General features: G+C 41.1%; 2 protein-coding genes across 10 annotated transcripts; one reads left to right on the forward strand and one right to left on the reverse strand.

Annotated features, from left to right (window-relative positions):
• Positions 1 to 12,694: 12,694 nt before the first annotated feature.
• On the reverse strand, positions 12,695 to 146,508 carry CCSER2 (coiled-coil serine rich protein 2). 9 transcript variants are annotated; one of them, XM_034775342.1, is made up of 12 exons: positions 146,338 to 146,505; positions 125,988 to 127,467; positions 121,218 to 121,423; positions 81,260 to 81,350; positions 70,920 to 71,079; positions 69,991 to 70,186; positions 53,892 to 53,975; positions 51,241 to 51,327; positions 47,662 to 47,760; positions 33,715 to 33,799; positions 28,682 to 28,721; positions 17,679 to 17,863 (listed from the first exon to the last, which is right to left on the reverse strand). In XM_034775342.1, exons 2-12 carry the CDS (start codon positions 127,426 to 127,428, stop codon positions 17,800 to 17,802), a joined length of 2,553 nt encoding a protein of 850 aa, XP_034631233.1. In that variant the 5' UTR covers positions 127,429 to 127,467; positions 146,338 to 146,505; the 3' UTR covers positions 17,679 to 17,799. The 9 variants fall into 9 exon arrangements, 8 of the variants coding, with proteins under 8 accessions (XP_034631232.1, XP_034631230.1, XP_034631238.1 ...); XM_034775343.1 differs by having other exon boundaries at positions 121,218 to 121,420; positions 146,338 to 146,504; XR_004646404.1 differs by lacking the exon at positions 28,682 to 28,721 and adding an exon at positions 28,811 to 28,907 and having other exon boundaries at positions 17,780 to 17,863.
• Positions 146,509 to 276,825: 130,317 nt separating this feature from the next.
• LOC117880472 (protein NDNF-like) lies at positions 276,826 to 284,365 on the forward strand. The gene is made up of 3 exons (XM_034776708.1): positions 276,826 to 277,059; positions 279,658 to 279,791; positions 281,133 to 284,365. The coding sequence occupies exons 1-3, from the start codon at positions 276,875 to 276,877 to the stop codon at positions 282,482 to 282,484; spliced, it is 1,671 nt and encodes a 556-aa protein (XP_034632599.1). The 5' UTR covers positions 276,826 to 276,874; the 3' UTR covers positions 282,485 to 284,365.
• The last annotated feature ends 3,993 nt before the right edge of the window (positions 284,366 to 288,358 follow it).

The following is a 288,358-nucleotide window of genomic DNA, read 5'->3' on the forward strand; positions in this document are numbered from 1 at the left end:
AAAGAAATCCATAGGTACCATTCACATTGGTGACCAACAGGCAGCCTTCTTATCCTCCTAAGCTTTCTGGACTGAGTAATTAGTCGCTAAACTGCTTAACTAGGTTCAGAATTAGGTCTGGAAAACACGTTGTAAATATATATAAAATCTACATGTCATGGCTCTCTGACTATAATAAAGTGCATTACAAGACTGTAGCCTGTACTCTCCTTTGTCTCTTTTGAGCAAAAAAATTATATATAAAATCACAGAGAACTGTAAATTACAAAACAATAAATCTGTCAAAGGGAATGAGATGACAAAATGAACCATGTCAGCAAAGCTCAAGTGATGAAGTGAAAGCATCAGAATACAGGTAGCAATTAATGTAACAGTCACACACAGAGGCAGGCATTTACTGATTCTTTTGAAGTAAGAAGCTGAAGAGCCGTCGATAATGCACAAGTGTATTATTAGTGAAAAGTTTGTGTATCATTAAGTTCTCCTATGTAGTAATACCAAATACAAATGTCTCATAAGCATAAGGTTAGAAAATCAGACTTTCTAGAAACATAAGTTCAAATCCTGACAGATCAGGTTGGCCTTGGACTGTCTTGTAACTACATGTTTGTACAGTATCTGGCACAAAGGGTGTTGATCCTTGATTGGGGCCCATACGCATTACTGTAATATAAGGAATAATAGAATTCCATATTGACTACTATTTGTGGATCTTGGGGAGACTTTATGAAAGGAGGCTGAGATTTTCAAAGCTAACTTGCGTAATTTGGATGCAGTTTCCATTAATTTTAATAACACTTGTGTGTCCAAGTTACCCTAAATGGCTTTGAAAATCTCAGTATGGGCAAATATTAAAGATCCCCTAGCACCTTTTATAAATTAGAGAGTAGGTGATTACTCCAGTGGGTCATTGGCCACTAATTTTCCCTCCCACTTCAGATGAGTATGGAGCAGGTTGCTCACCTCAACGCTGCCGTTTGCCCCAGAAGTGACTGCATTTCTAAAGCAATTTCTGTATGCATATTACTTACAAAGCACTTTGGGATCTTTCAGAAAGACAGGGTCCATTAGTAGCACTATATATTATCCTCTAAATACAGCACAAGGTAACATACTCTGACGCACTCTCCCTTTAGGGAGAACATTTTTTGGGTCACTGGAGAATTTGCCTACCTTCACTGCATTTAATTCATGATACAGCAAGTAATATTTTCTCCCATTTATGTTTGGGGGATTCTTGCTGCTCTGGACCCTAATAAGATTTAAATTCATTAGCACTGGTGGTGGAAAAATAGACCACAAAATCTGTGAAACCTGTCTAGCAAGCAGAGTTACTTCCTGAAAGGATGTTCTTTGCTTTTTAAAAACTTTTCAGTTTTGTACGTTCCTCAGGCTGTTAGCTTTTAGTACGAAAACAGACTGCAAAGAAAAGGAAGGGTAATTACGATGCTTAAGAAAAGAAGGGACAGTATAAATGGCTTTTATTCAATGCTATGGGCCACTTGTTGTGCCAGTTTCCTTTACAGCACACTGCCAATTCACCTCATGCCTGAGTTTCAACTATCTTGCTTTTCCAATCCTGCATCTCTTGAGAGGGTGCCAGTCATTCTAAATTATCTGATGAGAAACATCCACAAAACCAAGACTACCAAGCTCTGTTTCTTTTGGTGACTATTTGAACTGAAGCAGCTAGACCTCCAAAGCATTACATTAGCCCAAAGAAGCCTCACTTATGCGTGAAAAGTTTAAAAATCGGGTGTGTTCACAATCCTGATTTTTTTTCAGTTTTTATAACTAGATTGCTTATAGTTGAGAGGCAACAAAGGTAAGAGCCATACAACCAGCCTAAGTAGATGCTGAGAAAGGAGGATTTCTGAGATGGGGACAGCTCAAACTAAGGAGGAACATAGTTACTCTTTTTGAAATAAGTTTGTCTCTAATATATGGACAGGACTAGTTTCTCTTACTAAATATTTATCACTTGTGCTGTGAATAGATGTCACCTGTAATGACAGCTGATGCAAGATCTGTGAAATGCCAACATAGATCATTTGTTGTTTTTACCTGTGAATGTTTGTTGCTGACACAGTGATAGCAACAAGCATGACAAGAGAAGTTTGTAAAGGAGTAGTCTGGAGGTTAGAAATTGATGTAGTGGGTGTGAAGAGTCAACCCTTATCCTAATTACTCATCTGAATAGCAGGCACCAAAAACACACTCACAAGAACAGACCTGAAGAGATTTTGTATGTTTGTACCTTTTCTGTGTTTGTGGAGATTTTTAAGGTAAACTTGTAATTTGCCAGCATGCTTTTTATTGTACAAGAGAAATTGTTTTTCAATACGGCTTATGCACGGACAATTTGGTTGGTTTTAGACAAATCTCTTTTTTGGTCTTAAAACAATGACTAAGTTCTCTCTCCATTGCAAAATCCTAAACCCACTACTGCTTCAGGACACTTGTTACTGATACTACAATCCCAGAGGCCTGCACTATTGAAAACCCTGGTGGGGGGGAAAGCATAGTTCTAAACCTTTTTGGCACTTGTTCTTGCATTTTAGAAGCTTGACCTTTCAACTTAGCTCAATGGTCATGTAGGTGATAGGTCCTCATTTTGTGAAGGTCGGTGGAAACTATCTGCCTTTGCAGAAAAAATTTTATCAGAGGTTTTCCACTTCTTCTTATTCTGTATACTGAGAGTTTGCTCAAGACTCAGAAAAAATGCACTATTTCCATTATACCTCTAATGCGTCCAAGACTAGTGAAATGATTTTATAGTCCAGACTAATTTTATTTCCACTTGAAAAGGATGTAGATTAAAATTCATTAGTTACTGGGATTTATTAATATTTTCATGGTGATATATAAAACATCTGGAAATTATTCTGAATACAATCCCACTGCTGTTTAGTACATTCACCTTTTGGGAAAGGACTGCTCCATGTGCCAGCTTTAAGTTATGGCATTACAACACACAAGTAAACCAGTACAGTGCCTGGAATAAGAAGGCTACTGACCCAATGCCAAACATGCCTTTACCCAAGAAAGAGTGGTTATATTTAAGATACCTATCCATCAACAACCCAGGGTCAAGTCCCAGGAGGACTGACTCTGCTTTTCATTTCAATTTACATACCTTTAGCCATTGTGTGGGACTGCTGCTAGGGAAAGTGGCCATTGTGTGTGGCTACCAGCTCCTTGGACTATGGCTACTGCCACCAGAACTGCTGGCCCCTTGACAGTCTCAATGAATGGAGGCGGTGTTCCAGGTGTTCTGCTCAATTTGGTGTGCAATCTTCACACCAGTACTGGCACAAGAATGTGCATCAGTTCATGGCTTTCACTGCATTTCTATAAAACTTCATGGTGCAGCAGATATGTATTCTTGCCTTGGCACAAGTGTGCCACGCTATAAGGGCTTGCTGTTCCACACATCAGAATCAAGTTGGTCAACAAATGTTACTGACCAAGACTATGCCAATGACACGCTTTGCTTATGGAGAAGTCAGATAATTTCATCCCTGCCCTTCAAGGTCTCCAAGTCTCTACTCTCACTATGGGTTTGAATGTCACATGGCAGATGACCTACGTCACACTGAATGGGATGTTCTTCAACAAAAAGATCTTGCCACCTTCTGTACGTGGGAAAATTTTGGCAAACCAGTAAAGTGCCTGAAACCACTATGGCTTATTGTTAAAAGCAGCCTATTTAGCAGTCTTAGCTTGACCAAGGCAGGATGAGAGGGGGCTTGGGGTGCCACAGAAAGGGCAGCTTAACCCCGCATCCTTCCTAATAAGAATTGTGTTGAAGTTGCTGATACATGCATTTTAAAAGAGCAGAATGTGCCCCAAGAATGTCTATTGGGGTCTCAAGGCTGCAAATGCTGGAAAAACCCACATCTGGTTAATCAATAATCAGAAAAAACCTCTGGCTTGACCATTAAAACTGCTTACTTAACAAGTTTTCTTTAAGGAACATGTCATTCTATTACTAATGTATAAATAAGGGGGAAAAGTTTAAGGTAGTTGGACTCGTTTGGGGACTCTTTTGGACTCTCCCTCTGAATACATCTTGCGCTCCTCACCGGCAAACAGAATATTTGGCCACCGGAAGCCTGCCGCTGTGTCACTCAAAAGCCACACTCAGCTTTGGTAATTATCAAGGGTTGGGGATGTTTTACTAACTTGTTGCAAATGTGTGTAAGTGCTTAAAACTAAAGTTTAGCTTTAAGTAAAAGCACTCTTGTGTTATCCTGTTTGTGCCAGCCATCTATCGGTCAGACAGCCGTGTCTTCCTTGATTTATTTCCTAACACCACCTCGCACAAAGTAAAAGTTACCAAGAGCTTTGGGTTAAAAAAAACCCAGGTAACACTTCCTGCATGAAGTCTGTCTCCGTTATGTATGCAAAAACATTTTTGTGCTGAGACAAAGTTCAGGATCTCTCAGACCTATGTACTACCTACATTGCTATATGGATCAGAACCTGGACCTTCTCACCAGTAGACTTGGATCACTAGAGGCATTCTATATGCACTGTCAGCACCAAATTTTGAGCATAAAATGGTTTGACAGAGATCTGGCTTTTCTTCAATCACTCCTTATATTCAAAACTGACATTACGTGCTCTTCAATCATGTTGCTAGGATGGACAAACACACCTCAGCACACAATACTCTGACTTTCCATCAATGCACGAAGGGGTGCCCTGATGCTATTTGTTGCCACCCCAGAGATTCATAAATTCGCAGGATTGAGCCAGATCTGCAGACTTCACTACATGCTGCCTGCTGCAACACCATTAACCGTGGTCATACTGGCTGGTGCAACAGGTCTCAGTAAATTATGCATGTTTGATTATCAGCATCATCAGTATAGATGGTATCTTTATATCCAAACTGAAGTTGCTCTACCAGTTGAGCTAATACAGTAACTGGTAGCAGGAGTAGACTGTTATAGTCTATGTATCCCTACCACTAGAAGGGCATAAAATACACTCTGCCAGTGTCTTTACAGATATTTGCTAAACATTAAAAATGTTGTTCCGGACTCCTTGGATCAATTTCAGGTTATATAGGGGATTGTTCTCAAGAGCTTAGGCACCTGTGCCCCCAAACCTTTTCTTGTTCCTTTCTGCTCCTATTGCACCCTCCCCAGCTAGATACCCTCACCTTCCACCAATCCCATAATCTTTCAAAAAATTCAGTCTGAGGCAGACAGCTGGGGTGGAAAATTTTAGGACATACAATTTTAAGCAAAACCCCTGAAAGTGGTGTTTAAGAGAACTGACAGTTTCTCAGGGAGATGGTATTAAAAGCACAGCAGCAAACTATCCTATTACAAAGGAAAGATACAAAAAAATAGAGGCCAACATAGCTGCATCAGGAGCTCTTCATGGACCTGAAAATCAAAAAGGATTTCCTAAAAATAGTAGAAACAATGACAAATTGCTAAGGAGTACAAAAGTGTAGTTTAACCATGTAGGGAGAAAATCGGAAAGGCTAAGGCATAAAATCCCACCTAGCAACTGTCATAAAAGGCAATAAGAAGAGGTTGTATAAATACAGTAGGAACAAGAGAAAGACAATGGAAAGCCTAGGACTACAAGGAAGGGGAGCTAATAACAGATGACACCAAGAAGACTGATGTGTTTAAAAATTATTTTGCTTCAGTCTTCATTTAAAAGCTTGTGATCAGATGCTTAAGACAACTAATGTTAAAGGAGAAGAACCCAAGCCAAAACAGGGAAAGAACAAGCAAAAGAATATTTAGATAAGTTAGTGTTTTTGTTTTGTTTTTTAAATCAAGTCATGCAGACTTGATTATTTGACCTTTAGGGTACTTAAGGAGCTAGCTGAAGCAATCCCAGAACCATTAGTGATTATCTTTGAGAACCCATAGGACAGGTGAGGTTCCAGAGGACTGAAGAAGGGTACACTTAGTACCTATCTTTAAAAAGGGAACAAAGAGGACCCAGTCAGGCTAACTTTGATACTTGGAAAGATACTGGGACAAGTTATTAAATACCCCCTGTAAGCACCTAGGGGATAATAGGGTTAGAAGTAATATCCAATATAGATTTGTCAAGCCCAAATAATGCCAAACCAAATTATTTTCCTTCGTTGAAAGGTTGCTGGCCTAGTGGATAAGGAGGACAAAGTAAAAGTGATTGAACTTGATTTTTAGTAAGGCTTTTGACACTGTTCCACATGACATTCTCAAACAAAACTAGAGAAGTTTGGTCTAGATGAAGTTAGTATAAGGTAGATGCACAACTGGTTGAAAAAAACCATACTCAAAGAGTTATCATCAATGGGTCACTCAAACAGAGAGGATGTATCTAGTAGGATCCTATAGAGTCTATCCTAGGGCCAGTAATATTCAATATTTTCTTTAATTTTGGATAATGGAGTAGAGTGTGTGCATATACAATTTGCAAAAGACACCAATCTGGGTGGGGTTGTGAGCACTTTGGAAGAAAGAATTAGAATTCAAAATCACCTTGACAAATTGTAGAACTAGTCTGAGCTCAACAAGATGAAATTCATTAAAGACAAGTTCAGAGTACTACATTTAGGAAGGAAAAATCAACTCTACAAATGCAAAATGGAGACTAACTTGTTAGATAGTAGGACTGCAGAAAAGGATCTGGAGTTTATAGTTTTTCGCAAGCTGAATATGAGCAAACTGTGTGGTGCTTGTTAGAGGGCTTTCCCTTCATCCTCTCCCCTGGTTCTTGTCACACAGACAGAAAGCAGAAGTCCGAAGTGCAGGCAATTAGATGTTTATTGGGGTTAGTTCCAAGCAAGCATATTCCTAGCTCTACATGCCATCAGAGTCTGTTTCCCCATGTTCCGGTCCCAGCTCTGATGCTGCAGTGTGTTTACTCTATGTTCCCCTTCCCAGCTCTGATGCTGCAGAGCCTTACCTGTGTCCCTATTTCCACCTCCTCCTCCTTAGCAGGCCCAAATATACCTGCAGTGCTCACCCCTAGTCACACCACTTACAACTTACGGTCCTGTTCCGTTTTCGAGGGTCGTGAGTTGGGGTCTTCGTCCCACCCCCTTTGTACCCATGGCAGGGGTAAAGAGTGAGGTTGTGTTCTGGCCAAGGCCAGGCCTTTCTTTGGCTTTTAGTGTTTCTTATGCCTCCCCGCCCCCCATCCACCCCTTTCCCCCCTCCTAACTGGTTGCTTGACCTTGCCTTGAGGTAAGGAGTTGAGGCAGTCTTCAAGTGTGTGCTCATATATTACATTCTCACCATGCCCAGTAACACTTTAGCTGTATCCCTTATCTTTTCCCATTGTACTAAAAGTCCCAGCTCGTTGTGGGAAATGCAACACAGTCTTTTTGTTCATTGTTCTTCACACATATTAGTATGAGTATCAAAATGTCAAACCCAAAATTCTCTCTCAGGCTGGCAAACAAGCCTATATACTAACAGTGCTGTTGCAAAAAGGACTAATAACATTCTGAAATGTAGTAATAGGACTATTGCATATAAGACATAAAAGGTAATTCTGCTGTACTTGGCAATGGTGAAGCCTCAGCTGCAGTGTTTGACCAGTTCTGGATTCCACACTTTAAGCAAGAGGTGGACAAACTGTAGAGAGTTCAGAGGAGAGCAACAAAAATGATAAAAGGTTAGAAAATCTGACCTAGGAGGAAAGGTTTTTAAAAAAACTTAGGTATATTTAGTCTTTTAAAAAAAGACAACTGAGGGGGGACCTGATCACAGCCCTTAACATATTTGAAGACTTATCAATTGTTTTCCATGTCCACTAAAGCTAAAACAAGAAGTAATGGATTTAATCAGTAGCAAGGAAGATTTAGGTTAGACATTAGTAAAAACCTTCTAAATAAGAAGGATAGTTAAGAAATGGAATAGGTTATCAAGGAAGGTTGTGGAATCCCTGTCATTGGAGGTTTTTAAGAACAGGTTAGACAACATCTGTCTGGGATAGTCTAGGTATTCTTTGAAAATAAGATCCTATAATTAGAACTGTTGGGAAGTGTTAACTATAGGCAACTCTACCACTCCACCTATAATATAGAATACAAGGGATTTTCTTGGATTGTATTTAATCCTTGGGCCACCGTTGAGGGATACTTGCATTACTTAACATATAACAACTTATATGGGCAATATTTACCATCTAATCAGAATTGTATGTCAATCTCTGGAGATAAACAATGTTTTCCATTTCACATCATTAGGAATTTAACAGTGATAAATCTAAGGGCGATATCCAAACATTAGCTTTCATGGCTCTAGTCTCCCCTTAGTTGCAGTGCCCAAAATACCTAAACAAATATCTACAAATTGAGTTGAAAAATAGTTCTCTTTAGTAGAACTGGTAAGACAAACTTCAGAATCATATTCTGTCAAAATATGCAGTTCCATGAAAATCTAAATGCTTTGCAAAACTGGGTTGATTTCGCCAATACTTTGTTTTGGAAGGAAAGTGAAGGAAGAAGTTTAAGTTGTTGGAATGAAACATTTCAAATTTTTTTTGTTTTCAAACTTTTCATTTTGATTTGTTATAGTGTGTATTATATAATACAAGATTAAAAAGTCTAAGTCAAAATTAGACATTTGTCAACCCAAAATAAAATTTACACAATTTTCCTTTGGAGAATTTTGCAATTTGTTTATGATTTAGAACAAAGAGAATTTTAAAATCTCAGTCTTTAAAAACTGAGCTTCCATCCACCGCAGTTTGGCTTTATAGGGTCAAATTCTGCCTTCATATGTGCATTGAAGACTCCCACAAAATTCAATAGAAACTTAGTGTGAAGGAACACATCCTCCCACTGGCTGGGAGGAGGCTAACAAGCTCTTCTGAGGCTATGCTGCACTAACGAGGCACGCCTGCATAGCTTGTTCCTCATGGAGGGGCTTAAAAGGGAAAGCTTACCATAGGAAGGGGCGGTGACCCAGAAGAAGGCTGCTCCATACAGAGACTGCTATTTACAGAGGCAAGCCTGTCGAGGAGGAGACAGCCCCAGAACACATTGCTTCCAGAGCTGCCCCAGCTGATAGCCAAGCAATGTGCCCCAGGAAGAGGGGTAGGAGGTAAACCCTGCGAAGGGGCAATAGATGTTCAGAGATTGAGCTCATAAAGCCCTATGCAGGGGCTGTCTGAGAGTCTGGCCCATGTTCCAGCCAGACTCTCCTCCCTTGCCGGGGAAGGGAGGAAGAAGAACCAGCCTTCCTCCAGGGAGCGTTGACCCCAGAGAACTCCCCCTTAGTGTAACCACTGGGGAAGTACAGAGGTAAATGAAGGAGAGTAGGACTGCAGGGGGTGGGTGGGGGATGGGGAATTTTAGGGCATTCCACCTCCTCTTACACCTAGAGGGAACATCCAAAGCCAGACTTTAGCCTATATATAATAGAATTTAAAAAACCTCATTGCATTCTGGTAACAGCACCACAGAAACAGATGGGGGGAAGAAAGCAATTCCCAGTAAGTACTTTATCTTTCAGAAGGTCAGGTTAGCATTAAATACTTGAGTAGTTCACCGCTTTTACTTGAGCTGCAACTTATTGAGGTTCATTGTTATTTGTTGATCCTATTCAAGATCCAACTCTGTCCAATTATAGCTGATAATTTTCATAATCTAGTGAATGAAATATCATATGAACCTGATTAATTTTGTGCAGACTTCACTCTTAAGTGCTAATCTTTACTGTGGTTCAGCTGTATCTAAACATGCCCTTAAAAGAAAAAAATTCCTTTAGAGAGAAAATGTCAAGTATGTTAATTCCGGGTTGGAGAACATGAGGATTTCTGACATTCTTTTTAATCTGGGTGTTCTCCTTCCCCTCATAGCAATCTTATGTCCCACCACAATATCTTCATTCTGCTTAAAGTAGAACAGAGGAGGCTCTCCCCCTGAAATTGACTGCTGCCACAAGAACTTGTTTTTATTTGGAGTGGACAGAGGCAAGGGGAAAGAAGCAGGGGTATTTATAAGTGATGCAATGCTTGCAAGTGTCATTAAAACAACTCCCATCTCATCCATGCTCATGATTCAAACTCTGATCTGGACACTAAGAGTACAAATTTAGTTTTGTTTCCCCCACCCCAGTGAACAGTTTCTCTCCTCACTTTTTGCAATAATTGCTTAAAAAACCTCAACCTTTGCCATTGTTGTTTACTTTTTCATGTGTCCCAAAAATAAAGTTATTAGGCTCAATACAGGAGTAACGGAATGAAGTTCTATAGCCTAGGTTATACAGGAGGTCGGACTAAAAGATTTAATGGTTACGTCTGGCCTTCAAATTGGGGAAATAACAAAATAACCTGAGCAGAATCAGGGCAGCAGAGATCTGATGAGAAGGTTACTTAGGCCAGTGCATGCACAGTGCTATATAGACAACAATTAACTTATGTAATGTTGCTGGATGGATTTGCAAGCTGATTATAGTTAGAGCTGGTAGGGAAATTTCCAGTGGAAAATGCCATTTCCACAAAATCCAACAAATATCTCAATTTTGTAAAATGATTTTCCATTAGGGAAATTTAAACCAAATATTTCATTTAGGATCAGCTCAACCTGAGTCAGAATATTTTGTTTTGTTAAACTGCACAAAAGCCTTTTGTTTTGAATTGGTTCAACAAAACATTAAACTGCCTTTCCCTATCAGTGCATTGTCTTATGGGAGTTGCATTTCAAGCCTACATTCTCTCCACTGGGCCAAGCTCCCTGGAGGACTACATCTTTGATCATGGAATGTGGATTTCCCCCTGATGAAGCTCTGCATGGCACAGTATGGGGGATGCCATCCAGCTCCATTGGGAGTCTGGCACCTAAGAGAGAATAGACACATCAGGCTTCTGAACTACATTTGACACCAAAATAGGAAAATACAGTTTAATGTTGAAATGACTCTCAACAAAGCATTTTGGGTCAAATGAAACATCTTAACTTCAGGAATGTCTAAATATTTTGTTCTGACACTTCCTAACTTTTTTTTTCCATTTCCGTTAAGTGAAAAATTTTTAAATTTCAGGGTTTTTTTTAAATGCTGATTTGGGGCAAAAACAATTTAGATTCTGTGAGATAGGTTAAATAAGGGACACTATACAGACATAGGATCCAACAGTAAATATAGGAACAAAGTGTGCATTTACACCAAACCTCCACAAGTATCAGGAGAACTGCAAGGCACAAGTGCAAAGGGTGAATGCTTTCAGCCACTGAGAAAATGGGGGTAACTACTGCTTTAGGCCCCAATTCATGAAACTACTTAGTTTCATGAATTGGGGCCTAAAGCAGTAGTTACCCACATTTTCTTTATACTTTATACACATAAGTACTTTCCTGAATAGGAACAAGAGTTATTTTTAACTTTATGGTCTTTTGGAAGCAAACTATAAAATCCTTCCTCTAGATAAGAGATCTTTAAAATTTTGAATAGATTTCATCTGAAAGTTTCTTAAATTCTTCTGCAGTGTCTCACTTTAAGCCAGTCATTAGTACTCATGACCTGTGTTCCCTCTAAGCTGTGTGGTGGGCGGCCACCTAGGAGAGATTCAAGTGCTGTGCAGTTGATTAGCAGAGCGTGCACATCCAGCAGTGTGTGGTCAGGTGCCTCTCCCGCAGCTGCTTTGCAGCCACACTGCTCCTGCAGCTGCTCCCAGGAGCCTCCTGATGGGTGGGCCGAGTGCAGGGTGGAGTAGGGGTGCTGATGTCAGGGTGTCCTCCTCCCCCTTCTTCTGTACTCCATCTCTGCAGAGCAGGGGAGAGGGGAAAGCCTTGCTCAGGACCCAGAGCTGCTGCAGTCTGAGGTCTGAATGACTTGAGCCTCCGGGCAGTGCCTTTCTTAAAGAGACAGTGCATGGTCAGAGACTTCCCCAGCAGTCCATGCTCTCTCACACACACTCTCTCTCTCTGGGTCTCAGACACTCATCTCCCAACATATACTTATATTGCTGCTACTTGGTATTTCCTGCACACAGTCTCTAACTTTATTCTTTCATCCATTGAAACTGGTGAGATGTTAAGTGAACCAGATATTATCTCCTGCTATAAAACTGTTTAGACTGCTGAGAAAGTGAAGAAACAAATGTATTACTGGGATGTTACAAGAAAGTTGAAAGTAGGCCCAACTTTTGAATGTCAGTCTTTAAAAAGACCTCTCAGAATGTCATGTATGCACACATACATGAACATGCACTGTAGACACAGAGACTTATAGGCATACACACCCTAGGTTAATCTGTGGATAATAAAATTGTCTGACTCTTTATATTAAAAGAGAATTCCATAGGAAAACCCTTCATGCATTTCTCGCCACTTCCTCCCCCCGCCCCCCAATCTTGAGCTACAGTCAAAACAAAGCACTTTTTAAATTGTCACTACATCAAATTATCCCATTCTGCTTCTCATACCTAGATTAATACCAGATTCTATCAGAGGACACAATTTAAAATTTAGCTTTCAATTTTCTCTCTTAAGATTTCCTTACGTTGAACATCACAGAGGAAGAAAATGCCAAATGTCTTAGTTATAAAAATGATGACTCTTGTTTGAGGGGAGATAAATCTATTAGTAACACAAAGCTGTAGAAGCACAATTGTGGAGATTAAGCAACAGCACAGCTTCCTTTCTTCAACATTGCAATTTTTCACAGGGATGACTTACAGTGGAATAAAGGAAAGAGGCAAAGTGAATGTTGAGAGAACTGGATACTTAGAATTATTAATTTTATTTGTATTCACTAGTGCAACACAAAGGAAAGAATCTTTACATACAGGTTTTTAACTCAACTTTACAAGCAAATTCCAATATACAGTATTTTCTCTGAATTGGTTTTAAAAAATAAAACTAAGAAAACCAACACTGCAGATATTAAGGAAATTTTTGTAGCTAATACTGAATTTAAGACTTTAAATACCAACACTGGAGTTAACATTGTTTTTATTGTGGTCCTTTAAGTAGGCAGTGAGCAGCTTTACCACAACAGTGATTGAAGTACTCTTGAATTTCCTTGATGGCATGGTTGTAGATTATAAAACTCATGCCTACCAACATGATCATCTATTAAAATCCACTCTCCTTCGTGCCAGCCACTATGATGAGATGAAAAAGAATAGCTCTAGAAGCCCAGTTCAAGAGTGGATTTCCATTTTAATGGTATGAGAATGTCCATATTAAGAATATTATGTGCTGTGCAAAAACTGAAACTGTCCCCACCCCACACATGCAATAAACCAGTATATGGATGTCTTATGGTAATGACATGCAAATAACAAAATAAACCACTTAAATGGTATTCAAGTCTTCTAGCTTCTTTACAATAAGTCAGCAGTTAAGACCAGAAATGGATTGCCTTTTACTGATCTATGATGCAGTCTAGTTGAACCTCTTTGCAGTCTGATTTTGAATTCTAGAACCATTTTTATATGAACTGTGTGAAAAGACTTTCAGTGGCTATGGTAAATGGTTACTTTCACCAAGCCCCTGGGTTAGTATTGCACATGGTTCTTCATTAACATCTCCACAATATACTCTAGGAACATTATTCTCCAAGGGCTAATATTAGTTCCATTAAAGTTTTGCCATTGACTTCAAATGGGATTAAGGAAGTATCGGCTTGGGGGAAGAGAAGGGGTCTTTTGAGTTGCATTGGTGTTAAAATTCCATGATTAAAAAAATAAAATCAATACACAATGAAAACGTGCTACAGTATATGGATATTCTTACATGCTAGAGTGCATATTAATTCTGTTAGGTGATATAAAGATCTCTTGGAAACAACAACACTTGCAGGAAAATTAGGTTCAAACAAAAAAGCCACACACAACAGGAGGCATTCAGATTATTTTAGGCACAACTCCAAGCAATAAAGCTCATTTAAAGTGCAATTTATTTTTTTCTTCTCCTTTTGTGTTTTCACTTGTTAAAATATGCAATTTGTCTTTTCTTCTTTATACACACTTACTGAACAGTAGTTTAATACTTTTGTGAGTACTGCACAAAAGAATGTCTGAGACCTGAAACAGATGGAAAAAGTCAGCAATAACCAATTTTACAAACTTAAAAAAAAGTTCAGATACATCTAATCCTTAATTTTATTCATTTAGAATCATCTACACTACTACTGATGAAACATCTCCATCTTTAAATAAAGTAGCTTCTTCCATTTGAGACCTGAAGAGTTCCATACAGCACCGGCATTTTTTTTCTTTCATAGGAGAAAGACTTCAGTTTCACCTCATCACCTCTCTTCCAGTTGTTCATCAACTAACAAGCTTTACCTCATACTCTAGACTTTCTGTACATACACTGGAACCATCCTTGGTAAAGTCATGGTAGTAGCAGAAATATGTACTTATGTTTAGGTGAATGAATGTTTAGCAGAATTTCAACTCAACACAACTACAATTTAGATTAGCACCATGGTCTTTTACATGTAGCAACTCTGCTACCCATGGCTCCATTTCTTATTTACTAGTCTGTTAGGATAAAAAAGGGAGTGTGAATATGTGTATTGTGTGTGTGTGTGTATATATATATATATATTTATTTTTTTTCACATCAAAGAATACATGTTACTAAAGTTTCTATAGAAACAGCAAGAACCACAACAAATTTTCTTAAACCATTTTGTATTTCTATGAAAACCTTGATGGGCTCTTTTCTTTGTAACTTAATCAGTGAAGGTGCTGATTTAAAAAAAAATTTATTTTACTATCTCTTTAAAAGTAAATCAGATTGGGGAAAGGGAGGAAGAAAAGGGGAGTGAGAGAACCCACTCTGAAATCTCTCTACACCAACAGCATTCCTTTAAATGAAAATAGTCTCTCTATAGACAAACTGTATACAATTAAAAATAATCACCTTTCCTTTAAGGAAAGTCAGCTTTCAAAATTTCCATAAAAATCTATACAGACCTGAAAATGAACCAAGAACCTGACTATTTCAGCAGTTTTCAAACTCTGGAGAAACATAGTCGACTGTCAGGAGTTAATTTTATATATATATACATACACACACACACACACAAAATCAGTTTTATTTACTCCTCACATATTAAGGCCTACTCTGCTTCTGGACAGCAAACTGCATACTCAGGGCCTTACTAGAAAAAAAACACTTAATTATAACAGTAGTGTTGTGAGACTTATTTTGATCAATCTATGTAACTACTGCAATATTAATGCTAAGTAGATTTTTTTAATATGAATTAATAAAAAACATGGTTCAGTTTTATTTCAGAACTGTATAACCAGATGTGAAATGAACAGATTAAACAAAGTGTACTTATGGATTTCTTTCACCTCACTGCTGATTAAAAGAGAACGTGAGCATTTTGCTTGCGTTGTTCATGTGCCATCTATTCAAAAGTTTAGGTCACTTAATTTTTCACTGGGAATAGCCATTCTTGGCTTAAGAAGGGCCAAAGTTTATTATTGAATATTCCTGTGGATGTATACATACACAATATATTCCCTGGAAAAGTGTACTGTAATACATCTTCCTTCAACAAAAGCCTAAAACACAGTAAAACTTTGTTTTTTTCTCTTTTTTGTTACACACTGGAGAGTAAGTTTTTGAAAATACTAATTCTGACAGTGTTCTGCTGCTTGAGTCTCAGATACATAAAAACTGAGGAAAACAAGATGCTATGATTTTGTGGGATACAAGGGTAAATTTTTGGAACACTTTACTGGCTATGCACTTAATCTATAGTGTGTGCATTTACAAACTTTATGCCCCCACGGCTGCCATCTGACAGACAAATATTTGAAGACCACCTTCAGAGAGAATACCTACCCAGAGAGAGCAGAAATATCTTTCCTTATTTTATTTACCCACCGAGTTCCCTCCCAGGGGAAAAAAAAAAATAAAGTACCCTTCTCTGAAATACTCAGAGTACCAGCTCTGATTAGGACACCATAGGATTGCTCAAAGCAAAGTTGTGGGTTTTAGTAAAAAGTCACTAAAAAAAAGTTTTATGTAAAATAATTTTAAATCCCTACGTATACAGCCAAGTTTTGTGCAAACATTTCAAGTCGGATACTTCAGAGTCTTCCAATAGTAAAGAGGAAGTCAATAAATACAAAAATACGACAATAAAGTTAAAAGTTCTTAATTAAAATGTATATTGTGAAACTCTCAGCATAGGTGTCATGGACCCCGTATCTCCAAGACTCATTATGCACCATCTCAAAAGCACCTGCATTAGCAGGTTTTTGCACAAGTATCCTTAGCACTCTGTTTCAAAAATTTACCCAATAATGGCTATTAAATAACACAAAAGCATACTACACTTTCACTACAATGCATGGATGGAGTGATATTTCTGTGCAATAAGAGCCATTTCACCCTGTGAGATCTGCTTGCCATCTGTGAATGATGAAGATGAGCTCAAAAGCAAATAGAGCAACATTCTGATACCTGTAGGAAAACAAATCTAGATTAAAACAACATTAAATACATGTCACTAGAGTCATGGGATAATTTTGATAAATACGAAGATTTTGCATAGGCCTCTGGAATACAGAGTCAAATTATGGCCAGGAAAAGATATGCTAATAGATTAGGTCTCTATTTTCCATTGCTATAAACCTAACTGGTAGTCAGAACCGAAAGATTAGATTAAATAGTGATTTCCCTGTCTGATAGTCCACATTAATAAAAACAAGAAATGATTTCTGCAAGCAACCTGCCCTCCTCAAATGCCTGGTGAAGCACCCTGGAAGAGTGGTTAGTGGTCATCACAGGCTTCAGCATTTGTTAAGTATTAAGAGAGAGAGAAGGGTAATATAATCCAGTTGCTAATGCAGGCCACAGGTATAGTTAAGTATAAACCATTATGTTCTCTTAAGAGAAGCTGCAGAGTTTTTGATAGCATCAACTTCCAAACAGGTCAGATTGGAATAGGCAAATATTAATGATAGATTTCACTTTTAATATTCATTCAGGATTTGGATAACAAAGCCATAACTAAAGCAGTCAATATGTGATAAGCAATTGATGTCAGATTCATTCTAATGAGACGTGCATATGGATGTCATGTTTTTAATGCGTCTTTGGTTTAGGGAGGCGGGAATGCCGATTAGAGACCAAACTATCCCCAGAACGCAAACTGGTATTCTGATTTTGCACATTTTCCTTTCTTTGTGCCAGCGGCCTTGGGATGTTAGTCTTGGAATGGGAATTCTGAGGTTCTGGAGATATAAGCATTGGGCTGCTTATTTGTTTAGATTTAACAAAGGAAATAGTTGGTGGGCGAAGTTTAGAAATCCTCTGACTCGGTTTACTCTTTAGGTGTGTCTGACTAGATGTTGGTTGTAGCTGTGTTGCACTACTTGGTGGTGGTAGCTCAGCCTTGGAAGCAGTGGAGCAGTTTGGGGATGATGCAGTATTGGCTACTGTAGGAGGCACTAAAGCATTCTGGTTTGGGGGCTCTGAAGCTCTTAAAGTCTTTGGCTGAGAAGCCTGGTTTGAGGATGAAGGTTGACTTTTCGCAGCTAACTTAGTCTGCACATCTCTAGCATCCATTTGGGTGGGTGTCTGACAAGAAGAGGGAAGAGACTGTAGTGTACTATCTCCATTACTAGCCAGCTCTCCAGGTTCTTTAGTACTCTTTTTAACCTTCAAATTCTCCTCAAAGGGTTCATTCTCATTCAGGTCCTTTATATTTAAACGTTTACTCAGTAAAACGTTCAACTCATTCAGGCTATTTGTGTGAGAGCCATTTGCAGCATTTTGACTGCGATGATCATCATTTTCATGCAGGCCCTGTTTAGGGTATTCACTGCGGGCCTCGATATGTGGTGTTTTTATTAATTTTCCCTGGGCGAGGTCTGTGGAACTGGGAAGGCTGCTGGAAGGCTGTAGTACTTGAGGCTGTTAAAAAGAAAATACATTAACATATTAGACATGGGAAATTTATATAGTTAACATTTTAAACTCAAGATGTGCTGATCTGGCGCTTGACGCTTACATATTCAGTTTTTGTGTTAAGAAGTTAACTTCGTCAAACCAGGGGGATCCATGGGATACATACAAGTGGGACTGGTAAACTATGCACAAAAGAATTATGCCAGCACTAAATTATACATCTCAAAACAAAATGAAAGACAGAGAAACTTATTGATTGATTTAAAGCAAAGAATATGAAAAAGATTTTGTCAACTAATAATTTTATGTTTTGTTCTTTAATTGTATTGCACTGCAGTAACAGAGCCATGTCTGAGTACTGGTAAATTCAGATGCAAGTGCCTTTAATAGCTAATAAAATTTGTTAGACTACATCTATCTTATCTTCTGCCCAGTGCACATTCCAATTAGGTATCCCAAGCCTTTCATCAATTTTAAAGATTTTTAAGAGTAGGTAAGGACTTTACTGGACAAATTTGTGTTTGAAGTGCATTCTAAAGACACCACTTCTAAAGATTTAATTTTCTTGGTGAGCTGAGGACAGAAGACTTGATATAAAGCTTGTCCTAATTAGGTTATTGACTAGATTTATATAGCTGTTTCATCCTAAAGGCCATTCAAATGAACTGATGGAGACACACCATGTAATATCTTTTTGTTGAATGTATTGCATTCATCACCAGATAAGCATGGTTTAATGAAGACTCTAAATTTTACCTGAAGAGAGAATCTAGTATTATAAACAAAAGTATTGCCAGTACCTCTTCTAGGTCATTTCTATTTTTCCTTTGCTCTTCCCTGTAAAAAGACTTCAAAGGTTAATGTGGCATTTTGTTTTTTAAACTAAACTCTTCTGTATGGAAATCAACGAAAACCTCGTCAACCGTGTACACTGATTTTAAAAGAATTGCTCAAGATTCTGTAATTCATAGCATTTTTTCCCCCAACAAAACCTACCATACTGCACTTTAGCTATTAAAATTCAACATCTGATTTGGATAATTTTCTATTTTTCCTTTTTAAAAGATGAACTACAATCAAATCTCATCTTGAAGATGGCTTAAACAGAGAAGCAGAAAATCATTCTTCCAAAACACACTTGTTTTTGTCTGATTCTATGTACATAACATGTAGTAATAGTGTCATGCACTATTACAATAAATCAATAAAGCAGGAGCAACATTTCTCATTAGGCTTCCTTGACTGAACTTTTTCATCATTATTGCACTGAAGATGAGGATTATTTGGGTTTTCTTGCCTTTATTTTTAATACTTGTTCAAACCAAGTAAATACATTGCAGAGAGCAGTTCAGATTGCTACCCAGATTAACAAGCACCTCAGCTTTCATCGGCTTTCTGACATGTACCTGGTAGGCTCACTCTTCCATGGGGTACAGAGCACCTCCCCTAGAATTCTCCATAAAGAGCAAATTTAAGGGGGAAAATAGATAAGGAGAATTTACTAATCTAATTCTAATTTACTGGAGATTTTTCCTTTGGATTCACAAACTCCACCTTTAGCCAAGGTTAAGCTAGAGACTGGACCAGTGACAACAACTGACAAAGAGAAGTGCAAACACACTGAACACAATGAAAACTGGTACTTTTATAAAGAAGAAAAGTGTGATAAATTGGAGAGAGATAGTAAATTATTTTTCCCTCCACTGATTATCACCACCAAATTTCAGAGGAGTGTAGTAAACTTCGGTATTTTCTTTCTTCTACTACACATACAAAAAGGACGTTTCATAAGCTATTAGCAATTTTTAAATACACAAATTAAAGTTTAAAGAATAAATCCTGGCAAATCTGTCAATTTTTCAATCTTAATGTAATGGATATGGATAGTACCTGTACCTCAAACTAAAACCTGTTATTCCAAACAAGACTTGCACAACGAAGAGGGGATGAGGTTAGCCCAAATAATTCACTGTTTTGAGAACCCGTTTATAAATTCTAAAAAGCTGTTGAGAAAATTCTTGAGCACAGACATAAGTAGTCACAATAGAACCATTCACAATGCATGTGTGCTGAATAAAGAACCAAAATACTTGAACAAAATTAAGATTTTCTAATCCAATTTAGAAAAAAACAAAATGATTATTTATGGCACAAAGTACTTGGTCAATGTTTATCATACACAAACAGCTGTTCAAATTTCCCCCCCATTTTTAGTAATGAATGAAATAAAACCAAATATGTTATGTATGAATGTTAAATTACATACATAGCTATGTGCTCAACTACCCCAAAAATAATTGATAGTCAAATGTTAATCAAAAAGTGTAGTCTATGAAATGTAACAGTGAAAGGGACAACCTTCATCCCCCACTTAAACTTACATTCTTACAATGTATGCAGGGCTGGCTCTGGCTTTTTTGCCGCCCCAAGCCAAAAAAAAAAAAAAAAAAAAAAATATATATGGGGGCAGCAAAAAAATGGCAAACAAAAAAACCACACAAACTTGCAGTGCGGCCGGAACCAGGGTGCAGGGGGACTCCCTGCGCTGCAGATGTGCCCCGGCTAGCGGGGGGCGGGAGGGGAAGGGAGGAGGGGAAGAGAGAGAGAGAGAGAGAAGGGGGCCACCCAGGGCTTCAGCGGGGCGCTGCCATGCGGCCCCAACCGCTGCGCCGCCTGCCAGGAGGGCTCCACGCCGCTCCGGTCGGCTGGGAGGGAAGGACGCAGGCTGCCCTGCTGGGCTTGCTGCAGGGCGCTCCCCTCCTCCACACTGCCGCCCCCTACAGGGTGGCCGGAGCGGAACAAAAAAAAAAGCGGCCGTGCCGCCCTAAGATTGGGTGGAATGCCGCCTTGTACAATCTGCCGCCCCAAGCACGAGCTTGCTCGGCTGGTGCCTGAAGCTGGCCCTGAATGTGTGTAATCATATCTGAAATACTAGTTAGAAACTGACCTTTTATTTATACTGTATCTGGGCTGCCATTTTATAAAATAACACAAAAATATTGCTTAAATTGAGTAAGGGCGTGGTAAGCACTTGCATTTGGTATTACAGAAATTGCATGGAAGGTATTAGGTATGTATGTCTTTATGCATTTGGCTAAGACATCTTTCATAACCAAAGGATGCCAACAATTGACCCAAAAGTGGAAAGCAGCATTAGATCTCAGCAAACTATGAATCTTATGACATAGCTTTAGCACAGATGGCTTTGACATCTTCCAGTATATTTCCAAGTACTAAAAATATGGCTCTCTGTTTAAAATGAATCACAAGGAGCCTAACACTGATCTCACAAATATGACTTCAGTAGTTACTCCTGATTTATACAACTGGAAGATCAGAAGAAGACTGAAATCAGCAATAAATAGTTCATCACAGAAGGGGAAGTTACTTACCTGTAGCTGGAGATTTTTCGAGATGTGTGGTCCCTATCTGTATTCCACTAAGGGTTATGCACCTGCACCATGCGCCTGGAGCCGAGCTTTTCAAAGTAGTAGTGTTTGTTGATACGGGCATGCACCCTTGCATTACCTGGTGGTTTCACCCGAGGTGATGAAGGGCGGAGTGGACTACCAGCGTCTCCAGTTCCTTCTCCACTGCAGGTCTACGAGATCCGCAGCACAGAAGGAGGAATACGGATAGGGACCACATATCTCAAAGAACCTCCAGTTACAGGTCAGTAACCTCTCATTCTTCAAGTGATGGTCCCTATTGTATTCCACTGAGTGTGATTAACAAGCCGTACCTAGCTAAGAGAAGAGTGTGAGGAAAATGACAGAAATGTGGAACGGAGAACCGCTGCGCCAAATGAGGCATCCATTGCAGAATCACGCACTGGAGCATAATGAGAAAAAAGGTGTGTACTCAACTCCACATGGCTGCCTTACGTATGTCCACAATGGGCACATCATAGAGTGCAACAGTAGTTGATGCCTGCACTCTTGTAGAATGGGCCTGTATCCCATCTGGTGGGGACAGTCCTGATAGTTGACAGGAGAGTAACACACCCTGAAACCCACTTTGAGATTCTCTGGGTGGAGATGGCCTGCCTAAGTCTCTCTATGGCCACGAATATCCTAGGAGACATCCAGAAGGGCTTCATTCGCTGTAGGTAAAAGGCCAGGGCCCTACAGACACTGAGGAAGTGAAGCTGCTGTTCCTCATTTGAGGCATGTGGTTTGGGAAAGGAGGTTGGCAAATGTTTGGGTTGGTTGAGGTGGAAGCAGGAAACCACTTTTGGTAGAAATTTGGGATGCAATCACAGCAAAACTTTATCCTTATAAAACATGGTGAAAGAGGGGGTTTGCCATCACGGCTCCCAGTTCGCCAGCCCTCCTTGCAGACTAGGAAAGTGACCATTATGGAAAGAAGAGAAAGGAGGCAGGAGGCTAGGGATTCAAAGGGAGAGTTCATTAATGACGCAAGGACTAGGTTGAAGTACTTCTTTGGAGCAATAGGCTGGATTGGGAGGCTTTTAGATACCAGGTCCTTCCCAAACCAGGAAGTCAAAGGGTGGGTTAAAATGGAATGATCCTCCACCAGAGGGTGGAAAGTGCTATTAACCACTGCATGCACCCTGCTGGAGTTGAGAGCAAGTCCTGACCCCTTCAGCTAGAGGAAACAGTCCAAGAGCATTGGGACGCCAATAGCCTCATGGACAATACCTTTTTGTTGGGCAGAAGATGAAGTATGCCCACTTAGCTCAGTAGAAAGCAATAGAGTCCTGTGGCACCTTTAAGACTAACCGATGTATTGGAGCATAAGCTTTCGTGGGTGAATACGCATGCGTCTGACAAAGTGGGTCTTCACCCACGAAAGCTTATGCTCCAATACTTCGGTTAGTCTTAAAGGTGCCACAGGACTCTCTGTTGCTTTTTACAGATCCAGACTAACACGGCTACCCCTCTGATACTTAGCTCAGTAAGATCATCTTCTGTAGTCCTTCCTGCTATTGGAGAGGCCCTCACGTACTGCCAATGAACATTTTTGTGCCAGCGGAGGTGTCCATCCAAAAAACCAGGCTGTCAGGTGAAGCGTCTGTGGATCGGAGTGTCTGAGTCTGTCGTTGCATTGTGTGAGCACTTCCAGAACGTTAGGAGCAGGAGTGGAGGATGTTTCAATATGCAGAAAAGCAGAGGAAACCAGAACTGGCAAGGCCAGAATGGAGTGATCAGGATTACGGTCACTCTCTCCCTCAGAGTTTGTGAAGGATTTGTAGCATGAGTGGTAGAGGAGGGAAGGCATAGTTCACCTGGTTCGACTAGTTGATGACCAGCGCATCAACAGTACTGAATGCACTTGATGTTGGTGTGAGATTCAAAGAGGTTCCTGATTGAGGTTCCTGATTGAAGTTCCCCATTGACCAAAAATGTCCATGATGACCGCGTTGTGCAGTTCCCATTTATGGTCGGTTGCAAAGTTCCTGCTGAGAGCATCGGCAATCAGCTTCTGGGTCCCTGGTACGTAAGCCACTGACAACAGGATACAGTGTGCAGTGTGTCATTTCCAGAGGTGCACTGCTTCTGCGCACAGCACTGGGGACCTTGTGCCTCCTTGCTTGTTTATGTAGTTGTGTTATACAACATGATGAGAGTGGATGGATGGTAAAAATGTGTGGCATGCCTTGCGTACTGCCCGAAGTTCCAGGATGCTGATGTGCATCCTGGTTTCTCGAGCGGTCCAAGTTCCTTGCGTCATGCGATCTCCCATGTGTGCTCCCCAGTACATCGAGTGAAGCATCTGTTATGGCAGTCACACTCGGTGATGATGGAAAGAAGGGCATTCCGGAGCAGACTTGGAGAGGGAGGTGACCTCTGGAGGAATGGTGAGAATGATGGGTCCATGGGTTGGTGCATGGGGGAGTAGGCACCTTGCAGCCATAGTTATAGACCGCGGAAGCGCAGGTGAGCAAAAGCCACGACATATGTGTATGCCGCCACGTGGCAGAGGAGGGAAAGACAAGTTCTGGCTGAGACAGAGGGGTTGGATGTCACTGAAGCGATCAGGTCCAGTAGACTTTGAAACCTGTCTTCGGCAGGTAAGTGCATGTGGAGGCCACATCGATGCATGCTCCAATGAACTCCAGGGATCGTGTAGGGTGAAAAGTTGATTTTTTGATGTTCAAACTCACCCCTAGAGCTGGGAGATAGATTCCCCAACTTTCTTTCTGGATCGCGCTTCCAGTAGCCAGTCATTCAGGTAAGGGAAGACAAGGATTCCTTGCCATTGGAGGTGAGCCACTACCATGAAGAAAACTTTGTGAAGATTTGTGGACCAGTGGTGAGTCTAAATGGGAGGGCCATGTATTAGAAGTGTTGCAGACCCACCGTGTAGGAACCATCTGTGGGTTGAGTGGATGTTGATGTGGAAGTAGGCATCCTGTATATCAAGAGCTGTAAAACAATGGCCGTGAGCATGACCCCATGGAACTTCAGTTTGCGAATGGAACGGTTGATGTGTTGGAGATCCAAGATAGGTCTCCATCCTCCTCTTTTCTTGGGCACCAGGAAATATCTGGAATAGAACCCTGTGTCCTGAAAGGCTGCAGGGACTGGTTCCACTGGTCCCTTCTGTAGGCGGGAGTCCACCTCTAGAGTAAGAAAACTGTCATGAGAGTGATCCCTGAAACAGGCTTGGGGCAGGGGCCATGGAGAAAGTAGCATTGTAAACTCAATTGTATAGCCGTGTTGAATAACATCCAGGACTCACTTGTCCGTTATCACACTCCATGTTGGTAGAAAAAGAGTTTGAAACAGCCCCCAAAAGGCAGTGGTTGGCAAAAGCGTTGTGATTCAAAGTGGCTGACGGCTCTGTAGAGCAGTGGTTCTCAACCTGCGGCCCATGGGCCACTTGCCGCCCAATCAGCACAGAGCTGCAGCCCATGATGATAAATAGATTGAGAACCACTGCTCTAAATGCACTCAGAAATCTCTCTTATGCAAGGACTGGGTGCATGGAGGGCTGCACCAGCGGACCAGGTGGACAAGATCTGTGGACCTTTGGGTGCGTCTATGGAGGTTTATAAGCTTTTTAGTGGCAGAAATGGAGAGTTCTATAGCATAGTGTAGGTGGTGGGCAGTACAATTTTCATTTTGGTGCTGGTGTATAAATGCTTAGGGATTGTGGTGTGGCTCTACAGAGTCTTTCAGGGAGTGTAAGGAATCATTCATCTTCTAGTTGAAGAGGTCTTCTTCAAAGGGAGGCCCTCAATTGTGCTCTGTATCTTTCTAGGGAAGCCTGAGGTATGTAGCCAGGATTCTCTCCTCATGACTATTCCAGTCACCATTGTACGTGAAGACATGTTCGCAGAATCAACTGCAACCTGAAGTATAGTCCTGGAGACCAACTTGCCCTCCTCCAAAATAGCCTAGAAATGTGCATGATCCTATTGAAGTAGTTTATCTGTAAAATTTGCCATCTGCCCATAGTTCAAAAAGTCATATTTGGCCATCAGTGCTAGGTAGTCCAAGATACAGAACTGAAAGTTGGCTGGGTAAAAGACCTTTTTACCCATAAGATATTGCCTCTTGCCCTCCTTGTCAGAGGGGGTGGAGCATGGATGCTGTTGTCTGGCCTGCTCCGAAGCAGCCTTGAACACCAAGGAATTAGGCAAAGTGTGGGAGAACAGAAACTCAGACCCCTTTTCTGCCCCCTTCAAGGTGGGGATGCATGTGTCCGTGGTGTGCCATTTGGAGAATAGCGTTGATCAGATCACTCTGGGCGGTTCTGATGCATGCAAGATGTCTAGTAGTTGGTGCAGATTGTCCTGCACCTCCTCCAGTGGGATCTGAAGAGCACTGGTCATTCTCCTGAGTAACTCCTGAAACTAACAGTAGTTGTTTGGGGAAGAGGAGGGCGTTGATGACACAGCCGAATCTGGGGACGACTAGAGGAACCTCTCCAGATCTGTCAGTACCATCTGAGCTGGGCTGACTGGCGTATCATCCAGCCCCAGTTCCAAACATCTACTCTATGAAGGAGAGGGTGGTGAGACACGGGATTCTTCCCGGGTTGAACAAGATGTTTCTGAAGGCCACAAGCTCCAATATGGCCAACCTAGTTGGTCCTGCTGTTGCTGCGGCGATGCCCATGAAGCCAGGTACTAGTGGCTCCTGTGCCGAGGCAAAGAAGGGTACAGTCATGGTGCTATCGGAACTCTCCGATAAGCATGCCTTCAGAATGGAAGCAACAGACCATGAGTAGTGTCCAAAACCTCAGAGTCCTGTACAAATGGGGGTGCCGACAGGACTGATGGAACAGGGTGTGCTGTAGGAACAAGACCAGAGGAAGGCAGATCCGATGTAGGAGAGAAGGCCCTCTTAACAGGTAAATGGACTGGAACTTGTGGAGACCTCATCTGATCTAGGGCAAACCGTTCATGAGGACCAGGAGCACATCAGATTCTCCACAGAGGGAACTGGGGCAGGGAAAGAGGTCTGCCTCGCTATCTACGATTCATGCTGCGCCAATGGAGCTGATGCAGGAGAGATGCAGAATTCGGGAACCAGGACTGTTCAATCTAGCGAACAATGTGCCTATTTACTTCTCGCTCTTGTGAGCCTTGGAACATGCCACTCCTTCATGCCAGAACTGGTGAACAGTGCAGTCTTTTTCTTGGATCTGGAGGAAGACTTATTGCCATGCTTATGTGCATGCTTACGTGTTTCATGGCTAAGCCCCAGCATGGGGTCCCTAACGCTGGTCCCGTCGGATCTGGATTGGAACTCGGTGGTAGGAGGTGCACTCCTGGATTGCGTAGGCCAACTTACGGGGGAGGGGAGTTCACCGGCCAGGATCAAACTGCCATCCCATGGCGACCTCCATTAGGTGTGTAGGACCCTGCCCTCCTGGGTATGGGCAGGGAAGGAGAGGCAGATACTGCACCTGGACACGATGTGAACTTCCCCACAAGCAGTACAGACAGTATTGGTGCTCGTTGCTGAGCGAAAACAAGCGAGGGCAGGAAGCGCAGACTCGGACCTCATGGTGGTGAGAAGAAAATGAAGATGCAGTCAGTCCCCCACACCCTTTAGTGCTTCGGGCGAAACCACAAGGCAATGCAAGGACGCATGCCTGGACCAATGGACTCTATTACTCCAGGTTCATGCAAATAATCCTCAGTGGAATACAATAGGGATTATCATTCAAAGAAGAATGACTACTTAACTGAGAATTTTCAGTCAGGGAAAATTCAAACATATGAATGCAAGTGTGTGTGTGTGTGTGTGTGTGTGTGTGTGTACTTAAGCATTACTATTTGTGGTACTGGATATATATTAACTTTATCGTTACGCAGCAGATTGACTTATCTAGTTAAAAAATGAGCATCATATTTAATCATCTAATACAGGTACTTGTAGTGCAATGACCAGTTAGTCCAGAGGAAAGGAAAGAGATACCAGTTTGAATTAACGTTAGGGTAATTGAAAGCAAGGCTATGGGGCAGCCAAAATATTTACACATCACTTTGTAATCTGATTCTAACAGCAACTACACTTTTCCAGTCCAGAATTGCTTCTTTTGTGCCAAATTAAAGAGTATATCTTACGCTTCATCTAAAATTCAGCAAGCATTGTAAACAACAGATGATGGGTTCTATTTATGCATTTATTTTATTGGTACCTGGATGTCACTCAGATCAAAGTGTGAACATTCAAGATTGTTTTCTTACATACTATTTATATATAAATGGGGGGGGGGGACTACTTTTGAAAAGAATTAAGTAACGTTCACAACATGTTTGTCAGTGCGAACTTATTTTTTTTATATTTGCATTTTGTTCCTTTGTAGTATACGCATATTTCCCCTCTGTTTATATGAAATTAGTAATAGACTGTGATTAAGTGATTAGCAACGAGAAGTCTAGTACCAGTTTGCCAATGAAATATGAACAAGAAAAAAAATCTAATGTCCTGTCCATTAGCAATAATAGCGTTTTACTGCATGGAACACATTCAGAAGCTTTTCATTGCTCTATATGATCGCAAATACTGGAGTCTATTTCAGGTAGTAATTTATCATGACCAAGTATAGAGGATTATACTAATAGGCTTTATATTTGTTTGATGTAGAGTGGCCAAGTGCATAGATATTTAATTATTACATTATTTTAAGCTCCTATGAATGTAGTAAAATTACTATGTAACTGAAGAAAGTCAGTCCTCAAAACTTCAAGTACAGTATGTAATAAGATTTGTGCACACATTCCACTTACAACAATGCAAGCGAAAGACTTATTTCTGTAATGGCAAGAGTGTCTAGAATTTTGCACTCATCAGTGCATTGTTAGGTTCACCAATTACAAATGATTAAATGCAATCCCTGCCACAATAGCAGAAACATATACAGCACAATTACTCTTAACTCTTGCAGAAGAAATCGGGATGGTGTCACAGCCAGAAAGAAATATTTAATTTATTCAATGAAAAGGATCTCCACTAAAACATTTGTATTAACTGAGTCACAACGATATTCCAGCACTGAGACAATTTGCAAATAAGCTTAGTGTCATTTATGAATACAAAATATTTAAGACAACGTGGGCATGAAAAAGACACAAATAAAGCACCATTACTTTAAGGTTCTTTGTGCTAATAATCTTATTATATTTAAAAGACATAGCTGTATCTCTGATCTCAATTCTAGATAGAATGTTTTTATGGAACAAATAAAGCAGCGTTTTTCTCATTAATATTTTGAAGTGGGGAAAATGGTGCAATAAATAACTTGACTGCATGCATGGCTTTGATAGGCATGCATCATGCTGGGAGCGAAAACAGTAGAGATATGCGAGGAGGAGATGGGAAGAAATCTGAAGTTGTACTGTACCACGCTTTATCACAGAAGTAATGGACTAACTTCTCAACTCCTTGCCAATGGCAAAATGGGAAAGCAGAGACAAGAAAAAAGACAAGGACAATGATGTCAGAGGACCAAGACACAACAATGAGCACTTGCCATGACTGAATTGTAACTTCTTTCCCCTTCATTTGCATGTCCCCAGCTTCCAACAAAGACAGTAGTGTGGTTTAAGAGACTGCTCTACATGTAATACCTATAGTAAGACATTTACCAAAAAAAGTCCTTACTCCTTGAACTTTAGGGCTTTCATACATTTACTTATGGTGATACATTACTGACAGTATTTAATGTAATTTGTTATAGTGAATGTGCATGCTTATAAATTTATACATACACATGTACATCACACACAAAGTGATCAAGTACATCATGTGATAAATTGCAGACCCATACAATAAACTATTTATCATGTAATTTTGACTGTTACTTTCACTGCCTATTAATTTATCTTCCCAGGGCCTCCCTTGAAACATTCAACTCCTTTGAGCAGATTTAACCAACCCCTATTTTATTTTGGTTATCTAAAATCAAACTGCGACAAAAATGTTTCTGCCCAAATGTGGAATTTCCTTCTTTCCTGTTATCCTGGGCCAGATGTGAAATATATTCTCTTGGGAGGATAAATATCCAATATTTTGCAGCCTTTCATGTGAAGAAATAATTTTACACCATCAGAAAGTGGTCATTTACAGCTCCCCAGTGTGACAACACCTGCTTCTACCCATGGAAAGAACCACAATATCAGATCTTAAAATCAGGACATTTTTATGTCTGGAAAATTTTTAGAGGTTTTTTTTTTTTTTTTAAGTTAGCTATATTGTGTACCATAGTACTCAAGGCTATAAGGGAGACTCACTTTACAGACATATATAAAACACTCCCAATTAATTTAAACCTTACCAGAAAACTTATATTAGAAATCTGTCAGATGTGTAGCATATGCAGAATACTTAATAGTACGGTGTAACAAAGGTTGCTTGGAACTCGTTTGGGATGATTTCTGTAAATTCCATTGTTTCTTCACCTGTGAGCAATACCACCACCTCAATGCATAGCAATAAAACTTTACCACGTCACAGCGTGTATTTGGGCAGATGTGTGTGTACACATATAAAAGGTCTGATTAAATCTTTGTTTGTAAATATGTTACTAACAAGTATAATCACATTTTAAATGCTTCCAGGTCTCTTGCTCTTCAAGTTTGACACTTTTCTTTAAAAAAAATACCTACACCACCACATCTTCCGTTAAAATTCATGTTTTAAAAAGTTAACTTCACAATACTGAAATCAAGGTATAAACAGCACACACCCAAATGCACTGTAGTATAACTGTGTCACAGAATATTTACAATATTTAAATCATTCCCTCACCACACCAAGCAGATAGCATCCAGGGTTCAGTAGTTTTCTGAAGCAGTCTCATTTTGCTAAGAGTGTCAGTTTGTGTAGCTTTCAGAACTGCAAAGCATCCTAAATGGCCAGTGAGGATTAATACTACTTTTAACCTCGCAAAGAAATTTACTGTTTCTTGTGGAACATCTCATGAGGTTAGGTGTGCATTTGTTTTTTTAAAAGTATGGGGAAAAAAATCAAACCTTATCATGGCAAAACACTACTGAAATAATTTATAATCAAAATGCACACAACAGCTTATTCTTGTTGATAGAATAAAGCCAGCATTGCTTTGCTTTCTTTAACCTACAATTCATATAGAGGCTAGAAAAAACTCTGACAAGTGTCTAGTAACTAAAGATGTCCTGAGAACTTGTGCCCTGCATCAGTACAATGTTATCTGTGTAACCAACCCCCTCCCCCCAAAAAACCTCTGGCTTTTCAGTTAAGTGTGCTCCTGTTGCAATGAGTACTTAAACCAGTTGCCTAGAGAAATTACAACAATATGCTTGGGTTTCAAAATGCTCTGTTAATTATTACTCTGTTTTAATCCTAAAAACTAAATCTCCAGTGTTTCTGCCATTAATGGTATGCTTCTCTGGAATCCCCAAATTTTGATACAACATTTTTAAACTGGATTGGGGAGAGTTCACAAAAACCACCCCACAGTAGTAGCAATTGATTTCTATATCATTTCTAAGAGAAAAACACTGTAGGGAACATGTAAGATTTGAGCACTCATGACACACAGTATTGGGAACTATAGGAATATAATAAGATATCCAATTTTGTTCCTGGAAATGGCATATAAACAAATCTTTTATCGGACAAATGATTACACAGTCTAAAATGCTAAATTCTAACACAGGATGTGGAAATGGTATTCAGAGTTAATGATTCTGAAATATTTACTTTCACTTTAGTGTTAACTTTCAGTAAAACTCAAAACATACACCCAACAATATGTTCACTAACATTGTGCAATATTAAGGACGGTACATTTGGCAAGTTAAGCACTGAAGTCTGTTAGCTTGATTGTTAGCGCTAACCATCTGGTTGGACTGTAAACATAATTGGATTCTAAGATTTTTGTAGCAGAATCTTATTTGTTCTATAAAGTAGCAATACAGTGGAACTGTGTAAATAACAGACTAGTTCATAGCTTTATATATTTGATAGTCTAAATTGTATGCATCTGCAAACAGACTGCTGTCGTTATCAGAGGGTATATTGTGAAGTTCTGAAGGTTGGTAAAATTTTGCAACATCCACCATTGGCAGTAGATTGCAGATGATACTTCTAAGTTAGCCTCCAGAATAAATAATTACTAAAAGAAATTGTTTGAAGAGAACTATGGGAATCAAATATCTCCCAACAGAAATATAGCTGAGTTAAACGAAGCATACATCATTTCTTCCCACAATTTATGCAACAAAACAGTGACATTAACTGCAATCTAGGCTCTATCTACTGGTGACACCAAGTCCCATACCCAGCCTTATACTACTACTTTTGGAATTACACCCTGGCAGATGCTATTTTCTGGAAATAACATTACTGTGCTACAAATAGTGATTAGATAGGGCTACAAATGTTATTCCTGGTAATGTCTTCTGGAGGGAATGCTTTCAAAAATTATGCCAGAGAGCACTGGTTTGGCAAGTGTGCTGGTAAAAATTGTATGCTTTAAGATAGACACGGAAACATGATTATTTATTATCTCCACACTTCTAGTTCCGGTATATACCTTCCTGATCAAGCCTAACAGTAAGACTTGCAGCAACAAGCCAGGAGCACCCTGACAATTATAGAAAACAGATTTATCCTTCTGAATAATATGCCTATTACACTTCATTCTAATTAGTCTATTACTGACTTTCATCTGTTGTCTTTGCAGAAAGCAAGCAGCAATGTATTCACATGTAATGACAGAGCATGTAGCCTAAGATCAAAGCACATACAAAATTGATTCTTTTAGGCCAGCTTTATACAGAATTACTGATTTAAAAAAAAAAAAAAAAAAAACTGTGCTAATGTTAAAGGAGAAAAGATATGGGGCTGAATTGCACAGAGAACAGGTAATGGAATACAGAGCTTTTCATCACTAGTTAAATGATCAGTGTGAGTAGCTGATAGTCTTAGTCCAGTTCTTAATGCATGAATGCCTGGCACGTCAGAAGTCACCATTCACAGAACTTGACTTCCTTGTTGGTATGCTCAGAAGCACTGTAAACTGAATACATGGAGTCTGATCAATCCCCTCACTTCTAAAAGTGATCCTTGCGGACTCTGGCTGACACATTGATGGGGCAGTACAAGAATTGTGCACTGCTACTGCTTGTGCTATACCTGTGAATAGAACAGTCTACTACCATTAGCAAACTTGACACCTTTTGTGAACACTAAATTACACAAGAAAAATATGAGAAAACAGGTCTGACTAGCAGCTGGAGAAGATCTGTTATGAAGAACTTAACCTTTATTCATGCTGAATTGTTTAAATGAGTATTTTTCACAAAAATGTCAAAATAGCATTTTACATTTCTTTAAAATATATTAAATGTCATAAGATTTTCCTTGTGAATTTTTTTTTACAATTATTTCAGTAGACGTTTAATTTAGTTTTAATAGTTTTCCAGGATGTAGTTTACTTTTAAGTTTCACAGAAATTTAAACATTAGTTTGCGTTAATAACTATACATATTTGTTTTCTGTAGTTTGGATCCAAACACAGTCTTGGGTATAGCTGAGCATCAGCAAACTCACTGTAATTTGCAAATTATAGTAAATTTGTATGAATAAAGTGTAATCTTTAGTAACTGGTTATATTTCTTTTGCCATATCCAGAAGATCATTCAAAATACTGAAGCTCAAAAAAAAAAAAAAAAAAAAGACTTACCATTTTTCTATTATCTATATAAGCACACAGTTGAAAATCATCAGTTTTCTTTTTTGTATTCCAGATTCAAGGCAATAGAGCAATTTTAGCTCCTACTTTAGTTCAAGCAGTAGCTAGCACAAAAGCAACATTAGTAAATCATGCATGCTTTGGAACAGCCATTCACAGCCCGTCCGATGTCTTTACACAACAAATATTTTAGAAAAAGAAATATTAGTTTAAAAAAAGCCATCCTAAAAAATTATAAAAAGCCCTCTTTCTTGGGTTGCGGTGAGAATGACCCTATTTTTCTCACCAAGATTTTACTAAGGTACACATTGCATATATGTATACAGATATATGTATCTGTGTATGGACACATGCAGAGTTTGAGTGAAAGACCACACACAAACAGGACAGTGTGATACAACCATAGAAAGGAAGGGAAATACAGGAAGCAAGATATATGTTAGACTAGATTTGAAAGAAGGGCTTATTCAGGTTGGTCTTAAGAACAAATATATTAAATCAGCTTTGAATAACTTCTATAAAGATTTAACTTGTAGCTGCTAGTGACTGCAGGAAGCACTTAGGTTAGGCCACAGACTGTCGTATATGCCTGTAAATTTCTGCTGGGAAAGGAGGACACTACATGATCAACAGTGCGTGCAAAGGGAAAGTTTCTACTGGAACACAGTGAGGGAAATGAGTGAGAGGTACAGACTCACTCTGTCTGCGGTGCGGTGGAACAGTCCGAGGGATGCCCTGGAATGAGCCCTGCCAGGGAGAGAAGGAGGGAGCAGAATACCCACCCTGTGCAGAAAGAGAGGGGGAAAAGGTATAATAAAAAAAAGAGAACAGGGGAAAATAAGACACCAAAAAGCCACACTGATCCTTTTTCTAATAAATACAATATTATTGCCATTTATAATTCTTCTCTTTTGCTAATCTTAACACCACAAATTACTAAAACCATTAGCAAACTTAGACAAGTTCTGATTCCCTCATTAGACTAGGATCCCTTACGCTGTCATACAGGGGGAAAGTATCAGTGATCCCGTGGTTTAGAAAAATCTCTATTTAAAATATATATATTGGCATACCTTTTGCATAATGTGGTTTTAGTAGTTAATTTTTTATGCTGAAAATAGCCCCAACTCAGACAAGACAAGGAAAGAATCGTTTTTTCATATAACATTTATAGACAAAAAGTTCTATTTCAAAGCACCTCGATGTAAGTCGGAATAAGCCTGTTCAACCATTTTATTTTATTGTAAAGGCATATGAGCTTTAGCTTGCAAGAAATGTACTAATGGAGAGAAGGTTTTCTGACACGCTTAACTGTGGGCTTTAGTCCGCATCCTTCAGATCTCTGTATGAATGCGTAAGGGCATGAGTGAAGTTTGCCAGGGTCTTTATGCCTTGCTGTAGGTAGCCTGAACTCTTCATTACTGGATTGTAATGTCACAAAATAATATATAAAGCGATCTTAAATGCTCTCTGAAAATGCAAGATTTATTCTGCCATATCCCTAGATGGTTATTTATTTGGCATACATCAACAACACTTACAACTGCATTTCAATACAAGTTCTTTGTGGACCTAGATGATATGCTGGTGACAGTCTCCTATGACAACAAAAATTTTTTTTTTTTTTAATGAAGCCCAGCATTTTCTCCATAACCTTACCTTTAAAAGAAATCCATCCAAACTGGAATTTCTCTCTCTCAAGTCATGAAATAATCCAGGCTTCCTACCACAACCCACAATCCAAGTTAATTTTCTATCAACTATGTCTAAAATTAAAACTCAAAACTTTTGTTTTCACAGATTGTGTAGTATGGAGACATTAGTGTTAAGACTTCGAGAAGACTCACCACTATGAACTGGCAGCTTTTACTAACAGACAATGGATATAAGATTAAGAAACTGGAAATAAAATTTGTATACCAGAAAGAAAAGTGATTTCCAGAATTTCTCAAGAGACAGATGATTTTTCCCCTGAAAATCTCTCCAATTTTTGAACTGTTGCAGTACCAGGCTTCCCTTTCAAGATATTTCTACAAAAATACTCTTCTTTATTTAGTCCAGTGATAGTCTAATTATGAAGATGATGATCAAAAGGTCAAGAAACATTTTGACAATCTCATTAATTTCACTTATTGCTATTCAAATTTAATTATAAGAATGTCAAAAAGCTGCAGGTTGAAAAGTATTGTGATATCACCACGTGTGTTTGATCAATATTTAGAATTTGCCAACAACCTCACCTTTGGGGTCTGACATCAGACTGTAAAAGATTATTTTTCAAGAGGTGCTGCCTGAGTATTCAGAAACTGATGAGATAAAAGTATCTAAGAGCTGATCATATCAAACACTTTTTAACTTACAAGGCCATAGCTAGACACACTGAGTATGTAAACACTTATGGAGTCTTCCATCAGTGGTCGTTAAGGCCCACACAGGCTTTGGCCAAGGAGTAGACTGTTATATGATGGCAAATTCTGCTTGCTGGAGGTTCAGCAATGTTATCGGCACAATATGGACTGTATTCACTCATGTCGGAATGAGAAAAATATTCCCATAAACAAGGTACAATCAGTGACAGAAAAATTATTAAAATGTTAAGACACATGATGTCCAACAGCTGCATACAAAAGAATGAAACATTTTCTACAATCAGTAGGAAAAAGGCCATCTAAATACACAGTTCAGAGCTCACCCTAGCCGCTTCACACAGGTAGGCCCATGAAACAAATTTTCACTGACTCCTGTCCACGGTTACTATAATCTTAACAATGTTGACAGGGCTGGCCTTATGAGGATCTTTGATTTTGGTGAAGGAAGGTGAGATGTTCCTTTCAAGTTAGTTACATTTGGATGTAACTCATTTAATATAGAGTTGGGAAGATTTTGGACCCCCAATTTCTTCAGGAGAAATTAAGCTCAGCTGTTTGTATTTGGTTCGTGTGCGGTTAACAGATTTAAACGTGAACTGAGCCTCTGTAGGAATTTTTCTATAGTAAGGTGATTTTTAGCACTTATGTAATACTTTATAAAAATGAATTGCTCAATTTTGTAGGGCAGGTTATTATTATTATTAATCCCTATTTTACACATGGAAAAACTAAAGAAGAAAGGTTAAATGATTTGACTAAGGCATAACAGTCGGAGTTACAGCTAGTCTATTTTAGATCTGGACCTCTACTATAAAGATTTCCTGTTTTGAGTTATTTACCTACACATTTTTGGTCAACTGCTGGAAGTGGTTATTTAAAGCATCTTCTTAGTGTGCCAAACAGGATATTAATCTTGCTCTGGGAAAGAGCCCGCTGGGTGTGGTTATGCTAAAGGTTTATTTTTGGATAAAATGTGCTTAATCTCATGAGACGGGACAGTCTACTAACTCCAAATGTCACAACATTTATTTTAGTTTAAGTAAATATGTCTTGCTGTTTTCTAATGTAGTTTTAATGGGTTTATACATTATATTGTATACACCATCGTCCAATTTTAAATAAAGATGGAAAATAGCAAAGAAGATATTTTAAGGGGACATTGTCAAGACAGAAGTTGTGAAGTGAGTATTTCAATAGCTAATGGGAGAGGAATTTTGCTTTTTAACAATAGCATTTACAACTAAGATGTTTCAGCAGACAACTACTTAGCCATACTATCTACATAATGATTCACTGGAGGGTGGGAAAAAAAAACAACAGAAACAAAGAACATCTGCTGAGAAGACAATGCCCCAGGCAGCATAAAACAGGGAGCAGAAAAGATCAAAAAGGCTGCTGATAAACATTTCTGTTTGGATTACAGCAGATTTTGCAAAATAATAACTTAGACAGCCTGGCAGTGCCTCATTAAATATGGAAAAAAGTCATATACAGGCTGACAATCCATGTCCTAGGGTTTAGCCCAAACAGGATTACCTCATTATAAACTTCTTAAAACAAGCAGGCCACCCTGAAAAAGAAAAATGGAAACATCACTTACCTTAGCTTCTCTAAACGTGTTTTATGGATTTTCCTGGATCACAGAGCCTTTGTGCGAGAGACTGGTGAAACTTAAGCTACTGTAGCTCAAGGTTTCAGGGCAGTCATAGCAGATAGAGTATAAACCAACTGCCCTACGGGCTGTCATGTGCCTCTCCCTGCTGAGTAAAATGCTGTTCTCCAAACGCCCCAGATATGTTCATTGATTGCATGGGAGCAGAAACATCCAGAAAGAAAAGGCAATTCAGCATAATCATCGTAAAATAAAAGATAAGCCTCAGAAAAAAGCAAAAGGTATGAAACAAAGTAACCTACATGCTCTAAATTGAAGGGAGTGGGCCAGTGGAAGTCCTCCCCAAAGATGCTGCTAGCTTCATCCCCTACTTTTCACATAAGAGCTTGGTCTTGACCACTTACGAGATCGGGTAAGCTGTAAGGGATTTGCCACATCCTTACAAGTCAAAAACAGGGCGTAAGGGCAAGGCAACACTCTTGAATGGCAATTCTTGGGCCATGTAATTCCCAATCATGCCCCTTGTCCACTTCTGGACCAATATTAACTGAAAGTTAGCTGTTTTTGGCAAAGAGCTAGGGAAAGTTAGGATCCTCTCTTGCAGAGTCACTACTGTGACTCTTCCACGTGAACATTCACTTGGCATCTGCAGAGTCCTGAAGCTCATGCACACTCAAATTATAGTCACCACCCTGATGCTTAGCCTTTCCTCACTCAAGGGGCTGGAATAGCTGATGGGGTAGGGATGAGGACCAGAGCTTCTTAAGGAAGCTTTATGCAGCATGGATACTGGCTGTGTCATAGAATCATAGAATCATAGAATATCAAGGTTGGAAGGGACCTCAGGAGGTCATCTTGGCAGAGGGAGGCACATGGCTGCAAGTTGGGGAAGTAGCTTCTATTCTTCCCCATTTACTGCTTCAGGATAGAAAAAAAAAATACTTGCGAGCTAGAAGAGTTCCTTCATCAGTCTTATGCCAAGGAGCGGAGACCCAGGAGTGATAATCGTGCACAGATTGTATGATTAGCAAATTTAATTTTTCTGTTTCTTAGGAAGTACTTACAACTGTCCTCATAAATACAAGTCAAAAATTTTGTCATCAACAGATTTTAAAAATGACAAAGAATAGGCTTTACAAATTCTGTATCTGTTTAATATTAAAGACAGTAAGCCCACAGTGTCTTGAATCAATGCATGCAATGGTTAAAGACCAATATATTTAATCAAAGTATTTCTAGCAAGTTTGAACTTTCATAAGTCAAGTGTTGAACACTTTTTAAAAAAGGTAAACAGACTGTAAATTTAAATTTTATATTTGTTCTCAGGGACTGAATACCTATTGCTACTTTCAACAGAAAGTTACCTTGCCCTGACTCCCAAGCACAAAGTTCATTATAAACCAGCCTTGCAAAATTCTACTTGCCCACTTTCCTAAGGCATGTAAAATATATATATTTTTTCATTATTGTTGTAAAATAAATGGTAGGTAAGGAGATTTCATACCTCCAGTGGTAACCTCCCCTGATAGTTTTTTGAAGTTATGAACTATCCTGAAATTATGCCAGGGCAGGGAGCAGCCCATGTATCTTCAATAACCAGAGATCAAACTACATTGAAGTTATTGGCCATTACCCCAATCACAGTTTTTAATTGTGGTAGCTAACATTAAAAATAAGACTAAAAATATAACTTTCCTTTGTTGTACCTAGATGCGCCGAGATTCATAACAGCCAGTGATCTTACATTATATATCATATCTGCTGCAAGATCTAGGCATGTTGCAGCAATTTGAAGACAGAAATACATTGGAAGCTAGGCTTCTGCTATCTTGTGCATTAACATCAAGCCCTTAATATTAAACAACTTCCTATGAATTACCGTATATACTCGTTCATAAACGAAATTTTTTTAGTAAAAAAAGGGAAGCACCAGAGAAAGGGCTCGGCTTATGAACAGATATAGAGAAGGAGAGGTGGGACACAGCCCCTCCCCCCAGCAGAGGGAGCAAGGAGAGGCAGCACAGCCAGCAGAGACAGAAGGGAAGAGGTGGGGCCAGAGTCTCCCCCCCGCCTCAGAAGCAGCTCTGGGGCTGGCAGGCTGCAGCCGTGCCACTTTGCCCCGCCCCCACAGAGCAGGCTGTGGCCGTGCCGCCCGGGCACCGGAGCATGCTGCGGCCCAACCTGCTGGAACAAGCTACAGCCACGCTGTCCGGTCTGGTCTGCCGGAGCAGGCTGCGGCCACGCTGCCCAGCCTGCCAGAGCAGCTCCAGCCACACCAGAGACATCCTCCCCAAATAAGGTAGGAAGGGATGGGGTGGTGAGAGCGTGGGGGTCCTGGGCTAGGAGTGTGGTCATGAGGGGGGGTGGTCACAGGGGTTACTCCCCTGACCCCCAGCTTCTCCCCTCCCCAGTTACTGTCCCGGCCCACCAGGGTAAGCAGCTGGCACGCCTGGACACTTTGTTTACTTAGGTTTACCTCCGTGCCCGTGGACGCTTGAGGTAAACAAACCATCTCGGCCCGCCAGCGGCTTATCCTCCTGGCCCGGGAGCCAAAGTTTGCTGACCCCTGAATTATAGGGTTGGTTTATGAACAGGTCATAAAAAATTTCCATTTTTACTTATCCATCTTGGAGGGGTCAGCTTATAAATGAACCGGCTTATGATCGAGTATATACGGCAGTAGTTTATCTAGGGGTTTTGTTTTACTACTTAAATGATAGCTTTAAAAGATAAAGATTAATGGAAGAAGTGGATAAGATACAGTAGATCGTAATGACTCCTTATGGAGCTATCATGATCTACTGCATCAGTGAAGATGTGGAAGGCTTTATTCTGTGGATTATCGATATAATACAGATAGTAATGGTTCTCTCTAAGCAATTATGGTCTACTGCACCAATGGGGGCCTACATTCATAATATAATATGCTATATAATCAGTACCCTATATACCATGAATGCAAAGTATGTGTAATAAAAATCATGAAAGTGACTAGGCAGGCACACTAACTGCTTTTTAAACTACCTTAACTACTTTAAAGAAAAAAATATTCCAAGTCTCTATGCCTTATGAATGAGTTAGAGGTGAAAAGAATAAATCTAAAACTACAAAGCTTGAAATTGTTTGTGCACTTGGCTTAGAAAACAGAAGAACTAAATTTGCTTTCGGAAAGTGTCTTTTAGTAGAGATCTTGAGTGAATAAGCCTGGCACAAACAGTGATGATCCCTAATATGCTAATGGAAACAGATATGCTATAGTGAAATGGCCATGGTAATGGTCACCACTTTTTTAAAAGGAGTTTGTTTAATCAGAGCACACATCCACTTATAAAAAACAAAACAAAACAACAACAACAAAGCAGAAGGATGGAGTGCACTGAAATATAAACCATCTTAATGTAGTTACCGAAGACAATGTAAAACAAAGTTATTTAACAAGGAACTGCTAAATCAGAATTCTGTTCTACTTTAAAACAGGGAACTGCAGCATCACCACCACTGCTAGTATAGTTTATTCTTTTATTTATCCCTTTTATTATTTCATTCTTATACCTACACTTTGAGATCCTCTATATTAATTAAGTGTTTGATATTTAAGTTCTATTTCCTAAAATATTGCTAGGGACTGTGGTTATGATTTCAGATTAATACTTACTCTATAGGAGCTGTTGTAACACATGACTACCAGAGTTGCCAGGATTTATAAATCAGTATTACAATTTTAAAAATCAACGTACACTGACAGAAGGATCTCTCCGACCTTCGTATTTGACAACATTAAGGATCTGAGAATTAAAGTATCAGGTGGAATTATGCTTTTGCTACAGGATATTCAAATTTCACTCTGCTCTGCAAAATAGAGTCCATTTGAAAAAACGGAATTTCGTAAATATTCACAACATTTCACAATTAATACCAGGTTTAACAGAACTGAATTTGAATTCCAGGAAGAATCATGTATTTAAGGCTATTATTTAAGGCTGAATATGAAAGTTATTAAAGCAAAAGAAGTTATTAAAAAACTACACTGTTTTGTGGTGAGAAAAGATATTTTATTATGGTCTCTAATGCCATTTCCTTTTATTGTATTCCTCCATCATGAAAATACAGCTTATTGTCTTTTTTTTGCAAGTGATATTTTATATAATTTGGTTCCAGCTCAATTGTGATTTCATACCAATACTTCTTTATTTATAATTCTACTAAGCCATGCAAGAGAATACACAAACCTATTCATATTAACAGAGGGATTATAAAATTGCTGTCACTGTGAAATCAAGCTAAAAAAGTTTTGCATTGTAGCTCGATACAGTCACTGTTTAGCAAATCATTCCAATGCAATAAAACACAAGCTTTAAAAATATGGGTTTTGTACTTGGGTTACAATATGAGGGGAGGAGGAGGAAATGGATTGAGAACATTTATTTTGAACTGATTTATCTAAAGTAAGGGGTCAAAAAAACAAATTAAATTTCAATGAAAAAGTCCCCAGTGCTTACTGTGACCATGTCTATTTGTACAGCTTATCTTTCTCCTACTTGGTTCCAAGGACAAACATAGAAGGTAAAGAACATTTTATTGCTAAGCTAAGATAGGCTTATATAGATTCCCAAAAACCTAAATTTAAAAACCAACTTTGTTAGGAATTAGAATTTGAGTCACAAAAACAAGAAAATTACAGGTAAAGTGGAAAATACATGTGAATGGTGCATAAGGACCATAGGCTGATTTTCACAATAACCAAATGGTGCTTAACTTCCCTAGGCTCCCTTGAAAATCAAAGCTATACAGGATAACCGTAACAAGGTATTCATCAACCAGAGGATATCAAATTACTTAGTTTTGGACTAATAACCAGGCCATCAATATATGTAGACAAATTTAGTACAAAAAGTATTTAGTATTAGTTAAATCAGGGTTTTTTTTTCCCTGCTTCGCCTTTTCATTCATTATATACATCAGAAAATTAAACTAAAAGGCAAAATTTGTTCAGTGTTTTCCAATTACAAACCAAAAGCCACAGGGTGCTGTGTTATTGCTAGTTAATATTTTAACAGTGGCACCCATAATGTGGCCCAAGAATCACGAATCATCTGTGAAACTTTTGCTGGAGACCATCCATCTCACCAAGGATCACAAGGTACTTGCTCTCTTCACTTCCAATTGCTGTAATTAAGGCTGCGATTCTGTCACAGAAGTCGCGGAAGACACGGATTCTGTAACTTTCCGTGACCTCCACAGCTGCAGCAGCCTGTCAGCTGGCTGCAAGGCACCTGAGCAGCTGGCCCCAGGGGCAGCCACATCAGCCCATTATTGCCAAGATCTAGTCACATCTTTCTTCACGCCCTCTTTGACAACACAGAGTTCCACTTGGTTAATATCTTTCAGTTTTAAAGAGCCTTTCCTTCAAAAGGAAAAGTCATTCATAGGAACCACTTCACCCACAACTGAAATGTAAAATTCTCCATGACAGACTGTAGAATGTATCCTATGTAGTGCTGTTGTGTGTTGTTAAGCAATACATCAAGATAAAGTGAAGAACCCTATCAATTGAAATTTCAGAGAATATAGGTAGACAGAACGTAATTACCCAAACTGGAATTTGGCCAGGACACCAAGGTTAACACCTCTCTTATCAGAAGTGCCATAGTCCACCGTATAATCATTGTGTTGATTCTGTCTCATTAGAGAAAGACAGGCAGTGTCATCATCAAAAGGTATAATTGTGTACATCAGAGGGATACAATGTTTGGGGGAGGGGGGGGGGCGAGAAAAACACATTTCTGTCTAAAAGTTTTCTACCCAATAGTTACAAGTAACAGCAAGATTACAAACACTGAAAGTTAGCACGAAAACTTTTTCGGCTTTACTTTGAATATTTGACAACACTTTGTGAATAGTCATTTTCATTTTTTCCCTTGGTCAGTTTTTCCTCTTCCTGTTAAGATCCTTATAAATATCAAGAGGGGAGCTCAAACTTATACTATTTTTTATTATTTTATGTCTAGAGAGAAATATTCTTTAAAAAAATAGGACATCCTATTTAATTCATATTTGATTAAAACTGGAATTTTAAAAAAACTTCCAAGAAGTTTAAGTTGACAGCCTGTCTTTAAAACACAGAGTATTACACAACATTTCCCTTGGCTTCTGGGCTCACTCCTCAGATCCTGAACACTAATATTACCTCTAGAGTTTAACTTAGGCAATAGGTGAAAATTAGACTATAAATGCAGTTCTAGGCCCAGCAGTTAATTGTGGAGACGTTGTTATAAAGGAGAAACCATTGTATTTCACCCTAATATGCACTCATTCATATTGATTAAGGATATATATACAGTGTCTGAGCCAACTCTGATACTATTTCACTGATTTGTCTATGCTATTAAAATCTCATCAACGTTCCTACTGAACATGCATCAAATCAAACAAAAAGTATACATAACTCATTTTTATTAATCATTAGATTATAGATTCTTTACCTGCAAGATTATATTAAGACATTTGATTTGTAGGACTATTGAAAATTGTTATTTCCTATAGGAGTGGGGTTCTTTGAAATGATTGTCAATATGGATCCCCACTCTTGGAATAAATGAGCTTCTGGTACAAGAGCTTGGATCCTTCTAGATAACAGTGTCCACGGGACCACTCACCCTCCACCCTCTCCCCTGGGTCCAAATTTTTAAGGCGCATGGTCCTCCTGCAGTTTCTTCCACTGATTCAGAAATTTTCATAGGAGAGACCCTGACATAGCATGGAATTGTTGATCCTTATAGATGATCAACTCAAACAGCCACATAGCAAGTAACTTTCTTTTTTTGTGAATTACCCATACAGTTTCTCCTTTTTTGGAGATTAACAAGAAGTTATGAACTGCCAAGAGGAAGGTCTGAAAAGTATTAATTAAAAGTTACTGCAAGATTGCTCCTCTGAATTGGGCATTTAATGTACAGCTCAAAGCAAGAGTATAGCGTTGCAAAAGTGTGTACATAGCCCATTGCATATTTCAGTGATGGACACAGTGCACATGCATATTGTAGAAGCTGCCTCAGACTTAGCCGAGTGTGCTCAGATACCTCCAGGTGGCTGAATGCCTGCCAGGTACCAACAACCATATAAATACAAACCAATACATTTGGACACCCTTGAGCAGAGAGGTCATAATGTCTAGAGAACTTATGCATAGATTCAGTACTAGAGCTTGATCTCCCTTCAAGTGAACTAGACTTGGCACAATTTACAAGCAGGCTAATTATAGGAGTGCGATCACAGACTACTTTAGAAAGGAATTAGGAGTGAGCACTCAGGACTAATTTTTATGGACATGAGTATAGAAAGGAACAACCATGAGGACTATAAATCACTAACTTGTGGTTGTGATAGGAGCATGAGGAATACTGTCTTCAAGAAAACCGTCTGACGAAGTTCAGATTCAGATCCCATATGAGAAGCACTGTATACATCAGAGGAAATATCACAGAGCTACCCTTTCAGAAAACTTAGTTATCATAGGGTGAATGAAGATTGCTTTCCACAGTCTGATGCAAAGATGGGCAGACATGGCACCCAAGTAGATCCTGACAAAACTCAAAGACAGTAAGTGTAGTAGCCTGCTCAAAATGACCACAATGGGATCAAGAGATCCAGTATACTAGGAATTGGGACACTTGGTTCTCTAACTCTCAGGAAGTAATGCTGGAACCACAAGTGCTGAACTCAGGCCACAGCCAGCAACAGAATCTTGCTTTCAATCTGCCTGAATTACCAATATCTTTTGGGAGCACCAGAATTGGAAAGAACATGTAGGTGAACTTTTGATCCCAGTCCAAGAGATAATCATCTGTCAGTGACACTGGGTTGAACCTACACTAGATTACTACCTGAGTGAGCTAGCAAGATTGGGCACCATCATAATGGCTCAGATAACTATCATCAAGGTGACTGGATCAAATCAGAGGGAAAATAGCCCTGCAAGACAGAAACTAATCCTGTAGAATCCACAATCCTGAATAATTGTATTGTCTCTGTGAAGACCTCAGACCAGTCCTAAGACCTCACTGAACATTACTTCAGATAGGAAAGTAAGTGAGAATGGAACTACTTCTAAGGGATGGTCATCCTTCATCTGCCACAGCTGAAAATCTCAAAGTGACCTGAGAAAGCACAGTTATAGAAAGGAACAACCATCAGGAATATAAATCACTAACTTTGATTGTCTCGGTGAGGACATGCTAAGGTATCCATACTATCACGATGGGCACAGTACACCTTCTTTAGTCAACAATGCATAGGACTCGGACATACTCTGAAAAATGGTGTCACAGAGGTGCACCAAGCCACAAGGCAATACGACAGTAGGAAAAATCCCACATACTCAAGTCTGCGATACAAGAGTATGTTGTCCCCTGGCTGCTATGGCAGCTGTGCTCTGTCACTGTAAAGGAGTGGATTTCATCCTGACCAAAGGAGTGAAGAGGTCAGGAGATTCATAGGTGGCCTGAGAATTTTTGATTTTTCCTAATGTGTCAAATAAACGCCTCAAACATGGACATTTGTAATGGAAATTGTGTCACTGCAAGAAGTGCAAGGCTTGAAGCCAGCCTCTCTTAGCTACTTTATCCAGGCCAATGGCCACAGAGAACGAAAACACATAAGATAAAAGTAATCAACCTAACAAAATTGAAACATGGAAAAATGAAGCTATACAAGAGGGCTGTACTCCAACCTAAATACAAACTAGACATTTCCAAAAAACAAATTCCCAAAGGGACAGAAATATGACACACCCAGTAAGTGGAACATCAAGGTTATTGATGCTTCAAGTAGTGAAAAAGTCAGAAGGAAGTGAAGGGTGGTTAAAGGTTACACTCTCTTTTCTATCCTCAGTACTTAAAGCAAGGAAGAAGAGGGATGGTGAACGTAGCCCCAGACACTGCTTGCTAGAGGCTTCTCAGCTTGCACATTGGTGTTGTTTCTGTCCCAGTAGTGGGAATCTAAATTGGCAATTCTCAAAACTAGAAACTTTTTTTATTTTGTAATCTTGCATCAAATTCTCCCAACAACTTTTACAAATGTAAAAGTGATTCGTGTCTAAGCTGTATACACTGGTGTCAGAATGAAAGTGGAGTAATGGTTATTGAGCCATTTAAGAAAATTACTAGAACTATCTAGAGCAGTGATTGACAAACCTGTCCTTGGGTCATTTGCTGGTAGCTCACAGCGCTAGCTGGTCACATAGTGCTGCTAGCTCCTCATTTCTGGGTGTTAAGATGGCAGAATACAACATTAAGTACACTCCTAAAATTATTGGTATAGCTGCCTCAAAAATATAATGCAGTTGGAAATGTGAGAGAAGGTTCATCCATGCAATTGCACATGGGAGGGAAGATTGTCTCTCTATTACCATAACCTCCACCCTTTAAATATTTGAAAACCCATGCTGCTAAACTCTCTAGTGCAGTGGTTCCCAAACTGGGGTTCGTGAACCCCTGGGATTTCACAAAATGTTACAGGGGGACCCTGGGCAGCATGGGGACAGCAGCATGGGCCCCCTGAACTTCCAAGAGCTAAGCAGATCAAAGCAAGCATCTCTATCACACTGAGGAGATTAAAACTTCAAGTCTCCTTATAAGCAATGGAAAGGAAGGTGGATATTTTTTTGCCGTTTTTAAAATTAAATAGGCAGCTAGTATTGTTTTAAAATTATTAAGAACAAGTTTAAGCTTTGTTTTAGCATGCGTTGTTTGCCTGGACTGCTCAAGACCTGAATGCTTGTGTAGGAGGAACTCTGAGTTGGCTTCTTAAATACCTTCATGCTGTTTCACATCTGATACTCCTTGATGAAACATAGGAGCCTTGTCTTATAACAGGCTTATTCAAAGTGATACAAGATACGAAAGTGAGATCTTGGAAGAGTGTTGCCATTTTCATAATGATAAATAATAAATAATGTGTAATAAGCATCATAAAAACAAATTTTATATTTCCAAGATCACTGCTTTTATAATTTATACTCAGATAAAGGAGAAAATTCCTGGAAATATTCATTTTTAGGAGAGGGTTCATGAGACCTGATATTTTAGTGAAAGGGGTTCACAGGTTGTTAAAGTTTGGGAACCACTGCTCTAGTAGAATAAATGAGAAAGAGGACAACTTCTGTTACATTTATGAATTAAATTCAGGTCAATACATTGCTACTTTTTGTCAGGACAAGTGAGCACAGAGACACTGAAATTTACCACAAAGAAACTCGATCAAATGAGAATACCTTGTACTATAAACATTCTGTTTTAAAAAGTGTTTTAATGAGTGATCAGAGATACAGCCTTGGCCCAACAGAATTAAATTGTGATTAAAATTAAAAAGACATATTTTCTATTATTGCCTCATTTTATTTATTCATTAGTAAACACATGCTCTAAAATAAGGCCTAAATAAGGAGAAAAAGAAAAAACATGATTGGAGACTGAACTCTGAAAAGAATGTCAAATACCTGCTGCAGAATTACAAGGATATAAAAATGCAATAATCAGTCTTACACAGCATGAGAAATCTTTAGAGCAGACCAGAGTCACATGATGGAGCGGTATAAAATAAGAATGAATCAGAGAATGAAACACACAAAATCTTACTTGAGAGGGAGAATGGTAAGTGTTACTCACAGAACTTCTCCTGCAGGAGGTTTGTGTGAATTTGTCAGCATATGTGCACATCGTCCCTTTAGGTTTTTGGCCATCTTTGTGACAGTTACACCTAGTGGCCTTAGCCCCCCATCAAAGAAAAGAAAACAATGAATGTGTTACACATTTTTTACAATGAAACACAAAATGTGAATGGTATTTTGGAAATAAGACGCAAATTTAATGTTCAACCATTATGTGGTTTATTGCCAAGTGATGTAATGATTTTAGCTGGGGAACTTGTATTTAAAGTCCTACACGACTGAATCTTTTCCCAAAGAATGCTTTTAAATAATTTAGAATTGATGTTCAGGTTTTAGGTGGGGGAGTGGGTTATGTTTACTTAAATTTCTAAAGGCCTGTCTACACAGGGGAGTTAATACAGAGTAAGGTAAGCTGTGAATTTAAAGTACACTAACTATTCCGCATTAACACGTTGTGTAGACAGTCTCACAGAGCACTGAAAGTGCCTGGGTGTGGTACAGCTTAGTACAAGCTTCTACTAGCTCAGTTGCTATTGTACTAAGCAAAACTGCACAAAGGTACTTTTATAGTCTACATGGAATGTTAGTGTGGAATAGTTAGTGCACTTTAAAATTCACACCCTAGCTTACTCCGTACTAACTTCCCCATGAAGATAAGCCCTACATTACTATATTCAGTGCATCTTCAAATAATTATGATCACAAGTTCTGTTCTTCTTTAGAATACAGTTCCCTTCTACATTCCAAAGTTTGTCAGTTGCTGTAACAACTAGGTATACAACTCAGCAAGAAGGTAGATACAATTTGAAGGTCTAGCAACTGTAGGTAAGACTGATTTTTTTTTTAATTTTATTCATTTGTTTCTTATAGTATTACCTGGAATTCTATGATTTAAAGTGAAAAAAAATAAAAATAAAAAATTAACTTTTCATTTCCCTTTCAGAGAAAGAAAGTGAATACATTCCACGTATACAGGCCAGGCCAGTTTCAATGTGTATAGGTACACACACATATTTGCAAACAGAGATGGAGATAGTATCCATGTGAAAAATTGCAGAGCCATATGATAAATCAATACATCAAGCACCTTTGACCACTTCCTTTTCCCTCAGCCCACCAATCTCCCCCCTTGGGGCTTAGTCTAACGTTATAAACCTGTGAAAATCTTTAAACAGCCATAATTTCTTGCCTCCCTCCAATTAACCTGCTATAGAATTATTTCTTCCTTCTCTTCAAAAGGAGAATCCTTCTCCAAAATGACATGTTCTTAATATCTCATCTTCGAGGACAAGGCTGGTGACAAGTTTAAGATCAAATAGTGGCTTGAAATCCTTAGTGGCTAGAAATGGGAGCTTTATACCATCTGAAAGTAAAGTATTTCTATGTAGCGCTGTGAAGTTTCATGATATCAAACCTCAAAGTTGTAATATTTATATATTCAGAAACGCTACAGTATTTGTTACGTTTCTGTAATGTTATTAGTCATTTTTCTCCCTTAGCAGCCTGAAGTTTTGTTCTTATTGTAACTAAGGGGCCTGACTTTGCAGGTGAAGGAATAAGACAAATAGTCTGATACAATTTTAAAAGCCTCCAACATATCTAAAAAAGTTCCTCTGAAATATAAGGAACGTACAGAATATGTGACAGTGTAGTATAAATTTTATCAGTACTTGCTTGGAAAAACTCATACTTTACACATATGAAATACATGATGCTGTGGTAAACACACACACGTTCCTTACTTTAAGTTTCTCTCAATGGGGAATTGCATTTATATGATAGTTAAAAATATAAAGGATGTGATTCTCCATCAAATTCTATAGGGTTCTATAAAAACATCTCTAAAAAGCTTTGTTTCCCCATATTAAATTCTGTTAATCTTTTTTTTAATAAGAGTGTGATAGGTGGATCAATGCCTAGCTAGATTTTTTTTTACATGGGGAAGGGATGCTAAAAATCTTCCACTGGTTGACAAGACAAATGCTTATACATCTCCACCCATGATAGAAAAAATAAAGCCAGATTACAAAGCTTTCTGCTGTGCAATTTGTACGGAAAATTATGAAGCCCTAAATAAAAACTTTTAATTTGACATCCAATGTCAACCTTAACGCATCCATGATCTGAACTATCACTGTTAATGAGAATTATTTTTTTCTTATGAAAACAATAGCTGAAAGTGATGATTAATATAAAATCTTCCTCATTACACTCAGTCAAGGCAATTGTTTTGATTGCGTGAACATGGAGGATTTGAAGAGTGGACAGAGGTTCACTCACATCACAGAAGTCTTCAAAAAAAAGTTTTCAACAAGCCAAGCTTCCATCCTCTCTTGAAAGACTTCCCACCCCTTATTAAAGTATAGCTGCACTGGTCAAAAATGTCAAATCAACCAGGCTCATCAGGGGATCAAACAGCTGATTATTTACCTAATTAGTTAAGCAAACAGCATCCAAACCTATAGGGATCCCCCCTCACCACCCAACAATCAGAGCTGTGTAAAACAAGATAATTGCTATAACCTGGCAATCTGTGCTGCAGTGACAGGCAAGGCCAGAATTAGCCCAGAACAGCAGTAAAAGAAAAAAAAAAAATAGATGTACTGAACTTTTACTAGGGAGCTGGGATTTTTTTTAAATCATGAACAAGGCTGTATTTACTGCCTACTTAGGAGCCATTAACTGCACTGATGGCCTAAGATTAAAAATTAGTGGTTGTCTTAATATGCACTTTAGTAAATCTATGTGGGGAAAGAACATAATTTTTCATTTTACTGTTACACCTGTTCATTGCTTTAAAAAAGCCTCAGAGAACAGTTACAGCTATATTCACTTTCTGTAACTTCAATCATCATATAACAAATACTCGTTAGTTTAGTGAGGCACTTTTCAATTCCAGTATTAGTTGAAAAATTATTTAACAATTACTTGGCCAATCATTTTTAAAATTTTCTTTATTTAAGCTGTGTGTTATTAATCAGGGTTATCATCCATTACCATCCTGTTTATCCTCCATCCTGCACCAAGCCATAAATAATAAATAAGGCTACGTTTTAGTCACTGGTATTTTTAGTAAAAGTCATGGACAGATCACAGGCCATAAACAAAAATTCATGGGCCCATGACCTGTCCATGACTTTTACTAAAAATACCCACCCTGACTAAAACTTGGGCAGAGGGCCACAGGTGCTTGGAACTGCAGGGGGGCCATGCCAGCAGGAGGGCCCCCACCCCGAGGTAAGCGCCAACTCTCTGCCCCTAGCCCTGAGCCCCCTCCCACTTACTCAAACGTCTGCTGCTGGCCCAGGGGTTGCCCAGCTCGGGCATCCCCTGAGCCAGCACCAGCCGCTGCAGAAGTCATGAAAGTCACGGAATCTGTTACTTCCGTGACCACCGTGACAGACTCACAGCCTTAATAATAAACAACATCTTTGTGATCCTGAAAGTATAAACGTTGAAGTCAAAAATCTAGCCCACTTAAAAGTCTTCAAGAGATTTACTATACAAATGTATGTTCTGCAATGCATACGTCTATTATTAAAATGTTTTAATTAGCAAAATGCATAGTTATACTTACAAGCTGGTGCTCTAATTGTTTGATTGTTTCATCTTTTTTCTTCAGATCTTCTTTAAGCTGCCTGATCTCATTTAGCAGATCTTCAGTCTGACATATGAAGTAATAGAAAAATAGGCAACATGAAGTTTTCTACAGGGGGGTAGACAACTATCTAATTTAACATCTCCCCAGGATATAGTAAATCAAATGCTGCTGAAGCACCAGCAGGAAAATATGCATTAATCACAATGAATTCCTCCTAAAATATGTTAGGCTCTGCTTTTATCTCATTGTCCACATGCTGACATGGGCTATTTGTACATAAGATGAACATACAGCTAAAAACAGTGGGGAAACTTGGCTGAACTGAACGTCTTTATTCCAAGACACAGGGTTGAGCAAACACACTGTCTCATGTTAAATTTTTAATGCACGCTAGTTCCAATAAAAGTATTTTAAGCTCCTTTTTATTCACAATGGCTTTAGGTTCTTTCAAAATTACATATGCTATTGAGAAAAAAATCAACACTGAGAATTACTGCATATTTATAACCCTGTTTATCCAACAATAAGTAGCAATGCTATAATTTGTGTGAATTGCAATTTGAAAATTATCACATGAAAGTAGACTAATAGAACATAATGAAAACAACAAAATAAATCACATTTTATAAAAAATTAACAAACAAGGATAACTATTTCTTGCACTGGGCAGAAAGTCCTGTTGAGCTGAATTTTAACTTAAATCAAACAGGAGACATAAGACTTAAAGAGAAAAATGTTTATGCAAAGTTTTCAAGGATTTTTAACCTTGACAGATATGAAATTATTGAGTTTCCTTAACATCTTTTCCTTTCCGTGGTATTTTTAAGTATTTATCAGTGAATTAATCATGCTGTTCAGCTACACAAGGCATTGTGGGGGCATATTTTCAGTTAATATTTGCATATGATTTCAGTTTAGTAAAGACTGCTTTTATCTGCTGTATTAGGATGAAACACTTAGACTCAAAGATATCTTATGGTAATGCAAACAACACGCAGCTACCCACTGAAAGAAGATTATTTAAAAATCACAAGAACTGAATGTCAATTAAACCTGGTTTGGTTTTGAAAACAGAAGGCAATACTTTCTTTTTCTAGGAATTATTCATGTTTCAAGACTACATTTCTGAAAGACCTGGGATAGTACAAGCAGCATAACTAGCTCAAAAGATGACCACAGTACAAGCAGCAGAAATACAATTATATTGCACAGAGTGCCTGAAACATAAGTATTTTAGGTCCCAGTCTTGCTGGTGGCTTGTATAGAGGTCTCCTTGCATCCATGCGGATCCCTACTGACTTAAATAGAACTCCACAAAGGAGCAAGAGTCCATCTGTGCAGCCAGCTACAGGACTACTTTCTGAAATGCAGGTCCTTTCCAGAAGATAGCCAAATTTAAGAAAGCTAAGAAATAGTCCTCTAATTTTATTTGTTTCTTATTTCTGGTCCATTTTTTTTAAAAATCCTATACTATCAGTATCTTGCAGCTGCTGCCTGTAGACACTCATGGATCTTATATCAATTTTAAGTGAAACATACTCTCATACTACAGAGATGGACAACAGTATTCTTTTATAAAGCAGCATCCAAAACACATACCAGATCAACCCAAATGGAAAAGGAAAACCAGTTCTCTTCTGGGCCACTCAACTTTGTCAGTGTTCCTTTTAAATATCTATTGCAATCAACTCACATCCTTAATTTTACTGTGTTTCCAAAGTTCTTCCTGTGGAAACACCTGCACTTATGACTGGAAGACCCCACTGCAAGTTCTAGAACTTTGCAAATTGGTGGATAAGTGAAAAAAAAGGAATTGTAAACATAACAAAATTCATAAATAAATATTTTAATTTATTTAAAATTACAGTTACTGTAATCATGCTTCAAAATAAAATAGAACACTATTTTACAGAAGTAATGAAAGCTTAGCAATGAGACTATAATTTATCACTCATTAAAATGCTTGTGGAGAAGTAGAGAGAGGGCCATATTTGGGGAAGATCCTGTGGTGGTGTAAATTGTCATAGGTTCTAAGGACTGGCTCCTTTCTGTGAAAATTATGGGACATATAGATCAGCAAATATTTAGGATAAAGAACATCTATAAAATTAAAACCAAGAACTTCACATGCCATTATTGTAACATGTCCACTGCAAATATGAAAAGGCATATTTTTTTCAATAATTAACTTGTGTGTCAATTTGCACACTGTTTTAAAGATTCAAACAGGCCATTTTACTTGAACAAACTTTAGATGGTATAAAAACAGGTCAGCTGCTTTTGGGGTTTGTTTGTTTTGAAGTGTAGGAACAACAAAACAAAATACTACACAAGAAATGGTAAAAAAAATATACTGTGTACCTTATTTTCAAAATATATTGCCATATGCAAGATTATAATTTGTCCATTTGTGGCTTAGCTATTAAAAAACTAAAGAGAGATAATTTATTACAATGTCAAAGAATGTATTATTTCACTAAACTGATAGGACCAGTGTAAATATAAGAACTGTTTCTCACCTCAGCTTTATACTGGCTTATTTGATCTGGAAGTGCTAACTTTACAATTATGTGCAATACTGATAAAAAAAAGTCATGCTATTCTGCATACAATCAATGTCAATTTACCTTATATATAGGCTCAACATCCTGTGGTTCTGGGCTTGATGGTATTGAGAGTGGGATGTCCTGAAGACAGACATTCTCATCATTCTGCCACAGAAAAGGAAAGGAATGAAGGCCCATTCAGTTTGTTGGTTGAATAGCTAGTTCCTAAAGTCAGTTTCAGACACCAAAGTATAAAAATTGTGAGCTTTGCTATTATATTAAAAGAGTTGAGATTAACTTTTTCCATACCACTTCGAAAGTCTGCAATGAATAAGAATCAAGAACAACATTTCAAATCTAAAACAAGCTTTATAAAAATCAGTGAAACCCCTAACATGCTTTTTTAGATCACATTTTCATGACTTTTTTCCTTGCTCTTCTTGTACCACTATTTGCATTGCATTTCCACGATTCTTACAAAGCCAAATAAATTGCAATTATGTAGTTCTGGAACAAAATGTATTTTTAATGCTGTGACACTGTACTTATATTTACTATTGTAATGTTTAGCTGGTACCATCTCTTCACTTACAATCTGTGCCTTATAGAAGAATGGTCTGTCAAAACATCTCCCTTAATATTAACAGCAAACCACATACATGTGTTATAACTCAGAACAAGAAACCTGTCCCCCAATGGTTCCAAATACCTGTCCAGAAAAATAATTAGTGAGAGGGACACAGTGGAGTGGTAGACCAAAGAGCCTGAATTAGTGTACATCATTGTTGAAAACCAGGCTACATTTGCAATGTTTCACTTTTCAGAATCCTATGCATCTGTCTCTATTTAAGAGTTGCAATAATTAGGAAAAAATATAACATGTCTGACCAATATTAAAATGTGACTCACACCTAAATTATACTAAAATAGTTCTTACCTCAACTAGAGATTATTTCTTAAATTCAAAAATATTTTTGCTTCTTAATAGATTGACTAATAGAGAATGAATCCACAACTATCAGATCCTATTTTTTTTTTAAATCAGCCCAATATGGTGCAGAGTGAAAAAGCACATTTTATTTTTAGCACTGCATTCTGAAATTAAGCACAGCCAGTACAACTGCAAAGATCTTGAAAAGATGACAAAAGATAATTGTATGACTGCTTCCTGAAGCGTTTAAACAGCCATGACAAACATCTGATAATGTGAAATGCTCTGTATCAGTGATACTCAGTCTTGAAAAGCCAATTATGTCAAAGAATAATTCAGACAAAATCATTGGAGAGAGATTCTCATGTTACCACATTTGTGTTACAATGTTTCACATGTTGCCTCAAATCACTACACACCACCACAACACAAATGTTACAATGCACCACATTATTTTAAGGTTTTTCAAGGCTTCACTTCTGCTCCCATGCTATGGAGAAAAAGGGTTCTCTTTCTGCCTAACTCACTAGCTTCGGAAAGGGAAGGGGATTATTTGTGATTGCTATCCCGGTCACTTGGAAGGATGAAGAGTGATCCTGTTTGTTTCTCAATATTTGCTCAGTGATCCCCACGTGCCTCAGGTAGCATTTGGAAAACTGTAATTTGCCAGGTTATCCTTCAATCAAAACAAAGAGTTCTAGTCACACTACTAGATTCCATGAGTACAAATGTGCCTCTATAGCCACAGACTGATTAAAAAAACCTAATGGATCTTACTAAAATAATTACCATAGATATGCAAGTTTTGCCGCCTAATCCATGTGAATTTCTTCCCATAGAATTTTACTATTAAATTACACAGCGCACTTGCCACTGAATGAAGAGATCTTCAGATGCTTTTTATAAAAATTATCAAAAAAGTTATACGGAAGAAATTACAATGTAGTTTGAACTGGTGAAGTATTTTAATGAGATTCCCCTTTACATGTTTGCTTCTCCATTTGCCAGTATCCACTGGCAGCAACAGCCGTACATCACAACCCTCAGCATCCTTAAAAACGGTGTAGAAATTACCACATATTTTTTGTAAAAAATGGTTTTGCTACAATAAAGTTTAAACTGAATTTACACTCGCAAGATACAACCCTGCTCCTTACAATGCCCAATCTTCTGCTCTTTTTAACATCTGACTATTGATTCTCAACAGGGTCAAATTTCATTTCAGCTTTTCTTACTGAAGGCTTTTGACCACTTGGTGGAGACTGTAATTTAGCTTAAGCATCACAGGGCATACAGAGTGCCATTCACTTCACCAGCTGCTGCTTGTTCCTTCTGCGCAGCTTGCCAGTAACATGTGCAATACACTCATATGGGCAGATAACAGTCCACTTTGATCAAGATATTTGTAGGATGATTTTTATTACAATATTATTGTATAAAAACAATTTTAAAGGGAGTAAGGTACTCAGTAAGAAGCAAGCAGTATCTGGTGGATTTCATTACACTGCAAATGCTTTTTAATGTTAAGTTAAATGTTTATGCCTTTCCGAATAGTTATATGCACTTAGGAGAAAGGGTACGCACAGAAACAGGTATTAGTTTATGCATGGGAAATGAAGGCTATTTTAGCAAATTCAACATACAATTTAAATTTAGATTAATTTGCATACATTTTTTTAAAAGACTGTCAAAGGGGCCTGGAATAATTCTTGCCACCCGCAGATGCAGACAACTAAAGAGGAATTCTAGTTAAAACTACTGACTTCATTACAAAGGGAATTAACATGTGTAGTATATGTCACATCAGCAACAAGAGGTTTGTATGCGTTATGATAGTTATCAGTTTTTTAAGCCCTATCATACATTTTTATATTTTCAGAATCAAAGCAAGATTCAAGTTCATATTCACGGCTCTTCCCATGATTAGGTGAATCACTTCCAATGCTTACAGTACACAGGTCTAACAATATATGTCCATTGGAACCTCAGCACCCTATTCTGCACAATATTAATGACTACAAATACAATTATTTTAGAAGGAGTTCAGCGTTTTCCTTCTTCCCTCTTTCTTTTCAGCTGTATTGCCAACATGAAAAGTTTATCACCAGAAGGAGCACCATTTTCCCTATGTAAAGAAAGGGAGCTTCAAATAGGATTAGCAAGAATAACTACAACTAGCTATTAAGATATACTGTATTTTGACTGGCTAGATATAATATTTAGTCATGCGTCACCTTTTCGGAAATTTGAACAACGTAAACCTTTATTTTCAGAAACATGTAATAATGCATTAAATAAAGCTGTTCTCTTATGCTGTCATGTAACATTGGACCTAAGTTTAGTAAGTCAACCACCAATATATATCAAACAGCAACATGCATACATATATTAATTCTTTATTCAATTGACATTTTCTAAATAACTGGAATATTTTATTGCTTATCTAGGAATATCAAAAGGCTAAATGTAATTATAAGTGGGCTAGTCACATTTGTGCCTAATGTAGCTACTCAATAAAACACTTCTTTGCAATGAGGACAGCTTCAGTACAATTTGATGTAAATTCAAAGACATTGGAAAGCACCAGCATAAAAACAAATACTTTCCAAATATGCCTAATTTGAATTTTACATAGTAAAAACCAGATCAGCAGCAACACAAGACAATTTTACCTAATTTCCTTAATTGAGAGTTGATTCTGGAAAGTGGTGTTGTTAGAGAGAACAGAAAATTAATCCAATACTATTTGTAACTATATTCTAATTAAATTTAAAATGCGTGATAAACAGCTTATAAGTCTCAAATTCCAGTAGTCCTATTATGATTACTTCTGACATTTATTCAAGTTTAGACAAGGAAACACACTAATTGAGCTTCTGTTCTACACAATGGGATGTCTCACATTTAATTAGCCATGTAGAAAGCTGAAAACAACTTATAACGCAGAACTGTTTCTACACAGCCTATAAATGACATTGATTGCATTGATATTTAAACCAAGCAATCTCTGTTTTGACAAAAGATCGATCATTGCTGCTTTATATCCACATCCTTCTGTTTAAGGATTGTCCTTTTCTGTTGGCTATGACTACCAATAATCCGAGACAGTAGTTATCCATACATATTTTCAATTTCATTATTTTTGTTGGAATTTTTCTCTTCCAAATTTGTTTTACTGGACTTTTACATCCTGACTCAACGAGGTACTTAAGCATGTGGCTAACTTTTAGGAGCCCTGTTGTAGTCACCTGGACTAGTCACGTGCTTAAAGTTAGGTATGCATTAAAGTACCTTGCTGAATCAGAGCCTCAAAGCTGAAATCAGAAGTGGTCCCAAGTAGGTCACTTGGAAAAGCATCCACACATCTTATTTGTAGCAATAAAATCATAATACATGTGTTCTCCCCCTCCATCTTCCTGCTGGAAAAACTAACACACCTAAAAGACAAAAAGCTGACCCCTACTCACTCCTCTTAATTGCTACATTTTTGAAGAGCAACATTCATATTTTCATAAACAACTTTTACCACTTTAAGTGCAATGTGTTTATTTTGTACAATAAAAGTTTGGTGGCAACAGAGTAAGACTCAAAAGGCACAGTTCTTTTACAGTGCCCTGGGATTAAGTCTAAGCAGTCAGTTCTCATCAGTTTAAATTAAGAATTGAGCTGACTTCAACATTGCAATCACAATGGCTATTACTTAGAGTGGGCCTTGAATTTATTCATGACATTTTTATTTCAGTTTTAAACTGGAATATGAAGCAGAACCCACACAAAGTTAATTTAATTCCAAAGAAATCTGCATTTTTGTTAAGGGTCACATTACAGATCAGCTGATTTTATTGTCTTAGAATGGCCTTAATGAATGTTATGTGTTTAATTTTAAATGCTATACACCTAGATATAATACTTAACAGCCCTTTGTTTCAGAAATTAAATTTTTCTCTAATGCAACTTGTGTCACTCTAAATGATTTAATCTACTTTTAAAGTATATTTGAAACAAATACTGAAGTGCTTATTTTAAATTTTCAAGCCTGCATCGGTAATTGTCACATCTATACTTTAGGGTGGGAAGAAGTATTTAATATAAAATACTGGTGGAAGAGTACTTTCCTTGCCTCTCTTTCTGATTTCCCCTAAGATACCATAAAAACTCCATTTGACTAAAATTGTGTGGGTCACATCCCTGAACAGGCACTAAGACACAAGAAAGAAAGATTTGGCCTCCCATTTCTTTTTTGGACTATAATTTTTTAGAGAGAGAAGGAGGGCGAGGTAATATCTTCTATTGGATCAACTTCTGTTGGTGAGACACAGAAGCTTTCCCCATTTTTATTGAAAATATTATAGTTCAATTTACTTGACATGCCACAGTGTGCCTTCTGCTGTTTCATTTAGTTTGGTACTTGATATAATGTTTTACCTTTTTTCATATGTGTCTACACTGAGAAACAACACATTTAGTAAGACAAAATGTATTTTAAAAACATTTACACTGTTATTCCATTCCTTTCAAAAAGGGGGGTGGGGAAAGAGTAAAATCTCCAAAAGACAGATGTCGTCCACCTCATAATAAGCCATCATAAATGAATAGATCTCAGAGTTGGTACTGGTTATTACCTCAATCAGGTAAGCTAATCATTACACCTTGGGGATTCTCTGCAAATATCTGATTATACTAAGTAAAATACAGTATTGAGATTTGCCGTGTGTACAGAGATTGAAAATGTTTGTCAGTTTCCTGCTCTTGAGTGAGGCTAAGCTTTTGAAGCTTTCAGCAGAGAAAGGCAAATATAGGGCTAAGGTAAAATCTAACTACCATCATTTGCATTAGTATTTCATATATAGTTTCACTTGGACCATTTACCCATTTTCTCTTTGCAGCCTACAAAATAAGAGGAGATCTATGCATTAAGGTTCCAATTCAGCAAATCAATGGGACTAGTCAGATGCTTAAAGTTAGGCACTTGCTTAAGTATTTTGCTGAATCAGAACCTCAGACTGCTAGAGAATACTGATGCTATTTGGTATCACCAGTTAAAATCAAGAATTCTTTGGAAAAGATACCATACCTAAATACATTACTATTCCCCCAACCTTTGCAATTTACCAATCACAGAAGTTTTGTGCTCCACTAAAATAAATAAACTGAAGTCACCAGTTTAAGTTTTATTTATTTTTTTAATTTATTTTTAATTATTTTTTATTAAAGTTTTTAATTTATTTTTTACTAAAATTTCACCTCACTTATTGATAGAAATAGTTGTGGTTGAGTTCATATTGATGTCACTGTAACAATTAACCAAATAAAGTGCATCTCAAATCTCAATTTTTTTCTTCTTTTGTGTGACATTTATTTATACATACAGTGCACTGAATTTATAAAAATCAACTGCATATAGTCATTAAAACTACTGAGACAAAATCATTCCTATACTAACTAAAATACTCCTCTCGTAAGGATCTACCGGGACGGATGTAATTCTTATAAAAGGAGTGCATTGTATTTTTAAATAAAAAGAATGGGACCAATAAAATCAGGCTAAAAAAAAATATTACCTCTGACTAGTATGAGTTCTGTCCAAGATCACACTGTGAAAATTAATTAAGGTAAACTGCATTTTGTTTGGATGAGTCACCACTAATGAGAATCCCTAACCCAAATAACGACCTCATCCATTAACACCTTAAAAGCTAACAGTAAAAACACACCAACAAAACCCACATCTATATGTTTCTCACAACACCAAAGGTCAAGCAGAACTGAATAAAGATACTTATACTGTTTATATAGAACGCTTTCATGAAAAATGTTTCATAATGTATTTGAGAATAAAATATTTTAAAACAATTGTTCTGGTCTTTTGGCTCCTTTGTTATTAATGTGTCTGTACTGTGATCTTTCATGCATATTAACCAGTGAATGAAGGTAAAAATCTCTGTGCCACTTATTTTGCATATTTGCATATTTTCTCATAACCACCCTCTAAGTTTCCATACAAACAAAACTTACCACTAACAGTACATCTGAACTCTCTCATCCAACTGTTAAGAGAGAAGTGGAATAGCCACAATAGCATTTTGTGGATCTAACTAGTCCAAAGTACCACACACTTACATTTGTTAGGAGTAGGCTTCATAGCTCAAACTAGGGGGGGTTACGTCTGTTGCTGACATGCAACAATAAAAAAGCAATATTTCTGAATAAAAGCAAGATTTCATATTACTGTTATTTCTGATAGATTCTTTTAAAAGAAATTTCAGATCTCCTTTATACAGCATAAAGTACTAAAAATAGGGCTCAAACCCATTTTCCCTTTTGCAGTTTATACCACAGCTAATTTTCTGAAGTTATTTGTTTGCTTATTTTAAGTCTTTTCAGTATACAGTATATGGACGGTCCAGTATAAACTGTAATTTCTAACAGTCCAATTATAAAATATTAACTTCTGTTTTCTGCTATTTGAAGGCATGTTGTGTGCAATCAGCAATGAAGTTGATATGCTCTGCTACTACCCAAAGTAGCAATTTAACATGGGAGAGAATTAACAAAAAATATTGGACTCACTAACATGAAAAGTGAATGTAGTATACAAGTTTCAATTACTGATTTCCATAGTGCTATTTTCTAACAAATTCTAAAATATCCTATGGTTTTAAAAACTAACATCTAACTAACAAGGAGAGAATACCTCTCCTTACCCAATTTATTAGTTTAACTAAAACAACATACAGTAGGTTTATCTAGAGAGCCAGCCTCTGAGGTTCTGTGAAGTCTGTGGTGGGCCAAAAATATTAGAGTTAATCTCAGTTTTCCTTGTGAAGACAGGCTTGAAAATAAGTCAACTATTAGAGTTGATGGTTTGCCTCATTTTTCATTACCACTAGACTAACTACTGTTCCCTTAATTTGAGAGCAACCCAGACAAATTCACAGCTGTGAGGAATGTTGCTCAGGTTTGCTGCTGAAGGCTATGAGCTTGCTGCAAGCTCCTTTCCAGCAAGCCACCTGCAGCCATACTGGCTCTAGAACTGACCAATCAGCACAGTGCCTGGCTAAAAAGGAGGACAGCTTGATAACAAGTAATCCACAAGACCATTTTACTTTCATACACATAGCACAAGGAATTTAGCCATTCTAATCCTGGCTCTGTAGCTTTAATCCAATCACTTTTAATCCAATCCAAACCTTTCTTAGTTTCCTCTATCCATAAAATGGGGATAATTACTTACCTTGAAGGGATGTCATGATTAATAATTTGCTACATATTTTCCCAATTAATTACTGTTGTTCTGCCATTCTGCCAATTAGTTATCATATACAAAGTACTACAAAATCCTCCAGTGGCTGGGGGCTTATAGCTCCCAGTCCTCTCATTTATTTGAACATTTATCCCTTGTAAAACGCTAAATGTTTGCACTTCTACAGCTGTGTTTACCTGAAGATTTCTTAACATTTTCACATTTTTGATAGTCTTAAATTTGGAATTGCCCCAACATATCCACCTGAAAATTCTGAAGCCTAGCCCAGTCCCACATGTAATGGTGTATATCAGTAGTTCTCAAACTCTAGCAACCCGAGGACCCCCATTTTGATTTACAATTTTTCGCAGACCTTCAAGCCCCCAACTCAGCCCCAGGCCCTACCCCCTCTCCACTCCTTCCCGCCCCTCCCCTTCCCCGCCTTTTTCTACCCCCTGCCCTGAGTGCACCACTTCCCTCCTGCCCCACCTCCCTCCCAGCACCACCTCCTGCATACCACTGAACAGCTGTTCCCCGGCATGCAGGAGGTGCTGGGAAGGAAGGGGAGGAGTTGATCAGTGGGGCCTGCGGACCCCCTGGAGTACCATCTGCGGACCCCAGTTTGAGAAACTCTGGTGTAGATGATGGATAGGCATCAATTATGTCGGAACAGAAGGAAACAAAGGCCCATTCAAAAACGCTGAAGCTAGCTCCCCCCCTTCCCCCGGAGTGGAGAAAGAAAAGTCTCTTGCCGCAGTCTGCAAGAGAGACAAAAACAACCATTTCAAATACAGAAATCCTTAACTACATTCACCCCAATCCTGAAATAAAATTAACCTTTAGAAAATAAACATGTCAGTTAAAAAAACCCAAACTCAGAACAGAAATAATTATCTTTGCCAGAATTGAGCAGCATCACAAAGGAACTTTGGGCATCTCATGAACCGAAAAAAAAAAAAGTGCAGCATTTCTGCATTGGAACAAGAGCCTTTTCTACTCCTCCTCTTGTGAAGGATATGGTAGCTCCACAGGACATGCCTGGTCTCCCCTATGGATCCTCACCAATCCCCATTCTATTTTTCAGTGCATAAGCTATAGAGACCAGTTTCAGTTTCATACTGCTATTGCTTAGAATGTCCAAGGCTCTCATCATGCGGTGAAGAGAAATCAACATACAGCTCAAAAAAACCTCCAGAGAGAAACAGAGTTCCGTTAATTTTGATCTTCCTAGATATTTGAATCTCACACTAACTACAGCAAAACATTCTAGACTAGAAATGCAGATTGACACAAACACTAAACCTTTGTGCTTCTATCACTGACTTGTAAATCAACAGCATGCTCCTACTTTGCAGACTTCTCAACTTCTCAGTTGAATAATTTATCTAAAAGATTCCTTTTTCTCTGAAGAAATTTTTCAAAGACACACAAATCATGACTATGCTGTCATTTCAAACCAAAAAAATCACCCAACTTTTCTTCTGCTCTGATCTATCACCCTGCTTTAAAACTGCCATACCACTTACTTGTGAATGCCTAGATTGTGAAAAAACTAAACATGAATATTTTCATAAGACAAGAGATTTAATAAGAAGTGTTATAAACCGTATTACAAGCAAAATTCAAAAAAGTCATTGGAAAAAATGAAGAGCAGCAAGGACTTCCATGTAAGTGAAAATATAGAAGTCGTATCTAAGGAAAGCACATTTTGTGGGTTCACGATACGGATAACGGGATGACTAGAGATAGGGCTGAATTAAGACAATAAAGGGGCCTAGGTACATCTCCGTATGTGGGTCTCTCTTTGATCTGTCATGGTGATGGGCTCAAGTCCCCCTTACCAATTCCATCCTTTGTCCATATGGCCTATATTGAATTCTTCGTATGTTTTCCAGTGAAGCTGAAAAAGACATGACTCTTTTGGCAAGCCAGAATTTCATTTTACACAGTGCAGTGTTGTTATCCCACATTGTTCAATCAGCATCTGTGAGGTCACAGACTAACTCACACTGGGTGAAATGCTGTGGGGTAATTAGTACTGGTATCCCAGAAAAGTGACTTTAAAAACTTCTTGTTGAAATGAGGATTTTAAAAATTGGAAGTTTTGAATCCAGAGGTGTATCCCTAGCAGAGTACACCAATATTTCTTTATGGAATTTTATTTTTATAATTAAAATACTTAAACTTGTTTTAAAACAAGTTTATTCGGTTGTTACAGAAGAAACCAAGGCATTAATACAATACTATATTTAAGATGAAATTAGCGGCTGCTACTAGTCTGTTATGATCTAATGTATATACATAGATGTGATGGTGGATGCTTCCCACACTCGCCCTGAAGGGGTTAATGTAGGCCAGATGGGCCAATTAACCTGTTAGGCTGCAAACAGGACATTTAGGCTGAGAGGAAAGCCCTAATAGGGGGGAGCTCCCCTTTGCAGGAACAGGCAGGGCTTCTATAAGGCTAGGGAGCTGGTAGTAGAAAGGGGGCTGCAGGGAAAAGGGCTGTAGTCACTTTCCCTCGGACAAGGGAGAGAGGGGGATTTGGACCCAAACGGAGGAGTTTGTCTAGCAGATCCAGAGGAAAGGGGTTTAGCTAGAAGGATGGAAAATACGAGCCTGGGATAGGCAAGTAGGAAGTAGTTGAGGGGAGCAGGAGGAAGGTTTGTGGTTGCCCGGACCCTTGCTTCTGGAGATGGGGCCCTGGACTGTAACTCAGAGTAGAGGGCAGGCCTGGGTTCCCCTACCAGCCATTGAGTGAGTGGCACAATTTGGGCAATTAATTTAGAGGCTGTTTGAGACCATGTGTTCTCGCCACTGAGGAAGTGGCCCAGCCACGGCTGCTGACTTAAGGACTGCCCGGGACTGTGAGGAAGACATGGACAGTATCCTGGAAGGGAAAGACTCTTGTGACTTGGCCAGAGGGCTGAGCCACAAAGGCGAAGCACTGCAGCTCCTGAAAAGCAAGCGAGGGCTGCAGACCGAGAGACAAGGGGCCAAGAAACCGCAAAAAGCGGTGGCTATCTTACAACAGAAAAACTTCAAATACAGACTCCAACGAGAGACTGCTGAACTGGAATTGATATGCAAACTAGATACAATCAACTCAGGATTGAATAAGGACTGGGAATGGCTGAGCCATTACAAACATTGAATCTATTTCCCCTTGTAAGTATTCTCACACTATTTATCAAACTGTCTGTACTGGGCTAGCTTGATTATCACTTCAAAAGTTTTTTTTTTTTTGGTCTTACTTAATTGGCCTCTCAGAGTTGGTAAGACAACTCCCACCTGTTCATGCTCTCTGTATATATATAATGTTCCACTCTATATGCATCCGAAGAAGTGGGCTGTAGCCCACGAAAGCTTATGCTCTAATAAATTTGTTAGTCTCTAAGGTGCCACAAATACTCCTGTTCTTTTCACAAAAAGGTGGTGTCAGACTAAAAGAGCTAATCCCAAAACACAGCCAGGAGGAGGCGCTCCAGCAAAAGTAGATGTTCCTGTGACAATAGGACATACCTTTTTCTTCTTTTGGGAGCATGAGTAGGTTTTTCCCCCCATACTTTCATTTCAGAAGTTATAATAGATTTAAAAATCCCTGTCCCAGTGATTTGCAGTTATTAAAAGAACTGAAAAGTCCATATTTAGTGTGTTACATTGTCTTTGTGTCAAAACTTGTGCAAAGTTCTCTATGAACTTAGTAACTCAGTTAAATTTAAGTGAACAAAACTTAGCAGGTCAAACTGCATTGCTGAATTTGTCTTTTTTCCTATTTAGCCAACTTATAAGAATATTGGTCTGATCTAGTATGGCAATTTCTGTGGTCCCTCTAGTCCTGTATTCTGTTTCTGACAGTAGGAAATAGCAGATCTTTTGTAGGAAGGTGCAAGCACACCCAGAGTTGACAGTTATGGAATAACGTGCTCATACTGCATGTTTTTCCTATGCCCCGTAGGACAGTGATTTCCTTATGCTCTGAAGCATGACTGATTATATCACTTATTTATTTTAATAACCTACCTGTATGTTCTCATTATCAATATAAAATGTTTATTTATTTTTAATGCTCTATTGTGACCGCAACAATAACTTGCAGCAATGAGTTCCACAGGTCAAAAGAATAGTACTTTTCTTCCTTAATAGCCTCTTATGAGGAACTGTGTCAAAGGCTTTTTGAAAGTCCAGACATATTAAAATAGTAAGTTGTTTTACCCACTGTTTAGTTAACATTTAAAACAATTCCAGTAGATGAGAGGCAGTTTACTTCTACAGAAATTGTGCTGGTTTGTTCCTACCATACTATGTTTATCTAGTTTGAATTCTATCATGTTAGAATACTATTTTTAATTGTTTTAATCAATTTCACTTTTACTGAGATAAGGTTCACTGGACTGCAATTCCCAAGATCAATTCAGCACCTTTCTAAAAATAGATACTTGCCATCCTCCAGTGCCCTTGTACAATAGAATAACGTTTTTAAAAAAAAGATTACCTATTGATATTAACAGTCCAGCCATTTCATTTTGAAGTTCCTTCAGAACCCGTGTGGGCAACAAGGTTTACTTATTGCTCTTTGCTTTATCAATTTGCTCCCTTTTCTGACAATACCTCAACTTTATTACTTGAAAAGAGTAGTCTGGAGGCAGTGCTCTCCCCACCTGTGATGAAGACTGTGATGATCATTTAGTTTCTCTATAGTGGTCTATCTTCCTTAATTGCTCCCTTTCCTCTCCGGTAGTCTAGCAAACCCACTGATTCTCTCAAAAGACTTCCTATTTCTGACATACTTAATTTGACTTTTTCCCTCCCCCCTTTGGCTATTTGCTTTTCATAGTCTGTCTTAGCCATGTTAGTTTCCATCTTCCATTTCACCTGCCATAGTTTATGGTCCTTCCTATTGGTTGAACTTCAGCTGGATTTCCATTTTCTGTTTGGCTCCAATTATGTTTTGAATCTTACCATTTAACCACAGTGTTCTCCCTCTCTCCCCTAGTACTATTTTAGTTTAAGGGTGTATCTTAAGACTCCCATAATTCAGACAGAAGTTAAGTAGCTGAGACTAAACATTTTAAGTTTAGTCACTTCTGACTTTAAGGTCTTTTTAACTGGCTTCTTGATTTTTTTCAAACCTCACTTCCTAAAGTTTAGTATTTTCAGTCTAGTTTTAAACAGAATACCTCCTGTGAGTATACTGAATATTATGCCCATTATTCTCTACTTCACATACTCCACAAATACAAGAGAAGATAATGAAAACAAGCATTTTCCCCCCTTAGCCTCCTCTTTTCCAAGCTGAAAAGTCCTAGCCTCTTTTTAGTATGAGTCCCACATATTTTCTCTTGCTTGTTTTCTGAGGATTTTCTCAGAGAACCAGTCTCAAAAAAGGGGGTGTGTGGGTGGGAGAGGGGCTAATAAATAGGAATTGAATGGTTTTTGGTTTTGGGTGGGTTTTTTCAGAATTCTGCAGGGGGCCAGCTAATCTAATAGAGAACTCAGTTTACTTACCTAACAATGCTTCCTTAATTAGGTTTAAGTAAAATCATAGAATGATGGTAAGAAAAGTTTCAAGTGCAATATACTCTCAAAGAAAGTTTAACACTTGTTCGTGTTACTAGTATCTAAAGGTGAGCAGAAAGCAAGTGGCAGTTCTGTTTATTTCAGCAATAGGTGCTGAAGGTCAAGTTGTCAGGAACAAATAGGAAGACACTCAACATCAACAACCCAAAATAAAAACTTTTCGCTACTGCCAAAGCCTGGGACAACAGTCCCCACTCTACCTAAAATCCTTGTATTCCCTAAAATCACAACTAGCAAATCCCACTTGAGCCAACATTTCACATAAATCTTTCTTAATATATTACACAGTTTTTCAAACTTTTGACACCCAAAGGATAATAAATTAATCCAGAAGGGTTTTGCAGACGCTATGGCTTCACTTTTTTGTTGGGGTGTTTCAATGAAGTGTGCACCAGGATTTTTGCAACAAGATTATGTGCCAACTAGGAACTGAATTGAGGCCATAAATTCACTTCACAACTGCCAAAGAACAATTAGGCTATGTCTACATTACAGACTTTACAGTGTATCCTGTGTAGCCAATCTGCCAACAGGAGAGAGCTCTCCCATCAGCATAATTAAACCACCCCAATGAGCAGCTGTAGCTATGTCGGCAGGAAAGTGCTGTCCACACCGGTGCTTCTGTCAGTGCAACTTATGTTGGGCAGGGGTTGTTCTTTTCCATACCCCGACTAACTAAAGTTTTACCCACAAAAGTGTTAGTGCAGACATAGCCTTAGACTATTGATTCCTACTTACCAGTGCCAAATCTGAAGCAATATTTTTAGAGATAAAAGTTTCTGTAACCCATTAGCAATCTCTTGAAAATCCAGGCATCATTAAAACTATTTTAAAAGCTTTTAAGAGTCAACGAATGCAACATTTTAGACAGCATATCACATTTTCTTAACTCTTTCACAAATTTACATGTGTATGTATTTTAATTTTATATTTGCAATAACCAAATGATTAGCCTTTGGTACAACAGTGTACGTGAAACAATTAGTTGAGCCTGTCCTACAAGCCCAGGTTTAGAGTGATAATTAAATGTGATCAGCTGTAGTCACGCAAAAGCCACGTTGGAGGTTATTACGCTTACAATAAAAGTAGACTTCCCATGAATGATGGGAAATAACTTTCAAAAGAGGGGGTGTTACCCAAGTCTAAAGTCAAATATACTGTTGTTGAACTGCTATGCAATATGCAAGCCTAGCCAGGGAGGGGCAACTAAGCAAATCATCTCCTATAAACTGAGTCATAGCAAAAATGAAAGCTATAGCCTTGTTCACAATTCACACAGCTTAGTCCATAGAGAACAGAAAGCTTTGTATTCTTTTATATGGTTTTGAAGAGCCTAGAGACAGGGCCGGCTCCAGGCACCAGCCCACCAAGCATGTGCGCTCCGGCCGGTCGGGGAGAGCCGAGAGCCCCGACCTGGCTCGCCGCCCTGCTCCTGGCATTCTGGCCGCTGGGGGCTCTCCGCCTTGCTCCTATTTTTTATTAAAACGGCAATCTCCTGATGACATCCAAACTTTCCATTTGCCTTTCACAAAGGAATGAATTAGGCTAATTGAAGTTCTCTCCTCCATTAGTGACATGTAAATATAAATCAATTCCTTTTCTATTAATTTTTGCACATTTGGACTTTTAAAAGTTAGAGTACCCAAGTTCTTTGGAGTTTCACAATGCTTGGCAAATGTAACTTTCCTGTCTGATTTTTAAGAGAGTATCTTTGAAACTGAAGATTCGTGCTTTTGCAGAATCATCTTCTAGCTTATTAACTTAACTCTGTCATTTATTTGTCAAGCTTTGTAGACACATGAAAGAAGCCTCTTAAGAAGTTTTAAACAACTCATCTTTTTTCATGTACTAAAGAGCAGACCAAATTTTAGCACTGCATGTGAACTGATAATTAGCCAGCAGTCGATAAGCACATTGTGCTGACATATGGATAAGGTGAAAAGCAAGCAGGCAAGTGAGTTCTTAAGAATTTTACCCTGGGGAAAAAGCTGAATTCTTTGATGTGCATTTGACAAAGGAATTGAAGAGGAAAGATTTTACTCTTTGCTGCCATCTTGGACTTCACCATTAAGTAAGGAGATCTGTCTTACCTGCACTGAATCCCATGCTTTGTTTGAATTCACAAAAATTAGAAGATCACTTATTTACCAATTTTCCCTCAAAAAAAAAAAAAAAATAAAATAAAAAAAAAAAAAAAACCCAACCGGAAAAGTGGTTTTTTTTTTTTTGTGGAAATGAATAGACAAGGCTCCTAACTGGGACACTTTTACAGTACTAGGAAGGTATAAGTTACTTTTTAAGTATAAATTAATGAGAACAAAATCTTAAATACTGCTATCATTCATTATATAATAAAAGAGAAACCGTGGCATATTAAAACAGACACCCCTTCTCTCTCACTTTTCTTCTCTTTATAATACACTAACCTGGTGCAATAATCTTTTCAGTTTTAGTAACTGAGTTTTTACAGCTGTGCAGTCTTGAACCATATGCCGAAGAGTCATTTCATCAAGCATCACTGTGTTCTCCCGTAAGCCCACCAACTGTCTAGGAGTCTGGTAGATGTTTGGTGCTCCATAGCCTTCAAAGTGACCAATAGGAGGCTCTAAGTGGCTGGAGCCCCTGAAAGAAATTTTTTAGATAAAATCAAGAGCAGTCTTAATCTAGAGCTAAAATCTGTTTTTTAATGAGAGAGCATTTTAGTATTGTGTGTATTATTAATGCTATAAGCAATTTTTAAAATTGCAGAGTACTAAAGTGCATAGCTACACTTATTTAGATTGCCGAGTGAAGAAAAACGTTCACAAAACAAAGCCAGTGTTATCCTGATATAAAATTCTGCACGTTATTACACATCTGCAAGAAGCGTCCCACAAACTAATTCAGTTCCCAGTAATCCAGGATCAGTTCACACCTGCACCATCATACAAGCAACATCTATACAAGCTGGCTTGCAAAAAATGCCACACTATTTACTCGTTAATAAAATAGAAACAAACACTTTTCCATGTCACATGACAGCTACTGGAACAATGAAACCAGGAAAGCATTTTCCCTTGAGCATGTATGCTGAAATTGACTGTGCATTTATAATATTGTTTAACACACAGAAACTAGTTCCAGCCTAGGGAAAAATATTTGCATCTAAATTATAAGTCACTGGCAAAGGTCTGAGTTTAAAGAAGGGAATGTTAGACCAGTACCAGTATAAGTGTCATCTTCTCTCAAAAAATCTAATCATGGGCACACCACTTCTCTGAAAATGCTATAACCTCTCCTTCATCAGAAGAAACCACACATCAGAATACATTAATTTCTAACAACTCCCTCAGAAGAGGTGCAACACAGTCCTTACCTGCTCAGGTCATTTTTACCATGTGGAAAGTGGCCTGCATGGCCCAAGTGATAGTGGTCTTGTGCACTCCAACGCTGCGGTGTCCTCTTCCAGAATCCATCCTGCTGCTGTCGCGTATTTCTGTCTTGTCTATCATAACGATTCATATTTTCGCACTCCACTACACAGATGTTTAAAAAAGTTATGTACATAACATAGTCTAAAGGAATTCACTACACACAAGAATACAAGTAAATGTTAATCAGATGATACTACTAATAGATGCACAAGTACAATCTGAAACATGAATTCTTCAATCTGATCATAAAAGCAAACTAAGCTGAACACACAAGGATTATAATTGTCATAAGAGACCACCTGTAATGGCCTCACTTTTCATCTCCACAATCCTTTTTGCAATAACTTCAGGAGTTATATTGTTTAAATAAAAATAAAAAGTGATCAGAACCTGCAGCAGAATCTACAAAATGTAAAACTTAACATTTAAAACATTTTTAGAAGACCAATTTGATATTAGAAAATGTTTTCTCTCTTTTTACTATCAGTATCATTAGCCTTTTAAGACTGAGGAACAATACTCAAAATATAGGACGACAATATTTTAGAGAGGCCAATACAATGTTCTGCAATGAACAACAATTTTTCATTTTAAAAAATATCCCAAACTGGCTGTAGCCTAATTTTCTTTTAGCGTCAGAAAGAATCCTTAAGAATTTTAAAAATCTTTTAAAAACATTAAATGTCTTCAGATTTAAACAGCTTTTGTCCACAAACAGTTTGAGAAGACTGAATTTGGCAACAGCTTGTAAACCACTAGAAACAAAGCCAAAACTCAACTACAATCCCTGCAGTCAGACGCCGCAAAAAAGTTAAAGTTATCAACTACTGTTCTGCTGCTAGACTTCCCTGTCACTTACCCAAAGAGAGTTTTTCCTCACATTGTCAGCATGTCTCTAGAAGAGGAACTTTACACAACAGAACATTGTGTTACTCAGCTGCCTACTCAGACATAGTTGTACGTAAGACATTGATAAACAGGCCTTCCTTCCTGCTTCGTTCCCAGCCTGCGTTTTGTTGGGAAGCAAGCCCAGTTTTACCCTGTGATTTAAAACTACCATCCTCACTCACTGCATACATACTTGTTGAGCTAGAACTGTTTCTATATATAGCATCTAAGCACTATCCCAGACTCCAGAATGGAACAAGCAAAGTTTCAGTATGCCTATGAAGTATTCTGAGGGCGTTGGTATCAGTTAAATTATGCATAATCCTAAACTGACTAGGCAGCAAAGTGCATTTAAGGCTCATAGTAATCCTAAATTAAGATATTGTTGTAATAATTAATCGTACCTATGCTCAATTTTATCAGCTACTTTTATAATCAAAATAATCAAGATATGAGGAAAAAAAATCTCTTAAATGTGAATGGATACATAAAACAAAATATAGTAAACAATTACTTTAAAAAGCTGCCTCCTATAGCTCATTATAGAGGAGTACATTACGAAGTATAAACAAATACATTTATAAGTAATTTCATTATGATTCAGCTTTGCAAACAAAATTGCGACTCTACATAGAGTTGCCAACTTTCTAATCGCACCCTTGCTGCGCCCCCTACCCAGAGGCCCCACCCCTGCTCAAACCATCCCCCCATCGCTCATGCTCCCCCACCCTCTCTCCTGTTCACTGGGCTGCAACAGGAGATTAGGGTGTGGGAGGGGATGAGAGCTCCAGCTGGGAGTGCAGGCTCCGGGGTGGGACCATAAATGAGGGGTTCAGGGTGCAGGAGGGGGTTCCAGGCTGGGGCAGGGGATTGGGGTGTGGGAAGGGGTGACAGCTCCGGCTGAGGCCACAAATGGAGGGTTTGGGGCGCAGAAGGGGGTCAGGACTGGGGGAGGGGGTTGGGGTGCGGGAGATGGTGAGGGCTCCAGGGTGAGGCCAGGGATAAGGGGTTTGGGGTGCATGATAGAGCACAAGCTGCAGGCTCCAGGAGGGAGTTTGGGTGCAGGAGAGGGCTCAGGACTGGGGCAGGGGGTTGGGGTGCAGGCTCTGGCCAGGCGAAACCTACCTCAGGCAGCTCCCAGAAGTGGGCGGCATGTCCGGCTCCTAGGCCAGGGTGGCCACAGGGGCTCTGCACGCTCCCACAGATGCGGCCCCTGCAGCTCTCATTGTCCATGGTTCCCGGCCAATGGGAGATGCAGAGACGGTGCTTGGGCAGGTGTAGCATATGAAGCCCCCATGGCTGCCCCTGCACCTAGGAGTTGGACATACTGTCCACTTCCGGGAGCAATGCGGAGCTGGGTAGGGAGCCTGCCTTTGCCCTGATGCGCTGCTGACCGGACTTTTAGCAACCCGGTCAGCAGCACATCAAAATATGAATTTTGCTTATTCAGTTATTCACATCTGCAATGGTGTTTCCAATTTCTCCTCCTCAGCACTATTCTGCTCTCTGTATTTGAAATTCAATTTTTGCATTTGTGTTTTAAGAGCTTTATAAACAAAATATTTTTAGTACCGAATGCTATTCTATTAAGGGATTCCCAGTAGTTTTCCAATAAAATTCCCAGCCACCATTAGCGGAAGACCACTCCCATCGGGGAACAATTTTTTGTCCTTTGAGTGATTTCAATACAGGTGCCATTGTTGTTCTTAGAGATACACTGCATATGTCCATTTCATTGTAGGTGTGCATTCACTTTGTTCACTAATGCTAGTGAGTTTTCTCTAGCGATACCTGTAGAGATGGCCCCTCCAATTGCCAAGTTCCTCATGCTGCAAAGTGAAGGTATAAAGGGCAGAGTTGTCCCTCTCATCCCTTAGTTCCTTCACATTGGAATACTCTAGTAGACTCCAATGCATTGGGGAAGGAGAGTGGGTCACATAATGGACATATGCTCCCTATCTTAAAGAACAACAGTTACAGAAAGGTATGTAACCATTTTTCTTCAAGTGCTTGCATATGTCCATTACACTGTAGGTGACTCCCAAGCTGTTAGTGTAGTCTGTGAGGCTCAGAGTCTCATCAGTAAAGAGGCTACAGACCACCTTCCTACATTTGAATCCTCTTTTAATTATGCAGACAGTGCATAATGTCTGATGAAAATGTGGACTGAGGACCACATTACTGCTCTGCAGATGTCCATCACTGAGACATGCACCATAAATGCTGCTGAGATTGACTGAGTGCGCCATGAGTTGGTCAGAAAGTGTTCCCCTCTGGCAGTGTTACAGAGTGTAATACAGTCTGTGATCCATTTCGAGAGCCTTTGGGTGGTGACTGGATGATCCCTCAAACGTTCTGCATACGAGACAAAGAACTTGGATGAAATTCAAAAGGACTTTGTCCTATCCAAGTAAAAAGCTCAATGGACGTATAGGGTGTGGAGTCTTCACTTATCCATATATGAATTTAGTTCTGGAAGAACACTAGCAGACAGACTGATTCAGGTAAAAGTCAGAAATAATTTTCTCAAGGCACTTCGGGTGTGGTCTCAGCTGCACCTTGTCCTGGTAGAAAACAGTGTACGATGGCTCAGTGACCAATGTATTCAGCTCACCTATCCTCCCGGCAAAGGGGACGGCCACCAGGAAAGCTACATTCACTGACAGGTGTAAAACAAACTCAAAGGGAGGGTCCATATGTACAGACAACAAGATGCACTTAAGGACTAACCTTGACTTCTATAGGTTCAGAAGATAATCCAGGATCATTTGAATTTTTGTCTGAGTAGGGGACATACCATGGGAGGCTGGCCAGATGAAAAAAATATTTCCACTTATTCAGGTAAGTAGCTCTCGTGGATGATTTCCTGCTATTAAAGAGCACATTCCAGACTGCAGTTGAGCCTCCTCTGTATTCAACCATGGAGGAACCATGCGAGGAAGCCCACCACATGATTATGTGACAGCAGGTCTCTGTTTACTGGTCACAGCAAGAGTTCTTGAGGTGTTAGTCTGCAGACATCTGAATACCACATCCTTATAGCCCAAGCCTGGCCAAGATGGATCATCCAGCCATGATCTTCCTTGAGCTTGAGGAGGACCCTGGCAGGTATGCATACAGGAGCACTTTGCTCCAAGAAAAGAGGAAGGTGTCTGATATTCATCCCAGGCTGCAATCCGGCCTAGAGCATAAACAGGAACACTTCCTATTCTGACAAGTCACAAACAAGTCCATGGACAGAAAGCCCCCTATGTGAAACAACCAGGCTAAAATGTTCATGCTGAGGGACCATTCATGGTCCAAACTGAATGATCTGCTCAGACAATCTACCATGGTGTTATGGACCCTGAGCAGGTGATACGCTTTGGGAGGGACCAAGTTCCATAGCTTGACTAACTCTTTGCAGTCTGATCTGACTCTTCCTTGTTTGTTCACATAAGAACTGCAGCAGTTATTGGTAAGCACATGGACAGTCTTGCCCTGAATGTGAGGGAGGAAGTGCTAGAGCACCCAGAAAACTGCACATAATCCTAGGACATTCATGTGAAACCTAACCTCATGTGTAGTCCACAAACTTTGAGCTCAAAGGTTGCTGAGATACACTTGCCACCCCACAGCTCAAGCAACTGTTACCAGAATCATGGGAGGGAGGGGAAGAAAGAAAGGGACTTCCCTGCACAAGTTGTCATGGCTCATCCATGAGGTCAGAGACAACATCATCCTGTCCAGGATTTGCACTAGCTTGTCTAGGTGATCGATTTGAGGGCAATAGAGTGACAAGAGCCATGCTTGTAAGAGGTGCAACCTATCATGAGGAATGACATGTTCATACTGTCATGAACCTTAAGAACTTCAGACAGTTCCTCACAGTGGTCTGACAGTGATCCTTCAGGGACTCCTAGAGGTCTAGTATAGCCTGGAATCTGGAAAGTGGCAAGAAAACTTCTGGCAGAGATTGAATCAGGTCCATCTGTTACTCCTGAGGGCATTCTGCACCAAAAAATTAAAAAATCTGCATACAATATTTTAAAATTCTGCAAATTTTATTTGTCAAATAAATGTGGAGGCTCCAGCATGGCACTGGGGAGCATGGGCCACTGGCTGCACAGAGGTGGGAGATCATTGTGCAGCTTCCCCTCGGGACATGGACTCAGCAGTGAGGCTGCACCCAACACTGACACAACGCAAAGACCAGGCCTGCCCCAGAAACACCCCAGAGCCCTGCCCCTCTGTGCCAGGTGTACCAGGTGTGGGCAGGCAGGCTCAGCAAGGCAGGATCCAAGTGTGGAGGGGCTTAGTGTGGGGGGATCCAGGTGTGGGTTGAGAGGGTTCTGTGTGGGGCAATCTGGGTGCAGGCGACTCAGTGGAGGATCCAGGTGCGGGGGGATCTGGATGCACAGAGGCTTGTTGAGGGGTTCTAGGTTCAACGGTAATGGGACTCTGCAGGAGGGTCCAGGTGAAGGTGGTTGGTTCTCAGCAGGGGGGGGGTTCTGAGTGGGGGGGGCGTAGAGCTCAGCATGAGGGTCTGGGTGTGGGGGGCTCAGTGCAGGGGTCCAGGTGCTGGGGGAGTGGGGTTCAGTGTGGTTGGGATCCACATGCAGCTGGTTGGGGGTCAGTAGGGTGCAGGTGGCTTGTCGGGGTGGTCCAGGTGCAGGGGGAGTGAGGCTCGTCAGGTGGGTTCTGAATATAGGGGGGTGAGGCTCCGTGGGAAGGTCTGGGTCTGAGGGGGTCTGGATGTACGGGAGTTGGACAGATGGGGGAGCAGCTCCCTGTACAGGGATCCTTCTCACTGCAGCTGAGGAGCGATGGGTACAGGAAGCGCTGTGGGGGGCAGGGGAGTTTGCAGAGCTTCCTACTGCCAGGGAAGAAATCAGGAGGTGGGTCAGACCAACCCCCAGATGCTGTGCAGGGGAAGAGGAAGTTCTGTCCTCCCCAGCCCAGCCAGGACTATCAGCTGAGCCTGGCACAGGGTAGGAGCCCCAGCGTGGCTTCCCTAGTCCTACCCCCACCCCACACTGATTTATCTATCTGCTGGCTGCCTTGGACACCTGAAACATACTGCTGGGGAGAGTCGCATGACCACTTTTGAGGCTTCCCTTTGCTTCCCCATCAGAAAGTCATTCTTCTGCAGGGACACAAAAATCTGCGTGGAACATAAATTCTGTGCATGCATTATACCCCCAGGAGTAATCTGTATGAGCCAGTATTCGGAAGCAGCGAGCAAAAAGGTCCACTCTACCACTGGTTACAGACTGACCTAGTACTTGAAGAATACACTTTTCCCCTCATGACAAAAATTCAGCTTTGGGGGGGAGGGGGCAATTCTAGCACAAAAATCTTGGGTTACAAGTTGAAATTTGGCAGGGCAATAATTCTCGCTGATAAGCATCTTTCATTTTACTGTTCTTTGAAACTGGATGTGATGGTTATGAGGCTATGAAAATTGCTCTTTGTACAGTCACAGTAATTTTTTAAAAAGTGAGCTGCCAGCTGCATGCATTTGTGGTTAACTTAGCTATGCAGTGAATATACACATCCCCAGCAAACACTGATATGTACATTCAAAAAAACTTTTCACCTCAAGCATAACATTTTCAGCTGCAATAAGGTATGCACTCAATGAGGCAGAAGGTTCTTCTTCACTGAGTTGGGGAGCACAGTCAAAGAGTCAGAGCTCTGCAGAAGTCCTTGTCTTACTGAATGTTTACTTTCACATGATAGGGCATTGCATTCATGTCTAGCCAACGTTTCTACTGTAACTCCACACTTAATGTTGTAGTTATGTTCCTGAAAAATGCAACTTTAAGCAAAACGATGTTAAACGAATCCAATTTCCCCATAAGAATTAATGTAAATGGGGGGAGGAGGGGAAGTTAGGTTAAGTTCCAGGGAAATTTTTTTCACCAGACAAGACATTATATATATAGATAGATAGATAGATAGATAGATACAAACCCAGACCAATGGGGACCAATGGGGTACAGGAGTCTGGTAGAGGGCAAATATACTGGTCACTGGATGAGTCATTTTCTGTTCCCTGAGTGACCAAAGCAGGGGCTGCACTAGAGTAATCAGGAACCTGCTAGAACCAGTTAAGGCAGGCAGGCTAATTAGGACACCTGGAGCCAATTAAGAAGTTGCTAGAATCAATTAAGGCAGGCCAATCAGAGCACCTGGGTTTTAAAAGGAACTCACTTCAGTTTGTGGTGCGAGAGTGAGGAGCTGAGAGCAAGGAACTGAGAGGGTGTGCTGCTGGAGGACTGAGGAGCACAAGCATTATCAGACACCAGGAGGAAGGTCCTGTGGTGAGAATAAGGAAGGTGTTTGGAGGAGGCCATGGGGAAGTAGCCCAGAGAGTTGTAGCTGTCATGCAGCTGTTACATGAGGCACTATAGACAGCTGCAGTCCACAGGGCCCTGGGCTGGAACCCGGAGTAGAGGGCGGGCCCGGGTTCCCCCCAAACCTCCCAATTGACCTGGACTGTGGGTTCTTCCAGAGGGAAAGGTCTCTGGGCTGTTCCCCAACCCACAGGGTGAATCTCTGAAGCAAGAAAATCTGCCAATAAGCATAGAACCCACCAAGATAGAGGAGGAACTTTGTCACAAAAAAAAAAAAAAAATATATTATATATATATATATATATATACACACACACACACACTATAAGTTTTAAACAAACAATTTAATACTGTACACAGCAATGATGATTGTGAAGCTTGGTTGAGGTGGTGAAATCAGAGGGTAGAAGAGGGTGGGATATTTCCCAGGGAATGCCTTACTGCTAAATGATGAACTAGCACTCGGCTGAGTCTTCAAGGGTTAACACATTGTTGTTAATTGTAGCCTCACACTCTACAAGGCAGCACAAATGAAGGGGGGGGGGGCAAGAGCATGGCAGAGAGAGACAGACACACACCCTGTGTGTGTGTGAGAGAGAGAGAGAGAGAGAGAGATATGCACATTGCCCCTTTAAGTATGCTGACCCCAATCTAAATACATTGCCTTTTTAAGTAGATCAGCAAGTTGAGACAGCAGCTGCTGCCAGCAAGCTCCCTTTGTCCTGAGCCCTGTCATGTCCCCCCCCCCGCTCTATAGAGATGGGGTAAGCGGGGGGGCAGGAACAGGGGGGGAGGGGGGACACCTGACAGTGAAAGCTTTGTTCCATTAACATTCGGATCCATGCAGGAGATAATCATAAGAGATGCCAATTAAAAGGCTATAGCACCCATTCTTCCAAAACTTTGGATATCATCAGTTCTACAGAAGGGTATAGACCCATTTCTTCAGAAAGTCTGGATATCACTAGTTCTTTGGAAGGCTTAAGAGAACATTCTTCTAAAAGTCTAGACACCAGCAGCTCTTCAGAACAGTCAACCAGTAAAACATAATTTTGAATTAAGATATTAGCAGTTATAGTTGGACAGTTTTTAAATCATTGTCACACAGGACAGGCTCCTTTACATAACTGTCTGTATATTATAATTGATATACAGGGAGCAGCTGCAAGGCAGAGGGCAGGAGCAGCACAGGGCAGTGGGGAGAGGGACAGATGAACTGCCAGCAGTTGATAGCCTGCTGTATGGCTGCTGCACAGGGAATTTAGGGGAGCGGGGAGCTGCTGGTTCACCCTGGTTCCAAGCCCCCACCAGCTAGCTCCAATGGGCTGCTCTTCCTGCAAGCAGTGGACAAAGCAGGTGCCTGCCAAAAAATGTTATAAGGGAGCATTGCGCAACTTTAAATGAGTATGTTCTCTAATTGATCAGCAACATAACAACGAAACAACGTTAACCGGGATGACTAAGTGAGGAGTTACTGTATTTATTTATTTTTATAACTATGTTAAGTAGTACTGGCTATCCCAATTAGAGCTGAATTGTGGGACAGGGCTGGGAGGGCAAGATACACACCTCCATAATGCCCTGGCATCTGCTGTCCAATGTCAGCCCTCTGTTATTCAAGGGCTGGTTTTGGTCAATTCTAGCACCCCAAAGACTTCATCTAGACTAGGATTTAAGAGTGCGATGTTACATCGCCTTTTCTAACTCAATCTAAACATTCTAAAACTTTAATCAAGACAAACTGTATTAGAACATACTAAGCTGGTCAAAGTTAAAGATGACTATCTAATGAGATCTTTAAAAGCTTTGTTTATATAAAGCAATTACAGGTAGCAAATCAGCCATAAAGAGCAGTGCTGGGTGGAAGAATGCTTCATCTTCCTCTGCCCCTGCAAATATTTCTCTTACCCTTGTAAGCAGCTGGCTGCACAGGCAGTGTCAAGTTTAAATGTGTGTGTTATATGTGCCCGTTGGTCCAGGGTTCTTTGCATTGTGTCAAGTTGCCTGGGTACCATCTGGACTTTAACACCATTGCACAGGTCATGTTGTGCAGGCAAGAACTTCTAATATATACATGTGCCTGGATATCACATTTTAATTTTTTGTTTGTTTCTTCAATAGGATTAGAAATTTGGGAAGTTTGTCCAGCCAGAAGGAGTTGGAATGGAGATGGAATAATATGAAGGAGAGTGGAGAAGAGTGGTGGGGGTCTCCTGACCTAACAAAGGTTAGAAAATGAAGTAAAACCCATTCCTGAAAACTAGAAAACAATCCAGCTTCTGTGCAGAAAGGAACTAGAATTGCATTATCTCCACCACCATCCCCCCACTACCCTTGGCAACACAGGTTTGGCTTCACTCCCAATAGGAACAATAGAAGGTAGGGGCCATTTCAAAAGATGGCATCTTAACTTAGGATTCCTGTGACCTGAGTCTCATTCAAAACAGAATATGGAAACTATGTTTAAGATGGCAGTTCTTCGTGGAATTCTCTGCAGAGGATGTTATTTGTCAGCTGAAGGAGAATCTTTCAATTGAAAAGAAAAATGGCAAAAACTGATCACCAATCCTAAAATGTTTCTTCAAATGTAGCCAACACATGAGATTCCAGTGAGTTTAAAAAAACGAAATGGAAAGTTTGAATTCATTGTTATTCTGTTAAGACAATTAGGACAAAAAATGGTCTGGCACCAGATGCTAATTTTCTCAAAGGAACTATTTTTTTAAAAAAATAACTCAAAATAATAACTAATTTGTTTGTCAATTCCCACAAAATTCATTCTGTAAGTGCCATAGTTTTTGGGAAGATATAATTCTTTATACATAGCAAAGCAGTTAAAACCCTGCTTCAAGTACAAAACTTTTCTCAACCTTAACTGGAAGAATGACTGACATTTCCATAATAGGACAAGGTGAATGATGTAATATCTTTTATTGGACCAACTTCTGTTCTGCAAATTTCCATAACAGATACATAACACTGGGTTGAGTTGTGCACCTGGAGTATTAGGTTAGGTTGTTAGACCACATTCAACCAGGCTTAAGTACTTCACTAACCATTGTCACAAGGTGTGTCCTCAGGTAGGTCCACATCAAGCATGAGATCATCATCTTCGAGGTCACACGAATCAAGGTTATTCAAGATATCCTACAAAAAAAAAAAAGATGAATGAGGGGAAAGAACTGTGTACATAAACAATGTTCTCACTTATATGATAGTTACCTTACTGCCCTGCCATAAAGTGGCATATTTTTATTTTACAATATACTTACACTGTGTTTGTGTTCAAGACAACATGTTGCCTCTTTCTCCAGTTGCAAGATCAGTCAACACTTCCCAGTGCAATTGCTTTACAGTAAGGCTACTAATTATCACATCTCTGGCAGCCTGATACAGTAACAATGCCTCCGTAAACAGTTAAAATTTAACAAATACATATTTTCTACCTGGTGTCTTGAGGTTTCTCCAAAGGTCTCTGTTCATTGGCTTAATACTTTTCAATAAGATTTCTCCAGTTAGATTTTTTTTAAACCTTTGTGCAACTCATTTGCTCACTTTAATGAGCTGATATTAACTAGAAAATCCTAGTTTGTAAAGAGTTAGCTCCCTGAATTTTTATTAATAAAGTTAAACAGTACAAATGTTGCCACTTTTTCCATATTGATCAAAAGAATGAAAAAGTTTTGTATGACTTCATAACAATAGTCAATACAAAAAAAAATGGGTAAAAATAATCAGTCAAAACAAAACTAGCACAATCTTACTTCAAAGTATCAGATTTGTCTGTCCCAGCCTCAGTAAAGTACAAGTGGCAAAGGGACAGCTCTAAATTATAAACTAGTCAACTAAAAAGTTTCAGTAAAAGTATAATTTTGCAGGAAGTTGCACCATGGGTGACTCAAAACTCCTTTTCCACTGCCAAAACAGGAAATTCACTGGCAACTGGAACTTAAGTGAGTGATGGACCCTGCACAGGGCAAGCAGTCCTACTTTTCTCCTTCCGTAACCCACAATCTGTGACAAGATTACAGAAAGATCAACCATTAACACTAAAATAGGACATGCTGAAGCAAATATTAAACTATGAAACCAATACTAATATAGAGATTTATATTTACAGGGTGAAAACTCAACAACAGTACCCAGAGTAACACACACTCTAAACCAGTGGGGGGCAAACTGCGGCCCGTCAGGGCAAGCCACCAAATCGTTTGTTTACATTTGCACAGCCGCTCCCAGTGGCCGTGGTTCACAATTCCCAGCCAATGGGAGCTGCAGGAAGCAGCATGGGCCTGACTGTTGCTTCCCACAGCTCCCATTGGCCAGGAATGGTGAACTGCGGCTACTGGGAGCTGTGGGGGGGCAGTGTAAATGTAAACAAATGGACTGGTGCCCCATCAGAGACTTGCCCTGATGGGTTGAAGGTTGCCCACCACTGCCCTAAACCATCCCTTCTCTCATAGAACTAGTGGCAGGTAACACGCTGTACCTTGCCTTGAATGAGAAGGTGGCAAAGTTTTTTTTGTTTTGTTTTAAACAAGCGTCAGAGGTGCAAAGTAGGGACAAGAGGTAGGACTCCTGCCTTGTGTTTGCTACACCTCTCAAGGGGCCATGTGGCCAGTCAAGGCCTAGTCACCAAGGCATCTTATCAAGGGGCAGCAGTCAATGACATCACTGCCATAGTCCTATCCCTTCCCGCAGGCAGATTCCAGTCCCCCTGAACCAGCCAGCCAATCATGTTGATCTACTACAGCAAGCAATGCTGGACTTTAAACACTGAGCTGAATTGCAGACTACTGCTTCAAATGATATTTTGTGTGGTGACCATTTTCTTTTATTTTAAACCTAAAAGGTGAACAGAAGTTTTATTTTACTGATTCTGTTATTTGATCTCATTACTCTAAGGACCATGATATATGGGAATGACATGGTAAAAATCTTTACCGTTTGATGGATTTGGCTTTTGGATCTTCTCCTGTGCCAACCCCAACATTTTACATTAGTTTGCTATGCTTTTAATCTATGCTTTTCTCTTTAGAACAGAGTGGCAGGGTGTGGCATCTTTAAATCCAAGTGGCAGGGTGTGGTGAATTTAAATCCTTGTATTCTATTTTGTTGCTCAAGGCACCTACTAAGTTTTAGCAAAAAACAAGATGTGGACTTTTAAAGAGAAGGGAAGCAGATATGAATACATTTATTGTTGTTAAGCCAGTTGAGGTCTGGAATGCCAATACGTGAACACCTACACTCCTTTAATAGGTTTGTAAATCATCAGAAGTTGAAAGTCCCAAATTTTCACTGAGAATTTAGGGTTTCCCAAAGTTTTTTTTGACCAACAAAACCAAAAACAAACACTTATTGGCACCCACCAGTTGTCTCCTGTCTGTTCACAAGAGGCTCTCTATCTTAAGAAGTGGAACAAACTGACTTAATAAAGGTTTTCCAACACTAATTTTACATTACTGTGTTTCTGCATTTGCTTGAAGAGTCTAAGTGCCCAAGAGCACCATTCTGAAGTGTGATTCATGATTCTGCTGTTCAGAAGATCTCCAAGATAATTTCTTTATTGAATGGGTTTTCTTCCTGGAATGTTGGCATAAAACTTCGGCAACAGCACGCATTGTCAATACAGTCCATATGAGCACCTTTAAGTAGTTCTGGAAATTCATTTTTTTTGTTTGTGAGGCAGATCCAATTTGGTGCTGAATACATATTTTATGCAGCTCCTTCATCAATGTTTTATCCACTGCAACATCAGTGTGAATGCACATGTACATTTTCAGGAAAATGTGTTCATTACACTTCTAGATTTACTGCTTTTCTATGGGACACTTTACAAGCATAAGACTACTTACACTATAGTAAGTGATACTGAATAACCATATAAGATTAAATATCTCCCAAAGGTAATGGGAAACAAACATCTGACATTCTAGAGCAATGTCCTACAACACATGCATTAATATGCTGTGTTTCTGAATTATTGGGTATAAGCTATGAAACCTACATGACACACATCAGTGTTACTATGTTTCTGAATTTTTAATTGGCTGTCAGTAGGGTTTTAACATCTTGACTAGCAACACCTATTTACAGATGTTAAGAGATGTTTATCGGACTTCCAGCAAGTTGTTCAAAAAACCTCCTTGTACTAACTTCATGCCAGAGACTTCAAATCTGTCTAATAATTGTATCATTTTAACAGCTATCTATGACTACTTTCTTTATTTTCCCCTCTTATTCTAATGACAATCAGTTTAGTGTTCATGAAAGTAAAGGGCTATTAACATTGGTTTAAGACAACTAAATAGGCATCCCCAACATAGATCTTTAATACAGCCAAATACTGATTTGCAAAACATATGCAGTATACTATTCTCATTAGCACACATTTTTACTCTCTTCTTAAAAACACCAAGTTTACTGGATAAAAGCAAGAATGAGCCCTTTTTGTAAAAGTAAATTACATGGCAGTCATGAGTTGCAACTTGCCCAGAATTTAGCAACCTTAGCAACTTATCCAATGCATACATTATAGCAAAACCCAGCCAGAGATGCTGCCTGGTAGGACCAGAAGCAGCCAAAGCAGAGACTGCGGACTAGTGCCAAAATATGCCAGAAGTCTACTTACAATTCACAAAAGCATCCAAAAACCTATGATCACTATTTTATAACATGACACTAGTGTTCACCAATATATATGGGCTAGCATATATAATCATATTTCTGTCTGTCTCTCACACACACACACACACACACAAGTAGTTATATAGCCTAAATTGGCCTGTATCTTTACTATAAACCTTTTCATTTATGCTATGTATCTCATAACTCCTTGCATTAGCTGAAGTAAGTTCTGGCTTAAAGAGATAATCATACGTCCTGGTCTTGACAGATGTACTATTTTACCAGAGCAACAGGTAGGAAGTTTCTCACAGAACACTTGAATGCTAGTATCCAAACCAAAAATAAGAAAAGGAATAGAACAAGTTAAGGAACTGGGACAAATGGATAGGTTGGATATTATGACATGTAAGGAGATGTGTAACTTCTACATAAGGTAAATGTAACAATGGTGCATGAGACAGTTCCCAGAGACTGGTATTTTCCTGTACTATATTATTGGTGGCTTACAGCAATAAACTTGACTGATATTGGCCATTTAGTCTCTTAAATACATTTTATAACAAACTAAGTGCGGTCAAGCAACTCACTACACAATTTATCAACACTAGTAATGCAAGTAATAAATCAATAATTTTAAGGATACCATTTAAGGATTAGCTGTAAACATAATCAACTTTCCCTGAAATCTGCAAGGTTTTTAATTTTATTTTAAGTTTTTGTCCCGTAAGCAAGAGAAAGCTAGTCTGGAAGTCACTGAAATCTTCTTTCACTACAGCAGTGGTTATCTACCTTTTTCCATGCCATAAACACACTTTAGGGAAAAAAATATTCTGAGATCCCCTCCCCATCTAGCCACAAAGAAAGGAAGTATGGTCACAAACACCAAATTGAAAATCCACGCACTCTATGAATCAGAGTCATATTTCCTAGCAGTTATGCACTCATGAAATGCATTCTACTGTTCCACGTTACTACTATTGACATAATTTCCTACGTGTGTTCTATTCTAATTCGCCAATCATCATGGTATCTAATGCTGTACTTCTGCAAACAAATCTGTAAACAGATGGCACTGAGGTGCGAAAAGTGACAATTTGAATCCCAATTGACTTCATGTAGGTTCAACAACATTGGACATCTTTTTCTTTCTCAAAGCATGGTATGTTTTTGGTGACGACGAAATTGAGTCTGAATTTGGTGATAACGAAATTGAATTCAGCAAAGATCTGGTTATCAGATAAAGTGTGCATGGACTATTCACATCAGTATGATCAGAGCATACACAATTCAGCAAACTAAATACTATTTTGCTACATCATCTTAGTTGTAGGATATTACATACTGTCGTGCAATACAATGTAGTTGAGCTAAAACATCGTATCTTGGCAGGAAGATAACTGATTTAAAATTCTTAGTGTCTTAGGCCTGGTCTACACTAGCCTGTTATTTCAGAATTAGCCGAGTTATTTCGAAAAAAAAAATGATTCCGTCCACATGACCAAACTTTTTTTTTTTTTTTTTTTTCCCCAATTTAAAGGGCTCTTTAATTCGATTTCTGTACTCCACTTGCTTAAATCGAGATCGCAATCCCGGGTTAAAGGTATTGTGGATGCAATTCTCGTTATTGGCCTCCGGGAGCTATCCCAGAATGCTCCCTTGTGACCGCTCTGGTCAACACTCTCAACTCCAATGCACTAGCCAGGTGGGCAGTAAAAGCCCCGGGAACTATTGTATTTCATTTCCTGTTTGGTCACCAGCAGCACAGGTGACCATCAGCACAGTCCACCACCACAAGTGACCATGCAGAGTCTACCATCACAGGAGATCATGCAGTCCCGGATTCGCAGATGAGCTCCAGCATGGTACGAACGGGAGGTACTGGATCTCATTGCATGCTGGGGAGACGAGTCTGTTATGGCAGAACTATGTTCCAAAAAAAAAAAAAAAGGAACGCAAATACCTACGCTAAAGTCTCCAGGGTCATGACGGAAAGAGGCTACTCCAGGGACACAGAGCAGTGTCGTACAAAAAAATCAAGGAGCTCAGGCAAGCATACCAAAAAGCCAGGGAGGCAAACGGGTGCTCTGGGTCACAGCCCCATACATTCCGCTTTTACCATGAGCTCTATGCAATTATGGGGGGGTGATGCCACCACTATCCCACCACTGTCCATGGGCACCTGCAAGGGGAGAGTTGCACTGAGCAAGGAGGAAGAGACATTGGAGGAGGAGGAGGAGGAGGAAGACAGTGCACAGGAAGCAAGTGGGGAATCCGTTTTCCCCCCAGCCAGGAACTAATCTTAACGCTGAATCCAATAGCCTCCCCTCACTCCCCAGGCGGGCTCCTGTTCCATGACCCTGGAGAAGGTACTTCTGGTGAGTGAGAGCCTGATCGGAGCCATGCAGTGGGGAGTGGGGGGGGAGGGGGAGGAACCCAGCCATTTATTCTATCCTCATTAGAATAAATGGCTCAGCTCATCCCTGCTCTGAGCCTGATCGGAGCCACGCGGTGGGAGGCGAAGGGGGGCGGGGGTTGTTGTGTGCAGTGATCATCCCAGAGAGCCCACAGGCCCTCCTTTTATGTGGCAAACCCACCAGGCATTGCTTGCTGTGGGAAAGGGGGCCCAGCAGTTTGAAAGCATTGAAATGAACGTAGAAGAAGCAGAACCCCATGTGCCCCTGGGGGCTGCCTGCAAGATAAATTCTGTTGCCTGGCCATGCGTGATGGCTTATTCATACCAAACTGCCCCCTTTGTTCTCTGCAATGTATTCTTTAAAATACTACCCTCCCTTTTTCTCCTTCCGCAGGTGCAAATGTTTCAACGCGGCCCCTATCTACTCCATCCCAGAGGCTGGTCCAGATTAGAAGGCGGAAAAAACTCGGGACAACATGTTTGCCGAACTCATGCAGTCCTCCCGCACTGATAGGGCCCAGCTGAATGCATGGAGGCAAGCAATTGCCGAGTCCCGTAAAGCATTACAGGAACATGGAGAGAAGGGAGGTGCGCGATGAGAGCAGGCAGGACGCTATGGTCAAGCTCATGGGGGAGCAAACTGACATGCTCCGATGTATGGTGGATCTAATGCAGGAAAGGCAGCAAGACCACAGACTTCCGCTGCAGCCCCTGTATAATCAAACTCCCTCCCCCCAAGTTCCATAGCCTCCTCACCGAGACGCCCAAGAACACGAGGGGGGAGGCTATGGGGACCCACATACTCAATCCCAGAGGATCGCCCAAGCACCAGAAAGCTGGCATATGCGAACTTTTGATTTGGTTTCTGGACTTGTCCTTCCCTCCTCCTCCTCCACCCTCCTATTCCCCCCCACCCGAGTCTACCTTCTAATTTCTCTCAACGCGCTGTGCATCAAATAAATAAAGAACAGTTTTTAAACAATTTTGACTTTATTTCCTTTCATAGATATAGGGGGCGCGTAACTTCAAGAGAAACAAACAACTGTCACACCGTACCCTGGCCAGTCATGAAACTGGCTTTCAAAGCTTCTCTGATGCGCAGCGTGCCCTGCTGCGCTCTTCTAATCATCCTGTTGTCTGGCTGTGCGAAATTGGCAGCCAGGCGAGTTGCCTCAACCTCCCACCCCACCATAAAAGTCTCCCCCTTACTCTCCCAGATATTGCGGAGCACACAACAAGCAGCAATTACAATTGGAATATTGGTTCTGCTGAGATCAAACCGAGTCAGTAAACTGCGCCAACGCCCTTTCAAATGGCCAAAAGCACACTCCACCACCATTCTGCACTTCCTTAGCCTATAGCTGAACTGCTCCTTACTACTGCCCAAGGTGCCTGTGTACGGCTTCATGAGCCATGGCATTAAGGGGTAGGCTGGGTCCCCGAGGATAACTATAGGCATTTCAACACCCCCAACAGTAATTTTCTGGTCTGGGAAGTAAGTCCCTTCCTGCAGCTGTTCAAACAGACCAAAGTTCCTGAAGATGCGAGCGTCATGCACCTTTCCCAGCCATCCCACGTTGCTGTCGGTGAAACGTCCCTTGTGATCCACCAGTGCTTGCAGCACCATGGAAAAGTACCCCTTGCGGTTTACGTACTGGCCGCAATGGTGTGCTGGGCCCAAGATGGGGGAATATGCGTTCTGTCTATCGCCCCGCCGCAGTTAGGGAACCCCAGCGCATCGAAGCCTCCACAGTGGTCTGCACATTTCCCAAAGTCACTACCCTTGATAGCAGCAGGTCAATGATTGCGTTGGCTACTTGCAGCACAGCAGCCCCTACAGTAGATTTGCCCACTCCAAATTGATTCCCGACTGACCAGTAGCTGTCGGGCATTGCAAGCTTCCACAGTGCTATGACCACTCGCTTCTCAAAGGTGAGGGCTGCTCTCATTTTGGTGTCTTTGCGCTTCAGGGCAGGGGACAGCAAGTCACAAAGTTCCATGAAAGTGGCCCTACGCATACGAAAGTTTCACAGCCATTGGGAATCATCCCAGACCTGCAACACTATGCAATCCCACCAGTCTGCTTGTTTCCCGGGCCCAAAATCGGTGTTCCACGGCATGAACCTGGCCCAATGCCACCATGATCTCCCAATCGCCACATGCCATGCACCTAGGAACGTCTGTGTCCATGTCCTCATCAGTATAGTAATTGCACTGTCGTCGCTTCCTCACCCAGTTTTGCAGGTACTGAACATACTGCTGAATAATGCGTGAGGTATTTACAATGGTCAAAACTGAAGCAGAGATCTGAGCGGGCTCCATGTTTGCCGCGCAATGGCGCCTGCACGGGTAATCCTTGAAAAGGGGCACGAAATGAGCTGTTTGGTTCAAGATGGCCGATAAAAAGCGGTAAATGGTTGCCTTCTGTAGCTTCCACGGGAGCCCAGGACAGCTTCCACCGCTTTCTCCAGATTGTCTGTGCGGCTCTGTTCACAATGGGTGAGAAACAGCAGGTAATTGTTGCCTTCTGTAGCTTCCACGGGAGCCCAGGACCAACAACATGGAAAAAGCGGCAAGAGCAGAGTTTGCGGCGGAAGCTGTGCAGCTCTGTTCACGATAGCCGAGAAATGGTGGGGAACTGTTGCCTTGTGTAGCTTCCACGGGAGACCAGACAATCTGAAGAAAGCGGTGGAAGATGTGTGGCTCTGTTCACGATGGCCGAGGACATTCGAAGTGGATTCAACATACCAGGAGACAGGCGGTGCACTGTGCTGCACCGTCTGCTGGCAGCATGGCATCTGCCGTAGCTTTCATGGAGGGAGCAATAAGTGACGGCACACACCCAGAAAAACCCGCGAGAATGTTTTTGCCCCATCATGCACTGGGAGCTTAACCCACAATTCCAATGAGCAGCAGAGACTGCGGGAACTGTGGGATAACCACCACAGTGCACCGCTGCGACATTCAATGCTAGCCTCAGTACTGTGGACGCACTCCGCCGCATTCACACGCTTTAGTGAGGACACAACATCGAATGTATGAACTCGATTCTGGAAATTCAAATAAAAACTTCAAATTAATTTCGTACTGTAGACATACTCTTAATTCCTAAGAAAGTATACCATTATTAGAAAGCTTGCTCTTCAGAATTTAGTGCTAGCCAGTATCTAGCTAGTCATGGTTTTATTTTAGTACATCAACTTACTGGAAGTTGTACTTTGAATTGGATTTTACATAAATAGCACCCCAAACAAAATACTACTATTGCGTCACAATGTATTAATGTAATTACTACATCACATTTTATTAGGAGTTTTCTGAAAATTCCTTCTGAAATGAAACTAAGCTGCCGCTTTCCTGGTTAATGATACCAATGTACAGTATACTGAACAACAAGGAGTCCGGTGGCACCTTAAAGACTAACAAATTTATTTGGGCATAAGCTTTCATGGGTAAAAAAACCTCACTTCTTCAGATGCATAAGTGCACTTATGCATCTGAAGAAGTGAGGTTTTTTACGCCCAAATAAATCTGTTAGTCTTTAAGGTGCCACCGGACTCCTTGTTGTTTTTGTGGATACAGACTAACACGGCTACCCCTGGATACATGAAGAAAAGGGAGTACCTCACAAGTGGAGAACCAGTGTTGACAGGGCCAATTTGATCAGGGTGAATGTAGTCCACTCCCAATAATAGATGAGGCGGTTGTCAATTCCAGGAGAAGCAAAGCTGCTTTTGTAATGAGCCAGCCACACCCAGTCCCTAGTCAAGCCCAAATTAATGGTGTTAAATTTGCAAATGAATTTTAGTTCTGCTGTTTCTCTTTGAAGTCTGTTTTTGAAGTTTTTTTGTTCAAGAATAGTTACTTTTAAATCTGTTATAGAATGTCCAGGGAGATTGAAGTGTTCACCTACTGGCTTTTGTATGTTACCATTTCTGATACTCGAGTTGGGTCCATTTATTCTTTTACATAGGGACTGTCCGATTTGGCCAATGTACATGGCAGAGAGGCATATATAACATTAGTAGACGTGCAGGTGAATGAGCCCTTGATGGTGTGGCTGATGTGGTTGGGTCCTCGGATGGTGTCGCTAGAGTAGATATGGGGACAGTAGGCAACGAGATTTGCTATAGGGATTGGTTCCTGGGTTGCTGTTTCGACGGTGTGGTGTGTAGTTGCTGGTGAGTATTTGCTTCAGGTTGGGGGACTGTCTGTAAGCGAGGACTGGCCTGCCTCCCAAGAGAGTGGACTACATCCACTCTGATCGAATTGGCCCTGTCAACAGTGGTTCTCCACTTGTGAGGTACTCCTTTCTCTTCATGTGTCATTATATAATGCCTGCATCTGTAACTTTCACTCCATGCATCTGAAGAAGTGAGGTTTTTTTTACCCACGAAAGCTTATGCCCAAATAAATCTGTTAGTCTTTCGGGTGCCACGGGACTCCTTGTTGTTTTTGTGGATATAGACTATCACGGCTACCCCCGATACTTGATAGTATACTGAATAGGCTACAGTATAAATTTAACAGTTGGACCGTTACATAAGGCTTGGCCATCAACTTTTCCACTTCTCAATTTCATTAACTTTATGCTATTTGCACTGGAAATTATAAAATACTGTGGCCAAGATTTTAAAATTTGTTTTTTAAAAATTTGTTGGGTACAAACCATAAAGGACACGGAGCTGTTCTGTAATAATTTATGAAAAGTGTATAGGACATGGTTATTAAGATGTTTGTTGTAAGACTATATGGAGTTAAATTAACGGAGCTGTAGGGAAACAAGCAGGAAGGCAAAACAAAGGCTCCAGATAAAACACCTCCAAGTAAACACTTGGGGAAAAGGGGAAAGGTGGGATGTTGCTAGAAGGGGAATGCCTTTGCTAATAACTGCTAAAATCTACTTTCTTGGCTCCAGCCAGATAAAAAGCTCATTTTACCATTCCTGAATAGATCAAAAGGACTATAAAAACTAGTTTAAAAAAGACAGTTTCTGTGGAGAGGCAGCATTGGTTTGGGAGCTGTTTGCAGGGGAACAAATTGACAGCTGCTTCCGGGTCTGAAGAAGCTAACTTTCCTAGGTGTCCAGGGGGATGGTAAGCCTTTTGCTCATGTTGTACTTGGTTCTTACTGTTAAGATTAAAACAATATTTTAGTTTAAGGCAGCTGTCGGATCAGTTTATTTACCACTGGTCACTACCCAAACACAGCTGGACCTGCTGGGGAAGGCACAGTTGATCAACAATGCACTGTAGCCCAGCACCAGTTTAAGAGGGGTAGAATTGCATGATTCTGCCCCAGGAGAGCACAAGACATGAGGCCTAACACCAGTGAGGGTGCACTTAGAGGGACTAGAAAAGAGGCCAGAGGTGCAACTAGCCCTGTAACCATGAAACAAATCTTTTTTGAATATCAGGCCACCTATAGTGGTCTAATATGGACTTAGAAACCTAACGTTAAGCATTCATTTTTGAAAATCTTAGCTTGCATGTATCAGAACTTGCCAATGCTCTAGTGCTAAGAAATAGCAGCAATGCATTTTTTCAGTATAAGTGACCATGGTTGACAAAAAGAGATTGTATTCAAGTAGTCATGGGTTTACGATGAATGCTGTGATTCAAAATTTAGAGTTTTAATGGAGGAGGAGGAGGCGGCGGCGGCAGCAGCGGCAGTGATGGAATTTTTTTGGTTTGTTTCCAGGGAGGCTTCTAACCTTGGAATGTTGTGAAAATTTTGTTTGCTTTTGTTCATTATCTGCTAATGCTTTCAACATGGCATATATGTAAAGCAAGAAGTTTAAACGAACCAACTTTTTATTTGAAAAAGAAACTTTCCCCCTCAAAAGTAAAAAAATTGAAATAATTTCCTTTAAGCAGCAGTATTCATCCCATGCTATATGTAACAACTTTTAGCAGTATAGCAAGTAGCACTATTTCTAAAATGGCTTCACTATTATAAACCTTAACGATTAACAAGATAAGAGAGAAATCAGACCAAATATTTTGACTATCTTCTTCAGACAAAAAAAGCACATATATCTCTTAATTACTTTTCATATACACCTCACCAATTGTATAAAATATCCTGCAGGTTATTCTTCAGAAAAGAAACCATTTTTGAAGCAATTATATTAACATTGTATGTGAGAATGCTAGATCTTTCATACAGAAAATTGCCTTATGATAGCCTCTATTTATTGAGCACAGTTGAGGATAGCCAGATAGTGTGATGACTTCCAAAAAGTTATCACACTAACTGGGATATTTAGCTTCAGACTTGGCATCATATTTATGGAAATTTCAGCTGTAAATCGTGATTTGCATATCCATACAGGTCTTTAACAATGCAGAGGATTTGAGTGTCAACTAGTAATGAAAACTATAAAACCAACACATAAAATTCTATTAGCTTAAAGGTCGAGGTTGTGAGACAATGCTTTGTAGCAGCTTGTTTTCCTCTCAAATTGAAGAAAACCCTAGGCAGGGCCTCTCTTCTTTTCTAAAGATCCTGTTTTGTTGATTGCCTAATTTTTTTGTGATCTCTACAACTAAAACCTTTCTGCTCTCATTTCTTGATATATGTGCTAATCTTTTTCAAGTACAAGATTAATTGATCAAAATGTGAAGCAATATCACTTAAAAGAAACAGCCATGTTGCATTTAGGCACCTATACCATTTGCTAACTTCCCTTCTTCCCTGAAGGAGGCACTGTATTGGGGGGAACTAAATCCAACCAGAACATTTATCACTTCACCTCCACCAATGACAGTATCATAAGTTTAGGGAGGCAACTAAGACTGTAGTATAAACTGGAAATAAAAAAAATCTTCAGTGTTTGAAAATTCTTAACACTAAAAAGAGCTAGAATATCTAACAATTCTTTATTCAAATGGCAGTAGCCCCTCCACAGTTCAAGTTGAATGAGCTTCCACTTGAATACCTTATATTAGCACCCCTATTATCCATGGCTTGGGAAAACTCATTTGGGCTGAAAAATGCCAGATTTTTTCCAAAGCCAAAGGAAAATGTTTCTATGACATTTGAAGGCAATTCAAATTATGTTTGAATTACTGATTAAAAAGTTATCCTGCTTTGTTGTTGTTATATGTCTAACATTTCTCTCCTGCTTGCTCTAAAAGGTATCCCTTTAATTCTTCCATAAGATGCAGTCTTTTACAACACTTCACACCTCAGGTATACTCTAAGAAAGACTGTAATTAAGAAAAGTTATTGATGATTTTTGCTGTTGAGTTAGTGGGTTGAATATTGCTTCGATCAGTATTAATAATTTTGTATTTTTGACTTCCAGTGGATGCAGGATTGAATACTATATGCATGAGTGAGCACATCATCCTCTATTGATTGGTTGTAATTTCACAGCAATACAAGGATAAGGGTCCTTTTCTATAGCTTATAGCCAATGGAAATCTTCCTTTAGTGCTCAAATGAAAGATGTCTGGATTTTGGAGCTTTAGGACATGGGTTCTAGAAGTGAATTGACATGGATGCAACAGAAAGATGACCAATATTTATGTCCAACACTTGGCTCTATGTTGTCTCATCAGTATTTTCCTGTTATGCATACTATACATGATACATTTTTTTTGAAGTCATGAGATACCAGTAAATCATGTCTTTAATAAGAACTACTCATATTGTATTGCTGGGATGTTTGGAAGTGTGTGATATGTACACTTCCTGTGGACAAATAATGGCCAAAGATTTTCAAAAGAGCATGTTCATCGAAAAGTCAGACATACTTTTTAAAAAGTACATCAGCAACAATTATTCATATTTATTTATGAAAATTTGACTTGTAATGAGGAGAGCAAACTTTAGGCTGTTTTTCTGTTTTAAAAAAACCCCAGAAAATGTACCCTTTAAATTGTAAAACAGTCTTGCATCCCCTATACTATGACAATGCTGAATGGAGACAAAATAATTTATTGTATACTAGGAAGGGAAGTTTGTGCATCTGTGTGCTTGCAGACAGGCCACTGCGAAATTTAGAGCAGTCTGACTCAATCCTTTACTGCCTTGTCAGATGCAATTTTAAAATCAGTATTTCCTCTGTAAACAGATCAGCCTGCTAGAACTACACAATGATATCCCAGGTGCTTGATGTGGACACAGCAGCGAAATGACAAACATGTGCATGGAATTAAGCAGCAGACAGCAACTTTTATTAAACTTTAGCACAGGGAAGGGGCACCACCTGCCCATTACTCACACTCTCCTATACCAGATATTTAATTGATTCCAGCATGGTGGTTACAGGGCTCCTTACAATATAACCCATAACTCCTCAGCCTACCTCCCCCCAGGACTCAGCTCTCTCTGAGTCCTAACACCCACCCTCTGTTAGGGAGACAGGGGGTGTAGAAGGGTGGGGATCTTGGCCTGCAATGGCCATAAGGTCTGACTTTGGCCTGGAAATGCCACAAGTTCTCATCTTACCCATGAGCCCAACTTCCAAGTTTTTAACCTCTGAGAACCGTTCAATTTTATCCTTTTACCCATACTGGAAACTGACTGCAAGTTGTGATGAAACAACAACTCACACCAAGTACCTCAGTTTGGAACTAAGTGCATCCCTACTTAATTCATTGTGGCTTGGCCCATGGATGAAAAAATTCCTTCCTGATGCCCAAAACAGGTGATCAGCTAGACCTGTAGCATTTGCCAGGCCAGAATTCCACTCCCCCTCCCTCGCTGCTGAGACTGTCCCCTTTCACTATTGGCCCCTTCAAGTTCCCCTTCCCATTTAGGCAGGTAGTTGGCATTTTACACAGAGAGCATCAAATGAAGTTTAAATACTATTTCTTTGACTATTGAGATATATGTAAGCACCTTTTCCTATGATGGAACAGACAGCTGCAAAAACATGGATGCATTACAGCATAACAACAGATTCTAAAATAGTACATAGTGGGTTTGTTATCAATAAAAATATGTCAAGAATAGGCTACTTTCCATTTCAATTTGTATTTAAGCATTTCCCTTTGATTTGTCTCACACACTCCCAATATTGGCACAAAGTTATTTTAGCAAACAATCAGGAGGGTAAATCTAACCTTAAAAATTTCTACAAAATGTAGGAATTACACTATAAACTATAATGAAAAGATGTTCATGCTATTTAAATATTCCTAACTGAAATTCAGTTAATTTAAAACAGTAGGTAATATCATAGCATGAACTTAATTTTCTATACTTGTCTGCTCTTGCTCAAAACGGTTTAGAGTAGACGACAGTGGAGCTTCTACAATACTCATATAAACTGCTTACGGAGTGGAAAGAAACTTACATTCAGCAGCACAGATGTGCAGAGCTTAGTCTCTGAAGCCTTTCATTAATCCTTAGCATTCTCTCTCATTTAAGGAAAGAAAGATCATTTAAAAAAGGACAAGATTTCAAACGTGCAAGTAGTATTGCATATTAAATTTGAGTTTGAAAGTAGAGCATTACTATTTTAACACTCATTACTTTGTCTAGATTAGACTCCACATTGACCAACTGTGTATCACAAAAACAAAACAAAAATCCCAAACAAACCACGGTTTTAAGCCAGCTGTATAACGTTATTGCAATACTGGATATTTGGTTCTGTGATTGAGATACCCAAAGCCTTGTGGATAAGGGGGAAAGCAGTAGACGTAGTATATCTTAACTTTAGTAAAGCTTTTGATACTGTCTCACATGACCATCTCATCAACAAACTAGGGAAATGCAACCTAGATGAAGCTACTATAAAGTGGGTGCATAACTGGTTGGAAAACCACTCCCAGAGAGTAGTTATCAGTTCAGTCATGCTGGAAGGGTATAACGAATGGGGTCCTGCAGGGATCAGTTTGGGTCCGGTTCTGCTCAATATCTTCAATGATTTAGATAATGGCATAGAGAGTACACTTATAAAATTTGCAGACGATACAAAGGTCGGAGGGGTTACAAGTGCTTTTGAGAAAAGGATTATAGTTCAAAATGATCTGGACAAACTGGAAAAATGATCTGATGTAAATAGGATGAAATGCAAAGTACTCCACTTAGGAAGGAACAATCAGTTGCACGCATACAAAATGGGAAAGGACTGCCTAGGAAGGAGTACTGCAGAAAGGGATCTGGGGGTCATAGTGGACCACAAGCTAAATGAATCAACAATGTAACACTATTACAAAAAAAGCAAACATCATTCTGGGATGCATTATCAGGACTGTTGTAAGCAAGACACGAGAAGTGATTCTTCCACTCTATTCTGTGTCGATTAGGCCTCAACTGGAGTATTGTGTGCAGTTCTGGGCACCACATTTCAGGAGAGAATGGACAAATTGAAGAAAGTCCAGAGAAGAGCAACAAAAATGATGAAAGGTCTAGAAAACATGACCTATGAAGGAGGATTGAAATAATTGGGTTTGCTTAGTCTGGAAAAGACAAGACAGGGGGGACATAACAGTTTCCAAGTACATAGAAGGTTGTTACAAGGAGGAGGGAGAAGAATTGTTGTTCTTAACTTCTGAGGCTAGGACAAGAAACAATGGGCTTAAATTGAAGCAAGGGAGGTTTAGGTTGGGTCAGGGTGGTTAAGCACTGGAATAAATTGCCTAGAGAGGTTGTGGAATCTCCAACATTGGAGATTTTTAAGGACAGGTTAGACAAATACTGTCAGAGATGATCTAGATAATACTTAGTCGTGCCATGAGTACAGGGAACTGAACTAGATGACCACCATGGCAGAATGAACACATATGATTTAGCAATTTAAGATAAAAACAAGTTTAAAAAACAGTAATGAAAAATATTTTTCTCCTAACATTCTTATGCATGTCTTCAAAGTACAGCCTCTGAAAGTGCTGACAATCCAGAAAGGCAATCGCACATAAATTGTTTAAAGTCCACTTTCAAAGAATTTTAGTTTTAACAGTTCATAAAAATGAAATGATTGGCCATTTTTTACCTGTATTCCTTTTTCTGATCATTGAAGAAGTCTGTATTTAAATAAAAGCTTTACCTCTGGTTTAACATAGCAATGAAGTCATAATCCCATGTTTATCAGTCTGTTGCTATGGAAATATAGACATCAAATTCAGCACAATGACTTCATATCACATCAAGTAGGAAGAAGAGAGCAATTGCAAAGCAAGCCATTGATTTAGGGGATTAGTAATAGGAGAGGAAACAATCTCCAGTTCCATGGCTCAGCCAGCCAAGGAGAGTAACTGTCTGTTTGATGATCTATGTGAAATGAGTTGGTAGTTTCAATCCAGTTCCTTGGAATCGTCCACATTACAAACTATCACAACTACAGAGACCGTCTTGTTGGCAGTTTCAGAAAAGAGATCAATCACTGAGTGGCCATGACACTTGGACCTCCCTCTCGCCCCAAGAGGAGGATCCTCCAAATGAGGGCAGGTCAATGAGTGAGATGACAGTGGTGAATTTGCAGTATCATTGTCTGTGCTGTTTTTGTGATTCCAGGACCTTACTTTCCAGATCTGTCTTTCCAACATTTTTCCAGGACAAATAGGCCAGCACCTTTTGTGAGCAACACTATTCTTAAGTTAAATCATGAATATTTTGATATTTGGCTAACACGACAAAGCAAGCTATGACAAAGTGAAAGGTAAGACAAACGTAATCAAATATGTTTGAAAGTTATTCAGTAAGAAAGTGCTCCTTCCTTCTTGTTACTTTCAAAGTTAAGTAGAATTTCATAACAAAATATCAAGGGGCAGTTTAGCAATCCAGTGGAAATGCAATGTACTGCTGCTACTTGGGGGATTGGAGTTCCAGACTGCTGAAGTCTGAAATACCCAGGCCAGATGGACAGAGCCCTAAACACACCATGATCAGCTCCTAGTATTTCATGGGTGAAGGTGACAGCAGAAAAGGCAGGACAGAGAGTGGGGAGGTTGTAAGAAACCTGAAAAGGAGTGGCATTGATTAATTCTTTGGGAAACAAGATAAAAAAATGGAACAGGTTTCAATATTAAGTGTCAATATATTAAAAATTTGTAAACAGAAACCTGGGGAAAAAAATACATCCACTACCTCTATGGTAGATGTACAGAGTCCCCTCTAAAGCAGGAATTTAGCCCACATTAGTTATTCTGTCTACAGAGAAGGATCAAAGGTAGAACAGTGAAAGGCTTACAGTGCATATGACCAAGGCCCCAGTCCTACGGACATGGGCACATGTAGAGTTCTACTGACTTCAAGGAGACCTAGTACAGGTGCAGGATTGGGGTCCCAACACAATATTTGAGTAAACTCTAATCTATAGTGTGTGAATCATCAAATAAAAACAGATATATAGCCTTTGTTGCCATTAACGACTCTAAAAAGGAGTTTTAATTCTATGCTTAAGGTTAAAAATCAAGAGCTTCAAGAGCACTTATGATTTCATATCTCAAACATGTTTGGAAAGTACCATTTGTAAAACTGCCAGTGGGAAAAGAGCTCAAGGTTTTTTTTACAGTTAAGTGAACAAGTAAATTCTCCCCTTACATGTTAGGTCAAAATAGCAGACTTCACATGCATGCTTTGTTATATTCACAGCATCCTTTCACCAAATAAGTGTTGCACTTCATGGTCCTAGACAACTTGGGCTTAAACTTTTCCTAAGTCTACTCTTCTGCCAAGGGAGACTGTTCTTGACCTAAGACTGTCTATTACTGATGGACAAGAGGATGCCTCACTGCCCACTTTAGCAATGGCAGAGAGATTTTCTTTAGGTTGGAAATGGTACATGTTATTTCTTCAGTAGCTCATAGGATTTCATGATGGATTAAGTTTATTTTTCTTGCATTAATTTTTTTCTTTGGTGAGGCCTTTTTTGGACAATAACTCTTCCACAGTTTGGGTGATTTGTTGTTTGTAGGGCTGTTTGCTGTAAAGTGAAATATGCAGGAATTATTATCTTGCTTGACAGGAGCACTAAAAGTTTTTCTAAGGGAGCTCATTTCTCATTTGCTTTTGGCTGAAGGAGCACTTTGAAGCTTTTTTCTGATTACATTGACACTAAATAGTCCAGGGCTTTGGAGCTGTGCTCCAGCTCCAGGCAAAAACCTGCAGCTCCACTGCTCCGCGCTCCAACTCCGTGCTCCGCTCCAAAGCCCTGCTAAATACAAAACTATATCTGAATATTTTCTCCATTGAAGCAACTGGCAGGGCAGTGTTAGTGTCAATAATACTCAGCCAATATGGCAGCGAGGCAATCAAAACATACAAAAATACATAAAGTAATCATCTCTCTTGCATTTTTTCATATTTGTCATATTACTACTTTGGTACCTTTTATATGATAGCTGTAGAAGTGACCGGTATGTTTTATCTTTGCAATATTGTGATTAGCAGAAGCGTTTTAGTGATTTTGAACATATGACAAGAATATCAGTATTTTGGATCGGCATGCTTTGGTATGGAGTTTGTTGTAAGACCAATATATACCTAATCAATACATTTTGTGGCATACTTTCAAAGTTATTCACTTTCTTTGGTAGTCTCCATTGCTTTATTTCATATTTTGCTGGATGAAGGCCGAGATCAATTCCAGTATGGATTAGTACATTTTTTTTGGTGGGGGAGAGGAGGGAGGAAAAAGTACCTATGTTTGCAAAGATCTGTACATTTTAGTACATAGCCACATTTTGAGAAAGGAAAATAGCACTTGTGATAGATATATTTAATATAACAAAACTATGTACACTACATTTCTAGTTTAAAATCCATACTCAAAGAATGTACATCTTTGCAACTTAATTCTAACATGTTTTGAAGGTGGAGTATATCATTACGAAATATTAACTAATTTCACATACAATTTTACAAAACTGGAGAGGAGACTAGGGCTAACTAACATGTCCCTTCAGCCGTGCTAGACACGGAAAACAAGGAGCTTCAATGCAATACATAGTTTGAGAAGGACCATGTCAGAAACTCGAGGGGAAGAGGTGGATGAAGTGGTAGGTGAGAAAAATTTTAGAGGCAACATGTTATATAGATATGAGGGGTGCAATGTGAGAATCTGAGGGCACAGAGAGAGAGAGAGAGAGATTGGTTCTCTAAGGGAAAGATAATCAGAAAAATGAATCGGTGTTATAGCAGTTGAGATAAAAAGGAAGAGTCAAATTTTGAAGATACAGAAGAAACACTAGCAGGATTTGACAACAGACTGGATGTGGACAGCAGGAAAGGGAGGAGAATCTAATACAACCCCAGGAAGGTGAACCCGAAGAATGGTAGAATTCTTGACATTGACACCAAAGAGACTGGAGGAAGAAAATCAGGTTTTTTTCACCGTTTCATAATCAATGTGAGTGAGCAACTGGGCTGTGACGTTGTGCAGTCTATATGGTTTTATAAAAAACTTGATAATAAGTCAATATAATGTAACTGAGATAGTTTTAGAGAAAATACGGTAATAAGTGAATGTAAGTAACTGGGATATGCCTCATGCAAAAGGTCTCTTGTAAGGTATCATTACAAAGCTTATAATCTACTGAGTATGATCATCTGATTTGTATAAATGTACCACTCTTGTATCTAAAACTAGAAATATAAAATGTAACTCTGAGGGCCTATTGTAATTGTGTAAAGTGTGGACCATTAATGATGGTTTGGAATCTTGATGACTCCCATTGTCTGCAGATGGCTGTATTTACCTGTGAGTCTTCCTGTATATGTGTGTGCTGGCAAGTGAGTAATGAAGTCTTGCAGTGACATGTGATCATGTCACCTGAACTGGAATCCATCTTTAACCTGGTGCTTTTCCAGTGAGGGGGGGTGGAAACCCAGAGAGACAAAGAGTTCCCGCCTTATGCAAAAGATATATAAAGGGGGGAAGAGAAGAGAGAGGGGGAGAAGCCATCATGAAGAATCCCCTAGCTATCACCTGAGCTGCAACAAGAGCTGTACCAGGGGAAAGAATTGTGCCCAGACCTGGAAGGTGTCCAGCCTGAGAAAAAACTTACTGAAGCATCTCTGAGGGTGAGATTATCTGTATTCAGTTTGATTAGGTATAGATTTGCGTATTTTATTTTATTTTGCTTGTGACTTACTTTGTTCTGTCTGTTACTACTTCGAACCACTTAAATCCTACTGTCTGTATTTAATAAAATCACTTTTTATTTAGTAATTTACTCGGAGTATGTATTAATACCTGAGGGAGCAAACAACTGTGCATATCTCTCTATCAGTGTTATAGAGGGCGAACAATTTATGAGTTTGCCCGGCATAAGCTTTATGCAGGGTAAAACGGATTTATCTGGGTTTAGACCCCATTGGGAGTTGGGCATCTGAGTGCTAAAGACAAGCACGCTACTGCGAGCTGTTTTCAGGTAAACTTGCAGCTTTGGGACAAGTGATTCAGACCCTGGGTCTGTGTCTGGAGCCAGACGGGAGAGTCTGGCTCAGCAAGACAGGGTGCTGGAGTCCTGAGCTGGCAGGGAAAACAGAAGCAGGGGTAGTCTTTGCACATCGGGTGGCAGCTCCCAAGGGGGTTTCTGTGATCCAACCCGTCACAGAGAGTTGACACCAAAGAGACTGGAGGAAGAAAATCAGGTTTTTTTCACCGTTTCATAATCAATGTGAGTGAGCAACTGGGCATCCAGAAAAAAATAAACTGACAGATATTCCCTCCTGCAAGACTGAAAAGAGGAAGAGAAGTCATTGTAGAAACAGTACTGTAAATAAAGCAACAAATGCTGTTGAAGTCACCCAGCATCAGGGAGATAGTATCAAGGAAGAAGAGGAAGGAAAAAAAGATGGAGCCCTAAGGGACACCAATAAAGTGCAGAAGATAGGAACAGAGTTAATACAGTATATCACAAGTCACACTGATACAATTAAACCACACATCACTAGTACTGTATTTCCTATAAGGAGACAGTTGCCATAGCAACAAATGCAACAAGGCTTTCATGTTCAACAGACAGACAGACATTTTATTTTTAATGATCAGAAGCAACAGTCTCTTAAAATCTCTATTATTCTGGAAAACATTTTTAAAAGCCATAGTGTTCTTCTTGAGTATATGGTATGTAGACAGAAAATTATGATTTTATTAGGTTAAGCTATTACTTTTGTCAGCTATGCTTAGTGGTTTTTATAAAATGGTTTACTGTTAGTTATGTATTTTAACATAAGGTAACAAAAAAAAAAAATTAGAAACAACAGCATTAGGGAAAAATACCAGGAAAATCCGCAGCAATCCTGTTGAGTCAAGCCTTCACCAATTTTTAGGTTACAGCTTCCTTTGCTAATGTGCAATTCAAGTTCACTTTCTATTGCTGTAAGAGTGTTCTTTTACTGCCATCTAGCCTCCATTAATGAATTTACAAAACAGATGCATAAAAAAACCTGACCATCACCATAGGGAATTCAAGTAAAATTTTAAACACTTCTTTGTGAAGTACACAAATCTCACTGTTAACCTGTTGAGATTTTTAGTAGTATAATGTAGAACTTAATTAGAACCACAGCCCCTAGCAGAATGGCATCCTGATACATAATTAGGGCTCCCAGACACCATGGTAATACAAATGTTATGCCTAAATAAATCTGTGGAAAATGTAATCAATGTTATAAGACTTTTTCCAAAGGAAAAGTGAGTTTTTTTACTTGAGGAAAACCAGCACTATGTTTGCATTTTAGCTACAAATAAGGCAATATTTTAAACAATAAATAAGCCATTTTCTTTGATACTCTTAACCAGAGAGAGCACCCACAATATTGATGATCATCTCTCGTCTACTGTCTACCAGATTGGCAGCTGGATGAGAATTGGCTACCTGATGTTCAACCTGGACGGAAACTGCGGCAGACTGAGGTAAAAACCTGGATAAACTGTCAGAACTTTTATCATTTGCCTAAGTTAGGCAGTTTGCCCACATTGTGTTATACAACTTAACCACTCTAGGTAGCAGCAGAAGCTATGGCTTTCTCTTAAAATGCAGTTGGCAGGAGGCTGTAATCTTTTCTTCTGGAGATGGACCTTGCCAGACTTTGAAAGACACTTAATAGATGAAGCATTGAAAATAAACTCTGGTAATTACGGAGCTCACCTACACTATAACCATCTCTAAATCAGTCAACCAGTGAACAAATAGTTAGAAGTTGAGGATAGAACTGAACCGTATCCACAAAACCAAGCAAAAAACCTTGGGGAGATTAGTTACAAAGGCACTGGTTAGGTCCTGTTCAGGCTACAAATGTTTACCATATTGAAACATGGCCCTGTGACTCAGTTAATCTAAAATAATGTTAACAAGTCTATTTGTATTCAGCTTCCTCAATACAAGATTGTGCCCAGCTCTTACACACACTGTCTTGCACTTTTAATCTGCTCAATACACTTTTTCCAAATAAAACCAAGTAAATCGATTTCTCCTGGATTGAATTTTTTAAATAATATGACTTAGTCCAACCTGGTGCTGCAAAAGTTGCTACCACTATAGAAAATTTCCTATCACCATATCGTTTAAAGGATGGTGATATAATTACTTGCAAAGTCAAATATATTCAGTCACTATGTTTATCTTAAGGATAAAATGAGAGCTGTTATATACCGTTACTGAAATGCAAAGACACCCAAAGGAAAATGTTGCTCCCTTGTGATAGTTATGTACAATAAAGGCACTAAACAAATGATGTGGTGATATTCTAATTGGCCACATTGGTTGATTCTGTCACTGAGGGAGAAAACCTGGCTCTATTGAAGTCAATGGGAGTTTTGCCATTGACTTCAATAGGGCTAGGATTTTACTCTGAGTGTTCACAAAAACCTGATCAAAATTAAAATTCATTCAATTTTTAGAGCTGAGGGTACAGAGGAAAACAAAATGGAGGCTAAATCTTTATCAGTCATCAAGAGCACACAAATGACTATTACAAAAAGTAAAGATTTATAAAAACACTGTTCGGCAGAACAAAGTACAAACACACACTCTTGTGACTTTCTAGTGTTTTATAAGTACAGTGAAACCCTGCTATAATGCGATGCTTGGGGTCCAAAAAATTACATCGTGCTAAATGCGGGGTCGCGGTATAGTGGGGTTTCAAGCCCGTCAGTGGTCCCCAAGGTGATGCATTGATGTGCACTGCCTAGTGCCCCTAGTGCCTAGTGCCCAGCAGGGCAAAGAAGCTGCGGCCCCGCGCCTGCCGGGGACAGAGAGCACCGTCGCCCGCAGCCCTGGAGCTCTCTGTCCCCGGCAGGCGCAGGGCCTCAGCTTCTCTCCCCTGCCTGGCACTTGGCGGGGGCACATCAATGTCCCAGCAGCCATCATGGCATTGGGGACCACTGGTACAGTACATACAGTACTGTATTACTGTGTGTCTTAAAGGGGGGCCAAATTGTGATTGCGTTATATGCGATTTCACGTTATGGCGGGGCGCCTTATTGCGGGGTTTGACTGTATTTTACATTACACTAATTTTGTGAACCTGTCAACACACACACAGCTGAAAGGAACACTGACGATCTGAAGGTTTTCTAAACTGACTGATTTATATTCAGTTTTCTGACAGAAGATCTTAATTGCACATCCTGATGTATTTTACATATTTTAAAAAGGATTTAACAGATCTTCTTGCTCCCTAGTTGATGTTTGGAATGGCCAGACAGCAACAACTAAGCATACTAGCACCCGCCTCTCCACCATTTTCTCTGTGTACACTCCTTCCTGTTCTCTTCAGTTTCAATTTATCTGCTACCTTTACTATGCAGGGTCTGAGGAAGGTCATGTATCATCAGTAAAATATTAAAATCATCAATACGGACGACTGTGTACAAAATTAAAGAATTTTTCTTTTAAAATCTGGTATAGAAATTTTAGAGACCACTTATAACAGTACAAAGAAAATTTTCAAATAGAAGTTTTTAATTTTAGAAGTTCATGCTAGAAACCTCACTTACAACCCTTTGAAATAAAAGGAAATACTAATTACTGCTTGTGATAGTTTGAGACCTCACTTGACAGCACCACTTCAGCTATTTTCTCCCCTACTTTGCGAATTTAAGAAGTGACTAATGGAAGGAAGACTGGAACTTATTAAGCAGAGTTGCCATGCTAGTCTTTTTCACATCAACTTGAACAGTAAAGATTTATTCTGTCAGTTCTAATTCAAGCTACTGCATCAGATGCATAAGCTTTCCCACTCCAAAGAAAAAAGGTTATTTGCCAAAATAACTTGTTCACCGAATGTCATGCTTCATGGAACACAACTACAAGAGTCTTGCCCCTGGTCAGGTAGTCATACAACCTCTTAATGCAGTATTTGATAGTTAAGGATGTGCAGGACCTGTGTGATGCATATGTTGTTGTGCAAGATATAAATACCACCTCATAACTATTCTTTACTTTCTTGCATGTCAGGTTACCAACACCACTCAAATTTGGCCCAGCCACACCTCCATCACTGTACTATGTCCTCCTGCCTCATCTTGTTCAATTCACATCTCATTTCAAAAGTATTTGGAAACACATCCACATCATCCCCTCCCCTAAAGCAAGGAAATAATTTGGACCTCATATGCCTTTCCCGGTAGGTGGCACAGACTCCCAATTATTTCCTCGCTTCAGGGAAGGGGATGAAGCAGATGTATTTCTAAATGCTTCTGAAATGATTGAACATGGTTGGGCAGGAGGACATGGTACAGTATCTGGCTCCATCTCTCAGATTAGGGTTTTACTGGTGCAATCTCTCCATATTGAGCTGATATTGATACACCTTCTCCCTTTCCTCTAGCTGTATGTCCCGCTCTCTTTAGAAGCTATGGAACTGATGTGTAGGGGAAGTTCTCATGAGCCTCATCTTACCCATCACCCAAAAATCTTTGCATATAAATTTAATACCTGGTCCTCCCACTTCCACCCCCATCCGGTTTCTAGAGCATGCACATGGATGTCTTTAAAGTATCTGCTTCCCTAGCCATGGGTTGAGGCTCCCCGACCCCATTCCCTTCAAGTATTCCAGGAAGCAATTCTTTAGACACAGGAGAAATAAGGTAGGGCTGGCTCCCTGTGAAGCAGCTCTTAACCATGCACTGCTTTTAACAGCAAAAGGCTCAAGCTTACTTTAGACATTCGATTTGAACTAAACAAGGTGGCTCAGGAGGACATGGTACAGTGATGGAGTAGCTCCTTGGTCAAATATGAGTGAGTGGCATTGCGATTTACCACACTGGCCATAAATTTGAGTGATGTGAGCAACTATATAACAGTAGTTGTGGCTTCTGCAACAACAACAAAAAAATCACAGTCCATGATTTTCGTACAGCCATTCTCGTGGGCGGGTTTATTAGAGTCATGAATAGTCCAACAAAATGGAAATAGGTAGTCTGCTCACTGAAACAGTATTTTCCTAGTATAATCTATTTGCAGGAAATATACTTGAAAAATATGATAATTAGCTGAATACTCCTTGAGACACAGGTACCGTATGTCCCTCCAAGGCAATCTAATACAAGAGGGGTAACAATTCTCTTTGCTAAACACTTACCTTTTATTATTTCAGCATAATTTATAGATATAGAAGGCAGACATATTTTAATTAACAGGTCCTTGGAAGGTAAACTTCACACCTTAGCCAATGTATATGTTCCAAATCAAGGGCAAGCTTCTTTTTTTAAAAATTTTTTTTTAGGGATTTTGGAAACTTGAGAGAAGGGGACATTATTCTACAGGGGGATTTTAATAAAGTGCTTAATCCCACTTTCCATTGATCAAATGTTCATAGAGAACATTTGGAAGGAGCAAGTGCAAATCTGTGGCATCACTTAGAAAATGAGGAACCAGTGGATGTCTGGCAGGAAATGAATCCAGATGTCAGGGACTATACATATTATGCTGATATTCATGGATCTTATCCCAGGATTAATAGGATTTTTGTTTCTAGGACTTTGGCTAATTTGGTCAAAAAAGCTAGTCTGGGATTCATGCCCCTACATGTATTAGATTAAGAGACTGGGATTCAATAGAAAAACAAGGGGTCTGGCATTTGAATAGTGTTTGTTTGTATGACTCCCTCAGAATTTAAGAGCTGGAAGAAGCTTTTTCAGAAACATACAGAAGAACATGATAGGGAAGGGATCAATAAGTGTTCTCGTGGGTGCTGGAAAGGTGGTGATGAGAGGGATCCTTACAAATAAAACATCACACCCCAAAAAGATAAGAGCTTTTAAAGAAGAGCATTTGGTTAAAATCTTTGTTTTGGAAGGTAGACAAATCTACTGGAGAGTTAAGGAAGATGTAATATGCTGGGTTAACAGACCATCCGAATACTGGGTAAAACTCAAACAAGACTGGAGCCACCAAATATAGCTATTCATAGTAATTGTTGGGTTAAAAAGAAACTTATGAAACCAAAAATAAAATCACCCATTCATCCATACCACATTAGCAGCTTGGACAAATTTTCTAAATTCCTGTTACCAAGGACCTCTCCCTTAGCTACTTCCATTAATAAATCAGGTATGTATCCCTAAGCAATAACAAAATGACAATTTGTTGAGGGTAAGAGCTGAGATGACAATTTGGACAGCTATTCCTGGGTCCTGATCTGAAGTCATACCAAGCAGTTTGTAATAATGTATATAATAAAAAGATCCCATATTTTCAGAATTTACAAATCAAACTTTTATTGCGAAATCTGGGTATGAGGTGGCTCTATTTAGACCTTTAACCACATTTGAGGAGTTGACTCAAGAGCAAGCTGAAAGAAGAGGTTTAATTTTTAAAGATATATACCATTTTGACTGAAAAATGTGTTGATTAGAAGACACCCAAATGAAAAGATGGGAGAGGGATTTGGACAAAAATTGATCAGATGAATGGGTTTCTATGTTGGCAAGAATGTACGTATGTGTACATATATATTTAACTAACTGTTAATAACATTTTAATAAATTACTGTATAGATGGCATTTGACTCTAGTTAAGTTCCAGCATTTATTTATTTATTGCTTGCTACTAGGGAGGAACTCTGTTCGAGAGGTGTGGGGAAAGAGGAACAACTTACACCTGTGGTGGATGTGTCCCGCAATTAGTTTCTGGTGGAAATTAAAGAATTTCATTTATGACAAAATATTGGCTTCCTAGAAAGCCCTTAACCTGTCTACTTAACGTTCTGGTAAAGGATCTACATTTCAAACAGAACAAATTCAGTTTTAACACCAGTGTTCCCTCTAATTTTTCCCACACATGTGCAGAATGAATTTTGATATGTCCACCAATATGGAGGTGATGTGAGAGAGACACATCACTGCCATATTGGTGCACATAACAAAATTCATGTGGTGGGTGTGGGGCTGAGGGGTTCGGAGTGTGGGAGGGAGCTCAGGGTTGGGGTACAGGGGAGTGAGGGCTCCAGCCTGGAGCATGGCCTCTGGGATGAGGGGCTCAGGGCTGAGGCAGAGGGTTGGGTGCAGGGGGTGAGGGCTCTGGCTGGGGGTGTGGGCTTTGGGGTGGGGCTGGGGATGAAGGGTTTGGGATGAAGGAGGGCGCTCGGGGGCTATGGTGGGGAGAGAGAGGACTCTCCCCAGCTCTCTCCCCCCATAACAGCACCTGGGCTGGAGGGGGGAAAGGAGAGAAGGCGCGTCTCCCTGCTGTGGCAGGTCCAGGGCTGGGGCTGCGGGATAGGCGCCCCTCCCCCGGCTGCATGCTTCTATGACAACAGAAGAAGGGAATGTCTTCATTACGGAAACAATTGATACATCAGGAAATGCACACAGTAGAATACTTAGAAGAAGTAGCAGTAAAAGCTATAACAAACTGAATAAAAAACCTCAAATGTCTAGTATGCAGTTTGGTCACAGACAATGCTGCAAATGTATCCAAGATGAGAAGAAATAATTTAGAAGAGAGTCCCAAGCTAATAACACGGCTGCAGTGCTCATTTGATGCACCTCCAGCCAAAGACTTCAGTGTTCCAGAAATAAAGGCTAATGTTGTTGAAATTGCAAAATACTTCCATAACAACCACTTTGAAGCAGCTGCTCTGAAAAAAGTGGGAGGAACCAAGCTAACTCTCCCACAAGATGTGTGATGGAACACAGTCGTGGACCGTTTTGAGCACTATATCAAGAACTGGCCTAATCTGATGACAGTTTGTGAACAAAATCATGAAAATATAGATGGCACTGTCACAGCCAAGTTCTCAACATGGGGCTTAAGAGAAATGCTGAACACATGCTGAGTACCCTGAAGCCTATTTCTGTAGGCTTGAACAAAATGCAGGGAAATAGTTGTTTTATTGCTGACGCTGTTGAAATTTGAAAGGAACTGAGTGAGATCTTAAAAAGAGAAATATGCAATGACAGAGTTAAATTACAAGCATTAAAAAAAACGAATGAGACAAGCATTATCTCCTGCTCATTTTCTTGCAAATATCTCAATACTTGGTACCAGGATCAAACCATAACTGCTGAAAATGCCACACAATGCCAACTATAGTAAACTTCAGAGCTAAGGGTGAACCATTCAAGAAATACATGTTTGCTGATGATGTTTTAAAGAAAGTCACACCAATGAACTGTAGCCGTGTTAGTCTGGATCTGTAAAAAGCAACAAAGAGTCCTGTGGCACCTTATAAACTAACAGAAGTATTGCAGCATAAGCAGTAGCTTCTTCTGACGGTGTAGAAAGAATATTTTCTTCCTTTGGACTAATTCATTCCAAATTGAGAAATTGTTTGGGACCTGAAAAAAGCAGGAAAGCTTGTTTTTCTTTTCCAGATTATGAACCACCAGGAAAATGAAGGTGAAGATGACTCTGTTAGCTGCAGAAGCCAATATTTTAAGTGTCTCATGTTGACCTAGCTGACAGTTGATTTTTTTTAAATATTTCATTTAACTATTTTAGTTAAAAACAATTTTAACAAAAACAAACCTGAATTTAAAAAACTTGAATGCCTAACTAAAATCAAAAATCCATATGCTTGTTTTGTTAAAATATTATGTTTGCTGTTGAAGAAAAAAATCCAGAATATATAACGTTGTTGTTTTAGTTAAATAAAACAATGTAAATGTCTGCCTGGTGATGTTCTCCTTCTAATACAGCATGGCAAGAAAATCCTCCAAATATTAATGATTAACCTGTTGAATTGGAGATAGTTCACCTCCTAATGACTTCATAAATATCTGCTTCAATTACCTTTGGTAAATGAAATAACCAATCATTCATTTTCTAACATAGCTGTAAAACTAATCTGAAAAGTTTTCAAAATAAATCACTTTAAAAATGTAATGTGTACCTTCTAAAAATGAAACCTACATCTATCTCTGAGTTGTGAAGAATATGTAATAAGGTTATAACAACCAACAAGAATGCACTTGTATGTAGAAATTCATGATTAAATCAAGTCTTCCTGACTAGTGATTTAAATCATGATTTAAATCAAATCCACCCTGGCCAAAAGTATGTTCAGAGGATTGAAAAACATGCCTTACAGTGAAAGACTCAAGAAGCTCAATCTACTTAGCTTATCTAAGAGAAGGTTACAAGAGATTTGCGCACAGTCTCTAAGGATCTGCACGAAAGCAGTGGGCTCTTCAATTTAGCAAACAAAGGTATAACAAGATCCAATTGCTGGAAGTTGAAGTTAGACAAATTCAGTCTAGAAATAAGGCACCTCTTAAAAAAAAGTTGTAATAGTTATTCATCACTGGATTGAATCAAGAATGATTTCTAAAATAAATTCTAAAATAAATGCTCTAGTTCAAGCATAGCTATTGGACTTGAACCAGGAATCAACACAGGGAAGTCCTGTGGTCTGTTTTACGAAACTGGTCAGTCTCGATTGTCACAATGGTCCCTTCTGGCCTTGAAGTCTGTGAATCTCAACAATTAATCCTTTCAGAACTGGGAGGAATGCTGTGCAAATTTTACAAACAGCCCTTAGACCTAGGACATTTATATGTAATCTGGCTTCCTGTGAAGTCCAGAGGCTTCAGGTTTGAATATCGCCCATGAGGGCTGCCAGCCCTATATTGGAGGCACCCACCAGCAGCCTTTGTTGACAACAGTGGAGGGAAGGGTTTTCACTTGCATACTATGAGGATCTTTCCACAATTTAATCACAGGACTACCCCCATTTCACAGATGGGCAACCGAGGCATAGAATAAGTGACTGCCCAAGATCACAGAAGTCATCTGTGGTGGAACAGGTATTGAACCTGTATCTCTTAAATCACAGGCTAGTATCCTAACCATAGATTACTGCAACTGAGTTAAGCATGAAGTGCTGCAGAGAGTCTAGTGGACCAGTTTCTGACCCCATTCATGAGTGTTCTGTTTCCCCCTCCTCTGATCACTAACTAAAAGACCTGTCAGGGTCTTTCTGGTTGGCCTATAATCAGCTGCTGATAGAGAGGGTAAAGAGAAGGGGCTTATGAGTCCCTCCACCCTACACCAACTGCTGAACTGAGGATTCTCTTACTCCAGCCTAGAGATGGTCCCGAGTACAGGAAAGAATTGGAGGATGAGGAAAGATTCAAATGGACTTCTTCCTCTAACCCATCTCGCGCTCTCCAGCTCCTAACTTTTTAAGTACAGCTTGCTTACTCTTGAGACAAAAACTTTGAGAAATGTTTTTAAACCTAGATGTCATCCTATATGTGAAAAATTGGGATTTTTTTCTTTGAAGATCATTAACCGCTCAGTTAAAATATTGTTCTTAAATATGTTGTGGCCCCAGCTACTTCAGGACCATAGCCTTTACTTTCTGTTATAGAACAATGGCCTGGCTTCTCATGAGACCAGAAGTGATGATTTACTAAGTAAAACAAAGATTAACCAAATTTCTGTTCTCATAGGGTGGGCAACCCCTTTTAAAAACAGCACGCATGGCTCAGAGCCCTCATATTTACTGGTTGAAAATGGTCATCTGATGGTAATTCCATGAAAGAATGGCAATGTATACTTTAACTTGCATATAAACTAATACCCCAAACCTAATCCAAAGGAAATATCCCCACAAGAATACTGACCTATAAAAACTGAGGTTTATGTGCACACAAACACACACACACACACACAGAGTACTACAGAGTCACCAGCAGAGAAACATTGGTAACGGCCCAAAGAACTTGCCTCCTGACCTAAGCAGATGAAAAAGGAAACCTCCTCATTATGCCGCAAAAAAAAAAAAAAGGCAAACAATAAAAAACCAGTAGCAGTATTGCATGCTGAGAAACTCTATGCATTCCCAGCGATCAAATCTCTCCTGATGCCCAACTACTATCACAGCATGCAGAAACGTAAGCTAGGATTTCTAAATGCTAAGCTAGTTAACAGGGAGGCTGGAGAAGGAGGGCTACAGAGGCTGGGAACACAAAGTATTCAAAGCTCTGCATGGTTTGGGGGAGGGGTTGCATCACTTGTTCACCTGTTCAGCACTTAGAAAAACTGCAGCATAACAGGCCTCCCGCTTCCTGTGCGGTCCCTCATGCCCAGAAGTCCCTTTGCAGCAGCCTCCCTCTGTTCTCCCTCTTCAGGACCTCTTATAAGAAAGGCTATGGGGCATCTATAAGTCCTATAGCCCTCCACTTTAGGCTGGAGTAATACCGCCAAATAGTTCCAAACAGTCCCACCAATAAGGTACATACTTATTTTTGATTCTTCGGTCATCTACACAGAGTTCTTTCCCTGCCACAGCCTGCTCTTCACAGGGTCACTTAGCTGTCTCTCCCAGGAGTTTAGCCTTCTGGCTCTAGCCTCCTTCTCTTGCCAATATTTTACCTGTTCTGAGGGAGAAGGCAGTCTACACAAACTTCTTCCACAGAGCTCCTCCCAAGTGGCTGGAAAAGAGGATAGCCCTTCCCCACGCTACACTGCAAGGCTCCTGATCTTGGGCATCCTGGGGTTTCCCCCACTCCAACTCCTAATTCCCCAGGACCTTTTCCTCTCTTCCACTAAAAGGCCATTTCCTTGTTCATACCAGTTCTCTAGAACATGGTCTTTTGACCCTCTCTACTCTTCAAGGGCCAGTATACCCCACTACTTACAGCCCTTTTCTCATATGAAAGGGCTTCACTAATGTCATGCCTTTGAAACTTTAGTTCTGTAGTCCCTTTAAACAAGACAGGTTCAGTAAAGAGGTTACATTCTCCTTTTGATTTCTGTATATAAGAGTTCATATGATAAGGTGTCTTGTCATAGCATTCCATGAAGTGAAACATCCAAATGCAAGTCACCAAAACCCCTTTTTTAAACAAATATAAACCAAACACTTGGTCAACTGTTCTCATAATGGATGAATATGGTGCACTAAGTATTTCAGTTTGTCCTTTTCTATTAGAGAATGTTTTAAACAGTTCTAGTTTCATTTCAACCATTGAGTTTTTTCATATTAAGCTATCATTTTAATGTATATAATTTACTTGAAAGTATTAGCTGCAACAGAAAAAGGTAAGTGGAAAGGGAGTCCCTAGACAATTTTACTTTTTCTGCTTTGGATATTAAAAGTAAACATTTTAAAACCCTACATACATTTGACCAAACACCACCATGTTACTTGATTCTTGCCTGCAGTTCGATGTACCTCTTTTTCTCTTCCGCATAGTTTAAACTAAGCTAGGATATAGAAAAATTTAGATTGAACACAAACTGCACAAAAGTGTTACATTAAACAGCTCTTATTTAGATTTATGACAGTATCAATTTGAAATGTCAAACTAAAAATTGAGAGTTTGCTTCCCAGAAGGATCTTACAGCATAAGTGAAATACTTTAAAAATCTAAGACAAGCTAATTGATACTAAATGATTTGTAAGTAATTAAGTTACAGTAATGGAAATGTAAAGAGTACCATGGCTAATTAACCTTACACAATATCATTCATTTTAGCAAGTTCGTTTTTTTTTTTTAAATTGAGGAGAAAAGTTTCAAGCAAAAAGTAACTTCATCATATTTCAGCCTGATTATTTAAGCCTTTAAAAAGGTGGGTAATGTTTAACCTGAAAAGGGATTTGTTGCATCTAATAGACACTAATCCAGAAGCTCCCTTTCCAACAGAGATTTAGTCACTGAGAAAATCTAAGTATCAGAAGATTCCAGAGATACCCTTAACCTGAGCCAGTTCAAGATCTTCAACTTGAATGTACTCCTCTTGGGCTCCCTTTGCACTGGAAAATGATATTTTATTTAAAAACCCACAATATTAAACACAACTTAGCACTCAGTGTAGATAAAAACTGGCATTTAATATTGTGTCTGCTGCTCCTGATTGACAATCAGCTGACAACGTTAAACACAGTCCTTATCTACAAACATGTTAACATTTTCTCACACAATATCATCTTCCAGTGTGGAGAAACCATTTTAGTCAAAAATTTAATCTTTATTTTCAAGATATTCAGAACACAAAGTAAGACTATTAATTATCTCAAGCTTGCCAAGGTAGAAAGGACACAATAATTTTAAGGGTGGTCAGAGGTAGGGGGGGCGGAGCGGGGGTGCTGTTTTGAGAAACCTTTTAAACACTAACAACTATGCTGTTTTTGTTTAAGTGGAAGCGGTCAGGGAGAATGTCCATTTACGTTGTATATTTCAGGCTATGTTAATTCAATTTTTGTATGCATTATACAAGACTAAACTTATTTGTGGGAAAAACTATTGACAGTTCAGTCCAAAGTCATATTTCAAAGGAGGAGATGAGAGGTTTTGTTTACTGTGCTCCTATGAAATTACATGATTTCACCCTCAATAGTTATTACAAAGGTCACTGTGGAATCTGTCAGACAGTTAACCTTCAGTTACATGTGAATAGCACATTCTTACTGGGGAAAAGCTAATTCTTGGCAGCTGATACCCCTGATACCAGGGGTACAATGAACCTGTTAGAGTAATAAGCATCCAGGCATACATTTGTGATTAGTAGTATAAATTGGAAATCTTGTCTTGTCAAGTTTACACAGATGTAATAGTTTAGAATCACATTTAAGCTTTTACGTCCATTTTTGTAATCACACCCTTTAAAAATTTCCAATTTCTTTTTTTAATTACAAGCCAGATTTTTATTACAATTACATTGGGATCAGGAGGCTCATTGACTATAGGCATATCTTGGTCCCGATTTCCAAGCCTGCTGGTGACAGGACATACGTGAAAGTCTACAACAGGCAAGAACCTGAACTCATACCCCACAGTTCTTTTAACAGTCAACACATTGGGCAGGATCCCATCTCCCATCAAAACAGCAACTGAGGGGTATTTAAATCAATGTAAAATACCTTATGTTAGCAAGTTGCACAGTTCAATTTGTGATATTACACAGTTTTTAATACTGTCTGTGATATTGCCACCAGAATTGGCCTTTGAGGCATCAATTTTCTCTCACTGAAAGTGAATAAAAAAAGGGACATCATCAGCACATTGGCGCTATTACGGCAGGGAGGATCAGCAGCTGTTGAAAGTAAAAGATGGTAAAAACCACTTTTAGATGTTTTAAAGAGGGATTTGTTGAGAAATCCATGTAATCCATTGAACTAAATATGTAAATGGTCTATGTGGGCTGATTTTTAGTCTAAATGTGACTAGTTGGGGAAAAATCCATGTACAACTTATGAATTATAATGGCTGTTATGAAGTTACGAAATTGTGGTATCATAGAAAATCTCTATGTGGATGTGCAATCGCCCATTTTCTGACAGTGGCTTTACCACATCTCTGCCAGAGCAGGGACAACAGTCAGTTGTTACACCTTAATGGCCACCTATTCAGGTGGCAACACCTTGAGATAGCTCATTGGCTGAAACTGGAAGAAACTAGTCCCTCCAATTTCTCTGCAAGGAGGGAGTGGAAAATCCTCAGCAATAGAACAAAGAAACCAGGTGGGGACATATAAACTCAAGGAACTTAGTCTCACAAGAAGCCTTAGACTGGAGAGAGGGGCATGCTTTCATAATAAAGGTGTCCTGTTTAACTGCAGGGCCAGCCGCGGTCAGCGAAATCAACCCAACCAAGAGAGTCTCCATGATTCTGAAGAAAAGCTGCATGAGAAGGATCCCAGAGGACCCTGTCCAAACCCCAAAAAATCTCCCCAGAGTGGTGAGAAAACTGAGGCAGAGAAATGCATACAGGTGTACTTATTTTGTTTAGCTCTCTCTCTCTCTCCTGCTAAGTTAAGAGTAATGATGTTTAGAATCCTGCCTGATGTAAGTCTATCTGCCTTCATTATTGCATGCTCCTGAATGCTAAAACTGTAAAACCAGAGTACCCACACAGCAGGAATTATGGGAAAGGATGTGCTTAAACTATAGAAAGGCTGAGGAGTTAACATTGGTCCCAGGAATTAGGTAACTGGACGGCCGGGTCTGAGCACGGAATGCTAGGTATAGGATCTGCATGCCGAGAGTAAGATACCCCAGCCAGAGACTGTGTCTGGACTCTGTTCACACTCAGGAGGCTTAAAAAGCACACAGCCTGGTGATTGTCCAGACAGTGAGGGAATTGTGTGACACAAAGGATTTAATTTGTGTAAATCATATGTTAGCGTTAGCATTTCAGTATCATGAACTATAGTGTGGAAACAAGAGGAATTTAGCTCATAAAAATGTAATTTATCTTCAGATACTTTGCATTTAGTTAGCAAAGTATCCAAGGAGATCAAAGACTTCATGAACATTCATATTAGTTTGCAGGACAATTTTAGAAAACCTCACACTGCTTCTTGTAATACTAAAGTATTACAACATTTCTCCCATCTCACATAAAATGGAGAGCCTATACTAACTATAAGCAGCACAACTGTCACATTCTAGAGAACTAATGCCACTAAACTGAATGTTCTCCCAAGAATCAAGAACACGTGATGTGCTGGTCAGTCAGACATTTTATTCCCACATGGTGCATGCTGTTTAAACTTGGATTTTTCATCTGCTTCTGTCATGACAAAGATCAGCAGAACTGAGAAGTGTTTCAAAGTCCTGCAATGGCATCGACAACCACCAGGTTGGAACCACAGAGGTGCATATCTAGGAGCACTAAATGCACTTATTCCTTTTTTTAAAAAAGAACTAATGCAACATTAACTAAGTGAACACAGAGAAGATGGAAGACCAATACTGCAACTATCTTAACACCTGCTGCATATAAACAAGGAAACCAAAGGTGCTTGTGTCAAACGTACACAGCCTTGCACCTAACATCCTGATCCAGAAGAGGGCATACACACAGATAGCCCCTAGAATCACTGCTTTCTGGATGGCTCACATACATTCTCACTCAAGAGCACAGTTCTGCAGAACAGAAAACAAGATTTTTCTTCAAATTATCATGGTTACTTCTGCATTTTCAAGCTAAAAATAAATTAGTGGTTTATCCTGAAGTAATAGAGATAACATTTAGTGCTGTATACAGTAACTGCAACCACAGCTGGCAAACAATGACCACTAAAAGGAAATTCAAAAGGCATTGAGAGTTACAACTTCCCCCACAAATTCTAAGAACATGGCTGAAAATGTCTATGCACTGCAAGAATAAAAGCAGCATTATTGCTATTTCCCCCTTTAAGGCTGAAACTTCAAAGTACATTAAGTCCTAAAATTGTGATAAAGAACTAATTTTAAAAAGAGGTCAAACTCAGAAATAAAGAATATGAAAAATGACATGAATATCTACATTCAGTGATGAACCCTGTGCAGTGGGAAAAAGCCTCGTAATAGCCATCAAGCCCTAAGCAGCAGCAGCAATCTACTTACAGTAGATACAGGAAAGAAGAGACAAAAAAAAAAAATCTCATTACATTAATGCCACAGCACTCAAGACGCTCATCACAAGGAATTTTTATAAATTAGTAACCGATCTTACTAATGCCATTCACTACTTCTCTTTCATTGTTTCCATTGAAAGTGTGTGTAAACATGCTTCTATTGAACGAATACTTCAGGGTATATTTTCTGTTCAAAACTGTGTATAACTCCCACTGGCAGTGAACCAACTTACATATATACACATCAAGAGATTAGCCAAACAGATCAAAGACCTAGGGAAGCAGAATTCTTAACTTCAGAAAATATCTACTAGAATATGTTAAGTTTCTCATAAAATTTATATAATAAATAAGTATATTCAATATTTACTACATCAAGATGTACAGAGCACAGGATGTAGCATCAGGATACCATTTACTTGCTACCATTTACTCACACACAACTAAGATTTTTGAAGGGACACTACTTCACTCAGGACATCTTTTGGACTGTCTTATAATTTTTTGGATAGCTTGTTTAATATTAACGGTTACACAGCCTCTTTCATCCACAGAATTTGATAGATATAGATATAGTGATTGTGCAATTCACCATAGGAAATTGGCAGCGGTTTAAGAGAGCCCAGAAACATTACACAATAGGTTAAAGACACATAGTGAATACCATCATAGGTAGCTGAAACTTTTCAGCCGAATTTGACTAGGACCACAGTGTCACGTCTTATAAGATGTTATCTTCCACTGGCACAGTGGTCCACAGAACCAGAATAGAGCACTGACTATGCAGAATCACTAGTTGGTTATCACTGACACCACTTCAACACACAAGTCTTCCCTGGATGACTCATCCCAGCACTGATCAAGACTGATCCTGCTTACTTTCTGAAGTATGACTAAGTCAGTCAAAGATGATTATCTGGTTCCAGTTTCTGTATTTGTCTTAACATATTAAAAAGTGTAATCCTACTGGTGATATTACAACAAAAATACACTAGATTTTGTTTTTCATTTTTATTTGCCAGTGGATACTAACCACATTTGTCCACATACTCTCCAACATGGAGGAAAATTAGTGCCCGTTATCTATTCCTACTGACGGCCCTATAGACAAATGTGACTCTTCTTCTGGAAGGGATCAGTAAGCCAGGCCTTCTCAGTCGAGTGACATGTCACTCTTGTTCAACAGATATGAAACCGTGAAGCAAAGGACGAGCAAGACACCGTGTGTGCCGTGAACACAAACATTTCTTAAAAACAATGTAACACTTTTGAAATGCCTCTTTAGCCCACTAGGAAATCTGAGGCTGGTGCCTGAACGTAGGTGGAAAGTCAGTAGTGGTGCTGAACTTTCCCACTGATTCTGAACAACATTTTCAGTTCCAGTCAGACACAGGTAAGAGCCATACTACCAAGCATGCCACCTGCACCTGCTCTGGAAATGGAGTCTCAGATGAAGGCAGATGATCCTTCCTACTACATATTAAGCCGCCAATCACTATAGGTGTTCAACTCATACACAAACTCTAGACATTAAAGCCCTGTCCTAGTGAAGAGCTAGAGTTGCAGTCTCCAAAACAGGTGTCCTATGATCTAGAAAGCTTGCTGACCGTGAGATGAAATATAGGTTCAAAGGGGATTTATTTAACAGATTAGCAGGCCGGAGGAACCCATTATTCCTGTTCCCTAGAACAAGCATTACCTCAGGCTAAAGGGGCTGAGATCAATTCCTCATCCTCTACACTCCTAGGCTGAGAGGAAACATTGAACATGCCAATTTGAGGAAAATAAGCCTGTTGTTGTGTTCTTTTAGCACCACATTGGAGGAGGAAGGTGGTACTCTAACCGAGCTCAGTCCACAATATCAGCAGTAAGTAAATGTTAAATATTTCACTACTAATTATTTTTTAAAATGCACATTAGCTATAGTACACTCCCATTTATCTACATTCAGGGGGCATCCAAAACTTTTGGAAAACCAGGTATTCAGATAAACAGAAGTGCTATTAACTAATATAGTGCTACATGAAGGATACACTGTAGATTTGGATAGCTAGGATTTTCAGATAAAGGGAATTCAGATAACTGGAGTTAAAGGTTATTCTTATTGTAGGTCCTTCATCATTAGGTGGGCTCAGAATTTCTAGATTAGGACATATTTTACAAAGATAAACTAAGGAGTAATGAGGAAATGTAAAACTTCTGTGAAAATTAACACTTTCTGCAATATATTAAGCTAAAAAAAAATCTCAAAGAGCTGTAAGAACATATACATACTATGCTGTTCATTTCTGAAGACTCATAACTTCCACATGGATGGACACTCCCAATGGGCTCCAACCCTTCTTCGTCCCACATATATGTTCCATCGGAACTATCAGATGGAGAAAGTTCAAAAGAGGAGCCAGCTCTGTAATCCATGTCCGGAGAAATCAAGTTGTTCCCAATAGTATGCTTTGTGCTTTCATTCTTGTCATCTACTGCTTAAATAAAAACAAAAACAGTCAATAATCCAAATAATTTAGATTAAAATTAGCACTTATGTTTCGTGTTATTAACATGTAAAAGGATCTGAATGGAAGTGGTGGCAATGGATATTAAAATATTCTCTAAAGTCATCAAGGCTAAGCTTAGGAAAAAAACAACTTTTCCTCCCCCAGTTTCAGGATGTTATAAACTCAATATACCCACAAGTTCCTTCTACCAACCTCCAATTTTTTTCCTCTTCCAGCCCTGTAACAATTCTAACAGAGTGAGAGTATTTCTTAAAATGAACAAGTGACTTAAATAATTGTGAATTACTCGAGTATGCTGAGCCCAGACAGGGCAGAATAGTAATACCTCTCAAGAAAAAGGAAAACTTGTGCAACGAAATGCCCGTTAATTAGCGGAAGAATATAGGATATTAAAAAACGCAATAACTGTCCCAAACAATTTCTCCTTATGCAAAAGAACTTAACAAAAGTTGTTTTCCAAGAGCTAGAGCGGGGGTCGGCAACCTTTCAGAAGTGGTGTGCCGAGTTTTCATTTATTCACCCTAATTTAAGGTTTTGCATGCCAGTAATACATTTTAACGTTTTTAGAAAGTCTCTTTCTATAAGTCTCTATAATATATAACTAAACTATTGTTGTATATAAAGTAAATAAGGTTTTTAAAATGTTTAAGAAGCTTCATTTAAAATTAAATTAAAATACAGAGCCCCCCAGATCAGTGGCCAGGACCCGGGCAGTGTGAGTGCCACTGAAAATCAGCTCGCGTGCCGCCGTTGGCATGCCTGCCATAGGTTGCCTACCCCTGAGCTAGAACAACCTTCCTCCACACACACACTTTACTGACATTGATTATATTAGGCTAAGTTACTAAAAATGTATTGTAGATACGTAATAATGTATGATTGAACTGACATTATAAGCCCATGTATATAGGCATTTAAATGTGGCTGAGTTAATTTTTTTTTAACCTTCCTTAAATAGCAAGGTTCAGAAATAATTTCTTTTAAAAAAATCACGATTGGCAATTAGTTATTTTAACATGATCTCTCCCTTTTTTCTTACTGTTTGCAGGAACCCTGCATTCTGGCAGCTTCATACATCAACAAGGTACAGGGCCAACTATGCAGCTTCTGCTGCAGAGAAAACGGCTTGCTGGTAATTTTTCGAAGACCAGCACCCCAAAGAGACCCATGGGGGAGCAGAGAGAAAAAGGAGTAACATGTACCCCACCAAGAGTTTGGTAAAAAAGGAGAGAAATATCACTTCCTCTCATCCCAAAATAGAGAGAGGGGTCAGGAAGTTGGGGATGGGAAAAGAGGCACGTGTACAACAGAACACTACAGAGAGTTCAGAGCCTGTTTTAGTGATACTAGCCCCGAGCTGTGCTCAATGTTCCTCCCACAGCCATCTGTGGAGAACCTGAAGGACCATTTGTTCTCCCCTCCAAGTAGCCTTTAAACTCCCACCAGGAATAGGAGAGGAAACTGGGCTTGTGTCCCCGTCCATCCCCAGGCCCTCTAAGTAGGGCATTCACCCACCCAACCCAGGGGCAGCTCCAGGCACCAGAGCACCAAGCGCGTGCCTGGGGTGGCAAGCCACAGGGGGCGGCCTGCCGGCTGCTGTGAAGGTGGCAGTCAGGCAGCCTTCGGTGGCATGCCTGAGGGAGGTCCGCCAGTCCTGCGCCAGTCCTACCCACCGTCAAATTGCCGCTGAAGCTGCGGGACTGGCAGACCTCCCGCAGGCACGCCACCAAATCCACGTTACCAGCGGACCTCCCGCAGGCACATCGCCGAAGTCTGCCTCAGTGCCGTGCTTGGGGCAGCAAAATACATAGAGCAGCCCCTGCCCCAACCTCAAAAGTTCTGAGAAACTAAACATTGCCATGAATTTATTCCTCAGTGTGAACCAGTGCCTCTGATTTAAACAAGTTCGTTTTAGAAATCATGTACTATTCTAATGGCACAGACTATCTCTTTTGCTTGTGTGCATAAAAGCACTTGTGCAAATCTACCTGGGGGAAGGGATATGCCACCTCCATGGCATGTTGATTTCCCCTGTCAGATGCCAACAGGTGGAACACCTTCCTCTTCTGTAGGTGCTATATACATCTAAGTTACTGCTATGTGAAGAGGGACTGGGGATCTCTTTTGAAGATTGGGGATTTATAAAAGCATGTACAACGTGGTGGAGTTGTTCGCCACTGGAGCCATAACATAAAATTCTTAACTTGTGCAAATTCCTAAACATAACATAATACAAAGTAATCCTTCGGAAATTGATGTTATGGCTCCCATGGCAAATAGCTCTGCCATAAATTTATAAGCATGTATAGCCATAGGTCCTGAAACTAGGGGTGCTGCTGCATTCTCTGTCTTGAAGTGGTTTCCCTCAGACACGATTTACAGTTTGGTTCAATGGCTCTCAGCATCCCCACTATACAAATTGTTCCATCACCCCGTGTATAGCACATTTATCTGTTAAAAGTGATCTGATGATTTTTAGGCTATTATATTAGACACATGTTTAGAACCCACAGTTCTGCCCTCTCTCAGATCAGGACAAAGCAGTAAATGATTTTCAGTCTCATGCAGGGTATAAGAGGCACCCATCATGCACACAGACCCAAAGTGTGATGCAATATTAGCTCTGAAGGAAGGTATTTCCTAGTATATTGCAACAGCTGCAAAAAAGCAAAATAAATGAAGTAATACCACTGCAAAAATAATGGATAAAACAACAAGAGCAAGGCTAATAGTGCAGCTTTTTAGTGAGAAGTGTCAGTTTTTACCATAAGGAGTTTTCATTAAGCTCCAGCAACACCTAATGGGTCATATTTCATTGGATTCCTATCTTGTATTTCAGCATCATATAATAATTGACATTTACTAATACTTCATTGAAATAAATGTTAAAGATAAGCATAATTCACTCTTGAGAACCATCAACTGAAACTTAAGTTCATTACATTTAAAAAAATTTTAAAACATGAATTGCCATTGTCATCAGTTTTTCCCTTTCTAAAAATATCTAAAACAGAATAACAGTTTTCCTTTGGAGGACAACTCAGTTTAACATCTTATATTAGTAGTATTCAATGTTTGTACAGAAGACTGGAAAATCTAGTATCCAAGGCCAAGGATCATTTATCAATATGGCACTCAATACAACTAATTTGGGAATATAGAAAAACTAGTTTTACTTTACCATGATTTAAATACATTAGGAATATTTACAAACAAGTTAGTATTTCAAACAGAAACTTATTTCTCTACATAAGATACTCCTGAGGGAATTTTGCGCCACTGCATGTGCGCAGAAGTCATGTCTCATGCAGATTTCTTTGCTTCCTTGCAGAAAAGTGACTTTCTGACAGGGAAGCTGCAAGAGCAGTCACGCACCACTCCCTAGCTGCGTAGGTACATCGTTTCACACACCCAGAGCAGCCAACGGAGAGGTAAATCACCACAGGGCTGGGAAAACCATAGCCAGTGGCTCCTACCTGAGCTGGGATCAGCAGCTAGTCCCGGCTGGGCTGGAGATAGGAGAGGACGGGACTTATCAGACCCAGCCCCAGAAACCTCCCCCAGCTGCAGGAAGCTCAGCATCCTCCCCTACTTCCTGCTCCTCATCGCTCCTCAGCTGCAGGGGGCCAAGTCAGTGTATGGGAGCTGCTCCCCTATCTGCCCAACCCCCATGCATCTGGACCTCCCATACCCAGACACCACCACCAAGCCCCACTCCGTACACCCAGAACCCCCCTAACCCTCCATACCAAAATCCCACCCCACTGAACCTCAACCCCTGCACCCAGATCACCTGCTTCCAAACCCCCACCCCTGAACCCAGACCATTCCCCGCTGAGCTCCCTGCTCTCAAACCCCGAACCTGATGAGCCCCACCCCTGTGCACCACCTGAGCCCCCCACATGGACCCCATGCCACTGACCCCCAACTAGCTGCACCCAGACCCCCACCCCATCAAGCCAACACTGCTGAGCCCCAACAACTTTCACCTGGAGGCGTCTGCAGAGTCCTATTGCCCCTGCACCTGGAACCCCACCAATGAGCCTCTATGTATCCAGATCCTCCCACACCTCGACACCCCTCTGCGCTGTCTGCATCCAGATTGTCCCACACAGAACCCTCTCACTCCACACCTGGATCCCTCACACACACCTGGATCCTGCCTGGTTGAGTCTGCCTGCCCCACACCTGGTGCCCCTGGCACAGACAGGCTGTTTCTGTGGCAGGCCCAGGCCTTGTGCTGTGTCAGAGTCAGGTGCAGCCTCACTGCTGAGTCTATGTCCCAGGGAAGGGGGAACAGGGAGGCTGCAGGGTGATCTCCAACCGTCGTACAACTAGTGGCCTGTGCTCCCTACTGCCATGCTAGAGCCTCTGCATTTATTTATTGACAAATAAAACTTGCAGAATTTTGCATCATTTTAAAATATTGTGTGCACAATTTTTAATTCGTTTGAGCTTTTTAATTTAGGCACAGAATGCCCTCAGGAGTAATAAGAGAAAGTTAAAAAATAGAGTACAACAAAATATTTACCAGAAACATCTATATCTAGCCATTCATCGGTGTTACAATGAGGACTTTCACTTTCCTTGAGAGAAGTGACTGGATCTACTGGTGTTGCACTTCCATGCCCTAACTCTTCAATAGGGACTTCTTGCTTCACTTGTATTGTTCTATTTGAATCTTCTAGATCTATAAAGTCATCGCTAAAGTCTTCACTCAGGTCATTCTTCTCAGAAGAGGACAAGGAAGATATGGATATTTCATCCACATCGTCATTCATGCATATGACTTTAGAGCCATGCTTCCCCAGACTGTCATGAAGGGCTTCACCACATTCTGTTCTTTGACTGTCAATTTTTAGGTCTTTTCTCTCAATGGCTCCATTGACATTTACCGTAATCTCAGAGACCTTCACTATGCACATCTCAGTACTTGTACTTTTGCTGTTATCCACAATGATCTTTCCAGTAAACTGCTGTCTGGTAGGTTTCAGTAAAGAAGGACGACTCATTCCATACCCCAAAGAGGGTGATACCCCGGATCCATTTGAGAGCAGTGGCTTTCTTAAACCAGAGGTTGATATAGCAGTGCATGGCCTGGTAAATCCATATCTTAAAGGTTCATTTCCACTGGGTGCATCCAACTGTTGGGCATTTCTTGACAACAGAGTTGATCTCTGAGATGCTCGAATAGCCAGATGTTGTTTTTGATAAGGCCTTGTAAGATCTACAGCTTTATTAAAGGAATGTGATCTGGTTAAGGATGCAGCGGGTAGGAAAGAATTCTGAATGGAATGTGAAAAGCTTTGTGATCTAACCATTTTTTCACAGGACAAAGATTTAGCATTGTCTGTGGATTGTGCCAAACTCTCTCCTGAACTGGTCCTGGTGGCATTGGAGTTAATTCTGCACCTCTGCAAGTCTACAGATGGCCTATTTCCATAAAATCCATTTAAATGTGATTTTGGAGCACTGAGTCCAGAATACGAAGTCCTGCCAAATAACGTACCTTTGGTGAATTTCGCTGAACTAGACAGTCCAGGCAAAGACTTTTGGTTTAATTCTTCCGTGGAGGACACAAACATGTTGACTTGCTTTGCTGTTTTTGATGTTACTGAAGAAGTGCTGTTCAAGCCCACCCTGAGCACATCTTTACCAAATCCTCCTTGAGAGGGAGGATACTTCTCAGAATCAATTAATTTTTCATTAGAATTCTGGGAAGAGTTAGACTCACCACCACTTTGATCACCAAGCTGATATTTATTTGATTTTTGCCAGCTAAAAGCAAAGGAAGACATACGAACAGTGCCATTGTGCTTGCTGCAATTTTTGCCACTGCTGCTATGAGAATTCCCTGACAAGGGAACAGCTGTCCTATTTGACATTGGCTGTAGGGTGCTCCCTAAAGATTTTGTTCCATACTTCGGTAACTTGGAAACCAAGGATGTTCTGATATGATTTTTTTCTTCCATGAGCTATTGGGTTCATTGGTCCTTGAAAGTTTCTTGAATCTGTGGAAATGCAAAAGAAAAAAAATATATTACACTTGAATTAACAACTCAGGAGAACACAATACAGCTAAAAATTATAAATGATCATGTGACAAATGGATGCCTAATTATACCAGAAAAATACAGTTTACCTATACATATTTCAAGAGTTTCTAGAGATGTTCTAACCACCATTAGTCAATTGTGCAACATATAGCAAACAAAATGTTTCAACTACAACTGGAAACGGTTTGCTAATGGTAGCCATCTTACTAAAAGGGTGAGATCATTTGCAGTATTGCCAACATCAAGTGTTAAAACTCAGTGTCAGGTCACACAAAAAAACATGATGGATTTAAAAATAACTGTTGCATGTTTTTAATTTGCCCTCTGGTTTCTAAGCCTTTAAGATAAGCTTGAAATGTTAAAATAAGTGTTACTCTGCATGAAGGCAGGCTAAAAACTATTATTTTAAAACGAAAGTTGAATTTCTCATGCAATCACTTGATTTCAGCATCTGGAGCTTTATGAAAAAAAAAATTAAAATATCCCAAGACTCATGAATAAGTCACATGAACTGGCAACACTGACTTGTGAGAACTGCAGTATAGATTCTGACAGGAATTAGTTTTCAAAATCTTCCTTCTTCCTCACCCACCAGCCCCAGCTCTCTGATAGACTCCAGACTACATGGAAAACTATTGTGCTCTCCAACTGGAAATTAAATACCCCCGACTCTTCCTGATCCACCTAATCTGAATTAACACAAACACAAGCCATTTGTACCGTACTGGAAACAAAGCCATCGCTGCCTGGCTTGGTGAAGGAGGGACACTTTCTGAGTTCTCCATTTTTGTTCCATATGCATGGCTTCCCTCTCAATAACCTCTTAGAGTATATAGGACCTACAGGTAGTTGTCCACTCAAGAAGCTGAACAAAGGTCCCTATGGTTCAGTAACAAGAACTCCAAGCACCTCATTCAGTATTTCAGAGCTTTGAGCAGCATGAGCAGCCACCCAAAATTGCAGCACTTGTAATATCACAAATCATGGCAACCCTGTACACATTTGGCTAAAGGGTAATGAATAAAACTAAGTGAAAGGCAAAGTTTAAAATTGTGAATATATTTACAACAAAATTGCACCAGAATTGAGGACAAGAGTCAAAGAGAAAGTACAATATACTGAAGTACAGGTATTGCGCTCACAAACCCGACCAACAAGTTATTTTAATTCTGTAGTGTACTCTATCTTTTGGGACTTTTCAATTGCTTTTGGTAAGTAAGTAATGCTTGTATACTGTGACTTTGTAAATGATAGCAGATGTCATATTCTATGCATTGCAAATGCCACCTGTTATATAGAATTTTTTGGCATGTTAGTAGTTTTGGAGAGATCACTGAAAATTCTTTGGGTATTGATCTCTGATGTTACTCAATTTTTATTTGGGAGATGTGCAACTTTTTTTAAGAGCATTCCACAGGGTTTAACATTAACATTGGCGGAGTGTAATGTTAATACTTGTGGATGAGTTGCCTGCAAAGTCAAAAACTAAGACTTGTGCCCATTCTTGCTTTCTCATTGTGCATAAGATTTTATTTATTATTTTTTTAAACAAACAGAAGACAGGTTCCCCATACCCTCCTTTAATATTAGAAATTCAGTTCTAGAGTATGGCCAAAACATCACAAGATGCCAAAATTTGAGAAACAGAAGAAAAATACTTAGGGCACTTAAAATTTTTAATATCTATTTAAATTTATTTAATGCCAATGTCCAATGAAAATGTAGATGCTTCTGTTTGTTAAAGATTCAACAACTTCTGCCCACTAAACTAAGCAGGATTCATAATATACATCAGATCCAAGGCAAATCCCTCACCCACAAATGTCTTCAGCAAAAGCAGGAAAGTCCAGAGTTAACATCCTTGATACTTCTAAGGTTAAAAGCTAAGATTTTTTTATATTTTTTTGGAGAGAAGAAATTACAGGCCTCCTTTATTCATGATAAGGAAGCAAAGCTAAAACAACCACCCTATTATTTTAAGAATCATTTGCAAATCACCCGTAAGACTGACTATTTTCCATTCTACAAATTAACTGGACTCCTCTTACTCAACTCCTTACCCATCCCCAGCCCAAAACCAAAACAAGTTCTTTTCAACTTCAGTTTCTCATACGCTCTGTGCCAGACATTCTTCCCTTCCCCCTCCTAGACAATTTTAACAATATTTGACAGAGGGAAAATGTGTTAAACAGTCAAAAACATCTAGAAAATTCTTCAATCCTTTTTACCCCATTTTACCTATAAAACAGCTTGTTTGTATGACTGTGTAACTCAGGGTGTGTCTATACATCTGGAGCCCAGGCTCTAGGACCCTGGGGGTGGGAGGGTGCCAGAGTCCAGGCTCTATGACTCTGTGGGGTGTGAGGCATCCAGAGTTCAGGCTCTAGCCTGAGCCTGAAAGCAATGAAAACAGTCTCCAGACTGAACCCCGCAAGCCCAAGTCAGCTGGCACAGGTTAGCCATGGGTCTGTTTTTTTTTTTTTTTTTTTTTTTTTTTGCTGTGTAGACATACCCACAGACACCCCTTGGCAAAGGGTCCTCCGGTCCTTGCAAACGTTCATCTCAGACCTGACAAACTCACTACACCAAACACATTTTACAGGTTATTTTTCCATAATGGAGTATCACGCACAGGTATCTTCAGAAAGCTCATAACTTGTCAAGGATCAGTCATTGCAAGATGTTTGTGCGCGTTACATTTAAGGAATAATGTATTTATACTGAAAAATATGCTTTATGGTCTGGAGTAGAAATTGGTCACCAGGACATGTGTCTGAATGATGGCTCATTCAAGTCATGCCTCCCTAGTCAGCTGGTGAATAATGCAAGATTCTATTGTCTACCCTTTCCACATCCCAGAACAGTCAGTCAATGAAAAACAACAAACAATCAAAATCTCTTAAATATAGAAAAGAAACTCTACCAGGCAGAGTTTCATCCGGCCTGTGAATAGACACGAAAGCCTTTTTCAGTATAACAGTGTAAAGAAAGAATCTGAATCCATTCGCTGAGGGAAACCTCTGATGGAAGGGGATGCTTTCATGAACATTTGTATCCTAGTTACTGATAAACCAGCCAGCTTCTAAACAGACTGAATTTGGAGGGGAAAAAATCTACTTTATTAGATAAAGTTAACTATTGATAAATGTAGAGACAAATTCATACTTTATGATTTTGTTTTGTAACCATGTTTCCATCACTCTCTGGTTTCTAGTTAAATCTTTATTCTTTCACATAATTAAACAAAAGAAGGTTTATTTAAGGGCTCACAAGTGCTGCGTGGTTTACAGGAGCAATGGTTTAAAGTAAAACTGGTAAATTAGGGTACACAGCACCTTTGGGTGCAGAGGATCTGGAAATTCTGTGAGTAGCCAGTGTCAGGGAATGGACATCCCAAGGGAATGATCAAAGAGATTTGGGGATTGGAGGAGAATGCCTGACTGGCTGAAGGGCTGATAGCTGTCAATAAGCTGATACCCAGCTACCACAGGAGAGACTCCCTCTCATTGGAGGCAGGGGGTAACAGGGTGACTCACAGTCCTGAGAACCATCACAAACCTGAAGTTACGTTTGTTTAAAAAATTGTGACAAGATGTAAATGTAGGGAACAGGAACAGTACAACAATGAAAAACTTATTTAAAGTTACTTATTAACAAATTAAGACCGTCACAATGACATGTCAAAGTCTGGGGTACACGTCATCTTCATCTTGTATTTAAAGAATAGATGGGGTAGGTAGACAGGATTACCGTTATAACTGTCCAAATTAGCATTATGAACAATAAATAATAGATATGGAATACTGATGGTCAGAGTAGGTATCCTGTCACTATTTCTGCCGCCTCCATCATGGAAATGAAGGACAAACAAACAGTCAAATTAATCTCCAGCCATGTCATTTACTGTAGTTTCCAGTTACCGTGTCCCAGATAACAAAATGTAGGTCACATTAAAAGTAAATCAATTCTGTAATTTTAACATACTCAAGCTTTAACTGTCTTACCATACATACTATGCATTCATTAACATTCAGGGAAAAGGCTACTGAGTTCGTTTTTGTAAGTGATATTTTAAGTGAAACAGTATTTTTAATACTTCATAAACTAAAGGGTCCCTGGCTCAGCAGCTGTGCATAAGCTTAATCAGCAATTCAATAATCTGCCTAAAGATGCTGCCAGAGTATATAGATTTTTTTCTAAATGCAGGGGGGGAGGTGAGGGAGGGAGGGAGAGAGATTCTGGAGGTAATGGCAGCAATATGCAAGAAACTAAGGTCAGAATTGATCATGGATTTTGGTCTTCGTAACAAACAGGTTATGAAAAAGATTATCTCAGGTTATTGCTGGAACAAGTGTGTGTGGGGAGAGGGGAATAGCACATCTTTCTTTTGACTCTTTCTATTCTCCTCTCTATTCAGGACTGATACAGCAGCATTATGTTCTCAGAGCCAGATTGCTTTTTATATTCGCATAAAAAATTGATAGCCATAAATAATTGAACTGTATAAGACTAGGGAATTTAGATATGACGCTGCATTCAACAAGTCTCCTTTCCAACACAGGATTACAAATGATGCATTCAATAAGTGAATGGGATTGAAATTTTCAGAAGTCAAGATATAGTAATATGTTTCACAGCTAAGAGAAAGAAACAAAGCCTGTACAAAACAGTTTTGGAGTTCACTGTGCAGCACTAACATGAAGATGGTAATTTGAGACTGAACGACATGAACTTTGTACATTCATCTCTGACTCTCCTCTGCCAGATAAAGGAATGACATTGCCTAGTCTCATTAAAGATAAACTTTTATTGAAGACTGGTTATGTTTGCTTCAAATATTTTTTTTCGTTTAAAAAAAAAAAAATCAAACATTCAGAATAGTGTTTCTGTTCACCTATTTTAACTGTTGATTTGCAGAATGCAACATATTTTGATATCAGCAAATGGAGCCCAGGTTTAAAAATATTAACGTTGAGAAATTATATGTTTATTAGTAGGCAACACAACCAAGAGTCTAGAAATGTTAAACAGAAATATATTTATAAGATCTCCAAGAAGTTGGAAGACTTCTGAAACAAATCCTAAATATCTCCATTTGTTGATTTTTGTTTCTGTTTGTTTAAATAAAGATACCATACTCCACCCCAAGTCTTTCCTACCTACTATTCCGGCCATCACTAAGAAAAAATACCTGCAATAATTTGCACAAAAAAGTATTAGACTCACATGTCTGGATCTGGTCCTAACAAGCACAAGATTCAAATGGGGGCTCCCAAAGCAATGAAGGTTTGAAAGATGTTCCTCTTATACATTCCACCTCTAAACACAAGACCAAATATAACAGTCCCTTTCACTGCCACTACTTTTGAGAGCAGGAAAAACATTTACAAGAGTCAGCATGAATCCTACTCTACAAGAAAGATGAATGCATGAGTGAAAATATTAAAATTTTTATACCTCAAAAAAGAATAAGGAGAAATATGTTGTTTCTTTTCCTCGAGATCTATTATTAATACATTCCTACTCTTCAAGATTTTGGGGAAATTCCTAACAATAAGCTCTACAAGGATCACAATAAAATTACTATTGAGCACAGGTTTCTAACAACAAAATAATGGACTTAATCAGTGTTCATATTGCTAGAAGCTAGTCCATGGAAGGCATACTTGTTATGAAGGTATCACACCATCCTTAAAGTATGTTTGTGAAGAACTATAATAAAAGCTCAATATTTCTACTTCTAATGTGTATTCAGTGCCATCTGTGAGATTAAGCAAGCTTACAAGTTTACTGCTGTATTCCTGTTCATGCTGCAATGCCATCGCTACTTTGTATCACCAAAATTGTTTTCTAAATTAAAGTAAGTTATACTTCTACAAGCCCACTGAAGTCAACGAGATTGCTCAGGGATCACTGATAGCCAAGTTCAGCCAGCAAAATCTTTATTAATGATGGACATGCACAAAACAAGATCAGCTTGCTTCAAAATCCATATTATGTATGCAAAGAGGGCAGTTGGAAATAACATTTTAATTGAAAAGTGGGCACACTGATAAGGCTCTAATGAGATTGATCATGGATCTCAAAGTGTTTTAAGATTCATAGTCACCTTTCAGTCTAGAACTGCTTTTTAACCAAGTTGTAATATGAGAGAGTCTGGTCTCAGTGAGAACATTAACTAAAAACCTACGAATGGTATTGGATGCATGAATCCACATAATAATGCTTTAATTAAACTTTAGATTACTCCTATGCCACTATATTTTTAGCAGGTAAGCAACCTAATGATTATGGTAGATAAGTATAACACCTTGTTATTATGGAAGAATTCTGAAAGAGAATCAGCCATATCTAAGTAGACGAAGTTAGGATGTTCCTACAGATGAAGTCTGTTCCAGATGAGGATTCTAGGATCAGTCAATAGTTGGGCTTCATTAAGATTCAATAAGCTAACTGAACATTATTCTTAGTGAAGTAGCGTACAGATGTGTGACCACAACCATGTGTCATGAGACATACACCAATGAATGCTAATCCAACAAGTTTAATCACTGAATGTGCCAGGTATAAGGATAGCAAGAGCTTTTGGCAAGACAGTCCATTGAAAATGGATATCAAACCTGAAATTAACAGGTATGGGGTTAGTTTCCTGCATGTGCAGGGAATTTCTTCTGAGCATTAACTTCTGTGATCAAAGTTGATCACTAGGAATGACACACAAGTAAGCCAAGGGAGGATCTGTGGAATTCCTTCAAAATGCGAGACCTATACATACACTTGTTAAGAGACGCCTTGCATGGGCTGGCTATTTACAGGTAAGCTTTGTTCCATATTTATGCAAGTAAAGCGAAATCTTGTACAACCATAGCCAGCCTTACATTACCAAAAATCACACCCCAAGAATTAAGTCCTCACCAGCAAATCTGACTTAAGCCAGAGTCATCCCAAGAGACAAATAGGTTTATGTAATCTGAAGTATCATCAGGGTGGTCATAAATGAATGGACTGCTGCCAAAGATTGCACTTCCAGAATTAATTTCATGTCACAAACATATTAGGCAAAGTATGACTGCCAAGACAAGTCTCCATTTTGCATTTCTAACAGAAGAACTGTGAGAATACAAATATTGCTGTGACCAATCTGTCATGTCTCTATATAAATGTAGAAGTCCACCATTTTGGGAGACTCTCGAAATGTTGACTTACTCCTCACAGATAGCAGAGACCTCTCCGAGTCCTAACTGGTTGTACACAATAGGAAAATATAAAAATGTATAACTTCCCACTGGACCAGTGGACAAAATTTCTTAAGACAGGGGAAAGAGCCAAAAGTAACATAAGTTTAAAGTATTTCTGTGCTCACTGAGATAGCAGGAAATTTGCAGACCAGCAGAGGCAGAATTAAACTGTGTTCTCACAAAAGAAGGGGGCGAAACCAAGTATTTATCCTGACTTACAAGTGTGGTCCTCTCTTCTAGCCTGCCATAGCAGAGAGAAAAACGTGTGGAATGGGAAAACTGTGTGTGAACAAGAAATAACCAATACACCTCTACTCCGCTATAACGCGACCCGAGATAACATGGGTTCACATATAGCTCTGTAGCAGCGGGGGTCTGGTGGCACTTTAAAGAGTCCAGGGCTCTGGCTCCTGCGGGGAGCCCCAGGCCCTTTAAATCACCACCAGAGCCCTGCCGCCACTACTCCAGGGCTGCAGCAGCAGGGCTCGCCAGTGATTTAAAGGGCCCGGGCTCCCCGCAGTGGCCGGAGCCCGGAGCTCTTTAAATCATCACTAGAACCCTGCCGCTGCTACCCCGGGGCTGCGGCAGCAGGGCTCGCCAGCAATTTAAAAGGCCTGGGGCTCTTTAAATCGCCACTGGAGTCCTGCCGCCCCATCCTGATATAACGGCGTTTCACCTATAATGTGGTAGGGATTTTTGGCTCCCCACGACCACGTTATATCGGGGTAGAGGTGTATTTTCCTTGTATTTTAGTTTGAGTATATCCACTCATTTACTAAAATTTTAGAAGTCATGCAACAAGATAAGCAGGAACGCAGGCACTGCATATATCCACATGCAAGTTTCAGAAGGTTAGGCATTCCTGTTTGATAAATTTCCAAGCATCTTAACGGCTAACTGTATTAACCTTAAATATTCAGTGCCCTGTACTTCACTTTTCTACATAATCTATTTCCTTTCATATATTCACATTTTCACAGTAAGCTTTCATCACTATAATAGAACAGTAGATTAAAATTAAAAGAAGATGCTAAAGCAAACTAGTTTAATTCAAGATGTTTAATTGACCATTGTCATATTAAAAAGTGGACTTGTCAGAAAGTAATTGACCCTGCCAAAATCAACTCACATTACACAAGATTCATGAGAAAAATCACTGTACTCTAGTGTTAACTAACAGAAAGTGTGCCTAACTATAAGAAACTTGTCAGCATCAATTCCCACTCAGAAGTGTCTTACAAACAAAATGATATAAACAAAAAATTCAGACTGCCTTCATGGTGGTAAATTAAAAGAAAAAAGTTGAAGAGGATTCAGGATATTCCACCATTTCAGAAAGGTATAGCCCAATAAAAATATCAGGAAGTCTGTCTGAGTACAGTAACTTAGATAGCTCCACACAACAACACTAGACTTCAGATTATTACAAAGAGTTTGTCCTGCTTTGGCTACTGAATTTAAAAAAAAAATTAAGAGCTCAGCAATGATATGCATATTGATTCACCCGATGCTTGGAATACCAATGACACTGAAAGTACCCAGAGGTACAGGTACCCACTGGTAATTTGTATCCAGTATCTGGACTTATTTTCAAAATTAAATTTGAGCAACAGATGTCCAATTTAAGTGTAAGAATCTAGTTACTAAGAGACAAATATTGACATACAATAAAATAAAGGTTAACTATTAGCCAGTAAGTATCCTATGAAGACAAATACAGTAGAACTTCAGAGTTATAAACACAGTCAATCACTCCCCTCATTTGAAATCAGAAATAAACTATCAGGCAGCAGAAGAGACCCAAAACCAAAAAATCAAAAACAGTACAGTACTGTGTTAAACATAAACTACTAAAAAAATAAAGGGAAAGCAGCATTTTTCTTCTGCATAGTAAAGTTTCAAAGCTGTATTAAGTCAATGTTCAATTGTAAACTTTTGAAAGAACAACCATAACATTTTGTTCAGAGTTACAAACATTTTAGAGTGACAAACAACCTGCATTCCCAAGGTGTTTGTAACTCTGAGGTTCCCTTGTATGTGTTTGACACAGACTGTACCACATCATACAGTCATACCAGATTACATGATGCTGTGATAACACAGACTATAAAAATGAATCAGGTGCCAGGGCAAAGATCTGATAATTAATAGAAAATTACCATACACTTAGTCTTATTGTAGGATCCCTCTCCTGCTTGCTACATTGGTTTTAACAAAAATTTCTCTTTAATGCTCAGCATATTTAATCTCTCAGATTAAATAACAAGGTAAAAAAAGAGTTCCTTAACAGCAGGAACTCAAAACAAACATAGTATTCACAAGAGTATTTCAAATTCACATGCATATAGCTCTATTTGTGTACATATTGCATTTGAACCATATTTACAACTAGATTATTCCCTAAATCTATATCGATTTTTGTCCTCTGATTCAGGATACTTCTTTTTTGCATCTACTCCAACCTCAACTATGCAAAATTGCAATAGAAAAACAAAAGACATGTTTCATGTTCAACCTACTTTGGAATCTAGCAGTAGTATATAAATTGAAAAAGCTTATTATTAAACATAGTTCAAAACATGTAGATTTCTATACTTGTAAATTCAACCTTTTTCACATCCAACACCTGTCCCAGAAAAGGAGGAAAGTTGAAGTAATCTAGTTGAATAGGAACTACTCTCCCAATTTGACTTCTAGATCTGATACTCAGTCAAGAGGGCAAATAAAAAGGATCAACTGAGGTTGAAGTGATTTACATCTCCCCATGAAGGAAATATTATGAGACGTGGTTAAAACTGATTTGATCTGGCCCTCTAGAACTGCAACAGCCACCACGTTATAAGTTTGTGTGCATTGTCTAATCTATTTAGATGAATTCTGTGCAGGGATATTACCTTCCATATGTCAAACAATTAAGACTTCTTAACATATTGACAGTCTAGATGTTGAGAGTACTTCCCTAGCCAAGGCTATATAACCTCACTTCTCCATGCAATTATCAGTTTATAGAAGAACACAAGTCAATTTATAGCCCGGCTGAGAAGGAAGAATCTTAGTTAAAAATTTGTGTCAGCAAGTAATCACTTTATCCTTATGAAACAGAGATATTATGGAATAGTAGCACCGTGGCGATACAATATAAAATTCTTAGCAAGGGTAACAAAAAAAAGGATTAGAGCTGTTGTTACTGATTATAAGGAAACATGGCACAGCCAGGCATCTATTATCTGGGTAAAGACAGGAAAATCTCAAAGACACAAGTTCCTGAACAGAAAAACAGGCCAAAAACAAAGAAAAGCAATTTAAAATCATTTATGTACATAAAGGGATGATTTCAATACCAATCAAATTGTCAAAAATATTAGTAACTCAGATCTCTATACAAGGAGTAACATTCATTGTTGGAAGAGGACAGCATATAGAAAAAGTAGCTTTTAAGATGATAAAATAGACCCATCGGGATTTGCTGTTTATACCCAGGTAAGCACTGGTGGGACAATTTAGTCTTTATTCAGCAAAATTCCTGTTACTCCAATAGGATTTTTGCCAAAGCGCTACCAATATATAATGGAGTACAGCAGTATATTTACTAGGTTTACAGATGCAGATCTCAGAAGAATATTCAGAGAATAGTTTTTTTATTCCTGATGAATTCCAGTTTATATTACTAAATACTGAACCCTCACAACACACACAAACTTGCTAGTTCTTAAAACTTAATGAATAACAAGTTCATGGCTAGTAAATTTAAAGTCTGGAGAAATGGTATTCAACACTTCCATTTCTGAATCCTATAATACATCTAAATTTTAAGATGCATTCCAAACTTCAGCCCAGTTGTGGTTCAGTAAATACCATAAAGATACAAAAAAACTATTCAACTGATTTGCAGCCAAAGTCACAACATTTTGTCCTTACATAAAGCAGCTTCCTGAAATCTTTAAATCCAGTGTATCATAGCACTGCTTGCAACTAAGAAAATACTCACCAACCACCAAAAGTTTCGGAAGCATACATTTCAAACTAATGACAATCACAAGACACATTCTCACCTAACACTTTGGTCAACCTTATATTGGTTAGGTGGTTTGAGGAGAGCAGCCAGAGATAATGGCACAGGTAATATCAGTCCCTTTGAATGGAGGGAATATATCTAACATTAATTAGCAATTTACGAGTGACTTCAAACCTCCAGCAGCTGTTCAAGTTCATATTACAGCAGTAGCCCATTCAGCGTTTAACTACATGTGTCCGAGTAGGAAATTGGAACTTTTCCTTTCAGACGTAATCTATGCCACCATTATCCATGATCTTGTTACCTCAAGATTAGACTACTGCAATGTGTTCTCCACGGGGCAATATCTTAAAATCATTCTCAAGCTGAAGCTGAGGCAGAATGTAGCAGCTCACTTAGTAAGTGGTGCATCTTGCTGGGAGCATATGAAACCAGTGCACTAGGGTCTGCCCTGGCTACCTGCTGTTCTGTAGGTGGAGTTTATGGGGTTAGACAGGTTGGTTATTCCTATAAAGCCCCAACAGCCTGACCCAAGGGATCACCTGTCTCCATGCTGTACTGCCACAGTTGATTCAGCAGAGATACTCAAGCTGGATTCTCCTCATTATAAAAGAGAGGCGACAGATGACCTCTTGAGGTTCCTTCTAGCCCTACATTTCTATGATTGTCTGTGTGGGCTCAGACTCTGGAACCTGTTTCCCCACCTAAGTCTGATATAGTCAATCTGGTGACCTTCCAGGCACGTTGCAAACAACATCTGATAGATTTTTGGAGAGGGCTCAAAGTATGCTTCCCAGAAGCATGAGAGATAGAAAGGAGTTTCTGTAGGCTGGATGGCTGAGTTCCCACTGAAACGATTATTTGAATGCTGCTGGGGTTTTAATGTATTATTAATGATGTTTTGGAACATCTAGATTATTGGATAGCCATCTTTTTTATTATATAAATTTAAGTTAAAATTATAATAAAGGCTATACTGGGTAGTGTACAAGGTGCCAGTGTTTTACTTAAAGCGATATTCAAGCCTGAACTCCTACTATAGGTATTGTTTCTCAGCAAAGCAATATTTAAACACAAAAGCATACAAACTATTGGAACACACTTCACATAATGGTATGACATTCCCTACAGTAACCCAACTAGCACCTCTATCAGCCAGTTTAGCTCAAAGTCACTGAAGTTTAAGATCAGGCCACATAAAATAGGATAGCTCTCCAACCTTTGAAAGTTCTGTTCTGCCCACCAAACCTTAACTATTTCATTTAATTTGTTTAAATACAGATATATTTCAAAATAAAAAAAGTAAGGATAGGGTGAGCATAGAATGTTTCCAACAGGTCAGATAACCAACCACTGAGTATAAAGTTGTATAGAAAATATGGCAGAAGCTCATAAAAAGTAGGCCAATATTTTTAAAGACAGGAGCCCAAAGTTAAGCTTCTAAACCCATATTTAGACATCTATGTGGCCAGAATCTCTGGATGGCTGAGCACCCAACAGCTCCCACTGACCTCACTCATCTAAACAGTGTGTCTAAATATAGCTTTAGGAGCCTAACTTTAGGCTATCATTGAAAATGTTGGGCAGTTTTCTCTTCACAAAATATTATTGTGGGAACTCACTTACATGTTCATGTCTCATACCTGAGAAAGAAGTTTGCCTTTGATGTGCTTGCGTGCATTACACACAAAAACCTACTGCACTTCAATGTCAAACATTCTTAGCTCTAATCCATCTTCCTCACTACCTCAATCAATTGTGAATGGGAAAGGAGAAAAGAGTATACCCTAGACTGCTTTAAAAAAAAAAAAAAACACACACACACGCACACAAAGTGGCCTTTAATTTCATGTTGCATTTGGTCATAGAAGTATCACATTGTAGTATTTTGCAAAGATATCCTATCCCTCTAAATGGGAACATTTGTTCCTAACTCTTACAGTTAATGAGATCCTCTAAATACAAGAGAGTTGAAAAAGGTGACTTAAAAGTCATTTAATGACTGGCTGCTGAAAATGAAGCCACAAAAAACAAACATCCTCTTCACAGACCCACAGCTGAAATGTAACAAGATACGATTCTTTCACAGACAAGCTATGTGTAACTTTAACCAGTGTTGGCAAAATTTACACCAGGTGTCAGCCATCAAATTACTTTTTTAAAAATACGATTAAGTTGTAATTCAAATTTTACTGTAACTTAAGGAGAATCAGATACACCAAACTGTTTTATTTTCTATACCAATTATTTCCAGATAATATATACTGAAGAGGGGCTTTCATACATGAACATTTTAGATGCTTTTCATGTTTTAATGACAAGTTTACCAATTACCAAAGTTTATACAAGAAATAGATCCCTCATTCTGTTTTCCTACATATTATACTCTCCTCATATTTGGCCTTGTCTACATTAGTCTTCCCTTAAAAAGTTATCCACCACTGGTGGCTGTATAAAGAGTTCTAGTCCTAGCAAGGCAGCCCAGAGTGTATTTTGAGTGTAGTCAAAATACCAGTGGCCTATCTATATTAGTGCTCCCTCTTTAGCCAGCACTGATGGAGCTGTGTCAAAGGTAGCAAGGGTGGAAAATTTTAAGGTGGTGGTGCAGTGTAGACAGCCTTTGACACTACTGTGGAATCATGTTTGATTTGTGGAATCAATTTCCATAACAACAAGTGTGATATCTTAAATATAGGATTATTACTTCACTGTGGGATCTAAGGCAGGAGAACTTTATTAAATAAGTATCTTTAGTAAGAGACTACACCCAAAGATACTACTAAAACTATTTTGTGTAAGTATTCTGGAGGCTATTCTTGTTTGCTCTTGTAAGAGAGTTTAAAGAAAGTATTCATGGTCTCTGCTCAGAGTGTGTATGGGACAAGTAGGAGGGTTAGTAAAAAGGGATGGATGCAGTATTTTCAGTTTTTCACTCCATGCATCTGAAGAAGTGAGGCTTTTTTTACCCACGAAAGCTTATGCCCAAATCTGTTAGTTTTTAAGGTGCCACCGGATTCCTTGTTGTTAGCGTGCTGATGATATCTAACTATAGCTCTATCTCGTCCAACTCAGACAATGCAGTTCAGCACCTTAACTATGGTCTAGTTGAGATTGTGGCATGCATGAGAGTGAGCTGGTTGAAGCAATGATGGTGGGTTGGGGAAAGGGAGGAGGAGAGAATGGAGGGAATATCAGTCCCTTTGACTGAAGGAGTACCTCTGCCATTAGTTACTAGGATTCAGTCTAGGAGTTATTCTAGACCCCAGCTGCTGCTCAGCAATCACATTACAACACTGTCTGCTATTTACCTTGCTTTACTTACAATTTTTGTAATCTTAGATGCTTATTTTCGGGTAGGGTTTTAGGAGAGGTTTTTTCTTTTCTTATTGGTCCTTTTGGTCAGGTGCCAACCAGGTTGTTTGAGCTTCTTAACCCCTTACAGGTGAAGGAGGGATTTTATGCTACCCTTAGCTGTTCGTTTATGACAGGGTGGGAAAAAAATGTGTAGGTTAGCTAGCTGAATTCCCTTTTTTTAAATGATTATTTTAATGCTGCTGGGGTTTTATTTTAGTACACCTCTACCCCGATATGGGGAGCCAAAAATCCCTACCGCGTTATAGGTGAAACGCTGTTATATCCGGGTAGGGGCAGCAAGGCTCCAACGGTGATTTAAAGGGTCCGGGGAGCCCCAGAACCTTTAAATCGCCGGCAGAGCCCTGCTGCCGCAGCCTCGGGGTAGTGGCTGCAGGGCTCCGGCGGTGATTTAAAGGGCCCAGGGCTCCCCGCAGCAGCCAGAGCCCCAGACCCCTTAAAAGCGCCGCAGGAGCCCTGCTGCTACCACACTATATGCAAACCCGTGTTATATCAGGTCACGTTATAGCAGGGTAGAGGTGTATTAATTAATTATGTGCTAAGTTGCCCAGAGTGCTTTGTATAGGCATCTTTTTATTAGTTACATTGAAATAAAATAAAGTATGCATTTTAGCCTCCTAACTACTGAAAGCATCACTAGTTATTTGATCTCCTTACCATCCCTTTTGGCAAGGAGTCACCCAACATAAACCTAACATGGATCGCTTTCTCTTGTTAAAAAGATAGCCCTCTTGATTACACTTCAGCATATTGACAGTATCTCTGTAGAATATGCAATAAATTTATCCACTGAATAGAATTAAGGTTATCATTTCCAGAGATATGAACTCTAGCCATTTTATGCAAACAAGATTTTTTATTATTTAGACAGCATGATTTTTGCAAGATGCTTCTGGTTCTACAGAAGCTCTGACACCTCTTCACTGTCAGTGGCTAATTCCAAGTATCTTAGAGCCTGTCTATACTTACGCGCTGGTTCGGCGGCAGGCAATTGAACCCAGAAGTGCTCGCCGTCGACTCCGGTAATCTTGCTCGGCGAGAGGAGTATGCGGAGTCGACGGGGGAGCCTGCCTGCTGCGTCTGGACCACGGTAAGTTCGAACTAAGGTACTTCGACTTCAGCTACGTTATTCACGTAGCTGAAGTTGCGTACCTTAGTTCGAATTGGGGGGTTAGCGTAGACCAGACCTGAATCATTTTTAAAGGATATAGTCAGATTTGAAAGTACTAGGCCCCATTCTTGAAAACATTTACACACGTGTGTAGTTGTATTACACTTACTGGGACTATTCATGAGCATAAAGTTACTAAAGTGTGATTTGGCCAGATTGAGGTCATGTTTCTGGGGGAGAAAAGATGGTAACTACATTACTAACTCCTTAGATAAATATTTAGAGTTTCTTTTAAAAAAAAATCAAGGTTTAATAAAGACTAAAAATAGAAATTTTCCAAAGTAAAAATATTCCCATTATTTGTTCAAAGTAGTTTTTCACTTGTATTTACAAAACAATATCCTACAATGATTGCAGACAGAACACTGGGAACCTAATAATGAACCTAATTATGAACAAAATGAAATTGACTAACCAATTTTCATTATCCACCCTGACAGAGCAAAGGATGAAAAAGAGCATAATAATGTTTTTAAGTTCTTTACATTAATAATAACCAAAAAGATCCATATTTAGGTGCCTAATTTTGGCTAAATATTGCAAAAGTGAGTGCCTAATGTTTAAAATATATCAATTCTACCTTCGCAGAATCCATTGCACTATGTATGCTGTTTGTTTACATTTTGAATTTCTTTCAATTTCAAGAGAGTTTATTAGTTTCACTTTTGCTTTGGAGTGTCAAGTACTAGAGAAGAATGTTTTTTAAAACAGTTTTTATTGGAATTTACAAACATTTCCATGTTTTGTATTGCGTTTTGGTTCTATAAAAATGCACCAGAATAAAAGCATACAGTTTGCACCAGAATTAGTAGTAGTAGCAGCAGCATTTTTACCAGTGTATTTTAAAAAAAAGAGCAACTGGCCTAGACTCCAGGCTCACACACAACATGAAAATACATGGTAAGAGCTTAGGCACCAATCCAACAAGCTGACCCATGCAAGTGGACCTCTATGACCGCATGGAGATCCACTGCCTTCAACAGGAGTCTTTCCACAAAAATACGCTTGAGGAAAATTTAACCAATGAACCATACGTCAAATGCACTCTTTTCAACCCCTGACAAATTGAAGCTGGTGAATTAACCACTGAGTTCAGCTTTTGTTTTCAAAAAAACGAACAAAAAACCTTTACAAAACCAATTGCAACTTCAAAGACTAAGTTTCACTCCCTTTTCTATGATATGCAGCCTTCCAATATTCTACTTGTCACTGACTTTTTTTTTTTTTTTATAAATAAACACACACACACAAGACAACGAGTAAAGTGTTTTTGGTTCTCTCATTATGGGAAGAGATGAGAAAATGCTGTTTGTTAAGTATTAAATATAAATTTTATATAGTGATGTAGGCAACCGGCTACCTCAAGTACTGGCCCACATATCTGTCATGATGTTTCAGTCTCCCTCTCCTTACCTTATGTCTGTGCTGGACACTAGTATGCTGCTACAGCATTGTTCCCATTCAGTTTTGCAATCTTTGGCCTGGTCTACACTACAGAGTTAGGTCAACATAAGGCAACTTACAGCAACCTAACTATGTCAGTGTCTACGCTAGAATAGTGCTCCCACCGATGTAAGCCGCCCATTACATCGGCCTAGTAACTCCACCTCTGCAAAAGGCATAGCACTTAGGTCAATGTAGTTAGGGTGACACAGTGTCTGTGTAGACACTGCATTACTCACATCTCCTGCTGGCAGTCCAGAGCCCTGCCACCAACTCCTGGTGAGGAATTGGGGGACAGAAGGAGAACCCAAGCCCAGCCACTGACATTCTTGTCAATTTCACAGCTGCTATTATTTCAAGCAGGAATCAGAGAGGAAATGTGAAATAATAGCAGCTGTGAAGCTGACAGGAATGTCAATTTCACTGTGGGTAGGTTCCCTGCTGTGAAATTGAGCCCCTGCCTGGCTCACAGCTGGTGCCATCAGTGCTCCACTTTAGTCAGTGAAAGCACTCCTGGTGAGGACACACCCTACCAGCAGAAGGAGGGTAATGTAGACACAACCGCTGATTTAATTACTGCAGAAGCTGAAGGTCAACCTAACTTTGTAATGTAGACAAGCCCTCAGTTTGAAGACAGAGCTTGAGCTGCTCCAAGTCAAGGTTAGGGTTTGATGTTGCCTACGTTCATTGGCACATTAAAGTACATTTTACTGAATATGAAGTTACAGGAGGCAATGGGTGGTACAGGCAAGGTCTTACCCTGGTTAATGGAATGTGAACTTATTTATGTCCAAAAACCATTTTCCTGCTATTGTTACAAACAATCCCTAGAGTAAAACTGAAAGACAGAGAAAAAGATTATCTATTTTTTCAGGTTGTTTACTTCAGGCACGTGCATTTCCCATATTAGACCCCAACCCTACAAAGAGCTCCTCGCACAGACTCACACTTTGCACAGATTCTTTTCCTTCAGCAGGGCCTTAATTAGCGGTTTCCCCTGTTGTTTCTGTGGGTGTTACTCACCAACAGAAAAAAAGTCATGGTTAAAATAGAGAAGAGGTGATTGCAGCGGTGTACCACCCAAGACTACTTTTAACTCATCATCCTGCTACCTTTACCCCCAAAGGATGCCCAACACAGGCATGGCAACCCTGGTGTAGAGCCCTGCAGCCCACGACGGCCACACCTGTCGCACGGGTAGCACAGCAGTGAACCCTGCAAAGCCATCAGCTGCTGCAAGTGACATTCAGACAAGATGAAAGGTTAAGGCTGCGCCCTGTTATTAACGTATCATGCAGGGAGAGCCTCCCCCCTCCCCGGGCGGCTCATGTTTGTCATGACACATCCCCCTGGCCTAGAAGCCTGGTGATGCTGCAGCATCCTCTGCACAGCCCGCAAATCACAGCCAAGCCCCAACCCACCCAGGCACCACGAGATGGGGTAGCTGCATCTACAGCCGGACGCCGGCCAAGGGGTGGGGAAGAGACCTCCAGCCGCGCAGCCCAGGGGAGGGGTCTAGCCCCCCCGGTACTCCCGGCCTAGGGGAGAAGGGTCATGCTGCACTCGCCCCCCGCCGCCGCACTCACCGCAGGGATGGGATGGGATGGGATGGGGGAGTCTGTACGGTCTCCTCCTGCGGGGCCCGGGCTGTGCGCCCCGCTGTCTCGGATGAATGCCGGCAACCGGCAGCCCCTGGCAGCTAAGGGGTGGGATGGGCAGGGCTCCGCGCACACCCGGCCAGCGTCCTGTGCTCTGGCCCCTCCCCCGCCCCAGAACACACGCCCCGGAAATCAGGCCAGGCTCCGACAATGAGGTAAGCGCCTGCTACTGCGCACGCGCAGCCGCTGCCGGAAACAGCATGCGCGCGCCCGTCCTACTCCGTCTTCTCCCTCGCCCCGCCGGGGCGCGCGCCCTTCTCTTCCCCGTTCCATTGCTCTCAACGGCTTTTCCCGCCCGCCCTGACTCAAAGCTGCGCTGGGAGAAGGAGCGTGTCTAGGCCAGGCCTCCCCGTAGGGATGGGGGCGGGCGCTGATGCTGTCTGCATTTGACACACCCGACTGCAGCATGCGGATGGTTCGGGGGGGCCACGCCCTGCCTCTAGCGGGGAGTTGGACAGCCGGGGTGGCACACCCCTGCTCGCCCATGAAGCTGTCTGGTCAGGTTCTTGGCGCGCCCATTGCTGTGCCGGCTCTTCATCGGTTTAGTTTAGTGTCACGCCTGCTTGGCCGCCTTGCCCTTGTCACTCCTAGCCAGCTCCCTCTCTGCACTTCTCAATTGTATTTCCTGGACCCTCCTGGCTTTTGGCCTCTGCACACCAGAGCACCAATAGGATTTCAATCTCTGGGCCAGTGCTGCCCAGGGGGGCAAGTGGGGCAATTTGCCCTCCACGAGAATATAGTATTCTATAGTATTGCAACTTTTTTTTTATGGAAGGGGCCCCTGAAATTGCTTTGCCCCAGGCCCCCTAAATCCTCTGGGCGGCCCTACTCTGGGCAGCCCAGAAGGTCCTCTCATTGGGTTTTTGTTTAGATATTTCAACTTTTTCACCTCCATGCTTTGCCTAAGTGTCTGTGTTTACCTCAGTTCAGGCCTGTGATTCAGCACCTATACCTCAGTGGTTGGCTTTTGCCATCAGTAGCTGTATTTCAGTGCTTCTGCAATTTATTTATATGCATTGTCTCAGTTTTATCTGTGGTTTTGGAGTACCAAAGTGTCTCATTCTTGGTATCTTATTTTTCTGCATGTCAGTTTCCTCATACCCTCCAGAAGAAGAAAGACTACTCTGAAGCCTTGAGGTGTGTCCATGTAGAAGAAAAACATCCTTAAAATTGATGAGCACATTTGCTGCAATCTCTGCCTAGAAGTTGGGCACACACTGCACAAGGATGTCAGAGCTGTTTGTAGATGTCAGTCCAGCTATTGGGAATGCCTCCAGCCAGGGATGTTGGAACTATTTTTATAGTGGAGGTGCTGAGAGCCATTGAACCAAACTGTAAACCCTGTATATAATGGAAACCACTTCAAGCCAGGGCATGTGGCAGCACTTCTAGTTCCGCACCTATGCCTCAAGGTTCTCCTGGAAACAATCCGTGAAATTCTGGCATGAGGCCAGCCCAGAGTCCTTCAAAAAAACAAACCCACTTGAAGTACCTGTATACCACTTATTATCATAGTTTTAGTGCCTCTGAAACATTAATACATTTAACCTCATAACATCTCAGAAGCATGATTATCCCCATGGTGTAGATGGGGAAAATGAAGCAAGAGAGATTGTCATTTAGCAAAGTCACAAAGATAGCAAATCCAGGAAATAATCCCAAATTTCCTGACACCCAGCCTATTGCCTTACCCACAAGACCATTCTTCCCTTGAGTCAGCTTCAACCACTAAACACATAAGGACTCAGCAAACCTACTACCTGCATCAGAATAAACTTAGCTCTCCCCTAATATGTTTAGTAAAGCAGCCTTACTGTCTCCACTAAAGCATTCTGCATCATCCCCTCCACACACAGGAGAGCATGGGCTACTACTTTGTGAAAGAGAGAAGGTGTTTTATGCCATGCACTTCCTGAAAATCAAAAAGACAGGAAGATTCTGGTCCATCCTGAATCTCAACCTGAGTTAGTATTAAATCAAGGAAAATATGGCTATCCTACAAAACAAAATATCTCTTCTAGAAGTAGGTGACTGGCTATACACTCTGGACTTTGCTGATATATAAAAATAATTACATCCCAATCACCAGTAGTGTTTCTGGGTCCTTCTAGCTGAGTTTCTTGCTATGCTGTCTGCACATGTGCAGAAACAAAGAGTTTTCAGTTAAAATCCATGTCTCCTTCCCACTACTTCTCTCTTTTTCTTGGACCAAACAAAGTCAAATACCGCAGTATAAAGCACGTTGGTTATATGAGGAACAGATTTGTTGTCTTCTCCCAAATTCCCATAGGGGCTTCACTGCTGTTGAGGTAGTTCAATTAGCTATTCACTGATCAATGCCTAAACAAAATAAATCATTTCAAAAGTTTCACTAGAAATTATTCAAATTCTGTAGTCTTAATTTGATTTTTTTAAATCAATATTAGTCCAGTTTCATCAAACATCTAAGATCCGGATCAAAGAAACTTAACTATAGAAAAAATGGGAAAATTCTAAGAGAAGAGATAATAAAGCACAAGTGTTGTAAGAAGCACACGGGATCTTTTATAGAGGAGAAGGCAAAAACACTGCATTTATTGAAAATACAACAGTTAGCTTTTTAGTCACACAGAGTCCTGCCAGTTGATGTTTATAGTTACCAATCTATTGTAGCTCGAGTCAATCTAATGGCCAGTTAGATTGAGCACAAGTGTGGAGCTGGGCTCTTATCGGTCGTGATTCGATGCGCTGAGGCTTTGCAGGACTGAACCCAGAGTTCCATGGCAAAACACCCCAGCTTTATAGTTGTAAATTCCCATTTGAGTCCATGCATTTTGCAATGTCATTCTGTAATCATTAGTCCTTACGTGGTGTTATCATTCGATGGTTATTGTCGGGCTTCCCATCGTTATCTCCTATTTGTTGTCTCGCCTTCTGGGGTGCCTGGCTCACCTCTGAGGTCGTCAATGCTGCTAACATGTTTAGCATCGGATACAATGGATGTTTTCTGATTGTCTCCTGGTTTTTCCAAGTCTCTCACTTTTTCTTGACCATCTGGACATTTGTGATGTCTTTCACACCTTATCTTTTCCTGATGCATGCATTCCTCATTCACACAAACAATCTTTTACAGAAACCTTCAAAGGTATACAGACAGCATTTTATATTCAGCAGAATACATTGTAAATCAAACCTTGCTAAATCTTATAACTAAAACAATTCACATTGGGGCTTCAGGCCCTCAATATTCCTCTAATCTCCTTAACATAGATACAATACAAGATCCTGTCTCTTACTTACTAAAACCTTAAAGCAAAGAAATGTATATTTAACTAGCGTGCCTAATTTGTAATACATATAGGAAACCATAGTAGACATTATAACTTATCCTGAAATAAAAGGGTGACCATAATCAGTCATAAGGATTGTTCTGATCTGTCATTCCTTTTTGCTATTCAAAAAGGGTGGCTGGCAGGATAAAATCAAATCATACAATAATTATCAGTACAATTATAAAATCCTGCTCCTACACAAGTGCAAAATGGGAGTACTAAGAGCCTGGTTCAAAGGCTACTAGAGTCAATGTAAAAGATGCCATTGACTTCAGTAGGGTAAAAGTTCTAGATCTCTAGCAAGGTTAATGAAAAATAATGTTTTGCTACATGAGAAAATTTTGTGTATGGAAAATTTTGGAGTACAAGAATATTAGTTATTCCAAAATCTTTGGCGGTGTCTGTAAGAATTTTCTCTTTATTGAATTCCCTTACAAAATTTGACCCCTCGTTACGTATTCTAAAAATATTGCAAAAGCTACTCAAATCTCTTTCTCCTTCGCCTTGTCCCATCAATCCAGTTTGGCAGTTCTTGTTCCTCATCAAGCATTTTTGTCAAGTACATCTTCTAAACTGAAACCAACCTTCTTCATGTCTTCCTTCAGTTTCTTGAACCGCCTTTTTCTAGGTCTTCCTCGTGGTCTTTGTTCTCTGACCACTAGCTCTTGTACTCTGTGGCCAACATTTCCCACATCTCATTGTCTCACATGACCCAGCCATCTCAGCTGATACTCCCTCAGCTTTTCCATGATGGGACCTGCATCCATCATGGGTCATACTGTTTCACTGCATAGTCTGTCAGCTCTTGTCTTACCTAGCATCCACCTACACATTCTCATTTTGGTAGTGGATGTAGTTGTTCTTCTGTCTTCCTCGTTGGCCAGCATTCTGACCTGTATGTCATGATACTTATACACTTTGCTCTTTGGTTTACATGGCATATTCTTATAGTATAAAATTCCCATCAACTCCTCTGTTTACACCAAGCACTCTTCATTTGCTCCTAACATCCACATCCATGTTCCCATGACTCAACACTGAATCAAGATATTTAAATTAGGGCTGTCAATTAATCGCCGTTAACTCACGCAATTAACTCAACAAAAGTAATAGCGATTTTAAAAATTAATTGTAGGTTTAATCGTAGTTTCAATCGCACTGTTAAACAATAGAATAACAATTGAAATTTATTAAATATTTTGGATGTTTTTCTATGTTTTCAAATATATTGATTTCAATTAAAACAGAATACAAAGTGTGTACTGCTCACTTTATAATATATTTTATTACAAATGATAAACAAAAGAAATAGTATCTATCAGTTCACTCATACAAGTACTGTATGATAATGCAACTTACAAATGTAGATTTATTTGTTACATGACTGCACTCAAAAACAAAACAATGTAAAACTTTAGCGCCTACAAGTCCACTCAGTCCTACATCTGGTTCAGCCAATTGCTAAGAAAAACAAGTGTGTTTACATTTACAGGAGATAATGTTGCACACTTCTTATTTACAGTCTCACCAGAAAGTGAGAACAGGCGTTCACATGGCACTTTTGTAGCCAGCATTGCAAGGTAGTTACATGCCAGGTATGCGAAACATTCATATGCCCCTTCATGCTTCAGCCGCCATTCGAGAGTACATGCTTCCATGCTGATGATGCTCGTTAAAAAAATAATGTGTTAATTAAATTTGTGACTGAACTCCTGGTGGGAGAATTGTATGTCTCCAGCTCTGTTTTACCCGCATTCTGCCATATATTTCTTGTTATAGCAGTCTCCGATGATTCAGCACGTTGTTCATTTTAAGAACACTTTCGCTGCAGATTTGACAAAACGCAAAGACGGTACCAATGTGAGATTTCTAACTTGACCCAAGGTTTAAGAATCTGAAGTGACTTCCATTATCTGAGAGGGATGAGGTGTGGAGTATGCTTTCAGAAGTCTTAAAAGAACAACACTCTGATGCAGAAACTACAGAACTCAAACCACCAAAAAAGAAAATCAACCTTCTGCTGGTGGCATCTGACTGAGATTATGAAAATGAACATGCATCAGTCCGCATTGCTTTGGATTGTTATCGAGCAGAACCAAGACGCATGTCCTCTGGAATGGTGGATGAAGCATGAAGAGACATGAATCTTTAGCGCATCTGGCATGTAAATATCTTGCATCACCAACTGCAACACTGCCATGTGAACGCCTGTTCTCACTTTCAGGTGACATTGTGAACAAGAAGCAGGCAGCATTATCTCCTTCATATGTAAATAAACTTGTCTGTCTGAGCGATTGGTTTAACAAGAAATAGGACTGCGTGGACTAGTAGGCTCTAAAGTTTTACATTGTTTTATTTTTGAATGCAGTTTTTTTTGTACATAATTCTACATCTGTAAGTTCAACTTTCATGATAAAGTGACTGCACTACAATACTTGTATTAGGTGAATTGAAAAATACTATTTCTTTTGTTTTTTACAGTGAAAATATTTGTAATAAAAAATAAATATATAGTGAGCACCATACACTTTGTATTCCATGTTGTAATTGAAATTAATATATTTGAAAATGTACAAAACATCCAAAAATATTTAAATAAATTGTATTCTATTATTATTTAACAGTACGAATCATCATGATTAATTTTTTTAATCGTTTGACAGCCCTAATTTAAATTGTTGCACAGACTTAAATTCTATACCATCTAGTTTTACTGGCTTCTCATTGTTCTTCTCAACAAAACATTTCACTTTTCTTCGTTTCAGCTTCTCAGCTACTTTTTTTTATTTCCGTTATTGTTCCCACATTCAGGGAAGCCAAACAGTTCTTGGGCCTGCTTCTTTAACCAGGTATGCACCCAGAATGCAGTAGCCTTTTCACATTTTCCACAGCCATCAGGCAATGAACTTGTGCTCCATTTCCAGGAAACGCCCTAACATTCTACTAATAAACTGCCTAAAGACGAAGACCCATGGAGCATGTGTAATTGGCACAATTTTTGCAAACCGTTTGGCCAGGCCTGATGTTCTTGGTTTGAAATCGGAGTCCCTTCTAGGTGAGCTGCCTACCATGGCTAACGTGGATATAATAATATCCATATAATAATAGGAAGAAAGAAGGATAACATAATTTTTAGATAAAAAGATTTTATTTTCCCTGTTACTAATAGAACTACTTGAATTTATAGAAGCAGCTATTGGCCTTTCTTCCTGAATTCATGTCATTAGGTTTTGAAGCTTTTTTGCTGTTTTAGAAAAATTGAAGCATATGAACAATTTAAAAATAAGTTTTCTATTTATAATGAGGCTAAAGTAATCTTATTAAAACATTTTTGCTAAAAGGAAGCTCACCTAAATGAAGATGATTATGTTTTCATCAATTCTTTGTTATTTAAATATGAATAGGTGGCATATTTGATGGTAAATTGATTTCTTGGATGTTTATTAGACATACTTCATAATTCTATGAGTACCTTTTAATTTACCTTTTGAATTGCTAAAGTTTTTCTCCGCAGAAGATTTATTTTCCTTTTTTTTTTTTTAGCATTAGAAAGATCACTAATGTCAAATCTGGTCTTCCTATGTTTTGTTGGAGAACTTCTGGGAGGTCTCAAGGATGTGTACTGTGAGCAATAATCCCCAAAGAGCAAGTCTGTTGAATAGTTAACAAAGGCTCCCCTTTGCTGTAATTTTAACAAAAACAAATAAAATAAAATTTTAAACAGTCTCATGAAAAATCCGCTCTCTGCCCAGTTCTTCAGTTTTCACTTTCATGATTTTTGTGATCTCATTGTTTCACTAGTTCACCAGTCATTCCAGAGTCTTCCCGCCTGGATAAGAACTTAATTTTTAATGTGAAAAATAAGCAGCACTAGTGTAGCTTTCTACATTTATGGACAAATATTCATCCCCCTCTCTTTCCCACTTGCCCAAGGGAATAGGATATGCGGAGGTTATGGAAGGGTGTGTGGAATTCACAGCTCCAGAGGGCTTCCTCTGTGTTGTCATGCTGGGAGTTTTCGGGAGGTCTAGGACCAGAATATCTGATATGATGGTTGGTTGGGGACCAAAAGACTACATCACCCATCAAATTGGACTGATAGCCATGAAGCAAATCTCCACTGCAGGGCAACACTGTGGTGTTGCTTCCCAATATCTAGCCAAGGTAGTCAGGCTTTTTTTTTAATTATTAAGTCAAGTGAAGTTATTTTATAATCAATGGTGTGCTGCTTTATACAGCACAGAGATATGTCCCAGCATGTGAAACATTATTTATTTCAACTTCTGAAATGCACCTCAAAGGCAATTTCTGACCAAAATTGATGGAACTATTACCATAGAACTAGCATATTAAATGAGGAACATCATAACTCAGAAACACTATATGAACATTTATAGTGAGAGTAACAGCAATAATTGAAAACAGGATATTTTAGGCTGCTCTTATTTTTAATTAGCTCCCTTTCTGTAATAACATTTTAAAATACGACCATATGTCGTCTTTATAGTTTTTGTGAAATGAAGTGAGGAAGAGTGAGATTAATCTAAGATTCATCATAAAAGCATTGAAATAGATTATTGGTGTAGCTGCATGTCCACCACTGAATCTACCCGAGAGCACCAGTTATTAAATGGAAAGATATCTGTAATTTTTCCCTTTTTTTTCCCAGCAAGCTTAATTTATTATGTTGTACTATTAGGTTTTGTATAGCAGAAATTTTGAAAATAAATGTTTCGGTATTTTCTTTGTACAGTGTTAACCTTCTATATAAATGTTCTTTTGGAACAAGAAGTGTGTATTCAATTTAAATCATCTTTTTCTGGGACCTCTAATAAACTCATATGTAACAACACATTTCAAGTGTTTGGGGCTAAGTTGTGGAACCCTTTCTCAGGCTGTTCAGCACTTACTTATGTGAGTAGTCCCTTTGACGCCAATGGGTAAGTAAAGGCTATATAATCTGGCCCTTGCTGTCTAGTTATTCTTAAATGGCTACAAGGTCTATGACAATAATCCAAATTTGTGAGAGGAACAGTCTGAAAGGAAAGAGGGAACAGCAAGAAACAAATAAGGAAAAGGCCCATTGCTTCTCGCAGCTCCCATTGGCTGGGAACAGCGAACCGTGGCCATCAGGAGCTGTGAGTGGCTGTGCCTGCGGATGGTCAATGTAAACACAGTGTCTCACGGCCCACCCGCAGATTACCCTGATGGGCCGCGTGCCGAAGGTTGCCGACCCCAAGTTACGTTGTAACATCAACTTCTACTGCACAGCCACCACAAGCTCCTCTACAGCCCTTGTGCCATGAGACTACTATATGGTACAAATGCATGTTTGACATGGTCACTACTACAAATAGCCAAGGAACATCCACTGTACATGCCATGTTCCTGTCTCTAGAAAACTTAACTTATAGTGCATTATTTATGCATAAATTATTTCTGCTGAAGGGAGTGGTATATCATACACATTCAGTTAGCAGGAGGCCTGCCACTAGATGCAAAGAAGAAAACATAACTGTGCTTTGAAAGCCTTGGTGGAAATATACGTGGGACAAAAGTCCATGGCAAATGGCTCTAGTTGTGACAGAGCTATCTTCTGTGGAAGTGGAGGTCACATTTCCTGGGCATTCTACTCTGCTGTCATTTCCACTTTCACCAGGATCTGGATGGAGCAGTGTGTAACAAACCAAGATTCTTGATTATTGCAGGTTGTACCTTCTGTGCATACAAAGGAGGGAGGAGATGATCTCAAGATTGTCTAGAATGCTAATCTAGTCATACTCAAGGCAAAGAGCCATGCATTTAATGAGTATTTGAGAAGCTAGCTGCTCGTAAAAATGCAGTTCTTGAGCATTAGATAAGCAGTAGTGTCTGTTTAGACATTAGCATTTATTAACCACTTCCTAAAATGTGCAGAGAATAAATTATTTAACTAAGAAGCTGTCTATCACCAGGGAGGTAAGAAGTTTCTTCTTTAAATAATTTGGCTTATATACATGCTCAGGAAGTGGCTAGTAAATGCTTTGTATGACAAGTCTGTGTGCTGTGTCAGGACAAAGAGCAAACACATGACGTGGTTTACTATTGTTATGGCATAAGGCAAATCAGCATGTTATATCCACTTCTCTTCTCCACTGTTGTAGACATGGTGATGAGAAGAGCGATGGCTGTTGCCAAGGACATTGGTATTTTTTTGGCAAGAGATAAGCTGCAAGACTGAGATTTTGTAGATGATATAGTCAAATTGGATACCAATTTGGACGGAATGAAAAGCATAAAAGCAGAAGCGCTGTTTTGTATCAGTACACAGAAGATCTAGACTGTGGAGATGAGAGAGAATGCTGTCAACACTGGAGGATGTGTGATTGGTGGAAAATAGTACCTAAGAGTTGATGAGTTTGAATTTTAAAGTGTAAATAAAAATATGTTATTTCAGTTTAACTAGCATGTAATAAAATTATTATTTTATTAGAATAGAAGCATTCTAGTTCATATAAAATAAACATTTTTATTAGGGCTATCAATTAATCGCAGTTAACTCACGCGATTAACAAAAAAAATAATCGCAGTTTTAATCGCAGTGGTAAACAAGAGACTACCAATTGAAATGTATTAAATATTTTGAATGTTTTTCTACATTTTCATATATATCTTGTATTCTGTGTTGTAATTGAAATCAAAGTGCATATTATTTTTATTGCAAATATTTGCACTGTAAAAATGATAAACAGAAGAAATAGTATTTTTCAATTCACCTCATACAAGTACTGTAGTGCAATCCCTTTGTCCTGAAAGTGCAAGGTGTCCTTGGACCTCTCAACAATGCCAGTACCAGAGGTTTTCAGATGGTCATAAGAAGCCAGGTCGCACCCCTGAGAATGTTGAGGGAGATGCTCTTCTCCAAGGTGACTTCTTGGCGGGTGAGCTGGCAGCCTGTCTCTTCATGTCTTGGCGGGAGAGTGAAGATTTTCTTTTTGTGGTGCAGAGCGAGTGGGGGTTGGCCGATGACCGTACCAGTGGTGACCACCAAAGGGTCTGAGGCAGGTCGCAGTGAGCTCTCCATTAGTAAAAGTTTTAGCCTCAATTCATGGTCCTTTCTGGACAAGGCCTTCATTTTGAGGCAGTGAGTGCACTTTTGTGATATGTGCCTCTGACTCAAAGAGTGTATGCACTATGAATCACCGTCGCACACGGGGTTGGCCTCATCACAGAAGAGGCATCGTTTAAACCCAGGGATCTGTGCATAGCCCTGGGTAGGGAGAGTTTCCAGGTAATGAAAGGCATAGAAATGGAAACCTACTCTAATCTAAAAATAATGGGGAGGAAACAGCCAAAGACATTTTTTTAAGACGGGGGTAAAGGGAAGAAAAAAATTAAAAGAAACATCTACTAAGAAATAGTAACGAAAGCACTAGTATTATTAAGGGCAGTAAATATGTATGCAGGGCTCTGCTAAGCATTCCGTCCCAGACAGAAGTATTTGAGAAGGAACTCACGGCGGTTGGACTGCACAGCTCTATATAGATGCTGCTCATGGCACAAGACGAGGAGGAGCACACGTGTGGCTCAATAGGCACAGCTATCAAAGATCTCTGATCCCAGGCGCACCCTTAGGGACACTACTCAAAGAAGAAACAAGGATTTACCACCCCTGAATACAGAGATTTGGTGCCCCAAGTGGCCACTCTGATTGCCTGCCTCTAAGGCCAGCCCCGAGTGCAAAGGGACTGCAACACATCATAGTATTTGGAAGAAAGATTTTTTCCTATTGTCATAAATGTGTGGTAAATTCAATTGCACTTATTCCAAGTCCTTTGTACATAACAGTATAGATAGGGAAATTTTGAGTCATTTACATGCTGTGTCCAGAGTCACAGTTGAATCAATTTGCAGAAAGGAATCATGTACAAATCATGTACAAATAATGAATTTCAGTGAACCTAGATAATGAAAAATATAAGCAGCCTAGCTCTACTACTGAATAGCATTTTAAACCATTGTTTTATCCCATGCATGACAACTAGTCATATTTGACCCTAATCTTTCTTGTTTGTGCATATGAAAGCATCAGAAGAAAATAAATAGGGACTAAAATTTTATTTATTGGTGATTACATTACATTACATTTGCAGGGTTAAATGACAAAATAACTGAAAGCAAACTCTTTCAAAGATGCAGAGTAAAAGATTCAATCAGAGTATAGACCATATACAAGATTGTATATCCAGTCCATTTAAAATAAATCTTTAAATAATAACATTTGCACTTGCATACATTTTTGTTTGCTTGCCTGCTTGGTTTTTGTTGTTTTTATTTTGTTTTCCCTTGAAGATCTCAAAGTAATTTAAGAACATTAATTAAGCCTTGCCACTCCCTGTGGGATAGGTAACTATGGTATTGCCAAACCCATACATTCAAAAATCACGAGTCAGGTCTCAAATAATCATGAGGTTGGCTTAGAAATTATGAGATTCTAAAAAAGAATACATTTTGAATATATTTATTTGTCTTATGGTTTTTGAGCTTTTATGGTTTGCATTGTCAAGCTTTTCTCTGCAACCAAGGTGGGTTTTTTTAAGTGACATCTGAGATGTTCAGGAAATAGCATGGCTCTAGATGTAGGAGTGGGCCAGACTACTTCGAGAGATGCAACTCTGGTGCATGATTCTTGCATAGTCCTGCTGGGCTGTGGCAGGAGTCTCTTATAAAGCTCCATGTGGGCTGCTCGCCCAGGTGAGGCAGGCTAGCCTAGCTTAGGTTATGCTGCAGAGTAAAAAGCAGCCCTCGCCCTTCATACGTAATGAATTGATGTCTTGCTGAAAAACTGCTGTCAAGGTACATATGGTCCAGTTGCAATAAAAGGGTTAAATACCTTTGCTATGAAGAGAGAAAAATTGCACCGGCTCAGAGATAAACAAGGAAATGTTGGTTCTTACAACTTGACGCCTACTTCTGATTCATAGGGTTAAGAAATCATTACTGAGTCATTTGGCACTTTTCTAGAATACAATTTCTCAAAGATTCAGTTACTGATCTATGCAGACTTCTATTGTATTTGTATTGTTGAAGGTGTTTTCTCTGAATGAATAATAACTGTAGGTGGCAGCAAGTTTTTAAACGATTAAACTATTTTAGACATGCGGGCAATAAATAATATTGAGTATGTATCCTATGCTTGTTAGATATTGAAGTGAAGTCTAGGGCTCAATGACAAGTTCCAAACAGTATAACTGCTGTTCATCTTATAGGCTGAAAATATGGCTTCCAAACACACATTGGAAAATCAATTAGAAATAGCTAGCAGACTAAAAGTCACCCACAATGATATGAATTAAGCAACTGCTCTTCATTCTCACTATGTTCTATTATATATAGATTCTTATACCGAATTCAACTGGAGACAGGAAGGTTAAGAAGCATGATTTCTCAGTGCACAGTTTACTTGGAGATACAGCGAAAGAGGACACCGCAAAAACTATTGAATTGGTAGCGGGGGAAGTTATGAAGAAATCTCTTTACAGAGTGGGTAATTGATGTGCGGAAATTACTCAAAGGCAGCAATAAAAGCCACAATCATGAATGTATTGCAAGTAGTATTAGATAAGCACTTAGATGGAAAACAGTAAAAGATACAAACTCATGATAGAGGGGTGGATGCACCTAGATGGATTGTTAGGCTTTCTTCCATCCCTAAATTTTACTTTAGACTGTGTATTTGATTGAAAACTATTTTGAACCACAGATTATTTTTAATTCCCTTCATTTTTACACAATATTTTTATAAAAGTCACTATGCTCCTCTTTCAAGAACAGTGTGATATTCTGGTAGACTTGACTGTGTGTACACTGTAGAGAGTGGGAGGAGGAATATTTCAGAATGAATATCAGTTAATAATCTAGTGACAGCTGCTGAGTTTGAGCATGATATGTATGTGCCAAGGGGGAATTGGTGGGAAAGGGGAATGCATTCCTGAATTTTTCATTTATTAAGTGAGAACAATGATGCCTGGAATAAGGTTTTAAAAAATAATGCTTTTACAGTGACATCTGTTATGTATAACTATGGTACGTAACTCCTACTAAGACTTCAGGTTGGCTGCCGTTTGAGTGACACAGAGTCTTACATACCAGTGCATTGATTATCAGTTGTTTCATATTCATCAAAAAATGTTTTTTAAAACTCTCACTTTCAAAGTCAGAATTGCTTGATCATAATTAGCTAAAGCCTCACTGATATGTCTCAAGGGCAAACGTTCCTGTGGCTTTTTCCACTTTAAAAGAGACACCTTATTAGTCATGTGAAAGAAAACAACCCATATTAATGTGAAAATTCAGCAACAGAGAATCTCCTCTTAGTGCAGCAGAAACGCATCACAGAAAGGTAACTAGCTAACAAAGGAAGAAGCTTCTATGGCAACTTTCTTTTAAGGATAGAATTCTTTAGAGGAATAATGACCCATAAACATGGTCTGCCCCTCCTCCACCGGCCAGATGATTATATGAGATTAAAGTAACATATTTCAATACCACTAAAATAATATAATGCAGTAATAATAATAATACAGATACAGGTGGTGTAACAGAAACATGAGTAATGGTACAGGCTAAGAACAATGAAGATCAGTTTTTTCTGGAGTTGTGTTTTACATAAAATTTAATCCTTGACCTTCTTCCCATGGGCTTATTTAATATCTTTAGCATTCTAATTGCATAGTAAAAGGGCTGCTGGGCTACATGTCCTGCTTTTGAAGAGAAGAGTCTTGAGTCTGAGAAAGCAGTATGAGAAACAACAGGAAAAAAATATCAGTACATTTTTAAATCTTCCAGATTCTTCCAGATTCAATAGAACTAGAAATGGCACAAGATGGGGAAAAGCAGAGCAGGAAGGGATACAATAGGAGAAGAGATTTCAAAGTAATAGGAACAAAAAAAGACAGGGCGGGAGAAAGAGACAGAGCTTCAAGGATGAGACAGATTGATAGCAAAACAGGCAGAGTAGCAGCTCAGGCCCCCAGAGAAAGAGAGGGGCAATAAGAAAAACAGACTGACAATGTGAGAAGGGAAATGGGACAGGCATGCCATCTGCCCAGAAAAGGTGAAAATATTTTATGAAAGTCATTTACTAATAGTCTATGTATTCAAAATAAGTGCAAATTAACACATGCCCCTATGAACATTTTATTCAAATTGTACCTTATGCTTCCTTTGGGAACCATTGTAGGCAGGTCTGACACTCACATACAGCCATGCTTGCACTCACTTTATTAACAAGAGGGAAAATCAGTACACAAAGTAGCATCCTGTAAATAGCTAAATATATAGGAACACCATTGTGGGAGCTCTATTACTTAAGAACATATTTATTCCAATACAGTACACCTGATACCCATTACAAACTGTTGGCTAAATACTAGGACTAAATACTTAATCGCACTGTTAAACTAATAGAATACCATTTCTTTAAATATTTTTGGATGTTTTCTATATTTTCAAATATATTGATTTCAATTACAACACAGAATACAAAGTGCACAATGCTCACTTTATGTTATTATTTTTATTAGAAATATTTGAACTTTAAAAAACAAAAGAAAATAGTATTTTTCAATTCACCGAATACAAGTACTATAGTGCAATCTCTTTATCAGGAAAGGTGAACTTACAAATGTAGAATTATGTATAAAAGATAACTGCATTCAAAAATAAAACAATGTAAAACTTTAGGGCCTACAAGTCTACTCAGTCCTATTTCTTGTTCAGCCAATCATTCAGACAAAGAAGTTTGTTCACATTTGCAGGAAATAATGCTGCCTGCTTCTTGTTCACAATGTCACCTGAAAGTGAGAACAGGCATTCACATGGCACTGTTGCAATAAAGTGACCTATCCAAACAAATTCCTGACACTTTACATACGGTAGCTGAGGTACATTTTCAATGATCAGATCCAGATCCTTTGGCATTTCATATTATATTTTGAGATAGATAATCACTATTTTACATGATTGTGTTTGTTGGATTTAGAACAGAAACCAATTACCAATATATAGGTTTGTCAAATTCAAATCCCCTTTTACCCCAGATACGAAGAAGAGCTGATCGGCCCATTGGAAGAAATTACCCATACCAAAAGAATTGAAATCTTCCTCTGTATTCAGAAATAACCTGCAAACCAAACAGGGAACTTATTACTGCCATCTAATATACAAACAATTTCTTATTAAAACCCCATTCTTTAATTTGACTAATCTTAAATGAACAAAACAACTTGCAACAAAGGGACCACACACTTGCTCAACTACAATCCCTAGAGGAATGTGGGACTGAAAGTCAAAATTGCCACCACTTTCCTTGGCTATGTCTACACTACTGCGGTAAGTCAACTTATATTACGCAATTCCAGCTACGTGAATAACGTAGCTGGCGTCAATGTACCATAGCCCGAGTTACCGCGGGGTCTACACCATGGGGGGTCGATGGGAGAAACTCCCATTGACTTACCTTACTCTTCTCATTGGGGGTAGAGTACAGGGGTTGACTAGAGAGCAATCTGCTGTCTATCTGATGGTCTTCACTAGACGCGCTAAATCGACCGCCGGTGGATCGATCTCAGAGCGTCGATCTGGGCTGTTGTGTAGATGTAGCCTAAGTTATAAAAAGGCCCAGCTTCTGGACATACCTCCATTAAAGGTAGCTCCAAACTGTCTGTCACGATTACAACTGAGACGTGGGTGGTCAGACCTAATGGTTGGAGCCATTGGGGGTGGCCAAACCCTGATGGTTAAAGCTGAGCCGAGCCAGATTCAAGAATCAAGGCCAAAGAACACCCAAAGGCATAGCTGAGAGCAGATCAAAGGATCAGAGCCAGGGATCAAAAAACAAATGCCATAGCCAGGGGGTGAGCTGAAGGCCTGATCAAGAAGCAGATCTGGGGGTCAGAGCCAAGGATCAGAAGCTGAATGCCATAGCCAGAGGTAAGTCAGAGACATGGTTGGGAAGCAGAGCCAGGGATGTCAAGGCTGGGGATGGGGAAGGGAAAGAACTGAAATGAACACAAGAGCAGACTGCTCAGGAGCAAGCAGGCATGGGTTGGATGGGAGCAAGAGCAGGTGCAGGAAGCAGGATGAAGCACAGCTGTGATATGGAAAGTATTGTGCAGCCAGCAAACCCTGGTCACTGCTGGGTCCAAACAGTAACTTAGCTCTGCCCCCCATCAATCAATGATCGCAGTCAATCAGGCAATCCCTGACAGAGTCAGCTGTGCCCAGTGTGTGGCTAGGAGACTGACCCTGCTGCAGCTGGCTTCCTGACAGTACCACTTGCCCCCCGAGGGCACCTTCTTGGGACTTTAGGGCGTTTTTTCTGGGTTCTGGTGAAAAGCATATATGAGCTCTGGAGTATGGATGTTCCTTTCTGGTTCCCAAGACTGTTCTTCCAGGCTGTAACCCTCCCAGTCCATCAGGTAGTAAAGATGACCTTGGAGTCACTTAAAATCAGGATTCCTCAGACTTCGTATTTTTCCACAGGAGAGGGGCAGTGGAGCCAGAGTGATCCCAAAAGGGATTTTCCATGTAGGGATTCAGGCGGGACACATGAAAAACTATATGGACTTTCAGGGATTCAGAAAGCTGGATTTGGAATGCTACTAGTTTGACTTGCTCAGCAATCTCTAATGTTCCCAAGTATTGGTGCTCTAATTTGGCAGATTGATGGGAGGACTTGAGATGTTTAGCAGACAGCCAGACTTTAGTGTCAGTGCAACTTGGCAGTCTTAGTCAGCATGGCGTTAATACATTTCCTTGGCAGCTTCCAGATGAGTTGCTCCATAAGTTTCTGGAGAGGTTGGTGAAGGGGGGTAATGAGGTCTGTCACAGCAGGAACTTGCGAGCCTGCAGGTGCACCCAAATGGAGACAAGGGTGGAAACTGTAATTGGCATTCATTGGGCAGTGTCAGATGGAGGTGTGGGTGGATTTGGTTACAGGGGCCTGCATTCTATGAAAGTATGGCCCTGATTGCGAAATTTGAGGCATCTGCTTCCAATGTAAAATGTTTGGTAGCATCTGGATGCACATCTGCAGGGAAAGCTTTCTTTAGCTGATCAAAGCCAGTTTGTACCTCCACCAACCAGACAAGGCAAACCCATTTTTGAAGGAGCACAGTTATCAGTCCTACCAGCTGGGATAATCCTTTAATGAAGCGCTGATAAAAATGGGCAAATCCAAGAAACCACTCAATCCCTTTATATCTTTTGGGTGCTCCACTCAGTGATGGCAGACACTTTCTGTGGGTCCATTATTAGGCAATGTTATACCTAAGGAACTCAACAGTGTCCTTATTGAATTCACATTTCTCTGGTTTGGCATAAAGGTGATTCTGGCAGAGTCTGTCAAGGGTAAGGTGAACGTGTTACTCATATAGCTTCTGATTTTCAAAGACAAGACTATAATCTAAATAAATAACGAATCAGTCCAGCATGTACTGGAAAATGTCATTCACAAATGGTGAAATATAACTGGGGCATTACATAGCTCAAATGGTATAATTAAGTACTCAAAATGCCTGTATCGAAGGGAGCACCATTTTCCACTCCCCACCTTCTCTGGTATGAACCAGATTGTAAGCTCCACGAAGATCCAGTTTAGAAAAAAAACAGCTGAGCAAAGGCTTTAAAATTCTCATGGAGATATTCCCAGAGCGTCTGGAGTTCCAGTTCTGAGAGAGAGTAAATAAGGCCAAAGGAAATGTCAACCCTGGGCTGCAGGTCGATGGGACAAGTCTCATAACTGTGATGCGTGGACTCATATAAACCTCTATGTGGTCCAGCCATGAGAGCCATGAAAGCCATACTTTATAAGTGTAGATTACATAAATAATGGTAAAAGCAGAACTGGATCTAGGTTTTGTGAGTCCTTCATGATCTCCCCACCTACCTCCCCCTAGCTGGTTCCTGATCTCCCTCCTGCCTTCTTGTAACACCAGCTCTGTAGCAGGATGTAGCTGTTTTACACACACACACACACCTATTTATGGGAGACCAAAACCTTTAGTGATCACGCACACTCTCCTCATGTGGACAGGGAAGCCAATAAGGGAAACTGAAGCACAATTTTCCAGTTGTGTGAAGGCCAGTTAAATAATTCTCTCTCTTCTATGGCTCTCTGGAGCTGAATTAGACAGGATAGGGTAGAGCATCCAGATGATGGTTTGGATAGATTCATAGGTTCCAAAGCCAGAAGGTATCATTGTGGTCATCTAACCTGACCTCCTATATAACACAGGCCACAGAACTTCCCCAAAATAATTCCCAGAGCATGTCTTCAGAAAAACATCCACCCTTGTTTTAAAAACTGTCAGTGATGGACATTCCACCATGACCCTTGATAAATTGTTCCAATGATTAATTATTCTTATTGTTAAATGATAGAGGGTAAAAGTGTGGTGTGGGGCACTTTGGAAATCAAAAGCCTTTGTGGCTATATAGGTTAGAAAGGCCCAATACCACCACTGATTATAAGTCAATGACATATGCAGCAATGTTCCGTTAGGTTATTCCTGGATATTTAAGCTTAGAAGAATTGTCCTGTAGGTGAGTGGAGATATTTCTAGATTGCCAGGTAGCATGTTATTACCATTTATATACAACAATAATGAGCATGGCATAAATACACAAACAGATCACTTAAAATTATATAAAATACAGTATTTAATTCAGTCTTGGACAGAGTTGGGCCCCTTTTACTTATAAAATGTTAGTACTGGTGCTAGAGTAACAGTCTGAATACCAAAATCATCCATTTATCCACAATCCGGCTACAGCTTAAGGGTGCGTCTATACTTACTTCCTGGTCCGGTTGTAAGTGATCGATCTTCTGGGATCAATCCCAGAAGTGCTTGCCGTCGACGCCGGTACTCCAGCTCAGCGAGAGGAGTACGCGGCATCGACGGGGGAGCCTGCCTGCCGCGTCTGGACCCGCGGTAAGTTCGGACTAAGGTACTTCGAATTCAGCTACGTTATTAACATAGCTGAATTTGCGTATCTTAGTCCAAAGTGGGGGGTTAGTGTGGACGAAGCCTAAGAAACAGGAGTGCAAACTCACCTAAGTTGCCCTAACGATGTACCTCTACTTTGACATGGAGAATCATCTTTAAGTGAAAGGAAAGTTCAGTGGCCATGTGGTCTTTTGATGGAAACTGCCAACATCTCATGTGGATGCCACAGTAGCAGGCATTTAGAAATACAGGCAGAAATACTGATGAGTGTTAAGAGTTTGGTGGTCTTAGTCCAGTTCCTGGTGGTCAAGTGTCCACATCAAAAACTGCTTGACCACTAGAAACTAGACTAAGATCAGCAAATGCATAGGCCTCTTACCAGCTATCAGACTATAATGTTTGAGAGACACAAAATATCTTCCTACTTGAGATGTGACCCAATAAGAAACCCAGAATTAAATCTCTCTGTGTCCCTTTACTCATCCTTTGAGACACGGAGCCTATTATCCAGTATCTTTTTTTGCTGAAAAATGCGTCATCATTTCTTGCAAATGTTACAAATCTGAAAGACTAATACATTTGGATCTGTATGTTACCTGTTCTTTCCCCATAGTCAGACTGCATGAAACAAGCTCTAAAACAGGGGTCAGCAATGTTTGGCACGCGGCTCACCAGGGTAAGCACCCTGGCGGGCCAGGCCAGTTTATTTACCTGCTGACGTGGCAGGTTCGGCCGATCACGGATCCCACTGGCCGCGGTTCACCGTCCCAGGCCAATGGGGGCAGCGGGAAGCGGCGCGGGCAAGCGATGTTCTGGCCGTGGCATCTCGCCGCCCCCATTGGCCCAGGATGGTGAACCGCGGCCAGTGGAGTCCGCGATCGGCCAAACCTGCCACGTCAGCAGGTAAATAAACTGGCCCGGCCCACCAGGGTGCTTACCCTGGCAATCCGCATGCCAAACATTGCCAACCCCTGCTCTTAAAGTTAATCTGTGTATGTAATAAACACAAAGTACCAAAACAGATTAATCAGCATGGCTTTTATATTTGCTCTACAATATAAACTTTTGGAGAGAAATAAATACCAAACAGAAGAAATTTCCACATCACAATGAGATCTTCTAGAGAAGCCATTTTATTCTGGTTAATGTAGAATATTGTATTTTACTGGTTTGCCTTTACCGGGAAGAAATATGGGGGGAATAAAACAGGAAAAATAAATTAATAAGTTGTCAAGAGCCAAGAAGTCTGGCCCTGATTTCTTTGTAGTCTCTATTTAAGGAAATTATCTAGATAGCTCCCATACTTCTATGCTCATTTTTTTATTATTACTGCCCTTGCCTTAAATAATGAACTGCAAGGACTCAAAGAAAGGATTGGAAGTCTGCCTGTATTGTCAACTTTAGGGTAATTCTCCTAGCCTCTGCTAGAGTGTTTTTTAGAAATTTTCCTCAGCAATACTATCCAGTGAATCACAACACATACCACAATGACTCCTAGAACAATAATGCAATGACAGAGAATATCCCCACCCCGCTTTCTTACAGTGAAAGAACAATATTCTAAAATAGATTACTGACACTTTCTTTATGGTTGCCAATAGGGTCGGTGCTTAATGGCAAGTCTAAAAGTATGCACCTCTGGTTGTGAGGATATGATATGTGGATGTCCTCCTCTGAATGGGTTAATTTTCTTTTGCTCATTTTAAATTTTATTGAAAACTAATATGATTACACATTCAAATTATTTTGCCCTGCAGACCTGTAACAACATTTAAGCAGGAAAAGTATTATTGTGCTGTGTTCACTTTGACAAACATCTCACCTCTGGGTGTTCCTGGTACAGCAGTCATTTCCATATAAATGCCCCTGGTGTATTCATCTCCTATGTGCAGCATATCAAGTCACTCTTCCTGTTCACATTATGTACTAATTACAAAATGAACATGTATTATGACAGGTTGAGTTCAAAATCTCTGAAGGACAGGCTTGTATATTACCAAATCAGCTGATCTTTTTTGCCCCGAAATGTGGCATGTTCTTATTCTCCTAAATTACCCTCCACAGACTGATCAGTTCAGAAACTAAATGCAGTGAAGAGCAGACATTTTAATAGCTGAGTAGTGTAGAAATGGAGTTGTGCCAAGGAACACAATGTTAAAGCAAGCAGCATAAAATGAAAAATGAAGATACTGGCACTGAGACATATTGGTAAGAATGAGGGTCAGTAAAGGACATTGCAATCATCTAAAAGATATTTTTACACTAGATTGAATTTAGGACAGCCAGAGTAGCCTTTCTTCTGAGAAGTGGCCTAGAGTGCTGGGAACTGGGGTGAGCCTCAAAACAAATATAAAAGACTCAGTTGGTTGTCTTGGCTGCTGCAGCTTGTGTTCATGGCCAAATATCATTTTAACACATCCCTCTTTATTGCACAACTGTTACAGTTGGATGTAACTGCACTATCCGTACTCCATTGGCCTCCAATCTGTTCCGGAATTTAGTCTGTTGGTAATCAATGTTCATTTCGAGATTCTTTTATTTTGTTTTGTTGTGGGTTTTTTGTTGTTTTTTAATAGTCTTCGCAGTTCCTTAAATGTGGCGTCTGGCTGAAACAGATGCAGCATGACATCAGCAAGCCAGGAAAATGCATTCACCCGAAACTATCTTCATAACTGCTGCATTTATAAACAGTATTAATAACACACATTCCATAAAAAATAAGTTGAGCCATTATAAGATAGCATAGTTAAGCTCCCAAAAGTTAGAAGAGGCCAAATTTCTGCTTGCATACGGCCCCTGAGTGTATACATTATGATGCAGTCTTTAATTACTCAATCACGTGCTTTTTCTCAAATAATACCATACAGTTTTTGCTACTGCCTTGTACATTAACCATAAGTATATTCTGTAATAAGAGAAGGTTACTCATCCTGTGCGGTAACTGAGGTTCTTCCAGATGGATGTCCCTGTGGGTGCTCCAATTCAGGTGAACGTGTGTCCCTGCGCCTTTGATTGGAGAATTTCAGCAGCAGTGCTCGTCTGGGTCATGCATGCGCTCTCCCAGTCTCACGCCACTGGCAGCAACTATCTAGCATGCACGACCAGACCCCTCAGTTCCTTCTCAGCTGTAGAGTCCAAAAATTGAACTTGGAAATAGAGGGGAGGAGAGTGGGTAATGGACCACCAACAGGGACACCCATCTTGAAGAACCTCAGTTACTGCACAGGGTGAATAACCTTCTCTTCTTCGAGGAGTGTCCCTGTGGAATCTCCACTTCAGATGACTGTCAAGCAATGCCTCTCATTGGATGGAAGGGACTTGGAGTTTCACAAGTAATTGATGATAACACTGTAAGATCTTGCAGTGCGTCCGATCCTGAACCCTGTTCGATTGCATAATGTTTTGTGAATGTGTGTGTGGATGCCCAAGTGGATGCTCTACATATGTCCATGATTGGTACATTGTTTAGGAAGGCTACTGAATTTGATAGGGATCTGTTAGAGTTAGTTCAGATCCCCAATGGAGGTTGCAGATCCTTCTGTTGGTAGCAGAGGTGGATGCACCTGGAAATCCATTTCTCTGTTTGGAAATAGCAGAACCTTAGAGCATTCCACAGTGAAAATAAAAAGCCTCAATGATTTTATGAAGGGCTTAGTTCGGTCAAGGTAGAATGCTAAGGTGCACTTGACATCTAGAGAATGTAGTACTGAGTCCTGTGTATTCAAGGTTTAGGGAAGAAGGATTGGCTGGCTTAGGTGAAAAGAAGAAGGTACTTTAGGTAGAAATTTTGGGTCGGGTCTTAGGGTGACTTGTCCTTGAAAAAGATGGTGTAAGGTGGGTGTGCCATTAGAGCCCCTAACTCGCCTACCCGGCAGGCTAATGTGATAGCTACTAAGAACACCATCTTCATTGACAGATATGTCAGAGACCACGTTGCTAAGGGTTCAAATGGGGGCCCAGTGAGGCAGCCCAGTACTAAGTTCTAGTCCCAAGGAGGTGTAGGTATGCATACTTCAGGGTAAACGTTTCTGATACCCTTAAGGAAATGTTTGGTGATTGGATGGGCAAATATCGATGTCTCATCAGCCTTGTGGTGGAAAGGGGTAATAATCCCAAGATGTACTTTGATTAAGCTAAGGGATAGTCCAGATGTCTTTAGCCCCAATATTTACTCCAGTGCCATAGGTAAGGGGGCGGAAATGTCTCTCGTTTGTTTATTTTGGCTGCATATGTTGAATCTCTTCCATTTATGCAGATAAGTATTACGCTGGTTGCCCTTCTTCTGTTTAGTAAGATGTCCTTCACCTGTTCCGAGCAGGTTAGTTTGTCCTGATGGAACCATGTAGGAGCTATGCTCTCAGGTGAAGCCTCTCCAGGTTCAGGTGGTAGAGCTATCCGGCATTCTGTAATAAAAGGTTCAGCAGAAGTGGAAGAGTGCACATTGTGTGTACCACCATCCACAACAGATACGAGTACCAAGTTTGTCTGGGTCATGTGGGGGCCACCAAGATGACTTTGGCCTTGTCAGTTCATATTTTGTGTATAGCCCTCAAAAGATGGGATTAGGGGAAATGTGTATAGCAGAGGTGCATCCCATTTGAGAAGGCAGGCATCTCCCAAGGATTGGGGCCCCAGCACTGCTCTCGAACAGAATTGCAAGCGTTTGCAATTCTGGGATGTCACAAATAGGTCAATGGATGGGTGACTCCAGTGTTTGAATATGTTCTGTAGGACCATGTTGTTTAGTTCCCACTCCTGATCCTGAGAAAATTTTCTACTCAGATTATCCGCTGTAGTGTTTTGACAACCTGGAAGGTACGATATGCTGACATTATGCCAGGTACACCAGTTCAATAGCGTCATGGCTTCAGTGCATAGGGAGTGTGATCTTGCACCTCCTGCGAGTTTATATAGAACATGCAGGCAATGTTGTCCGTCATTACCCTTATAGTCTCGTTCCTGCTCAAAATTGCAAAGTGGCCGATGAGTAGGCCTTGCAGCCAAAAAGATCTAATCGTTTCTACTCCTTTTCAATTGGTGTTGTCTACTGTGCTGATTGATGGCGTCAACAACTAAAGAGTTTGTTGTGGAGTGAGAATATAAAGAGTCTATCCTTTTTGAGGGGACATAATACTTTTTATTTCCTCTCTTGCAAGTGGGCGGTGTTGTTGCCGTGGTCTACCATATGTTTTTGACTGATCGTTTATCAGAAGCACTATTTTTGATGATGCTGAAGTTTGTAGAATGTCCAGTAATTTATGTTGTGACTCTAGGACCTCCTCTACAGGGATCTATAGCGAATCTGCGATTCGTTTTGAAGAGCTCCTGGAAATGTTTGAAGTCATCAGCAGCTGTGGGTTGTGGAGGCATTAAAGCCTCATCTGGGGAAGAGGAGGAAATGTTGGCTAGTGGTGTCATTTCCTGTTCCAGGGCCTCCTCCTGTTCCTCAAAGCTTTCCTCTGGGGGCTCTGATGGTGCAGCCACTGATGGTGGTGGGGGAGATCTAATCCTCTTCCTATAGGAGCTCAGGGGCCTGAGGAATTGTCTCCTATATGCTGGCCGGGCGTCCAAATGGGGCCACTGCATGGGAAATGGCATAGGTGGTGGAATCCCTGGGTGGCCATATCGGGTCTGGATGTTAATCCTGTGATGAAATTTAGGCTGTACGGGCCTAAGGTTGCAGTAGTTTAGATAGGAGAGGAGTGGTGTGATGAAAAAACACCCGTCTCCTCATTATCTTCCTCCTCGCTAGAAAACGGAGGAGCCAGAGGTTAAGCAGGTTGACACGGTACTGTGCGTACTGGAGATTCGTTGGTACCAAAGAGTGATGATTCCAGCATCGATGAAACAAGTAGATCTTTGTGTTGCAGGAAATGGTATGGTACCGATGGTTTCGGCGCCAAAGAGGTCGGTGCTGACGATGCTGTTGCAGTTGCAGGCATTGGTGCCAACATCTGAGTGCTCTGCACTATTGGAGCAGGCGGTGGTGCCAGATCCTGCAGGGAGCACCTCTTTAGGTGGCTTCATTGGTGCCGTAGCAGAGGAAGTGGGCTTCTGATTGCCTCTTGACTCCAAGCCTGCCCACTTGGGATCATTAGTTTTCACAGTACACATGGTACCAGAAGATCCCAGTGCCCTGTATGTACTCAGCCACAGTGCAGTCGGTACCAACAAAATAGAATGAGCAAGAGACTGTTTCTTTTTCAATAGCTCTTTAAGTGGGGAAGTTGACGCTCTTTTCCTCGCTACCTTTTTGGAGGAATGAACCTTCCTTTGTGAAAAGGGTGAAGTCTCTGGAGATCGTTGACCAGAGAGGGTCTGTTGGCCAGGATCTCCATAAGTATAAGTTTGAGATGCAGGTCTCTATACTTCCTGGCATGAACCTTTAAGTTCCTGCAGTAAGAGCACTTTTGTGGGCTATGTGTCTCTCCTAAGCATCGGACACATTGAGAGTGTCCATCCGATACTGGGATCAGTGCTGGAAAAGCAGCACTTGAAGCCCAGTGAACTGGGCATGGCTCCAATTCTGGCAATTCATCCCTCAGGGTGAACATGAACTATTCTAAGGGGCAGGAAAATATATGGATTTTTTTAACAAAAAAATTAATGAGTAAAGAAAAGGGTAAGTAAATCAAACTAGTATACTAAGACTACTCTAAAAAAATATTTTAAGCACTAAATAAAGCTATCAGTTTTCACACTCCTAGGAGCTCTGTATCAGGCCAAGGATGGTTGAGAAGGAACTGGGGGGGCCTGGTGACGCATGCTAGAGAGTCACCACCAATGGCACGAGACAGGGATCACACATGCGCAACCCAGACGAGCACTGCAGTTGAAATTCTCCAATCAAAGGTACAGGGACGCACATTCATCTGAAGTGGAGCACCCACAGAGACACTTCTCAAAGAAGTTTTCATTCTCTTTCACTAATTTCTCTCTCACTGATCCAATGTCTCTTTATTGACTCTGACTTTTTAATATAAATTCTTGTCTCTTCCAATGATGTATCTGAATGGTTTGTCAGCATTCATGTAATTTCCTTTCTACCAATAGTACAGCTTGCCTTAAAAGCAATTTATAGGTGGAGGCAATTAAGTAGTGTGACAGACCAGTGGGGTACAGGAGTCTGGTAGAGGGCAAATATACTAGTCACGGATGAATAGTTTTCTGTTCCCTGAGTGACCAGAGAAGGGGCTGCACTAGAGTAATCAGGAACCTGCTAGAACCAGTTAAGGCAGACAGGCTAATTAGGACACCTGGAGCCAATTAAGAAGAAGCTGCTATAATCAATTAAGGCAGGCTAATCAGAGCACCTGGGTTTTAAAAGGAGCTCACTTCAGTTTGTGGTGCGAGTGTGAGGAGCTGAGAGCAAAAGGCGCAAGGAGCTGAGAGTGAGTGCTGCTGGAGGACTGAGGAGCACAAGCGTTATCAGACACCAAGAGGAAGGTCCTGTGGTGAGAATAAGGAAGGTGTTTGGAGGAGGCCATGGGGAAGTAGCCCAGGGAGTTGTACTTGTCATGCAGCTGTTACAGGAGGCACTATAGACAGCTGCAGTCCACAGGGCCCTGGGCTGGAACCCGGAGTAGAGGGCGGGCCCGGGTTCCCCCCAAACCTCCCAATTAACCTGGACTGTGGGTTCTTCCAGAGGGGAAGGTCTCTGGGCTGTTCCCCAACCCACATGGTGAATCTCTGAGGCAAGAAAATCTGCCAATAAGCGCTTGACCCACCAAGACAGAGGAGGAACTTTGTCACAGTAGTAAGCAACCAGTTGCAAATTCAGGTTGCCTATATATTCAAGCAAGTTTTTACTATTACTCTATATTGTATACTTAACATTTATAATGTTTGTAAGTATGGTTTACTGTGTACTGTACATGTAAGTTTATTTCATGGACTCTGTGTGGCATACAGATTGTGGAAATCATCGACAAATATTACATCCACCACTGAGAGGACAGCTATACAGTCTCTGAAATCCAATAACCAGATAGCAATAAATTAGCACACAAAGGGGGTACCATCATAGTCCTTAATCACGATAATTGTCACAGCCAGGACAATGGTGGTCAGACCTAGTGGTCAGAACAGGAGTAGGGAGTCATGCTAAATCAGGTACTGGAAGGTCAGAGTCCGATATAGGCCAGAGGGTAAACCGAGAATCAGGTGTCAGGAGGCAGACAGGGTCAGGCTCCAAGTTACAGAAAGCCATCAAAGAGCAAAGTCAAGGACAAACCAGGGTCAGAAGCAAGAATCTAGGGTCTATCATGAGCAGGGTCTAAAGCAGACGCAGGCAGGTAGTCTGCGTTGGTGTTCAGACAGCTTCCCATCATGGCTTCCTGGTTTAAGTACTGGTACCAGCCAATCTGTGGACTGCAAGGGACCACCCTTCATGCTTCCTAAGATACACAAACAAGGGAACCTAGGCAGACACAGCATATCTGGCCACATCTCTCTTTCTGAAGGAATATCAAGACTCATAGAAATTATCCTGAAAACCCTCTCCACATAGAGAGCCGGTTTTCTCCAAGACATTACTGACTTCCTCTAGAAACTATACAACATTAACAGCCTCCCCCAGAACACCATGGATGTCACCTCCCTATACACCAATATTCCTCACTCTGAAGGCATCATACCTTCCTCAAATACCTGCAAGATAATGTAAAATGCTTGGAAATCCACCCTAAGCACATTGCCAAACTCATCCGTGTCATCCTCACCCACAACAACTTCATATTACACAACAAATACTTTGCCCAAACCATGTGTATTAGGATGGTTCCACGGTATGCCAACCCCTTCATGGACCACCTCAGAGAAGAATTTCTAGAAAAATGCACCATGAAATCAACAATATACCTGAGATATACTGATGATATTTTTATCCTCTGGACAGACGACCTAAACTCCCTCATAAATTTCCACCACAACTTCAACAACCACCACTCATCTATCAACTTTTCTCTAGAACACTTCCACACCGACATCAACTTCCTGGGTGCCTGGAACAATGACTATATACAAGAAATCCATGGCTCACCACACTTACCTCCACAGATCAAGCAACCACTCCAGACACACCAAATAAACTGTTATCTACAGTCAAGTACTCAGATACCACAGAATTTGCTCTGAAGAGAAAGTCAGGGATTCACATTTTAACATGCTTAAAACTGCCTTCACTAAACAAGGACACGCCACCAGAGAAGTAGATTGCATCATGGAATAGGCTGTCCAGATATCCTGGGAGAACCTGCTTCAATACAGAAAAAAAAAACCATACACATTGACCGCACACCGCTAGTTGTCACCTGCCATTCCACCCTGGAATCCCTATGGGGTATCATTAAACAACCATAACCCATAGTTGATGGGAACCACATCATGAAATAAATCTTTCCCAACCGCCCTATTCTGGCCTTCAACCCCTCCACCTTGCCAAGGTCATCATAAGATGCAAACTCCCCATAGACCAGGACTCAAAGCGGCATCAGACCCTTCCAGAACAACAGATGCAAAACCTGCAGACATACCTCCACAAATCAAGATCCCTCACAACACACCTTTCAAGATTCATGGGTCCTACACATGCCTATCACAACATGTGGTGTACCTTATCCACTGAATCAAATGCCCCAACAATAACTATGTGAGTGAAAAATGGTAAAAGACAAAAAAAATTATCACCTATAGGTGCACACTTTTCACAAAGCATTCACTCCATATCTGACCTCTCAGTCCTCATTTTCAAAGGAAACCTGCACAACACTTTCAAAAGAGGATCATGGAAACTTAAATTTATAACTTTGCTAGACACCAAAAACCATGGACCTAATGAAGACATTGGTTTTATGGCTCATTACAATAATTTGTAACTCATCCTACTGCCCTGTAACTCTTAATTGACCACTTCATTTTAAGTGGTCTCCTACAGCGTGTGTGAACCCCTTATAATAAACAACTAACCCTCAACTGATCTCTTCATTTTAAGTGGTCTCCTACAGCAGTGCTTCTCAAAGTCGGGCCACCGCTTGTTCAGGGAAAGCCCCTTGGCAGTCTGGGCCAGTTTGTTTACCTGCCGCATCCACAGGTTCAGCCGATCGCGGCTCCCACTGGCCGCAGTTCACCGCTCCAGGCCAATGGGGGCTACAGGAAGGGTGGCCAGCGCATCCCTTGGCCCGCGCCACTTCCCGCAGCCCCCATTGGCCTGGGATGGCGAACCGCGGCTAGTGGGAGTCGCAATCGGCTGAACCTGCGGATGCGGCAGGTAAACAAACCGGTCCAGCCCACCAGGGGGCTTACCCAGAACAAGTGGTGGACCGGCTTTGAGAAGCACTGTTCTACAGCATGTATGAACCCATTATGCTTAGCAATCTGTCCCGACATGTATTTAGCTTAGACATGCTGCTTACCTTCCCCAGACTTGAAGAAGAGGTATGTGAAGCTTGAAAGCTTGTCCCTTCCACTAACAGAAGTTGATCCAATACAGGATATTACCTCACCTTATCTCTCTCAGACAGAATACTAGACATTACTATGTATGTATCTAAGGCTTCAGAAAAGATGGCATGGTGTTCTATTATTTGAGATATAGTATCTGATCATATAGAATATACTAACAGGAGTAAAGGGTAGAAATGATGCAAGCAGCCATGCCTCCACTTGCCCTCTGTAGCTCTTGTGCAAGGGCCAGGGACATCAGCAGCCTGTGTACACTTTGGGTAGCATAGGACCTGCTGCATTCTTGCACCCCAATGTCATTCAAGTCACTGGAAAGAAGCATGGTAGCGTGGAGGCAGGACCACAGCTCCTCTCCTTCCCTTCACTAGCCTTCAGAGGTAGCTGAACCTGTGGAAGGAAGGACATGGTACAGTATGAGCTGAGGGAGAGACTATGCTCCTTTGGGCTTCCCTTAGGACTCTTTATGGTATGATTCTTTACCAGTCTCTAACAAGAATTGTGACTAGATACTACAATATAGCCCTTAACATTCTCTTGTTTGATTAGTTTGGAGTATGAATTTCCTAAGGGGTGGTTCCTGGAGAATGCAGCTGCATCACCCTCCGGGTGTTGGAAGCTCTGCTGGTTTGAAAACAATTGGCAATAGTATATGCAATTTTCATAGTCTGGAACTATTTAGTTGACACCAAAGATAGTAAAAAGAAAAGACTGTGTACTGAACATCTGATGAAGTCTGCAGAGGATCTGGCATGAAAAATGCTAGCTTAAGCTTTCTCTGAACAAGTTTGATTATAAGTGTACTATAGCAATTGTGTCAAATGGATTCTTTAAAACACACTTTGGTAACCTTGTTCAGGGCATCCCAAACAGAATATAAGTTATCCCGAGTCTCTAAAATACATAACCAAATATATATGTCTTATAAAGACTGAACAACTGCATTCATATAGATTGCTCAGGCTTCATCCATATTGAAGCTAATGAAGTCTGACTATTCACACACACTGTATAGCAGTCAGAGCCTAGGTCAGATTTTTTTTCCAGAAAATTGAATCATATTTGCATTATCTTCATACAGGGTCACACAAACAGGCTGAGTAAAAGGAATAAGTTAAAATATGGCACAGTAAAAATCAGTTTATATCGGTTGCTTGTGCATTATTCCTCTATGTTGGCCCCCTTGCTCAGGGCTGATACAATTATAGGTATTAAATTCAATTTTAAGCAGTATTATTCAAATGACCTGGGAAGTGGGACAGCCTGGCAGCTTAATATAATTCTAACTCATCGTGGGCATCTAATCTTCAATACGTTATCCTGGACACTACCTCTCTCTGATCCGCACCAACACCCTTTCTCCCAGCCCCCTCTCAGCAGCTCTTCCTTTCTCCCAGCCACTAAGGAGGAGGAAGTACCTCTTGTGTATCTGAGACCATAGGGGCAGCAGCAAAATGCAGTGGCCTAAACACAAGACTGGCAGCCACAGACACCTGAGTCTAACACAGCTACTGCATGAGCCATGCTACCAGAGGGATGAGGCCCACACAGCAACACAGAGGAGCAGGCAATCCTTATCAATACCCCCAGATCTGCAAGACTGATCCTCATGCTCTTTATGATTTTAAAGCCTATAAAATACCCTTTCAAACAAGGATGCTTTAATATAAAATCATCCACCATAGCTACTACCAGTTTGGAGTTGCTACAGGAGTTGGTTTTCTTACTCCTTAGTTCCTATTAGGGTTAGATGACATGGTATTTAAAACACAGGAGGCTAACCAGAGCCTTGTCTATGTTAGTGCCTCCTGCTGTTGTTACCCCCAGTATAGCTGAACTGGTGATGGCGAGGGTACAAAATTTTAGGGGAAAATTCTAGCATAGACACAGCTGAAGAAGATGAAGTTCCCATCGTGCTCTGCTTAGAGAATGCAACCTAAGCTTTCTCCCCAAGCTTCATTATTCATAAAACTTTCCCTTCAGGAAATTTCTGTCCAAGCCCCTAATTCCCTCTGCATCAGAGAGACATTCCAACCCTCTAATGCAGTGGTTCCCAAACTTGTTCCGCCGCTTGTGCAGGGAAAGCCCCTGGCGGGCCGGGCCGGTTTGTGTACCTGCTGCGTCTGCAGGTTCACCCGATCAGTACATCCCCCTGTTGAGTCCTGCCTCCTCCCATCACAAGCAACCCTATCATACAACTGCACTTACAAATTTGTCCAGTTCTCTTAAAAACAAACTCATTTCCAGCCTGAATTTATTCATGGCCAGTTTATATCAAGGTGTTCTTGTGCTAGCATTGTCCTTCTGCTTAAATAGCTCTTCAATCTCCCTGATATTTCCCCCCTGGTAATGGGATGGTCACCCCATACAGGATTGGAAGGAGTTAAGATAGCCAGGCAGGCAAATTAACTCCACAGGGTGCCCCTGGAGGAGGAGCCAGGGAGCAGGTAACTAATTGAAAACAGGCTCAGCTGTGCAAGAACAGGTGCGGTCCGTATAAAGCCAACTAGTAAGTAATAAACAGGGGTTGTTGTGGAAAGTTGCAGCAAAACAAGCTACAATCACTCCTTGGGAAAGAGGGTTTTTGATCTGGTACACCTAGAGAGAAAAGGGTAATAATTAGGTATAGTAGGAAGCAGTTCAGGGAAAAATTAATGAGAGCTGAGTGAGGAAAGCCCAGAACTGCTGAGCTGAGGGTTCCTGGACTAGAACCTGAAGTAGAGGGCAGGCCCAGGTTCCCCTATCAGCTACTGATAGAGTGACAGCAAGGGAGTGGAAGGGAAGACTGTCTAGAACTGTTAGGGAGAAAAGACTTTGCTACCCCAGAAGGGGGGGGGGGATATTGAGTGACCTAGCCAGACGGCTGAGTCATAAAGAGGACACTGCAATTCCTAGGGCTGAGAGAAGGGCTGCAGACCTGAGAGACAGAGTGATCATGTCCAAACAGTGTACAGGGATATTCACCTCAAGAGCTAAGTCCTAAAATGACTAGGAGGAGGCACCTGATCAGGGGTGAGTGGTGTCCCCCAAGACACCCCAGATGTATTTATCGAAAGCAATCATATCCTCTCTTAGCCTTATTTTTGCTAGACTAAGCAAACTCTGCCTGTCTCTTCTCCTAAGATAGGCCCTCCAGTCTCCTGATCATCCTAGAAGCTCTTCTCTTCACCTATTCCAGTTTAAATTCATCTTGACAGAAGTCCTGTGTCATGGCCACCATTCTTCTAGCCAAAGAAGACTGGGGTGGGCTCCTTTTGGAGCTCATCAATACTGTTATTTAATCAATTAAATGTACTCTCACTGTCCAGTGGATTAGAAACTGAGCACAGTTGTACTAAAGAGCTCTAGGTGCTAAGCAGCTGAGCCAGCCTTAAAGAACTGTTTTTTATTTCTGCAAAAAAGTGCTGGTGTTTTGATGGACTACAATTGGCTGAATTATCCATACAGGTGGAGTAAGTTGGTTAAGAAAAATCTGGTATATTACAGACATGGGGTTGATCTGGTGGACGAACCTAAACTTCTGTACTTTTGGGTTTGGCAGAGCTGACATCTCCACAGGATGATATTAGCTTGGCAAAGTCGTCATATTGTGAAGCCAGTCAAGGAGCCTATCACCAGAGAGCATGAAGCAAGAGAAACCAGCAGAGTTGGGAAGCAGCTAGCAGAGAAAAGTCATGTATTTTAGGGTTGTAGCTACACTATAGAAATATGCTATTGTGACCTACACCACAACTGGGTATCACTACTAGCCATCTGACTTTTGATGCACAGAGTGCACCATGTTGATATCTATCATTAGTTTCAGGTGTTACAGGGCCTGTGAATTGTTGCATCTATCCCACAATGCCTCACACAGCTTCCTTTGATCAGATGCATGATCTGTATGGTTTATAACACAAATATGAACCAACTATCTTGTTTTTTCCAAAGGATGTTTTCAAATGGTTCTGTCCTGCATAAGGGGAAGGACCTATATATACCATTATATTTGCTCATGTCAAGGGGTAGAATCAGCCCCAAGCCAGTGCTGGATTGACTTTGGATTCATTACAGTGAACACCATCACGTAGGAGAGAATTTACCCTATTCAGTAACTTCTATGGTTTGAATTATGGTGTCATTGATTTTTGATTGTTGCTTTTGTTTTTTATGACTGAAGTAACTAATAAGTGACTTTAATTGTGAATCTCAAGATATTTGCTGTGTTTTCTTAAAACCCAAGCTCCTGGATTCATGTGAGAATCCCAGCTTCCATTTAATATAAGAAGTTTCTAGAACTCATGCTTTTGTAGAAAAGCTTGAAAATGTGATCTGAGTGCACCCATAAGACTCAGGAACACAGCAAATAAAACAAATCCAAAATATATTCTTTATCTTTAAACCAGTCCCATCATTTTGGGGGCTTGACGTGTGACATTTGAATGCTTGGGATTGGCAATACTGCAATAATACTTGTGTGATGCATAATACATAGTAGGCATGCAACAACAATTGCAACACCCAATGTTTCCATTACAGGTAGGTTCTGGCAGTTCATGGAGAAGAACATCAATCATTCTATTGTACAGCCAACCTACCTAATCACCTTGGGTTGGGCTCCTAGCATGAAATCAGCCCCACTGATGGCCCCTGCCCCAAGAAGTTTACAATCTAAGCAGGCTTCTTGGGGCAGGAACAGTCTTTATTTCTGGGTTTGTATGGCACTTAGCACAATACTAGGTCCTGGTCCATGAGTGTGGCTCCTAAATGCTATGGTAATACAAATAAATAATAATGTTAACTGCAGGAGGGGGTTACTATGGATTTCAACAGGGCTAGGGTTTCACCCCAGAAGTGTAAACTACTAAAGTTGCTGTTGTAATCTCATGACACGCACTCCACATTTGGCTCTTGATTAACATTTTAGCTATCAGTAGAACACTAAACAGAACTTTCTTGTGCTCTCCTCCCCCTTCCCTCTGTTGTTTCATGGCCTACAAGTAGCTCTGGTATTTTCCCCTTGCAACTGAATTGGTGCTGCATTCTAACAATAATAGTGTTTTAGAGATGGCATGATATGAAAAAATGTATTATGCATAAAACACATGTAATGAAGGTTAAAGTAACACCAAGCCAGATGAGAGGGTTGAATAATCCAAAAAATTCCTCCCTCTTACATCTATACACTCCAGTAACACCTGCTGTTGAGGACCTAATTAAGTAACTTGTTTCAACTCAGTGTATAGTTAAATGCCTGTACTTTCAATGCAAAGACCTCCTCCAGGCAAGGGTTCCTGGTGTCCGACTCTGTTTGTGAAGTTCCCTGCAGCTAAAAAAATCCTTTAGCCTGATCAAAAGCCCTCACAGACTAAAGTCTTCCTTGCTGTTTCACTCAGCCGGCAAGCTATTCAGTAGCCCCTTCTGATTTATAAAACAACAGAAACTTTCCATCACCCCGCCTCCCACTTCCAATTTCAGTGTAGTCAGGATGTAGAAAATTGGCACACAGCATGAACACACAAGGTTAATGGTAAAACATGCCATTCCCAATATGTTCAAATCCATCCATAGGATAGAGTGTATGACCAAAGAGCAAATGTTAGGAAGAAAGGGCACTATAGGGAAACAAATCATTTGCTTTTTACATGGATGATTGATTATGTACTCCCACAATGGCTATTGTGAAATAAAACACTAAAGTAGATATCCCCCCCCCATTAACTAATCTATAATTGTATTTTCTGTGTCAGTCCAGCTACATGCATTCTTCCTGAAAACAGAGCTAAAGTATAGCAGTGTAAATACTCTGTGTTAATTCAATGCAAGGGATGCCATGATGATCTCTGAAAGAATTTTGGTTCTTCATTGATAGAGGGCAAGGAACCATTTTAAGTTATATTAACGCGTGGTATTTTATTTCAGCCAACACAAGCCTTAAGAGGGCCTTGTATAACACAACTCAGTCAATTCTCAGTAGCACAGGGACGACTTTTTTACTATTCTGGTGAAATAAAGGATGTAACAGAGCTCCCTTTACATAATGGTGTTGGAGTGGCCCTCAACATGCTCCTCTACTGAGGATTCAGAGGCTTGTAAGAGGAGGCCAAGGGAAAGGATATGATTACAGGAGACCATGAGAAGCTGAGAAGACGTTAAACTGCTCTAACTTACACCAGAAGCTAGGCAGGCTCCTCAACAGCTCTAGTATTCAGGAAGTGGAAAGATCACTTAAAATGCCCCAAAGTCCCACTTCTTTGCTCAGTGAAGGCACAGAGGAACTCCCTCCTTCTATTGATACAGTTCTTCCCAGCTTGGGTGGTAATATAGATATCCTAATTTTAAAAAAATATATACATATTGTGCTAACCTAATCTTATATTACCAAGGCATGTCCAATCACCACCGTAAGCACTCTAGTTACATGTTCTACACCTGTCCCCTGCCCTCTATCTGGATGAAAACCAGGACCAATAACTTCAATAGAACCAAGGTTTAACCCTGGTTTTAGATGTGAGCTCATCAGAGCACAGACCATGCTTTCCTTTCTTCTTGGAAGCTGCCTACTGGATTTGTCATGACATTGCACCAGGGTCAGACTAGTATCTTTTAAAAAAACTGTTTCATTTTAAAGCTTAAATATATCTAGTGGAGAGTTTATTTAGAATTTTCGTCACGTGCGTCTCACTTCCCTCGTTTGTGTGAAAGGATAGACAGCTGCTTGGTATGAAAGTCTGCATTCAGTTTCAACCATTTTATTGTCCAAATTTGCTGTGCTGGCAGAATGTCGTCATCTTGATGAATTAGCAGTGCAATTGGGATGATATTGGTAACTTCCATCTGCTCTCATCTATATAGAACTGTCTACCTATCATCTACCCTTGTCTGCCACTTTTAACTCACTAACTGGCTGAGGAGCTGTTCATTGTCCCAAGCGCTCTCTGATCATCCTGATGGTTTTGGCTGGAATTTTGCCATAGCATGTCAGGTTTGATAAAGAAGTGGAGTAGATGACATCATCAGCCAAGTTCTTCTTTTCTCTGATGATGCTATAAACAATGAATCTGGCAGAGACTATTGCCTCTTAAAGCACTGCTTACAGGCATGACTGGAGCCAGGCACACATGTATGCTACAATGTAGTTTGTTTCCTAAAGCTAAAATGTCTTATTACAACAAGCAGATGCTTTTAGCAGGACTCTTAACACACTTGTATATGTATACTTTGAGAGAATATGGCTGAAATTTTCAAAGCTGCTTTGGGAATTTAGATGCTCAAGCAGCACTGGAAAACTCTGCCTATAATTATAGTGTCGGGAGGGGACTAGATTAACCAGTGTGTGCATCAATTTCCATTTTCTATCTATATCACTGCTCAGAGGGCCTTTGTTAGATATATTTCACTAATTATATATTAGGATCCTTGACTCCTTCAGCAGCTAGAATCACATTGCACTTTTATTCACTAAGGAATAAAGGATTGTGTTAGAGTTGAGGCACAGAACTGGGACTTGAGTTCTGACCCTTCTTTGCTACAAAATTTCTGTATGATCTTGGGTAAGTCTCAAACTTTCAAATGCATCTTACACCTTTAGATATCCTACTTCAGACACCTGGAGCTTGATTTTCAGAGGTGATGAGCACCTATAGCAACAACTGAAGTCCTTGGCAGCTGTGAGTGTTTGGCACCTCTGAAATCAAAGTGTGTCAAACTGGGCATCCAAAAATGGAGGTATTCAAAATCCTAGGTAGCTCTAGAAAATGGGGGGCCTTAGTCTCTGTGCCTCAGTGTGTCCTTCTGTAAAACAGTTGTAATACTTCCTTATCTCAGAGGTTTAGTATGTCTTCATTCATTAATGTTTGCGAGGTGCTCAGACACCAGTTATGAGCACCATAGAAGTGCCTACGAATAAAAATGAATTATATCATAATTGTTTATTTTATTCTTTACAAGAATTCAAAAAATCAGAGACTAACGTAAGATTGAAACCTGCTGCTGCACCACCAGAGTGTCAGCCCTCCCTGTCAGCAAGAGCTGTAAAGCCTGTGGAATGTTAGCAAAAAGCTTTTTGGGGTCATATCTGTGATTTTTAAACATCTCTTCTCTGCAGCAGTCCGATCTTAGGATCCAACTGCAGTAGGCAAGACCAGTTCAGTTTAATATTTTCTGCCATCGGCAGGGCTCCACCCCAGACTTTAGTATCTACCATTAAAATCTTAAAACTCTCCACATGGCTGCCTAAACGGGAAAATGTACAAGACAGTGAAATATAACAAAGTCACTGAGGGAGAGAGAGAGCCACAACGAGGTAAGCCTTGCCAGTCCATAAACATAAGGAGCTAAACTCAGCGGTCAGAAAACTAAGCTCAATTCTAATTAATCCTTTTAGGTATAAATTATTAACTGTCACTTAAAATAAAATGAAGCAGAAAAACAAGAGGTTTGAATTTTCACTATTTCCAAAGAGTTCTTAATGTGTAATCTGAAGTTTGGATACAGTATACATTCAGTTATATATCAGGGCAATTTTTTCCCAAACGTCTCATATAATTTTCATAATACTTTTGTTGCGTAACTTTTTGATCAGCGGAAAAAAGAAAGTTCTCTTAATAGTAAAGGTTAGTTCAAGTATTACTTTGTCTCTAACTGACTCCAAAATATAGAAGTGCTTTTATCAGTGAGAAGTCCCTCTGACAGGCAGAAATTAAATATTGTACAGCTACTGTGTTGTACCTCATCATTTCATTAGCAAAGTCACTTGATATGCAGATATGGCTATATTATTCCTCTATATCTATTACTAAGTCAGTCTTGCTAAAGAATAAAATGCAGAGGCATATCTGCTGTAATCTTGAATTTGTTATTCTTCTGATGTGAGGAGTCTAAATTTTTTTTTTAATTTCTCTGAATTACTTGAAAGATCATTTACAATCAGATTTAATGACTAAGACTTGCTTGGCTGGCTTGCTTGCTTTCTGCAATACCAATGCACACAGAAATGGATAATTAAACATGCCCTTTTCCCTGTAATTCTGCTATCTACATTTTGAATGTATTTGTCATAAGACTTGTTATTAAAAATTTTCACTATGGGTGAAGGAGGGGAGAAGTTGTGTTAAGCCCCAGCCCTGCAAAAAGTTGGGCGCATGAACAACTTCAATAATTCATTAGTGAAAATCAAAGCCTAGAACACACAAGAAGGTTGGATTTTTCTAAATGATTATGCATTACCTGATTGCGCAACCCCTGCTGAAGCTAGTGAGCACTTACTCACTGTAAGTAGTCCCACTGAAGTCAATGGCCCTGATCTAGCGCACACTTATGCACATCCTTACCTTACTTATTAGGTTTGCAGAATAAGAGCCAATGGGACTACTTATGTGAGTCAGGGCTCACCACCATGAGTAAGGTCTGCACGATCTGACCCAGGGTTTCTTGTTCTCTTCTGCAAGACATGGAGAGGACAAGAACTGGGATAGTAGGCAATTTTTTCCCCCAGGACTGACGGCAATCCGACCCTAAATATTGCTTTTTGTTTTGGTTTTGATTTTTACTGGTTTAAATGACAGCAGATTAAGCAAAATATGTTCAAGTTTGATCATTTTTCTAGCTTCTTGACACTCCAAAGTAGAATTTACAATCCTTAAAAATGTGCTTTACCTTATTTGAAACTGTGAGTTTGCGGGTTTTTATATTTAATTTACGTTAAGTTTAAAAGTCAGACTTCTCAATGTATATTTTTTCCAGCACGAAGCTTTAGAAATGGAACATTTCATCCATAAAAAAAGTTACACCCAGATGCTATGATTATCTGTAACATTTTCACAGACAATCACACATTTTAATAAAAGCAATTTAAATAGGCTGAGTCGGACCTAAGAGAGCTAATATTTAATTTAGTGCTCTTTAATATTTGGTTACATTTTCTCAGGAACCTGTGGGACTGATCTTGTGAATACCTAACTACACTTCATCATGTACCTGATTTTACATCCTCTCGCACTTTGACATAGAAATCCCCACGCTACTTTATTTCTTTGTTAAAAGATTAGTAGAACCAGAGTAACAATAATTCTCTAACCTCTGAAAGCTGCAAAAGTGCTAAGTATGGAGATTAATACTGCTGTAAATACCTTGTTCTCTTAATCTATCATCGTCCCTTTTAATTATTCATACAGTTGTTCTATGCATGCATTCTGCAATTCTGGACCTATGCTATTTGATACAACATCTACCATTCACCTACCATTGCTTCCAAATTATGTTCCAAAACCTAACCTTTCATTTTAAAGACTAATATATTTCTAGCCTTCATGGTTGCAAACTTCACCTTGAAAATGTGAACAAAAATAATAAAAAATATATACATATAACCAGGGCCGGCGCTAGGATTTTTGCCGCCTCCCGTTTCTTTTTCATGCCCCTCTGCCCCTGGCCCCACCCCAGCTCCACCCCTTCCAACCCCCTTCCCCAAATCCCCAGCACCGCCTCCTCCCCTGGCGTGCTGCATTTCTTCCTCCCCACCCATTGCTTCCTGCAGGCCCCCTGTGACCTCCCACCCTAGCTCACCTCTGCTCCGCCTGCTCCCCCGGGGCGTGCCGCCGCTCCGCTTCTCCCGCCTCCCTTTCAGGTGAGGGAGGGCGGAGAAGCGAAGCAGCGGCGCATTCAGGGGAGCAGGTGGAGCAGAGGTGAGCTAGGGTGGGGGGTGCAGGAAGTAACGGGGGGGTAGAGGAACCGCTCCCCGCTCCAGCTCACCTCTGCTCCACCACCACCACCTCCCTCAAGCGCCCACCGCTCGGCTTCTCCTCCCTCCCAGCCTTGCTGCGCGAAATAGTGGTTTCGCACGTGGCAAGCCTGGGAGGGACAGGGGGAGAAGCAGAGCAGCGGCGCATTCAGGGGAGCTTCTGCTATGTGACCCTAAGTAATCTTTAGGCCTATGGTAACCTTTAGTTGTTTACCATTTTAACTTTCAATTGGGCATGCTCAGCCCATAGATACTTTGTGGCCATACCTCATTCAACTTGTAGTGATCATGTGCTCCATAGCATCCAATTAATATACATCCTGCAATTTTTCAGTGGTGAAATGATTCGTGCTTATTTTAAAATGGAAGCTAGGGATGTAAAATGGAGTTTATGAAATTTTCCCAGTATCATACCATGATCCAATCCAGACTAATGAGCAGCTGTGTCACACCTGCTTTACAGCCTTGGGTGCCTTACAATGCTGTGCTGAAGGAGTTCCCACATGGCTGCTCACAAACAGCTTTCCAGCGTGCAAGCCACACCCTGAGTGTTTGTGTGTAACTGAAGTCTGCTAGCCATACTTGGATTACACTCTGGCTCTCGCTAGCATTGTTTGTACTGCAGGGTGACCCAACGCGCTCCCAATCTTAGATTTCCCCCCGGAAATGTATGTCCTGTACTGCACAGCCCTCTCCTGGACAATACAAGTTTATATAAAGTCTGTTATTTCTTTAATAGAAAGAATTTGTACAACTTGCCACCCCAAATGGCATTTCCCAGACATTTCAATTTAAACATATAGGATTAGATAAAACAATAGAACAAAGAGAATTTCAGTGCATTCAAGTAATGAGGTATAAAAGTCAGAAATGGTTGCAAGAAAAATAAACATAAAATACTACTGGTGCCTAACTTATCAAAGTTTTCTTATCACGTGCTTTTAGCAATCTTACTGACCAAACTTCTTAGATGAGGACCCCTTGTCTCAAAATCTAGTGAATGCTTCCTTTTGTCATTTCAGGTATCGTGAATGATGTAGGGAGGGAGATGACTCTCTTTATTGCTTAAATATAAATTAAGCAAAGCTCACATGCCTTTGTTTAAGACAGACAGGTTCCAAACTGAGGGTGGCAAACATGTGCCAATAACACCATACTAGGAAATTGCACATACTATGTGGCCCCTCATTATACCAGGACAATAATGACCAACAAATTGAATTTTCAACTGATATTTCACAAGGCCACAGATGACCTCCTGAGGTCCCTTCCAATCCTGATATTCTATGAAGGAAGACATTCTACAAAGATTATTACAATAGTGTGTAGGGTGTGGACAGAGGGGTACATTCTGTCACACAACCCAAAGTATATACACTACAGTGCTCAGATTCACACTAATAAGCAGAGATGGTGCTAAAGTGGACTGTTACTGACATCATAAGATCCTGCCAGAGTTTCCATTAACATACAGTGGTTAAATCCAATCCTATGGTAGGAATTAGAGAATAAAGAGTCCTGCTTGCCAAACTCTTCTTTCACAATAAAATAGTGAAAAGCAGGAGTAACTCCACAGAAGTCAGTGGAGTTGATGAAAGTTTCATCTCATAGATGAAAGTGAGGGGAAAATCAGGTCCCTTGAACTCTAATGGTACTCAAATAATCGCAACTATTTTTTTTTCTATTTCCAGGGCATGATTTTCCCCCTAAGTCTGTAACTGTTAGCAGTTTAGTGCCAGTTTTAGACACTGGAATCAGAGGTGGATTATGGTTTTGTGGGGCCCTGGGCCAGAGCAAGTGGTGGCCCCTCCACACCCCTTCTGCCTGCAGTCCCTCCCTGCCCCCACCTCCCCCGGTGCTCCTGCTGAGGTGCGGGGTCGGGACGTGGGGGCTTGCCCGGCAGGAGCACCAGGTGGGCAGAGTGGGGCAGGCCCCCACACTCCGACCCCACTCCCCAACAGGATTGCTGGGTGGGTGGGTGGCATGGGGACACCCAATTAGCTGGGGCCCCTGGGCATGGGCCCTGTTGGCCGAATGACTAATCTGCCACTGACTGAGATATGTACTGTATGTGACTGGAAATTTTATGGCTTATCACCCAGTGTGGATCACCAGTGAAATGCACCTCATTTTGGAATCTACAGATGGAAACGTCTTCCCTTTCATTGTGGACAATGGGAAAAATATGAGTATAATTTTACCTCAGAGCAAATATACTACACTACTTTCCTATACCTCCACTGCAACCCTGATTGAATTTCCATAGTCACTCCAACAGTGAGGTATAAAATGTCTCTAACCCCTTGAAAAATGCTAAAGGAAGAACATGCAAGTTGGAATCAGGTATTAGTTTTTCCACCTAAACAGTTTCAGAACCAAACATGTTTGCAAAATCAATACTCTGATGAAATAAACTAATATACATCCAAATTCAGCAAGGTGAACAGTGAATGCCACTAGCAAGCTAAGAATGTGGTAGTGATATCACCTAACCACTCTTCGAACTCTTAGCTCCCTTTGCATCTTACCTCCTTTACATATACCACAACACAATCTCTAATTTGTTACTGTAGGGTTACATAAGAGGTGATGTCAAGGATTATTTAAAGGGAAAAATTAATATTGAAGTGTTTGTTCAGGGGGGATAACAAAGAATAACATGGACTTTACAAATAGACATAAGAAATAATATAAAACACAGATCATATTTAGGGCCTTATTCCAACATTGAGATTATATAATGTTTGTATAGTACTTCCAGCATGTCAGCGCTAGCTAGTATTACTATTTACCTGCGGTAGCAGCATGTTTTCTGTAACCAAGTGTTCCCTGCCATTTCACACTACTCCACGTGACTTACGCCTTTCTCATATCTTCTACCTCTTTCCTGCTTTTATTGTCTCTGCTTTCAGTTCCATCAACTTAGCCGTGACTAACGGGGCACTGTGTGCATGTGGTATCATCTGGAACTATTCATGTGTGCCTGGGACTCTGCCTATTGGTTTTGCTGGAAAGGGGATTGAGTATTACAATGTTTTAATAAGAACTAATTTGATCACACTCAACAAAGCCAAGCACATTCACTCACATCTTTGTGGCAAAATCTGAAGTGAGGGTGAAACATAACAGTCCTGAGGAATCACCATCTAATACTTCCCTTTTGTTTGGATGGAAGAAGCAGATGGCTTTTGAACCCTACTGCTACAGTTCTGTCAGAATGATGAATTATTACGTCATCAGCAGTACTGAGTGGGGTCAGATCAATTATATCCCTTAATTCACCCTGACCAATAAGTATTTGAGTACATGTCATTATCCACTCCTAGAGCACTGGTAACCTATTGAACTTCAATGAATCATCTCTATCTACACTGGAATACAGAAATCCATCCCCAACCTTGTTCAGATGCAGAAGAACTTTTTATGAAATACAGTCTAGGAATCTGGAGTGCAATCATACACACAAATGCCATTTATTTCAAGTGAAACTGATCAATTATTTTAAGATATATAGTGGTTTTCCGCAATACTTCCTTATCAGTTTGTGTGAGCATCTTCTATGTTGGCTCCTATTAGCACCGTCAATTATGTTTAGAGGCAAATTTACCACACAATACAAAAGCAGGGCCACAGATTTCCTTGCCCTCTGTGGTGCAGTGTGTTACCTCAAAATCTCTGTTAAAGAATAATAAGGAGGTGACATATAAATAACAGGTTTGACTCCTACCAGCTTCTATCAACTGGGAGAGTTAGAAATCTCTGTGCCTCCTGCCCGTGTTGCAGTGAAATAAAGGATAGAGAGAGAAAACCTTAAACAGAAAGAAGATTTATTAAGGGATAGTTACAACTGGGGGGAAGATCTATGAAAGGGAACACTACAAATACCCAAGGATAGATTCCAGCAAGGAGCATAAAGCCCAGACCCTTCAACTGTCCCTTGGTTAAACTATTAAATGCCCGAAAAACAATTACTGTCTCTTCTTCACTGCAGATGGAGGTTACTGGCAACTGATGAACCATCTCAGAGTCTCAGGAACATCGGAGGACCTGGCTCTCTACTGTCAAAGCAGGAGATCAACAGATCTGGGCTGATGATGAAGTCTTCACTGGATCCTTTGATGGAATACAGGAATCAGGTATCCAGTAAGTGTTAAAGACCTTGGCAAGTGTTAGTGGCCAAAGTCTTGATCCGATGCCAGCACAAAGAAACTGGACGTGGCTGCCTCGATGGTGGACAGCCCCTGCGACATCACTGACAGTTCCTTATGTGCTCTTTGTGGCACGAATTCCTGAGGCACACTCTGGCAGACGCTGTCCCCAAGCGGTTCCAGCTAGCTCTCAGTCCCTCACGTTCTGGTGGGAAACAGTTTTGGCGTGAAAATGCCGTGAAGAAAGGATGCCAATGTAAGCGGGGGAATGGAGATCTTTACTGGCTTCTTCACTACTCCGGTGAAGTGGGATAGCGAAAGGATCTGAGTCCTCACTCCCACTTCCTTTACCCAGAGGCCTGCCTGCTCTTGAGGACTTCCCTTCCACTCTCCTGTCTGGCAGAGTCCTTGTAACCCCAACAGGGCTGGGCCCAGGATTCCTGGGGGGCTCGACCCCCAACCCTGCTGTGGTCACCTAGGACAGGGACTAGGGTGTCCCCACTCCGGGGTATTCTCTCTGCACTGGGCACTTCCCTGACCCACTGATCATTACATACAACTTAAAACAAATACAAGTTATTTAATCAACAATTAATTTAAAAAAGAATAAGGAAAAATGGGAAAGGTTAAAGGAAAACACATCACCCCATTCTGTGGCAGGGAACATTACAAACAGTGTCTCTGGAACATCAGGGCAGTTCACAGGCTGTTCCTTGTAGGTCCCTGGCCTTCTTCTCAGGCCCTGGCTGTGCTGCAGGGATGCTGCAGGTTGGACACTTGCTCTGGTGGTGGCCACATACCTCCGGGCTTTGGGTGGTGGGTCCCTTCTTCCCAGCGTCAGCTGCCCACCAGGTTAAGATCCCCTTCCCAGTTGGGCCTGCAAGGACCCTTGGCTGGGGATGTCTTTCTGTGGACTCCATTGGCTGACCCCAGTTCCTCACCACATCTGGCTCCAGACTGCTCCAGCTCCCCTGTTCTCACTCCAGCTCCACTCTGCCTCAGCACTGATGCTGCTGCTCTGTCTCCAGCCCCATGGGCTGCTTCTCCGGCCCCTCTGGCTCTGTGGCTGCAGCCCTGCTCCCAGCACAGCATCTGCTCTCCCTGGGCTGCTTTTCTGGCCTCTCTGGCTGGCACAGCTGTGCTCCCCAACTCAGCTTGGGCCCCTGCTCTCTCCTTAGCTCGTCCCCACTCTGTCTGACCCAGGCAATTCCAGCTCACACGGAGGATGGGACCCATCTTGGCCTCCTGACTCCCTGATTAGCCTGCCTGCCCTGTCAATCAGGCTGACCTGGAATGTTGGCCTCTCCCCATTGTCCCTGGGGACTGTCAGTCTCAGGGTCCTAATTTCCCATTGACTCTGAGACTCCCTAGTTTGGGAGCTAGCCAACCAAAACACCCTCACTGAATGTTAGTAAGGGGACAACAGTCCCCTTACACCAAGATGGAGTTCAAACCTTTCCCATCACATGCACCATCTTGAATTTTAGATTCCATTTTGAATTGCAGCAACATGTATTGTTATACATAACAAGTATAACCATACACCAATATCACCTTCCAAGTGGGTAGCAATTTGGGGGAGAAACCTGAGTAGGGAGAGCAGCTCCACTCTATTCTCTACAGGTCCCCTGAAATTGTAAGAGTCCCTCTCTGGGTCTGAGGCAATGCAGCAGTGGGCACAGGGCTGTTAGTGGGACAGGAATGAAGCTAAGGCATGGTCTCTGGACATACAACCTCCTCTTGGGTCCAGATTTGCTTCCCAATGGATAAGTGTCCAGGATTCATAAATGGGTTTAGACTCCTCTAATGCCCCCAGCAAGCATTCCTCTAAGGGTAATGTTAATGAAGCTTTTGGTTGGGCAGCCAAGTTGCCATGAGAGAGACTGCACATCAGACAGCTATGCAGATACCTGGGGGTTTTGCCCCTCACAGTGTCTGAGTCCATGTGAATACCAGGACACCCACATATCACAGGGTGTGTGTATGATAGCTACCATCCAGAAGGAAACTGCAGGTAGAACAAGAGAAAAGTAGAAAGGTCTGTATGCCATGGATTACCCTTGGAAACAATTCAGGAACTGGCAGATATTTAAAGAGAATTTAAGCATGGATTCTGATTCACTCTGCCTTGGACAAGAATGTTTTATGGGAACAAGTGGGAAACAGTAGTTAGATTCCTATCATCATATTGGTGTTTCTAAAAACAAACTTCACAGGAGTACAGATAAGAGGGTAACAGATTTCACAGGGTATTTTAAATTGTTATTTTGTCTGACTATTCTTCCCTCACAACTTATTCTCAGCTTTATGTTAAGTAATTCACTGTTAATTTAATAAAGTGATGTGCACACAACAATTAGCAAATTAAAACTAAATTGTTAAATACAATTATAGTTAATTACACACAGGCTCACACTTACCATGCAAAGAACTAGATTTGTGAATTTGAATTACAGGTTGTCCACTTACCCTCATAATTTTTGATCCACGAAATTTAACCCAGAACAATTATTTGACTGTTTTTGTTTGTTTATTCTACCTTTAAAAGCACTTTTCAGCTGTTTATTGTAATTGTCGTGTACTACTAGAGAATCCTCTTACATGGCACAGACCCCAATGGAGACATAAATATACCAGTTAAGACTTAGATCAACCCCTCCTGTGGGAGGAGGCTTAAGTTTTCCCCAATTGCACTGGCGAATGAACAAAAGGTTCTTCTTCATACCCTGCAGACCCCTAACGTCCTCATGAGACATCCATGAGGCTGCACTGGGATCTTCTGCACCCCTATCCTGGCTTCCTTGAAGTCTTCTGAACGGGGAGGGGGGGTGTTCCCTAGTGTGGATGGGGCTTCCTCCACAAACCGCTCCAAGATGCATCTTGAGATTGGAGTAAACACTTCAGCAAATTTATTATTATTGGCTTGGGGAGAACAAAGTGCAATCCCACAGTTCCTCAACCTCCTACCCTTTCCTGGCACATGTGGGTCCTTGGTCAGCATGGAGCTGCTTCTGAAACATTCAGGTGGGGCAGGGATAGTGCTGAGAAGCTGACATGACCAGTACCATGTGGTCTGAGGCACATAGTGCTAGGGCCAGACTATGTCCCTAGCTGAACTGACTCAGGAATATATTGTGCTTCTATAGATTTACTGATTTTTAAATAGTAGAAGTATAAAAATAGGATTATAAACCTATTACCATCTGGTACACCCCAAGCTAAAGCAAGATCAGATCAGGCACAAATCCCATATTAATGTGCTGCACATCTGTAGCATCCTCCATCTGAGGATCTCCAAATGCTTTTGCAAAAGTAATCAATATTAAGCTTCAGAACTCTCTCTAAGGTAGAGAAGTATCACCCAGCCAGATTCTCCATGGCAGTCAAGGAATTTCCTGCACAGGTGAGGAGGTTGTGGGCAAAAGTGGCTTTAAGTTACCTTTGATCCTGGGGTCTCTGTATGCTAAACTGGTCCTCACCTGGCTGCTAATATATCCAAAGGTCTTTATAGTAGCTAGAGTGCACTGGAGTATAGGGAAGCCATGGCCAATTGTCCTTTCCCCCAGCCCCAGACCCTGCATCTTCCATGCAGAAGGAAGTGGCATAAGGATTCTGCGTGGACTCCTCCTGAAGGTCGAAACAACAAACTGGACTTCTACATAGATTGCTTCCGTCAACGTGCACAGGCTGAAATTATGGAAAAGCAGCATCACTTGCCCCATAACCTAAGCCGTACTGAACACAACGCCATCAACAGCCTCAGGAACAACTCTGACATCATAATCAAAAAGGCTGACAAAGGAGGTGCTGTCATCATCATGAATAAGTTGGAATATGAACAAGAGGCTGCTAGGCAGCTCTCTAACTCCACATTCTACAAGCCATTATCCTCTGATCCCACTGATGATTACCAAAAGAAACTACACTATCTGCTCAAGAAACTCCCTGAAAAAGCACAGGAACAGATCTGTACAGACACATGCCTAGAACCCCGACCAGGTGTATTCTATTTGCTACCCAAGATCCATAAACCTGGAAATCCTGGATGTCCCATCATCTCAAGCATTGGCACACTAACAGGATTGTCTGGCTATGTGGACTCTCTCCTTAGGCCCTACGTTACCAGCACTCCCAGCTATCTTCGAGACACCACTGACTTCCTGAGGAAACTACAATCCATTGGTGATCTTCCAGAAAACACCATCCTGGCCACTATGGATGTAGAAGCCCTCTACACCAACATTCCACACAAAGATGGACTACAAGCCATCAGGAATAGTATCCCTGATAATATCACGGCAAACCTGGTGGCTGAACTTTGTGACTTTGTCCTCACCCACAACTATTTCACATTTGGGGACAATATATACCTTCAAGTCAGTGGCACTGCTATGGGTACCCGCATGGCCCCACAGTATGCCAACATTTTTATGGCTGACTTAGAACAACGCTTCCTTAGCTCTCGTCCCCTAATGCCCCTACTCTACTTGCACTACGTTGATGATATCTTCATCATCTGGATCCATGGAAAAGAAGCCCTAGAGGAATTCCACCATGATTTTAACAATTTCCATCCCACCATCAACCTCAGCCTAGACCAATCCACACAAGCGGTCCATTTCCTAGTCACTACTGTGCTAATAAACAACGGTCACATAAACACCACCCTATACCGGAAACCTATTGACCGCTATACTTACCTACATGCCTCCAGTTTCCATCCAGGACACACTACACGATCCATTGTCTACAGCCAAGCTCTAAGATACAACTGCATTTGCTCCAATCCCTCAGACAGAGATAAACACCTACAAGATCTCTATCAAGCATTCTTAAAACTACAATACCCACCTGCTGAAGTGAAAAAAACAGATTGACAGAGCCAGAAGAGTACCCAGAAGTCACCTACTACAGGACTGGCCCAACAAAGAAAATAGAATGCCACTAGCTGTCACCTTCGGCCCCCAACTAAAACCTCTCCAGCGCATCATCAAAGATCTACAACTTATCCTGAAAGATGATCCCTCACTCTCACAGATCTTGGGAGACAGGCCAATCTCGCTTACAGACAGCCTTCCAACCTGAAGCAAATACTCACCAGCAACTGCACACCATACAACATAAACACTAAGCCAGAAACCTATCCTTGCAACAAAGCCTGATGCCAACTCTGTCCATATATCTATTCAAGTGACACTATCATAGGACCTCATCACATCAGCCACACCATCAGGGGCTCGTTCACCTGCACATCTACCAATGTGATATATGCCATCATGTGCCAGCAATGCCCCTCTGCCATATACGTTGGCCAAACCGGACAATCTCTACACAAAAGAATAAATGGACACAAATCTGACATCAGGAATCATAACATTCAAAAACCAATGGGAGAACACTTCAACCTCTCTAACCACTCAGTGACAGACTTGAAGGTGGCAATTTTGCAACAAAAAAACTTCAAAAACAGACTCCAAAGAGAGACTGCTGAACTTGAATTAGTATGCAAGTTAGATACAATTAACTTAGGTTTAAACAGAGACTGGGAATGGTTGGGTCATTACACTAATTGAATCTATTTTCCCATGTTAAGTATCCTCACACCTTCTATGGGTCATCTCGATCATCACTTCAAAAGTTTTTTTTTTGCTGTTAGCAATCCAGATATCTGTACCAGATATTGTAGATTGCAGAGTTTCAGTGTTTGCTGAAACTCCCCATGCAATTAGCAGGTGTCAATCCTGCTCTGAAAGGGTTATGTGGATTGCTGATATACTAAGGCAGGTGCTTCATTACCTCATCAGAATACAAGGGAGGTAGGAGTGGCCCTATGGAGAGATAATATAGGGTGTGGGCTGAGCAATTTCTCTGGAGGACCTATAGACACTGCGAAGAAGACACCCATAGACAAGAAGGTTTGAGCTGATCTGTATGCAGTTCACTTGTTAATAAAGCAAGATCTTAGGAAGGAGATACATTTAGACTTTACATATTGTGTTTACTAAAATTTATTTTCTGAGAGGCTCCAACAACACTGGACTGTGAATAAAGTTTGGAAACTTCTTAAACTAAGTTTAAGCAGGGTTTCAACTAAACTGATTTTCAGTATGGTTTGGCCAGTCAGGTTCTGTCAAGCCAAAATGGGTTAGATCTAAAGATGGGCAAATAGAGTTTGATTTTAGAGCCTACTGCAGTCAGTGAAAAACTCCTACTGACCTCTGTGGGATTTGGATCACCGGGAGGTGGGACAAAGAATTCTATGAATCCTTCTTTAAATTCAAAATATATTTTAATTAGTATGATCATAACACTTCCTCTAAAGATTCCAGAGGTTGAGCTTAATCACTATGCAAATACAAAAATCATATTTTAAATTTGAATGCTCAAATGTTCACTGAAGCAGGATTTTGTACTCTATATTTGATTGCGATAGTCAAAGTTCCCACTATATTAGTTGATTACAGAAGCCACCCAATGGGGTGGGTGTGGGGAGAGAAATCAGTTCAACCAACTATTGAGGAGCTTTTCATGTGGAAAAAGTGCCATGAATAATTTCCAATAACTAATACATTCAAGAATTGTATTAGCTTGCAAATATTTTATGAACAGAAAAGAGTGGTTCATTAGCTCCATTACAGTAGTTGTGAAATATACACTCAGTTCTAATTGGAACCATGTTTAGAAACTATATTCTAGGGCACAGTTTCAGAATGAGTTGGCCATCTTCACAGTGGCTGCCAAAACCATACTGGAAGGCAGGTTAGCTGAAAATGAGTTAAAACCAAGGCAGTTTCCAATACAAGCATAATGCTTTAAAATATGGATAGGTCCTGTCTATGCTACTAACAGAACAGTGCTTTAATTATTTCACAGGATAGCTGTGGTATGATTTGGTCTCTTTAAGACAGTTGAATATGAAGAGGACATGGAACCTTAAGCTCTCCAAACTCCACTCATAGTGAAGGGAGCTTTATGGATGGGTAGAGTCACCTTCTTTAGACTAAAAAGAACAGGAGTACTTGTGGCACCTTAGAGACTAACAAATTTATTAGTCTGTAAGGTGCCACAAGTACTCCTGTTCTTTTTACGGATACAGACTAACACGGCTGCTACTCTGAAACCTTCTTTAGACTGTTCTAGTGAAAGACTAAATGCAATACACAGAAAATTAAAATTATTTTTATAAGAAATAATTAAGAAGCAAATAGAAAAGTAAATATAAGCCCCTTCAGTATTCAGAATGGTAATGTAACTATTAAGTGATTTGCTGATAGAATCCAGCTGTTACAACAGTCAGAATGAGGAAGAAAGCAAAGATATACTCCAACTCTCCACCTGAAACCTTTCTCCCTTTTGTCAAACTGGCACTAGAGAGAAGTGTCTCTCCAGGAGGCCCACATCTATGCCTAACTGAAGCATCTTGCTATCAATTGCCCCTCTGGCTGCTCATCTGTGACATTCATCCTATATGTTGAAGTTCTCTTCTGCCGCTAGAAGCCTTATTGTACCATCTGGTGGTTTTACTTCCATAAATATGGCAGACTAATTATCAGTAATAAACTCCCCAATATTTCTTCCATGTTTGGTGAGGGAAAAGGAAAGACTATTGGTTGAGTTTTTTACCTAACAGAAGCCAGTTTACAGAATGTGATCTCTAGAGTGGGAAAACTGAAAAGGGGTCAGTTCTGGAGAAATAGAGCTTTCTAGGTTACTACCATGGTAACAACCTTATGCTTGAGTTCCTTATAACAATAAGCTATGGAACAGAATATGTGGGCTGTACACCAAAGGTAGCAGACATGAAAGATCTCTACTGCAGCTGAATTCTGTGCAAGCAGAGAAGATGTATTTAACTATGATTAAAACTCAAAAGACGGTATGAATAATAACAACATACAACTCTAGTCCATTAGGTGAACAGATAAAACCCTTAGAGGGAACATTCAGCTGAAGGATGTATCTGGAAAACACACAGAGCAACTGAGCTGGGCACAACATCATGACATAACTACAGGGTCAGTGTTAAGGTGCCTACAATGGCTCTTAAAAGTTTTTTGTATTACTGAAATGTTAGTTAAGCCTCAGAATTAGCGACTCTGTCAATCTCACATCACCTTCGCCATTCCTCATCAGCACTCTTCTGTAGTTTTTAAATGAACTTTTAACAATTCTTCCCTGTCTTCTCTGAGCAAGAGACAGAACTGCTGTAGTATATAACTAAATTATATGCCATCTTCACATCGTATTACTGAGTGTGGATTGAATAGACACCAGCAAGTAGTTTGACAAAATTTGCCCTATCTTTGAATAATCATGTAGAGAACATCCTTTGCATTATACATTTCTAAATATTTCTACTATTCTTGGGTACAGATTATTTGATGAAAAATGCAGTTTGTCAACCCCAAACTATTCACAAATTTGCTGCACATAGTTTTGGCTATTCACAATATGGCCAGAATAGGAGGAACTGGCAGTGGTGGTGCTGTGCTTCCGCCCCTCCTTCCCAGTGCTTAGGGCACTGAACTGAAAGCTTGTCTTCACTACAGGTGTAAGTCAACTTAAGTTATGGTACTCCAGCTATGTGAATAACGTAGCTGGAGTCGACGTAGCTTACGTCAATTTATTCACTGCGCTGTGTCCACGGGATACACTCTCCAGTTGACTTCCCTTACTCTTCTCGGAAAGCTGGAGTACCGGGGTTGACCGAAGAGCGCTCTTTCATTGATTTAGTGGGTCTTCAGTAGACCCACTAAATTGATCCCTGCTGCATCGATTGCAGCAGCATCCATCTCCCTGTAGTGGAGACCAGCCCTGAGATGTGGAGACCTACATGTGAATCCTTGCTGTGAAATGGACACCAAAAATTCTGAAAACTTTCCAATTTGGTTTGATCCAAACTGATTTTTTTCTAATTGTTTGGAACTGCCACTGAACCACAAAATAATTTATTTGCCCAGCTCTGCTCCTAGGTCTGATATCCCTGAATGTCATAATCCTTTTTGTATGGCAACATAAATCATCTCCGCATTATTCAAGTCATTTTGACATCACAAATAGGATTACAGATTCAGGTGGGGAAAAAACAGAAGGAGCAGATGAGCTTAGAAGAAGCCAAGATTTTGGCTTCAGAGAAATATCCATAGAACTAAAGACAGTTACTGGGAAGAGAAATAGAAAACTATATTACAGACACAATTTTTCTAAACAAAACAGTTTTCAAAGTTTAAGCAAAGTATATAAAATAAAACACTGATTTTTAATTAACATGGATTGTAATATATGTTATACTCTAATGTGAAGTTGCTTGTCTAGATTATGTGAAATATGGAATTTAAAAACATTGATAGAGTAATTATTTCACTTTATATGTTTAAGTATAATTCTCAGCATTACTTAACTCCTTCTTTTCCATAGGGTTGTGTGTGTGTTGCAACTGTGTTTCTCTTTGACAGATACATGGACATATTGATTTAATTAAATCCCCTGCCTTCCTTTACAGATTTAGAGCTTATAATCACATAATTTCAAACAATCAATGTGATGCTTGATAGCAACTCCATATATCATGGAGTAAATCTAATCCAGTTGGTCACTCATGGAAATAAAGCTTCAGGTTACTTTTGACATAAATAACCTGGCATCAGTGACTGAAAAGGCTGATTACAATTCAGTCTTGTGGTAGGAGCTTGCATGATATACAATTTTGACCTTCTGTGGAAGGTCAAACAGAAAGTTTTCATTTCGGGTATGCTCTAGTGATGTTTGCAATAATAGCAAAATGTTCTAATATTTTACCTAAAACTTAGCCACTGAGATTAGAATTTTCAAAGGCGTCTATGGAAGTTAGATGCCCAACTCTCATTGAAAGACAATAGGATTTGGGTATCTTAACTCCCTGAGGTCACTTTGCCATCTCTTTTGACATCTTAGACTTAGTATTTTCAAAGAGTTTACCTATAAAGGTGGGAGATGCTGCCCCAATTCCTCCATTACTCTCTTCCAGAGTTTTAATTTAAAGCATATATTATGAAGCAATGTAGTATATTTTAAAGGTGCATGTTAATAATTACCCCTAAGGTATGATAGAAATATGGATGATAGCTAAACACATTGCAAACAAATGCAGAAAATACTTCTCCCTGGAGAATCTTCATTTCTCATAATGTAAGTAATTCTGTTAAAATGCAGTTCTTCAGATGGATGTCAATTACTATTCCCTGATGCCATGCTAGAGTATGTCTACATTTGAATTTTTAGTCACGTTTTATCATGTTTTAATTAACAAAGTTGTAAATTCTAATGGAAACAAGATACAAACCTATGCATCTAGTCATATTTAACCCTAGACTGCAATAACAAATGTTTGGGTCATGTCTCATTTTTAGTTGTTAGTTAACACATGTTAAAACTCAAACAAATAATTCAGGACTATACCCTTAATTGGTGTAAATGAATGTAACTCCCTCAAGTGTGGATAAGGTAGGTAAGGTCCCATAGAAAGAAAATCCTAAGGGATAAAGGAGGTCAGGAGACCTGTCAGTTTCTCAAGCAGACAATATTAAAGAAACAACTCCAAACTTTCCTGATCAAAGGAAAGATTGAAAGAATAGTAAGAGGCCAATATGGCTCCATCTGGAGCTCTTTAATTACCTGAAAATAAAAAGGAATGCTACAAAAAATGGAAATATGGACGAATTGGTGAAAAGTACAAAAGAATAGCACAAGCACATAGGACAAAATCAGAAAGACCAAGGCACAAAATGAGTTACATCTAGAAAGAGACATAAAAGGAAATAAGAGGAAGTTCTTTAAACACATTAGTTGCAAGGAAAAGATAAAGGCAGGTATAGGTCCTCTGGTTAGCAGGGAAGGAGAACTAATAACTGATGACAACAAAAGGCTGAGGTGTTTAATGCCTATTTTGCTTCAGTCTTCACTAAAAAGGTCGAACACTAAACATAATTAATTAACAACAAGGGGGCAGGAATGCAAGCCAAAATAGGGAAAGAACAGCTTAAAGAATATTTAGATAAATTAGATGTATTCAAGTTGGCATGGCCTGGTGAAATTCATTCTGGGGTACTTAAGGAACTAGCTGAAGCAATCTCAGAACCATTATCTTTGAGATAATGGGTGAGGTCCCAGAGGACTGTTGAAGGATAAACATAGTACCTATCTTTAAAAAAGGGGAATATAAAGAGAAGCCAGAGAACTATAGACCAATCAGCCTAACCTGAGTATCTGGAAAGATACTGGAACAAATTTTTAATCAATTTGTAAGCACCTACAGCAGGGGTGGCCAACCTGAGCCTGAGAAAGAGACACAATTTACCAATGTACATTGCCAAAGAGCCACAGTAATATGTAATGATTATATACATATATCTATATGTGTGTGTGTGTGTGTGTATATGAGACTTCAGATATGGCTTCAGCACTAAAAGGGTCAATCAGAAATCTGATTTGAGGTCTTTTCTGCTGAAAATTTTGGACTCTTTCCTCAAAACTGTCCTTAAGATCTTAAATCATGCTCGCATATCTAGTTGTGCTCCATTTTAGGGGTTCTGCTACAACTTCTTTTGATCTGGCTGGAAGTTGTGATATTGAGGGAAAGTGTCAGCTCTCCTTCAAGCATTTGTCTGTGAAACAACTGCAGTTTGTTCATGAACGCAAATACACTTTGCACTAGATCAGATGGCAACCGGAATTTTCCTTGTAAGTCCACGTTTAGTTTATCCAAATGCAGCAACGTGTCTGCAAAAAATGCCAAGTCTAGAACCTACCTAGGATCTGTAAGCCCATGGTATATTCTGTTCTTCTCCATAAACAATTTTACTGGTTCCAGGAGCTCAAAAAACAGGAAATAACTTTACCTCTCGAGAGCCATCAAACTGCGCAGTGAAATGGCAAATCGGCAGGGAAGTTGTCTTCATCCAGTTCTTTAATTGGATTTTGAAATTGTCTGTTTGAGTGAATGAAATTCACAATGTGCAAGACAGGTTTCATGACGTGATCAAATTTGAGATTTTTAGATATCCGTTGCTCCCGATGCATAATACATTGAAATGTCCAAAGTTCGGGAAAGCTCTCGTCAGACTTACAAAGCCCTACTAATCCATTCACAGATCCCCACATGGATGGAGCCCCGTCCATTGCAATGGCAGTGAGTCTCTGTAAAGGCAAGTGGCTTTCGCAACTACCAACATCAACGCCTCCTTTAGATCTCGTCCACGAGTTCTGTCCTTTAGTGACATGGTATCGATGAATTCTTCCCTTACAAAACAGTTGTCAGACTCAGTGCAGACAAATACCGATAATAAGGTTTATCCTGTACATGGCATGACACATCCAAAGCGATGCTCAAATACTCACACTGCTGAAGTTGCAAGTGCAGTTGCGATTTGATGTCACTGTTCAGATTGGAGATTCTGTGTTCTATTGTGTGGTGTGACAGCTGCAGGCCAGAAGTTTTCTTCTGTAAATTCTCGTTCTCTAGTGACAGGATTGAAATCACATCAGTGAGGCACGTTTTTATAAGCTTCCTTCTGAGTAGGGCTTTTTTGCATGCGCTATGTGCCAGACCACATAATAGGAGACTAACGTTACAGTCTGTGATCGGTTGGCAAATCTGGTGAGGAACTGGGCTTCTACATCTGTTTGTTTTTTCAAAGTTTTCAGTTTTAAAGTGCAGAGTTCAGAACCTTGTGGGAATTCTTGATCCATATGTGCATGTCTAGAAGCGAAATGATGCTGCAAGTTTGAAGATTTGAACTGAGAGACACACGTCTGGCAAAGAAGACACACAGCCTTACCATTGCGTTCAACGAAAAAGTACTTATTCTCCCAATCCTGTTGGAAGCCTCGATTTTCATCTGTTTATTTTCTTTCCTATTTTCACTTGCTTTCCATTGTTAGATGGTGTAAGAAAAATTTTGATTAAAAATTTCCACACCAGCTAGTCACCATGTGCTTTATTCAAGGAGACACTGGTGCAGGTCAGGGGGTACTGGACCCCTGGCTCTGTCCCAGGCCCTGCCCCCCACTCCACCCTTTTCCCCAAGTCCCCACCACTTCTTCCCGCCCCTTCTCTTGAGTGAGCCGTGTCCTTGCTTCCCCCCCACCCCGAACCTCCTGCGCATCGCAAACCAGCTGATCACGGCGGGTGGGAGGCACAGGGAGGGAGGAGGTGGCGCTGGGAGAGGGAGGGGTGAGGCTGAGCACCACATCCTTGCTCCCCCCCCCCGAGTTTCCTCAATTCCGTGAAACAGCTGATCATGGTGGGTGGGAGGTGTTATGGGAAGGAGGGGGGCTGCATGCCACGTCCTCACTCCTCCGCCCTCCCCCCCAAAGTCTCCTGAACACTGCAAAACAACTGATCACAGAGGGGAAGAGGCACAGGGGAGGAAGGAGGAGGCGCTGATCGGGGGGACCGCCAGTGGGTGGTAGGCACTGGGGGAGGGGAAGGGGAGCTGCTGGTGGGTGCTGAGCAACCACCATTTTTTCCCTAGAGTCGGCTCCTAGCAGGAGCCACATATTATCTTCTGAAGAGCGGCATGTGGCTCCGGAGGATGATAGGGTTATAAGAGAGCCAATGTGAAGAACAAATCATGCCAAACCAACCTAATTTCCTTCTTTGACAGGGTTATTGGCCTAGTGGATTGTGGAGAAGCAGTTAGATGTAATATATCTGTATTTTAGGAGGGCTTTTGACACAGTCTCACGTGACATTTTCATAAGCAAACTAGTCCAATGAGATCTAGATGAAGACACTAACATGTGGGTGCACAACCAGTTGAAAGACCATACTCAATAAGTAGTTATCAATGGTTCGATGTCATTTTGGGAGGGCTTATCTAGTAGGGTCTTGCAGGGATCAATCCTGGGTCCAATACTAATCAATATTTTCATTAATGACTTGGGTAATGGAGTAGAGAATATACTTATACAATTTGCGGATGATACCAAGCTGGGAGGGGTTGCAAGCACTTTGGAGGACAAGATTAGAATTCAAAACAACGTTGACAAATTAGAGAATTGGTCTGACTTCAACAAGATGAATTTAATAAAGACAAGAGCAAAGTACTTCACTTAGGAAGGAAAAATCAAATGCACGGCTATAAATTAGAGAATAACTGGCTAGGTGGTAGCACTGATGAAAAAGATCTGAGGGTTATAGTGGCTCACAAATTGCATACGAGTCAACAACATGATACAATTGCACAAAAGGCTAATATTATTCTGGGATATGTGAACAGGAGTGTCATATGTAAGACACAGGAGGTAATTGTCCTGCTGTACTCAGCACTGGGGAAGCCTCAGCTGGGGTTCTCTGTTCAATTCTAGGAGCCATGATTTAGGAAAGATATGGACAAATTGGAGAGAATTCAGAGGAGAGCAACAAACATGATAAAAGATTTAGAAAACCTGGCCTCTGAGACTGCATTAAAAACACTGAGCAAGTTTAGTCTTGACAAAAGAAGACCGAGGGAGGATCTGATAACCGTGTTCAAATATATTAAGGGCTGTTATTGTGATTAATTGTTCCCCATGTCCACTGAAGGCAGGACAAGAGGTAATTGGCTTAATCTGCAGCAAGGGAGATTTAGGTTAGACGTTAGGGAAAAACTTTCCAACTATAAAAGTAGTTAAATTCTGAAATACGTTTTTAAGGGAGGTTGTGGAATATCCCCATCATTGCAGGTTTTTAAGAACAGGTTGGACAAATACCTGTCAGGGATGGTCTAGGTTTACTTGATCTTGCCTCAGTGCAGGTGACTGGATTTGATAGCCTCTCGAGCTCCCTTCCAGCCCTACGTTTCTGTGATTCTATAATTTTATATCCCAGTAACAGCATTTGATATTAGTCCTCTTTACAGATGTTTTGGAGGAATTTTATTACTGGAAGAGGGAGTAAGGGAGATATAGGAGTCCCAAGAACGAAGAAGGGGGGTGGACTGTAGCTCACACAAAAGCCTGGGACTCTGGCAGGCAGAAGCAACACTCAGTAACTTCCCACCAGTAAGGAGCAGAACAATGAAATGAAAAGCACAGTTTAGGAAATTACAATGAGCAGAAAAACACATGTCAAAGTGCTGTTAATTTAAGGTCCTGTGGCTGACATGAGGAAATTCCCAAATGCCTTTTCAGACTCCTAAGAAATCTATTGAGATTTCTACAACTTTTACATTTTTATAATAGGTGGGAAATGAATGTAATAAAGAGCTTTTCCAGGGCATATTCACCACATTGCTTAAAGTCATTTCCCTCTCATTTGGGGCAGCAATAGGCAGACACACCTTTTTTATTTTATTTTAGCAGCAGGAATAAGAGCCATCTGGAATTAGCACAGGATTTCATGTGAGAAGTTATGTCCCTATGTATGCAGAGACTGAGTTTTTCTTTCCCTTACAATGTCTTGAAGGATATCCTATTGTGATTTCCATCTGTTTTCCACAGAAACGTAATGGTGTATTTCTAGTTTGATTTTACTATCTTAAAAGTTATCTTCAAGTAAAAAAAAATTCCAATTGAAGTTTTGTTTACTGCTAAGGACTTTATCCTGAAAGATGTTGAACCCCTGCAATTCTCACTGAAGTCAAAAGGCATTGTGGAGGCTTGTCAGATGTAAAGAATGGTGCTTGCCCTCTCAGGGCTAGATCTGCTGAGGATGTCAACACTCTTTTACAAGTATAATTAACTCTCCAACAGTCTCTGTGAGAGGAATTAATAGACCCAGAGCACAGATGAATAAACCTGCAGAGAGGTTAAATGATACAAGTGAGGTGAGTGAGACAAGGTGGGTGAAGTTATACCTCTTTCTAAACCAACTTCTGTTGGTGAAGAGACAAACTTTTCGAGCTCCACAGGGCTCTTCTTCAGGTCTTCAGCTCTGTGGAGCTTGAAAGCTTGATTTTTTCACCAACAGAGTTGATCCAGTAAAAGATATTACCTCAGACATCTTGTCTTTCTTGTATCCAGGGATCAAATCTGCACACAAGGGAGATGGTGATTTAGGCTGGTTCTACTCTAGGAGTGCTTGGTCAATACAGCTATACCAGTATACACTGAAGCACTCCTAGTGTGGATGCAGCTTATTTTGTCAAAACTGTGCTTTTGCTAGTATAGCTTATCCCAGCCTCCCCTCTCCTCCTACAGTGAAATAAGCTATTCCAGAAAAAGCACAGTCGTGCCAGTGTAATAGTCTACTCTAGGGGCTTTTGCTGGCACAGCTATGTTGATCAGAGATTACACCCCTGATTGAGATAGCTATGCCAGCAAAAGTTTGTAGTGTATACCTGGCTTTAGCTGAAAGGTTACAGAGGTCCTGATTCAGCAGTGTGCTGAAGCATGTGTCTAACTCTGAGCATGTGAATTGTCCCAATAAAGTCAGGGGAACTACGCATATGCTCAGTCTAAGGCACATACTTGTACATCGTTGAATCAGGGCCACCATTAGGAATAATAATAATGTATTTGTATTATAGCGCCTAAGAGTCCTGGGCATGCTGGGTGTGTGCAAACACAGAACAAAAAGACAGTCCCTTGCCCACAGAGCTTATGTTCTAAGTAAGTGACTGAGCTGAAAGTAGAACCCAAGAATCCTGACACACAGCTCCTTGCTATAACTATTATAAGAGAGCACTCAAAAACGTGCAATTAAAAAGAGCGATCTCTTTAGATTCCCACCATCTGGCTGTGTTCTGCTGCAGCACCAATATGCATCATTCTATCACATCAGTTCTGACAGAAAACTTCATTGACTCATGAAGCTAGCCCAGGGGAATGACAGGGAGTTGTTAGCATACGGTACAATTTTCATTCTTTTCTTCTTATTGGAGTATTTTATACCCCAAAAAATATAAACTAATATTTTAAGACACTTTCAAAATTGCAACATGTACTAAAAACTTTCCACTTACTAGAGCCACTGTGGATTGGCTGCTTGATTCAAGGGATTATTTTACTAGCAGTGATGTCACAGAACAATGCGTCATGGGACAACACGATGAAGTAGGGTGCCTGACTCTATGGGATCTAAAAAAGCATTTTTACAGTATTTTATCACTCTGTGATGATTAACCCTTAGGGATCTAAAAAGCACATTAAAATGTCTATATGCCTGGACTTGAATAACCAAATCTAGAAATGGAAAATGTCTATTGGGTTATTTCACTGCCAGTGCTAGCAAGGGTATCCAGCAGCAGTCCATACAATCATGGTTTTTATTGCAGGTCATTTTAAAATAAATACAGTTCAAATTGAAATTCAAGATATAAAGGCTACAGAAATCTTGGCTTATGTTTAATATCAGGTATAGCAGCAATGGGCTTTGATGTAAAATAAATCAAAAATGTATAGTCTTTTTTTCCCTGTCTTTGACTGCCTTCAGGGCTGAAATGCATTTCAGCACAGCTCCAGATCGCTGCAGATTTGTAGTTCTGCTTTTCTTTTTTTACTTTAAGTGTTTGCCTTTTGTATATACATTATTGGAGAGATTAAGAGGCTATATGTGCATTTAACTGAGTTAATGGCCAAGGCTAACCAAACTCTCTCCCCCATGGAAACTAAAATATGTTCAGGCAGACCTGAGAGATCAGACAGAAATACCTCCACAATGGCGCTCTTTGTGCATGCCCGGTGAGTAGCCACTTACATCACATGTGTTCTGGCCAGCTGGACTGAATTTGTTTTCATTCTAAATCTGAATGGTCATGGTTATTTTTTTCCAGTAATCTGCTGCTCATTTGACAGCCTCCAAACTAGGACAGAAAAGGGGGAAGGTTTCTCAGGCTAGGAGCTTAACATATTCATTAAGTTATATTCTCTTTCACTTTCCTGGCTTTCTTTTCTGGGGTAACACCTTTAACGGAGGCAGAGAGCAAGCCTCCTTTGCCTCCTATCCACATACAATAAAAGATCCTGGGATAATTGTTGCCTAGTTACCCGAGATGGATCACATGTTAAGTGCTAATCACATGAAAGTCTTTGGGCTCAGAAATGTGCATGGTTGACAGTTCACAACTGTCAGTCTGTAAATGGACAGTTAGATCACAGCATATCTGACACTGCACAGACAGGTAATATAACACTAGAAAGCTAGAGAAGTAAATGGCATCAGAGACCTTCCTGAATGTGAAAGACAGACTGGATGAGTGCTGCAGTGAGTTTGATTATTTTTTTACTAGACAGCAGTGACACTCTGTACCTAAAGCAGCACCCTGGAACCACCATATTCACCACTGTCAGATAATTATGATATTTTTATACAAACTATGCCTCTTGTGAGGTATCATTTAAAAGCCTTGATCTGTTGAACATTAATATCCTGTTGGATTGTATGTGCTATCATTATATGTGAAATTATGAAGCATTCATAAAATCATAGAATATCAGAGTTGGAAGGGATCTCAAGAGATCATCTAGTCCAACCCCCTGCTCAAAGCAGGACCAATTCCCAACTAAATCATCCCAGCCAGGACTTTGTCAAGCCTGACCTTAAAAACCTCTAAGGAAGGAGATTCCACCACCTTCCTAGGTAACTTCCTAGTGAAAATGTTTTTCCTAATATCCAACCTAAACCTCCCCCACTGCAACTTGAGACCATTACTCCTTGTTCTGTCATCTGGTACCACTGAGAACAGTCTAGATCCATGCTCTTTGGAACCCCCTTTCAGGTAGTTGAAAGCAGCTATCAAATCCCCCCTCATTCTTCTCTTCTGCAGACTAAACAATCCCAGTTCCTTCAGCCTCTCCTCATAAGTCATGTGCTCTGGCCCCCTAATCATTTTTGTTCCCCTAAATGTGTTACTGAAATATGTTCTGAGGTTGGGAGATGCCTATAGTCAACCAATTGACTGCAACAAAGGACCAGTCAGACATGTGCTGATGGCCCATTAAAGGGAATCCACTCTCCCAATGACCATCCAGAGACTTCTTAAAGACAGTACCTATGCAATTGGGGCTGCCTGTTCCCCACATCACATCAAAGATCTTTCCAACAAGCTGGAAGAAAATATAAAAGAGGGGACATAACATCATCACTTGGCTTCTCCCCCACCCCATCTCAACACCTGAAAGCAGATCTGGAAGAATACTTTGAATATTAGGGAAGGATGGTCCCAATATTGAAGAATATTGAAGAATACTGGAATACTTTGAACTGGGGAAGGGTGGTCCCAAGCTGAAAAAAGGAGTCCAGTCTGTGTATTGGGGAACTGTAACTTACTTGTACCATCTATCAGGGTGAGACACTGCTTGATTCAAATCCTGCTTAGTTTCTAGAACTTGGACTGCATGTTTACTTTTTATTTTCTTAAGGTAACTAACTCTGACCTTTATGCCTGCTACTTATAATCACTTAAAATCTATCTTTTTGTAGTTAATAAGCCTATTTTATATTTTACTTAAAACAGTGTGTTTTGGTTGAAGTGCTCAGGAACTCTCAGCTCAGCTTACAAAGGCTAGTGGGTGTCCACCCCACACTGAGGGAGTAGTAAACTAATGAACTTGCACTGCCCAGGGGAGCCTTGAGCAGTGTAAGATGGTACCATTCTGGGGGGGAAATGGCTGTAGCTGGAGGGAATGGGTTACAGCCTCTCTATTGGTGGTTCATGAGTGACTGGAAAATTATTCATGTAACTCAGTTGAGTGTGTCCCTGCCTGTGGATGTCTGTGTAAGTGCAGTGCCTGTCAGAGGTTTGTAGCTTGACATCAACATCACAGTGTTAGAGGCAGCCCAGGCTGGTGCGTTTGGCGAGCTCAGCAGTCCCACAGTCCAGGTTGCATCCTGGGGGCCCCATCACAACAGCTTGCTAGGGCTGGGTGTGAACAATTTGGTGAATAAATCCAAATGTGTGACTAAATTCTACTAATTCAACTATGCAAATCCCACTGGAGGCAGTGGAAGTTTCCTGTACTTGAGGGCAGAATGTGGACCTTGGTCTATATAAAGGAATACACATTTTCTCAACAGGAAAAAGCCTATTGCACAGTGCTTAGCAAGATGGATGGAAAAATAACTGAGTGTGGTCCACAACCTCTGGAATGACATTTATAGTTAAATTGCTGTCTCTGAGCAGTGACGTTATAATATGGTATAGAAGCCACTTCTATTCTGAATAATTGTTTTCAACCTTTTATAACTTTCTCAAACTGTTTAATGGTCTGAAATAGCTCAGGCTTGATCTCAGCCCAGAAATGCATTTTCGTACTGTAAAAGGATTCTAAATAATGGGCACAACTATTTTTGAATTATGTGAGTGTGAACAAACTGCTTCTATATCACAGAATTTTGTCAGACTAGTATCCTGCCTATGTCTGAGAGAACTTATTTTTGTTCTAACAGTAGACCAAATCCTGGCCATAATCAACTGTAGTTTAGATCCTCCTCAAATGTGTTTAGCCAGCTGGGCTGTGTCCAGGGCCGGCTCTAGGTTTTTTGCCGCCCCAAGCAAAATTTTGGCTACCCCCCGTTGTAACAGCAAGTTACAGTGGATCAGTATATTTGATTTGGGAGAAATGAAGTAACAGCTGCCCAAACTGAGCTTGAGCACTCCTGAATTTTGAGGTGTTCAAATCTGGAAGGCAGGTGCTGGGGGGGGGACTGTGGCTCCACGGGGGAGCACAGCAGCATGTATGCAGCAGTGTGTCTGGCGCTGTGCGGATCCAGACACGCTGGTCTGAGTGTCACAGTAAGGGGGTTGGGGAGTTGGATGGGGTGGAGGTTCGGGGGGGGCAGTCAGGGGCGCGGCTTCGGTTGGATAGGCATGGGAGTCCAAGGGGCTTGTCGGGGGTGGGGTCCTAGGGCGGAAGTTGGGGGGGTCTCAGGAGGGGGCAGTTGGGGACAAGGAGAAGGGAGGCTTAGATGGGGGTGGGGTCCCAAGGGGCAGTTAGAGGCAGGGGTCCAAGGAGGGGGCAATCGGGGAAAAGGGGGGGGGGGGGATTGGATGGGTTGGGGTTTCTGTGGGGCGCAGTCGGAGGGAGTGGATGGTGGCAGGGTGGAGCTACCCTCCCTCCCTGTGGAGTGTCCTATTTTTTGAATGTTAAAATATGGTATCCCTACTCACAGCGCAGCTCTCCATTCTCAGCAGGCTGCAGCATGAGGTCTCAGCTACCTCACTCCCTCCCCCTCTTTCCTGTTGGTAGTGGCCAAGGGAATGCTGGGAAATGTAGTTCTTTTCCTGGCTCTATAGGCAGGGAGCTAACCAAGGAACTACAGCTCCCAGGGCCCCCTGTTGGTTCTCAGCTCCCATGCTGGATCCCTGCCGCCCCTGCAAAAGGGCTGCCCCAAGCACGTGCTTGCTTTGCTGGTGCCTAGAGCCGCCCCTGGCTGTGTCCCAAGAGACACCTAAGCTGATCTTACTGGGGAACCCTCCTGTCAGGAGTAAACCAGAGAAATGCAATGTAGCTTTCTAAGGCTGCCCTGGATAACCTATGTTTCTTCTGGGTAGCACTGCTCATTCTACCCACCTTCTCTCCCTTGTGCACATGCATTACAACAGGGGTAGGCAACCTATGGCACACATGCCAAAGGCAGCACGTGAGCTAATTTTCAGTGGCACTCACACTGCCTGGGTCCTGGCCACCGGTCCGGGGGGCTCTCATTTTAATTTAATTTTAAATGAAGCTTCTTAAACATTTTAAAAACCTTATTTACTTTACATACAACAATAGTTTAGTTATGTATTATAGACTTATAGAAAGAGACTTTCTAAAAACATTAAAATGTATTACTGGCACACAAAACCTTAAATTAGAGTGAACAAATGAAGACTTGGCACACCATTTCTGAAAGGTTGCCGACCTCTGCATTACAATATGGTCTTATGTGATCACACACTAGTTCTCCAATGGCAGTGTATAATATTGTTATGACAGGAGTCACTACATTGAATTGTTACACGTAGTCTTACACTTTCTTTCTCTTACTGTGAAAACAATGTACAAGGTCTAAAAAAATGCTTCATTGCTGTGAGATTTGTGATGCATATTCCTTTGGGGAACTGTTGCAAACAACAGTAGAGTTTGTTCTCTGCCTTAAACTCATGAAGTTAATGTGGGGGCAGAGTTGCTTCCTGGGAAATGGACATTTGATGTTGGGTCTGAGATTTCTGAAAGAGGCATTACCTGTATGCCATTTGTGACCACCACAGTTCAAGGACTGATGTATATATAGTGTCAATAAAACAAGTTACACTAAGAAAATATCTAGACTTAGTGTCACTGGCTTATCCTTCAACGGAAACCAACCTGAAATGCCCCCATATCTGCTATCACTTGGCAGAGGATGAAAATATAGCAATTTTTTTACATCCTAAATAAACCCATGAGTAGGGATAGCACCTAAATGATACAGTGGGGCCCAGAATCTGTCCTGCCCTTAACAGGTAGGGGGAGTACAAATATAGCTTTAAATCATCTTTGTGCTTCCCAAATTCTGGGCTGATCTGGTGGCCAGCACAGCCCCCAGAATGAGTTGGAGAAGTCTCAGAGATTATTGTGATCTACACCTGCAATGCATAGCTGCCCTGCAGCCCAGAATAGTCAGTGCAAAGTGCTTCAGCCACTCCCACTTCTACCCTTGATGATTTTCCCCCCAGTACCCACCCGAAGTGGGAGCTGTGGTGGTAGGATGAGGGATGCAGTGTAAGGCCATATGTGTCAGCTTTACATTGCTCCTGTATTGGAGGAATTCCCCAGAGTCTGTTATAGCTCCTTTATGCTCAGGCATGGCAAATAGGGCAATAGTGGAGACAACAATCTGGCCCTGACCCCCACCCACCGCCCCCCAAGTTATTTAGAAAATGCTAGGATTCAAATATATGTCATAGGTCTGAAATGTGAAATTATCTTTATAATGGGTTGAACCAGAACACATACATGCAACTGGAGTTGGGTTTTCCAGTCAGTTTCTCTATATAGTCATATGTAATATATGGATATTGTTTTCATAGTGATAGTGAAATATGCTCAGAGGTTCTGGCTTATTCTGTATAATAATTTCTCCTCAATAATGACTTATGGTTTTTAGTCATTATAGGCCTGATCAGGTGTTCCTTAAAGTCCATGGAAGATTGCCATTGACTTCAACAGGTGTTGGTTCAGGCCCCATCTTAGACCAAATCATGGGTCCTATGAAACCAATGGGAACTTTGCCCCTGAATTCGGTGAATCAAGATTTAGCCTTGGATTCCTTCATAGATATCGTTCTTTTCTTCTAGATAACATTTCTTCCTTGCACACACACACACACACACACACAAATAAATAACTTTATTATTATACTGATTCCTCTGAAGATTTTTTTACTTAAGTCATAGACCTTTTAAAGCTGAATTATCAGTATAAATTTTACCCTATATTTAATGTTATCATAAGTCCTTTGTATGCGAATTGAAATTAATTCTACAATTGCTGTGTGAGCTCTCATTAAATTTTATTACTGCTCTTGAAACATTATTTTCACAAAGGACTGGACAGTCTTCTCTGGAAAGATATTTAAACTGTTCCTTTAATTGTAGGTACAATTACAGTGTTACTAGAATTATTGGGTATGTTACTCAATTTAAATTTTGTCATATTATCCCAACATCATATCTAAAATTGAAGTGAACACTGACTTTTCTCATAAGCTCATGTAGAAATTACATTGTTTCCGGGTAGTAGGTAGCCAATTGTATTGATTTGTAGTCCTACTGTGCAAATAGATCTATCTACAATAAAATGGGCTAATGAACTTCAGCTGATATGCACTACTTCACTTATTTCTCATTATTAGTTAAATGTGAAACATTACATATGACAGCCTATAATTTTTATTTATACACTGCATGTGGTTTAATTATCCTACTGTGTTTTCTATATAATTAAAGAGATCTTTTTTTCTTTTTGGCCTTCTGTGCACCTGCAGTGCTACATTCTGCTATAAAAGTGTATCCAAGACTATAAAGAAATGCTATTGTTTGGCAAAGGCGGGGCCTGTGCTCTCAGTTAAAGAGCAGAAAGAGCCTGGTCAAACATGGCTTTAAAGCCTTCTTTGTGCTCTCTATATTCTGGGACAGTCAAGATCCTGCCCAGCACCTAGAGTAAGTTAGAGCAATCTTGGGCTCTTGTAACTTATACTTGGTTTCCCAAGACCCCAGTGGGTCTTGGGAAGCAGACAACAGCTTCAGTGCAGAGTGCTCTAGACCCTTGCCTTTCCTCTCCCCCCTCCCAACCAGAAACTCAGAGCAAGGTTAATGCCTTACAACCAGCATTTTGCCAAAGGGGAGCCCTCTTCCCCCCTCTCCCGCCACCCCCCCATCGCCCCACTATTCTCTGGGGCTGTTTCTTCCCCTTTATACTGTCAGATTGATGTAAAGAGATCATAATTACAGTGATATTCAGGCCCAGAGTTTATAATGGCTGGCAGGAGGGAAGTTAACTCTCTCCCCAAGGAAAGAAAAGATCACAGCTTCTTCAGTATAGGCTTTATGAGGGACCATGAAGATGAAAAGCTGGCTTCAGCTATAGAGTTATTTCACCCTGCCAGGTCAGGCACTGTAAAAGGTTCTCTACAGTTTCTGTGTGTGTTAGCCAGTGTTAGGAATCAAATCTCTGTATAGATCAGGTCTCTCTTTTTGGGGTGGCTAAGTCCTTGAATAATGGGTGCCCATGGTCATCCTCTTGTTGATTTTGTTGTTGTTTAGAATTAGACCAAGGAAAGTTCCTATTCAAACTCTTAACTCAGGCTGGTAGCTGTGAATGTACATTTTATTTTCTCACGTATGTTTGGTTGCTTTCCCAGGCTCTGGAAAACCTGGGTAATTCTGAGTGCAGGTTACTTGACCTGTCACAATCCTTCTGAGAAGCCAAGGGCAATCTGGACTCTAGCAGCAAGTTATTTTCTTGGGAGAGAAAGGAGCAGATATTTAGCTATAATTAACATATAGTTCCTGTTATTGCTTTGCACAGGACTAGATATTTGCAGCAGCAAAACTTGAAACTCAATGAACTGTAGAAGGTGGCAGTGCTCAAACCTTCAACCAGCAATTTTCCCATTCCGGCTGTTCCATGACTGTTTGGGGCATGTCCAGCCCAGGCCTAAGTAGAAGTGTACCCTCTTATATCTGGAATGAACTTGGTCCTGTGTGTTTTAACACCTCTCCAAATACATTAAAACCCTTTAGGAGTAACAATCGTCGCATTTCCTACTTTCTGATGCTAAGCCCCGACCATTAAACTAAACCATTATTGCCCTGGAAGGTCTGCAATAGCTTTTCACCTCTTCTATGGAGGGAGAAATCAAAGAGTTTCTCAATATTCAGTATTTTAAGTTAAGCATTTTCTTATGTGTTGCTGGATTGGGGCCTTAACTAACAGAATCTAATCTGCCTCTGATCACCAAACTAGCATCAGTCAAACTATTACAAAAAAGTAACAAATTTCTGCCACACAACCCCCCCAGCCTCTGCATTCCTTCACAACCACCCCTCCAAATGGAGTCATTATGTGGGTACATGCTAGTGATATACATTTAATTGTTTTTCATTTTTGCTTTATAGTCCAGCCTGTTAGAGAAGTTTCTTAAATCCATTCGGCCATTTGTAGACTATGTAAGTCCAGTGTTCCTTTAGCAAATCTTAGAAGGTCTGTCAGATCTTTGACAGACTTTATAAAATCCATGGGAGACCATTCTGATGTTCCTAATTTGGCAGTGGCCAATAGGATAACTTCCAAATTATGCAGCCTGTTGCAGTAAAAGGATATCAGGATCAGGAGGTACTGAGGTGAAACTAGTTATTTGTATTACACTAGCATCTAGTGGTGCCAACTGAGACCAAGACTCCATTGAGCTAGGCATCGAACAAAACTCATAGTAGAAAACAGGTCCTGCCATAATTGCTTACTATCTAAAAAGACAATACATACATGGGATGGGAAGGGAAATGGCCTGCCCAGGGTCACACAGCAGACCTGGGAATAGAACTCATGTATCCTGACACTCAGTTCAGTGCGCTATACATATGCTTTCCATACTGGAAGCTTCTTTTTTCACTGTTATATGACAGCTAATTACGGGCTTAGGATTGTGTCTAAAGAGGGATGGGCTCTGGCCTGAGTTTACTGAAGCAATCAAAAGCATACCACAGAAATCCTTTTAAACAATTATTAGCACACAACAAACGAAAAACAAAACAGAAAAATTAAAATATTCACACTTTCAAAAGTTAAAAGGATGATGTGTTCTAGAACTGTTTCCTTTCCCTTCCTTTACATTAAGTAAAGTCTTTCAGAGGAAAATGTATTGACTAAAAGATCTTTTGATGAACAGACTGTTCTTGAGATACAGCCTGACAAAACAATGAAATATTTTTTTCAAATGTAACTTACATCTAATCATTTAGTTCCCTTATCACATAAATTACTACTTCACTTTCCCCATATTTGGTTCAAATATTCTTCTTAGTCCACAGACCCTTCATGCAAAATTTGCAGCCCGAAGGACTGATTTTGTACATTTGGTGGGGAGAGGGAGACAAAAATGGTTTATAATGAAAAGCTGACTACAAACTTTATGGTGGAGAGGCTGCCATCTCTCCATAACAAACTAAGCCATTAAATTTTAAAAACATACACTGGAATAGAAAATACTATTGCACATAGGAGTAAGGAAACTAAATTAATAGTTGCTGAGAGAAAGATTTGAATTTCCTGACTTTCATGCAATTAAAATCTCACCCTTAATCTAATAATAAAATATATTTCTGCTCCTAATTATGTATAAGAAAGCCTTTTCCAAGATCTGGAATTTCGGGTGAGAAAAGGGAAATATGCTTTTTTTTTAAGTTAGAATTTCTTACTGATAATTGGTTAATGAATGATATTTTAGAACATTTACAATTTGTAATGCTGCACTCTGTAACTGAGTTATACACAATAAAACTGTTATTTTAGTACCACAGGGATTGTTCAGATAGCCATTCTGAACTGTTTTCACACTCCTGACTAGCTGTTGAAGAACAATGTGATTTCCCTGTTGCTACAAATAATCATTAAATGAATTTTTCAGATTACCAGATATAGAAAAATATTTCCAGGTCCACACTAGCAATTAGCATTTAAGGCTACTCAGTGGGTTATGCTTGTTCAGTTACCCGAACATGTTCTGTAAGGGAAAATAATTTAAAAAGCAAACAAAACCTAAATTTTCAATTTTAATACGATACGCTGTTGGATAGTTCTGTAGTTGATAGATTAGACCAGGTGATGCTTTCAAGCTAAGCATTCCCATTCGTGAGCACTCAAGAAAAATAGACTGAGTTCCAAACATTGACTGGCTGTCTGACAGGGCCGCCCGGGGGGGCAAGTGGGGCAATTTGCCCCATGTCACGGCCTCGCAGGGACCCCTGAGCCCTGGCCGAGAATCCCTTCCCTGGAGCAGGGGGCTAGAGGCTTCTCGGAGATGCTGGTGGCCGCTGCACGGAGCTGCAGGACATGCCGCCACCTGCAGCGCAGCCCTTTTCCAGGGGCTTAATTGACTGAGCTGCCCGCGGAGCAGAACCCAGGTGCTTCGGACCCGGGCAGAGGTAAGCGGGAGGGAGGCGCTGGTGTGGGGCAGGCTGGTCCTGTCCTGCGCAGCGCTCAGCCACGCCCTAGGCCCTACGGGGAGGTGAGGATGGGTGCAGGGACGCCTGGGCTCTGTGCCAGCCCTGCCATGGACTCCCCACCGGCAAGTGGCACCACCCGGCTGCGCCCCATGCGAGTGCTCCTGCTGGGCGCGCCAGGCATGGCGCAGGGGCTGGGACAGGGTGGCTCTGTGCCCACAGGGGAGCTAGGGGGCTCCCTGTGCTCTTGCAGCACCGGTAACAGGCAGCTGCTGGGGATGGGGTGGGAAGGGGCAGGCACTCTGGCTACGCTCGCAGCGCGTCTCCCAGGCAGCGGCAGCTCCAGCTGGAAGAAGCGCCGCGGGTGGCTGGAGAGAGTGCACAGAGCGCATCCGGTGGCTGTGGGGTGACTCTGGCTGCACAGGGCGCGCAGAGCTGGGGTGGCTTGAGAGAGCGTGCAGAGTGCATCAAGTGGCTGTGGGTGACTCTGGCTGCAGGGGGTGCACGGAACTGGGGTGGCTGGAGAGACCGTGCAGAGCGCATCCAGTAGTTATGGGTGACTGGCTGCAGGGAGTGCACAGAGCAGGGAGTGGAATTTGGAGCAGTGGTGGGGGCATTTAGGAGTATTCTCTGCAATGAGTTTGTCAGGCCTCAGCGAGGGAGGGCAAGCCAATCATTTGGAAATAGTTCCCACTGTGTCTGGACAATGCTGTGTCCTGATCAATTCTTGTCTGGAAAGCTTGGCTTGTAAGCACAGCATTGACTTTTGGAAGCAGAAATTCTCCCCCTCAAGAGGGAACAACCCCTTTGCATTTCTATAGTCCAAAACTCAGTCCGTTTTTTTCTTCAAATAGCCCTTAAAAATGTACTGTGGGGGTGAGAGCTTCCCTACGACAACCTTCAGCTTCTGTATCCGAGCGATGTAATGACTGGCAAACCAGGCTAGTTTTAATGGAATCCAGGACAGTCTGCAGCCTGTCAGACAGGAGATTTCACTGGCCTCCACACCATTCTAATGGTTACACAGCGCACTGTGTAGTAACCAAGCGCCGTGTCTGTGTATGTAGCTCTACGGTGAAAACCCAGTTGTGCTGTTAACTTGCAGGGCAAGAATTTTCTGCCATAAACCTTAACTCCAGTCAATAATACACCCTTTGGCGTGTCTTTGCTCTTGGGTTATCTGTACTCAGCTGATTTACAGTAGTAAATACCATGTTCCCCCAATTGACACAGGATCAATAGTTCACATTGGGCAGTAACAGTCCACTTATCCTCTTCATGCAAGTTCTGAGCTCAAATTAGGAGCCCTGGTCATGGACAAAGGCCCTTAGGTGCTGTGCAAACACAGAACAAAAAGTCCCTCACATCCCCACACAGTGGTTCTCAAGTTCACAATCAGCTCTAATGCAAATGCAGAGCATGAATAAAATGAACTAGCTGGCTGGTTTCAAGAGCAGTGGGGCAAGATAGACTGATTTGAGTTTGAGATTTTGTTTAGTTTTTCATTTGCTTTCTTCCTGGCAAACATTGCAGTAACTTGACTGCTGTGTCTACCCAGGCAGGCCTGCTTTTAACTGCTGTGGAGAAGTTCTCTAGCTGCCACAGCAAAGGGCCCTTTATAAATGCAGAACATAATAATCAGATCTATTACAATTACTACCAGGTGGCAGGGTCGCGCAGGGGGGCAAGTGGGGCAATTTGCCCCGGGCGCCGCAGGGGCCCCCACGAGAATATAGTATTGCAACCTTTTTTTATGGATGGGGCCCCCCGAAATTGCTTTTCCCCTGGCCCCCTGAATCCTCTGGGCGGCCCTGCTGTCTGAAAGTTTTTGTTTGTGTGTTTGGAGAAGTGTTTGTTTGAAATCTGAGCCTAGAGAGTTGCCCTACACCCTGTGTAACTGGTTAGCACACAGGCAATATGCAAGAAACAAAACAAGGGCTCTACTGAAACAGGTGGTACTGAAATCTCAGGGGCTTTGTAATGGGATAGTAAGCTTTTCAGCCCTACATCAGTGGTTCAAATCCAGTGAAAGTGATTGAAAGTCATTGCCAGATGGCCAGTGACCTATGAAATGAATTTGTGTTCTTAGTCTAGTTTTTAGTGGACAAGTATCCACATCACAAAATCAACTAATTTAACTGGCAAGCACTAGCACTGTTGTTGGTCATATGAGGGTGTCCAAGAACTGAATGGGAATAGAAAAAGAACTACATAAGGCCCTGATCTTTCAAGTGGCTCCTTTCCTAGAGCCGCAGTGAAGTCACACTCTAAAGATCTGCCTTCACAGACCTAGTTGCTGTATCAAGGCGTAAGTTCTTGTATCAGAGACACTTTGGTGGGAGAAGTGGGAAACCTGCACTACCCATGTTGCACCTGTTGGGTGGATAAACTGACAACTTAGGTTTCCAGGGCTGTCCACATTCAGTTAACTGAAAATAAATAGGAACAAAGAAGAGATTGTGCAATATCCTAGGAAGAGATGGGTAAACAGAGTAAAAAAGTATCTGTGACCCAAACTTTTGGTCATATTGGGAAATTTCCAACAAAAAGTCTTAAGTGGAGACAACTAATCTGGCCCATTGCTCGTAGGCAGCTATCCAGCCTTGGGCACCAGAAACTACAGAATACTTATCCTCTATCAACAGACTTTGATTCTAATCACAAAGGGTATGGAGTAAGAATAGCCAGAAGCCACTCCCTGCTGAAAGTATACAGCTAGAAACAAACTTTCTGGCATTTTACCAAGTGCTACATTGATGCTGGTATTTGGTATTTAGTTTCTTGCTTCCAGAGTGCTGTAAAATGAGTATATTTTCCCTGTAATTGTGTTATTCTGTATGTGAGAAAAAAATTGCACAGTTGTTAAATTAATGACATCTATATTCATAGCTTTGTGTTGCCTTCTACCTAAACATACAGTGAATGCCCATTAATTTTCTATATTGTTGCATGAGAAAGGCTGGTTTTTCACTAGCCTTGTTAAAATCCTGAACCATCAATAAAGTTAATCATTTATTGAGAACAAAATTTCCAGTTTAATAAAACTGCATCTGTACAAAGAGCCAGGAAGCCAGCCAGGATATCACTGCTAGAATATTAAAGGGATACTTACGGCTATATTTTCAGAGCATTACCTGGAATTATAACCATGCTTCTCTCATTGATTTTTTTTTTAAAGGGAGTCATGGCTCAAACCGTATGTAATGCTCTGAAAATATAAGAGTGAAAAGAATCTACCTAGCTTTCTCAGCTCAGCATTGTGAACATTCAAAGAGGTAATGCGCACTCGTCAGCCTGAACACACTGAGGAATATATTGAACAGTATTGCTCATTCCAACATAAAAAAGTGTCATGGACCATTAATTTACAAAGACATTGTTAGGGAGTTGTACAGCAATTACTGGGGGAAAGTTTTAAAGAGAAGAATTTAGAACAAAGCAATGCAAAAAGGATAAATGCTAATCTGGAAATACTCATCTAAGAAACCAGCACTAAGTAGGCATTTCTGACCCTGGGTCCGGCTGCTGCCAGCTGGCAGAGGGCACAGGTGGGGCATACAGTTTTACAAGGATCCCCTGGATCTATATATGTATAATAGTTCACTAAAGGGCAGCATGTGAGGTAGCCCACTGGACATCATCATCCCTGCTCAATATATGAATGGATAATATTTAAGGAGTTATGTATCTATACTGAAAATTATGTTCGTAAGGCAGTTAACCTCAGACAGGTTCCTTTCAAGCAAAAAGTAATAAACCCTTATCCCTCTGTCTATCATGTGTGTATAGAGCATTGTATGTCTCAAATGGATGCCTGTTTGCATACTGAGCCAAATGCTAATTGAGAGATTGTGAAATCTTCCAGAAACAAAATTTACAGAAAGAAATAAGCAGTGGAAGGGAATCCTGTTTGAGTAAAGACAATGGATTGTTAGGATATGGGTGGGGGACAGAGATACTCCCTACATCTTTCATCAAAGAGGCAGGCCAGCAGCATCACTTGTCTCATGAATGAAAGATCACAGCCAAGCCTTGCTGTAAAATGCTAGAAGGACTTTGGGTGAGCATTGCTCTGTAAGACATGACAGTATCTAGTTAAGTAAGTCTAGGTTCTACGAGTGTTATGACTATTTTATATGTAACCATTTATTTCCAATACTCCTACTGGCTATCACTCAAATCTCTATACTTTGTTAAATACGCTTTTACTTGTTTTCACTATAAACATATCTGAGTGCTGTGTGTTAAGTGGAGTGGTAATCTGAGTTGAAACTGGTAAACTGGGGTGCATTGCTGCTTTGGGAGCAGTGAATATGTGAGTTCTGAGAGTGTCGAGGGGATCAGGGACTGAATGCTCCAGGGAGACTCAGAAGACTCAAGGGTTGGTGTGTGCATATTTATATGTGTAAAGAGAGAGTGGGGCCTGTGTAGTCCTAGAGGGAAGTGATTGTGTTGCTCAGGGCTGGTGGAGTTGGTGAACTGATCTATGGTGGGCACAGACAAGGCGTCTTCATGCAAAAGGCAAGTGCTAGCAAAGTGCCTCACAGCCCTGGGACCCCTGGGAAGTATCACAGTGCTTCACCATCCTTTCAATACACCACAGAATAATGCTATTCAATAACATCTGTGCCATTTAACATTACCCACCACTGTAATGGCCTGATCCTGCAATCACACATATGCTTAAGTTCAGGGACATGAATACTCCCATTGAAGCCCAAGGGGTTACTCACATGATTAAAGTTGAGCACTGAATTGTGTTTTCAGGATGGGGGGCTTTGCAGCATAAAATCAATAACAAATGTGCTGTCAAATTTTTACATTTACTCTATTCATTATCCTCTCACTTCTCAAATGTCTGCTGCTCTGCTCAAGCTGATGTCAGATCCTGTGAGTTGGTGCAAGACAGTGTGAGAGACACGAGGAGCTAAATTATGCCCTGTCTTACACTTCATATTCAACCCCATTGAAACTGATGAGAGTTTTAATCATGTGAGTGAAGGCATAATTAGGGCCATGGAGTCACATAAAAAGTACTGTAAATTGTCCTACTCTGATTTAAATGGATTCCTACTGTCATTTCATAACACAGATATAAATTAAGACATGTATGCACTCTCTCTGTGCATCTATATTATCAAATAGCTGGCACATGTGGTTCACACTATTGTTAAAACTGAGTTCCAGCTTCCATGGTTGTCACATTCTGGGTTGCAATCCAGGCCAGTGAGAGGCTGTGTCACCGCCTGCCCTGTAACCCTGGGTGCCTCACAGTGCTTTCCTGTTGTAGCTCCCAACCTGGGCTACTCACAAACAGTCTAACAGCATGTGGGTCACACCCTGAGTGTCTGTATATAGCTACAACCCTGACCCAGCAGCCTATCAGCAACACGCCAGTCACACTCTGGCTTCCACCAGCCTTGGTTACTACTTGCAGGATGACTTCAACCCACTGCACTGTCCAGCCCTCTCCTGGACAATTCAGATATCAGAGGTCTGTCGCCCCTGTAATGGGTCAATATTCAACAGTTTGAAATTTCAGTATACACACATCAATGGATTAGTTTTGATTAAAAAAATAAAACAAGTTTATTTAACTACAAAGAGACTTTGAGTACAAGTATAAGGTATTAAAGTCAGAAATGGTTACAAGAGAAATAAAGATAAAATGCTTCGTAGTAGCTAAAACTTAAGAAAGGGATTAAGTGACTTGCCCAGTGTCACACACAATGAGACAATGGCAGAAAAGGAATTTAGGAATTTCTGCCTCCAATTGTGTTAATTTCACTAGACCCACTGCCCCTTCCATACATGGCCTTTCATTCCTCCAGCTGCCATTCAATATCCATACGCTATAACTTATGAGTCCCGTTATGATGACGCTGATTATTATCATCATGTGTTCACTTTATTTGAAGGGCTCCAGAAAAAGAGAGTAACAAAAAATACAAAGGGGAATAAAAATAGAAGCCAGATTATCCAGAACATATGGAGTAATTTGGATGGAAGCAGCTATTTGTTTTTCACTTTCTGTGGTGCTATGCATCTTTCCATCCATCTTACTGTTACTGAGTTTCTCATACATATGTATGAACAGGTCAACAGAAAGAAGAACAAAGCTAGGGAAAAAACCACATTCATAGGGGGCACAAAATGCAATATTTAGAGGAGATCAGGCATTACGGCACATTACACAGAAGTACAGGGGACCTAATCAAGGGGGTCAGACTACAGTGTCTGGCTTATCTCTGAGCAGGAGCGAGTCAAGTTTACTAATGGTCGCACCTTGCATTATAGACCACAAAAATTTTGAAATAAGCCCCATTTCTGATCTCAGATAAACTGACAGATACTGATGTTACCAGATGGACAGTGGTGCATAGCAGAGTTCAGAGTATAGCCCAGGCTGTAGCCAGAGAATTAGTCCAAGTGTTCAGTCAAGTTGGACTCCAAATTTCACTATATAGAGGGCTCCTAAATAGAAACCTAAATGAAACTGCACCTTTCCCACAGTAAAAGATATTCTATACCAGCTTCTGGTTTGGTGTCTGGACTCCACTCAGACATTTGTGCTCCAAACCAATATTTTGGAGACTGCCCAGGGAGCAGTGCTGTCCAGGCTTATTGAGTACATAGAACTGGATCTTCAAGTGCTGTATATTGGTATAATTCCATTGAAGTCAAGGGAGCTACAGTAATTTATGCCAACTGACGGTCTAGCACCCAGGATTATTACACCTCCTCCCCCAAGAAACCAAATAGTATGCAACTGAGAAGGACTGCCTAGTAATCTGATAGTCCATGCCATCCCTCAGGTATTGCCTTTTATGGAAAACCTTTTGTCTTCATTTCAGCTCATGCTCTGTGCTTACTTTATTTTTTTCATAGATTCATAGATTCTAGGACTGGAAGGGACCTCGAGAGGTCATTGAGTCCAGTCCCCTGCCCGCATGGCAGGACCAAATACTGTCTAGACCATCCCTGATAGACATTTATCTAACCTACTCTTAAATATCTCCAGAGATGAAGGATATTATGAAGGATTCCTGGATGGCTCAGTGATGTCTGGCCTTTCAGCCTTATGCCTCCCAGGTGCTGCACCAGCTGCAGGCCAACCCCTTCGATGAACCTCTCCTCTCCCTTGCCTGGGTGAGACCCCTGACAAGGAAAGGAAGCATCAAATGGGGGATAGGTGGTTCACAACTTTCAAGACCCAAAAGGTGGCCCTTGTGGTTCTGGTATCCCCATCACACTTCCCCTACTGTAGGGGAGCAATGTCTGCCAGAGAGGTGGGATAATCTAGGACTCACAACAGTTTGCTTGAGAGCTCAAGGGAAGGAGGCAAGAAAGCTGCACCTAATTTTCAAAAGCACATATAAAGGAGGAGAGCTTCAGTGACTGTGACAGGTGTGACTCCTCTCTGGATGCTGGTGTGAGAGCTTGTCAGCCTGAGAGACTGAATCATTCACAAGCTTTCAGAATGAGAGGATTTTATTCTTTGGCCTAAATTAACTGTGATGCAAGTCTGTGCTCTTGCTCTCTCTAGCAGGGGTGTCAGGCAGGCCTTGGGATGGGGAGGCTATTTAACTCTGAATTGCTTTGATTTCCCTCTCCATTTTCTAATAAACAGTGCTTCCATTTAGCTATTGCTGGGAGAGAGGTTGCTATGGGGGCTCTCCCTGATGTCCATTCTCAGAGACAAGAAACAAACTTCTGATCTGAGCCCTCAGTCGAAGGCAGGGGCAGATAGAAGCCCCTGCCCAAAAGATGCTCTGCAATCACAGCAAGCAAGAAAAGGCCGATGACCACCAAAGGTTACACCTTGGCAGGGCAGTGTGGGCAAGCACTTCACATTGATGCTACTCATGCTGTCACAAGTATGTGGCTGGAGCCTTCAGAACTAGTGGTCTGGGACCTGTCACCATCCCCAAGCTAATTTTGAAAATAAGAAATTGAAAATGCTACATGTGAGGCAATATTTCTGCCTGTGACTGACTACTCTAATCAGTGAAATTGCTAAGGGCTTGTCTACACTAGCAATTTACAGCCCTGCAGCTTTCTTGCTCAAGGGTATGAAAAAACACCCCCCATGCACGCAGCAAGTTTCAGCTCTGTAAAGCGCCAGTGTAGACAGTGCACCAGCGCTGGAAGCTGCACTCCCAGCACTGGGAGCTGCGCCCCCCGTGGAAGTGGTTTATTCAGAGCGCTGGGAGAGCTCTCCCAGCACTGAGCCGCGACCACACAAGGAATGTTAAAGTGCTGTGGCAGAGTTTTAGTGTTGCCAGTGTAGAATAGCCCTAATTTATGCAAATGCACCCATCCTTACTGTTACCTTGTGCCCACTACCATCCTTTTTTTCTGTTTATCTACTGTGGTGTGAGGTCGCCATCCTGGATTGTGAGCTCTGAGGCAGCAGCTCTCTTTGTTTTACTTGATGGACAATGACTAGCAGAATGAGGGCCCTGTGCTCTTGCAGCATAACTTAAATAAGAATAATGAAGATCTAGGAAGGACAGTGTGTGCTGTTTACCCAAAGCCTGGCAAACGGTCTGTTTGAAAAGAGGAAGAACACAGGTAGTCCAACTCCTCTCTAGAAGCTGGATAGACAACATCTGGCAGTGAGAGGAGATTATAATGAATGTGACATAACAGAGAGCAAAGCACCAGAGGGACATCTGACCTAAGAGGATAAAAACTGTGGGTAAAGCATCAGTATTAATCTCAGTGGATAAACATGTTATATAGGTGTTTTCATATAGCATCATGTCTAGCTTTACACATTCTGAAAAAGTTGATTTAGTTCTATTATGTGTATTTTATTATGATTTATAATTAAATTACTTTATGAATGTTTGGGGCTTTAGTTGTTCTAAAAGCCATATGTTAAAATGATTAGACTTTATACATTTCTACAAAGAATGCAAATAAAACCATCAATGTCCTGACATATTATATATCCCATGTTACTAACTGATCATTGAATAAAAACATGAATTTGATGATTAAATAGTAAATTTTAATTCCATCAACAGTTTTAATCGTAAATCACAAAGCCAATTTGCATAGTAAGGCAATTCAGAAGTAACGGCATTTCCAGTAATTCTATTTCTCTTATTATATGCATTTCAGTTAGCAGAAATGTAGCTTTTACCTTAAGCTTTTAGGACAATCTGATAAACAACAGAGTGACAACACAAAAATCATTTCCCCCCAAAATGTTAACCTTTCATTGAGTACCCTCTGCTGGCCAAAGCAAGAACAGCAGTTGGAGCCAGGCAAGCAACAACCTATAATAATAAAAACATGAGTATAGTTACGGTCATGCTGAAAAAAGAGTTAACGAGCTCAGGGAAAGGTGACTACTCTGAAATGGAGAAACCCAATGTAAAGTAAATGCAGAGTAACATATCCTCCAAACTTAAGCAAATTTTAAAAGTGCAAGAAGTAACATCAGATCTTAGAGAGGTATCATTAGCATGTTTTTTTGTATTAGCTGCTATGAAAGATGATAATGCTTGTTCAGGTGACATAGGAAATCACGATGGCAAAAGCCTTTGAGTATCTTGTCCTTCAGATTAGGTCACCTTTTCTTTCCTACAAGCCTAAACTGGCTTTTTCCACCCTCACCAGCTTCTCCCACCTTTTTTTTTTTTAAACTAGGAACTGACTAGCAAAATAAAACATCTCTAAATGAGATTAGGAGCAAGCTTCTGTTGCAGTAACTATTCAAGGAGGTTTTTTCCCCAGAATCATGCTCGCTCACCTAGTCACTCACTGAGCAGGAAATAAGCATCTTTGAACTCTCCTGTTGTCTCTGTGAATCACTTGTGAAGCAGTAGCTCCCTATTGACTGTGCAGCTGGCCATGCTAAACTTTGCACATTGTCCTGCTTCACTAGGTCAATAGTTCTGTGAGACCTCTAAAGGCAAGACTTATTGCTGCGTCCACTTTAAATGAGCTTCACTGGGGAGATGCTCTATTATTAACCTGATAAGGATTCCATTATGAAATCAGTCTTGGCTGCAGCTGAGTTCAGGATGCACACATGGCCTGTAGATGTGGGGTGGGAGAGACCTTGTTAAGTCACTAAACCTGCTCTAGTGTCTGGCCACCTATTGGAAGAAGCAATTGTACCATTTCCCAGATGACTTATGAGCAAAACCAATAGTTTCCCCTTTCTCCCATGCACACAGTAAGCAGTGTTTTAAATGGACCTAAGGAAAGTGACTATATCAGCTTGGGAGGAAGCTGAGAGTAGCACATTTGTCAGGCTTAATTCCTGATAAGCTCAGTCTTTCTACACAACCTTATTGATTGGCTCCAATAGCTAATATTACAGAAGATTTTTCCCTGTACTTGAAAACAAGATGTTTCATTCACACATTAGTTAAAGGTGAGGACTCATTGTTAGACTCAATCGGAGAGCTGTCCTCTTGCTTTTTCTTACCCACTCCAGAGGTGCACTGCAAGATCAGGAAGTGCACAAAACCTGCCAGAGCTTGGTGTCAATTAGGGAAAGAGGATGGAGTGAATGTCTCAAAATGTATGTGTCCACATACCTGCCCAATGATAGGATCTGGAATGAAATCTAATATTTAGTGTGAAAGCCTGTTTGTGTCATAATGTAAGAGTTATTTTTTGGTTGTAACGTGATGCCAAGAGTAAGATGTTCAATATTCAGCAATTTATTGTTATATGCAATGTCAATATGTAACCACCATCCTTTAGAGACCGAGTTAATCATGAGTGAAAGGGAAAAGGAAGTGTTTTAAGGGAAGATACAAAGAAGAGAAATGAGCAATTTTCCTTGTTTACATTGCAACTATTGCCAAGGGCATGTCTACATGACAAAATTAAGTTGACTTAAGTCGTCGTACAGCCACTGCAGTAATTAAAGCAGTTTTTCACGTCCACACTATACTCCTTCTGTCGGCGGTGCACATCCTCACCAGGAGCGCTTCCACTGATTTAACTGTGTGGGGCATTGTGGGGCACTGACAGCTGGAGCCCTACTGCCTCAGGGCTTGGGCTGTCAGCCCCATACAAGGCTCACAGCTAGAGCCACCCCCATGCCCAAGGACTCCAGCTGTGAGTCCTGCATGGGCCTGACAGCCAACAGGCAATGTAAGTAATGCAGTGTCTACACAGACACCCTATCTATATGACGTAAGCACTACAGCTCTCATGGAAGTGGAGTTAAATCAATGTAATGAGTGACTTATATCAGTGAGAGCTACATTTTAGGGTAGAAATTTACAGAGTTAGGTCAATGTAGGATGCCTTCCATTGACCTAACTCTGTAGTGTAGACTAGGCCTAAGTTAGGGGACCTGGTTACAGCACGATTGTTGCTTGATACAATTACAGCATAGTTAAAAGTTGTTATGTAGATGGGATCCAACCATGGCATCTTAAGTAGGTTAAAATTCCAGAGGGCTTGGTTAAGGGCCAGCTACGCTACAGTTTTAAACCATTTAGTAAATAGAGCACAGGACAACTGTGTTGTAAACATGTTGTCTAATCAAGTAATTGCTGTAGAGCAGTGTCTCTTAACCAGAGGTCCGGGGCCCCCTGGGGGGCCGTGAGCAGTTTTCAGGGGGTTTGCCAAGCAGGGCTGGCATTAGACTTGCTGGGTCCCAGAGTAGAAAGCCAAAGTCCCACCACATGGGGCTGAAGCCCAGGGCCCTGAGCCCTGCCACCCTGATTTTATAGAATCTTACATGTATTTTCTTCCCTACTAATGATGTGTTTGTTCTATGGAAAGCACTGTCCTAAAGACAATTTGCTCAAAAGAGGAGATAGGTAAACTGGCCCATCACCTTCTGGACTGGTTTCTTCATCTCAGGGACATAACCGTGAATGACACCCAGAAACTGAATATCACAATATAGACCCTGCATGAGGAGAGAGGGCACCTGGCAAAGGCTAAACTAAGAAAACCCCACCGCCCTGGCCATTCAATCTATTCTCTTTACTAGCCAGCATGGCCATTTATAAATTTTCATAATTTCCAGCTCCAAAGTCACACCTGTGCAGTCCTTTGGGGCATTTAATTCAAAGCAAAACAAAAAACAATTATAAAAACAGGAGATCAGGGAAAGCACAAATTTTTCCTAACCTTTATCCATATGATTAAAAGCCACCTGTTTCAACAACAGACTTACCGTGAACACAAGTTCTGCAGGGCATTTCCAGCCTATTCATTCCCAGTGTGTAAAGTCACTTATAACATACTTCTCAAGCTGCTTTGACCCAAATGTAGGACACAGTAGGAGACCACTGACTTACATGATACTATTTTCAGTATTGTTTTCTACTCTATGCATTCTAAAAGTTTGTAGACCACCACTGCACATGGGCCAGAGATCTTCACTTGGCTGTCTATAACACTAGTGACACCCATATCTTTCCCCTCAGTGGTTGTAGTTAGTATAGATACCATTCAATCTGTTTGAGTAGTTCAAATTATTTTTTCCAAAGTGCATTACTTAGCATTTGTCAATACTAAATGCCATTGTTCTGCTCAATCTTAAATTCATCTGAAGTTCTTCCCAGCGTCTTCTTGTCTTACTTAGCCTAAATAATTTTATAACCTACATGTTTTGGAATTCCTTTTCACCCCCTTTCTAGCCCTGATGTATCCATATATTAAATAACATAGGTCCTAGAATGTAATCTTGAGGCATCCCTCCTTCCACTCTGAAAATTAACCTTTCATTCCTATTCTTTGCTTTCTGTCTTTTCGCTATTTTAATTGACAGTGCTTTATTTCTTACCCCTGGACTACTCGGTTTCCTTAATAGTCTCTTGTGAAGGACCTTATCAAAAGATTTTAACGATTCCAAATAAATTATTTCAACCAGTACTCCTTTATCCACAATTTTGCTGACACTCTTGAAGAACTCTAATAGATTAGAGAGGCATATTTTTCCTTTGCAGATGCCATGTTTATTTTCTCCTCTCTCATCAAGTTCTTTTAGGGGTTTTATAATTATGTTCAACTATTGTTTCAAATAATTTATTGAGTACTGACGTGAGGGTGGCTGCTCTGTAAATCTGTAGTTCACCCCAGCACCCTTTTTAAAGATAGGCACAGTATATGTCACCCTCCAGTACAGTAGCTGAATGATAGGTGGCATAATTTTCTCACTCACTTCATTCTTCCATCTCTGGGTTTGTTGCAATGGAGATTCCACCTCCCTGACCATAATAGGAATGGTAAACTTGACCACCGAGAGCTTAAAAAGTTTCGTTATCTGTACCTGGAACATTGTGCTCAAACATTCTTTTGGTTAGTCATGAAGTGAAACCTCCTCCTCCTCCCCCTCCAGTTAAGTAATAGCAACACAATGTTCCTTAAAGTTGGGTGAGGAAAAAGAGTTCTGCTTCCTTTTCCAGATGTGCCTCTCTTTTCTCACACCTTTGTAACATTTAATGCAGCTTACTTCCAAACACACCGCCCAGAGCCAGGACGAAAACACTGGGATTGAAGGGGTACCCCAACCAGATTAAATCTTTGGAGAACTGCCATATCCTTCTCTGCGGGGAAAAATAGGCACAGTTTCAGATTCAGAAATAGCCAGTTAATAGGCTTACCATGAACACAAGTTCACCCCTCAATTATACCTATCGTGGGTCCCAAAAACTGACTCTAACATAAGTTGCCCTGGTTTCCTGCAGTGCATTGATATACAGGAAAACACACAGCCTGGTTGCTAATTGAGTATGGCAGCACCACACAGAAGCTTAAAGGCTATGGGCCTGTTTCTAATCTCACTATGCTGCTTTTACGTTTCCACCAGTTTAAATCCATTGACCTCAGTGGAGTTACTCCTGATATACACTGGTGTGAGTGTGAACAGAATCAGGCCATACATGGTTGGGGTACATTGGTCAAGTGAATTCTGAAATAAAGCAGGATGTATGGTGAGCTCATCTGCAAGTTAATATGCCCAGACATCTCTTCTAGCTCACCTCTGTTCAAAGCAGTGCCAATATACAAGCTGTAGCAATAGGCGGAAAGGACTGAATGATAGTTTGTGTGTGCTGTGTTATTTTTCCAGTGCTTCGCAGATACAAGCTATTAAAAATCAACCTGACAACTTCACTGATTTGACTAGTATAAGAATTAATATACCATAACAGTGAGTTTGGCACTCTATAACTTGACTACTCATAGTTCTTACTACTACTGTTCATAAATACTAAGTAATTTTATTAGCTATACAGAATTTATAAGCAATTCACAGATTAGCTGTCATAACATCAAAAAGATAAGTATTCTCACTCGGCAGTTCAAGGAGCTAAGTCTATCGATGTAGTTATCTTTATGGTCCCCATCACTACAGTATCTGAGGCCTGGTCTACACTGTGTGTGTGGGGGGGGAATCGATCTAAGTTACGCAACTTCAGCTACGTGAATAACTTACGTGAAGTCGGTGTACTTAGATCTACTTACCGCAGCGAAGACACCGTGTAAGTTGACTGCTGACACTTCCCTATTGACTCTGCCTGCGCCTCTCGCTCCGGTGGAGTGCTCATCCATCAATTTATCAGTCGATTTATCGCGTCTAGACTAGACGCGATAAATCAACCCCCTCTGGATCGATCGCTGCCCGGCAATCCAGCGGGTAATGTAGACAAGCCCTGAGGTTCCTAAAATCTCATGCTTCAGGATTTCTGCTGCCCATCAGTAGGGGTCAGGAAGGGATTTTTTCCTCCCCAGTGTATTCTGGGAGGCTTTTTCAATCTCATTCCTACAAAGCATCAGGGATTACCATGGCTAGAGATAAGACATTGGACGGGGAGGTCCCAGTGGCACTGAACATTCACTCTCTCTCTCTCTCGGGTGCTTGGCTGGCAAGTTCTGGGTTCACATGCTCAGGGTCTACTTGATCACCATATGTGGGGTTGAGAAGGAATTTTCCCTCAGGTCAGATTGACAGTGACCTGCTGGATTGATCGCTCCAGAGGTAAGTGTAGACATGCCCTGAGTGCCTCACAAACATTAATTAATTTACCTTCATGACATCCCTGTGAGGTATGTTGTTGTTCCTGTTTAACAGGTGAGGAAATGAGGCATTGAGAGATTAAGTAACTTGCCAAAGTTCACTCAGGAAGTCTGTGGCAGAGAACTGAACTTAACTCTCCAGAGTTCCATGCCAAACTTAACTACAAGTTTCAGTCCAGCATCGACCAGAAGACCCTCATTCCTATTAAACTATGCCACAGAAGGCAACAGGGACAGAGCCAGGGGGTTACAACTCAGGAATTATATTCAAACCAATAGATCAGAATTCTTGTCATTGTCATAGCATTGACAACAACTTAAGAGAGATATCTTATGGACCCCACTCAGCCCATTCCAGATCATGCAGACCAACTTTCTTCCCCTTTGTGATCATACAGCATCCCTGTGGCAATTGCTTACAGGGGAAAGTAAGATGGAGATTTTTTTTAAAAAGTACATTTTAGATTCTTTATCTTTGTCTTTTGTGTTTCAAGACTTTAGGGTGCACTCAGGCCACGTTTCCAAGCTTTTCTCTACAACCAGGTGTTCTGGAAACATTTTTATAAAATGAAAGCTGAGATTCTCACATAATCACTTGACTCCAGGAGCTGAGGCTTGAAATAAAACACCAAATATTGTGAAACTCATGGTAAAATTGCAAGCGTTAGCAATACTGATGTATTTCCTTTTAAAATCACACACCTTGATATTTACCCCAAATTGTGTTACAAAATATATGGCAATCAGAAGTGCCTGCAGTCACTCAAGAAACCCATCCTAATTTTTGTTTTTCAATCTCATTTTTAATCTGGTAAACCCTGTGACACAGATGGAATCAAGAAGGTTACCTTGGATGAATGGGGTCATCTGTTTGGCAAGATCTCTCAGAAACCTGGCATGAGGAGTTTGTGTAAGTAGCAAATCCCTAAAACATTCTGTTAGTATGGGAATGAAATACATAACCCTACTCTCCCCCCTCTTCCCCCCCCCCCCCGGAGAAACATGCACATACTTACACTGGGTTTTTTTCCAGAATAAAATGTGAATTTTTATATGTATGTATTTGATCATTTTATGATTAGCACATCACAAAAACAGCTAGTTCACTGCCCTCACGAAACCAACAGCTAACATTAATCCCAACCCAATGACTCTCAGACACCAGTCAGTCTTACCATCAGCAAACAGACAAAAAGAAAAAGGACATTTTAGTAACAGTTCATGCAGGGGTTATTAAAATGGTCAATGATACCTTTAATCACCTGCAGTGCCCTCCACCTTGTCTCACTTTTGGTTACAAGAATTATTACCAGTTACATCTCTGTAATAGATCTGATTTTGCAAGTCATCCCTGAATGTCTGTAATCAACACTGCATTTGTTTAGCAAATCAGTTCACCGCAAAGTTTAAATGCAGACAGGAAGAGTGTGACCTTTTTTATATAAAACTAAATAAATTAATCTTTTCAATTCCAGCAGCTTTGCATTTCCAGCAGATTATCTTTTTTTAAAAAAAGATGCTCTAAAATACAGCTGAAATCTTTAGGCTATAGAGATATTTCAGAATGTGGAACCATGCAAGAGGATTAACTCCTAATATCATCCTACTAAACAGAGAGAGCTCAACTGGGTTTAACCTGCTGAATTGGTTACATTTGTAGAATGGAGCCAAAGTGGAAGAATAAATCAAAGCTAAAGTGCGGGTGATTTTTATTCTGCTGGGAGTCATAAATGTATGAAGAGGATGATGACTTTCCCTGACTCACCTTTGGGGTAGCACAACTCCTGCTAAGGCATGTTTAGCCCTTCACTACTTCTATGTTCCCATTAGAGCTGGCTGAATAATTCGTAAGGGATAATTTGACAAAATTTGCCCTTTCCTGCTCACAAATTGTCCATGAACAGACTGTCATTTTCTCCAATTTATTTGTTGTTCAGATTTAGGAGTGAAAGTCTGGATCACACAGTTTGTAAGTAAGAGGTTAGCAAGGGATGGTGTGTAGTTGCCTTGACACAAGGGAGCACGGTAGAGGCATTATGCCTCACAGACCAAAATCCCTGGTTGGGCTGAGGGTGGGGGAGTAATTTGTGGCATCCCTTTAAAAATGGCACCATTCTTTCCTGCCCACCTTCCACTGCAGCCATGTGGAAAAATAGAGTCACGGGACTGCCCCTTCCCACTCACTTGCACCTCAGTTGCTCCTATGTGGCCTCTTGTCTTCCCCTAGCTGCCAGAGCTGAGAACCCTTATAGGGTCGTGCAATGGACAGGGGAGTCCTTACCCCCTGTGTAGCCATGTAAAGGCCAAGCACAGTCAAACCCTAGTCGTTTCTGTGAACAATTCTTTGGGCTGCAGCTTAATCCCAAGAGTGACACAGTGAAATTGGGCCGGTTCTAGGTTTTTTGCCACTCCAAACAACAACAACAACAACAAAACACACGGAATGCCGCCCCTGGAATTATGCCGCCCCAAGCACGTGCTTGGTTTGCTGGTGCCTAGAGCCAGTTCTGCAGTGAGTGGGGTAGATGCAGCTGACTGAAAGAGCAAGTTGGGTGAGAGAACGTGTGAGACCATGGGGCTGCACACTAATTTCTCAGCAAGTGAGGCACTAGACTCCATGAGAGAGAAACAAGGTCTAGGCTGCTGCCTCCACCAACTTGTCTTTTCCCTGCCTCAGACACTTTCAGTGCTTCCCCTGCCTGAACTATCCACTCACCTGACTTCACTGGTGTCTGTCTGCCTGCCTGCCCACTCCAGGAACTGCCTGCATTGTTGCTTCTGTCTTAGCTACCTATCATCTGCCTGCTGGGTGGCTGCTGCCTCAATCATCTCTCAATAGTAAGATGCAACTGATTACAATTTTCTTTGTAAAAGTTATAATTAAACAAGCTTGTCAAAATGAAACCTAAAAAAAAAAGGGACAGCAGGGCTCAGGTACTGGAGAAATAAACTGTGTCTGAGATGGGGGTGGGGAAGTGAGAGAATGTTGGTGGTAAAAAGCCGGAATAGTGCAGGCCATTGACATTTTTCCCTGGGCCTTGTATACCCTGACTGTGGCCTTCAATTTGTACCATCCCTTAAACCTCAGAGTTACAAACACCGAAGTTACGAACTGACCGGTCAATCACACACCTCCTTTGGAATGAGAAGTACACAATCAGGCAATCAGGCAGCAGCAGAAACAAAAAAGCCAGTACAGTACAGTACTGTGTTAAATATAAACTGCTAAAAAAATAAAGGGATAGTCTGAAAAACGATTTGACAAGGTAAGGAAACAGTTTCTATGCTTGTTTAATTTAAATTAAGATGGTTAAAAGCAGCATTTTTCTTCTGCATAGTAAAGTTTCAAAGCTGTATTAAGTCAATGTTGAGATGGAAACTTTTGAAAGAACAACCATAACATTTTGTTCAGCGTTATGAACATTTCAGAGTTGTGAACAACTTCCATTCCTGAGGTGTTCCTAACTCTGAGGTTTTACTGTATCTGATCCTAGTCTATGATTTTGTCAAGTGTCATCATCTCAACAGCTTCAGGCCTGAGAGGTACACAGATGGGAGGCCCCAAGGAAAACTCAAGTGTGGAGCAGGAAGTACTGTTTCTGTGACTCATTGAAGAGTTTCTGGGTTTCCCCTTAAAGATGGCTGCACTTTGGCACTGGGTGAAGGGATTTATAGAGACAGAGAGTTTGTGAAGTGCTTATCTGTTCTTCCTGCTGAAAGTAACTCGGGCCCCAGAGCTACCAAGATATTCAGGCTCCTAATTTGAAATCAATAGAAGTTAGGAACCTAAATACCCGTGTGGATCTGGGCCTATATAACAGTAATTTATTATTGTTCCAGCCAAATGGAGGTAGGCACAGCTCCTTCTGGAATACTTCAGTGCCTCTACATGTACCGGTGGGAGCAGACTGACTGTGGCACTACCTTTTCTTAAGTATTCTGCATTTCTTCTTGCCCAGACAGCCTGGGCAAAGATCAGAATAGAACTCTGATTCTCTGTGTCAGCAGTGTGTTGTTATTTAACCTCTGGGAACTAGACTTAATTGACTAGACTGATCCGGCACCCTTCTTGGGTACACCTAGTATGTTTAACTAAAGGACTAATGAAGACTTTGGGGAATAGGGAATAGAATATTGAAGTTAAAAGGGGATTCGTTTTCAGAATAAGGTGAAGGTTTAATGCATATTACTACATATAGTGGTGACAAGTCAGCTAGCTCTCAAGCACTGCAGGAAGATAATTGGAAATCTTTTTTTTTTTTCCTTTTAAAAGCTAGTTTCAGGAAAATTGGTGGCACTTGTGCAGTCAAATGCTGAGAATGGGGAAGGTCATCAGAAGGACAAACTGTATTGTAATGAAGGTGACATAAATGGCTAATGTAGACACTGAGCGTGAAAAATATGGATTGGGCTATATATAATAAAACAATCCCTCAGCCTATCTGCTCACCTTTGTTAGAAAGAAGGGATATCTGCTATGAGAAATTTTTTTTAAAAAAATGTTCTCTTTGTCAACGTATCTTTCTTCATTTCACATACACCTTTGAAATTACTTCCTTACTGCCCTATCCAAATCGGAAAAGCTCCCAGTCAGAATTCATAAAGCCACCCCTCCTTCTCTTGAAAGTCTCTCTTTAAAACTCACTTTGGCTGTAATGCTTCTGAGGGGCTATGAATTTCACACACATGTGAAAGGTATACGAAAATAGCTGATTGTTTGTATTACTCCATCCTCCCCTATTTGTTTGTCTCATTCACCTATCATTTTGTCTTGAAAAAACACCCCCCTGAGCACAGCAAGTGTAAAGCACCAGTGTAGACAGTGCACCAGTGCTGGTAGCTACGCCCCTCATGGAGGTGGGTTTTTTAGAGCTCTGGGAGAGCTCTCTTCCAGCGCTCTGCCGCGACTACACAAAACATGTTAATGTTGCCAGTGTAGACTAGCCCTTAGACTGTAAGCTCTGTGTGGAAGAGACAGTCATTATTAGATGTATGTACCACAACCAGCCTAACCAGCCTGAAGTCTCTAGGTGGTACCATAATGTGAGTGATGATAATAATTCCGTTTCCTCAATCTGTAGCTTTTGCATTAACCATCAAATGTTGCAATTGCAAAGGAACAAGAGTGATACATTTTAGTTACCACGGTATAAAGTGTATCTCTTGCATTCCAGGAAAGCTTCCCAATTTCCAACTCACCCAAGCCTCAAACAAAACACAGAGTGTAGTCTAAAAGTGCTTATCAACTTGATAAGAGTGTTGTTCCTCAGGTCTCATGGAACGGCAAACACAAGACGACAAGCATGCCACCTAGTGAGGAGAAAGTAGAAATCACAGAATTCTTTTCTTGAGTAGCGCTGAAATAGTATTTAACAAGTAATTGATGTGACTAAAATTTAGCTTGTTCTTCTGCTTGTAGAGTTTTAATGATCAGATAAGTGTCCTTAAAAATATCTGTTTTGAAAATGTATTGAGCACATGTTTTGGGGAGTTTTAAAAACGTGATGGCTTGATCACAAAGAGTTTTCAATAATAATTCAGTGTCTACTGATAAGACTGAGTTTGTTAGTTGTGAATGATCAAATACATCGCATGATGTTTTTGTTCCCTAACTGGATGATTGTGCAAGCATATTTATCATGAATACACTCAATTTGAAATTGAGTTTCAGCAAATACTCACATGTGGCTGTGACATTCCCTTTTTTGGTGCAAGCTGGGCTGGAAGTAGTGGGGGTGGGGGACGGACTCAGCTAAAAAGTCTAGCCAATGTTAAAAAACATTGCTTTGCAGTATTTCCCTGGCTCTTTACAATCCACCTGCCTGGCAGGATGAATTGCACTGAGTAACTCTGAGTAGCTGTAAAACAGACATCACTTTCTTGTGGGACAGGAGGAATTTCACAAGGCTGTGATTGTGCACTAATTACTCTCAATTAGCTATTAAAAAAGAGATTTCAAGGATGTGTCATATCAGTCTGATGGGGATAAACAGCAGAGAGAGCCACTACCATCCTTGACGGTAGTATTTCACAATGGTCAAGGATGCAGCCACATGCTCTGGGTATCCCTAAACCTCCCACTGCCAGAAACGGGGACTGGACAACAAGGAATGGTTCACTTGATAATTGCCCTGTTTTGTTCAATCCTGCTGAAGCATCTGGCACTGGCTACTGTTGGAAAAACAACAAGGAGTCTGGTGGCACCTTAAAGACTAACAGATTTATTTGGGCATAAGCTTTCGTGAGTAAAAACCTCACTTCTTCGGATGCATAGAGTGAAAGTGTTGGAAGACAGGATACTGGGCTAGACGGACCTTTAGTCTGACTCAATATGGCAATTCTTATATTCTAATGGGTATGACCTTCATTTTGGCAGCCTGCAACCTTAATTTAGGAGCCAGAACTATGGGTTCTTAATTCCAATCACAAAGTGCTGCACAGGTAGTGAAGATAGTTGAAACAAAGAAACTAATCTTTCACATTTTAAATGTAAAAATCTCTTAAGGACCAGGCACAGTTAGTTATGGCCCACCTTATCAAGTAACAGTAATATGAATTAACTTATGGGTGCCATTGTTTGTTGAGAGAGTTAATGCATATTTACTGCAAAATGCCATTCAGTATCTTGTGGTAACTTAATAAGTGCTGTGGATCAATATTTAACTGCTCTAACCTCCCTCTGTCCAAAGCAATGTGTCTCACCATAGGATCCGCTGCCCACTGATGGTATACTGATGTCAGTGGGAGCTGGGTGTATAAATCTGAGGGCAGAATTTGGTGCTAAGCCTAGTAGGAAATAGTAGTTTGAAGTCATTCATGAGAGAGAAGTGATTTAGGGCAGTTATTTATTTCCGTTGTTACCCTCCTAAATGCACATTACTGAAGGGAAAATACTGTGGCTGCCATCACAGATCAAGGTGTAATGATTGTTGTGTCTGCCAAGTGATAGATGCTAGAGCAAACACAACGATTTAGCAGAATTCCCTCCATCATGGCTTGATTCATCAAGTGTATTTCATACATGCTGCTGAAGATAGAGTTACCCAGGACTCTTATTTTATTCATTTATGTTACTCTAAGGCCCTGCATAGGAGCACCAGTCATGGACCAGGACTCCATGGTGCTAACATAGAACAAAAAGACATTCCCTGCCCCAAAGAGCTAATGATTTTCAGGTATCACTGCAAAAGTGGATTCAAAATGCAAAGTCTGTATGCAAAGTTTGTCTCAGGGGGCAATTGTCCTTTGCATACCTTATGGTGATGGCACAGTGGCTCAAGATTCTAATAAAAACAACAAGGAGTCTGGTGGCACCTTAAAGACTAACAGATTTATTTGGGCATAAGCTTTCATGGGTAAAAAACCCACTTCTTTAGTGCATCTAAAGTGCATCTAAAGAAGTGGGTTTTTTACCCATGAAAGCTTATGCCCAAATAAATCTGTTAGTCTTTAAGGTGCCACCAGACTCCTTGTTGTTTTTGTGGATACAGACTAACAAGATTCTAATGCAACTACAGCAGTGAGGGTTAGAGCAGAATTCATTTTTCCCATGGCTTGTCTACAGAATGCCGCCCGTAACAGTTCTTCTGCCTCTACTCCTCAATCAAAATGGGATCCAGCAAAGTCTGTCAGGAAGAAGGCAACCAGTAATGAGAGAAGGTTACTTCCTGGGAGCACCGCCAACTAAGCTTCACTTGTGCCATTCAAACAATAAGTCACAAACTCAAGTCTGCCCTGTCGTCACAGTTTCATCAGCTGACTAGCATCTATTAATCTCAAAAGTTCTGAGGTCCAGAGCTTCATCTCTTGCAGTATTCATACTGTCTAGGACTCTGGACTGGCTGGTGAAGAGGTTTATCTCAGTGGAATGTTTGGCTCCTTTATGAAATCTTCACTAGGGACATTCTCACAGTTAAGTGCAACACCTTCAGATCAGTCCTTAATGTATGCATTAAATACCGCAAAAAAAAAAAAAATTAAAATCACTTACTGGACAACCACTTGTGCCCTTATCAGCCACCCTCAGGGGTATCTGTTTAATTTACAGCAGAAAGTTACTGCATGTGTTAGAATGGTTAGCTGCCCTTGTTGAGTAAAAATGATGAGTTTTTGTACGGCAATACCTCATGCTGGATTAGGTCAATCTATCTGCTATCTTCCCCTGTCACATTAATGGAGGAGGTGACACATACCCTCCTTTGAAAAGTTCTCCAAGGTCTATGGGTGAAAAGTGATTATAGAACCATTCTGTTTTTGGAGTGAGGAACAGAGGAAAGGAAGCCATTTATGAGAAGTGTCAGCACACTATTCAGTCAGCCAAGGAGAGATCTTAGTAACGTACTATCCCAGGTTGTCTGTGCTGTTGACCAGTAAGACAACTGTTATTAAATGAAAGAAAAGGGTAGGATGGAGGTGAATAAGAAGATTTATGTGAGGAAGTGTAAACAGCTACTATGCTTTCACCATAGTCAGACTGGCTCTGTTCCTATTTTAATAACCAATGAAAGCTCTACAAGATACTACCCTCCATAGGCAACTTAGGAGACTACTCCAAAGTCACCCTGAATGCTCTGAACACAATCCTCTATAGAAAGCCACCTGCCTAAAGCAATCAGACCTTCCCACTCCTTTGAGTGGTTACTAGCCACAGGTTTCATCATAGCACCTACTCTGAGGAACAGAACAGAGCACTCACAAGACCACATTTTTGGCTTATCAGCCTCAACAGCATCACCTATAATGCTGGTGCACTTAGAAGTGCTCTTAGAATCTAATCGACTATATGGAGGAACCTAAAAAGGACATGCAGATCCTTCAGTTTGCCCATTTTACATGCCTAAGTGATGCATCTAAATGTGGCATTTGGATCTCCAGATAAGGCACCTACATTTGAAAACTGAGCCCAGGAAGCCCAGATTTCAAATACGTGCATCTATGCTACTGTACCCAGCTATGTATTTGGCACATAGGTGCCAAAAACAAGGCCAAAATGAGGGACGGAGCCATGCTGTTCCACAGACTACCTGAACATACTCTTTGGTTTGCCATGATTTTAAAGAGTCATCTGCATAGTTAATACAAACTTCATATTCATATTTAATTAAAGGAGGCATTTCCTTCTGTAGCTTTCATTTTAAAAATCATAACTCCCAGCACTAAACGAGTTACCCGAGGCAGCACTTTAGTTTGCTTCATAACAATACCCAGTAGAGTATAGTCAGATCAAACCGTCCCATGTCATGAGAGTTCATCCTATTAATGTTGTGCTTTGATGAAAGCATTCTGCTGAGAACTAACTAAAGCCTCATTTACTGGGATGTCATTAAAGAGAGAATCATTACTGAGAGGCAAATCAAATCATCTTCTTTTTACTCTTTGGGGATCAGTGCAGACTGAGTCATGAAACATGCTTCAGATTTTGAATGTTGCATTAATTCCATCTATCCCTGGATGGTACTAAATGCTCTTCACAGTTGTATAGGGTGATATCAGAACCTGTTCTAGAAACAGCTTAGGTATATTTTGATAAGGAAGAACAAACAAGGTAGTTTATTTTTAATGCTCTGGGAGCAGGAGGGAGTTTTGTGAAGAGACTCTTTGCAACAGTAGCCATTTACAATTCTTTGTACAGTGATCTTACTCGCACATGAGTAAAATTCATGTTACTTCACTGAAATGAAAGGAGTTACACTGATATAATACCGGTGTGACATCCTTGGTGTTTGCCACTCTCCTGTACTGTGCAGTTACTCATAAATTTTCAGTATATTTTGCCTTTGTTTTTTAGAGTGATTGTAATCAATAGAGTTTGACGCAGCCATGAGTGCTAATACAGAAGTGTGTCAATGATATTTGTGAACACTTCAGCTAATTACAGGTGTGCTCCTTTTGCAACGATCTAGCCCAGGGTCCAGGTCCCTGACTAATGCTGTCAGCTGGAGCTGTCAATAGTGGTCTAAGTGAACTATCCAGTGATAGTTCTACATCTCGGTATGACAGTGACTAGAAGTGTAATGATTGGGTATCAGCGAAGTAGCTCGGAACTATATTGATAAAGAGATAAAATCAAAAGGTACTGAACTAACTTACTGCCTTCTCCTTATCTCCTGGAGCAATGTAATTGTTCTCTACCCTCTAAAAAAAAAATTAAGTAAAAGCAGTGCTAGTGAAAGTTATTGATTGGCAGCCCTGGAGATTGATATCCTGTGTTTATCCACAGGACAGATACAGCACAGACAGTGCCAAGTCAAATACAATGACAACAGGTACAACAAGACAGTGACAAGCTTCCCTCCCACATCCCTGCTGATCTTCCTTAGTTCTGTCATGGAGGAGTTGCCTGTAGGGCTGAACAGGCAGTTTAATTTCTACGCTTCTTCAGGCTGCAGCCACTCAATTCATTTTCAATTTGATGAGACTTTATTGGCATGACAAGCTCTACAACTGTTGCCAAAGTATAAAAAAGTGACTGACCTCTCTGGTATCTGTGAGAGAGAAGTAAGGCCCATACACTGTGGGATGACATGCTGTTTGGAGTGTGAGCTTCCGTGTCCATTGGTCATTACTGTCCATGCTGATCCTGAGGCAGGTTGCCTTATAGCATGATGCCACTCTATAAAGTTCCCAGCAAGGGTGCCAAATTTGGTCGCGGCTACTGTGATTACAGATACCTCCCCCCTGGAAACTGGAGTGAGACTCCTTAACAGAGACCGCAGTACAGACATCAGCTAGTTACCACTCTCAGCCATCACCAACCTTAATGAGATTCAGACAAGTGATCTAGAGGTCAAAAGCTCAGTATCCTATTACCAGTACCCGCAAACACTCTCAGCTCCAAGAAAGTGAGATGCTCTTTAATCCAACCACTCAAACAGCAGCTACATATTCTGATGTCTCTAGAGAATCACCATACTGACAACTTGTGAGTAGGGGAGCAACTAAGACAACTTCCTATCAAGCCATCCAATGGACCACACATTCCTGGTTACAGGACTTTTTGCAAACTAACTCGAATCTTATTATTAACTCTTCAGAGTACTGCTAAAACTGTTTGCAGTTTGAAGACATGGTTAAATTTCATTTATAAGCAGATTTTTTTTAAATGATACACTAGTTCAATACAATTGCAGTCTGATTTCTCTGCCTTGGGATTTGCAACATTTAACAAATTTCATCCTTAGGGGAAGATTATTTTATCACAACACAATCTTCTCAGCATTATGATATGATAAATGGAGTGGTGTTAAGAAACCCAGACACTATTGTTAGATATTATGGATGTGGATGGGCACCAAACTGAACTTCAATCCAGATCTCTATCCACATCCAGAATATTATTTTGACATCAAAGAGTACCCACACCTCTTGTTCATATAGATTCCCACTTTCACTGGGACCTCTGCAGCTCTGATGACATCTGCTGAATCAGAGGGATGAGCAAGGTATTTGGGAGTACCACTAGCCTGAATTCTAGAGTGCCAAACCTAAGACACCCCCCCCACATGTGTATATTAAAGGTAGGGGCTTACGGGTAGTCACACTGCCTATTAGGAGTCAGAATCTTGGAATTAGAAGGTGAGGGTCTGATTTGTGATCAGTGGATTAAAGGAATTCAATATTCTGGTGGAAGTCAGGAGAATGGAAGAATGGAGTCCTCTTTTTACAGCAGTATCTGACTTTCTCCAGATGGCAGGTTTACTTCACTGTGAGTCTGTAATGAGAATATATGGATGGTGCTCGGGCAAAACATACTTGGTCCCTATAAACTGTGGGATGCACAAAGCCTGCCAGCCAGATTATTTTATACAGTACTGATAACTGAGGGATGTTTGTGGAGCCTTTTCCATAGCGGGATCCCTGCTCCCAAATGTCCCTTTCCCATCTAGCTGGAATCTAGCTAAACCCATTCCCTCCTCTCCCCCTTGCCCACATTCCATTCAGCAATATGGAAAGGGCAAGGTTGTCACATGCCCCCATCCTTTCCCAGAGGAGAACTCCTGGCTTAAATCTGTTAGAAGCCACACATTCAAACAGTTGAATTTTTCCTGCTTAACACATGAAATCACCTGAAAGATGGAACACATCCTCCATTTCTGCTGTCCCTCCATTCCATTCCTTAAAGAGACGGAAGGTCCCTTTTGAGCAGGTGACTACACTTACTGCTCCAGTAACCACTTCTCATTGCTGTCTAAACAGGAGAATCCCTTCCTTCAGCAGGTTTTAACCATCTGCCCAAGAGAGCCACCTCGAGACTTCTGGTTACACATACACACACACACTCTGGGGAATAGTCTCCTTGCAATTGCTCCGGGGATAAAAGCCAAAAGACACAAGAATGGAGCTTATGCCCTGTCTGTGACTTCTCACTGTTTAATTCAAAGTTATGTGTTACGTCATTTCTCAGAAATGACAGAATAGGGGTTGCAACCCCATTAAAGAAGGGAATATTATCTCATTTTATTGATTTTACGTTTTGTTTTTTATTAAAATCACTAATCTGACCGGCTAAAATCCCGACTCTGACTGGCTTCCTGCCTCCTTTTCTTTTAGATATATATTTGCTCTTCAGTTTGTGCAAGCCTGGGTGAGTGTGTGGGTGGTGAGGTTGTGTCTGACAAAGGGAATCTTTCTTAATAAAGGTTGCCTTTATGCTGATACCTAGAATGGAAATGCAAAAGGGTTATGCTGCCAGGTGCATGTGCAGAGATACAGCTGAAGCCCTCAGCTATCATTCCAGCTAATAACTCTGTTGTTTCTCCTCTCTATCCATGAGAGTGAGGTGAGATGACTTCACTGTGAATGTCTATATTGCTAACCCACCTACAGGCCTGTACTTGGCTGTGTGTTATGAAGGAGGACTAGGTGAGAGGATGGAACAGGGAGCCTCTTCCCCCGAGTATGTATAGACACAGTGGGTTATACAGGAATAGAGCCTAGCAAGGTTGTTAGTGCTAGGCTGGAGCAGCAGTTATCAGTGAACCCTGCCACCTTCCTGAAAGCCCCTGACATGTCCCTCCCGCACCCTATTTCAGAGGTGCTTGTGCAGGAGGCTGCTGAAAATGTCCCTACACAAGGGGAATTCCCCACCAGCTACCTCTTGCTGACTGTTTGAAGGCCACTTTGCACTGTCTACATGTGTGTTTCTATGGTGCAAAGTGGCCTCAGTGAACAGGAGAGTGCAGGCCAATGAATCTGATTCTTCCCTGCCTTGAACCTTGTGTGGTCATTTACACTCACACATGGGGAGTGCAAACTGGGTGTAAAATCTTCCCATTCTGATTAGGAGTGGAGTGAGAAAACATGTGTAGTATCTATTTACTGTTACTATTCCAGCAGTATACATTGAGTACTATGACAGTATATACAATGAAAGGTGGCATATTACCAGAAATGGACTAAGACTATAATGGACCCAGGTCTACTAGACGTGACATTCTCTCCCCTCACTACATAGTTTGTTCCCTCTAGAACAGCTAGACATATATATCATCACACATGATGGTTGCACATGAACAACCTGACTCCCAGCTGTTACCTACCCTTCCCCTTAAGTCATGTCATGGTATGATTTAAGGGGTGAATAGAGACACCATTGACCAATTGTGTATCACCTTCTGCCTAAATCCAGCACTTGAAGCAGTGTTTCAGGGCCCTCTGTGACTGCAGAACCCAGATCCCAAAGATCATGGTTTAATCTGCCTCTGCAGAATACACAGTACAATATAGTAGAACTAAAAAGGTGCTACCCCACATCCGATACAGGTATCTGCTATTCTAAGTAGAAAAACAGTGGTAATCTCAGATACCGCCATGTGCTAGTTGTTGGCAAATGTTGCCTTTTAAGGGTGACTTCTGTACTCTTACTCTGATTCCCCCAAATACAGAAAACAGAGTGTGCTGAACTGGGATGATCAGCTCGTGTCTCGCTTAGCATATTTGGACATCCTTATATAGTCAGAATCTTGCCTACACTTTAGGTAGCTCATATCACATTGCAAGTCCTTTCTCAGATGCACAGTTAAGCTATCTGAACATGCACAGATGTTTTCATGGCCATAGAGAGCATAAAGGAAACAAGCCCATGTGCACAGTGTGTGTCTGAGATTCATGCATGATGCTTCCTGCACAGGCAAATGTCATCTTGAAACTGGTTTTCATGTGCAAAAATCAGGTTCTATGGATGGCACACACAATTAATCATTCCCCTTTTTCATTCTTACTTATAACAAAGTCTTCAAAATCATCACAACCTGATCATGTCAGCAAGAAAGTATGTTGCAATCTTAGAAGTCTACCGTTAAATGTCCTTTGTGTATTAATTGATGAAGATCCAAAAGGAGGAGGAGGGGAGGAGAAAGAATGGGTACTCTGCAGCCCATAATGCACTGAAATTTCAAGTTTCAAGTTTCAGAGTAGCAGCCGTGTTAGTCTGTATCCACAAAAAGAACAGGAAAGCTTATGCTCAAATATATTTGTTAGTCTCTAAGGTGCCACAAGTACTCCTGTTCTTTTTGTGAAATTTCAAGGAAAATGTACAGGATTCAGCCTGCCCAGGGGCAGAGGCTTGAACCAGGAAACAAGTGTCTAGACAGCTTTATGAAGGGTCATTAGCACATGTGTTTCATATAGAAAGTATGAATTCAGTATTTAATGTATACATTTTAGTGTCATATTTAAATAAATTTAAATTTTAAATTTAAATAAATTATATTAAATTTAAATAAATTAATGGAAATATCCTATCTCCTAGAACTGGAAGGGACCTTGAAAGGTCATCGAGTCCAGCCCCCGCCTTCACTAGCAGGACCAAGTACTGTTCTAATATTCTTGATCTAATATTCTTAGTATGGCTGAAACTTCTAATATCATTTCTCCATGTCATACGTTAATATGCGTCACATATTGTAACATAGACATTTAATGCTGAAACACATACAAGCAGTTAGGAATTTACATGTGCAGAAATTCATATATCACAATATGCTGTATAGTATATGACACATACATTTTGGCATCTGGAGCCACATCCATGCCCAATGTACATGTGTTTCAGAATTTGATATATATTAATATAGAGAAATCATATTGGCAGCTTCAGCCATGCTAAGAATGTTAGATGTTATATTCATATTATACTTAGAATTAAAAGTTTTATTACTATTATTGGTTCCTGGTGGTTATTTAACCATCTTATATCTCAGGCATCTATATAGTTGAACTTATGTAGACATTTACAAACATTAATTAATGTTCACAATCGCAGGTGAGGCAGAAAAGTGAGCATCACTGTTCTATCCTTGTTTTATAAACAGGGGAAACCAAGGCACAGAGAGGCTATATGACTTGCCCAAGGCCATGCACTGATTCAGTGGCAGAGACATAATTAAAAGTCAGGAGTTCTTGACTCCCAGTCTATGCTTAGTCCACTAAACTACAGATCCTTATGATTCCATGTCTGAGATACGTTTATGGTCTGATCCAAAGCACATTCAAATCAATGGAAAGACTCCCACTGATTTCAACAGACTTTGGGTCAGGCCCCTAGGGATCAGAGATGAAATTAAAGGCAGCTGGAACAGGAATGTATGAAGAGAACAGAAAGTTGGGATAAGAAGAAACTGGGTTGAAGGAAAGTATGTTTGGGCCTGATCTATCCCTGTGCCTCAGGCTGCTTTATTTTTTGGTCTGACAGTGCAAGTAACAAGGCTTCAGAATCTATCAGCCCTATTTTGGTGGGTTCAACTTTGTACAGGGCACTCCTAAGCACACTCATAGTTCAGAGGAATAAAAAGTCATGCTTTGTTCCGGTGATGTTTGGTTTGTTGTTGGTGTCATAGGACTTCCCTTGAGTGCCAGATGTTTGTGCTGTTTGCTTAATTGAGTACTGAACAGATTGTAAGTGTAAAGAGGATTAATGAACCATTAAAAACTATCAGAACCTCTTAGATCTTTGTTCCAAGGAACCAGATTTACAAAGTTTGCACCCAGAATATGTATGAACAGGAGCTTTGAACTGAGTTCTCAACAGCCCTTCATACAAACTCTTACCACAGGGGTTTCCTTGTGAGGTGAGTCTATTTCCTTGGTTGTTGATGACCTCCCACCTATCACCATGACACACCCACTCTCCTGATCAGACTCACTCTTCCTGAATGCAAGGCAGTTCTGCATTAGATGAGTCCCTTGTATGCCTGCACGACTGGAAAAACCTGAAAAATCATAACATTAAAAAGAAAGGCACGTTCTCCAATTCACCACACAGCTTTGCTTTCTTCTCCTTTTTGGTAGGAGGCATCTCCATTACTAGAGGTTTGCAACCATGGTAGCCCATTTTGTACATTCTTTGCTAATCTTTTTGTGGATGAACCACCCTAGTTCAAATCCACATCTTCTATCTATTCTTTTATTTTTTCTGCCCCATGTTCTTTTGCCATCAAATTTCCCTTCTGGTGCCCCTAAACCTGCATTGTTCGCTGAACCTCTTTGCCTTCACTGGGAAATGCAATTGTGTTTGAACTCAATTTTTAACAACCAAGTTAGCGGACCTGATGCTAAATGGTCAGTGTTGACAGATTCAACACCATGTCAGCTAGTCACATAGGTGATGGTTTGTGGGCAACTAGCTGAGCTGATGCTGAACGTAACTTGTCCTTGCCTGCACTGACCAGTCAGTATAGTATCACCTCACTTGATTGTTAAAAATCAAGGTTAAACACAAGTCACCTAGTGAAAAAAGGCCCCAAGGTGCATCTAGAGAAAAGCTGATGGTCTTTCTTTTTAAAACACTGGACTTTAAGGGCCAAATTTTCATAAGAGACCTCTCAAACTATACTGTGAAGTTCTTGCATGTGCAATTTTCATGCTTCTGCTTCTGTAACACACTGTGGCCATGTCTCCCTCCAATGGCTGGCCCACATCAAATAAAAAAGCCTGCCTGGTTCATGGTGGAGTTACTCCTTTAACTGAAGTTCATCCACAGCAGCCTATGCAATCAAATTGTGTGGTGACTCAGCCTGGCTCCTTCGCAGTGCTGTGGTTTAACAGTCTCACTGTAGCCCTCAGTCTTCATATGGTATTCTTAGCACAATCTGCACCCAGACTCAGAGGTCCAGTCTACACTAGAAAAATGAGCAGTTTTTGACAATGGATGTCAAAATGTTTCCCCCTCCCCCAACTCCAGCTCCCCCTCAGGTTATGTGGGAAATGTCTAACCTGCCAGTGTGGACAGGTCAACAGAGTTCAGCATGCATTGTATTGTAGTGAAGTGTGCTAGATATCTGCTAGCAGGAGGAGTCTCAGATGCATTCCTACAGTGAGTATGAAGATGGCTGACTCTCTCCTCATCAACATTTGTAACATGAATTGAGGTCGGGGAGCTCAGAGGGAGCTGTTTTTGACACCTGTTGTCAATGTGATCTCATTTTCTTAATGTACACACAACTCATACCTGTGTTGTCTCACTTCTAGCCAAGGAGGAAAAAGAAGCTCATATGAGCGTCAGTTTGGGCTATATGCAAACACAGAGATCATTGACCCTTAAGTTACGGACCTAAAATATAACATTGTGCAGAGCACATATTTAACAATTAGCCAGAACCTCATCAGGTGAGTTCACTCCATTGACTTCATTATCCTGATTACACTATTGGGCAAGGATCTGGCCCAGTATATTTATCCTTGAAAATACAGACAAATGCTGGGAAAAGCAGGAATAGCATTTGTCATTATGCTTACTCAGACAAGGGCAATCTATCCTCAGGCTTCAAGACATGAGGCAAGCATTCACCACAGCGATCATGATGAATTTTTTCCCTCTGAGTGCAACATTGCACAACAACTACTGCAGTCCTTTGTTTTTGTGCCTTCTTCTGAAATGCCAGATGTTGACCAATGCTAGAGGTAGGATACAAGGTCTGACAGAACAAAGATTTGACTCAGTAGGACAAATCCTAGGTAAGAAGGTTGGCAACAGTGCAACAATCTATAAACTCAGGTCTGTTATAAACTAATTTCAAATAGTACCTCCTATTGGTATGGAGCTGGTATATTAGTAAGGAGTCACATGATAGGGCAGCAGCTCCTGCTCTGGCTGTTGTATGAGAAAAGGCTTCTGCACTAGCTCCAAATTAAGGGGTAAAAAATGAATTTCAGCAATGTATCTTGTCATGCAAAAGTGATATTTAAAAAAACTCTTCACCGAAAAACAAACCATATTTTATTGATTTAGATCAGTGGGCTGAGCCCAGGCATTATGAGATTAACAAGAATTAAAACCCATCATTCATACAATACATAGGAACACAAGAATTGCCAGATCAATGATCAATTGAGTCCAGTATCCTGTCTCTGCAGTAGCCAGCACCAGATGCTTCAGAGAAAGAAACCCTACAATACACAGTTATGGGATATATTACTCCCAGGTAACATTTCCTCCTAACCCCCAGTAGTTAGAGACTGACTTATGCCCTGAGATGCAAGGTTTATAAGCCACAGCTCTTGTTTATTTACTTTTTAAATATTGACTATTATATAAGAAAACAAATAAACTGAAGAATAGTAATATTATAGGTTTCAGAGTAACAGCCGTGTTAGTCTGTATCGGCAAAAAGAAGAACAGGAGTACTTGTGGCACCTTAGAGACTAACAAATTTATTAGAGCATAAGCTTTCGTGGACTACAGCCCACTTCTTCGGATGCATCTTTCTTGTAAAAGGTTACAAAGTTAAACCCTTAGACCAGATAGCTGTTTTGTAACTGATATGAGTAATGTAACTGACATGAGTAAGCCCATTAAACACAATGGAACGATTTACATGCATCTGTTCGTATGACTGGGCCTTAAAGCACTTTCTGTACTAAGTCACGGTAGGAAACAAGGGGTTGGCTGCATAAAGATGTGACATTCATGAAAACAGTTACATCTGAAAAGACTCAGCGTATGTCGATATGTACAGTGCTTCAGTGGTGCAGCTGTACCGATACAGCTGTACTGCTGCAGTGCATCTTGTGAAGACACTCTATGCCGACAGGCGACTTCTGTTGGCATAAAAAAAACAGCTCTGTGAGCAGCATAAGCTATATCAGCGGGAGAGACATAGCGCTGTACACCTGAGCACTTATGTGGGTGTAACTTATGACATTCGGGGGTGTGTGTGAAATATTCACACCCCTGAGCAACGTAAGTTTTGCCACCAAATGCTGTAGTGTAGACATAGCCTTAGTCATTAGAATGGCCAGGTTATAGAAGCACAACAAAGCTAACTTGATCACCAGCCCTCCAGTTCAGAGCTCCCAGGTATGGGCTTATGAAGACCAGGAAAGGAGCCACTATGTCTCAATCCATCATGACCACTTAAGCCACTAACTTTTTAACATAGCTGTTGTTATTGATTTCAAATCTTTATGTGAATAAAATGTTCATTCTTGAACTTGGCTTTCTTGTATGTGTGTATCAAGACTGACATGTTAGAATATGCAGGTATAATTAATTTAATTTAGGTCTTGTAAGCTAAAATATTACTGGGGAAGGGGAGGTTTTTCCTTTGAATTTATTTCTCTGAAAATGTGCTGTGTATTCTCTGAACAACTCCTTTGAGGGAAATCCATTTTCCCCTCCTGTCCCCATCCCCCCCCACACACACACACATACTTTCTTTCAGCACCTCTGTCTGAGCCAGAATGTTTATCAGATGCTTTCACTCCCTAAAATAAATAAGTCAGGTGCATACTGCAGAAGACGACCATTTTAAATCAATTAACAGCCATCTCCTGCTGACAGCAATGCAATCATCTTGCAACTGAGACCTAGGCACACAGCAGAGGAAATTATAACCAGATTAACTCCTTTAGAGATTTACTGTTGCTTGCCTGACACTAGACATAGGAGCAATTTTAGTTCAAAAAGTATTTGCTCAGTGTATGCATTCATCAGCATTTGATTTGCCAGCAGTCACTTATCTGTTAAAATCTACAGTTCCATGATTCTTTAAATTTAGGTCACCATATGTCAGACAAAGAAACATATACTTACATTTTCTTGGCCTCAGCTCTGGATTGTGAAAGCTAATGAAATGGATAAGAGGCTAATGTACATTGCTGTGACCAAGGAAAAACAGCTAAACCAACATTGTAAAAATAAAAAAATACCCCTGCGTATTATAACACTGGACATAGGAGCACAGGGCCTGCAGATAAGGCTGTGTGGCTGTTATCCCTTCCCCCAGTCTCTCTGACCACATGGCTTGCTATTCTGCTCATTCCCTATGCTCCTCAAATATCAAATGCTAGCTATTTCCCTCTTCTCCTCTCTCGACAGTGGCTGGTAGATAATGCTCTTGTGCTGCCGTACCATCTGGAACAGCATCCCTGTTGCTCTGCGCCTAATTGCATTTGAAGAGAATCAGGGCATCTATCTCAGAAAAAGCCATCTCTTGACCCTGGCTTATGATTCCTCCTAACTCTCTGTCTGTTGAAATAATTAAATCCCACCCATGAGGCTCACAGTTCTGCTCATTTATCCTCCTGCATTTATACTTTTTAACGGTCACCCTCTGTTTACTCCACGTCCCACCACATCTTCAAATGACACGCGTATTCTATACCTGACTTGCACTGTATTCCCATGTGCAGAACAGTCTAAGTTGCTGGGTAGGGATTGTGATACTTTTATATAAACAATGATGTTAATTCAATGGGGGGGGGAAGCTATATTAATGCAGAATTAAGGTTGCTTGGTGGTATGCCAACCCATTGCAGAACATTAAGCTAAGCAAAACTCAAACTTCTGAAAACCAGAAAATACAGAGGGAAAGTTGGTCATGCAGTTGTACATATTACATGCCGCAATTTTCATACCATGGCCAATCAGCCTGCATTCAGTAATCCCCATGCCAGGGTGTACTTCTTGATCTCCCTCAAACTTCTGCAACCCCACGGTCCAGGAATCACCCAGAATCCATATGTTGGTAATCCTGACAGTGCACATAATAGGCAGCAGGTTTAAAACAAACAAAAGGAAGTATTTTTTCACAGTCAACCTGTAGAACTCTTTGCCAAAGGATGCTGTGAAGGCCAAGACTCTAACACGGTTCACAAAATAACTAGATAAGGAGGATAGATCCATCAGTGGCTATTAGCCAGGATTGGCAAAGATGGTGTCTTAGCCTCCATTTGCTAGAAGCTGGGAATGGGAGACAATGGGGATTGATCACTTGATGATTACAGTATTTGTTCTGTTCATTCCCTCTGAAGCACCTGGTATTGGCCACAGTTGGAAGGCAGGATACTGGGGTAGATGGACCATTGGTCTGTCCCAGTATGGTCATTCTTATGTTCTTATGTCTTTTCCCTCATCAGACAAGGTACTTGCGCTGTGAATTCCAAACTTCTGTGCTCTGTGTCTTTGGAAACACCACATTAATCTGCCCCAAGATGAGGAAGGAGCCACTTATTCCCCACTGCCCCACGGTCTAGTCAAATAGTGAAATACAGGTTTTCTCAAACAACCTATCCAAGCCTTACCTCATTGCCTATCCCCTTTGCAACCTCAACCAATCTCTCTGTCCCAGTCCCTGTCTCCCTGCCTTCTTCCCCACAAAATTGTAGATTTCCCTTCCTCATCTGAACCGTCAGCCTCTCTTCCCTCCCCTACCACCCATTCTTATTTACCCTCTCCCCATAAATACCATCCCCTCACTGCAGCCCCAAAGCCCTATTCCCCCCCTTGCTCTGCCCCCTACTATCCTTCCCCGTCTAAATACCTTAATTACATTCCCTCCCAAATAAAACTGCCACCAATGATTCACAAACTGTAGCCAACCTCCACCTATTCCGTCCAAAATTCCTTTTGTCTTCAGTGGGGGTTTGTGATTAACTTATCCTTAGTTATGTTAATGGAATGGTGAGTTCAAAGCCCTCAAGGATGAGTTCACAGTCACCAAACTCAATAAGCTGAGTGATTCATCCAGTGATTAGTACCTCTCAGTTTAACTGTACAAGGCAGCAGAAGAAAACTGGCTTTTGGCGGGGCCTATAACCCAGGAACCCCTGGGTCAAATGATCCCAAATTCGAATCACTTATTCTAGCCTGCACCCCCAGCACACCAAATTTCAGAGCAATCCAATTAAACATTCAGATTTTAGAGCACTTACAATAGTCAAGCTTTAAAGCATATAAAATGGCAGGAATGTTTTCTGCATTGGCACATGCACAATGTAAAATGGTACATCTGTTAAAAATATTGCTGTCAGGTTGGTTCCCCCAAAGTTTTAGTGGGTGCCAGGCACTAACTTGGGTAAAACTTGACAGACTATAGTCAGACTATAGTCAGACTATTTTGACCGCATCACATCAATACTTTGATCTGTATCTCTGGTAGGGTAAGCAGACAGCAAGTGTGAAAAATCAAGACAGGAAGGTGGCGGGTGGGGTTAAATAGGTGCCTATATAAGACAAAGCCCCAAATATCAGGACTGTCCCTATAAAATCGGGACATCTGGTCACTCTAATCTTTGGCAAAAAAAAAAAAACCCACCTAGAAATGTTTTAATGGCTATTTTGGGGGGCTTATATCTCTGGAACTCCTGACCCAAAATGACTCCCCATTTGGGTTACTAACCCTCCCCTGCACTATTGTGAGGCACACCAAATTTCAAAGAAGAAATAAAAATAACTATTTTACCAGAAATAATATTAACTATTTTACCAGACTTAGAAAGATCAACCTTTAGGCAGATATCTTAATGAAACCCTAACTATGGCAGTGCTGGCATACCACTATAATAAAAAATATTGTTAGTGTTTCCATAACATAGCCTTCCATTTCATGGTTTATTGGGGAAAATGTTTTGGGTTTAATGGGGAAAATTCCCTCTAGTCTACATTTTAAAGTACAGACTTTCATCATGGGAAGGATCGTTTTTAATTAAAAAAAACCACTACACTATCAAGCTAGTCAAATGGTTTCTTTTCTTCCTGTGTGTGAAGTTAGTGCTCATATAAGGTGCTGGCTTTACAATCCTAGAAGGTGAAGACCATTGATCCACACAGCAGACACAGCATAGGAGGCGGCAGTAGCCATCTGTTCAACGAACCCAGTGAGGGATGACCTCCAGGGGTTAGAATTTTTCTTAGTTATTGTTGACCCTGCTGAGACTCCCAACCAGAATGTCAATTAGGGTTAATTGTGGTGTTGACTATTATGATGAGAACATTGGGACCTGGACTCAGGTCACCAACCATTTCAGAAAGGCCATCAAATGGCATCTATTTTCAGTCACTGCTTAAATGGGCTGGATTCAAACAGGCAATCTAGAGGTGAAGGTTTCTGTATCTCTTTATCCTGAATCGGGGTATCCCCCACAATTGACCTGTTGTCTTTTAACTTTTATGTTATACAAGGTTTCATACAGACTGTCTAGAAAGGTGAGATGATAGGAAAAAGGAAGGGAAAATAAGATCCAACTATTAATATGTTCATAAAGCACTTAGAAACAACAAGGAGTCTGGTGGCACCTTAAAGACTAACAGATTTATTTGGGCATAAGCTTTCGTGAGTAAAAACCTCACTTCTTCGGATGCATAGAGTGAAAGTCTTTCACTCTATGCATCCGAAGAAGTGAGGTTTTTACTCACGAAAGCTTATGCCCAAATAAATCTGTTAGTCTTTAAGGTGCCACCAGACTCCTTGTTGTTTTTGTAGATACAGACTAACACGGCTACCCCCTGATACATAAAGCACTTAGACAACTAAAGAGCTATGTAAGTGCTAAGTATTTTTACTGGGCCAAATCCTGATGTCTTTGCTTAGTCATTACTCAGACCAAGCTCTCAGGGTTGAGTTAGGGCTTTAGGATTTGGCCTATTGATATGACTATTAGTGCTATATTCTAAGTAATTATGATATCTTTAGTCCACCCTTCATAAGATGGGACAAGAGGAAGAAATAGAAACCATGCTGTTTACTAGCCAGTTTTAGTTTTGTTTGCAAACCCTCTTTATAAGCTGCCTTCTGCAATCAGTGTCTAAAGACCAGTTTGCTGCATCCTCTGATGCAGGCTGCAGCTGCCTTCTCCTTGTGACTGCACATGGCAGAATAGCCTGATGAATGGCTTGTTGGAATGAACTAAAAGGTTCCTAGTTCACATTAACATAGTCCTCTTCAAACAGGATTACATTAATGCAAACTAGAAACTTTTTAATTCGCACCCAGAGCATCTACATGGGGGAGTTACAGCGCAGCACTTTGGTGTGCACTGCTATTCAAACCCCCGGAGTCCGAACTGTGGGGCAGTTAGCGTTAATATTTTATCAGAGGATCCACAGCAATTTGCAAACATGCAGCCAACGCTCGCAACGATTTTATTATTTATAGAATAGCACCTACAAGCCCCCAGCTGAGATCAGAGCCCTATTATGCTCAGTCCTGTTCATACACATAATAAGACATTATTATGCCCCTGCCCAAAAGAACTTGCATTCTAAATAGACAAGACAAATGAAGAGTGGCAGGGGAAGCAGTGCCATCGAGTAGTGACTTGCAAACAGTCACACAGCAGATTGGCAGCCGTGTTGGGAAGAGAACCCAATTCTCCTGACCCCCTCGCTAGCACCCTATCCACTAGATATGGGGTTCTCAACCTTTTCCTTTCTGAGGCCCCCCAACATGCTATAAAAACTCCACAGCCCATCTGTGTCACAATAACGGGTTTTCTGCATTGGCTGGCATTACGGGGTAGCAAGCAGGGCATTGCCTGAGGCCCCATGCCACAGGAGCCCCCGCAAAGCTACATTGCTCAGGCTTCGTCTTCAGCCTCGGCTGGCAGGGTTCAGGGCCCTGGCTTCAACCCCATGTGGCAGGGCTTTGGCTTTCTGCCCTGGGCCCCAGTGAGTCTAATGCTGGCCTTGCCTGGCGGCCCCCCTGAAAACTGCTCACAGCCCCCTAGGGGGCCTTGGACCCCTGGTTAAGAACCATGGCACTACATCACGCTACCTCATGTGAGTTAGGTTTATGGTGGTGAACTCTACCCACCAGTGATATCAGGAAAATACAAAAAAAAAAAAAAAAATGTAAAATTCCGTGCAAGTCAGTTGCCAAGATGCTGACAGTGTGCCACAATATTCAACAACTTCTCATTTTAATTGTCACTCCTCATATTGTACAGATACCAACGAAAATAGTGCAAAACCTCGGCCAAAAACTGATATACGTGTCTACATGGGGAAAAGAGTATTGAAGCAAGAAAGGAATTCAACTGAGCCTCACAAAACACAAATCTGGAGTTTTTAACAATCCCCCTTCTTTTGCTCTTCTGAGGAGGAGATTTTGACCCCAAAAGCTTCTTGCCATCACCAGAATCAAAAACAGATTCTTGGCCCTGCTGCTGGGAGCAGTGCAAAGTGGCATAAAGTCAGTTTAAGAGGCTACCTGGGGATTCTGCTGGTGTAAAGGGAAGGCATAGAGCCAGTGTAGTGACCCACACCATCCATCTCCAAACCCCTGAGGTAAGGGGCATGGCCAGGGGAAAAGGGTAGGGGTCTGCACTTCAGTTATCCTTGGCTATTGGAACAGTAATTGGGGGCCGTAGGCAGCTGAATGCAATTTCCAGCAGTCCTTTAAAACAAACATCTAGGTTGGACTCTCCAAAATGTCCTCTAGAAAAAAAACTTTAACACTAGTTGAAGATTCACGTTGATGCAAAGTACCCAGCCAAACATCATCTGACTGCATTTTGCCAGCCTATTATTCAGCTCACAGTATGGTTGGTCTGCAGTGGTGCTAGCAGCCAGACTCAGGGCCGGCTCTAGGCACCAGCAAACCAGGCATGTGCTTGGGGCGGCACATTTTAGGGGTGGCATTCCAGCAACCTTTTTTTGTTTTTTTTTGCTTCGGGCGGCAAAAGCCTAGAGCTGGCCCTAGCAGCAGCAGCGCGTTGTGCACGGGGGGTGCCCTGGGGCCGCTGCGGTTCGTACCTTGTGGCTGGGCCGGGCAGGCTCCAAGCAGGGGACTGTCGGGCTGGGGGCTGCCCCGCGGGGCACTCGGAGCCACCTGCAGGTGCCGCAGGGTGGCCGCCCCCCAGCGCCACAGCCAGGGCTGGGCGAAGCGGCCCGAGCCACCCAGGGACTGCGGCAGGGTGGCCAGAAGCAGCAGCAGCAGCGGGGCCATAGAGGGTGAGGCGCTGCCATGCGGGGCCCGCGTCCCACTCTCCGGGGCTCCGCTCCCTCTGGGGCTGCCCTGCCCTGGCTCCTCAGCCCCCTGCCAGGGCGGTCCCCCGGCTCTGCCCTCCTGGGTCCCCGCCGGTCCTGGAGGCGGGAGCTCTGGCTGGAGGGACCCTGGGCTGAGGCGCGGCCTGGAAGCCTCGCTGCTTACCCTGACCCTGCCAGCGCCGGACCGGCTGAAGGCGAGGGGGGAGCCCCGGGCTGGGGCAGCAGGGGGTGCAGGTGGGGTGCGGTGGGGGGGTGAGAGCCCAGCGCTGGGGCGGCAGGGGTGTGGGTGGGGTGGAGTGGGGTGGGGGGGCGAGAGCCCAGCGCTGGGGTGGTAGGGCATGCGGGTGGGGAAGGGCACTGGGCGGGGCGGGTGAGAGCCCAGTGGTCAGGTGGGGGGCAGCCAAAAATTTTTTGTTTGGGGCAACAAAAAACCTAGAGCCGGCCCTGGCCAGACTGTCACATACTGATTGGCCTCAGAGACTTTCCATGCTGCCGCAGTCAAATTCTGATTGGCCTCCCCCATGTTCTGCTTGTGTGCTGATAGGAAGTGCTAACTGGGTGTAAATGTCCCATTTCACATTGTAATCTGAAGAGGAGATTTAGCTCAAACCACTGCTGACCAAATCATAAAAATAAATGAGCACGCTGAAAGGGATAAATCTTGAATGTCAGGCGACACCAGAGTTAATCTAATATCAGAAATGGGGTTTAAGGCAGATTGAGTTCAGCACACATGCATCTGGGTCAGCAAGGGGAAAACACTGAATGAGACCGATGGGATTTTGCTGTTGTGCTTTCTTTGTGTATATTTGTATCAGACTTTATGTAAATCCCATCCCAGTAACCACTCTACAGAGGGGAAATCTCCCAGCATCCTGTACAGGAGCGGGTGTGAGTTGCCTCCACAACACTATCACCCTCACCCTACTCCAAAATAGGACTTTCTAGAGGTTCTCCATGATGTCTGGGATTTGCATGTGGAAAGGGAGTTGGCTGGGATGGAGCAATGGACTAGGGCAGGGGTCGGCAACGTTTGGCACGCGGCTCACCAGGGTAAGCACCCTGGCAGGCCGGGCCAGTTTATTTACCTGCTGACGGGCAGGTTCGGCCGATCACGGCCCCCACTGGCTGCGGTTCACCGTCCCGGGCCAATGGGGGCGGCGGGAAGCCGCGGCCAGCACATCCCTCGCCCGCGCCGCTTCTCGCCACCCCCATTGGCCTGGGACAACGAATCGCAGCGAGTGGGGGCTGCGATCGGCCGAACCTGCCGCGTCAGCAGGTAAATAAACTGGCCCGGCCCGCCAGGATGCTTACCCTGGTGAGCCGCGTGCCAAACGTTGCCGACCCCTGGACTAGGGCAAAGTATATTATACACACACATACACACACATACAGAAAGCATCAGTAAATCCATTAGAGCTAATGCATATTGGGTCTTCATTAATTTTCCACAGTCAGTCTTCATGCCACAGAACCTTCATGGGGTAGTGTAACGAGGTGGTGTGGCTCCCCACCACCCTGGAGGGGGAAGAGCCCATCCAGAGGCCGAAGTGGGTGGAGTTAGGGAGCTCAGAGCCCGCCCCTCAGAGGGTCAGGCGGCGACCCGGAAGTATAAAGGCTCACCTTCAGAGATCAGTAAAGGCTCAGCCGCTGGAGAAACCAGACGTCTCCAGCCTAGCTCGTGTCTGGGAAAACTCCGCTGCCCAAGGCGGCCGCCAGGAGCTGCTGGGCCTGCCCTGCGCCTGCTACCCGGAGGAGCTGCTGGACCTGCCCTGCGCCCGCTATCCGGAGGAGCTGCCGGACCTGCCGATCCATTCCTGCCCTGAAGAACCCATGGTCCAGGATCCCCCAGAGGCCGACACCAGGACCTAGGTAGGACCCGAGGGGGAGTCTGGAAGTAGCCCTGGGGCAGCTGACCCCAGTCTGGCTGCAGCACTGCCAGAGCCCATGTCAGTGTGTTGTGGCCAGGATCCCCACTGACAGCAGCAGGTCTTCTGCCGCTGCTAGGGCCCCGGGCCGGGACACAGTGGAGTGGGAGGGCCTGCATTCCCCCTGCCACCCATCTCGTGGGTGACAGACTCCCCCTCTCCCTGGCCTGAGGAGGCTGGGTCCTGTTACTGCTCAGCCCTGACTGAGGGCCCGAGCCCTGACTTGGCGTTTGTTGCCCCACCCTGAGCCAGGGCCGGGTTTACCCATGTTGCTTCTAGTTACAGCAAGGGCTGCCGAGGGAGACCCCAAAGCTGGACGAATCCCCCCCCCCCCAGCTCAACAGGGTGTAGTGAGCCGGTGTGGCTCCCCGCCACCCCGGAGAGGGTCGAGCCCCAGCAAACCCTTGTACAGGTAGCTTAATAAAGCAATGGTGGGGATGAGGGCATGAGGCTCTGTAACTCTGGTGGATACCCTGAGCTCTGCAGAGTTTGGAGGCAAACAACTGCCTGTTTTTCAGGTGAACATCTCTCTTTCCTGCCTCCCCTTCCCCCTCCCATAAAGTCTCCAATGGAATCATCTGAGAAAAATTCTGCAAGGGGACCTTCTCAGGCATTTCCTGCACCACCAAACCGAGAGTTACTGCTGCTGAAAACAGGTTTGAAATGCAAACATAAATATTGTGCCAGATACAAGATGGAAGCAGAGAGAGTTATTCCATTTCATCATAAAATGACACCGAGCACCATGAAGGGTCAGTGTTCAAATTCATAATTGATAAATTGTGTAAAGAGCCTATATGTGAACTCCACTCCAGTGACACATTTCTCCTTCCCCTGTGAAAAAATAACAACTCTATAAAATAACTTGTAAATTTAGAACAATTTAGTTTAAAAAAAAAAAAACCCCAACAGTGCAAATCTCCTAGTAAACTATCTGGCTCCGATTCCTGTTGTTAATCACTGATGTTGGGTGTGCAATTATGCTATGGTAAAGATTTTCCATCTTCCTCTGAAGTTTCTGGTATAGACCAATGTCAGAGATAAGATAAAGCATGAGACAGATAATTCATCTGTCCCGCTACAGCAATTCCTACTCTCGCTAGCCTGCCATACTGCTTAGTGCTATGGATTGTTTAGGACTACAGTATCTTAATTGGGCTGTTAGTGGTACGGAGCTGAGCTCAACAGCCCTGGGGCTCATTTAGGATTTATGTTTTAGGCCTGGTCTACAGGCCTAAGGGGGAAACTGATCTAAGTTACACAACTTCAGCCACGTGAATATCGTAGCTGAAGTCGACGTACTTGGATCTACTTACCATGGTGTCTTGACTGCAGTAAGTCGACAGCTGATGTTCTCCCGTCAACTCCGCCTGCGCCTCTCGCCCTGGTGGAGTACTGGAGTTGATGAGAGAGCGCTCATCAGTAGATTTATAGCGTCTAGACTACACGCGATAAATCAACCCCCAGTGGATCGATCACTGCCCGTCAATCCAGTGGGTAATGTAGACAAGCCCTTAGGTTCCTAAAATCTCATGCTTCAGGATTTCTGCTGCCCATCAGCAGGGGTCAGGAAGGGATTTTTTCCTCCCCAGTGTATTCTGGGAGGCTTTTTCAATCTCATTCCTACAAAGCATCAGGGATTGCCGTGGCTAGAGATAAGACATTGGATGGGGAGGTCCCAGTGGCACTGAACATTCTCTCTCTCTCTCGCTCGCTCTCTCTCTCAGGTGCTTGGCTGGCAAGTTCTGGTTCACATGCTCAGGGTCTACTTGATCACCATATGTGGGGTTGGGAAGGAATTTTCCCGCAGGTCAGATTGACAGTGACTGGGGTTTTTCACCTTCCTCTGCAGTGTGTGGGTGCTATGTCTCACTCATTTCCCTACCACTGCATGGGAATCAAAGGATGTGGTGCACCCTGGTCCCTCCTATACTCTGCCCGTGGCACATAACAGTCTAATCTCCAGAGGGCTGTAATACTTGGTCTAATTTCAGTTGTTGGGTTTAGTGTGCGGGAGCTGGGTGATGTTGGTGGCCTGTGATATCCAGGAGACTCTAGATGATCAGGCGGTCCCTTCTGGTCTTATACTGCATGACTTAATGACTGGAGTTTGGTGAAACTACAGAACTAAACAAGTACTTCTCTATGTGGGAAACCCGCTCTTTGCCCCCACCAAAACACCCGAAGCAAAACTCCTATGCTGGAGCTCTTCTGGTAGGGGCAGGGCAGAGCTAGCCATGTCAGCTCTGTGCCTGCTGGGGAGACCTCCTCTATGAGGGGTATTCGCCAGGAGGACCTTATTGCTGTTTTGTGGCCCCTTTGCACAGCCACTGGGCAGGGATGACTTCAGCCTCCCAAGAGTTGTATAAAGAACAATATTTGATATCAGTATTAGAAATGATCTACTGCTGACTGCAGGCTTTGCTGCCAGAGCAGCTGCAGGGCTAAGCCAGAGTAGGGTTACTACATTTGAAATGCAAAAAAACTGGCACCCGCCCCCCCACACCTGGCAAGCCCACCCCCAACCACAAGGCAACTCTGCAACCCCCCCTTCAACAGCCACTATACTCTCTAGAGAGAACACATATAGATAAGATTGATAACATTGCACATCTCCTCACCCTCGCATGACTCGAACCCTCTCTCACACACACGCGGGTTGCGTTTGCATGTTGGTGGGCAGACTGCTGCTGTATTTTCACCAGTTTTGATTTGTTATCAATTAAACAGAAGAAGAGGGAACGCTACAGCATCTTTAGCTGGACACCGAAACTTTTAACATTGGATATTCCAGTGTACTGTGATAATAATGCAAATCTTTAGACCCACATAAAAAATACTGGCAGATTTAATTATATTTCTGGCAAATCCACACCAAAAAATCTGGCCAGGTGTTAGCCCCAAGCCAGAGGTGGGGACCATGGACTGGCGTAGATGTGTCAGGGCAGAAGGTCAGGAAGGGGTTCAAGAGGAGCAGCCCACAGAGTGGGGGAAAGTAGACGGGGTGCACATGGGGGTAGTATGGAAATGTGTTTTCTGGAACCAGAAAGAGGCGGCTTGGAGAGAAGCAGGAGGAGAGGCACACAGAGGTGGGCAGGACATTGGTGGGGAAAGAAACACTGTTGGGGGGGGCAGTGTAGAAGCTGGGATGAGGGTGAAGAGGAGGAATGAAGGAGGTGCAAAAGATTGGGTGGGGTGGAGTCTGGTGGGTGAGCCGGGAGAGGACACAGAGGGTGTATGGAAGGGAACACGGAGTGGAGGGCCTGGAAGAGAGCAATGCACAGGGAACATGGAAGTGGGAGTAGGAGACAGGAGGTATGCCAGGGAACAAGGTAAGGCATATGGAAAGGAGTGAGAGGTATGGAAGGACCCAGGGCCGGCTCCAGGCACCAGCCCACCAAGCTTCTGCTTGGGGCGGCACCTGGAGGGGGGCGGGGCGGCGCGGCACTCCGGCTCCGGCCCCTGGGGAGAGCGGAGCCGCAGTGGGCTCACCGCCCTCCCCTGGCGCTCTGGCCGCCAGGGAGAGCGGGGCCCCGGCCGGGCTCGCTGCCCTCCCCCCCGCGCTCTGGCCGCCGGGAAGAGCGGAGCCCTGGCCGGGCTCTCCACCCTCCTCCCGGCGTTCTGGCCCCCTGGGAGAGCGGAGCCTCATCTGGGCTCTCCGCCCTCCTCCTGGGGCTCCAGCCGCCAGCAGAGCCACGGCGGGCTCGCCGCCCTCCCCCGGCGCTCCGGTCGGTCGGGGAGAGTGGCCCGCGGCCGGGCTCAGCACCCTCCCCTGCCGTGCTCCGGGGGGGCGGAGGGGGCAGTGGGAGGCTTTTTTGCCTGGGGCGGCAAAAAAGCCAGAGCTGGCCCTGGAAGGACCTCAGCAGGCATGGGGAAAGGGGGGCAGGGGAGATATGGCGGATAGGGCAGTGGAGTGTAGGGCACCAGAGAAGGTGTAAGGGAAAGTTGGAGTCTTTAGCCTCTTAAACCAGTGGTGGATTAGGGCTGATGGGGCTTGTGCCCAGGGGCCCCAGCCAATTGGGGGGGCCCCAGAAAAATGAGCACCCCCACACTCCGACCCCATGCCTCAGCAGAAGTGCCAGGCTGTGGGGGAAGCCCCAGTGCCCAGACCCCGGCTGCGGCCTGGGACTGGAAGAGCTCTAGCTCCCTGCCACCAAGGCCAGCTCTAGGTTTTTTGCCGCCCCAAGCAAAAAAAATTTTGGCTGCCCCCCGGTCCCAGCCCTGGGCTCCTCGCTCTCTCCCCTGCTGCCCCAGCCCTGGGCTCTCCCCCCTCACCCACACCCCCTGCCGCCCCAGCGCTGGGCTCACTCATTCCTCCCCACCATTGCCCCCACACACACTTCCTGCCGCCCCAGCCCTGGGCTCTCCCCGCGCCACCTGCACCCTCCTTCCGCCGCAGCCCTGGGTCACTGGTAACTCGCTCCCACGGCAGGTCATTCAGCAGGAATTTTAGATGAACACAGACAGGATTGGTTCCCATATGGTTACAGAACTGCAGTAAAGTGGAACAATTTTCAGCTTGTGTGATTGGAGGATATCTGGATGCATATTATAAGATTGTCCTACATAAATGAGGAAAAGTTGAGGTGCCTTTATTATTCTTTTGTTCCACTCTTTCTTTCTATGGGGAATTTGCCAATGCAATATCACTGTCTTCCTTTTAAACAAACAAACAAACAAACAAAAAAGCAATGGCTGTTGAAAATAGCAATTCCAGTCCATAACCACTGGGAAGCATTTCTTGCTCAATTTATTCTACTTTTTCTACAGCAAGTTACAGTGGATCAGTATATATGATTTGGGAGAAATGAAGTAACAGCTGCCCAAACTGAGCTTGAGCACTCCTGAATTTTGAGGTGTTCAAATCTGGAAGGCAGGTGCTGTGGGGGAGGGGGCCACGGGGAGGAGGCTGTGGCTCTGCGGGGGAACACGGCAGCATGTATGCAGCAGTGTGTCTGGCGCTGCGCGAAGCCAGACATGCTGGTCTGAGTGGGACTGGGGGGTTGGATGGGGCAGAGGTTCAGGGGGGGCAGTCAGGGGCAGGGAAAAGGGGGGGTTAGATGGGTTGGGTTTGGGGGGGGCAGTCAGGGGACAGGCAGCAGTTGGATAGGCATGGGAGTCCCAGGGGTTTGTCAGGGGACAAGTAGGGGGTGGGGTCCTAGGGCGGAAGTTGCGGGGGGGGGAAACTCCGGAGGGGGCAGTTGGGGACAAGGAGAAGGGAGGCTTAGATGGGGTCCCAAGGGGCAGTGAGGGGCAGGGGTCCCAGGAGGGGGCAATCAGGGGACAAGGAGCAGGGGGGGTTGGATGGGTTGGGGTTTCTATGGGGGGCAGTTGGAGGGAGTGGATGGTGGCAGGGTGGGGCTACCCTCCCTCCCCGTGGAGTGTCCCATTTTTTGAATGTTAAGATATGGTATCCCTACTCACAGTGCAGCTCTCCATTCACAGCAGGCTGCAGCATGCAGTCTCAGCTACCTCACTCCCTCCCCCTCTTTCCTGTTGGTAGTGGCCAAGTGAATGCTGGGAAATGTAGTTTTTCCCTGCTCCAGGGCTGGCTCTATAGGCAGGGAGCTAACAAGGAACTACAGCTCCCAGGGCCCCCTGTTGGGTCTCAGCTCCCATGCTGGATTCCTGCCGCTCCTGCAAATGGGCTGCCCCAAGCACATGCTTGCTTTGCTGGTGCCTAGAGCTACCCCTGCCTGCCATGGCCTGAGGGCTGGGGGAGCTCTCACTCCCTGCTGTGCTTCTGTGGGTGGGACAGAGCTTCTCCAGTCTTAGGGCTGTAGTAGGAGGACAGATGGGGCAGGCTGTGGGTGGAACAGGGCTGGGCCGCAGAGGGGAAGGGGCAGAACAGGGTGGGGCTATGAGCGGGGCCACAGGTGGAAGGAGTGGAGAGGGGCTCCAACACTTGCTTTGGCCCAGGGCCGCACGAAACCTTAATCCACCTCTGTCTTTAACCACTCTAAATGCTTAAAATTTCTAGAAATAAAACTAGAAGGACCCTATATCTGGCTGGCTGTGTTTGCCTGGAACCTCCTCCATCCTGCTAGCAGGTGTTACTGTTGATCCTGCTGGAGGAAGGTATGTGGGGTCTGCTACTCACTGAAGAAGCAGGTGGTTTGGTACCCCCTATGGATATAAGGGCAGTGAGAATGGCACTCGAGAGAAGTTCAGGGTGTGTGCTCAGTAGTTCAGATAGATGAACAGGCCCTAGGAGCAGAGAAGCGCAGGAGAAGGCTTGAGCTAAGCTTTATGTTACAGTCATTTCTTTGTTAATGGAAAGCTCAGGAAGGGAGTACATGGGCTTGGTTTTAGAGCAGTTTGGGAAAGGCACCTTCACTGTGTGATTAAGGTTTTCCACATGAATAAAGGCACCCTCTTCTCCACCTCTGTTCCCTTCCACTATCCATTACCCCACGATCCCTATGGACCATATACACTAACCAGTTCAAACCTTCAAGCTCACTCAAACTGTAAAATCCCTTACATGAAAATGTTTGCCAAAGTGACCAATTACTAGTCTGTTTGGAAAGGGATTTTCTTGAATAGGAAATGGGATTTTATTGCTCCTAGTAATTTGTTTTTTAATGTATACTTTTTGCAAATGTGAAGGCCAGAGTTGAAGTTGGGTGTGTGATAGTCCTAGATGAAGGATTATATGGAAGTAGGGAACTGATAGGGTCCTTTAATTGTACATTTTCACACATAATATTTGAAGGGTGTCTTGTAACTGTAGAATTATCCTAAAAGAAATCACAATATTTTTGGTGGTTGTTTGACTTTATTGAAGCACACTTCCAATTTCCACCCCTTTTAAACTACATTTTTGTTTAGCAATAAAGTAAACACATAGCCTACTTTCGAGAGAGAGAGAGAGAGTTGTTTTTCTTGCTTCTATACTGTTTAATCACTCCTCTCACAGTACGTAGTTTGCAATGACAATTTGTGACCAAACTGTCAGGTTTTATTAGATAGAAGAAAACTTATTCATTAAATTCCTACAATCAAACATTAAAATGTATACCGTTCCTGTGGGGACAGGAGAAGGGAGGGAAGAAATAACATAATCTCTGTTGCATATAAAATATTCATAGCTGAGCAGAGTGTCTGAACCCTAATGCTTAAAAATACAGGGCTGGGCAGTAAATGTGATTGGATTTCTTATAATCTAATCATTTTGCTCCATATGTGGCCCCCAATCTGTTTAGGATTGTTAAAATTCCTGTGTATTGTACTGCCTTCCCTGGAGAATGCTGGGAAGAATTACGGACAGCGTCTGGAACAGATGGGATGCCAATGACTCAAAGCCAGCAAAGACTAAAAAAAGAGGACAGTTGTTAACTCCTTCTCTGCCAGCTGTATTGGAGGGTTTGGGACAGACAAACTGATACAAAACATCCTGAATATCAAATGCTATTTAAATGTTAGGGCTCTTCAGAACCAACAGCTACTGTCAGTGAAGTTAAATGGTGGAAATATTAGCTATATTCAAATTGTCACAGCTCCATGAAGAAAGATGCTTTCCACAAAGACTGAACAAGAGTTTAAATCTCATTGAAACACACACAAAGAAAATACTTCTCCTTTAGAGTGGAGGTGCTGTAAAAATGTCTTCAGACTAATGCAAAACAAGAGTCTCCCTGCAGATAAATGAGATTTGGCAGCCCTGTACTTGAATCAAATGAAATAGTCTGGTTGCTTGGAGTTGCCTGTTTGTTTCCAACTTGTTGTTAAAAAGAAGCTCATATCAGTATTTGAGAACCTCTGCCGTATAAAATACATGTATATTCCTCTTTGTGTTTTCTGGTGGATTAGTTCTATTTATAATAATTTAATCCCATGACATCTTTGACAGCGACACACTAGCTAAAAACAAAATATAGGATTACCCTATTAAAATGACACAGATTACGGGCAAAGTTGTCTTTTTCTGTGACCTTTTCAATTGAAGTTCCATGGAATTGCTCAGATTATGTTACTTTTACACATATACACAAAATAAAGGTTTTGTTGCTTTTGTTGGCTCAGGCAGGAGCTTTATGTATGTTTCTAAGGCATGATTTAACGGCAATTAACCTAAAATACTAAGCACCTCAGGGTGGGAGAGAGGAAGGGAAATGAATATAGCAGTTGCATCTGAAGAAGTGAGGTTTTTTACTCACGAAAGCTTATGCCCAAATAAATCTGTTAGTCTTTAAGGTGCCACCAGCCTCCTTGTTGTTTTTATGGATACAGACTAACACGGCTACCCCCTGATACTTGATAGCAACCCAGGTCCTTCAATATGTTTTTCTCTTTAATTCATGAAGAAGCTGTTAGTATCATAGTGCAGGACTTGAATTCTGGCTGGGGACTTGGCACGTTATTCTGTTAGACTGATTTTATGCTTGTTGAGGAACAAAGTCTGTTATAAAGAATAAGAACTTTTCCTATTAAATGTGATACAGCGAGCCCAAGAAGTAATCTCCCAGCGTCTGCAAACTCCAAACCTTGCTCAGTAACCCTTTTCCTCCCCGTATCTCCCAGGCTACTTGGAGAGGTGTGTGTGTGTGTGTGTGGGTAGGTGTGTGTTAGATAGTTTCCTACTAAAATACTCTTCAAAGCTGAGTTTAGTTTCCTTAGTTAGACCTAAGCAGAAAAAAAAATCATTCTAAAATATAAAAACAAAGATGAATTCTTCAGAAATAAGGCTGCTGAAAGGAAAAATCTGCACCTGTATTTTTAACAGATATTGTAGTCAGAGCCACATAATGCCACAGATAACTTTACATACAGCATAGGCATACCCTGGAGTGGGGACATTGGAGCCAGAACATGAAAAAGCAATGAGTTCTGCTCCCACAAAGCTAATAGGGGATGCCAGGACAACAGCTATGCCAGTCAAAACAATCTACACTTTAAAAAAAGCTAACATATGGACACATACTACAAGAAAAAATTAGTATTGGACAGTCTAGCTTGTTTTCTCTTTTCTACCTGCAGCTCCCTATACCTATGGCATATTAATTTCTCTGATTTGGAACAGGCTCGGCTTGTCCTTATTGGACAATCCTCAGAGTGTTTATGCATTGCCAGCGTTTGACAAAACATAAAAGAAATAGGAACAACTGTTCCAGTCATTAGGACCATATACTCCAAGTCTGACATGTGAGTGCTTTTTAAGCACCAGAATTTTGTTCACACTTCTCTGTCACAGCCTCACAGGGAGATATAATACTTGCTTGAGCCCTAGTGGGTATCTAAAAAGATCTTGTTTCTGAACAGGAATATTAATCATGTGTGTTAACCACCCAAGGACATATTAATTCAGGTAGCTGGCAGATACTGATTCCAACCAGTTAGCAGGTGGGAATTCTAAAGAGGTGCCCTCTTTCTATATTCATTTAAACAAGTTGGAAGTCATATTTCTTGCCAGAAACAAAATATGGCAGCTTGCCAGACATGAAAATATCAGGTGTATTAGATTATACAATGCCACAACCAATCAGACACAGAATTAACCCAATGAAGTTAGTGTAGCAAAAACATGAAAACGTTTCCCTCTCCCTCCATTGCAATCTGACCTAGGCAATACACAGCAGGAGTTTTTGGAAGGGGGAATGACCATCTGAGGGGATCAGTAACATAGCACAGAACTTTCCTCCTTTAGATCTTTAAACACAGGTTCGTAGCCACTCTAGAGCATTATCATCAGATGGCTGTTAGGAAGGTCTGTGTCAAATAGCCACATAACAAAAAGCTCCACCATGTTTTGCACCTTTGTTAGCAGCCATCCAGAAGGGGAATACCCGAACACTTAGGGCCAGCCCCCCACACTGGTATAAATCAGCATAGCTCCATTTTGCTGATTTGCTCCATTGCCAGTTCACACTAGTGGAGGATCTGGCCCTTAGATTCTCAATCCTTAAATGGGCATATAACATGGATACCTTGCTGCAAAAACCAAAAATAATGGATTCTGTACTTTACTCCCCCTCTGTTAAGTGTTGTATCAGGATCCTGGACTTTGCTCTTGGAACTGGGGAGTTCTAAAGAGGCACAGTAATTTGTGTGTTCCCCTTCCAGCCCAGTTGAGATAATTATGTAGTTTATTAGAATTATTATACTACAACTAGCTATAGCACTTTGCACCCAAGGATGAAAGTAGTTTTCAGATATAAAGACTCACAACACACCTGCCAGGCATTCACTGAAGAGCTAGATTTCTTTTTTTCCCAAAAACATTTTTAATGTGGTGACAGATTTTCATGGACTATAATTCTCAGTGCAGAGTGGAAAGGGGCCTGAAGGACTTTCCTATACTTGGATGATTACCTAGGGTATCAGCTCATCTATTAAAGTGGCATAACCATCTGTCATCCAGGAGGTGGGTTGCAAGGTTGGGGCATTGTCCCTCCAGAAATTCATAGGACCGAACTGTGGGCCCCTGGTGTTTTTATGTCTTCCCATAGTCTGTGCCTCCACATAAACATTCACACTCACTCAAAGACTCACATTGACTTCACTGGTAGGCCTATGTCAATAGCTATGAAGTGGTCTGAAAGAGTAATTGTAGTGGGCCCACTCCAGTAATGACACATGTGTCAAACATGCCTTCCTTGCTTTTGTATCTTCTGTGGATATTGAATTGACTTAATCAACATGTCTGTCCTTTGGGCCACTGGGCTCTACTCTGTGCTGCTCCTATTTCAGGCTAGGGCGCATCTCCTTAAAAGTCTGTTTAGACATTTCTGCCCATGAATCTCTACAGATCTCAGGGAAAAGGCCCCCCTGATTCCTTTGATGTAACTGATACTCTCCCAATGTCCTATTATTATACATTCCTTGCACATGTTCCCACTATTTGGGCAAACCTCATCTATCTGGGTTCTCCCTTGCCACACCTACCACATTTCAGGAAATGTCTTGTTCTTTAGAGGCGTTCTCTTTCTTTCTTGTGCCTCTTTTTCACCATGGAAACATTTTATTGGTTACTAGTTGCACAATACTTTCTTGGCTTCCTCATGAGGTGTCTTGCAATTTCATTAATTCAGAGGGCTGTTCCTAGTGCATTGCCTGTTCTGGAGTTAGCACAGACATTAACCGTGATTTTTCTGAAAGCTCCTTGTTTAAAATGATCTCCCATGTGTTCTTTCTTACCAATAGCAAAGCCACAATACGCTGCTTGTTCATATAGTGCCACACTTTCTCTGCATCCCTTTGGTAAAAGCAAGGGCATTCATGGATTCTTTGTGGAAAGAAATGTTCATTAAACATGTTAAGAACAATACCATAGTTATAGCTTATGGCTTCCACCATGAAGGCAAACAATTTATACATATTTTTGGCTTTGCTCCCTATTGCATAAATGAATGAGCTGACTTGTATTTTGCCGATTTCTGTGTTAGGCTTCTTTGTTATGCAGAAGCTAGTAAAGTGCTCTCTCCACGTTGGCCACTCCGTGGGTTTAGCAATCTCAGAGTCTTGCAGAGGGTTGAATTTTGGCCTTTTCTTGACTTCTTATTTATGTTGGCTCAAAATGAATCAGCTTCTGATACCATGTCACGTGGCAGTGGTAAAGAATAACAGTAAGAGTCACTTCCTGCAAACATTGAATAACTTTAGAATAAGGAAAACCATATTGGCCCTAAAACTTCTCTCTCTTCCTCTGCTTTACTACATAGTTCCATCCTAAACCCTCACCCAGCTTCCTACTGCCAGACTTCCTTCACAGATTTTAAGAAACAGTACATATTCCTCATGAAAGAGAGCAACATGCACTCCCCTCAATGTCTGCTGACAGATGCCAACAAGTACAAGCAGCAAGGAGACCTGGCCATGCCTCTGGCCTCGTGCAAATGGACCATGCCTATTTGGGACCATGGAGTATCACTGGGTGTGATATGTAGTCCCAATGACAAAAGCAATTTTTTTGTGTCCTATGTGAATTTTCCCCCCTGCACCTTTTCTCCCCTGGCTTCCCAGCCAGAATTAGCCCATAGACTTCTAGAGTTTCTTTCCCACACAGCTTCAGGAATCCAAGATATCTGCACAGCTCTGCTCAGAATTGTTCTTTCCAGACTGGTTTTAAAAATTTCAGAGCAGTCCCTTCCTCATAACTTTTCTCACTTCCTTTTGTGTTTGAATTGGCACCCGTTGGGACATAAAAAATACAGAAATTAAATACATCTGAAATAATATGTAACTTCTTCAGTGCTGGGGATATTGCAGGTCTAAGAAACTGCACATTCCACCTCCTATTTCAAGGGATGCATTCAGTTTGAATGAGATTGCGAATACTCAAAGGGCAGTTTAGAAGAATCACAGAGCCATTAATACAACACTATAAGTTTCATGCAGAGATAGCTATGCCCCATAGCTGGCTAATACTGTGGAATAAAAGGAGTTAAATGTGTTCACACTCTCTTTCTCTCTCACCCCCTCCTCCTCTCCATGCATTTCTGTCAAAGACCCAATCTCTGGCCAGCCACCGGTGGGATTAGGCTGCGTTAACAGTCTGGCTGACACCTTGTGCAAAGAATAAGGTCTCACTGTCTGAGGGAGAATACATGCATGCACTTTTTTCCACAGAAGACATTTGAGAAATGAAACAACAATTTAGACTTTGAAGATTTCAAAATTACACAGGTTACCCAAAAACACAAAAACCCTCCCCTTTTGAAAGACTGCAGGCATTTTAGTTAATGTCTATGTGGGAGCTATATGGAAAAATCAATTCTGTCCTCTTAAACTGGTTTCATAGTTTTGGTTTTCATCTATCTACAGAGATCTGAAAAGTCTATGTTGTTTTGTTTTATTTTGCTTCTGCAAATAAGAGAGTGGTCTGAGGAGCATCTGTCTATAAACACAATAGGTAAGAACAGTTGTTGTTTTTAGTTTTTGTTTTGTTTGTTTTTGCAAAAGGTGTCTCCAAGAATCTGAGAGTATGTTGTCTGTGTAATCAAGAGAAGTCAGCCTTTAGGATGATGTTCTATTAAGGATAAGCTGATTATGTATGGTATTTGTTTATTTGTTTACTTGTTTGTTTTTCTTTCCTAGACAAAAAAAACAACCCAAAAAAAACAAAAATACTGCAGACACTATGTGAATGTTGTTTGCAAAATACCATTTAAACAGCAGCAAGAGTAAAAACTCTGAAGTGCTGGGCAATTTGGATGCCTTATTAAAAGGTAAAGAAAAATACTTCCAGGGTTAAATTTTGAGCTAATAAGCTATAGTTAGAACAAAAGAATGGCAAAAGTGACAGAGAAACATTACCATCAGAGGAAAAGCTTTATTGTAAAGGGATTTACGCAAGTAATCAAGAGGAAGAATAATATTCGCAACTCTTGCTAGACTTATTAGCATAGTTCTATATTTTATTCGTCAGGTGTTTTAAATGTTACCAACACATTTTCAAAGTGGAATGGAACAGGATATTAAGATGTTAAATAGGATGTTCTGTAGTATCATAGCCTGTGAGACATACTAGTTATTTTGGAAATCACCAATGAAAACAAGTTTTCCACATGATAATCTGCAAATAGATTCAGAACTATACTTAAATGTACAGGACCAAGATGGAAATATTAAAACTCTGCTCCACTTATAAATATTCTTGTTAATGAGCAGTAGCTCAGCTAAGCTGTAGACTTTTTGACTTGCTGAGTTCTTCTTAACACAGGCTACAAAAGGAAAGTGCCAGTCACAAAAACTGTACAGATTATAAATCATGGATTCCTCATGTCACAGATTATTTTTCTTTTATTCGCTCTTCTTTTACTGGTTGATCATCACATTTGCTGATGTCTTTACTTCTTCCTATTGCTTATAAGTTGCAAGAGGTTGTCTTTTTTCAAAAGAGATACTGCTCACAGAGCACCCCCTGCCTACCAATGCACTGCCCTGCATTTTACATCAGTTTTGAAGAGACTTGTTCTTCTCCCCTTCTCTCAGGTCCATCACTTCTCGCTCTCTCTCTCCTTAGATTAATGTGAGGCAGATGGAAGAATATTATGAGGATAATGAGCAATCTAACACAATAATACACTGCAGAAAGTTCCAGTACTTACTTAACCCTTTTTATTTGTGTAGCTCTGTACAACATAGATGTGGTGTTCCATTTTTAACAGCATCTGCATTTTCACAGACCCCTTGCTGGAACTGCCTAAGCCTCACATGCTCCTTGACTACATTCCCTGCAGATAATAAAGTGTCTCAGCAAAGGGGAAAATATGACATTTTAAAAGTCTGAATCAGAGGGACATGGGTGCAAACTACCATTAGTTTAAAACCGAGAGACTGCAGAGATTGACTGGAAACATCCTAAAGAACACCTACTGAGAGAGAATGCTGGAAGGAAGAAGATATAAAGTGCTGGAATTTCAGAACTATTTGTCCAATCGTTGCATTATAATACAGGCTTCCTCTAAATAAAAGACACAAAGAATTTAAAATCTACTAAGTCCCAACACATTGTCTCTCACCTGGGGTCTACCACCTTCTTCTCCATATACTCTTTTCCCTTTTAGATCATTTGTTTTCTGTGCACATACCTGTAATCCTGATGAATTTACAATCAGTATGAAATAAAAATAGAATTACAAAAAACACAGGTGGCAGCAGCATTAGGAATACAATAGATTAGCACTAATTTGTGATTGGGAGACTCCTTGCAAATTACTGAATCTGTAAAATTACCAAGTGAACTAATGCAATAAATAAGCCAGGATAAGGTATCTTCAAATGTATTTTGTCCATTCATTTGTCAGCTGTTTTTAGTTTTATTGATAATTCTCTTCTTCATATTATACTCATGCAATATATACACTGTATTATACATATATTTGGTAATATGAGACCTTACTACAGCTTCTGCTATTTAATCTTTGCTGAGAGCTGGGACAAGACTGAGACATTTCTCTGTGAATTTAAATGATTTAGCAAAGTGCAGATTAGCAGCATTCTGCTGCGCACTGATTTTTTTTTACCATTTGTGACAATAATGATTATTGGCAAAGCACAATGAGAGGTACATGAAAGGAGAGGTTTTTGTGGTTGTTTGTTTGTTTGTTTTGTTTTCCCCAATGGTAACAATCGCTATAAACTTTTATTACCCCAACTTGTAGTGCTGAAGATGTTCAGATTCTGGATTTACCTGCCTTTCCATCTTCTCGTGGCCATGTGTTTGTGTCATTCTATAAAGGTGCCCACCAGTTCCCAACGCAGCTTCAAGAGTGATCTCTTCAACTGTAATCATTCCCTAATTCTTGCAGATGGTAAGGAAACCACAGTCCACCTGTTGAAGGATATACCTAAAAGGTAGGAGCAAATCATTCAATACAAATTCGCATATGTTATTTTTCATTTCCTGTCCTATGCACATGCAGACTTGCTACTGCTAATATCAAGGAGATAACTGCTGTACACTCCCTACCTGCAATGCTCTGGCAGTGCTACCTTTAGTACCCTGAGCCAAGCAATGCAATATTGCTGTCCCTTGAAAGTATCTTCCAATATCTCCTTCCAGCCTTCTCTTTCTTTTTTTGCCTTCTTAGTTGAAAAATTTAACTAGAATCTGGAGTGATTTTTTAAGACAGATTTCAGCTACGTAGATTCATTGTAAGATTTTTCCCTATTTAGCTCTTAATTGATGCAATTACTGCTGAGTTTACATTAGGCTCCAAATGTGAATAGCTATTGCTGCATATCAAGGTGATACCTTAATCAGTTGACCTATAAAACTGTAGGAGCACCAGGGCCTCAGGCCAAAGTCAGTTGCAAATATTTTTCCTCAATAAATTAACTACCCAAATCATTACAATAAGTGTATACTTTAAAACTGAAAATCAGCTTTCAGATGTAGTGAATGCTTAGTTGTGTATTTGGTGAGCAGTACTAAAGCTTGCATAGATCAAAAGAATTTTTAATATTGAAATTCCATTGAAGGTTAACCTGGACTTCCCAAAATGCTGTGAATTTTGTATGTAGTCAAATCTCTGTGTGTGTGTGTGTGTATTTATATATATGTATGTAGGTGTCTGGTACCCTGTATCTACCTCAGATAGATATCTGGGAAGAGATGTCCTTTAACAAGATTCAGCCAAAATACTCCTTGGACACTAACCAACATTATTAGTGTCAATAGATCTGATATACATTCCTGCAGAATGGTCAAAGAGCAGAGGGTAAGCCAGATGGCTCAGTCCTGATGGGCACTGTGCAGAAAGAAAACAGGACACTGCACATGTAGTTATATAACAAAATTATGACTACAAGAATGAACCTAAGAATTCTCCCTGTTAAAGGGACATAGGAATTGAAAGTCTAAGAGAAAGAGGGGTTTATAGCATGTGGTTTAACAGGTACATATCAATTTCCAGATTATTTTTTTTAACTTGGTTCAGCTAGAATAAAGGCTTGAAGTATGCACTTAATTATAAGGACTGAAAGCTTCACAAGAACCTTATAGTTTTCCAAAGATCAAACATAAAACCAGAAAATTCAGAGCCCAGGTTTAAATTAAAAGAAGATGAAACATTTAAAAAATATGGAAATACTCAGTGGGAACCCAAACAACTTTAATTCTGGCCCAGTAGCAATACCCCGAAAATAAATAAAAACTCTCTGAGGTGACCTTATGTGTCCATAACATCTCACCAATGAGTACAAAACTATAATTACTTATATAATTGTGGAATCTCCATCTCTGGAGATATTTAAGAGTAGGTTAGATAAATGTCTATCAGGGATGGTCTAGACAGTATTTGGTCCTGCCATGCGGGCAGGGGACTGGACTCGATGACCTCTCAAGGTCCCTTCCAGTCCTAGAATCTATGAATCTATGAATATTTTATTGTACTGTGATCTAATAGAGTCCACCTGTCTTTATGGCCATACTCAGTCCACTGAGAGCCTGAGCAGACAAGGAGTAAAGCTGGAGATTAGGCTTTACTGGAATCCGTCAGGAACCGATGTCACTTTGTACCAGTGATACACAGTGGGCCAAATTTTCAAAGTAAATATGTTAAACTGAACTCTTGTTAGGTTAGATTAAGGATTCCAGGGAGGGTTCAGTATGCTAGCAGAGTGGCAAGTACATTTGTGGTGCTACCCAAGTGCATTTCCACCAGTAGGCAAAGGTAGAGTTAAGAAATTGAATCTCTGTATAATCATCACTTTTGGGGCATTGAGTGGGAGCTACTTCCCATATGCATGGAGGGCATTCACTGCCCATATAAATTTTGTATCAAGTAGCTTTCATGAATGTCTTCAAGCTATGTATAAGCCTCCAGATGAGCAGAGTAGACTCATTGCAACTAGAGAGACTAGTGACATGTTGGGATGGAGAGATGAGGAGTAGCATCCTCACACTGCCAATCAAGAACAAGTAGAACTACGTATGAAATAGATCCTCTTAGACTCAGACCTTCGGAAGACGGAGTGATGCTCACATACTATATTATTCTTACAGAACCCATTGTTGGTTGCTCCAAGCAAGAAACCTGGGTATCCCATTTTGGTCAAACACATGCTTGTTTCCCTAGTGTTAGTTTGGGAATGGAGCTCTAATAGAAGTCACTTTCCTAATTCCATTATACCATAGTATTTACTTGTCCCATAGAGTCTAAAAAGTCAGTATTGTGAAATACATTTACCCGGTAATAAATAGACAATATTGAAGAAAACCTTTGTGGTTTAGAAAGAAACACAGTATGTATTCTTTTAACATAAGAAAATGTAGATCACTCTCTAGGCTATTGCTTTAATGTACCTAATAGTAGAATTGTCGTTATTACCTACAGTGGAATGTAGTTTTTAGATCTTCAGTATGAATGGCTAATTACTTTACCTGCTGGGATTCTGCAGTATGACTGTGTTTCTTAATGCCTCCAGTTCATTTTTAATCCACATTTTCAGGTACTGTTTCATTCTGGAGGAAGACAGAGCCCCAGCTCCTTTCACGGTAACCGTGACACCCTGTGATGTTCCCATTGAATGGAGTATACTAGTACATAAGGCATCAACAAACTTCCTTGGAAAAGCAGCACGTGGTAAGAGCTAAATGGAAGGAACCTTAAATCTGTCTGATCACTGCAGGAGGGAAAGTAGCCCATTCATAAGAAGTGTCACCAATCTAGGAAATCTCACTACCAACAAAAATGGCCTGGGCAAACTGGAAGTTATAGGTCCAAATCTCCCTTCCTGTGGACTTACCTGTGGGTTTGGAAAAATAGGACCCAAAACTCCACAGGTGAAATCCTGGCCCTATTGGAATAAATGGTATTTTTGCCATTGACTTCAATAGAGTCCTGCAAGATAAAATTCAGTTTCTGACAAATTCTCTTCTCAGGGTAGTGTAAGGAAAGGACAAGTTTATGGCCACAGATGAGGATGCTGGCACTTGTTCCCTCCACCATAGCCATGTGCTCGTATTCTTTCGGAAGTGTAAGAGAAGCTGAGGTGGGGGAGTTAACAATGCAATGAGCTTTGTTAATCTGGAATCTCACCTGGATATCTGCCAGGCTGCCAGGGGAGCATGGAAAATAGTGTGGCTACTCCCCAGTTCCACTATTAACAACTGGAACCCACCCCAAAACCCAAGGACCCTAACTACACAATGTTCATATGGAGAGTGTTCCATAAGATCAGCAAGGAGGGAGGGAAGTGCTCTTGACAGAGCCGTCTCACACCCTTCTTTGTGTTTCAGACCTCTTGGGCTGGTATTTCCTCTTTTCTGCTCTTTGTAACAACGTGCAGCAGAGGGAAGAATTTGGGTCATTTCTAGTTCCCTGGGAATACAATGTACAAGGCAATAGGCATAGAATAATCCGGAGCTATGTTTCCCTCAAGTTAAAAGAAAACTTAATTCTCTTTTATAATTTCCAGAATCATTTCATAGGTTTAAAAAAATAACATTTTTTTAATTATTAAAAAAGCTAGACACTGCCAGAATCAAGATGTTAATTAGCAGGGAGATTCACTTGACTAGTTAGCTCAGTGGGCATTCCTTCAAAGCCTCTGGCTTTTTTTGTTCATACAAGGCAGGTAAAGGCACAAAATCAGAGTAAAGGAAACTCGTACTACACAAAATGTCAGTGTCCTAAGTAAAGTACAGGAAGAAACACTGACAGAAAGTGAAATGTTGCAATGACATCCGGTACTATATAGGTCAATATATTTGCAACTGGGAGTTTAATTATAGTCTGTTTGAAAAAATTATTTCTCTCTTGCAATATTAAAAGAATAGCCACTAAAGCATAAAATACTAGTAGCAAGAGGAATTTCTCTGGCATATGAATAATAAAACTGAGAAGCTAAGTGATGAATTGTTGTGGGGCATGAAAAAAAAAACAATTGGGTCTGCTTTTGATGAGTCTGCTTTTCACGTGCAGGTGATTATGACACTCTTGAAGCCACAAAATCTCAGAAGATTCCAAAGTTGGTGTCCATGATATTTAACTATAAAGGAAATTCTGTGGAGACTTATATGGGTATGTCTTCCTATTCTGCTTTCTATATGCTGGAGTTCCTATCAATTGAACGAGACACACACATTACTGTATACTTAACAACTGACACAACATCTGGGCATCTGTATCCAGAACTTCCATTAGATCCACGCATAGATGTTATCGGTATTGGCCATGCAACTGTGACTCTAGCTTGGAAACACAGCCCATCGGTCTTAAAGCACAAAGAAAACATCCAGTATTGTCTTCTCGTCAATGAAAAACACAACTACAAGAGTTTATGTGCAGCTGAGACAGCTATCAGATCTTCAGGTATGAAATCGCCACCAGCACTAGCTCTTTCTCTCTTTCCATATCTTCTAGACCATCAACAGGTGATGATACTGTCCAATAGTGAATTAAGTATCATCAACAGGGTTAGTAATGGGGAAGTGAGGCAGATATGCATGGGCACCAAGAATACTTATACAGTGCCCAACCTTAGACCCAGCACTCAATATTACTTTGATGTTTTTGTAGTCAACCTCCTCACTAATGCAAGTGCTGCCTACACTGGAACATTTGCAAGAACTCTTGAGGAACCTGAGCCTAAAGTTATTGAGCTGAAGGATGGGAAGGTAATTCATCTAACCCTGGATGGGAAAAAGCAGAAATTCTACAGCTTGCAGTACCAGGCTAGACACAAGAAGATCCAATTCATCTTTCAATCTTGTAGTGGCCAAGTAGGGGTTCAGATAACAAGGAATGGTAAAGTACTGGCCTCAGAAAACATTGCAGGCTTCAGACATTTCTCACTGAAGGGAAAGCTGCTGGACACGTATTTGGTGCAGCTAAGGTCCATGGACCATACTAATTCTTCTGTGAAAGTTCAAGTATCCTCTCACTTCCACAAGCCTTTCTTCCCACTTCTTCCAGAAAGCTTAAAAATCAAGTCCTTCAGTAAACTGAGAACCTGCAATTCAGTCACCATTGCCTGGCTAGGAACACAAGAGCAGAGCAAGTACTGTGTGTACAAGAAAAGGATCAAAGAGGATCAAGTTTGGATGGAGGTGAGGAGCGCAGACAGGTGCTCAGGGCCCAAATCCAGACACAACTCTGAGAAAGTGCTGTGCAAATATTTCTATGATATAAATCTACGACGAGCAGTTACCACACAGACCATCAAGGGATTGGAAGCAGGGACTCTCTACCTGTTTGATGTTTATCTAACTGAACCTTCTGGGATCCCAGTCAGGTATCACAGTAAAGTTGTGAAGACCAGGAAAAAATGTTGAGGGCTTTTCAATAAATGTTTTCTGGTAGATAAATAAGGAGCAAAATGAAAAACATGCACAATAAACACCAGTGCTCTGTGCAGTTCAAAATATATTGGGGCATAACACACGATTATTAAAGCTGCAAGATTTGTGGGGAAAGAATTTTTTCAACTGTCTAGAAAATTAGGCTCACTCTGGCATATTTTTTCCAATATAAGCTTCTCTCTCAGTTGTCTCACATTGACAGCAAAAACAAGACTAAAACAAATAGAGACACTTGGAAACAATGGATTCACCCCATGACATACAAGAAATCAGCCTGGAGTGAAATGAACTAAAATGGACCTGAAATCAAATTCATGTTGTTAAATACCTTTCAAGGAGTATTGAACTGTTACTTTAAAATCTAACGTTGTTTTTTCACTTGGCATACCTCAGTAACTGTCAATGAGGGACTGAGCGATACCACCAGAATGACTATCTCTGACAGATTGACTGTTCCCTGCCAGTTGAGAGATTTGCTTGTGAAGGTAAATGGACAATGGACTGGTATTGCTGCAAAGCATCTCTCATGCACAAAGGTGCAAGACTGATAAAAGTGGTGGATCGGGTGTCCAGCTGCTGCAGCTACACATTCTAGTCAACTGTAATTACAGGAGATTCTCAAACAACCACATCACAATTACCTGCATATTTGAATTGCATTCATTCCTGTGGAGAAGTTATTCTTGTTTAGAGATGGACCTGACTCACAAAGTTTGGACCAGAAATTGGATCTGAATTTCCCCAAAGTTGAGGGTGTTTGAATACAGTTTGCTGGTTCTGCCCATATAGAGAAAGACCTGAGTAGGGAAGTCTGAGGAGAAGGAAGACAGTTCTGATCCAAACTGTTCTAGTTCAGGTCCATTGCTACTCTTGTTTGGGTTTATGTATTCTATACATACATATACATTATATAGACAAGGTGCATCTTCTTTGAAGCTTTCTTGCAGCAAGACATGGAGGGCTGAAAACATTATCACTAATCCTTCCTCCTCCTCACATAGAGATTCACACATGCTAAACGCTCCACTGCATGTATTATTTTACTCTTACAATGGGATACATGAATTCCCACCCCATAATTTCTGACCCTGGCAAACACCAGCACTGTGCAGAACTGCATGAGGACCAGTTCCCCACAAGATCACATTCTGGTTTCCCTTCCCACCGTGCCCACACACACACAATCCTATGCAGGCACCTCAATGTGATAGGCTAATTCCTTCCTTCCATGCAGCACCAACACAGCCTATTTCAAAGAATGTGTTGCTTTTTTAAAAATCTGATTTTTCCTATTGAGTAGCATGAAGTAGTATGTCTGTAGTAAAACCTGACAAGCACAGGTGTTTTTATTGTCTCTGATTCTCTGATGGTCTCTTTTAAATTTTGGAAAAGGCAAAGTATGAGGAATATTTTGAATATAAAAATCCCCTCAGAAAAAAAAATCTTCATAAACAATTATGCTGTTTCATCACCTGCGGAAGAGATTTTTGAACACAGACACTTGGCAGATCTGGATTTCATATATAAAGTAATGTAAAACATTAACAGACCCAGATATTTCTGAAGAAAATTGATCTGCTTTATTTGTTTTTCTCCAAAATTATACAAAGCCAGGTGTAAGTGCGTAATTCTAGCCCACATGTATTTATTGTACATTGTGCATGCTAGTACTTCCTTTACATTACTGGAGCATCAAGGTTTCAACTTATTGTTCATTATTATTATTCATATTTCAACAGTGCTCAGAGGTGCCAGTCAGCACTGGGCCCCACTGTGCTAAGTGCTGTACAAACATATAGGGTATGTCTATACTTAAGGCTAAATCGGCGCTGCTGCGATAGATGCGGAGGTGTCTATTTAGCAGGTCTGGAGAAGACCCACTAAGTCGATGGCAGAGTGCTCTCCTGTCAACTTCTGTACTCCAGCTCTCCGAGAAGCGTAAGGGAAGTCAGAGGGGAAAGCATCTCCCATCGACACAGAGCGGTGTAGACACCACTGTAAGTCAACCTATGTTACATAGACTTCAGTTACGTAAGTTATGTAACTCAAGTAGCATAACTTAGGTTGACTTACAGCTGTAGTGTAGACCAGCCCATAGTATGAAACAGTCGCAGCTCTGAAGAATTAATGTAGTTTAAGACAAGACACAAGAGTAGGCAAGAGGCACCTGCCCAACAGCTTCCTTGTGGTTCCTGAATATGAATGCCAGTGCCAGCCCCCCTGCCTGCTGCAAGAAGGGGGAGAGTCCCTGGCACCTCCGTGGGATCAGCTGAAGAATCATGGCCCTACACTCCTAAAACACTGTGCAGGAAAACATCTAGGGATTCTGAGCAACACAGAACTTTCGGGGCCACACACCTAAGGGTATGTCTACACTGCAATTAAACACCACAGCTAACCTGCGTCAGCTGACTTGACCTCACAGACCATGGGCTGTGGGGCTGTAACGCTGCGGTGCAGACAATCAGGCTCAGGCAGCAGCCCAAGCTCTGGGACCCAGCAAGTGGGGACAGTCTCAGTGCCTGGGCTCCAGCCTCAGCCCGGCAAAGCAGAGTCAGCTGGCATGGGCCAGCCATACGTGTTTAATTGCAGACATACCTCTGAAAGCCTCTCCCTCTGTGACCTGTAGCCCCACCTGCGCTCATCAAGAACTCTTCAGGTAATTGTCTAAGGATCTAGAGGCACAGCATTCTCTCTGGCAGGCCGTTATGTCTAAAATTTGCTTCTGCCAAAAAATAGCCTGAACCCAAACCTGGCCATGTTTAGAACATGATGCAAGACTCATCCTTTTACCCACCAACTGTACACTTTGAAATCCCTCTGTTTTTCTCTGTCTCTTGAAAGTCTCAATGGTGTGTAATTTATCTGTTCATTTTATCTGGGTTGTGTTAAGCATGTAAAGTACACTAAGGTGCTATGGAGACGGATGCCCTATAAATGATTGCAATAACAACCTAAGGAGAGGAGAGTACGATGATCTATCCAGTTGTTTATAACACACTCTTAATATGCTAACCTTGAGCTAACAAAACTTCCATTGAGATCTCTGTGTTTGCAAGCTAGATCCAGGGCAGTATCATAGGTGCTGGAACAATTTTTACTGGGGGGCAGGGAGGGGTTTGTTAAAAGCCATTGAACAAAACTGTAACCTCTGTATAGGATGGAAACCATTTCAAACCAGGGGGTTCTACTGCACCCCCACCAGGCCTAGTTCCAGCACCTATGACAATATATGGCTCAGAAATAACGTCACAGAACTCCACTTACAATAGGTGCACTTAAAAGTCATTCAATTTCCATCTCACTGTTGATGTTATATAGAACCATTAGCAGTATAGAAATTAGATGTGGCAGAAATGTTCTTCGCTGTCATTCTTTTCAGTGCTATTCTCCTTTTATGAAGCACAGCAGGAAGCAGACCTTGAAAACCTTGACCACATGCCCTCCCTACCCCCCAATTTGGCTCTATCTCCTCTTGCTCTCTTTCTAAAGGAGCTCAACTACTTGGCCCACCCCATCTCAAGCTGCAGTCAGCGCTTTCCATCTCCTAACAGTCTACTAACCTGTGCCAAGTAGGGAAAGTACTGAAACAAAGCCTTGGAGATTTAAAGTTAGCCCTGTGAGGCCTTGAGGAAGCTACAGAGGCCTCTGTATATTTTGTCCTCTCAAATGATTTAAGATAAGCCCTCTGTGGCTTTGCTAGGCAAAAAAGTTTTTCAAAGTGTCCTGTGGTTCCCATATGCTGCCAGCTGCCACAACCTGGAGCCTGAGGATGATGGAATATCCAAGCCTGAATCAATAATATCCCTTCCCAGAATGGCTTGCTGTGTATTCTCTGTTGCAAGGACACCACTATGAAGATGGAGGGCTGGGGTAGAGACTCAGATGATCAGAGAGGGTGGGTAATACTGAGATTCAGACTTTGCATGTATTTCAGCAAAGCCTCCCAAAATGGCTTTCAGCTTTTCCCATGAGCACTTGGCTCTGACAATCACCACTTGAACCTTGAAGGCGACAAAGCAAACAGTGGGAGATTGAAACCGCAAAATAAAGGGGCATAGGTTACAATTCAGCGATGGGTGGTGAGTACAAATAGCAATAATCTAATTAAACGGGCATGTTCTAGAGTTTAGTGCCTACAAAGGGACCAAATTAAAGCTTTCATTCAGATTTAATATATTTCTTGCTGGCACCACCAAGCTGCGTAAATGAACTCCTCGAGCATATCAAGGATGTAAGTTTTCCTTCTGACTCATCACAATCAGCTCACACTGGCAAAACCATTTCTTTAAGCAGAAGAACTTCATAAGCATCAGGTTTACACCTACTCTCGCGAAAGAGCTCAGTGTCATGGGCAGACTTGGAAGAATGTGATTTTTATTTTTTTTCTACTTTTGAAAGTTAATATTGATTTTTGTTTCTAAGGTGTTTTATTTTATTTTATTTTATTTTATGTGGTTTTAATTTTTACAGCTGCAGGAAATTAAGGGGGAGTTAGGTTAGGGCAGTACTGACAGAGGGTCTCTAGGGGGCTTCCTGGATGGCCAAGGAGCCCAAGACACCCCCAAGCACAAGTTGTGGGGGAGGCTGCGGTCCTGGCAGGGCAGATCAGAGAGGTCAGGGCCGTGAGGAGGATGAGCCCCTGGCTGTGCGGGAGGCCACCCCCTGTCCAGGGACAGCTTCCTCACTCCTAGCTGGTGAGGGAGAGAGCAGATCCATGCCAGCAGCATTGGAGAAGGCTCCCTGTGCTGCTACAGGGCCAGTGACACCCAATCCCTGCAGGCACAGGGTGCAGGATGGAGGCTGCACTGGCACTGACTGTTACCGATGGATACTTTTTTTCATATATTTCAGTGTGCAGATGAAATTGACCTTTACCAACATCTATCAATTTAAATTGAATCCTGCCAAGCCTACTCAGGGATAGGACTCATAGTCAGCAAGGTAACATCATGCACAGCAGTTAGTGGGCCTGCCCACCCCAGCCCCAGGTGATATTCTGTTCACACTGATATGATATGAACGCTGATATTGACAACACCAATGTGAAGTGCATGCATGTGTCTCAGTCGGAGTTGGGCAAGCTGCTCTGTGCCAGCACTAGGTCTCAAGTGAGAGGACAGTGCAAATGCACAGCAAGGCAATGCACCAAGCACAGTTTAACATACATCAGTGCAATGGAAATTACAGGGAACTACACTCGTGGGCTGCAAAATCCACAGCTGGACTGTCTAGAGGCAGCAGCGGTTTAGACCGGGCAACCTTCCCAGATTCTTACCACAACATTAGGTCAGATGTAACATAACACAGGCAAATGCCATTTCAGTGGCCTTGGTCTGGCTGGTATACACTAGGGAATTAATATAGTATTGGACAAGTACAAAGAGCAATAGTGGCGCTTACTGGTATGGGAAACTTTCACCACATAATAAGAATGGTGTGGGTGAGTTCTTGCTGATTTGCTTATTCCACAGGCAGAAGAGATTTTTTTTTTAAAATGAGGCTGTGATGTCATTGACATGAACTGTGACTGTATAGATCACTGTTGCAACCAAGGTCCTATAGTTGTGCCAAATCTTGTACAAAGGGGGTCAAGTGAGCTGTCTATGAAAAGGTTGTAATTTGCTGGTTATAATTATGCTGTCTGTCGATGTGTATCATTTTTGTATTTGAAGTTATGAATATTGGCTATGTACATGTAGCTCAACGTGTTTGATTCTAAGTAGCATCAGTAAAGCATTTGGTCAACTTCTTGAGAAAGGACTATTCTGAGTAAGTGCCCAATCAAGAAACACTTAACTGACAATGGACCTTGGGAGACTCCAATCCACATCTGAGGAGCCTTCC

The sequence above is a fragment of the Trachemys scripta genome, chromosome 7 (assembly GCF_013100865.1).
Source record: "Trachemys scripta elegans isolate TJP31775 chromosome 7, CAS_Tse_1.0, whole genome shotgun sequence".
NCBI classification, from domain to species: Eukaryota; Metazoa; Chordata; order Testudines; family Emydidae; genus Trachemys; species Trachemys scripta.

What these genes read in the sequence shown, in the direction of transcription:
- CCSER2 (XM_034775339.1), bottom strand. Translation starts at nt 127,428, where the DNA reads ATGGAAGAAAAAAATCATATCAGAACATCCTTGGTTTCCAAGTTACCG. An exon ending in GGACACACCTTGTGACAATG is followed by an intron (nt 71,080 to 81,259) that starts GTTAGTGAAGTA and finishes ACATCTGTGTAG; the next exon opens with TGGAGTGCGAAAATATGAAT. An exon ending in TGAAAAGATTATTGCACCAG is followed by an intron (nt 53,976 to 69,990) that starts GTTAGTGTATTA and finishes TTTCTGTGGCAG; the next exon opens with AATGATGAGAATGTCTGTCT.
- LOC117880472 (XM_034776708.1), top strand. Translation starts at nt 276,875, where the DNA reads ATGTTCAGATTCTGGATTTACCTGCCTTTCCATCTTCTCGTGGCCATG. An exon ending in TTGAAGGATATACCTAAAAG is followed by an intron (nt 277,060 to 279,657) that starts GTAGGAGCAAAT and finishes CCACATTTTCAG; the next exon opens with GTACTGTTTCATTCTGGAGG. An exon ending in CCTTGGAAAAGCAGCACGTG is followed by an intron (nt 279,792 to 281,132) that starts GTAAGAGCTAAA and finishes TTTCACGTGCAG; the next exon opens with GTGATTATGACACTCTTGAA.